The sequence below is a fragment of the Girardinichthys multiradiatus genome, chromosome 22 (assembly GCF_021462225.1).
Source record: "Girardinichthys multiradiatus isolate DD_20200921_A chromosome 22, DD_fGirMul_XY1, whole genome shotgun sequence".
Taxonomy (NCBI): Eukaryota; Metazoa; Chordata; class Actinopteri; order Cyprinodontiformes; family Goodeidae; genus Girardinichthys; species Girardinichthys multiradiatus.
In genome coordinates this window covers 27,706,793-27,995,150 of record NC_061814.1, presented here as the reverse complement: position 1 = coordinate 27,995,150, position 288,358 = coordinate 27,706,793, and the positions used below count along the sequence as shown (strand labels likewise).

Below are 288,358 nucleotides of genomic sequence, written 5' to 3'. Positions count from 1 at the left end.
AATTTTTGCATTGTTATTCATTTTTAGTTTATTTTACTCACCCCTTTTCCCATTTGTTTTTTTTTTTGGTCCAGCATATAAATACCTAGGGTATCCTAAATGCAGGATTATTCTGCTCAGTAGGGTGACAGAAAAATCTCCTTTTTGTGGTAATTCTCACTTCAAATCTTTCAAGTGGAGAATTCTTGCCTTTGCATCCACAAAAGTTAGTCACTTACAATCCCACTGCTTTGGTATGAGGCAAAACCTAGTGGTTTAAAACCTCCATTCATTTCTCACATGCACACATTTTAAAGCGTGGAATTTTCTTAGTATTTTTGTTTAAAATACTTAAACGCGGACTCCGCCGTCCTTGAAACACGGAATTTTCAGTATTACTTTTTAAGACTTAAACAGGACTCCGCCGTCCTACTTTTACCTGTTAGGGCCTAGGATTCACAGGGTTTTATTTCACGCAATGACCCCCAGTCATTCGTCACACTTTTTAATCCAAATTCAACTCACCACTTTGTCCTCTCCTCTCTCTCAGAGTTCCGTCAGCTGTCAGACCCCAGCGGGCGGGCCGAGATCCAGTCCCGGAAAGGGTCTGTGAGTCTGATAAAGACTGCCGTGTGCACGGCCTTTACTGGTATCCACCAACTCGCTGGAATCATCAGGCGTATTTGGAATCCGGCTCCGAAGGACCAAATTAATGTCAAGTTTAAACAACCTACAATACTTATAACATCACAAAAAGAAGAGAAAGACAAAGAATTCGTTATTTCACTCGCAGCGAGGAGAACGGACAGAGATGTGTTTTCAGTTACAAATCTCTCTACCGCTCTGAAAACCATCTGTCCGACCCTCTCTTTTTATTATCTTTTTGGGGGTCCCTAATTACAAAGAACGTTACTCTCTAGGGATGGGAAAAACAGCTGCATCGTAAACAGGTCATTAACACCATTATCTTTTAACAACACACTTCCACAGTCTCCTCCAATCCTAAGATCAGTGTGTTGTCTGCTCAGCACAATCAGCCTTCATCTTTTATGACCTCCTCAACTGCGGACTGCTTCCTCCTCAACTGCACTTTTGATGTTTGCCTGCAGACAAACTCATACATCCTTTACTCACACAAACATCATGAAAGGTTATAAAATCAAATAATCAAGATAAAGAATAGGAGAAATATATAAGATAAATCTATATTCAATTATTCCAACACTTCCCTCCAGCCAGGACTTATACAGGTCTAGGGTCAGGAAAAGAGCTGCTAAAATCTCTGCAGACCCCACACACCCTGCACATAAACTGTTCAGAGCTTTACCTTCAGGCCGCCGCTACAGAGCACTGTTCACTAAAACCAGCCGCCACAGAGACAGTTTCTTCCCCCAGGCTGTTTCTCTGTAGAACATTTAATAGAGTTCCAAACAACAGCATACAGATGTTGCAAATGCACCTTTTTATTATATACGTGTATATTGTACATTGTAAATATGTATATTCTGTAATACAAAAACAAAACCAAAGAGTAAAGTGTACCGGAGTCAAATTCCTTGTTTGTATGTACGAACTTGGCAATAAAGCTGATTCTGATTCTGATTCTGAAAAAGAATCCTTCTGTTCTTCAGTGTTTCACAGTAGATGTTTAAATTTTAAGTTATATACAGATGTTACAGAAATGAATGGTATGATCAGTACTGGTAAGGTTGAGTTTTGTAAGTTTAAGACAGAAGGAAGAGTATCTGATGGGGTGCATAGACCCATCAGGTTGCATTTCCATAGGGAAATCATTAGACATAGGGATGCCTAATGATGGTCTGTCTTTGTCTGTGTCCATCCGTCCGTCCGTGTTTGGGCATATATATCTATAAACTGACATATATCCGTTTATCTGATGAGAGCATACTAGTTCAAAAAAAGTGGGTCAACTTTGCCAAAACCTGATGTTTGAGCTTTCACAGTGGGTGTAGTTCCTTTGTGGCTTGAGCACACTTCACCAGATACGAGCCTACAACAAGCACGGTTGTTTTTTGTCCCCTGGGTGGTGCGGAGATGCAGGGGAAGCAGTATTGATAGGGAACCGTGGACCTAAGTAATACTGGTATGAACATCGGAGTAAATACATAGCTATTATAGTCTTTGACAGCATTTACACTGCCTCCGCAGGGCGGCAGCAGGTGGGCGGCCATCCAGCAAAATTCGACCAGCCTATTTTTGCCTTAGTCATACCATGCTAACAACAAACAGAACAAGCACAACATCCAGATTTTCAAAATAACACACTTCAGACGAGATATATTAAATAATATATTAATAAATCCACACAGATATTTATATATACACGTGTATATATTAGCAATTGTTTTCATTAGATAAATTAGATCACTTATTGGGCTATTTACATTACAAACCAATCAACAAATATAGCTTCTCTGCACTCGGTGTACTCATTTACGAATGAAATGCATGAAAACATCTGCATGGAAAAAATCAAACGTGAAGCAGTTTTAATTGGTTTACATCCACAGAATAAGTTGTTTTGGACTTAGTTTCACATTTGTCACTGGCCTGTATTGCGCGATCAGCGAATGGTTCTTGGAGCACCTCCAGGCTTCGCAGTGGACCGGCACAGAGCGGATGCAGTGTAAATATAGGGTGAAACAACCTGAGGCGAGGGTGAACAGCATGGAGCAGTTACAGCATTTTCTTTTTAAACCTTATGTTAGAATCTTTAGAGAAGCATTGATTCAAATATATCGTATGCATGTGTAATTTATCTAATTTAAAAAACAATAATTTTATATTATTGTTATTATTTTGTGTATTATTGTTATTATTAATAATTCTAATAATTTTTTATTATTTTTATTATTAAAAACAACTCGTACTCGTACTCGTCGTCTTCCGCTTATCCGGGACCGGGTCGCGGGGGCAGCAGACTCAGCAGAGACGACCAGACGTCCCTCTCCCCAGACACCTCCTCCAGCTCCTCCAGGGGGAGCCCAAGGCGTTCCCTGGCCAGCCAAGAGACATAGTCCCTCCAGCGTGTCCTGGGCCGTCCCCTGGGCCTCTTCCCGGTGGGCCGTGCCTGGAACACCTCCCAAGGAAGGCGTCTAGGAGGCATCCGGTATAGATGACCAAGCCACCTCAACTGGCTCCCCTCGATGTGGAGGAGCAGCGGCTCTACTCCAAGCCCCTCCCGGATGGTGGAGCTCCTCACCCTATCTCTAAGGGAGTGCCCGGCCACCCTACGGAGGAAGCTCATTTCAGCCGCTTGATCCGGGATCTCGTTCTTTCGGTCATGACCCAAAGTTCATGGCCATAGGTGAGGGTAGGAACGTAGACTGACCGGTAAATTGAGAGCTTTGCTTTTCGGCTCAGCTCTCTCTTCACCACAACGGACCGGCACAGTGCCCCCATTACTGCGGCAGCCGCACTGATCCATCTGTCGATCTCCCGCTCCATTTTTGCCCCACTCGTGAGCAAGACCCCGAGATACTTAAACTCCTCCACTTGAGGCAGGAACTCCCCTCCAACCTGAAGAGGACAAGCCACCCTTTTCCGGTCGAGTACCATGGCCTCGGACTTGGAGGAGCTGATCTTCATCCCAGCCGCTTCACACTCGGATGCGAACCGCCCCAGCGCATGCTGTAGGTCTTGGCTAGAGGGGGCCAGCAGACCACAACATCTGCAAAAAGAAGAGACGAAATCCACTGGTCCCCAAACCAGACCCCCTCCGGCCCTTGGCAGCGTCTAGAAATCCTGTCCATAAAGGTTATGAACAGGACCGGTGACAAAGGGCAGCCCTGCCGGAGTCCAACATGCACCGGGAACAGGTCCAACTTAGTGCCGGCAATGCGGACCAAACTTCTGCTCTGCTCGTATGGGGACCGGATGGCCCCTGATAAAGGGCCCCTGATTCCATACTCCTGGAGCACCCCCCACAGGGCATCACGAGGGACACAGTCGAATGCTTTCTCCAGGTCCACAAAACACATGTGAACCGGTTGGGCAAACTCCCATTAACCCTCGAGCACCCTGTAGAGGGTAAAGAGCTGGTCCAGTGTTCCACGGCCGGGACGAAAACCACACTGCTCCTCCTGAAGCCGAGGTTCGACTATCGGCCGTACTCTCCTCTCCAATACCCTGGCCTAGGCCTTACCAGGGAGGCTGAGGAGTGTGATCCCCCTGTAGTTGGAACACACCCTCTGGTCCCCCTTCTTATGAAGGGGGACCACCTTCTTATGAAGGGGGACCACCACCCCAGTCTGCCAGTCCAGAGGCACTATCCCCGTCCCCCACACAATGTTGAAGAGGCGTGTCAACCATGACAGCCCAACAACATCCAGAGACTTGAGGTACTCAGGGCGGATCTCATCCACCCTTGCCACTGCTGAGCTTTTTAACCACCTCGGTGACTTCAGCCTGGGTGATGAAAGAGTCCAGCCCCGAGTCCCCAGCCTCTGTTTCCACCACAGAATGCGTGATGGCAGGATTGAGGAGATCCTCGAAGTACTCCTTCCACCGCCCGATAATGTCCTCAGTTGAGGTCAGCAGCCTCCCACCCCCACTATAAACAGTGTTGGCGAAGCACTGCTTCCCCCTCCTGAGGCTCCGGACGGTTTGCCAGAATCGCTTCGAGGCCAACCGGTAGTCCTTCTACATGGCCTCACCGAACTCCTCCCAGGCCCGGGTTTTTGCCTCTGCCACAGCCCGGGCCGCAGCACGCTTGGCCTCACGGTACCTGTCAGCCGCCTCAGGAGTTCCACAAGCCAGCCACAACCGATAGGACTCCTTCTTCAGCTTGACAGCATCCCTTACTGCTGGTGTCCACCACCGGGTTCTGGGATTGCCGCCGCGACAGGCACCGCAGACGTCACGGCCGCAGCTACAGGCAGCAGCATCGACAATAGATGCGGAGAACATGGTCCACTCGACTCTATGTCTCCAACATCCCCCAGGATCTGGTCACAGCTCTCCCGGAGGTGGGAGTTGAATACATCCCTGGCCCGAGGGCTCCGCCAGGTGTTCCCAGCAGAACCTCACTATGCGCTTGGGCCTGCCAAGTCTGTCCGGCTTTCTCCTCCTCCAGCGGATCCAACTCACCACCAGGTGGTGATCAATGGACAGCTCAGCCCCTCTCTTCACCCGAGTGTCCAAAACATGCGGCCGAAGGTCTGATGATACGACAACAAAGTCGATCATCGACCTCCTGCCTAGGGTGTCCTGGTGCCAAGTGCACTGATGGACACCCTTATGTTTGAACATGGTGTTCATTATGGACAATCCGTGACTAGCACAGAAGTCCAATAAAAAAACACCACTCGGATTCAGATCGGGGAGGCCATTCCTCCCGATCACACCTCGCCAGGTGTCACTGTCATTTCCCACGTGGGCGTTGAAGTCCCCCAGCAGAATAATGGAGTCCCCGGAAGGGCCACTATCCAGCACCCCCGACAGGGACACCAAGAAGGCCGGGTACTCCGCACTACCGCTCAGTCCGTAGGCCGAGATGACAGTCAGAGACCTATCCCCAACCCGAAGGCACAGGGATACGACCCTCTCATCCACTGGGGTAAACTCCAACACGAGATGGCTGAGCTGGGGTGCAACAAGCAAACCCACACCAGCCCGCCGCCTCTCCCCTTGGGCCACTACAGAGTAGAAGAGAGTCCAACCCCTCTCAAGGAGATGGGTTCCAGAGCCCACGCTGTGCATGGAGGCGAGCCCGACTATTTCTAGTCGATATGTCTCGACCTCCCGCTCAAGCTCAGGTTCCTTCCCCCCCAGCGAGGTGACATTCCACGTCCCTAGAGCCAGCCTAAGCATCCGGGGATCGGGCCGCTGAGGTCTCCACCTTCATACGCCATCCAATCCTCTTTGCACCGGTCCCTCACGGTTCCCCCTGCAGATGGTGGGCCCACGGGGGGATAGCCTAGCGTCTCTCGTTCGGGCTTGGCCCGGCCGGGTCCCGCGAGGAGCGACCCGGCCACCAGGCGCTCTCCAGCGAGGCCCGACCCCAGGCCTGGCTCCAGGGTGGGACCCCTGCTCCGCCGTACCAGGCGACGTCATATGCCTCGATATTTTTGTCTTCATGAGGGATTCTTGAACCGCTCTTTGTCTGACCCATCACCTAGAGCCTGTTTGCCATGGGAGACCCTACCAGGGGCATTTAGGTCCCAGACAACATAGCCTCTAGGATCATTTGAGCACTCAAACCCCTCCACCACGTTAAGGTGGCAGTTCAAGGAGGGGTTACAAATAACTCCCGATATCTAAATATATTTTTGTGACTAGGAAGTATTCTTACCTGCTGAGCCTAACTACAGCAACAACAGTCTTTTCTTCGCTGATCTTTTCTCAGCAGATTTTCTCAACAGCGTGGCTTTAGCATCTGCTTTCAACATTCTCCTTCGTCTGTAAGATATCCTGACCTCTGACATAATTTCTCTTGCGAATTCAGAGATCTCTTGTTCAAAGCAGTTGAAAAGTATTGCGATCACAACTGGCTGTACTTGATCGGACCAGCCCGTCTATCCCTCTGCAGTAGTGATGTGTCCAGTGTGTTGATACTTCGAAGCGTGTGTCGAGTAATCCAGGCAGAATAGCCTTGAATAGCAACACCTAAATGCGAAATGGGTCTGTGTGAACTGTATAAATTGGGCCTTAAGGTGCTATCTTTATGTTACTGTACAATTTTTTACATTTTCAAGTAAATATGTTTAATTCTGCATATTTGTCCTAAAACAATCTTAGTGCTTCCTTCTTTGGGTTGAATTTTCCTGTTGGTTCAAACGGTACAGCTTCGCACATGCCTATGTCGCAGCCCCCGCATTCAGGTATAAAACTATCTCACTCAGACACATGCCCCCGTAGCGACTCAGTAGTTGGATTTACAAACATTGATCCTAGTGTTTTATGCTTTATACCTTTGATCGTATGCTTTGTAAATTTACATGTAAATGTAAACTTTCTGAAAGTTTGTTGCTGCTTTGAATGTTAGCCAATGTTAGCAATGATGCTGCTAATATAAATTTTCCAGTTAAGCTGGACTCATTCTGTCCTCTACAATCTCTGCTGTGCCAGCTTTGGGCATCACTGAGTAAGCACATTGAGCCAGCAGCTCAAACTGTTAACGCTCAGGCCTGCTGGGCTCCACAAAGGTTCCCTCAACCTCCAGTGAGGAGAGGGGGTATAACATCCTCTACCTCAAAAGATCTATCCATGGCAAAACTGCCAGCATCGCTCTGCTCGCTCTCCATGTCAAATTAAACTAGCTGCCACTTTCCCTCATCCTCCTGACCCTACTTAACCCCCTCCGCTCATCCCCTACACTTGGCCATGGCCCTCAGTGTCTCTTGGCACTGCCCACTTTGGTGGCATTTTTCAAAAATTGTTCGGGGGCAGGGTTATGCTTTTACCTCGGGTTTAGTTCCACTTTAAAGAAAATTATTATCTGATATAAAGGGATTGTCGGGTTTACTACGATTTAAGTGTAAAAGTCAGATCAAGGCTCAATAACATTATCCACTAGTTTAAGAGCAATTTCAAGTTCATATAAAACCTATTTTACTGTCCATTGACTCCTCAACCAAAAAGATTATAAAAAGTCTACTCCATGTGCAAATGACAGAACTTTTTTTTTACTTGTGACACCCCAAGTTGAATTACACTATGGGCAGAAAGCCATTCCACCAGTACCAAATATCGTCAATGCATGACTCTTATTTACTTTGTACCAATGACCTTTAAGAAGAAGAATATTCAAACTGAGATCCAAAATTCATTAGGAAAATGTTTATTGAAGTAATAAATAAACTTTACAAAACACATAAAGGAACTTTCCTGGATTACAGTCTGTTTACTATACAGCAAGGTTTTCACACAACCCAACAATCCCTTTGCACCCCTCTACAATACATTCATTTAAGAGAGCATTACCTCTGAACACAATCAATGTTCATTTATGTTATCACAAACAAATTGCTGAACTAAGAGTCACTATAAAATCTATGAGTATTCCCAGAGGGTCATTGTGTTGTATTCTCTATTCCACATGCATAGTCATTTAAATTTCACATTAAGGTGAAACACTCTGTGAACAAAACAATCCCATTACTGACGCCTTTGGAGAAAAAGGTCATTTTTATGTATGTGCTCCTTAATTCTTTATTAAATGCGTGCAAAATTAACAGAATAAAAATATTTTAAGAATAGTACACAATGTGCATACTTTGTTACATCATTACACTCTGCCCAGCAGTTGTGAAACCTTTGAGGAACATAAAGAACAAGTAAGAAATCTTTGTCCAGATCTCTGATGATCAGTTTGCATGCCCTATGTACATATTTGTTCTGTCTATACCAGGAGCATCTGTTAACACTCAAGCAGGCACAAGTTTTAAAGAAATCAGTGAGGTATATACAGCCTACAAACTTGCAGTTCAGCAAAAGAAAGGATACATAAGTGACCTTATGAAATAACCATGTACCAATGAAAAAATTTTGACAGCATTTCAATTTATGTAATTTAGAGGTAAAGAGCAAACAAAGAAATGTAGAGGCAGTATTTTTATATCATGTAAGAACCATCTGTAATCTGCATCAGTACAAAATATACCCTGTTTAATGGTCATTCTTCAGTGCAATACAAAAGGTAGAAAATAAACAGTTTGCAAAGTAAATGCACCTCTGCTAGACAAAGAAACATTGCCATAAAAATCAGTAATAGGTGACACACCTAGTTTGAATATGCCACCCTAGCAACCCTCACTATTTATTCTTATTTAGCATATTTCCAACTCTGTGAAAAAATTTCTCCAGCTTGTTTTCCTGGTGTCCTCTTGTTGCCTGAGAGTGGCTGGGTTGGACAGCTGCCTCGCCTTTGGAAAGGCTTTTCAATTTCTCCTGAGACTGTGGGCGCCTGGAGCCCGACAGCAAACAGCTTTTCCTTTCAAGGGAGCAAAACGGTTCAAATCTGCTGTACACGCGACTCTCAGCTGCAGATTTAATGTTTTTTCTGAGAATTAAGGGCTTCTTCTCTGTGGTAGTTTTGGAGGGAGAGTTCGCTGGTTGGTCTTGATGTTCCTCTGTTTTCAATTGTGGCTTTGAGGACCTTAGAGGGTGTTCTGATGATGACCTGTTAGAACTGGTTGCACTTTGTTGATGTTTTCCTCCAACTTCATCATCATCAGCTGTTATGGTGTCACAACTGTCACTTGAAGTAAGACTTGGTGTCTCCATGGTTCTTTTGAAATCTTTCCTCCCTGGTATGTTTACCAAAGATTGCATTTTCTTAGAGCTATTTTTTGGGATGTGCTGAGAATTCATACTGCTAGATTTATTTGCCAAATCTTTGCTAGTGAGGTGCAGGGCTGCTGCGGAGACAGTCCTGGATGGGGGTTCATGCCAAATATGAGTACTTGGGCCTTTTTTGTCTGTGATATTCTTCACATCATAGTGGGAAAGAGATCTCTGATCTTCATTCATGTTTGATCTATATCCTCCATTCTGAGCAGGAATTTCTGCAGTGCTTCTGTTTCCTTCTGTCCTTACAAAATGTCCATACATGTGACCTGAGGTTTCATATGTGTGCTCCGTGCTTGACCGTGGATCAGCCATGCTATGCCTTTTTTGCCAACTGTCTGCCAGCATGTTCGGGTTTGTAATTATCTGTCCACGTTTACTTCTACTTAAGCTGGAATATGTAGAGTGGTTTCTACCTGGGCCGTAGTTTGCTGTACTATCAAAGTTGTCTAAAGTCTGTGGACTCTGTCTCATTAACATGGATTCACTGGAGTTAATTCTGCTCTCCGCTGCAGCACCAGGCTCCCACTGCATTGAAGTGTAGTGCAAAGGAGTGTTGGGTGCAGCTGAGCGACCAACAAGGTATAAAGAGGGGTTTATGAGTGTGTTCGGCTCTATGTGTTCTGGTATGGGGCACCTGAGGGCAATAGAGTTACGCATATGTCCCTGCATGAAGGAGCTAGCTTTGTCCATGGTTTCAAACTGGTCTAAATAGTCACAGGTGTCCATAGATGAAGCATCATGGTTTTTAAGATAAGATTCTATCCTCAATGTGCGCATAAACGACTTTGAAGTGCTCTCCAAAGTTGGCATGTTCTGCTGCATGGAGAGCACCTGTTTGTTGTCATTGCCATTGTAAGACTGACGCATGTTTTGACCTCTGTGTATCTGTGGCACTTGCACATAATTATCCATCGAGTAGTTGTTTGATAAAATTCCAGCGTCTCTGGAGATATTCCAGTTGCTCCCTCTAGGCCTCATGTTTTGCAGGAGGCATCCATCCTGTCTTTTCCCAGCATAGCTGTGCCTTTTCAACAAATTCATCTCATCAAAAGATTCAGGCTCAAATTGTGGTCCCTTCATCAAGGGTCCGAGTGTTTTACCATTCTCTTCAATGAGCCTGTCTTCAAAACCTCTTGTGCCAGATTTTCTTTCATAAGTTTTCCGATTGACGACATCCAAGGAATGCCTGAGCTGGTCCCACCGTCTAATCTTTGGAGCAGAATCATATCTTGGTAGCATCTCTTGCCCATGAAGCCTGTTGTTGTGTGACCCTCCCACTGGGGTTCCTAATTCAGCTGGTACAATTGACCGGGCGTAGAGTGTCCGAAATTCCTCATCATAGGACTTCACAAGCTGCCCCGTGATGACCTGAACCATGCTCAGATGGATCTTCTCAAAAGACCAAGTTAAGCTGTAAAAAAATGACGAAACAAATACCAAATCATTTGATTTACATTTTTTCATGAAATTCAAATAATCTGTGGCTTTATGTGCAGGGTTAATTTTTACTGCTTATTTTTTGTCCATGTAGACTATAATCAATTAGTAAATCCTCAAAACTATCTGTTATCATAAGATGTTCTACTTATAAATGTTTTCACAAGTTATCAGTAAGAAATCATTTCTGTAATGTCTGAGCACTGACACTGAATGCAGTATTCTGCCCAGTAGACAGCTCAGTGCATTCAATCACTTCCCCAGCTGTACCTTCACATTATTTACCTGTATGAGCCATAAATTGCTGTGTGGCAATCGACTAAAAGAAACTTCTGCTCCATTGATCCATGAAATTTGGCTCCTGATCGACAAAGGTAATCCTGGCCTTTTACGATGCGCACCCTCATGTTCTGTTGCCAGAGAAGTGAAAGGATCATGTCATCATTAAATTCACAGCAGTTAATAACAAGCAAAAATTCACATAGAGCAGAAGCACTGTACAGAAGAATGTTGCTCTCAGTTTGATGAGTCACAGAGTTCATCTTGTTGTTTGCATGCAACCTGCTCTCAAAGGAAAGTTTTAAGGGTGTGTTTTAAACTTTTAAATGCCTTCCCAATAATTATGGTTCCACCCAAAAAAAAAATTAATCCTCCTATTATCTAACAAAAGACTGAAGGCCTGATTCACAAAACGGTTTGCCAACTTTTGCAGCAAGAAAACTGAAGAAAACAGAATCACAAAACGCTTTCAAATTCAACGGTAAGGCAGTAAGCATTGCTCACTTTTGCATTTTTCACATCTTTCACATTTCATTTGTCCACATTTAAGTAAGGTATGCATTATTACGGACGATAAATAGTCCATATTTGTGAAAAATATATCAATTACAGTCACAGCAAAAATGAAATATTTTTAAAGACTAGACATCCTTTCACCTTCCTTTTAGGTTAGTTAGGATTACTACAATTAAGATAGTTTATTGAACTCCAAAATAATTAGTTCAATGTTAACTTCCTTCACATTTTGAATCTTGGATGAAAATTTTTGAGTACACTTCTACAAGCTTCTCACAATAGTTTGCTGGAATTTTGGGCCATTCCTCCAGAAAGAACTGGTGTTACTGTGTCAGGTTTGTAGGTCGCCTTGCTCACACACATCTTTTCAGCTTTGTCCAGAAATTTTCAATGAGGTTGAGATCAGGCCTTCATGATTGCCACTGAAAAACATCATCATTATCCATAGGTCACTTTGCAACTGATTTTGTGGTATGCTTAAGGTCATTGTCCTTTTGGAAGACTCAATTGTACCCAAGCTTTAACTTGCCAGCGGATGTCCTGAGATGTTGCTTCAATTTCTACACATAATGTTTATTTTCCTTATGATGCCACCTATAGGGGACTAAACTCTCCCTATTCGTTTTCACTATGTCCACCTCAGACTTTCAGTACAAGACAGAGCCCTGTCATCCACAGAAATACTTAGATGAATACCACAGTGTTTACCTGGACAAGTGACAAAACAGAAGACGCAGCGATGAAGCTGTTTATATACAACATGTCTTTAAAAGTGAAGGAGAAAGCTGTGCATTTCAGAAAGTACAGTTTGGATAAAATACCTGCTGCTGTCAACAAACACAGAAAGTAGACTTCAGGATCCTGAACATCATTGAGGAGTTAATAAGTGCAATACTCACCTACAAAACAACAACAAGAAGACTAGCAAAACAGTCAATTTTAATGAAGAACTCACTCTGAGTTGCTGTAATTTAATATCTTGATTATCAGCCATCTTGAGGAAACTTTTGAAATGGTAATCATCCAGTAGCACATAAACTGGTACACCTCGTATAGAAGCATCCACAGCTTCTTTGAATATATCGACATCAGTGAACTTGTCCATCACAATAGCAATGACCTTTAAAGACAGAGAGCAGAATGTTATCACTCTACAATTAAATCTGTGGATGTGGGAAACATAAACCTTGACCTAGGAAAAACTAATAAAAACTGCTCAGTAGACACTGTTCTAATGTTCAGGAGCAAATAAGGATGTGAAGTGTATACAGGAAACTAAAATTTACCGTGAAAAAAAAAAGTGATAGATGTGTTTGTATCACATCTATCACTGGGAATTTAAAAGGGATTTGGCCTAATGACCTTGTGGTATTTCTGGAAAACGGTTGCAAGTGTTTCCTTAAGAAACTGAGTTGCAGAACCAGATTTTACCTAAGCCATCCAAACAGACACTCCTTTACTCTGAAATGAAATGCAACACTAGTCTCTGTAGCTAACTACAGGGGAAAAAGAGCTTGCAACACACTGGATGACCTCTGAGGCAGAACTTTGTCCCTTCGAGCTCATACATGAAGGCTCCAGCTACACCAATATGGATATTTTCTGAAACTAATATTTTGTTTCCTCTGTTTTTGTAAAAGTCTACATCTAAACTCTGGGGTTTCATTTGAAAAATGCTTTGCAACATTAGCAGTTGTTGATAATGCCAGCATTGTCAATATCAACATTCAAAAGAATATTCATTAAACCTGGCTAAAGCAGAGCAATGCTAATGAATGATGGCCCCTCAACAGTTTTTTTGACAATGTTTACCATTAAATCATTAAAGACTTCTTATTCAGTGTGAGGTTTAATAACAACAGATTTAAGAAAATGTGATACTGATGGGGAAACATCCATGGAAACAGTTTCAGTGCTGTTGGAGACTTTTGCACAAAAAGTCAGAAAGAGCAAGTGCGACATGTGTCTCTAACCAGAATATAGTGTTATAATTTTGATCATCTTTGGATCTCTAGTCAACATGTATATTGAAGGTTTTGAAGATGGGACTGATCCAATTATCATTATCCGACCCAATACGAAGATCATTTTTAAAACAGATTTCAGAATGACTCCACCACTCCATCCACCAATCTAGAGGTGATAATTGTGTGTCGCTCCAGGTAGTATTTTGACATATCTTACTCTAGACGTTTAGGCTTATAGCCAAAACGTTTTGCACAAGAAATGTACATGGAAATCATATAGATTGCATATAAGCACAAGTGATAAATATATGAATATGTTTTAGATTTAGCAGATTGCGTTGGGATTTTAACATGTAAGTGGAGTCTGTGATGGACAGTGGTCGGAAATAACAACTTTAGGGTTGAATAGAAGAAAATACAAGATTGATTTTGGTTGGCACTGTTTATCATTTAGAACAATGGAAGACAATTACAGTTATAAAGGAGAAAACTTTATTTTTTATTTTTTTACTTCAACCATGGAGCTTTTATGGTCTTGAAATGCCAGCAGTTTTTTGGAAGAATGAGATAAGGTATAAATATTTTCTGACTGGGAGTTTCCCAGGAAGGCTAATCAAAATAGTAAAAAACATTTTCAAAAATGTCACCAACATATGTTGCTGACTTTGTCCCACTAAAATAGTTCTAATATATTGAGCTGTTTGGTGCTACCTCCCTTAACTTTGTCTGTCTGTACATACATGATTTTGGCTTCACTTATGAATAATCAACAATGGTACAAAGGCATGTTAAATAACACTGTTACAAAGTGATTTTCCTGCTGGTTGTAGCAGCTTTTCAGACCATTTGCAATCTCACTAAATAAAGTCAAAGTTTCAGTTGTAAAATAACTGTGTAAATGTGGACAGGGCCTAAAACCAGTTTATTAGGCATGCTGCCGCCATAATTGCATTGTTGCAAGCTGTTTTTATTACCTGTCTTGCATCCTGAATATTTTTGCGGATCACCTCCTTTATGGTCGGGTTGTTGAGTCTAGGTGGATGGTAGAGCAGACTGATATTAGTTGGGAGTTTTTCATGCAGGACGTTCGGCCAACCCAAATCCAAATTTGGTGTTTCCACATCTGAGTGGGTGGGCCAGTACGTCCCAGAGGACGACTGGTTGTCTGATGGGCCTATGACTTCTTCTGTCTGGTTTTGGGATGGCAGCTGTTCTGCATTAGAGGTGATGAAGAGAATCTCATCTTCTGAAAGGAAGCTCCCAACACGTTCTCCTTTGAGGAACTCATGGTAACTGTCTCTGCCATCTTTAACCAGACAATCGATCGCCAGGCGATACGACTCCTTATAATGAGGCTGGATAAAATCCTCGTGCTTAAACTCGCCTCTCAGTGATGACAGCAGGGAAAACTCTGGAGAGTCCATCTCCCCAGACTGTTTGCTTAGGACCTGTCAAAGGTAATGGAGACATAGTGTCATGTCAGAGGACCAGAGAACAAACATTGAGACAAGGTGAGATATGTTGAATCTCTGTAAGCTGTGTGAACAAAAGTAAACTGTGGTTGTGATTTTACAATATGAATTTGCCAGTAAGGGTTCGTTCAGTTCAAGTTTTTAAAAGCAACCTTTTTACTATTTCTTACTGTGGTTTATCATTTTGATTTGAGAAGAAAACTAAACCGTTAAACAAAGATAAATCTAAATCTTCACAGCCGTATCCAAATGTAAACAAATATTAAAAAACGTAAAGTATAATAATGGGACATTAATGATTACTGTTTTTGTTTTAGAAAATAGCAGCATTTTAACAACAATACAGCAATTTAAACACTTTTACCTGTAAGAGAATCAGTAAAACCTGTGAGCTAATTATTGAATAGCTAGCCTGTTATTCCTCAATACGACCAAATCAAGTGGTACCGCGGTTGAGGTACAAGTACTACTGGCAAGAAAAATGCTTGCTTTAAACAGAGACGAGTCAAAAGCAAAGTGCAGGGAAGAATATTTGAATCACCCCAAGTTTAGACTAAGGTGTATTACTTATATCCGAAGACTTAAAAACATGGCAGCCAGAAAGTAGAGATTGGTAACAAACCCGCTAACTTTCCCACTTTAAATTCAGACCTCTTCATGATTTGAAGCTGTTTTGAGTTTTGTTTTGGGTCTTTTCTCTGATCATTTTGTGTTTTTTTCCAGTTGGTACTTTAGTTTATTCAAGTTTTAGTTCTGATTCCTGTATTCTGTTTATGGTGCATTTTAGTTTATGTTCTGTTATTTGTGCAGGTCCTTTCCTTGGGTTCGATTGTGTCCTTGTATTTCTGTTTAGTTCCAGTCATGTTTTGATTTAACTTTCTGCCCTAGTAATCACCCTCATTCAGTCCACCTGCTTGATGCCAATCAGTCTCTCTGTCTCACCTGCATATGGCACTATTAATGCTTCAGTTCTATTTGTTCCTTGCTGGTTTATGCTGTTGTCCTCAACTATTGCCACACCAAGTCTATCCATGTCCATGCCTGCATCTGCTACGTCAAGCCTGCTGTGAATTTTCTTTATGTTCGTTATTAAACATTATTTCTTTCAACCGAAGAGAGAGAGCCTGGTGGGTGTTTGTGTTCAGGAACAGGTGGAAGAAGAGCGGTATATCCAGGCGAAGATAGCGGTAAATCCTGAATGCTGACTCAGAATGGGCTTATTGTAAATTACAGCTAATCTATTATTCACCCAACAAGACATGAGCTGGAGGTTCACTCTAATGACCATCATCAGGGTCATGATGAGGAACTTTCACCTGAGCTACAGGTAAAGTAAAATGACCTGTCTGTGATAGAAAACAGTAGCAACCTTCTCTGTGAGATTCTAGTGGGATTTGCACCATAATGTGAAAGTATCTGGTCCTTTACTTCAGTCAAAATAAAAGCATTTAATCCTAATGTAGCTGAACACATTAAAAGGTCCTTCAGATTAACACATTACATCTCATTCCTGCAGCCAGTGTTACAGTCTAGTTCTACATGTAGACAGAACCAAGTGTTGCTCAGTAAATCAGGAAAATATCTTCTCCTGGTTCCAGTAAGACATAGTAGAAGGAGCAAAACTAAGCCTCCCTCTTCTCTTTCATATCGTCTGTGCTGATTCTAAACATGCAGCTCTGGCTTTAAAGATGCAGGATAATTAAGAAATAAATCATAGCAATTAAACACAGGTGAAACATTGATTAGTTAACTATTTTATTTTTCTGAATTACACATGTAATATTATTATAAAAACTAAACTAATTAAACAATTTACTGAAGGTGAGACATACATACCATATGTATACAGTTATTAATAACTGTAATATTAGTACTGATAAGGTCCAGGATGAGGCTCTATGCTATATTTTAAACACCACAACTTAACACCCTTTCCTCTCAAAGTGTTTAATAGTAAGAACTGCACTAATGTCTCACACGCTCAGTGCAGAACAAAAGCCTGTGTTGAAAAATGTTTCATTTATTATTTTTGGCAGGTCAAATTTCTCTAGAAGTGGAATGAAGGGCTGAAAAGATTACGATAAAATAGAACAGGTTCATAAAAGAAGGAAACAATTTTAATAAAATGTTTTGAAAGCTCTTGGCATAGTAAAATAAATGTGTTATAGGATTTTACCATTTGACTAAGATTTAGGAAAATTAACTTTATACCACTTTCCTTTTTTGAAATATAAGAATAAAGACAATGGAGCCTCAGGAGTGGAACACTTTGATGAGAATAAGTTTAAAAAGGTAATTTATGTAGATGACAAGAGAATCACATTTATCTGGCCCAAAGTAAACATCTCAGAGTTTAAGAAAACTTTTGTCAGCAAAAATTCAGATTAAGTTATTTTCTAAATACCTCAAAAAGTGTCATTATTTGCTTCAGCAAAATGGTTTTTCATCAGGCCTAAACTCTGTTTCAGTTTCATTCAGCTTCTAACAAAAATAAAAAGTAAAATTATTGCAAACCTTTTTTGTTTGATTCACAATAATTTACATTCAGTCTAAAACCAGCCGAGACAGCGAACTGGTACAATATGTCCTATATTATTTTTATTTTAAATTACCTATAAATTGTCTTACTGAAATTTAAATATTTTGGATTTGGGCTAAAGCCCCCTATGTTTTGAGACCCTAAAAACGCCTCTGCTTTACTATTGTGATACTTACTACAAAATGTTTCAGACCTACTCATATAATACGTTTTTTGAGTGTATGTCTATTCTTCAGGCTGTATATTGAACATACTCAGATTGTACTGAGTTGGCTGACAAAATAGACAAATCCGGCCACTGGATTCAACGTCCTTTAGAGCCTGATTAGTGATCATCGATAGATGAGAAGTTATTTGTAATTAACTGCAATTATATTTGCATTTTGAAAAGCAGAGCTGTAGGTGTCAAAGATCATTTATGTACTATGTAAGCAGATATTTTTAGTTGTCAAAGATACACTCAACAAGTTGTTGCAGCATTATTAACCATAAACCACAAATTACAACATAACCTACAAACAGGCAATGTAGTCACACTTTTTATTTTAAACTCTCACAGTTCACATAATACATTTGCTGTGCTTAAAAGAGCGGTGGCTTTTTACTCAACACTTCTTTAAGACTCCCAAAACACAATGAGCTACTCACAGTACTATTATGCTCAACAGTGACTTACATTTTGATAGTGACCTTCGTAGAAATCCTCCTGATTGCTCGTAAAATATCCCACAATATCCATTCAGCTTGTGTTCAGAGTTTGGGACAGCTTCTGAGAACCAGCTGGGAGAAACAGACAGGAGGTATCTGAACATGATAAGCAGTCTGAAGTCGGAGGGTGTGGATTCCTGTTTCAACATGCAAATGCTCCAGCTTGAAACTGGCTCCCAGGCGGACATAAACTTATTTGAGACATTAAGCCACTCCTCCTCTTGTCTAAAAGAACAAAGTTCACTCTGAGGAAAATCCAGATAATGACGACATAAACGGGTTTAGTGAATGCTTCAGCATTATTTCTTTCAGTTGTGTACACTGTTCTGAGACTACTGGAAATAAGATCAATAAACCTAGAACTAATCATTACCAGTGATGAAAAAAATAGTTTCTACTAATTATTTATCTCAGTTGCAAACATTTCTGTGATTGTTGACTTTGTTTTCTTTTTGTTGTTTTAGTTCTTGCTCACCGGAGTGTGTAAATGAAAGATAAAAATGTCAATTTGTGAATTCTGGTTTGACGTTCTTTGTCCTAACTTGTCAACACTGGTGACAGAGAGACTCTTGATATGGAATCTGCATTCCAAGAACGTTGAGGCCTCGTCACTTGAGGTGGCTTTGCTGAAGAAACAGAGCAAAATCACACAGCCAGTTATTGTTTTTACAAAGAAGAATTATGCACCATTAAAAAATTAATTCTCAAAATGGTTACTACTACCTGCAAGTGTGCATACACACACTCTGTATTGTATTAACTCACCACACTTTTACAATTTTGTTACTGTAAAATCTCACTAAAGTACAGGGAAGTTTGTGATTATATTATGACAAATTGTGAAAACATTTCAGTTAATTTTCAATACATTTGGAAGGCACTGTATATTGGGTCACAGTCAGCCTTTGTTCGAATAGCTATGTGAATGTACATTAACTATGTTTAAAAACATTCAGATAATTTTCCTAACTAAACATAATCAGACAATAAATGCAGTACAGAGAGTACAGCTCATCCTGATTGAGCAGACATTAGTGTTTTATTTGACATACTCACATTGTTTCGTTTTTGGATTCAATCAAAGATTACTGGTGAAGGACTGAGAAACCTTGATGTTTCCTACGAAATGAAGAATTAACGCAACGTTACTTACACTCAACAAAAAAGGGTTGTCATACCTTTATTTATTAAGTTGTTTTGATTACGCAAAAGTCAAGCTTGTTAAATTAAATTTGTCTGCATGTTTTAAATAAATGAAACACTAGTTTTCTTTATCCTTATAATGAAACTGATTCTGATAAAGGTCTGTGTAACTTACTATATCCAACGATGGTCTTCTGTAAAGCCTATAATAATTCAACACATGCCATGATTAGGCATAGCATTATGACCACCTACCTGATAGCCTATTGGTCCTATTTTTCAAAACAGCCCTGCTCTGCAGATATGCCTGGCATGTGCAATGTGATCTTCAGGGCGATCAACACTCAGATTGAGATGTTACGTGAGCTGAATCGCAGACTGGATGTGATCCTTAGGATCGCAGGCAGGTTGCGGTTCCTGGACTCAGGGGTGAAATGGGATAAATCTTGGAGAAAGTTGTTTGCTCGGATCTGGCGAAAAACCAGGAATTTGGCTGTTTGGATTCGCCTTTGAGAAGCACCAGCGAGACTCTCAAGGCTGACGGAAAATTAAGAGTCAGCCTAACCCAAATAATTGTTGTTTTTCTGAATCTGGCTCCTCTGCACGGCCTTGATGGCTGGCTATCTTCAACCTCTCCTGGAAGTTATGTAAATATGATGCTCTGCTCCCTCTGCCCCCTCCCTTCCCTGAGGACATCTGTGGACCTGCTCAGAACTTTGTGGCCAGTTGATGAACATTCCAACGTACCATCAAGGACAATGGCCTCGGTGACAGTGCTGTCCTTGTGCAGCGCAGAAGAGGTGAACGGATGGACTCTACGTGCCTGGTTCCCACCGTGAAGCATGGAGGAGGAGGTGTGATGATGTGGGGGCGCTTTGCTGGTGACACTGTTGGGGATTTTTTCAAAATTGAAGGCATACTGAACCAGCATGGCATCTTGCAGCGGCATGCTATTCCATCTGGTTTGCGTTTAGTTGGACCATCATTTATTTTTCAACAGGACAATGATCCCAAACACACCTCCAGGCTGTGTAAGGGCTATTTGGCCAAGGAGAGTGATGGGGTGCTGCGCCAGATGACCTGGCCTCCACAGTCACCGGACCTGAACCCAATCGAGATGGTTTGGGGTGAGCTGGACCGCAGAGTGAAGGCAAAAGGGCCAACAAGAGCTAAGCATCTCTGTTAACTCCTTCAAGACTGTTGGGAAACCATTTCAGGTGACTAACTCTTGAAGCTCATCAACAGAATGCCAAGAGTGTGCGGAGCAGTAATCAAAGCAAAAGATGGCTACTTTGAAGAACCTAGAATATAAGACATATTTTCAGATGTTTCACACTTTTTTGTTCAGTATATAATTCCACATGTGTTAATTCATAGTTTTGATGCCTTCAGTGTGAAGCTACAATATTCATAGTCATGAAAATAAAGAAAACTCTTTGAATGAGAAGGTGTGTCCAAACGTTTGGTCTGTACTGTATGAAGCTAACACTTCAAACTTTTTGCTGTGCTCATCAAATCATTCATGAAGTGTTTTTGCTTTGTGGCAGCAGGATGCATTATTCTGCTGAAAGAAGACAGCCATAACCGGTAGGTCAGCATGGACACCTTGACTGGTCTGCAGCATTACCTTCTTCAGCAGTTTGAGCTACAGTGGCTTCTCTGTTAAATGTTATCACACAGGCCAGCCTTTTGGAAAAGAGAAACGTTCATAGGTATTTACTGCTGCAGACCAGTAACAGGCCAAAAGAGCTGTAGTTTGAAATACTTTGACCCAGTCATGAAACACATTCAAATCCTTATACTTGCCCATTTTTGCTGCTTCTAACACATTAACCTAAATATTCACTTGCTACTTTATATATCCCACCCACTAACAGTTGCCATGATGACAAGATATGCAGTGTTATGCCTGATGATCTTTTATTTGATCCTTTAAAATCCCCCAGGAACTTGCTAGAGTTAAGCAAAATTTCAGAAGAAGGTGACATTTCCCTGAATTTGTGGCTCAAAATAACACCCAGACAAACAGACAAAGCTAAAGTGATAAAGCAAAACATGACTCAACATGGTATACTTCACCTGTAGAACAGGCTGCTTAGAAAGAAAGCTGTTTGAGGAGAATGCTTTAACCTCCATAAGGTGAAAAACTCCTTACCGTCTATATGTTATCAGCCCCAGAGCATTTCTTTTCACGTAGGGGAAGTCTGCAGATTTGCATTTCAAAACTCTCCAGCGGCTCCACATGACATTTGGCTATCATTTTCCACTCCCAATAAAATGCCCTGGGAACTGACAGTGCAGGTGGTTTATGCAGACATTCCTCTTGTCTGCGGCTTAAAGTTCAGTTCAATAATAAGGAATGATTAAAAGAGCATTTTGACGATGTGGAAAAGCAGAACCCTTTCTTGCTGAGATAACAAAAAGATTCATAATAGTTGAATATTTGTTTAATAGATAAGGAGCCACTGTCAGCAGGTGGTTATATTAAGTGGTTATTTGCACATAAACGTTGTGAGATCTCTGCTGGCTGGTTCTGGCACTTCATTGTTCTCAGCTGCAACTCATCCAGCTAATGAGCTCATGGCTTTTTAAGACAGCTGCTGACACAGTCTGTTGCTGGAACATAGTCTCTGTTATGTGGACTTCTGTCAGCCTGCCTGATCGCTTGTTGTCCTGCCTTCCTGTCGATCTGCCTTCCTGTCGATCTGCCCATCTGTCTGCCTGCCTGTCGCCATATGGAACTCTTCTTCAGGAAATCTGCACTGTAAATATTTCCACCGCCAGAACACTCTCTCTCTGCTCGGATCCTTGGGGCTTCCTCATCCTCTGGCTTCTAACAACTCTAATCAAGGTCTACCTAAGTTGGAACAATAAAACCTCATTTCAATCTAATTCTGTGCATCGAATCTGTGTCATCTTCTGATTTGGTTATATTTCGACAACCTGAGTAAATTAATGATAGTATGTTCCAGCCAGCAGACATGTCGAAAAACAAATCAGATGAAGATGAACAGACCTCCTGGAGGGAACGCCTCCAATCCACTGAGACCATGCTTCAACAGTTGCTACAACAACAAAGGACGACAGATGCCCATCTCACGGAACTTGGTGGTATGGTACATGCCTTAAGTGAAATATTAACCAAACTCTCACCCGCTCCTTCCAATCCTCCAGCTCGTTCTGAGAATCCTCAGTCACCCACAACCCACTCGTCCGGAATCCGAGAACCTGATTTCCGTCCGTCTGAACTTTTTGATGGCAACCCTAATAATTTTGGTGGGTTTTCTCTCCAATGTGAGTTGGCTTTTAGTCGTTCCCCCTCTCTGTTTCCAACTGCTGCTTCCAAGATCACTTTTATTGTTACCTCCCTAAAAGGATCTGCTTTACGCTGGGCGCACGCTTTTCTCACAACTAACCCTATTGAGTCTCTGAGTTACGCTGTTTTTTTCAGTCACTTCAAGGAAGTCTTTGATCAACCACTCCAACAGGAGACAGCTGCTAAGAAGTTACTTACCCTCAAACAGGGAAAGAGGGCATTGGCGGAGTTCGCCATCGACTTCCGGGTGGCAGCATAGGAGGTGGGTTGGGATGAAGCGGCACTCAAGGGTATTTTTGTGAATTCCCTTACAGATCAGATAAAGGACCAGTTGGTTTTAAGAGATCAACCCGTGAGACTGGATGATTTAATCAAACTGTCAATCCGTATTGACAACCGCCTAAAAGAGAGACAAGCAGAGAGGAATCATAAGTCAGAGTGGCAGCACTTTATGGCACCTCGGACCGCTTACCTTGATACACCCACTTCCTCTTCGGAGGGATCTGTGGAACCTGAGCCTATGCAGGTTGGTCACACTCGTCTCTCTCCTGAAGAGCGACAACGTCGTTTTGGGGCTGGTCTTTGTTTGTATTTTGGACAAGGTGGACATTATGTTGCAAGATGCCCTAAGAAGGGAAAAGAGGTCAGGGGACTTTGATGAGCATGTCCCATTTTTCCCCTATATCTCGTCTGTGTTTTCCAGTCACTATTATTATTGGCCAAGAAAAGTGTCCAGTGGATGCTTTTATTGATTCTGGTGCGGAACAGAATCTTATTTCCTTGGATCTAGTTGACAAACTTAAGATACCTTCTCAGTCTCTCAACCACCCCCTTTCTGTTTCGGGCATCACTGGTCAAACCATATCTCAGGTGAAGTTTAAAGTGCCCCACCTTCACATCATTACCTCAGGTAACCACCATGAATGGGGTGAGTTCTTTGTTGTCTCCTCTATCTCCCCACAATTGGTTCTAGGATTTCCGTGGTTGCAGAGACATAATCCCGCGATTAATTGGGTGGAGGGCAGAGTAGAGAAGTGGAGTGATTACTGTCTCCAGAATTGTCTAAAGACTCCTGTCTCTCACTCTAGCAAACAAATTGAACCACCTGAGCCTGTTGATCTGTCTAAGATTCCTCCTGAATACCACAATCTTGCATCTGTTTTTAGTAAACAGGGGGCTCTTTCTTTACCCTTGCATCGTCCCTATGACTGTGCTATTGATCTCCTCCCAGGTGCTCCGTTACCATCCAGCAGACTATACAATCTCTCTGGACCGGAGAGAAGAGTCATGAAGGAGTACATTGAGGATTCCTTAGCATCCAGGATCATTCGGCCATCTACCTCCCCCGTTGGCGCCGGCTTCTTCTTTGTGGGGAAGAAAGACGGCACATTAAGACCCTGCATTGATCAGCATCACCAGCATGTCAGGACCATACTCCAGAGGCTTTATGAAAACCAACTCTTTGTAAAAGCTGAAAAATGTGAATTCGGTGTTTCTTCTGTGACCTTCTTGGGTTTTATTTTTGAAGCAGGCAGGTACAGAACGGATCCTGAGAAGACCAAGGCAGTGGCAGAGTGGCCTACTCCAACGGATCGCAGGCAACTCCAAAGGTTCTTAGGTTTTGCAAATTTTTATAGAAGGTTCATAAAGAACTACAGTCAGGTCACTGTGCCTCTCACTCAACTTACCTCCTCTCTGAAGACATTCCATTGGTCCCCTGAGGCAGAGAAAGCTTTTTGCAAATTGAAAACTTTATTTTCTTCTGCACCCATTCTGACTCATCCTGATCCTAGTGCGCAATTCGTTGTGGAGGTTGATGCTTCTGACATTGGAGTAGGGGCCATCTTGTCTCAACGTTCTCCTATAGACAACAAGGTGCATCCTTGTGCTTATTTTTCTCGTCGTTTGTCGTCAGCAGAGCAGAATTACGATGTGGGAAATCGAGAGCTTCTGGCTATCAAGTTGGCGCTTGAGGAGTGGCGGCATTGGTTAGAGGGGGCGGAAGTCCCTTTTCTCATTTGGACTGACCATAAGAACCTCTCTTACATCCAAAATGCCAAGAGACTTAACTCCAGACAAGCCCGTTGGTCCCTGTTTTTTGCTCGTTTAAATTTTTCTATCTCTTACAGACCCGGCTCCAAGAACATCAAGCCTGACGCTCTCTCTCGCCAATTTTCTCATTCTGAGCAATCCAAGACTGAAGCTTCCATCTTACCGGAATCCTGCATTGTGGGCGCCCTCACCTGGGCCATTGAAAAGGACATCAGGGAGGCACAACAATCTGAACCAGACCCAGGTACTGGTCCTGTAGGCAAACTGTTCGTTCCGAACTCCGTCATCAATAAAGTTCTGGATTGGGTTCATAATAATAAACTTACCTGTCATCCGGGGATTAATCATATGATCACTTTTACCAAGAGGTATTTCTGGTGGCCCACTATGAATCCCGACATTAGAGAGTTTGTCGCAGCTTGTCCCACATGTGCCCGTAACAAGAACTCAAATCAACCTCCTGCCGGTCTTCTTCAACCTCTGTCTACCCCCAGTCGCCCATGGTCCCACATCTCTATTGACTTCGTCACTGGTCTCCCGCCATCTGACGGAAACACAGTCATCTTTACCGTTGTTGATAGATTCTCTAAGACTGTTCATTTTATTCCCTTAACTAAGCTTCCGTCTGCATTGGAGACTGCTCAACTTCTGGTTCTTCATGTCTTCCGTATTTATGGCATGCCCTTGGATATTGTCTCTGACCGAGTCCCGCAGTTCATTTCACAAGTCTGGAAGGAGTTCTGTAGGGCTATTGGTGCTACCGTAAGCCTTTCATCTGGTTACCACCCTCAGTCTAATGGGCAGACTGAGAGATGCAATCAGGAACTGGAAGTAGCATTGAGATGTGTGATTAATGACAACCCTTCTTCCTGGTGTAGACATCTCACTTGGATAGAATATGCCCATAATATTCATACTTCCTCTGCTACTGGTTTATCTCCCTTTGAGATTTCTCCGGGCTATCTACCTCCATTATTCCCCAGTATTGAACCTGACACTTTTGTCCCCTCTGTTCAGCATTATATCTCCAGGTGTCGTAAGATCTGGCGTCAGACCAGGAGGACACTTTTACGCACTTTGGAACAGAATAAAAGGTTTGCTGACCGTCACCGTTCCACTGCACCGGTCTACTGCATTGATCAGAAGGTCTGGCTCTCCACCAAGAATATTAAATTAAAGGATACTACTCGAAAGTTGGCCCCCCGTTTCATCGGTCCTTTTGTCATAGAAAGGATCATCAACCCTTCTGCGGTGAGACTCAAGTTGCCAGCTTCTATGCACATTCATCCTACCTTTCATGTTTCACAGATCAAGCCAGTCTTGGAAAGTCCCCTGAATCCACCCACCAAGCTCCTGGAGGCAATCGTTGAGGGGAGGGTACTGTGAGATCTCTGCTGGCTGGTTCTGGCACTTCATTGTTCTCAGCTGCAACTCATCCAGCTAATGAGCTCATGGCTTTTTAAGACAGCTGCTGACACAGTCTGTTGCTGGAACATAGTCTCTGTTATGTGGACTTCTGTCAGCCTGCCTGATCGCTTGTTGTCCTGCCTTCCTGTCGATCTGCCTTCCTGTCGATCTGCCCATCTGTCTGCCTGCCTGTCGCCATATGGAACTCTTCTTCAGGAAATCTGCACTGTAAATATTTCCACCGCCAGAACACTCTCTCTCTGCTCGGATCCTTGGGGCTTCCTCATCCTCTGGCTTCTAACAACTCTAATCAAGGTCTACCTAAGTTGGAACAATAAAACCTCATTTCAATCTAATTCTGTGCATCGAATCTGTGTCATCTTCTGATTTGGTTATATTTCGACAACCTGAGTAAATTAATGATAAAAGTAAAATAATAAGTCTGAATACTTTTAGATGCTCTTGCAGAATTTTTTTATTTTTAATTTGCTGAAGATTTTTATGTTTTTCAGTGGGAATTTATACAAAACTGATGTGTTATTTGATAAAGATAGGGAATAAGCAGGAAATCACTCTTATTCAGTCGAGAGCGTGATTAGTAACAATAATCTCTTCAACAGTCTGTTCCTTCACGGTGCTTCAAGCACCTCTGGTGTTTTGTAGCACAAAAGCATTAAAGAAAGAGATATCTGCAGTACTGCTCGGTTACATCTTTAATCTTGGGCGTGTGCTGATAAACTCACGGGAGTTTTTCTCCTGAAGGTTCCTCCTTATGAGTCACCTCTTATGACACCCAATTTGTCGTCTTCCCGTCTTCAGGCTGTTCTCAGCTCCCTCTGGCAGGTCTTAGCAAGTCAGTTAACCTGCAGAACTGACATTTAGGTAAACATGGATCTAATCAAGCCGTGAGGAAACAAAGGGTTTGTTTCAAAGCCATATTATTTGTCATTTTGTGCAATACCTTTCATTGGGATGATTTGCAGCCTCTACAGACTTCACAACAGACTCCGGAATGTCAACCTACTTATTATTATAATTCCTAAAGTATGAAGAGTATTATTTAAAATCCATAAAAACAGCATGATCAAAATGACAACGGATGTAAAACATAGGTTTGACAGTATCTCCTGCAATTGCTGTGAAACACACACAGCTTAATTTGTAGTTCTCCGTTGAGTTGCCTTTTAAAAACAATAAGAAGAGCTGTTTAACCTGTTTATTGGACATAGTTGAAACACTTTACACAGTGGTTTGTACATGGTAGCTTGGGGTTTGTTAACTGTTTAAATGTGGTGAGACCACAATCTTATATAGTGGAAAACTACAGCATTACTTGCCAATTCTTACAATGAATAAACAGAATGCTATAAAAACAGTTACTGTTAACTTTAGTGCCTCATTATCTGTCCCCTCCTCTCGCTTGGTTCAACAAGCAGGCCATCTGGCTTGGATGTAATTACTGACCAACAGGACCACTGGCCACGTTGACTGAACGTGGGCCTTTTATAAAGCCTAATGGTTCACTGACCCTGCACCTCTCAGTAACACCAGAACAATTACAAATCCACACAGCATTGAACAATGGCTGTGGAGCTCTAATGGTAGATGTCTATGTATTCTACTAAGGCTTCCATCTGCAAAGTGGAAGAAAAATAGTTATTAAATTTTAATCTGTGTCTTATGAAATAGTATTAAATCTTCATCTGTGTCATGTGAAATAGATTGATACACAATGCGTATAAAAATTAAAGCATGGGGACATCATAGAACAGGTATCCTATGTGCACAGCTTTTTTTTATGGCCACAATAACCACATAACCTACATGAGAAAATTTGATTTAAACTTTTTTGCATTCCCCTAGGACATTTTGAGTATGTATCAAATCTATCAAAAGAAAATCCACCACTGGTGTTATACTAGCCCTTGGTCAGGTTTTTTGATTTGTTGTCACACTTCAGTTAAAGTCAGTGTTCATGATTCATTTAACATTAATAAAAAGGCAAAAATAACACCATGAGAGTTCTGAGGTAAAAACCAATGCTGACCTACAAGAACACAAAGATCTGTCTCACATCTGCCAGCAAAACAAATGATGATCCTCAAACCTTTTGGAAAAATGTTCTCTAGACTGAAGATACAAAAATAAAACTTTTGGAAAGTGTTTTTTCTGCAACATCAGGCATAAAAAACAGTATATTGTGTAACATGGGCATGGAGTGATGAGATCAGAGCCTACATGCCAAACGTTAACTCTCTTGGCTGATTTAGGTGATTCAACATTTATAGGAGAGCTATCTAACAGAAATAACTTTTAACAAAATAGATTCCAGAGTTGATCTAAACACAGATTTGCCTCAAATTAAGAATAAAAAGATGAGCTCATCTGACTCAAGTTAAAATCGAGCCCCAAGCGTATTTTTGATTTACAATTGATTTTAATGAATAACAAATTAATAAATATGAAAATGAAAGAAAATGAAATAAGTCATAAGTGAAATTCCTTTTAAGTTGTGCTACAGGTTAGGAAAGTTGATATCTCAAAGAGCATTACTAACTTATTCTGTTAGCTGAGAACACTTGCTACAAAGAACATCAAAGATTAGCTGTTGGGTGCAGGCCCATTGTTACAAAGCTGTGTTTAAACCACAGATTGTTTTATTTGTTTTGTTTTTCGGATTTTATGTCTTTCTCAGATGAATGCAAATAAATTTGGATACTCAAAATAAACGTGTATTAAAAAATAAAATGCACAGCAAAACATCCATAAGATTCAGGCAAACCTAGGGTGACAAACTTGCTTGGTAGCCATTATCTGTTCAGAGACCTCTTCTTCTATCACCTCTCTGCCAGAACACTGTGTTTTGCTTTAAGTCTCCAACAATGAATCATACAAACGGGATTTTGGTTTTGGCCAAAATTAGATCTGCTTAAAAACGCATCCTGCATAAATTGCAAGGGGATTGTTTCATTAACACATTTAGAACACAACAGGGGGTACTGTTAAAAAAAAGCAAAAACAAAATCCTCTTCCCTGTCTTCAGAGTATACATTGCACTCTTATGACATTGAAAGATGACTCAATGGTTGCTGTTTTACTTTTTCTAATGTTTTAATGTCGTCATCCCACAGTGTTTTGGCATCTGAAAAGTCTTTAAACTATTCCTGTAAACAGATTCTAATGTGGTAAGAAGTGAAGCCAAGACATGGAGCAGCTTTTGTGCTTTTGAAGGCATATTATACTTTCCTAAGTGTGTTATCTAATAGGTGACAGATTCGTTCTAAAAATAACGAGGGCAACAGCATTTTCCTTCACTTTTCACTTTAGCATAAGAGGTAAAAACAAGGATATTCATCCTGTTTAATGCAGCTACAAAGAAAGAAGCATAGACTCGGTTATCAAGCAACAGCTGGTGATGTTACTACATTACTATTTGAGGTGTGAACACATACAGAGAAAAGGGCTGAGGTCTGTTGTCCCACAGGGAGTTCTTCAGACCCTCTAACCTTAAACAAGACCTCATCCTCAGTGCCAGACAGATATCCTTATCTTATTCCCAGACCACATCATTATCCTTTCTTTTCTGGCTAGAACTGCCTTATACAAAGTTATTTTAAAATATCATCCAACAAGTTCTTGCTCAGCTGATCTTGGTGCTTGTTTATTCTTTGCTATCAGTTAGTCTGTGGCATGACTGCAAAAGCGCTCACAAGTCGTAGCCCTGCTTTCATTGGTGAAATCAGATATTTACAAGCATTTTTTTCCTCGTTCTGTGACACACTGAATCAGACTGTTTTAGGTCAGTTAGGATTTCCAAAATTATTTATGTTCTCTAAATTCCACCATAATGAGGAGTTTATTTTTATTACATTCATCAAAGTCAGAAGTTTATATACATATTTCAGCATTCTGTGGCATTGCCTCTACTCTGTATGACTTGGTGTAGATTTTCAGTCATCCAGGACCTGACAAACCTAAATGTTTAAGTAGAAAGCAACTGTACTTCTCTTGTTTCTTGAAGTCGTTTCACCTCTCATCCAAAAGGCTTCTTCAGTCTTGGGTACTTTCCAAAGCTTCTCGCAGTAGAACAATGACCCATTCAGGACTGCAGTGATAACATTCAAGCTCCTGATGAGGGAATATAGGAGGAGCTCTCAGGGGTGAGACACTCATGCTCTCATAAGAGAACAGGACTTCTTCAAACCCTTAAATTGTGTGTCTTTATACTGTTTATGCAGATATCTAGTTTCTAGGCTTGCTCAAGACAGCAAAGAACATAGGCAAAATTGCTGAAGACTGTTGACATACAGTATGAATTGTGAGTTCATAAGGCTAGGATTTATAGAAGGACAAGGAAGTCAGGAGACATCTTGTCTGAGAGCATGAACTAAGATCAGGGATTTAAAACAGACTGCATGGTGAGCCCACTCTACCTGTATGCAGTGGTGAATCATGCTTGTGACAGAAAACTGTAATTCAAAATAGTATGTATTCACTCATGGTTAATTAAGCAAAGAAAACAAGATAAAAGAACAAAAAAAACCCTAACAAAGACTAACAACTATTGATCTAAAGGTAATTACAGGGGCAGCTTAAAGTAGATTGTTCATATAATCTAAACTGATTACACACGTTTTTAACAGCTACTATTTCAAAAACTAAGATCTCATATCCCTTCTTTTTGTTGACTTTTTCAACATCTAATCATGACTTTATTTCACCTTTAAATTAAAGTCAATTTATACAGTAAAGAGGGGACAAATTATAGTTGAATTGCCATTTTGTATTTCATACTAGGCAATACTGCATAATTACTGCAAAGGTAATGAGTGTTGATTAATACTGACCAAAGTACTTTTTAGATCTGTCAGCTGGATTCATAAACATTTTTTGGTCAATATATAGATGGCGTTATTACAGTTACCCTGGCAACTCACAGTACTTCCTCCTCTGGCTCCCTTCTCATCATTTCTGACGATAAGACAGATTGGGGAGAATGAAATTTTAATTTTTAGCATTTGATTTGGTGAGGTTATTTTATGCTGGGGAGACCTTTCTTCTTTTTACACACCTCTGTCTATAAAACAGAATATCTGCTCTATGATTATTATATAATAAATAAATATATAATATAATCATAATAATATTTTTTTTTTTCACAGTGGACTTTTTAGAGGCGGACTAACAGGTCTTTGAGGGCCAGAATTTTTGCTGATTGGCAGGTGTTCAAATACTTATTTGCAGCAGTAACACACAAATAAAGTATTTAAAAAATCATTTTTTTTTAGATTATGTCTCTCACAGTGGACGTGCACCTAAGATGAAAGTTTCAGACCCCTCCATGATTTCTAAGTTGGAGATCTTGCAAAGTCGCAGGGTGTTCAAATACTTATTTTTCTCTCTCTATCTATCTATCTATCTATCTATCTATCTATCTATCTATCTATCTATCTATCTATCTATCTATCTATCTATCTATCTATCTATCTATCTATCTATCTATCTATCTATCTATCTATCTATCTATCTATCTATCTATCTATCTATCTATCTATCTATCTATCTATCTATCTATCTATCTATCTATCTATCTATCTATCTATCTATCTATCTATCTATCTATCTATCTATCTATCTATCTATCTATCTATCTATCTATCTATCTATCTATCTATCTATCTATCTATCTATCTATCTATCTATCTATCTATCTATCTATCTATCTATCTATCTATCTATCTATCTATCTATCTATCTATCTATCTATCTATCTATCTATCTATCTATCTATCTATCTATCTATCTATCTATCTATCTATCTATCTATCTATCTATCTATCTATCTATCTATCTATCTATCTATCTATCTATCTATCTATCTATCTATCTATCTATCTATCTATCTATCTATCTATCTATCTATCTATCTATCTATCTATCTATCTATCTATCTATCTATCTATCTATCTATCTATCTATCTATCTATCTATCTATCTATCTATCTGTCATATATACAGGGGTTGGACAATGAAACTGAAACACCTGGTTTTATACCACAATCATTTATTAGTATGGTGTAGGGCCTCCTTTTGCGGCCAATACAGCGTCGATTTGTCTTGGGAATGACATATTCAAGTCCTGCACAGTGGTCAGAGGGATTTTAAGCCATTCTTCTTGCAGGATAGTGGCCAGGTCACTACGTGATACTGGTGGAGGAAAACGTTTCCTGACTCGCTCCTCCAAAACACCCCAAAGTGGCTCAATAATATTTAGATCTGGTGACTGTGCAGGCCATGGGAGATGTTCAACTTCACTTTCATGTTCATCAAACCAATCTTTCACCAGTCTTGCTGTGTGTATTGGTGCATTGTCATCCTGATGCACGGCACCGCCTTCAGGATACAATGTTTGAACCATTGGATGCACATGGTGCAAGAATGGTTCGGTAGTCCTTGGCAGTGACGCGCCCATCTAGCACAAGTATTGGGCCAAGGGAATGCCATGATATGGCAGCCCAAACCATCACTGATCCACCCCCATGCTTCACTCTGGGCATGCAACAGTTTGGGTGGTACGCTTCTTTGGGGCTTCTCCACACTGTAACTCTCCCGGAAGTGGGGAAAACAGTAAAGGTGGACTCATCAGAGAACAATACATGTTTCACTTTGTCCACAGCCCAAGATTTGTGCTCCTTGCACCATTGAAACCAACATTTGGCATTGGCATGAGTGACCAAAGGTTTGGCTATAGCAGCCCGGCTGTGTATATTGACCCTGTGGAGCTCCCGACGGACAGTTCTGGTGGAAACAGGAGAGTTGAGGTGCACATTTAATTGTGCCGTGATTTGGTCAGCCATGGTTTTATGTTTTTTGGATACAATCCGGGTTAGCACCCGAACATCCCTTTCAGACAGCTTCCTCTTGCGTCCACAGTTAATTCTGTTGGATGTGGTTCGTCCTTCTTGGTGGTATGCTGACATTACCTTGGATATTGTGGCTCTTGATACATCACAAAGACTTGCTGTCTTGGTCACAGATGCGCCAGCAAGACGTGCACCAACAATTTGTCCTCTTTTGAACTCTGGTATGTCACCCATAATGTTGTGTGCATTTCAATATTTTGAGCAAAACTGTGCTCTTACTCTGCTAATTGAACCTTCACACTCTGCTCTTACTGGTGCAATGTGCAATTAATGTAGACTGGCTACCAGGCTGGTCCAATTTAGCCATGAAACCTCCCACACTAAAATGACAGCTGTTTCAGTTTAATTGTCCAACCCCTGTAGATTTCTTGATGAAAACACATGTCTAAGCAAAAGGAAAAACAAAATATATATATTTCTGCTTTTATTTTTAATTTTGTCAGGATCGGTCCTCCATAAATTGGCGTCTAGTCTCCTCTATTACCGTAATGCACCTTGTATGCATGAAGCTAATCTTTAACAGAGAGCTAACGTCGACTGCCATGTCTGTCGACTCACTTGACCGCAGTAAACTGTGCTGGGTGACACAGAAAACATAACAGCAATAACCCCAATGGTTATGCCAGACACCATATTCCATGCGGACATGGTGCTCAATAGCTCTTAGAATATCCAAAATGTTGTTGTCGATGTTAACATTCTGGAGGGCATTATCATCCCGATCATTTGATGCCATCCAAAGAATTCAAAATGGCATCATTTTACGGTTTTGATGCCTTCTTCTCCAGGCCGTGGGGAAACCTGCTTCGATTAGAGACATCGTTTCTTCTTAAGAACTTCTGGCTCCATTTTTTGCACAGGCTTATAAAGAAAGATTGATGATAGATGGTCCTAATTGCTCCTTTTCATGAACACCGGATTCACTAACGACAGATCATTACTTAACTTGTGTTGTCCTCGATCGACGTATACGCTAACATGAGATCGTAGACAACTGATTCCCTGGGATTCTTCAAAGTTAGTCTCGCCAGCAAGTTTCAGACTCTCTTGCGGGCTTCCTCCCCATTGATTTCCAAAAAGATATAACTGCAGTAGCTGTTCGGACGTCCCTAGCATATGTGAAATGGCAATAGCGACTTTGTTGGATGGATGCGTTTGCATCCATTCTGTAATATCACTCATCTGACGTCATCACTGTGCATGCTCAATGTAGTCCAGCAAAATGTGATTGCAATAATTTAATCTATATTTTTGATATCTCGCTCTTTAGATTATACACTCGTTGTACGAATACAATACAACAATAAAACCAAAAAAGAACATGATCATATACAAATATAAAACCAAAAAATGCCCAGCAGATAGTAAGCATGTTTTATATAATAAACTTTATTAATAAACTTCAGGGCCCGTATTCACAAAGAATAGTGTATTAAGCAGAGGAAGTGGTGGCAATAGAGAGAGCTGTTTGGCTGATCCACTGAAATAAATAAAGACAAACCTCCTTAGCAGTCACACAATTATTATAAGATAAGATAGACTTTATCATCACCATACGGAAAGATTAATTTCAGCGACCGCACGGGTAGAAGGCGCATCTATAGTAACGTTATGTCATTGAGGATAAATAATAGTTAAATTATAGAATAATCATGTATAAAAAGGAAGAACATTTAAAAACAATATAATACGGACGAATTTCAGTGTATTTATGTATATAAATACACGCAAGCTTGTTTGATGCCATCTCCCTGCAGCATGTATAGCATTTTTCATTTCTGTCCCAGTGTCCCACAAATTGAAAAAGACTCCCACATTTGACTGGGTCAATTTTTTTTTTTTAATATTACACAAGCCGGTTTTCTTAAATGTAAAGAAAGCAAAGCTGCAGTCATTGTCACAGAGCCGCCAACTGTCAATAAATACAAAGCAGCCCCCCACATCATGACCAACCTGCGCACGACGCTCTTAAAATAATAATTAATAATATTAATCTCACAATGGAGAAATTGTCCTCTGCATTTAACCCATCCCTTAGGGAGCAAGACCGAAAAAGACAGAAGGAAAAAATGGGTATTAAACAGGGGAAATCAACGAACCAATTATCGTTTGTGCAAACAACACTCCCACAACATCGGACCTCCCACTTACACCCTGCAGCTATACCCTCGGGATTTCAGCTGTGACTCCTTCCTGGGCTGGGCTAAAAGTAGGTTAATGCTGTATTTAAAGATGCAGTTTCCTACCAGCATCTTTATTCTTATAAAGTTCAGTCCATGTTTTTAACCATCGCTGGGGCACAACAAACTTTTTCCCAGATCCCACTCTGTTCAGATAACTGGCTTCTGCAGGACAATTAAACTTTTTTCATTATCAGACAGCAAATCTTCTTATAATCATAAGAAATGTTTCTAAGTGTATCTCCGCCTTTACATCAAGTTAAACCTTTTGAACATGATAGTTTTATGTCGCTGCTCATTTGTTTCGGAGCCCAGATTGTGTTGATCACAATCTAGTAGCAGGGTGGGTGATGACTTGCTAATTGTTTTGATGCTAACCACTAATAGCAGACAAGCCAATAACATAATTATTTTTGATTTTATGCTTCAAAATACTGATGGAACATAAATTATTTTGTTTTAAACATCTTAACACGTCTGTAAAAATAGTGTTAAGAAAAGAACATATCCTTATATTATTATCAAATACGTCCTGTTTTGTTCAACACAGTGATCTAAAGTAGAATACAAAGACATCCCGATAAAAACTTGTTAAAGGACTGTATGACATAAAGAAGCAAAATACTTTATCCTGCGAAAGAAAGAAGGGAACAATAACTGTAAAGGAAACCTGAGAACAGCGCTGATGCTGGCAGCTTGTTGTGCAGTGTGTTCTGATGAATTGGCTAAGTGGAGGACGAAAGAATTCCTGTCATTTCTAGAAAATAATGTACTCCAGATGAATAATAAGTGGACTAAAAATGGGTCTGAAAGTAGTCAAAGTGAAACAACAATTTTTACAAAGGCCTCATGAAGTATTGATGAAGGCCATGTTGAAAGATACTATGAAAAGTTCAGTTCTTTTTAAGCAAATCATAAGAAATTAGGAGCACTTCAAGGATTGCTGTCATCAGTCACCTTTTGCAACCCGCATCTACAAAGGCACCTTCTGTTATGCTTATTTTCCAAATGCTGGCAAATACTGTTTTTTTTTATTCTTTAACAAAGGATTAATGCATGCAGCTTAGAGGTGAGGTGTTTGGCTTCTCTTTATCAATGAACTGCAGCCTATCACCTCCTTAGTGATCAAAACAACAGCCAAAGCTGCTATTTACAAGGTATGTGTTTAGATAGCTGTGGTGTATTAATATCTGAGTTCTGCATAGCCTTTAAAACTGTGAAATATGTTATTCAACAGTGTTAACTAAATATAAACGGGTTTGATTGTCTTTAAGGATTAAGCTATAAAAAAACATACTTTTAAGAATCATGTTCCTCAGTGCAATATGGAATACACACATTTGCTGCATAGGATTCACTGTTATTGTTTATATTTTTAGTAGGTCCAGATCTGAGGCTCAAAATAAGAATAATGTAACAGTGGATCAATGGGCTGCACAACTAAATACATGAATGGATTTAAAATTATAACCACATAAAAAAACAACTTTCACAAATTTTATTTTTAATTAGGGCAATATTATTACCAACCAATTAAAATCTTCATATAAGGGAAGACATTGGGTACAACGTACAGTATTTGTCTTTCAATAACTTCACTTTTTGCACTTTAATTTCATAGTAACAAGGACCAAATTTATCTGCAGACTTTGGTTCACACCAATCTGCTTTTAATTTTATTTATTAAACGTATCTAATTGCAACACATGTGACTCAAAAAAGTGTCACAAATCCTATTTACTGATTGCCGAGAATTAACTTAACTTAAAAACATTTTTAAGTCAACCCCAAATTTGCAAGGAGAATGCTTTTTAACCCTTTTTAAGTTCTGGATCTACAATGATTTACACATTCCTTTGCTATAAAAACTTTCTGAGTACCTAATTATTTTTGAATTAAAAAATTGCTTCCTTAGTTTAGTATTGAGTGCCCGGGACTAACATTGACTTTGGTCCATTTGTAAAAACGTTTTGACACCCCTAATTTAAGAAAACATAAATAAACACTTGAGGAGTCATAAAACTAACAATAATAATAAAATATAAATATATAAATACATTGTGCATGCTGTGACACCTGAGTGTGTAGGGTCCGAACAGTTAAGTGGGAGTGGTGACTGCATGTTTTCCTGTGTTGTAAGATTTATGTCCTGATGGGCCCCAACCTCGTCTCAGAATAAAGTGACAAAAAGTTAATGACCAGAGTGGGTGGCCACTCTTTTCCTGCCAATCTAAGAGTCCCGGAGACATGCATGTTTTGTAAATTGGCCAAATTGCTTTGCTTTCTCTGCAAATTGAATGACGCATCAGAGCCTCCGTTTGTCCCTGAGAGTGGCAGCAATGTACCAGACAGTGATGGACGAGAAGAGGATGGACTCAATGTTGGACCCATAAAAATCAGTTTCTTTTGACTGGTTGAATTTCACTTAGGTTGATGAGAACAGGTAAGGCTGGGCTCTTCCTAAAGTCTAAAATCATTTTGACAGCTTTGACGGTATTGAGCTCCAGGTTGTTATTTTTACATCGGGTTACAAGGTTTTCAATCCTACATCGAAGGCAGACTCATTCCATCATGAGATGAGCCTGATGCGAGTGCTGTCAACAGGAAACTTCTGGAGTTTAACAAACTGAGTACTGGAGGTCCAGCTGCAAATATAGAAAACAGGTCATATCCGAAGGGGCTCATGCTTTGAGAGACCTGAGAAAATATAAAATGAACATAAACACCTATATAAAATGCAATTTTGAAATTATTATTTTATGAAAAAGGAAAAAGGTATTCAAACCCCCATGACCATGTTAAAAAGTAATTGCCCCTTTGTAAAATCACAAATAACTGTAATTAACTAATCAACAGTCTAGAAAGGGTTACAAATAAATTTCTAAGGATTTGGGAATCCAGTAAATCAGTGACAGGCATTATCCATAAATGGATAAAACATGGAACAAAGCTACTTCCTAAGATTGGCTAGCTGACCAAAATTGCTCCAACGTATCAACAACTCATTCAGATCACAAAAGAGCCAAGAACAACCTCTAAAATACTGCAGGTTTCACTTACCCCATATAAGGTCAGTGACCACGATTAAATAATAAAAAACGAAAAACTTGCATAAAATGAACACAGCATGAAAGGTAAAGAAAATCACACTTTCAGTCAAAAAAGGTACATAGTTGTGCCAAGGTTTGGGGCTTTCTTTCTTCTCCAGCACCTGGACAACTTGCTCTACCTGATTGAACAATGAATTCTGCTCTTCTGATGGAAAATCCTGAAGGAGAATGTCCAGCCATCACTTTGTCACGAAAATAAACATTTCAGAGTGAACATCAGATCACTAACCATAAAGGCAGTTTGTGCAACATTAGCTGAACAATAATTAGAAACACTGTGAGTGCATCTGACATGACAAAGAATTAAATATCACTTATCAAATTTATAACTGCACAGATCCACAGCCTGTATGATAGAAATAAGGCTTTTGTGAAAGAAACAGAGAAAGTGACATGTGAAAAACAGTCGGAGCCTGTTGTTTTCTAAAGTTAATGTTAGTCATCTGCAGGAAACAATTGTCCTTGTCAAGATTCCTTCAGAATGATGTCACATTAAAGACAGAGGAAATTTTGTTACAAATAAGCGTTGACAGATTCTTCTAGTAGCCCCCTTCTTTGTGGAAACACACACTATTCAGATTTTGTTTTTTGTTTTTTTGTCCAGGGTACCAAAGCATTTTAACAGTCATGAAAATGTATTTATTGGTCAGACATATCTGTGGGTTACGGTGCATGCATTATGGCACTGCTTACATAATAATTAACTGTTTGCTTTTGTCATTAGAGGGCTTTTAGCATGTTTGTCCTTCTATCAAATGTCCAGTGGTTTGGTCCTCAGTACCAATCTCCTTGAGAACCTTACTTAGTCCTAATGTGTACATGTAAGAATATCCATTATAAATAGAATGGTGTAGCATATTGTGGGTAGATGCACAGAATACTAAGTGCTTTTTGTGCTCTCTGTGGGTGAATAAAAGGACAATTAAGGAACACATTTCAAACCACTTTATGGAATATAGATGATGTTAAAAGATGCAGTAAAATGTTGCACAGACCATTTACTTTTTAGTGCTAGGCATCTAATACCTATCCACTGCTTGATGCATGTCAAAATTATGTCATTTGATTCTACGTAACAAAGGAGCCACATAGAATCAAGGAAATCTGAAATGGCACAATCCTTATAGTTGTCCAAATGTGACCTTTTAAACACCTGTTTTAGTGCTATAAAGGAGATTAAGCTCAGACTGATAAAAGATCAAACGTATTCATATTAGAGACAAGCAGAAATTTTGCAATCACATAATATCAAGTAAATGCTTTTCAAACATATCTTCGACTAATTTTTTTTTAATCTGCATTATAATATGGACTTGACACTAAAGCATTACATAAAGTACAGTAATTTAGAATTTGCAGCATAAACTTTGAGCATAATCTAGATGATACAATGCAATATAATACACTAAAGGTATGAAAAATGTGAAATCTGATAACATTTTAGAAAGTCTACATTACCCACACTATGCTAATATAGTAATGGGCGGTGTAGTCGAGGAATGAACAACTGAGGCATCAGCAGAGGTTGATTAATGCATACAAATTTCCGATGCCTTTCCCTTCTTAGAATTAATGTTTACTGACATGAATTTTAAGAATTTTGGCTAAAAACAAAAATATGTTGATCCCAAATTCTTAATTTTATACATTTTAAACCAAGCCACACAAAATAATACATATATTAAAACTCTTCTTTAATTTCAGTCCAAGATAAAATCTACAATGTTTTTGCATTAAGTGTAAGGCAATATTAATAATAAGGCATAAAGCAGAATTTCTCTGCAGCATCTTGGAGAGGTAATCTCGGGTGCATCAAGAATGCAGTGCACTTTTCTTTCATAATTCGGAGAGAGTTCCCTGAATGTTTCAAGCATGCATAAATGTCCATGGGGAGATTGTTGTGGTTCATATTTACTGTTGCAGCATATCCAGGACCACTTGCAAAAGTCTCATGATAACCCTAATTTGTTGTTCTGCTTTGTGCTGCTTTGTTGTTTCTATGTAAATTGGGCCGTGCCAATGCTCTGGTCGCAACAAAACGGATATCACCAAGTTCCGGATATGGGCAATCCACACTTAAAAAAAGGGCCCAGAACTGTGCTGGGCTTAGACCTATTACATGTGTGTAAGTTATTCTTCCCATGGAGTAGGGCTCTGAGCTGGAGAGAAACACCCTCACCTACAAATTGCACATACAGGCTGGCTGCTGGAGACCAATGGTTGTTCAGGCCACAGGTAAAATGCAGCATGTATTTTTCTCACCAGAGAAGAAAAGAAGTGGCATCATATTAATGGTTTATAATATAAGTTCATAAGGGTTACAGAGAGACTATTATGTAAAACGTTAGGCGTAAGAGGCTTTTTGAGATCAGCTTATTGACTGGAATACAATTCACACCAGTTGTCGGTAACAACCCCATTAATCCACACTTACAAAGATTACACAGCAAATTATATTAGGTAAGTTTTATGTCAATGAAACTGCATTCATAAACCTGATATCTGAAATGTAAGTCAGTAGATGTGCATCATTTTAAGATTTGTATTTTTCCTTAAAGTCAAATGAAACATAATTGGGAAATCTGCATTTGATCTGTGAGAATACAAATTGAAATTATGCAGAGTTTCAACCATATAAACATGAATCTCCAATAAATTGATGTTGATTCTTTGCTTTGAATACAAATCCTCAAAAGTGAATTATGACAAATTACGCCATGGGGCCGCAGACATCATGTGTGGAACTGTGCATGCAGTACGCTGTTTGATCGATCAACTTACTGGCATCCAGCTGCCAAAAACTTAATGAAAAATGTACAAAAACCAATTTACAGTGTAGCATGGTGTTTTTACATCTCTGCTGCGTCCGTTCTTACAAGATGAAAAACATATTTGCTAAGGAGTGCAGGAGTGTCATGTTTTCCAATTCTACTTCAGATGCACTTAAATGATGCAACAAGCCCTTTATCACATATGTTGTGTTGCTTGATATTAAGTAGTAAGGACTGCAAGAAAAGTAACTCGCTATTTCTTACAGACAGCATATAATTTAGAGAACAGCCGGTAAAGAGGTGCCCTCTTTACCGGCTGTTCTCTAAATTATATGCATCGGAGAAAATAAAACAAAATGTATATATTTAATGTACACAAAGGTTAACAATAATTAGGTCAACCAGCCATATGTCTGCTTAAAATCTGTAACTTTTAAAATAAACTTCTGGCTGACTTTGAAAAATTAAATGAAAGAGGAGTTTGAACTCACTGACTGTGAAATGTAATGAAATGTAACTACCATTTTTAGTTGTTTGGTGGAAATTAAGAAATTACCATGTCTTTAGATGAATCACGTCAAAGTATTGTAATCAAACTGAATTGTGTGACCAGCGCAAGACTGATAGCTTAAATATGTAGGATCCTGTTTCATCACTTTACTGGTGGAGATGCAGTGCACACTTAATGTTCATGCGGTACGAGTGTATTGAAATAAACTGGTTTATTTTGACTAGCTGATGCATCAACAGGGCAGCATTAAGTATATTGTTGATCTTCCTTGACAGTGGTAGAATATCAGTTTCATAAATGAAAGTCTTTGTCTCTTATAAAAGAAGCATAAAAAAAATCTGAGAACTTCGAATATATGCTAATTTATTTCTACTGCAAGGCTGTCTGGTACCTCTGTGACTTTTAAAGATTACTTGAAGTCCTGTCTACTGCAGTCAGTGGGAGTTTGCTAGTGCTAACACATATCTTTGTGTTTTGTTATGCTAGATTAATCTTTTGGCACATATTTGACATTGGACTCTTTCCTCTGGCATATTCTTGTTTTCCATCCACAGTGGGAGTTTCTCAATAGAAGTTAGATGTTAAGTGATGTTCAGTGAACAACTCTCTAAAATAGCTGCAGTTACCACAGAGGGAGTGTTTTTCACTCCTACATCCTATTTTAACAACATATTACTATTTCTCTATTTATTTTCATTCCTCTCTGAAACTTAATATCAGGAAATATTAAAATAATCTTTCTCAGTATTTAATTCTGACTAAACAAATCCTAATTAAGGAAAAACGAAAACATTTATCTGATCATAATTCAGATGGTATAATCCTCACTGAGGATTTGGTTAGGCCAATCCAGCAAGCCTTGCTATAATGAGGATGACTTGCTTGGGAGGAGGCTCTCTGGAGGCTCTTTATATTCTTCTGCTGAGCTCCCAGTTCCACAGTCCTGGTGACTAAACCCTTGATAAATGGGACCAGAAATCAAACCTAACAGCAGTGTCGACCCTGTTTAGGTGTCAGTTAAAATGCAAATTAAATCACTGAATAATAATGTACAGTGAAATGGGAAAATTACATTTTCTTTTCAGCCATTTTATTCTTTTATTTTTCTGAACATAAACTGGCCATGTCAGTAGCTCCTGACAACGAAGGATATGAGAATAAAGTGGCTCCTGCTGCTGGAAGCTGATCCAATTTATTCATAAATAACAAAGTGTTAGAATTGCACACACATAAAATGTGATAGACCACTGTTTTGTTGCAGTACATAATACCAGCTGACATATAATTTTTTCCTGACAGAAGAATCAAGCAGGGACACCTCGTTTTTTAATAAATACGCAAATGGTCTCCACAAATTTTCTAATAGAAGAAAACTGCAAACATTTTTTATAGGAATAAGAACAGCTCACCTCCGGGCCATATACAAAGATAAGAGCATCCCTTCCAGTCAAAAATATATTTTTAATCTACTTATTCAACATTTATTTAACATTCCTGTGCATTTCTTTCTATATAAGGCCACACTGTCCAGGATTTGGTGTTCTTGAAGTGCTGAATACCAGATGGAATCATGGCTATACAATAGTTTTGAGAATAATTAGCCACAGAGGTAATGAAAAGAAATGACACTAAAACTTTCTAAAGAACTAACTTTGCCAACCCAGTGTGACATCTGTAAATCACCAACTTCAAGTAAAATAGTAAGATCTTGGCAGCTGTCAGACACCAGTTTTCCATATCAAATGACACATATTAGCCTTAGTCTGGCTCATTATTTGACACAGAATATGTTGGTAACTACATCACAAAGTTTTAGTATTACTTGCTGTCACAGCATGGGATACAAATAAAGGGGGCAAAGATGAAGTGATGGAACTGGAGCGTGTCTGTGCAGTTCTTGTAGAAAGGAATAAACCATTGGACATCCAGACGTCACAGAATTACCTAAATAATTTAGTACACCCTCCAGTGATGTGAGAAAAACATTCAATGGCATGAAGGCATATTTATTACTAAAGCGCCCTTCATACTAAGTGTACAAAGCCTTAGTATAGATATGTCTATAATTGCAGCAGCATAATCACACAAAAAAACAGTTAATTTGAATGTATTTACTCAGTGGGGGGATAAATCTAATCTTGGAACAAAAAAGAAATGTTTTTCCCAAATCACTGCCACAGCAGTTATTGGCTCAAGCAATTCATATAAAGTCAATTTACTGAGTAATTTCACTCATTTTACTTTTTTAGGTTTATCAGCACATCTATGAAATTTTGATTAAGAATCCATGACTTGTTGTTTCTCTGTGGTATAGACCCATTTCTCTTAGCAATTCTTCAAAACGAGAACAACAGAACATGGCGTTTAGGTTTGTTGATTTGTCAAAGTTGACAAATTCTACAAAAAATAGCTACACTGCCTAAATTTGGTCATTTCTACAGTCAGAGCCATAATTAAAGGTTTACGACATCAGGGATTGACTCTTACATGCAGCAGGGTTTGCATGTCAGTGAGTGAATCCTTCTCCCTCTGAGTGTTTCTGTTTTTGTTGCTGCTAGGTTTCTGCAGCCAGGAAGGCACATTGTTTTCACTCCTGCCTTTGATGAACACAGTATAACGCTGGTTTCCTGGCCACCTAGCAGCATGTGTGCTGCTTGAGCTTGGTGAATGCAGTAGTGAAGAATGGCTCCTACACTAAATCTTTTGTTTAAGTTGTAGGAAAACTAGTCTTGCTTTTTTACTTCGTGGATCCCTTTAAGAGCATTGCCTCTACTGTTGCTCTTTCCTGGAGGTGGTTTTCTTAAAACATGGTTTCTAAGTTAATGAATGAATGTCCCTGTTGTCTTTTCATTTATGTTACTTGACTTGCTGTTTACTCTTCATTCCTGGGCAATTATTGTTAATTATTATAAAAGCAAAATGATCAATATCACAACTAAACATTCTATTATTAATTTTAAGATATGTGTACAATACAAATATTTCATATTTTATAAGTATGCAATGTTCTGTGGTGGAGGCTGGAAGTCTCTTGATTAAAGGATGGGATAACCTCTGCTGCACTATGAGCTGTCTATGAGCTATTTTGAATAAAGAGTTTCATAAGCCCCTTTTAGGCAATTTAATGCTTTCCTGTAATCTTGTGGCAACTGAACAGGTATTTGTCAGATGTGAATTACCCCCTGTGCTTTTCTTTAAAGTGTATAAATTTATACCTCCACCTCACCTTTTAAAGAGATATTGTGACAACCTTTGTCTGCGAGATCCAGATCCATATTTAACTACTTAAAAAAGAAACCTCTATCACATTTCTGAACCTCTTTTAAGTTGACAAGAATGCATTACAACAGACGGAAAAGTATCAGACGAAAGTATCGAACAGTTAACCAGAGACCAATGGACAGCAGTTTTATTATGTAATAAAGATTACAAAGAATTATGAGTGGTTAAACTTATGACATCTGAAATCTTCAGTTTATGGCTGTTGAATCATCTCTTTTTCACTTTTAATGCCTGAAATTGTTAGCAGCCATACAAAATCATCCATTTACTTATTCTGATAACGTGATCATCAGCTTTTTATTCATACTTAGCATTGCTGGTCTGTGACTTAGCAGAAACAATGGCATTTAATGCTTTACATACAAGCTTGAAACACTTCAATGTTCCTGTCAGTGGTACCAAAAGATTTTCCTGCTTCTTTTCCAGTAGGACTGAGCTGCTCATCAGGCTCTTTAATGTGCAGCTCACAAACCGAGAACAGACCTCTCCTTTCAGCCGTCGTCTTAGCTTCTACCAATTTTCCTTTTGAGCCCACGAAAAAATCTGTCTGTGCCCCTTCAAGTCTGATATTTTCCATCTGAAATGAAAGAGGACACGATAGTCTGTAGGTCAATGCTGATATGATACAGGTCAGGGGGAAAATGGATAGAATAACAATTGTAGCAACTATCATCTTCTTTAGATGACTTTAATGTGCATGACTGAACAAATGTCCCTGGTTTTGGAAAAACGTGATCATTTTGATTACTTACAAATGAAAATTAATTCATCTAAAGATTAAAGCATGGGTAAAACATGGACTCTAATCTGTACACAAACAAAAATGCTGCTTGGAAACTTCACTTCTAACACAGTTTTTAAACTACACTTAGTGCAGCTCAGGAAGGAAGAGTCACAGCTGGAATCTCTTTAATGTCAAGCAACCACTGACAAAATCAATTTCTTCGCTCCATCTAGTTCTCTACCTTGCGACTCTCCCAGAGGGGCGTGCATGGGAGGAACCGTGAATGTCCGACTTGCTGGCAAGCTGCACAAATTCTTCAAACTTGGATCTAGAGTTGACTACTATCTGATTGCGAGTACCCGCCGATCGAGAACTACTATAAAGGCAAGTATGATCTGCTGTTAGTACCCAGTGATCACACAAAAGGGAAATTAAGACAACCTGTCTTTCTTTCTGAGGTTCTCCAGAAAAGGAACCTGAGGCACAGATGTCCCCGAAGAGACATTGTCTCTAATCACGTCGAGAGAAGCGGCTTCCTTCCTCCCTGGTGGAGAGAAGAAGACAGGAATCGCAGTATTGCATGTCTTCCTACGTGCCAGGATGGGTAGAGGGAGCTACACCCCCACAGCTGCTACCGAGAGTACCTGCAACGTTCCTTTGTTTCTGCCCACCACATGGTTGGACTGGGCCCTTTGGACCTCCCATCCTCCTTCAAAACGTCCACATAAGAGATGGTGTTTGGGCAGAGAAAACTAGTTTAGGCTGAAACAATCTGAACATTGTTCATTTCATGGTGTTTTTCTTTTGTTTGTGGTGCTAAAAGTTAAACCACTTCAGTGCTGACAGGCCATAGAGCCTGAGATAAAATCTAGATCTTCTTGGTTTTTACGTTGATACAAACTTTTTTTAACGACTGGTTTTAAACATAGATCAGCCATTGGGCGCAGCCAGTTCTTTAAAATGTTAAAATATTTCATCTACTCCACTGATTTTCCATAGTGACTGGTTGTTTGACAACATGCCAATTATTGTTCTTAATTAGTTGTAAAACTAATTTAACCTAATTTTCAAGTTCATTTAAAATTAACCTTGGTTCTTTAAAAATATGCACATTGAACCGTCATATCATTGCATCAATATATTGGTTCCCTTGTTCCTTTATTTGTTCATAGTTCAACTAGTTTTATTTATTCCTTCATTTTGCTTGGTAGTTTTAGTTGAATTGTTCTAGCCTAGTAGAGTTTAAATGAAATAGGTTTAACTTTTAGTTCAATTGTTTTGTTAATACATTTTTATGTTTTGAAGAGAAGTTGTTGTGAATTTACTCCATTTGTGTGCAGAGTTTGTTGTTCAATAATGCCAGTGCTCGAATCACTCATCTATTCTGATACCACCGCCATATTGGGCTCATATTCACAGGACAATACTTAACAGACAGGATGGTTATTTAATTAAATATTAAATTATATAAGCATCCTGTTTGCACAACACATTCACTAAAAATAGATTAAATTTCTTGATTCGTTTTATTGTTAAAATATGTGTAAAATACAACAGTTTACTAAAGATAATCGAGAAACATAATCCCGTCTAATATCATTTCAAAAAAACGTTCTTATTACTTGTCATTTTACTTTCTATAAAATAAAGCTGATAAAAAAAAAATTCTAAAGCATCTGTTTAATTCTTAAATGTCAGTAGAAAGGTTACTTTACAAGGTCTAATCTGATGTTTTATGACTTATTTCCAATCTAAAACGGTTAGCTTAGAATGAAAAAGTGGGATAAAAAAAGAAAAGAAATAGCTGAAAATTTCTAGACCCATCTAGACATCTATCAAACCAGGCCAGAACCTTAGAGATAGATCAGTTAAGGATGTACTGACAGATAAAGCTGTTTACATGGGAAGCGGTGACTGGCATCTCCTGATACCACTTTTTTTATCCCTAGAGGTTTCTCAGTTGGGATCCATAACCAATTACTATATTCTTCCTCTGTGACATTTGAGAATGGCCCATGTGGAACTTAATAGCTTTAGGGTTACTTTAGCTAAACAGAAACAAAATTCTTAACTCTTCTGATCAGTATTTTGTTTCATAAAATACATCCCAATGCAACTGCAGATTTCACACAGATACAACACTCTGGAATGTCAGACAAACATGCATTACTCTGAGAGACTAATTCACGTTTCAACAAGTTGCTTTATTTTGCCTAAACCAATAGTTAATTTTTTCTAAATAATCAAATTTGGCTGGTTAGATAAAATGAACATAAGAGCAGAAGGTGTTTGAGGGCTAAAGGTCAACGTTCAAGGGTTGTTTCATGCCTCTTAATATAAGGATGGAGAAATGTATATAGATTAGAGTTTTAGGAGCAGATTTTGGCTTATTGTAAGTTTTTCGCCCTCTGTACTGGAAGCAATATTATAAATTTTAGGCTGAAAGGGTTTTTAATACATAACCAGAAAAACTACTAAATTTAATTTAAGTATGACTGTTTAAACCAAGACATAACATGACCCTGAAGGCATGTTTTTAACAGGTTAAAAATATGAAAAAAAGTTGTAATTTGCATGTAAAATATACTAATTCTTTGTTTTGCTTTTTTTATGCCCTTTAGGCTTATCAAAAAATGATGCTGCTCTAAGCTGCTTTGGCATTTGAGAGCCTCACACAGATAGAAACTCTTATTCTGCACAGCATCTCCACAAGGCAAAGTTTTGACATTTAAAATACTCCTGACAATTCTCTTGAAAAAATTATTGACACTGAGCTTTCTGAAAAAAAATCATATTGACTCCAACAAGTTGGAAGATCAATATAAACATCATCATCCTATAGTCAGTGCAGTGCTTCATTCATGCTGTGCACAAAGCATTGATGCAGAAGAAAAAATGTCCTTCTTCTACCAGAATTTAAAAAGCAGCAGTCAGGATATGTTCCTTCTTATGCAACATTTTTAAGAAACAGATATATTTTTCAGTCACCCATTCACGCAAACACACACAAAGCTTCTTCCTCAATTTTATGTAGTCAACTAATTTATTTCAGTCATGCAGCAATATGTATATTCGTAGGGAGCTTAAACTTCTGTCTTTACCAGGAACAGTTTGACAGGTGACAGGACTGGTGACTGAACCAAAAATATCGGTTATATTGTGTCCCATGTGAAAGGAGAAACGATAGCAAGAGTTCATTGTGAACCAAACAGAGGAGATAGCTTTAGAGTTATTGGAAAATGTTTCTCCTTACCACTCACTGCTTTCTCTTTCTAGTGCCTATTTTCTATTCAAAGGGACCAAACCACAGGCTCAGAGCTGCTCAAGCACAAAAAATGCTTATTTATTTATTTATTAATACCAAATTGTGTTTGGATCAAATATGTCAAACACTTACAAAAAAAAGGCCTCAGAGCAGCTTCTGACTGTGCATTCATTATTTTGTTGATTTCAATACATGCTTGGACTCACAGTGAAGCTGGTAAATTAAATCCCTCTTCTGCTAACAGAAACCTGAATATTTTGGGGCAAAACTGGTTGGTATTCTTTTCTACATTTCATCCACCTTGACATCAACACCAGTTCCATCATAAAAACAAAAATCTTAGCCCAGTGATGCTGCCTTCATCTTGTTTCACTATATATAGTGTATGTGTAATATTAAACAAAAAACCCTTTGGCAGTGAAGAAACTAAACTATATCTGCCTGAGCGTTAGCTATTATGGCAAAGAAGAGCTGGCAAACATTTCATTCCCTATGTGTTGCATGTATGCTTTTCCTTCAGTTTTATGACTCAAATTTCATACACTGTGATGTTGATTGAGTTCTCCCAATTCACAAAAAAAATATCAGAAAAGGCTCAGAAGCAGGAAAGCTTAAACATGCCGCAGATGTAATTGTATGTGAGTGTGTTTGCTTTCAGGCGGTTAAATTGGTATGTCAGACTGCATTTTAACACTTGTTATGAGGTTATTTGTTACATCTATAAATAGCGTGTTCTTTCTACTGACAAAGGCTTCTGTTTTTATACAGAATTAGGCAAAAGTAGTAAGTTCCTCATATTTGCCTGTTTGTTTGATTCTGTGATAGGAAAAAGTCAATTGAATTAGCACAAAAAATAATTTTAGAAAAAGATTTTAAAAACAAGTACAGTTGTTTTTACTTCTAAGATTCTTTAGAGATTTATGAAGTGAAGGCATCGAGCCTTGAATTTAGCAGATTTGCAACAAAACTGAAAACTCAGAGGTGACTTGACAAAGGTATATTTCCTTCTTTTCAATCTTCTATTATAGTTTTTAAATCTTCTTTCTTGTGTTTTTTGTTGCAAACAAAATAGTTATGCTTTTGGAAAACACATATAGCAGATTTAGGTAACAAGCTGAAGCTAGTTGATTTAGTAGTAAATTCCACACCTTGCAATCATTGAAGTCGTTATTTTGAGTGTCCTAATGGATTTGTCCTCACAGCCACAATATGATATGAATAATTTCACCAAAAAACAATATTGAGGCAGAGAGCAGAATTTGCTCGCTTTGGCCAAACAGAAAGGACAAATTTGAATAATTTGACCGAACAGCAGGTTTGCCTTACAGGGTGTAGCTTAAAATATAATGAAAAGTACTACTGAATAAAATGTGACTTTTCCCTTCTCTTAACATTCTTCAATCTTTCAGTAAACTAGATTTTCTACCTGCCTACAGTTTTATTCTAAATTCACAGGAGAGGATCATCTAACAGCCTTCCAGCCTCAGAGTAATCTCCCCAGGCAGCCCCTTTTCAGCCAAGAGAGACTAGGCTAAGAGATGTGACAGAAACCTGGAGCAGAAGCCAAAGCTGCTTCCGAGGAAGTAAACAGTGACAAAAATGGAGGTCCTTGGTTTCCTATAATGAGGCTGTTTCTGGCACTCAGCCTCTAGGTCTTCATCATTTTGGGACCCCTCTGTTGATTTGTGAGCTCTTTTAAATTTTCCTGTAGACTTTAGTCAGGTCTTTAGAAAACCCACATTACCCGTGTAAAGTGTTGGTTTACCTTTCCAGAGAGAAAGAGCGAGAGACCCTTTAACATTAATGCTCCAACCCTTTCAGAAATCCGCTAACATAGTGAGGTTTCTTGTTTGTTTGTGTCTTGTAAATTAATTAATCATTATTCATCGTTAGCTATTATAGTGTGATTACTTATTGTTGATTTTTTTTAGTGACTAGGAAGAAAATATTCCCCAATTTAAATTTCAAGTGTTATTATTGTGATTATGAGGATATATTTTTATAGGTTCCTGACATGAATAATTTAGGTTTCCTGATAGAGAACATTTACCCTTCAAACAGATAGATTTGAAAATGTTATGGTAATATATTTTATTTAGTGAGACTGATATGATTTTTTAATATATACTGGTGCTACCCATTGGTTATTAGTAAACGTTAGTGAAGCAGTGTTTTTTCTTTTCAGTAAAACAATCAAATTAAATAAAATTTCTCTGACAGCTAAGTGATCGCTGCGGAGCCTAGCAGGTGTCAGCGGGTAAAAAAAAAAACAAAGCTGGTGGAAATTCGTGCTCACTCTTTACTAAACTATGCTCTCGGTTTCTGCAATCAGTCTGCATGGTTTGATAAACTGTGCGCTCTGTTTGGACGCATGGCCAACATCTGCCAGGTAAGTTCATCGGATCTGTTGTCATATATAAACTTAAAGCACGGTCATGTTTTAATTGGCACACTTCACAGCTTGTTATATGTCTATATATATTTTAATATTATAATATTATATTTTTGTTACGCTGTGATATCTTGAATGAGATTGCATCTCATTCATCTCATTTGTTCATTGCCTCACAGTTATGCAGCTTCCGTCAAGGGCTCTTTCGGTCAGGTCTCTGTTCTGGTTCTTTAACTGTTCAACTCCTCCAACTAACGAGCTATTCTCACCTTCTGCACATTCACCAGCTCTACCCTGCCTGATGGAACCACCTCACCTCTTTCCATTTCAGTGTTAATGCCAGTTCTGCGGTGAAGGTACACGTGCAGCTGTCCACAATTCATTCACCTCTTATCCTTGACTTCAATGTTGGCTGGTTTGAATCTGCATGCTTTTTTCTGTCTTGAATCTGCTTTGTCACTCATGTATAGTCTGAATTATTAAAAGTGCTGTCCAAATAGGTTGTAAGTGTGTTTTTTTTTACTCTGGAGAAATATTTGCTAAATATTTCAATTACTTTAGCCTCAAAGGGTTTCTCCAAGTGTTGTTTTTCAGTTAAATATGAATCATCCTTGTGACATTTAGACAGCAGTTAACTCACATTATTTCAGTGTTTGTTGCTTCACACCACCTTGTTGGATTTTCTATGTGACCAAAACACAACCTTGTCAGAACTGTCTTCCCGCTGCACACTAAATCTACATATTTTGCAACTTAATCTGGTTGCATTTAACAAAGATGTAGCCTTTAGGTCTTCATGCTTAATTGCTGTCACAGCTTTTGTAGTCAAGTTTCGATTTATGGGCAACTGAACTGGAAGTGAATGAAAATGTCACTCTATCATAAAAATCACGCATTCAAACATTGTAGATCACATTCTATCTATCTATCTATCTATCTATCTATCTATCTATCTATCTATCTATCTATCTATCTATCTATCTATCTATCTATCTATCTATCTATCTGTCATAAATACAGGGGTTGGACAATGAAACTGAAACACCTGGTTTTAGACCACAATAATTTACTAGTATGTTGTAGGGCCTCCTTTTGCGGCCAATACAGCGTCGATTTGTCTTGGGAATGAAAAATACAAGTCCTGCACAGTGGTCAGAGGGATTTTAAGCCATTCTTCTTGCAGGATAGTGGCCAGGTCACTATGTGATACTGGTGGAGGAAAACGTTTCCTGACTCACTCCTCCTCCAAAACACCCCAAAGTGGCTCAATAATATTTAGATCTGGTGACTGTGCGGGCCATGGGAGATGTTCAATTTCACTTTCATGTTCATCAAACCAATCTTTCACCAGTCTTGCTGTGTGTATCTATCTATCATTTGATCAAAATTAATATTATCAATCCACAGAGGGTTTAATTAAGATATTTAAAGTAAAAAACTGATGTGGCAGGCTAGTCAATTTGCTGAATTGTCATTGGCCCCCATGTGATTGCATGCATGCTTGACAACATTACGTGTACCATATGGCCCTTATAAGATGATGGCTGGTGTTCTTGACCATCACTGAATTCCCGGACAGTCTGAGGTGCAACCTGTTGGCGTGGATGAACCTAAATATGATGTCCCAGAGATGTTTTATTGGATTTAGGTCAGGGGAGTGTGAAGGAAGTCAATGGCATCAATTCCTTCATCCTCCAGGAACTGCCTGCATCCTCTTGCCACATGAGGCTGGGGATTATCACACATCAGGAGGAACCCAGGATCCACTGCACCAGCAACGGGTCTAACAATGGGTCTTAGGATTTCATCCCAATACCTAATGGCAGTCAGGGTGGTTTATCCTGTACAGGTCTGTGTGTCAGTCCATGGATATTCCTCCCCAGACCAACACATACCCATCACCAAACTGATCGTGCTGAACAATGTTGCAGGCACCATAACATTCACTGCAGCTTCTCTAGACCCTTTTACGTCTGTCACATGAGCTCACAGTAAACTTGCTCTCGTATGTAAAAAGGACAGGGCGCAACTGCCGAAACTGCTAATTCCATTGTTCTCTGACAAAAGCCATTCCAGCTCCACGGTGCTGGACAGGGAGCACAGGGCCTACTAGAGGACATCAGGCACTCAGGTCACCCTCATAAAGTCTGTTTACAAAGGTTTGGTCAAGACATTCATGCCAGAAGTCCACTGAAGGTCACTTTGTAGGGTTCTGGCAGTACTCATTCTGCTCCTCCTTGCATAAAGTAGCAGATACCAGTCCTCTTGATGGACCTCAGATTGCCTTATCCAACTCTCTTAGAGTAACTGGTTTCCTCCTGGAATCTACTCCTTGCTCTTGAGACTGTGCTGTGTGACACAGCAAACCTCTGGACATACCGGGCACGTGCTGATGTACCATCTTGGTGGAGTTGGACAGCCTGTGCAACTTCTGTTGGGTCCAGGTATCGCCTCATGCTACTGGCAGAGACACTGACCCTGGTCAAATGCAAAACTACTGAAATACAGTCGAAAAATGAGGACAGAAAAAATGTCTGTGGCCTCCACCAGCAAAACAATGCCTGTTTTTGGGATCTTGTCAATTTTGCCCTTTTAGTGGACCTGTTGTTAATTTCATTAACCCCAAAACAGCTGACACTGATTAACTACCCCACTCCACTCAACTGACCACATCAAGTTTAGCTGACTTGATATTAGTCTGAATAAAACGTTTTCCTTAAATCATTTTAGCAGTTTGTATTGGATGAGTTTTAATTTTCTGTTTTTCAAGTCAGAAAACAGAGTCTGTTTTCTTTAAAACAGAGTACATGAAATAAGGACATGTTAACTAAAGCTTCTATGATGTTTGTCCTTTAACTGCGCAATATGGCCAAAAATATCCCAATTCAGAGTGATGCAGAAAAACTAACCCAATGATTTTGTACTTGGAGTCCACATTATTGTACCTATTTAATATTAGGAAAACCCAAAGAAGTAAGTGTCAGGATGTGACATTTTGGACTTTGTGTTTTGTTTTGTTTATTGTTTATCATATTTCTCCAGCCCCTCTGGTTAGGTTGTGTTTACTTTTTGTTTGTTTACATCCTAGTCCTCGTGTTCTCTGCTTCCCTTCCTGTCAGTTCAGTCTGTGTGGTGTTAGGTTTCATTACTCTGTAATCTGGTTTGCTTTATGGGTTCCTTGTTCGTTCTTAGGTTTGGTGTTTCTTATGTTCCTTCTAGTTTCTCGGTTCATGATTATTCTTTACTCTCATGCTTCATTTCATTATTTGTTTATAGCTTCATTTTGGTATTGTTTATTAGTCCCTCGTCATGTTTTAATCTATGTATTGTTTTCACCTGTTCCCTCTGCCTTCCTGACTCCTTGTCTCACCTGTTCTTAGTTCCTTTGATTACCTGCCTTTGTTCTCCCTCTGTATATAAGTTGGTTTTGTTTCATTGCTCTTTGCTGGTTTCTTGTCGCTCTCAGTTGCTGTCCTCGTTCATGACATGTTCCTGCAGTGTCGCAGCCTTGTACGTTTTTTTTGGATTCTGGTTCTGTGTTGTACCTCCAGTGATTACGTTACGTTTCTGATCCTTTAAATAAAATAAGGATTCACTTAAGATGCTGCTTCCAAGCTCTTGTCTGCACTTCGGTCCACCCCAAAACCTCAACGTGACAGTAAGTGAAAAACCCTCAGCTAAACAAACGTTCTGATGGAAATTAGGAGAGATCATATTTTGTGCATTTTAGATTCTCTCCACCAACAGAGCTTAAAAATTATTCTGAGCTTTTTTTCTGTCTCTTCAAACTGACATTTCTAGTTGACTGCTACTGTTATAATGGATTCATTTCCCTCCACTGGTTCTACATTCTTGCTTAGGAGAGATTGCTAAAGTTATTTATGTATCTACTGGGGTTCCCTATCCAGACAAATGTTTACCAGTAAGGGTCATAAACTGATTTAAGTTTTGCATTAAAATCAGGATCTAATTAGAATGGGTCTGTCTGATTTGATCGCATTGGTTTGATTTAATCACTCCTCCAAATTATTGAATTCAGGTGTATGAAGCATCTCTATTGCCACACGGGATTGCCATCATGGGCCGTGATGGGATGTCACCTAAAACATTATTTCTAATATTTCATATAAAACATTAAACAACCTTCTGAACAAACAATGAAAATAAACTTTTTTGGAATTACAGCAATCAAACCTTTCTTATAAATTGATGGCCAGCTTTTTGCATGCTTTAACTGGTATTTTGACAATTTGTCTTTGGTGATAAGCTCCATATCTTTGAGGTTAAAAGGCTTCCCTGCTATCACTTTAATGTTTAGCTCCATAGATTCTCTATTGGATTTAGGTAGGGACTCTAATTGGCCCACTCCAAGATGTAAATGTAGTCAGATTGTCCATGCTGGTTAATGTAAAAGGTTACTTGAAACCTAAATCTTCCAGATGTTTGAATCACTTTTCTTAACATATATGTATCTATATATCAGAAACTAAATAGATTTTTTTTGTTTAGTTTTTTGTTTTTTTGTTTAGTGCATTTAAGGTATTTAAATTAACTGCATTCAAATGAATTGGTTGTACATAATATTTTTGTGTTGCTTTGATTGTTTTCAAAGTGTGCTCAGTCTGTGGAACATGCTCACATTTTTGGCCACACATTTTTGTTATAAGCTTTACTCTGTGTAAGAAAGCATGAAGGCCTTGAATAGTCCACAGCAGAGTTCTTGATTATCTGATGGGGGGAAAAAAAAAAAAAACCTTGAGCCATTTTTTCTCATTGTAGAAAGTCTTTTGACAAATTCCATGACAATAGGTGTGTCTATTGTGGAAGTTGAATTGCAACTCAACTTTTTTTCCTTCTAACTCCTCTAACCTGTCTGTCTTCCTCTGCAGAACAGAATACCACTTTCCCTTTTTTATGGACTCATAAAAAATTGCATGACAGTAAGAAGAGGAGCTACAATTTTTTGCAGTCTCCAGGCTTTGTAACAAGAAATTGGGAAAACCCGCCAAAAGTCAAAAGCTTGTGAAGGACTAAATTTGAATCGCCTTCTGAGCATCTGACGGTATAGGCGAGAGCTTGGAAAAGAAACAACAAGAACAATGAAACAAATACTGCTGGGGAGTTTCCAGATTTCCTGTAAATGCAACTGTTCCATCTAAATCAAGGCTGAATGATGTCTAACGACAAACCTGAATGCATTGTACAGCAATTTTATTTAATAGACAACCCAAAACAGTGCATAACTGTGAAGCAGAAGGAAAATTATATGTGTGTTTTTTTTTTATCATTTTGTCAAACAAAATCAGAAAAGTGTATGGCACCCTGTACATGTCATCCTCAGAGTAAGACATGGTGGTGGAAGCATCATGCAGTGGAAGTGTTTTTCTTGAACAGAGAAGCTGGTCAGAGTTAATAGTAAGATCGATTAAGCTGAACACATGGTATTTTTTCACCATTTGTCAGCGTTTGTATTTTTGAGTGTGATTGTATAAGCCCTGTATAAATTCAGTCCATCTATTTTCCCTCAGTTTCCCAGATCTGCTTCTTTTCCAGCTGCTCCACATTGCAAAGACTGATTACACCTGCTTCCCATGCCACTTTTCTATTATCTCAGTACATAAAAGCTTCACTACTTTGTTGCCTCCAAGCCAGATTCTCTGTTCTTCACTGTAAGCTTCCTTTATGCTGGTTCTCTTTGCCCCAGTTGAGTTAATGTTTCCAGTCACTTATTATTCAGCTCTCTCATGCCAGTTCTAAGTCTTTCATTCAGTGACCAACATGTGGCTACCGCTGTCCTGTCTGCACTTGGGTCAAGGCCGTAACAATCACTGAACATGAAAGAGGAATCTATTTGCATAGGGCCAGCGGAAAACTATCTCCACTGAGGAATTTAATTGATTAAAATCAGTGGCGAGGGAATGCATGTAATAGATGATGGTGGACTGCTGGAGAACAACCCCAAACTGCCTCCCCTCGCTATCATAATAAACTGTGTCTACTGTGAATCACCTCCAGGTCCTAAGAATTACCCATTCTCAGGACAGGAACTGACTCCTCAGACATAGACACTGTTAGGAAAAAAGCCCAGCAGAAATTGTACTTCCTGTGGCAATGAAAGAAGCACAACCTTCCACAGGAGCTGCTTGTCATCTTCTACACTGCCATTATTCAGTATGTCCTGTGCACATCCATCACTGTGTGGCTTGGCTCATCCACAAAACGGGACAGGTCCAGACTGCAACAAACAATCAGGTCTGCAGTGAGGATCATTGAGGCTCTCCTTCCCTCCATCCAAGACTTGTACAGGTCTAGGGTGACTATAAAAGGGCAGCTAACACCTCGGTGGACCCCACACATCCTGGATACGAACTGTTTAGACTTTTACCTTCAGCTGTTTGCAAAAACCAGCTGCCACAAAGACAGTTTCTTCCTCCAGGTTTTCTCTCTGATAAACACAATGAACACCTTACAGCCTGAGTAGTCAGCTACTCTGCTGTGTGGAAAAACATCTGGGCCTAAATGTTTAAAGGCACAAAAGACATACTAGAAAAAAAAGGCAGCTGTAATTACAGCAAGAAATGGTTCTAAGATTTGTCTTGGGGGAGATGTTGGAATGTACATCATACTTTACATTTTCTTTGTAAAATAATTGAAAAACCTTATACCATTTTCCTTCCAATTTACTAATATGCACCACCTTCTGTTGGTCTATCACAAACAACTGCAGCAAAATGTTGCAGTCTGTTATGAAAAGCAAATATACTCAACTACATTTTGGGCAATAGATATATGGGTGGAGACACCATCAGTATTTTATTTCTGGTTTAGCAATTTATCCCTTTAGTTAATCAACCAAACAAAAAAATTCAGGACAAGCTTCCACTCAGATCTTATACTTTTCTCCCTATCATTTCCTCTCTCCCATTTTCTGTTTGTGTGCAAAAATGCAGTTTTAAATGGCACTCAAGCCTGCCTGTACAGAGGTTTCATGCTCGCCTTCAACCCCTTTCTTCTTCTAGTCAACCTCTTTTCTGTGTGCTTACGAAACATTCACTTTGGTAGATGGCAGAGTCTAAAAATCTGAGACAACAGAGTAACAGATACAGTGCTGATGCTGTCTCCTTTTGGGAGTAATTATTGTACCATATTATAAGTGTACCTGGCAGAACCTGGGGCTCAAAATAGGAAACAGTAGGCAGCAGAAGAGCTGACAAATCCCTGTAAAAGGAGTAACCTGTGACTTCCCAAAATTGTGTTTCACTGTTGTTGGACTATTGTTGGTAAGTTTATTTGCAGTAAAGTTGGGTTGCCTGATACTGTGCTGGTTCAGTGGTTTGTTAATATTATGGAGTGGAAATTTTTAACATAACCATTTTCCTTCCTTTTCCTAGGGCCCTAGGCATGCTTAAGTTAAGGAGACTTGAGTTGCCATTACTAAAACGTGGCTATAATCACATCCGACATGTTGCTCTGGGATTCCAATAAGCAGATATGCCAGAAAGCTGTTAAGCAGACAGCTACTTAACTACAGATTTACCCCACTTCAGCTCTGGCATAAGAATGCATCTGCACTATTCCTGGTGACTGTCTGTGCTTAGATAGATCCTGGCTATGTGTCCAAATAATTTTTGCCATTATCATATGTTGGGGTCATCCATTTTGGTCGCACATTTTGACATGCGCAGCTCTGACGTCACCGAGAGTTAAAACCGGCCGAAGGGGAAAGTTTCGTGGCCATTTCCCACATGTCTCACAGGACAGCGCAACGGAGGTGCATATCTGGAGAGATAAAAGCGAACAGGTGAACGTTTGCTTCACAAGGCCATTCCTGGAAGAGCTTGAAAGATGGAAATCTGTCTGATAGAAGAAGGTCAGAAGATTCATATACTAATCGAAGACCATGCCAACAACCGGCCCAGGTGAAAACCCACAGAGGTTTTATTTCCAAGGATTGATCACGGACGCGCGGTCCCCCCCCCCCCCCCCCCCCCTCCTTTTTCGTCAGACCTGACCCATCCTCAACCGGTGGAGAGAAGAAATCAACGTCAAAGTAATTTTGTTCTTTTTATTTTAAACCAGATGGGTGCATTTAGAGGTCTGGGCAGGATGAGGCATAGTTAAGGTGATTTAGAATCATCAGCAGTTAATCTAAGGTATTAACTTCTTGCATGCAATACTGATTGAAGTGTTTTATACTGAGCTGTGTTTTGATTTGCTGCGCAAGCGCTGCTTAATCGTGCGTGATTAATGTTTTGTCCGGCTGATCCCAAATTAGCCAGGACTTAGAAGTTGGACTTTTAGAAGTTTTTCATTCAAAGCAACTTTGGTCTGGGCCTCGCCCGACCACTCTTTTGTTCTAGTTTTATTACTGGAGTTTTTCCACTGAGTTCCCGCCTCAGAATTTTATGACCCTTTGTTAGAGATTTGGGGCAATCAGCTGGTTGTGGCTAAAGGGGCGTGGCCCTACCGTTTTACCAGCTGACCGCTGCAATCGAGACATCAGCACCCCAGGAGGACTTCTCTTTCCATTTAACCCAAATTGCACATTTTGTCCATAAAACTGCCTGTTTGATCTTCATAAACACTAAATGCATATGTATGTTTCTTTTATTATTAGGTTAGGTAGTCATTTTTATTTCCTTTGTGTGGAATAGTGCTTGTTAGTTAGGTGAAGGTTTTTGGAACAGAATAATGGTATATCAGGATTATTTGGCTTCAATAAATCTTCATATATATAATTAAGAGAAGCGTTTGTGTTTATTTTGTGCAAGAGTGATTTATCTGTCAAAACAAGGTCGAAGATCCTCCACCTTTGGTGAAGTGGTTGAATAAACAGTGACAGTTTGTGGTTTTGGTTAATAATTTGTAATTATTAAAGAGGTTTGAGCCCATAATCACAACACCAAAGGACATCTCTGATTTCTATTCGTAAGTAATGATTTTTGGTTAAGAAATTTATTTATTTTCTTTTATAATTATTTTAAATTATAATTCTTGATAAATATTAATTAATAAATAATCATAACCCTTACACATATATGATTCTTTAGACCTCAAAAAGTTTTTAATTTTTAAATAAAAGATGACAAGTTGGACATAGTTGATTTTTTTTTAATCTAATCTAATGAGACTTCAAAGTATTTTAATACTTTTGAAAAAAAAATGGTAATTAAAAACTAATTCAGACAAGCAATTTGCATGTAAGTATGTACATAAATTTTTATAGGCAAAAATAGTACGAGCTGACGTGTGGCATTTTGGCTCTGTTGTCATCACTGTACGGTCATGCTGCTCAACATGCTATGAGTGATGAGCGCACCTCTACCCTTTTAATATGGTTCTGAATGTCAGAAAGTGAGGAGAGGGCCTTTGAGCTTGGAGGGTGGTGCTGGAGGGGCTAAAAAGAACCCAGCAGAAACTGGTAGCAGCAGCAGTGCATGAAATGCAGTGTCAGCAAGATGTTTCATAGCTTATATGGACCAGCCAAGTTTTATGCCTAATTTCTTCATCAGAGTGACTAAAAGATCATGTGTGAATCAGCACAGCTTGCGTTGGTTGCCTGAAGTAGCTGGTCATCACATCATTGGAATAGAATAGAATAGAATAGAATAACCTTTATTGTCCCCCATTGGGTAAATTCAGCAGTACCAGCAGTAAAGTGACAGGCAAGTCGAAGTATGCAGAAACACACAAAGGTAAAAATATAAAAACAGAAAGTAAGAATAAGAGACTTACAGCAGATTTATAGCATGAAAATATACTATGCAATTATTCAAAATATTATACTCAGATTCAAAGAAATGTGCAACTGAGTAGGATAATTGTACAAAAATATACAAAGTGTGCATGTATATTTGTGCATAAAAAACAACAGACTATTTACAAGAAATGGAAAAACTGTGCAAATAACAGCAGGGAATTAGATACTTATTGAGTTCTTTGAGAGAAGTGGTGGTTATAAAGGCTAGCAACTGCAAGGAGGAAGGATCTCTAATAATGCTCGATTGTGCACCTAGGCTGCAGCAGTCTGTCTCTCCAGTTCTGCAACAGCTTCATGCATGGGGTGGGAGACTTTGTCCCTCCCCATGCATGCATTATCCAACAGTAATGTTATTTTTGATAGAGTAATTCTGTCTCCCACCACCCGGACTGGGTCGAGGGGGCATCCTAGGACAGAGCTGGCCTTCCTTATGAGCTTCTCTAACTGCTTCCTCTCATCTGTAGAAAGCTGCTGGTCAGACAAACTACACCATAGAAGATAGCTGATGCCACCAGAGTAAAAGAAAATATATTTAGGAGTACCCCCTGCACTCCAAGAGATCTCAAATAAAATCTAACCAAACAGGAAGATCTGAGCAGTTCAGATGTTCAAAGTATCTCTATCTGAAAGGTAATACTTATGTTTCTGTGCATAAGTTTACCAGTAGGATCTGGTAAAGAGTTTAAATACCTTGAATATCTGAAATACCTTAAATATCTTGAGTCTGAGGCAAAGTTTGGGCTTGGGAAAGCTAGAGAAAATGTACAAGTTGGAAAAATAGAAACCAAATGAAAGAATAAAAGAAAAAAGGAAAACATGCAGGTTAAGGAAGATGGTATACTTTCATTTCAACCTGGAAAGACTCACAAAGAGAAGACAGGGATGCAATTAGAAACGTATATTAGTGAATGTTTATTTATTTGGCGCTCGGACCCCAGTGTAAGACGGGAATGCTGAGAATGACATGCGCTTGAATGAACGTCTAAGGGTTAGACTTAGAGATGTCTTCCCCCCAAAAAAGGGACCGAGGCTGGGGCCGAGCCGGAAATAAGAAAGGAGTTAATAAGGTTGATAAACATTTGAATAACGGGCGTGAAGAAGGGATGCTATTAGCCTAGAGAGAAGGAATAGGTTAGTGTGCCTGACAAGGTGTAGATGGGGCTGAATATCTAAGAAAATAAAATAATTAATTAACGATGGTGCCTGTAGAGGAGAAAAATGAGGCGGAGACTGAGAGGAATAGGCGTGAAGATAGAAAGGTTCTGCAGCTGAAGGATGTCAGGGAATGAGGACCCATCAGGATTAAAAAGGTTAAATCAGCAAACTGATTAGAAGGAAGAGACAGATCTGAAAGGCCAACCACCACCAGTTAGTGCTGGAAGCTCATACCTAAGAGCTAGGAGATCATTGAACAGCTAGCACAGAGTGGAAGTCTGGTGACCGTGGCTGAAGAAGGTCAGCATCCGAGTTGATGGAGGAAAGCTGTATAAACGTTTGGGTTGCTGCTGTAGAAGCAGCTCCAATTCTAAGTGACTTGAAACCCGACTAGGAGGTGGGTTGTACTAGTCTAAAGATGCCTCAAAACTTAAAGAACCAGGAGGCGGACATGAGGGCTCCTTCTAGAAAGAAAAAGAAGGGCATGCTGGGTGAGCTAAGTGTGCAATGTTTTAAGAGTTGAATCAAGCAGGCTTGAGATGGGCAGAACAGGCCACAGAAGCGAACAATAGAGATGAAACATAGGACTTTCCCTTTGGTATGTTAAGGTTGAGTTTAAAATTATCAGGATAGAACTTGAGGTCTGAGAAGGCAAAATTTCTAGATGGAACTAACAAATTGATAGGGGAAGTAAATTCACCTAACCTGAGAAGCCCTTAGAAGGCTTGAACATCATAAGATTAAGATTAGATATGTCTTCCCCCAAAGAATGCCGAGCAAGAGTGAGCTGAAAGATATACGAATGAAGTGAAAGAAGGGGGGCAAGAAGAGTGGATGAAGTGAGGCTGACAGGGGCAGAAGAGGAAGGATGAGAAACTGGCTAAGGGACGAGGGAAAAGGAAACATAGCAAGAAGATGAGTGTAAGAGCTAAGCAGAGCCTAACGCGTGGAGGAGAAAGGACGAAGCTGACTGAGCTTGGAGAAGGAATGGTACAACCTGATTGTTGTGGAGGATGTAGAATCAGCTGACCCTTACAAGGAGAGAGTGAGACCTGTCGAGCCTGGTAAGGCGTGGAGGGAAAATGAGACAAACTTGACTAGGTATAGAGGGTGCGGACCTGAGCGAGCCCGACACGGAGTAGAGGGAAAAATAATGAAAGCCTGACTAGGCAAGAGGATGAGAACTTGCAGCACCTGACAAGGCGAGCAGAAGATGAGACTTGGGCGTGCCTGACAAGGCGTGGAGGGAAAATGATGTAATCCTGAGAAGGCATGGAGGCCTGACTGTAACTGACAAGGTAGACGAGTGAGGGATCGGCTTGTATGAAGGAGCGCGAGAGGGAATAGAAATAGCTGCACCTGACACACACTTGAAAGACTTTAATTAAAGGTTCTGAGTTGTACTGGTTTCTCTTACCTTTATGAATTTCATGAAAAGTTATTGTTTCTTCCATACCTCTGACTCTCTGAGGGGGTCACTGAGGGGCAGATGCACAACGCTGTTAGCGGCTGCTAAATATGCAAACCTAATCTGGCAAGTGCCACCATTTCTAAAAGACACGAAGATAGATCTGCTCTACTGAGCAAATATGGCTTCCTACACTGTTGAAGATTCCTAACATAAATGAGTTGTTAAAGTTAAAACCTGCCAATGTTAGGAATATGAGTGAGGAATTCAGCCAGACAAAATAACTACTCGTACTCGTACTCGTTGTCTTCCACTTTATCCGCGACCGGGTCGCGGGGGCAGCAGACTCAACAGAGACGCCCAGACGTCCCTCTCCCCAGACACCTCCTCCAGCTCTTCCAGGGGGAGCCCAAGGCGTTCCCAGGCCAGCCGAGAGACATAGTCCCTCCAGCGTGTCCTGGGCCGTACCCTGGGCCTCCTCCCGGTGGGACGTGCCTGGAACACCTCCCGAGGAAGGCATCCCGGAGGCATCCGGTATAGATGCCCGAGCCACCTCAACTGGCTCCTCTCGATGTGGAGGAGCAGCGGCTCTACTCCGAGCCCCTCCCGGATGGCCGAGCTCCTCACCCTATCTCTAAGGGAGTGCCCGGCCACCCTACGGAGGAAACTCATTTCAGCCGCTTGTATCCAGGATCTCGTTCTTTCGGTCATGACCCAACGTTCATGGCCATAGGTGAGGGTAGGAACGTAGACCGACCGGTAAATCGAGAGCTTTGCTTTTCGGCTCAGCTCTCTCTTCACCACAACGGACCGGCACAGCGCCCCCATTACTGTGGCAGCCGCACCGATCCGTCTGTCGATCTCCCGCTCCATTCTTCCCTCACTCGTGAACAAGACCCCGAGATACTTAAACTCCTCCACTTGAGGCAGGAACTCCCCTCCAACCTGAAGAGGACAAGCCACCCTTTTCCAGTCGAGAACCATGGCCTCGGACTTGGAGGAGCTGATCTTCATCCCAGCCGCTTCACACTCTGCTGCAAACCGCCCCAGTGCATGCAGTAGGTCTTGGCCAGATGGGGCCAGCAGGACCACGTCATCTGCAAAAAGAAGAGGCGAAATCCTCTGGTCCCCAAACCAGACCCCCTCCGACCCTTGGCTGCGCCTAGAAATCCTGTCCATAAAAGTTATGAACAGGACCGGTGACAAAGGGCAGCCCTGCCGGAGTCCAACATGCACCAGGAACAGGTCCGACTTAGTGCCGACAATGCGAACCAAACTCCTGCTCTGCTCGTACAGGGACCGGATGGCCCCTAGTAAAGAGCCACCGATTCCATACTCCTGGAGCACCCCCCACAGGGCATCACGAGGGACACAGTCGAATGCTTTCTCCAGGTCCACAAAACACCGGTTGGGCAAACTCCCATGAACCCTCAAGTACCCTGTAGAGGGTATAGAGCTGGTCCAGTGTCCCACAGCCGGGACGAAAACCACACTGCTCCTCCTTAACCCTGAAGCCAAACAAAATAACTAATTGATCTCAAATCAGTTTGTCTTATGCGGATTGGGTGGAGAAAATAATATTTGAAAAAACTGATGGTTATATCTTCACGCTACTAAAGCCTTGCATTATGTATGACTCTTCAGTCACACTAAGAGCTTTGTGCGGAGATCGAACCTTGAGAAACTCTGAAAGCTGTGTGAACCAAAGTCCAAACTGGTTTGCAGTGTGGGCCAACGATGAGTGGACCCTTAAATTAGACACTCTCTTGTCCAGTTCCTTAGATTTGAACTGAGAAAACTGACTGTCCAAGCGGTCCTACAACTTTAAATATCTCCAACGTAGAACTCCAAAATGTAAACGTGAAGCCCTTCTTTAAACCACTGGGAGAGCAGCAAACTTCAATGAGTGTTAAAGATTAATCAGCTTTGTTGACAATGTGAACAGTGATTTCTTATTCTGGAGACTGGATTAATGTGCTGCCCCTGCAGAATCTAGGAACGTTAGCTGGGACGTTAGAATGTGTGGGAGCATAGAATCTGCCTGAGCGAAAAAAGAGAAGTGAAAAACACTGAATGCCTGAAATGTAGCTGAAGGTTGAGAAAAGGAATGGAAAAAGAAATGGAGTGATGCATCTCACCTAGAGACAAGCTAGGCCAGGCGTTAGTGAGGTGAACGCCAATGGGAGGGGCCGAGGAGCGGGCTGGGCGCCGGTAGAGCGGAGAAGAGGAAGCTGACGTGGCCAAGTTGGAGGCAAACTCCAGAGATGTTGAGAGATGAATGGAGTGCTGGAGAGAATTCATGGATGAGATTCATGAAGCAGAGAAGGTTGAGGGATGACTGGAGTAGAAGAAGACGTCAAAGCTTGAGGTGCGGGAGGATCGGTTTGAGAGACGAAGATCAAAGGAGAAGCTGCATGCAGAAGACAGGCATGAATGTGCAGCGGGAGCCAGGGTGGAGGAGGTGAACCTTGACGACGCTTGGCAGGAGGATTTTAGGGTGCTTCCGGAGGAGGTGGAAGGTGGAGGAGGTGGAAGGAGAGAATCATGCTGCGGCAGGAGAGCTGAGCAAGGTGGGATGAATCCAGATCGGAGCCAAGAGACATGCAGCACGGTCTGGACTGGGAATGAGGGAGACCAGGCGAATGGTTCTGCGAGCTAGAAAGGAGGAAGGAGGACGAAGGTCCGTCGCGAACAATGCGAGGAGCGGCCAGATCATCAGACTGAAGTCGAACATGACGTGGCTGAACGTCAAAGTTCAGCTGCAGAACGGAGGGTTCCATGGATGAAGATCTTTTAAAGCGGAGCCTTGAAGGATGATTGGCCGGGGAGAAATGCAGACTTGACGCTGATTGGTGGAGCAGAGCCGCATGGAAGAGTAATTAGATGAAGCTGGAGGTGATGGTGAGTCTTCCATGTTGAATTTTCGTTTAAACTCCATATACCAAAGAAACTTTAAAGGCCTAAAAGTTGTGACTGAAGCATATGTGGTAACATAGTGATTTCTGTAAACCCTGCTTTTGTGAACTAGCTCTATAAAAAATGTGACAGGGCTTTGTTGATGAGCATTTAATTTAGTGTGTGGCTATGTTCATTTGTTCATACTGCTTTGTGCGTGGCTCATAGTTTATTAGCAATTGTAGTTCTTGCACATATGTGGCTCTCAAACTTGTGGTTGTGTAGAGCTATCTTTGCAGTTTGCATGATGTAAGGTGAACAGAATGAATTTGTACCCTCTGGGGTAACGTTTTGAATAGTATTTGTTGTGAGCTCTTCGTTGTTTTGGAGGGTTTTGTTTCACTACATGTGCAGTTTTGTTCATGAAATCTCTTGGAAAGTTTGGAGTAATTGGTATTTCTGAGGGAAACTTTTGTTAACTGATGGCAATTGTTGCACATTGCAATGCTGAGTAGGCAGATGTGTCTCAGTGCTACTCGTTTGATACAAATTGGTTTTGTATGTTGATGTCATCATGGTGTTTGGGTTTGGCAGGTATATTAAAGAGCCTGATGTTCGGCAGCTCTTAAGTTGCACAATAAGCTCCGCTGTCTTGCAAATCAGTATGGTGTTGATGTATCAGTATGGTGTTGATGTTCAGAGTAGTTTCAGTGAGGATGAGTATGTAAAACTGTCAATAATGCTCTTGCTAAACATGGTATTTACAGTGAGAAATTCAAGTTTTGAGGTGACCAGATTGCTCCAGCTCCTAAGGATGGGGAGGAGGTTGAAGAGGTTGCATGATGTTTATAAAGACACAGTTTCTTGGTAGAGAGAACTGGAGTTCAAGCTAAGAAATTTGGGACTGGAAGTGGAGGTAAATAAAAGGGAACAGTTAAGAAAGCATAAGCTTGAGCGTGAAAAGGTTTGCTCATTTGAAGGAACTGAGGGAGATGAAATCAGAAGTTCATCTGACAAATCTATCCAGTGTTACTTCAGGTAAGATCATTTCTTTGGTCCCTCCATTCATTAAGAAGGACTTTCGGAAACATTTCCCACTTTTTGAATCTGTGACTCTTAAGTGGTTAAAAAAAAAAAAAGACGTGGGCTTTATTGCTTCAGTGTGTGAAATCTGGTAAACCTCAGGAGACAAAATTTTTACTGAGTTTGGAGAAAAACTTGATGGGAATGTTAAGGCTGCCATCTTGCATGCTTATGAGTTGGTCCCAGATGATTAAAGGCAACGTTTTCGAGGCAATTTCAATGACAAAAATCAAACATACACTGAATTTACTTGAGAAAAAGAAGGAGGAAACTAAAAATCAGCCTTAACAGCAGATACTTCTGGTAAAATTTAAGAACTGTCTCCCAGATGTGGTTTACGCTTTGAGTCAGCAGGGAATAACCCCTTTGAAACAGGCCACAGAGTTAACTGATGAACACGTTCTCGCTCATAAAGTTGCCTTTAGTTACACAGCTATCACTGATATTAAAGCTGAGCTCCTTCTTGGACATCCTTCTGTTGGGACACCTCTGGAACCTCTGGAGATCATTGTGGAAAGACGGATTCTTCATAAAATGAAGAACATTATGGAGAACCCTGAGCATCCTCTTCATGAGTCCTACAACAACAGTGTCTTCAGTCAGAGGCTTCTTCAGATGTACAGTAAGACGGACCTACAGGAGATCCTTCCTGCCAACAGCCATCAGCATCTACAACGGCTCTTTGAGGAAACCCTCATAATGAGCTACAACAACATTTAATTTCCCTTTGGGATTAATAAAGTATTTTTGAATTGAATTGAATTGTTTGATTCTTTTTCTACCCCCTTCTACTCTCTCTGTTTTAAATGATACAGGTGTCACCTTTGGCATTGGAAAGTTAGAACAAAGATGTTTCTACTGTAAGAAGCCTGGTCATATTGTGGCTGAGTATTACATAGTGCAGCTGTTTCAGTTGTGCTCCTGCTTCAGCCCGATTACTCCATTGGTAAGCACCTGTGAGGATGAGCCTATGAGGATATCTTGTGTGCTGCAGTTCCTGCAGCCCATGAGGGTGGCTTTTCTTACTTCAAACATGCAGTAATGCAGTAAACTAGGAAACTTAAAACCCTGGTCTTTTGTCCTTTATGTTCAATGTTTGAGCCAGACGTTGCATTGTGTAAGAAGAAGACTTTGAAGAGATTAAGGGCTTTGAGGTCTGGCAGATTCTGATATTCAATGAAATTTATATTCATATGAATACATTTAAAAAATGAGTGCCCTTTAAATGTAACAAACAATTTCTGCTTAAAATACAAACAGCAGAACGCAACCTTGTCTTTTTCTCTAAGAATATATCAGTGCACCGCAAGTCCTTGACGTCTGCTTCCAGCTGTTTTTTCTTCATTATTTGTAAGACATTCTTATCTAAATGTTTTGAATTCCATTTGTTCTCTAAAAAAGTGAACATGGTTTTGAAAAAGGGCAAAAAAATATTTTTCCTAAAAGATTTCTGAGTGTAGATATGAAAAAACACCCTTCTGTGGTTCTGTGTGTGAGAGCTAAGCCAGTGATGAAGAAACGGTGGAGGGCGTCAGAGACAGACACAGTGATGTACCGAGCAGCTAACACACAAAATGAGGAAGTTTTCACAAATCAGGCTAACCAAGCCTTAATCAACCTAGTTAAAATTTATTTGCATTGTTTTTATAAAACATTATCTGTTTAATCTTTTAACAAACTTTTGATTCCAGTAACCAGGTTTTGATCAAACCTTAAATGCAAGACACCAGAGTTGTGAGTGTTTTGGTTGCAAGTTAGAAAACCATTGAGATTCACTGTTTGGTTTTGCTCAATAACCAGCCCCTACAGTTTGCAATGCAAGCTGAGAACAATTAATTTCCCTAAATTATATGCATTTAAACAGCATGTAAACTTGATTGATAAAGCATAAAATAAGTTAATGACATGCTGCATATGACCATGAAATGAAATAAATCTTATAATTTTAAATTTCAAAAAATGATTTCCATATTATATAATTAAGGTAATGATAGATTAATTGTTTTTACACATGCATCTTGAACTGCAGCGAAATCTTCCCGTGTATAAATATTTTCCGAGATTTTAATTTGTGGAACTGCAGCACATTTGGCCTTTAAATACTTTACATACTGACTGGTCTGGATCATTCACATCTTAGGCTATTGCTGTCATGAATGGTGAAATGGAGGACCCAAATATATAAACAAGGAAGGAGGATGAAAAATAAACAAGCTTTTACTAAAAATGAGGAAAATTAAGTCTAGGAGAAAAAAAAAAAAAGAAATCAAGAAACTATAAGTGGATGATGACAAAGACAGGAGGATCTGACCCAGAGTGGAATAACAATATTTAAGAGGTGATTGGAGAGTTGATTACTAAACAAGAAGTAGGTGGTGTGTTAATAACAGGCTGTAGATGTTTGGAAAGCCGAGAAACTGAAGTTGAACTGAGGAAATGTGTGTATTCTGTCTATGAGCCAGATAGACTTGCAACCAGATAAACAAGGAAACAGGAACGAGAAAATCAACCCATTCTAAAAAATTCTAAGATTCAACCCAAGTAGGACAAAGAACACAGAAAACCAGCAAAACATGATGCAAATAAAACACAGACTTCAAGGAAAGTCTGGTTTCAAAATAGAACAGCATCTAAGCTATACAGAGCATCTGGAACTAAGGGCTGGAACTAAGAGCAGAAAAAATACATATACAATTATAAACAACAAAAGAACAAGGAATCTTAAGAATAAACTGAATCTAAGGTATAAACTGAATATTTTTATCCCCAAGGTGGATGTTTTTGTTTTTATATTGAAGTAATGCCTTGTTCTGTTCTAGGCTCTTCCTCCTCCAAGATTGGATGCTGCTTCCTGGGTCTCAATCTAATCAGTAATTACCTGCACACTATTTAATGGCTGAGAAGCTGCACTTCAGGGCCTTTTGGCCACTTGACTGCCATACACACCTGTTTGTTGTGTAGGCTTCAATGCCTCTTTGTATATTTGTTCTAATGTGAACATGGTCAGACGGCCTTGGTAGGCGAGAGCTACCTTTTGTTTAACCCCAGTTTTCTCCTGTTTATGTGCTTGTTAGGTAGGTTATTTTGTAGGTATGTATATTTTGCTTTTATCGGACTTAGGTAAGTTATCTTTTATTTTTCTCTCACGGTTGTTTTGTTATGTTGGCCTGAGTCTGAACAGAAAATAACTTAAATATGGTGGAAAATTAACCTCTTTAACTGCCCTTTTGACTCCTCATTTCACTGTCTAAAACTATAAAATTATGTTGGTCCCTTATATCCCCTAGACCAAGCCAGGGGACATTATAATATGTAAAACAAGATAACAAATCCGAAAGGTAAGCCGAACACAAATCCAAAGTCCCAAAGATTATGAGATGGGCTAGTGTTACATATTTACATTTGAGGTCCAAATGCTTTGTGCCAAAGCTTCATTCAACAGTCTTTACAGCCTAGTTTCTTGGCAAGTTGAGCCTCTATGTAGAGGAGTATCATTGTTTTATTGACAGGCTGCTCCTTTCCAGTCACAGGCAGAGGCAGGAGAATACAAAGCCTGAATCTGTTCCCCTTCTCGACACCCTATTATTTTTTATTTAAAGAAACGGAGCCTCCTCCTCGTCTCAGTTACAACTGTCACCTTAGCAACACTCCTCGCTCTGCAGTTTACTCTCCTGCTACACTGTGACCTCCAGATTACAGCTGAACCTCTCTCATTTCTCTGGTGAACCTATAGGGTTGACCCTGTTTCTTACCACTCGGCATTGGGTACTAAGTACCATTTTTGTGTTTGTGCGGTTTGGGGAGTTCTTGACTACTACTCTATTTAGAACAATTATGGAGAAAGAAGAATGATGACATTTCATTTAAATATTAGTCCTGGATCCTCCCCCAACCTCCCACACAGACAAATATTTTGGGCCTGTGACAAATGACCAGGTAGTGCCCCCTCTTCTCCAGGTATTTTTGCAGATTTACAGTTTTTCTTTATATCATTAAACTCAATATCAATCTCACCTTTTTCTTGTCAGGTATGGCCTGCTTAAAAAATTTCCTCAAGGAAATTGATTTGAACCGTTCTTCAATCTCCTCTGTCAGTCTTGGAATTGCCGTCATCGGGCGAATCATCCCAGGTTTTGTCTAGACAGCAAGAACAATATTTAGCTTGTTTTTACAGGCAACGTTTAAATACACAATTCAAAAATGTATAAAAACTGGAGGAGCAGTTTTATTAGGTAAACGATTTTGTACCTTTTCAGTGTCTGTCAGTTTTCTCTCCTTATTGGCAGATGAGTGCAAGCTGCACAACGATGCCTGAATAAAGAGAAAGAAACTAAGTGCTGTAGACACTCCAGTGATTTGTTATGAAAATATGTTCAATAAAATATGCATGAATTTCCAAATTGCTGCTGATTCATTGTTTTTGCTTGAGAGCTTTGATATGTTTATTTACCAGCTACACTCGACTTTTAAAAATAAATCAAATGTAATGAAAGCATAATAAAAGCCTTCAGCCAAAATTCAATTATTTGAAACAATTGTCACAAAATAACGACCCTGTTTAAGTACTGAAGAACATCTAATCTGAGTGATTTTTAGGTGCCTTTTTCAGTGGATTTTGTGTCCACACTACACAAAATAAATATGCCCTCATTGATATTCTCACCTTACTCACCTGGAAAGCTTGATTGCAGTTTACTAAACTGTTCTTTTAAATTTAATGCATCAAGCTAAAAACTGGGGTTTTAAGTACAGTTACCTTTAGAAGAGAAATTATTTGAACATGCAGGCAACATCCACTTTTTATACGTTTTTTATCAATAAACTTTCTATTGGAAAATATATTCCATAGGATGAAAAACTGCTGACTTGACAATCTTAAATTCAATGACTGAATCCTTCTAAATTAGGAACTGATATTGTCTGGAGATAACAGCAGTTTTGGGGCTATAACCTGGATATGAATAGAAAGAAAAACTGAGAACTACTCACATATTTGGTTTCACGCCCCAAGGATTTTGAAAATGAAGGGTTGTGCTGAAAATAAAAAAGCAAGAAATGAACAAAAACAAATAGTGGGAAAATGGGACATTTTTCTCCTAAAAATAAGGAACCACATTTTCAAAACAACTTAAATCAATAAAAGCACAACAAAAATAAGGCTTTTGAATTTGGAGAGTTTTTGGATTTTTTAATGTCCTAAGTAAAGATGCATGTTTTCGTTCTTAAACATGATTTACTATTTTCCTCTGCCCTGATTCTTCTTTAAACATTTTCAACTCAGCTGAATCTGGACAAGCATCTGCTCTCATTCTACAGGACACTGGCAAATGTTGGCACTTTGAACAGATTTTGTTTCCTCTGCAAGCTACGTGAGCCTGTCTCCTTTGATGAAGGAGGAAGAAATGTGTTTTTCTAATGGATGCTAACATTATAGAGTCAAAATTCTCTTTAATCCCTGTCACAGTTAATATTTTAGCATGACTGAGGTTTGTTTTGGACAAGGCTGGATCAGTTTTGTTGGAAATGTTTGCTTCTCTAGTAATTCTCAATTTTAGCTCAAACTCTGTCTGGACCTGAAAGCTAATTGCCAATGTTGTCTGTATCCTGGTGGCTCGACAGTTGTCCAGCAGACGGACATTGATACCCTCCACAAGAACAGTAAGTAGAAAAAACAATTGCTAAAGAAGCTGGCTGTTCACAGAGTGCAGCGTCCAAGTATATTAATGGAAGATTAAGTTGAAGGAAAAATTGTAGTATAAAAGGTCCACAATTATTTAAAAGATTTTGAAGCTAAACCCATTCAAAGGTTTAAAGGTATTGTCTCTGGTTGGAATCAGTGCTTCAAGAGCCACCACACACAGATGTAACGAGGACAAAGACTTTTCCACAGACAATGATGATTTAGAAGCCATGTTATCTCCTGCGCTTGCTCCACTGTGTTTTAAGTCTAAAATCAGAGCAGCCCCTTACCGGGAAATGTCATGCTCGCCCCTACTGACAAGCTTTATGGAGATGCTGATTTCATTTTCCAGCAGGACTAAACCCCATGGCAAATCAATTAAGTATTGTTTGGAGGAAGATGAGAGACGGCAGAGCCAACAATGCAGACGAGCTAAACTATTAAAGCAAACAGGGCTTCATTATCACCTCAGCAGCCACACAGACTGATTGCCTCCAAATTACAATGCATTGATGCAGTAAATCATGCAAAAAGAGGCCCCAAACAAGTATTGTAAGCATGTACTGTACAGTAAATGGGCATAAGTTGCATATCCAAATACATTTTTATTTTTTTATTAGCTGTAAGACATCATTATATCATTAATCATTAAATGTAACAGAAATAAATGCTTGAATTTATAAAATATGAGCTGCAGTTTTTAATTGAATTCCTAAAATAAATAACTTTACAATGATATATTCATACTGGTGACCTATCCAGGGTGTACCCCACCTCCTGCAGAATGACTGCTGGAGATCGGCCACAATCTCCTGCATGGTATTGACAACCAATTCATGATATGTCATAGATTCAGCACCTATATGTGAATTACTGGGTTTAATTTCAGAAAGAACAACCTGTGTTTTTGAAGGACTTAATGTTAAACTATCTGTTTTCTAGAAATTAATGTTATTAGTTCATTTTTATGTGAAAAGATAGACATGTAAAACCTCACTTAATAAACAGACAAGATTTTGCTCTTTGTGGGGTTTTTTTGAAAATGATTTCATGCTCCAAATCCAGACAAACATTTTACTCATCCAACCTTCAAAATATTGGTTGACAATCAAGTGTGTTTTATAATACTTGGTGCACAATGTTACTGAAACAAATATTACCTGAAAACGCTCTTTGGTAGTCGATGACTTCGAGGTCTTCTGGCACCAGGATGTTTTGCAATAATAAGTTGCAGGAATTATCTCATTAATTCTCTCCCAACATTTTGAATCACAATTTGTTGTTGCTTAATTTACTTTTAATACTAACAACAAATGACTGAACTCACTGGGGGACTGGAACTTGCCAATATCTCATCAATAACTGCATAAAGTTCCTCTGACTTTTGCCGGAGCTCAGCAGGGGAGCACATCTGCAGACAGAACAGAATTATTAACACCTTTGTGTGAAGTATGATGTATGAATGCAATAAGAAGCTTTGTGCAGTTTTACCTCTGAATGGGTGTCTGTAACAGGTCTGTCCATTGTGTTATAATAATCCCCTTTTCTCTCTACCTGTTCATCTATTGCCTGTGAATGAAAAGAAAAAGCAACACGTTTCAAACCAAGAATACAGTTTCTTTCGGAGAGACATTCATTATGAATTGTACCTTTTTATCAGCCTTCATCTTCTTTATACAAAATCCATAATGGAATCACATTCCTATTTAAACACTGGTCATCTTCAGCCTCTTTGAGCCTGGCTTGACTATAAAAATAAATTTCCCTTGAAAATGATTTATTACTTTTGCTCCTCTATTTTAAGAAATGTTATTTTTGGGCCCAGCCATGGAGCGAGACAAGGACTGAACTACACACCGGGAACAAAGACTGTTAAAAACTCTGAATCCCAGTATACACAGTAACTGCATTCCCTGTGATGTCACAGAGCTACAAATCTCAGCCTGCAGCAGCTTTTCCTTCTCGTTGCTCTCCACAGCCTGCATTGGGGGATCACACTCAAGAACATCTTGATCTCACCAGCTGATTGAAAGACTGCATCTTTGAAGAAACCTTGGATCCAAAGTAAAGTACGGTCTCTATCTGTGTTTTCTGTGACCGTACCCTGGAAGAAAATGAGACCAGCAGCCTGAAGCTGGCTGTCTGAGGTCCTGCAGAAACATCTGATCATAGATTCCCTAAGAAGAGATGGTGTCTCTGATTCTGCGACAAAGCGGTTCCTCTCCTCTGTCCTTAGAGAAGACAGCATAGAACCCACAGTTTCTTGTGCTGAATGAGTGTACCAGTAGAGGGCAATTGCCCACTGTGTCAGGCCAAAAGCAAGCCGGAGCTGAAGCTTTTATTTGTTTTCTCTTCCTCTCCTCTTACTAACCTGAATAAAATATGTCTGCATAGTCCTTCTAAACCTGTTAAATTGTCTTACCATTACCCCAGCTGCTGAAGCTCTACTAATGCTAAGACAGTAACCGCCCTTAGTTGTCATGTGTTTACAGCTTAGCCTGTTCTGTAGCACACCGGCAGCAGCTTTACAGACACTATTTGTATTAGTGGCACTCAAAGCTACATGTGGGACTTAGAGGGGTTGCTAAATAGCGCTGCAGTCACTATTTTGTTTGTTGTTAGCTGAGCTGCTAATCCCAGATGTAACATCATCCCGCCTGCTGTACGTCTGCCAAATTGTGATTCCATATTTTTACCGCCCCCTTGGTAGTCCATAACTTTATTCAATCTGTCATGGTGATGGGTGGTTAACACAACACAAGAAATGTTGTCCAAAATATTATTGGTATCTAATTTAGAAAATTATTTTTGAAATATTATTTTATTAAAATAATGTTTTATTTCCTGTCCAGGGTGTAATCCGCCTCTCGCCCATAGACTGCTGGAGATAGGCACCAGCTCCCCCACGACCCACTATGGAATAAGCGGTAGAAAATGACTGACTGACTGTTTTATTTCCCTTGAGTTGAATGGTGGTCTTGTTGTTTAATATATAACAATTTTTGTTCTTTGAAATTGAGTCAAATTAGCATAGGGTAACAAATTCCTCATAAAAAACCTTGGTTCTTAAACATACATATTCACATTGAATAATCATGTCCATGCATTGTTTCTGTTTTTAGTGTTTCAGTTTGATTCTTATTCATTCATTTGTATTGTTTTTCTCCTGTAGTTTATCAGTTTTCCTTATTCTTTTCATTTTTACTTAATAGCTTAGTTGAATGTTACCAGTTTAGGTAAAGAGTTTACTTACTACATATTTTTACTGGAATTTGAAGTATTTTGTTACTAAATTCTTGTATTTGGGGACAACTTGTTTGTGTTTATGTGTGTAGGGCTTGTTGTTTAGGAATGCCAGTGGGCGAATTCACTCCTTCATCTATTGCACCTGACAGAGAGCTCTTTGGCTATTAATTCCTGATAATCAGGTGGTGTTCCCTGCTGAGAATGCCTGCAATTTAATGCAAATGTTTTAGCTACTGCTGCTGAATATCAATCTGAAAAACACATGCCAAAAAAGGTATTGGTGAAATATAAAAACCCGGGTAATTTTAACCGGGAAACTGCAGAGGAAGGGGCTGCACGGTGGCACAGTTGGTAGCACTGTTGCCTTGCAGCAAGAAGGTCCTGGGTTTGATTCCCAGCCAGGGGTCTTTCTGCTTGGAGTTTGCATGTTCTCCCCGTGCATGCGTGGGTTCTCACCGGGTACTCCGGCTTCCTCCCACAGTCCAAAGACATGCCTGTTAGGTTAATTGGTAACTCTAAATTGCCCTTAGGTGTGTGCATGGTTGTTTGTGTGTTGCACTGCGATGGACTGGCGACCTGTCCAGGGTGTACCCTGCCTCTCGCCCATAGACTGCTGGAGATAGGCACCAGCACCCCCGTGACCCACTATGGAATAAGTGGTAGAAAATGACTGACTGACTGCAGAAGAAACTATAATCTGCCATTTCTGCAATGAGCTTTGCAAAATTGCCTGAAGACAGTGTGATTGGGGAAAGGCCAAAACAAGCAGCAAGAAAATTTTTAATGGCTAAACTAAATATTTTTTCTTACACAAATACTGGTTAAAAAAACATGACATAAAATTTCTTCAGGAAATATTTAAAATGTTCATGCCCCCTGTCAATTAAAAGGTTTGGAGATTTGCCCTATCTCTGCCCTTCTAAATATATTGACATGTAAATTATTCCCACCAACACTTTCTTGGGGAGTAAGGCAATCTTCTAGATGTTTAACAAGAAAACAGGAGGTATTAGAGGGATTAGAGTTAAGTATGTGTACTCACTTGCTGATCCAAGAGAATTGTGTTTGTGGGAATTGCAGCCAGTGATTTGTAGCTTGACTTAATCCTGTGCGCCTGCTGTTTAGGGAAAAGAAGAGAAAAAAGCACACAATGAATGCAAATTAATTGTTTCTGCCAGTTTAGGGAAGAATATTGTTGTAAAATGTCTGGAGATAAAACTCATCATGCGTTTTACACTTCTTGGAGCAAGCTTTCTAACTCACTGCTGATGCAAAACAGCCCAAGAACACTCCAGTCGCACCACAGTAAGAAAAGGTAGTCAGGAAAATAAATATCCATACTCCTCAAGCCTTTATACATCTTTGTAATGTTACCACCTTTCTTTCAGTGTTTTTATTAGGATTTTAGAGTGACTATTGTGAAATAGTTTAAGGCTTCTTAAATGTCCCAGAAAACCAGACCACATTGCTGCACAGATGGCTGTAAATGTCAACCAATTTATGTTTTCTTTTTAATGAGTAAGAAAGCTGGGTGGCTGTGCCATATACAAAATCAATGTCCCCCCTGTTCAAATAAATATTAAAAAAACCGATTTCCTAATGTAGGAATCATTTTTCGAATTTTTATCAGCTTTTAATTTTTAAACAAAGATTTCCCAAGCTGGAGACAAATAAGACATAAAATGGGATGTGCGGTCATTAGCACTGATGTGGAAACCTCAGCTGATTGATAATCTATAACAGCAGCAATGGCTCATGTGACAAACACAAACAGAAATCTAAAAACAGAGCACAACACTTGATATCCTAACAGCAGATGACATTTTGTTTTAACCCCACAGCGTGAGAGAACACCGTGTGCCAGGAAAATAAACTAACAGTATTAGTGTATCAAAGTCATGCTTGTGACAGACAAGCACACTACCTTTCTTTTTTTATCCTTCACGTCACTGCAGTCTGACATTTCACTCCCCGGCCTTGAGGAGGGCGTGGAGCAGAGAGACGAGGAAGGAGATGAGGTCAGGTCTCTGATTGGTGGAGCAGGGGAGGGTGTAGGTGTGGGCGTACCGGCAGGCGATGGCCCTCTGGAAATAGCTATGTTTGTGTAACAAAAGGGAGACAGGCTGTGGACTTTCTTAAAAGTCTGAGAAGATGTGGATCTTCTCAGATCCACATCTGATGGAGGAGGGCAATTCCACTGTGACTCGCATCCTCCAAACTTTTTGGTTTGTTGTAAATGAGGGAGATTGGAACCTGTGTCCGAAGGTGTGATTTGTGGCAGAGAGGGCTGCAGATGAGGAGGGGAGACACGTGGAGATCTCAGCTGCTGAGATAGCATTTGGAGCCTAGTGAGAGATGGATTTGGTTGGAAAGTCAATTTCTGGGGCACAGAGGTCTCAGGCACCTTAATAGATGTAGAGGTTGGGGACATGAATTTGTTTAAGTTATTACTTGTATGGTCCTTGAGGAGCACGCTGGGCTTCAGCTCATGCAGCTTGGAAATAGAGCTGTTTGCTGTAGCCGCTGTGGCTGGGATTTCATGCTCTGGCACATAAATTAATTTCAAATTTGGGAACAAGGGTAGGGGAGTTTCAGGAAGTTTCTTCCTATTCACCAGTGGAGGTGAAATGACCTGTTTGTTTCTAAGTTTACTGCTTGTCACCTGTGTTTGAGGACATTTCACATGACGTTTCATTGACTCCACCATCAGAGGAGCACTGAGAAACATGCTTGACTCTCGGCACACAGGGTTTTGACTGTCTACAGAGGTGGATGAGGAAAACTGAGAGGAAAACTTCAGGGGAATAGATGCCACGCTGGAGGCAGCAGAACATGCTTTGCAGACAGACAGAGTCACGGGGTTAACAGGCCAGCAGGGGGTGTAAGGCCTCTGCAGCGCAGAAGACAGCACAGGAAGACGACCTTTTCTAAGGATGGCAGTGAGGAGAGAGAGTCGTGTGAGTGGGGGTCGATGCCGGGGAGTGGGGGTGTGAGGACACGTGGAGGAGGACAGGCTGTCACAGGACGAAAAACAGGTCTGAGGGGTGTGAATCAGACTAGAGCCGGGAGCAAGAAAGTGTCTCCTGACCTGAACCACAGAAGGGGAGAAGACTCCAGAGCGGATAGATGAGCACTGAGAAACAGTTCTGCTAAAAGAGGCAGGAGACACCACAGAGGAAGGCTGCATGGCGTACCAACTCCGCTCCTTATCCAAGCCATCTGACTGGATGGACTCTCTGGAGGAAGACGGAGTGGGGAAGAGGTCTGGAGAGTTTGTGGTGCTTGCTCTATCTTCTGACACAGGGACTGTGTTTGCAAAGTAGCCCAAGCTATGTTCAGAATGTCCAGAGATATTGGGGCGCTGCCGCCAAGGACTGTCCCTGCATTTATCAACAACTGTTGCCATAGAGACTGTCGCCGTGGCCTCATGGTCGGGTGTATTTTCAGACAGGGCACGGACTGAAGGAGACGCCTTGGTGCGAGAGAGGCTCTTGTGATCTGGTGAAAGACTGAACTAAAAAAAAAAAAAAAGGTGTAATTTTTCTTTTTTCATTTTTCCAGTCCTGTCTAAGAGTTTATGCTTAAAATTCATGTTGGACATGCAGAAAAATATTTGTTAAAACATCTGTCATTTACAGTGCATTTACATCTGACATGCCATCTTAAATTCAATATAATTCTTACATTATCAATCATATCTTTAAGGATCCAATTAAACACATTCGAAACTGTGCACATCAGACAATGACAGTATTTCTTCTGTACATTTGAAAAAGTGAATCTAATAAAATGATTATGTAATATATTATGTAAAATAATTGATTTACTTGGGGGTTTGCCTCAAGCTGGACCGTGTTTTGTTCTCCTCGCTCCAAAATGTCCTTGATAAAGACAATCTCTGCTTCGCAAATGTCTTCCTCTGACATGGTCTCTCTGCTTGTCCTCTCCTGGGACGCAGCTATGCTCTGACCGGGGAGAAAGAAAAAACATCTATGCAGAGCAGAACTAGAGAAACCCGAGTTGAGGTAAACTTCACATAGCCTCGCTGAGTTTCAGGGCTGAGCCTGGGTTCACCACAACACATGCCCCAGATAATTCACATGTACTTCCACATCGCCTGCTCACGTTAATGTAGCACCTACCTCAATCTGTAGAAGGCGCTGTTTTCTTTGAGGCTCATTTGTTGTCCTACAATCATCATGTGCCTGAATTTAACTTTATTTTATGTACAATTTATAAAAAAATGATGCACTGATGTCAACATTAAGCAGTGCTTGTGTAGCCCATCACTGAAAATCTTGCTCTGTTTGATATTTTAATAGCAAGTGAACGGAGTTCAAGGCTCATAAAAGCCCTTGTGTAGAGTACATAGACATGCAGATCTGACCTATCACACATTTTAACTGCTTTCCTCCAGGTCACTTCAAAATGCCCTTGAGATCTGGTTACTAAAATTTCTCATCCCATGGTGATTGATTCCTAGAATCTTAAAAATATGAAAGTTTTAATGACCTCAAAGTGTTATACTCGGATTGCTTCTAAAAACATGCTAAATTAACTCAAATATCAATCTTTTGGCATGGTAATTTGGAAACTCAGAAACCTTGAAAGATTAGTTACCTTTAATCCTATAATGCCAAATGAATCTTGTTGTTTAATATCTCTGAGACCTCTTTAACAAGGTTAGTAGTTTCTCAAGTGAATATTTAGAAGGGTATAAAAATGTTCAATGTGCTGTTTTTTAATAAAATCGAAATAAAAACAGTTGATACGCCTGTGACATTGTTTTATCACCTTTTGAGAAATAAGGTGATTAATTTCTTTTTTAGTCTTATTGATTGAATAGAGATACATTTAAATCTAAATCTACTAAGGGTATAAATATTTTGGGCTAAATTTTATATTTAGTAAACATCTGATTTTTCTGACAGCTACAGTATTTCTTGTAGAGGCTTTAAAGGGTCAAAAACTAATGAACGTTTCTTTTGAATCTTTCTATTAACTTAAAATATCTGATGTTTAAAACCTAAAATCTTTGGGAAAATAACAGTCATGAGATAAGTATTGTCTAGAGTAATAGATTATTGATATTTTTGGTGTCCCCCAGTCTAAAGATTGTTGTAGAAAAAAATGATAGAATACATTTTTTTCTTGGCTGGGTAACATGATAAAGCCAAATATTTTCCAAAATCTTTTTCCTATTGGCGATGTAGCACCTTATGATGTCTCCTTCTCCGACATCCAGCTCTGGATTGGCCGATAGGATTTTTTCTTTCTCTGTTCTTCGGTTTTTTTGTGTAAACCCATGGCACATTCAAATTATTTTATTAATTAAAAACAAGATGTGGCTAGATTTTGACTGTTTGCTGAGATGAGACATAGGATTTTGGGAGCCAACTTTAGTGGCGGTTCTAGTGCTGAAATCTGATGGGTCAAAGTTGGTTCTGAGACTTTGAATTTTGCCTCTATTTTTTCCTTTCCCCCTCATATTAATGTTAGTATTAGAACTGAAAGAACTTAGCTACAAACCTCTTTTTGTAAACTCATGCGAGTCGGTTAAAGCTTTGATAAAAAAATTGATTTTGATTTTTTAGATCACATTCTTATTTATATATTCATGATTACATATCAGATACTATTTTAAACATGCAATTTCATCTGCCAGAAATACATTTCAGCTGTAGCTGTAGTTAGTGTCAGTGTCTTCGGTTTTATCTCTTATCTTTTTACTTAATTAAACTATTAGCATGTTTAATACATGATTATATTCCTATATTAAACATGAACATAATCCTTGATTACATTAGTTAGTTTAGATGTGGTTTTTCTTATTAGCTGCAACTAAAGTATAATTATTGATGTTTTATGCAAAATAAATCTGAGAAAATCTCTCTGCCTCTTTGAATGTGTGATAGAATTTGCTCAAGGGGATAAAATTTATCCTTTAGCCTAATTTTTTAAAGATTATGAGACTAATTCTGATGAGACTGATTTATTTATGTACATTCATATAGTTTAACACAAATGATCAACTCTAAATTTGCATGCTGTGTTAATTATTTTCAGTAGAGAAAAAAAAGACAGCAAGACACATCATGCAGGGCATTCCAGGTGAGGAAGTAGAGTATATAGTCTAAAAAGGTCAGCATCATTAGCACAGACAAATGCACGTAACACTTTTCAGATATTCATTTGTAAACAGTTAACTAATATGACTTTTTGTTGGTATATTACATACAATTCCATTTAATTTGTGGTTCCAACAGGAAAAATGTGAGAAGGTCTACAGAGAATAGAAAGAAGTAAAAACAAAACCCATCGTACTTGAGTGTTTTACAAAAGAAATTCAGATTTAAAAATGTTTTGCATGTAAAATCCAACTCATCAAACTTGATTTTCTGAAAAATTAGTTAAAAAAAGTTATTTTCCCACTATGTCTATTCTTGTAGGTAAAAACTATAGTTTATTCTCACAACACCATGAATACAAATATCACGAAACAATCAAAAACTAAATCTACCAAAACATAATTCCAAATTAAAAAGAGACAATGTGTCCTGTTGGATTTTCATTAAAGATATGAATACAATATGTAGGGAAAAGAAAGCAAAAGAGTAACAACTTCTTGCCGGCATCATAATTGGCTGGAACTTTTTTATTTATGGTAATAATCATCCTAAAAATACACATCAACTGATTGGCAGCCTTCAATCATCTGAACTAATTTAAAATTTTGTTTGGAGCTGCCCTATTTTTCTCTGAATAATCATCAGTCAGAGAAATGAAAGGCTTCCATAATGAGAGACTTCAGGAAAAATGACGGTTTATTTAATTCTCTTTCCTGTTTTCAAGCCACAAATTCATGGAACCTGAAATTACTGATTCATTTTGTCTTCTATAATACGCTTATAATTTTACAATTTTAATGACTGTAATAAGTTGAAAATAATCTTATATAAACAAATGTAATATCTACAATGCTGAATTTTGAAAAAGTAATAAGAATACTATGTAGAAAGTTGTGGCCCAATGTGTTTGAATTTTTTCAAAACCCAGTCGCTTTGAAACATCAGAGTAGAAGAAAAGTAAAAATAATATACTGTGCATTTTCATAAATATCTGCTTTTGTGCATTGCCTTGAGTAATTTAGAGAGCTGAAGGCAATCTGTGATTCACAAAGAACCAAGGACAAAGAGAAAGAACAAACTCTGATATAAAGTGGCATTGCAATTTGACAGAGAATTTTTACACTTGTGCTACAAAGCTCTTGTCAGCGACTTGAATGCAAATTAATAATCAAAACCTGAGTGCTCTTTCTGCATTTTATTATGGCTACAGGAGGTTTGGAAACAGAAAAATTTGTTTTGTTACTTTCAACACTGTGAAGAATCACAGTAATTTGTTGGTTCGCAGTAAAAAGTCCAGATGTAATCTTTCTCGGATATCTTAAGATCTTTGATGACATTTTCCTCATCCCCATGCTTCTAAAAGTCTCCCTTGGCAGTTAGTTTTGGAGCAGCTCATGACATTTTGTGCCAGGGTATGAACCCTGTGTCTTGCATTTTGTTTGATTGTTCAGGTCAGAGCCATCAATTTCTTGAGGTTCATGCGCCGATGCTTAAAAATGCTCTGGTAAGGGAAGTGCAAACATCAAGGCAGAACTCTGAACTTCACTCTTCTGAGGAATTCCTCTGTGAATTTATGGTTAAGATAATATTTCTTTGAATAAAGCAATCTTTCTTCATCCTCAGCTCTTTTATAGATTTTATTAAAATGTTTTGGCTGGGAAGAATGTTTGCATCTACTTTTTAACTATTTTTTTATGTGCATGAACTTTGATGACATCCTACTCTTAGTCTACAAAGTCCAGTTTGTTAATGGACTCAACCTTGCCAACAATAGCAACTTTAATTATTATGTAATCATCTTCCACAAGGTTTAGGAGTGTGTTAACAGTTAGATGAGAAAACCAGAACTGCGTTTACAAAGACTTGGAAACCACCAAAAATTAATTGATTTTCTCAGTCATAACTGTGCGGACAACATGTCCCAACCAGAAAGATCAATGTGAGTTTATTCCAAACACATAATTTTAAGACATCCACGTCCACATCCAAATCTTGAGGTATTTCATACCTTGGTTTCTATGACTACCTTCTTTGCTCTATGCATAAAATTGGCAAAATTAAGACTATCCTGCCACAAAGTGATGCAGAAAAATTAGTCAACGTTTTGGTTACTTCAAGGCTGGACTATTGCAATTATTTACTGTCAGGAAGCCCACACCTTCCATTAAAAAATTTTAAAAATGCCTTCACCTTATCCAAAATGCTGGAACAATCGCTATCAGGCCCCTCTCCTGTGGAACTAGCTTTCAATTGAGACAGACACCATGTCTACTTTTAGGACAGGGCTTAAAACCTTTTTGATTGGCTTATAGAGTAGCTCAGGTTATCCTGAACTATCTCTGTAGTTATGCTGCTGTGGGCTTAGGCTGCAGGAGGACAAGGTGACCACTTTGCTATTTTCTTCTGCTACTCTCCATTTACGCATTATCTGCAGTTATTTCTGCCATTAGCTTTATAATATTACTCTGTTTTGTACCTTTGCAGAAGTTTCATTTGGCCTTGCATTTCTATGTGAAGTTCTGACACCTTCTCAAAAGGGCCATGAGATGTTTAATCATGTCTCTCCTTGACAAAGCCACTCCAGGAGCTACTGTCACCCATATGTAGTCTGTCTTTCATCCTAGAAATTGTTCGACTCACTCAGAACATTTGGTTGTCTTTCTCATCTAGATGAAGACATCAAAAGAGCTAATGCTTTTTAATTATGTTTACTTGACCTCCAAATTCTACAGAATTGAATCCAATCAAGCATTTTGTGTTCACATTTCCCAGCCTACATTTTTACATATCCTGTTTTTAAAGTCTTTGTAAACTGAAACCCAAGTCCAGAATATATGAGAGTGACAGCAGCGGCGTATTCAGGTACACAAACCACTAAAATAAAAGGGTTTTCTTAAAATCCCAATCCTTTACTATATGTGTTGGAGCTGTACAGCTCTATGCTTACAGTCACTTCCAAAAGGCCTGCCAATCCTTGGGCTAATAATATTGGAGAAAATTTAGAAATTAATGGTGCTGTCTCCCTCAGGAAAATAAACCTTTGAAGTCTGGCTGGAGGCAGCCAGCAAGCTGACTTCAGGCATCCACCACTGTGGTGATGCTGGATAAACATCTATTAGCAATTTAAACCCTCTAGCAATTTGCACCACAGGAGGTCAACATCAACCCCCTGGGGAGGTTACTTGTAATGTTGCAGTGCACTTTAATGTTGCTGGACATTTTGTTGTGCCCTGATTCAGAAAATAATCCCTTTAAAAAAGAAAATGTCAGCTAATCAGTCAGTCTTTGTCTGCCGCTTCTTCCATAGTAGGTCGCTGGAAAGTTGGTGCCTATCTCCATGGGCCGGAGGCGGGGTACACTCTGGACAGGTCGCCGGTCCATCGCAGGGCATTAGGGAATTATGTTTATTTCTGTTAATATTTGGGTTAACTTCTGTGTTAAAATGTCATGTTTAACTTTAAAATGTTGTTAAACATGTTGGCAAAGCATCTTACTGGATTTCTAAGTTCACTTTAAAAAAGTATTTGGTGTTGACACCTCACATAGCCCAAAATATGTGGAATAAAGATGCAATTTCTACGATTTTTGAACCAGAATCTCACATTAGAATGGAAATGATGCAATGGAGATTTAATTTTTTTGCAGCAATAGTGGCCTTTATTTTTTGTTATTTTCCAAAATAGACAGACAGGAAGTGGGGTGGGGTGGAAAGAGGGGGAACCGAGGCCGGGACTTGAACCCAGGATGGCTGTAGCGATTACTCAGGCCTCCGTATATGGGTCGTGCACTCTACTGTTATGCCATGCGCAGTGGTTTCAGAGATGTAATTTAAATGCAGTTAGCTTATGTACTATATTGCCAAAAGTATTCCCTTGTTTGCCTTCACACACATATGTAGTTAAGTGACATCCCCAATGCGATGCCAGCCTTTGCAGCTTTAACAGGTTCAACACTTCTGGAAAAGCATTCCACAAGGTTTTTGAGTGTATTTATGGAAATTTCTGACCTTTCTTCCTAAAATGCATTTGTGAGGCCAGACAGTAGGCCCTTTCTCAAAACACTTCAAGCTCTCTATTTGATTTGTGAAAGTACTGATGTACCAAGGGGACAGACGTAACCCCACATTTTTTAGACCCCTGACTCACCAAGCAAGGTAGTCACAGCCTCGAATCAGCAGACTTGTGTAGGGGAAAGCGGGTTTAGTGGGTTGAGGGAGGAATGTGTGTGCACGACCAACAGCAGGATTTAAAAGCATAAACAAAACAAAAAAAGAAAGAAGAGTATTAAGATGAGATATATAGAAGCATTTACCTCGCCAACAAAAGGATTCCTACACTGCCATTATTGTTTTGAAAATGATGGCATAGAGAGACAACTTCTACTGCCGGCTTATGTTATATATATTATGACAATGTTTTGTGAAACAGGCTACTGATCCTCGATGAGCTTTCTCTGGCTAGCACTCTCTGATCTAATTCATCCTGAAGGTGTTCTGCCAAGATGATGTCTGGTTGAATCAAATTGTTCTGCACCAAACTTGCTCGTCCATGTCTTATGGATCTTGCTTTATGAACTGGTGTGGGGTCAACAGGAAGTTGCCATCCTCAAACTGTTTGATAGTGTTGGGAACAAAGAAATAATCTGATATGTCTTGGTTAGCTGACGCAGGGAGGTAAAAGCAGATCACACCATATTCTTCTCTGCACCAAACTTTACCCCTGACACTTGCAATCAGTGTAATTTTCCAAACAACTGCCAAACCCATGCCCCTCCAATGGATAGTCAGACAGACAGGGATGTGTCCACTGCTTTAAAGAACAGTTGCGCTTTACACCCCTGGATCAGATATCTTACGCCCACCAAGTGATGTGAGGCTGGGATGCAGCCTTTCAGCCATGAAAATCCATTACATGAAGCGCCCTGCGTGTAGACATGGAAATTGACTGAGCTTTTACTGTAACTAATTATATGTGCTCTCTTTCAGACTCTAACCTTGAAAACTGGCTCAGAGTTTATCTGTTCTTTCTTTCTAGGTGAAACGACTAAAGGAGCTACATCTATTAACATTTACTTTTCCTTCCCATAGAAAGTACTCCTGGATCAGTGCTTCTGTGTTCTTTTTGTGTCTCTGCTCTGTTCTCTCAAACCCCCAGTCGGTCGTGGCAGATGGCCGCTCACAATGAGCCTGGTTCTGCTGGAGGTTTCTTCCTGTTAAAAGGGAGTTCTTCCTCTCCACTGTTGCTACATGCATGCTCAGTATGAGGGATTGCTGCAAAGTCAACGCCAGTGACTGTCCACTGTCTCTACATGCTCATCCGGGAGGAGGGAATGCTGCAAGTCACTGACTGGATGCAATCTGCTGGGTTTCCTTAGACAGAAAAACTTTTTTCCAATTTTAATAAATAACTGAATCCGACTGCACTGTTCAATTGTTAGGATTAATTGGAATGTATGTACCTGACTGTTGTGAAGTGCCTTGAGACAACATGTGTTGTGAATTGGCGCTATATAAATAAAACTGAATTGAATTGAATTGAATTGAATAGTTCTTGAGCTAATCTGAAGGCCGTATGAAGCTTGGAGGTCTGTAACTACTGACGCTTCAGAAAGTTGGTGATCTCTGTGTCATATTTTTGTGGCCTACCACTTCTTGGCTGAGTTTATGTTGTTCCCAGTTGCTGCCAATTTGTTATAATACCACTAACAGCTGACTGTGGAGTATTTAGTAGCGAAGAAATTTTATGACTGATTTTAAGAATATCTGTACTACCCTGAAATTTACTGGGCTCCTCAGAGTGACCTATTCTTTCACAAATGTTTGTAAAAACAGTCTGTATAACTAGATACAGGATTTTTACATCTGTGGTCACAGAACTTGCTGATTTCGAGATCCAAGTGAATACTTTTAGTAATAAGATGTGTAAGTCTATATTTCTATAACTCTCTCTATTTAATGGATGTTGTAGAAATGTGACAAAAAACTGAACAGTTGAATTTATTTTGCCCGTTTGTCCCCTAACATAAGGTACAAAAGGAGGAAGCCATTCTGTAGTGTTGTAGATAAAAGTGAGATTGATTACTACCCTGTAGTGAAGAAATTTAATCCTCACGATCCTGACCTGATCAATCTTTTGAGGTGAGAATCTTGTCACACAGTTGACCTGCCTCTTGAACCATTTTTGAGTTGGAGTATTATTTTTCTGTTTAAAGGATTTCTATTTTAGATAAATCTAAGCTCTACAAGCTATTTTTAACTGCTTTCCGAAAGGCAACATGCTAATAACTATTCTGATCACTTTCATAACTTTGCAGCAAGACCTTGGACCATCGCCACCTTGATCCATTCACACACAACTTGCATAGAGTTGAGATTATGACTCTGAAAATATTATTTAATATTTAATATTAATATTTTTATATTTTATCAAATAATATTTCGGTCTGTTAAGGGTTGTCCTGTGAATACCAGCCCAGTAAGGCAGTGGTATTAGGACAAAATGGAAAGGTGTGAGACGAGCTCTGACATTATTGAACAGCATAAACTCGGCACATATATGGAATGAATTCACACAATTTATTAAAATACAAGAATTTATTAACAAAAATGAGTCAACTCAAAGTCAAACATATTTCAATCAACAAACTCTTTACTATGCTAAAACAATCCAACTAAACTACCAAGCAGAATTAAAGAATAAGGAAGACTAATGGGCTATGTACAATATAAACAAGTTGATTAAAGATGATTGAAAATCATGACTGAAAGAGTGATGCAACATTACCATGCAATGTTTATGTTTGAGAACCAAGGATTATCTTGAAGAATCTGGAAATGAAGTTAAGTTAGTCTTGGAACCAACTTAGACAATAATCAGCAACCTTTAGACAACCATTCACAATGCAAGATCAGGTAAATTATTATTTTAATAAAATAATGTTTTAAGAATGATCTGCTGAATAAAACCAACCTTCTGGATGACTAATTCTCAATGGGGTCTAATTAGCTGCCTTTATTTATTGAAATAATATTTAAAGAAATATTATTAAGGAAATATTTTGGAAAAGAGCCAAATCTTTCTGGAGAAATGGGGCTTAATGGTGTTTACTTAGTTATCAAATTTAGTAAAATGATGTTACGGACACATTATTTACTGGATTGAAAACTAAACCTTTCTGGGTAAATATTATTTGGCAGCACGCACGTGTCCTTACCTGTTAGCAGTTAAGCTAACAAAGGAGGCTGATAGCTTAGCAGCAGAATCACGCAGAACACAAACTGAACACGTGTGTTGCAGATATTCTGCTAGCACCAAGATAGCTGAGTTCAAAACAAACAAAACCAAACTTCATAAAATGAAAAACATTTAGATCATTTCAATCTATTTTCCATTATTGTTCTGCCCAAACCCTAACCTCATGAACTGTGCTGAGGATCGTATGACACCCTTGGATCCAGTTGAAGAGTTTATGTCTGTTTGCCAGCAAAGAGACATTAGCGCGCTTTCTCCTCCTATCCCGATGAACACCGGCGTGGAAGAGATCACACCATTGGAAAGGTGGGGGATTTATATGGGCAGTGGCATCATGGGAAGTCCGCTGTTACCCCCAATTCCTAAGTTGTGCCGGAAGTAGGTTAATGCAATTTATTTTGAAAGTTCCAGGAAAGTCTGTACTGACCTTTCACATTGTAACCATGGCTGTTTGTCCCAACAATAGCCAGATGGTAGTGCTTTTTGCGAGCCTTAAAAATCATATTAATTAGCATTTATTGAGGTCTGTTATGACAAAGTAAAAATCTTATGAAAGAGTATTAGGCCTTTGAGAGTCACAACAACTATAAAAATGCAATTTACAGTCGGATTTTCTGAAACTATTTGATATTGAAATTCCCCACCACAGCCATACCCTCCAATGAAAAGTAACAGTTTGAAGTTGATGCAGTTAAGAAGCTAAAAGGTGAGGTGAGGTGTCCACAAGTAAAAGATTTTCTCTTCCTGCTCACCGTATGGGAGGCGTTGGTAATGTCGGTATAAGACTATGTCATTTAGTTGGGAACCAGATCTGCATCAGGCATGAAAAGTTTCAATCTTAATGTGCGTGTTTTAACAATTTGATGTTTCATTGCCCTGCGATGGACTGGCGACTTGTCCAGGGTGTACCCTGCCTCTTGCCCACAGACTGCTGGAGATAGGCACCAGCTCCATCGTGACCCACTATGGAATAAGCGGTGTAGAAGATGAATGAATGATGAATGTTTCATGGATAGAGGTCAAAGTTTAGGGCCTATTTGAGAGCCTTAGGCGAATGCTGACAAATTTTGAAGACAAAAAAAATACAGAAAGCAAAACTTTAAAATTGTGGCTTTAATCCAATATGGCCGACCTCCTGTTTGAAATTGCACTGAAATGTTTTAATAAACTGAAACTTAAAAATATGACCACCTTATTCTCTTTAGTAGAATCTGTCTTTATAACCTGAACAGTAACATCACAGGTTCTTAAACCAGTTGCACAAATTATCACTTTGTCACTTTGTAGGTCTGTGCTGCTGCTGGTGCTTTTGCTGTACCTTGTCTGATTTTCCTTTTGGGGTAGCAGACCTCTCATTCTTGACAAGAATGCTTTTAATTGGTAGCTTGTGCAACACAGGCACGAAGGTAAAAGCTGCAGGCTTAGTGGGCATCCCTGTTGAAACCTGTAAATGTTATGGGACAGAAATAAAAATATTTTAGTGTAACACACGTAAAAAGCCCTTCTCATTCATTTTTTTAAGACACACAATAAAATGTACTTGTAGTTAATGCTAAGTGGAACACCATGGAAGTTCTTGCCATAACGGACAGTGGGAGGAAACACTGAGGTTTGAGAGTAGCTCTCACGATTACATGTGACTTCATTTCTCTCCTGCACAGGGTGATAAAACTATTCCTCACCACTGGTGATCTATCATTACTCAGACACACTCACACAGAGGGTGGGGAGTTAATGAATCACTATGCAGTTGAAAGCTACGACACACCCAGATTCATAAGCATTTAATCAGTTCAAATCAGTTCAGGCTCTCATCCAGCCCAGTAAGAAAATGACAAATAGACATTAAAATGAAAAACCTTGTACCTTGTTGTTATTTGACACAAAACAAGAAGAAGAAGATATTCAACAAATACTGAAGAAGAGTTTTAGTACTGGTAATAGGAAATTATGAGAAACGACTAAAGGAGCTACATCCATTAACATTTACTTTTCCTTCCCATAGAAAGTACTTGTTGGGACCTACAGCCATGGATTTCAACACTAAAACTCTGGTACATACTTTTCCGGAACTTTTCAAAATAAAGTGCATTAACCTTCTTCCAGCACAGCCAGGAAAGGGGGTAACGGCGGACTTCCTGTGGCGCCATTACCCAAATAAAAGCACAACTCCGAAGGGGGAAAGGGGGGTAGCAGAGGACACCCCACGATGACACTGCCGCATATAAGCCCCCACCTTTCCACAAGTCTTTCTCTTCTACACCGATGACCATCGGGATAGGAGGGAACAAAGCGCGCTGATGTCTTTTGCTGGAAAAAAGACATAAATTCAACTGGATCCAAAGCCATACGATCATCGATCATATGCAAAGTTAAGTAGAATGAAATACTGTCTGTGTATCCGGTATTTTCATTCATGAACGGGGAAATTAAGGTGTAAGAGTTGCATACCTTTATCTCCGAAGTCCCGCAGAAGCAAAACTGTGTCGCAGAGAGAGAGATCCCCGGCAGAGAAGCTGTTTCTACAAGCCGAGCCTGAAGGACGGACTATGGCTTGCACCACCGTGTTACGGTAACAAACAGCCACCCAGCTCTCCAGAGCTGACCCTATTGTTCACAGAGCGAACGCAGAGGTTAGCTGAAAGCCAACCACTTGTTGACTGTGGACGTTTATTCGAACTTCATCACCCTTGGACAACATTCCCTCAACATGGTCAGAGGTTAGGTTTGGGCAGATTAACAGATAGGTTTAGGATGAAATTATCTAAACGTTTTCATGTTATGAAGTTTTGTTTTGTGGAACCTGGCTATCTTTAGCGCTAGTAGGCTAGCTACGGCACGCACCGGTTCTGTGTTCTTTGTATGTTTTAAAGTTAAGAAACTTTATCTAAAGGGTGGTTTTAACCAGAACATTCCTCATATCGCGCCGTCCGCGCTTATGCATTTTAACCCTTTTATTAATCCTGGTATTTTAAAGGTATGTGTTGATTCTGGTGCTAAGCTTCTTTGTTAGCTTAACGGCTAACCGGTAGAGAACATGTGCTACTAAAGACTATTCAAAAGAAAGGTTGTTGGTTCTCTTTCAACATTCGTTTCGGTATCTCACTATGGGACACGCCTCCAGCGCCTGTCCCCCAGAAGCTCTATTACATTACGCCAGTCTTGACTGGCAGGCGGAAGTGACGTCCGCTCCCATGGGAGGGACTTCCTCCCAGTATAAAAGCCGACGTCACGTAGGTGATCTTCAGTCTAACACCTCTTCTCGCTCCCAGAAGCACCTCTCAGACGGTCATCACAGTAACTTGGGCTAGCTTAACTGTTCACAGAGCAAGCTAACGCTCTCCCTTAAGTCTCGTCAGCGCAGGCTAGCACGCCAAGCTAACCTGTCAAAGGTTGATCCTATGATGGGGATAGCCAATCCCCCGCCACCGGAGCTTCCTGGTACTGATGAGAGAGAGCCCACTTTGGCTGGAGCCAGTTGGGGTGATCAGCTCGACGCTGTCGCGCCACTGACTGACCCAGAGGAAGACGAGGCCGCACTTCCATGTTTCAGCACTCTTGCTAACGCTGAATCCGAATCTGAAGTGGAGTCCATCAGTCTCGGGTCTGACGACAACGAGCTGGACTGCGGGCCTTATGCCATCCAGTTGGTTGCAAAGCCCTCGGTGACGGATGACACCAGTCGCTGCGGTTCCCCAAACCCGACTGCAACGGACCTGCATGATGTCTGCAGAAGGGCAGCAAAGAAGCTGGGCATCGAGGGGCCGGAAACCCTCACCGAAACTACCACATCTTGATATGAGAGGAAGCGGCTTCCTAGAGCCAAATCTTCCAGCAGACAGCTGTTGCCAGTCTTTCCCGAGTGCCTCGAGGAAGCAACCCGGTCCTGGAGCAATCCTCTCACCGCCAAGAACCCCGCCCTGGGAGGGTCGGCACTGGACTGGATGGGCATGGAGGCCGGCGGTTTTTCACATCTGCCTCCCGTAGAACCTCTGCTGGCATCTCACCTGCACCCATCGCAGAAGTCAGCCATGACAGTGGCAGGACCCACCCTTCCCTTCAAAGCTGATTATTTTCAGTCCGCTCTGAATGAGAAAAGCTACAAGGCGGTGGCTGCATCTGTTAAAGCCTTAAACGCTTCATCTCTTCTCCTCGCTCACCAAGCGGAATTACAGGAGCAGATGACTGGCACACCGATGGCCGATTTGTGGGACGAGTTGTGTGTGGTGACAGACCTATGCCTGCGTCTCCACAGAAGTGCTGTCCAAGCATCCGGGAGAGCCATGGCCCTGATGGTCACTCAGGAGAGAGCTAGATGGCAGAACCTGTCTAGCCTGTCTCAAAGAGAGAAGAACCAGCTCCTCGACACCCCCGTGGACCCGAAGAGCTTATTCGGCCCCACTGTGGCAGCCATGCAAAAACGCTGTGAGGAAAAAAAGAGGGAAGGCGAAGCGCCAAAGCTGTGTCTACCCAGGAAAGCGCCGCCTCCTCCCCCTCCAGCACCCCGTGTGCCATTCGCTCAAGCGGTGGCTCGACCGGCCTACCGCATCCCCAAACGCCAGCCTCAGCCGCAGTCAGCGGACCGTGGGAAACAAACCGAGCTCAAAGGTGCTTGGGGAAGGAAGCCATTCGCTCCCCCGACGACGCTGGGAAACCAAGCAACCCCTTCCGCTACTGTGAGCGCAAAGAAAAAGAGGCGCGCTACCTAGGGAGCCGTCTTCGGGGTGGGAGAGCAGGATCTGCCAGACACCTGCACCCCCCTACCAGGACACATCCTGTCCCAGTTCGAGTTCAGAACGCCACGTTCAAGGCAACTCAAACGGCCTGCAGAGCCAACGTTGGAGCTCATCGAGCCGACCGAAGCGGAGAAGGATCAAAGCCACCGAGAGCTCAGTGGAGCCGCAGCTGTGGCCAGAAAGCACACACCAGTGCACAAACACATGCCAGTGTCTAAAAACCCGACCTTCCCCCTTCACAACATGTTCAATAAAGTTGTTTTCTGGCACGCATCCAGGCCTGGAGCCGAGGGCGCAGCCACAACGAAAAAACATGAAAAATATGTTAAAAATAACACAAGGACAGGACATGGCCGTGCAGCTGCACATGAGGCCACAAGGGGGAGCTCCTGCTCCACCCTTGCCACAGCTGCACATGAGGCCTCAAAGGGGAGCTCTCACCCTACCTCTAACACAGCAGGCTGCTTTTTCTGTGGAAGAAGCAGACCTGGGTGGAGCGCAGCTAGCAGTTGTAGCGGAACAGCAGATCCCTCAGCCGGTGTTGCGCAGTGTTTACACGGAAGCACCTTTAGGTCCACTGGCAAACAACACTCAGCTGTGGTGAGCGTGTGGAGCATCAGATTGGGTGATAAAGACTGTATCCAAGGGATACAGGCTCCAATTTGTGACAGCCCCACCCCGTTTCAAGGGCATAGTACAGTCATACGCCCGGGGAGAGTCCGCTCGCGTCCTGCAAGAGGAAATAATTTCCCTGCAGCACAAAAGAGCTGTCCGGCTGGTACCGCAGGAGCAAAGCAGAGACGGGTTTTACTCCAGATACTTTCTCGTGCGGAAAGGGGCGGGGGTCTGCGACCGATATTGGATCTGCGGGCTCTGAACACATATCTGAGACGGTATTCGTTCAGGATGCTAACACACGCAGCTCTGATAAAGTTTGCGCGTCAAGGAGACTGGTTTGTCTCCATAGACTTGAAAGACGCATATTTCCATATCCCTATATACCCCCTCACAGAAAATACCTCAGATTTGCGTTTCAGGGAAAGATATACGAGTACCTGGTACTTCCTTTTGGCCTCTCACTGAGCCCACGTGTGTTCGTGAAATGCACCGAGGCAGCCATCGCGCCTCTGAGGGAAAGGGGGATGCGTCTGGCGACGTATATAGACGATTGGCTGATTGCAGCTCAGTCTTTAGAGGAGCTCATGACGCATGCCAAGATGCTTACTTTACATCTGACAGCTCTGGGATTCACAATAAACTGGGAAAATAGCATTTTAACCCCAGTACAAACAATCACCTTCATTGGCCTGTCCCTGAATTCAGTCGAGTTCAGAGCGCACCTCTCAGCGGAACGAGTAAAAGCCTTTCAGGCTTGTCTGGCACTCTTTCGCAGAGGCACACAGGTGAAATTCAGGTTATGCCTCAGACTGCTCGGTCTGATGGCGTCTGCGCTGGCGGTCATCACACTCGGCCGTCTACACATGCGCCCGTTTCAAAGGTGGGTGGCGTCACTCAGCTTGAGCCCCACACGCCATGCTCACCACAGCGTCCTGGTTTCTCTCATATGTGCACGCGCGCTGAGCCCGTGGAAGCGTCCCGGTTTTCTCAACACCGGCGTTACCATGGGAACCATCTTGATGAGGAAGGTAATTACCACAGATGCCTCGCTGACAGATGCCTCGCTGGGGAGCCACTCACGAGGGGATGATGGTAAACGGCGTTTGGAGTCCACAAACACAGACAGCTCACATAAATTGTCTAGAACTCCTGGCCGTGATGCTGGCACTGAGACACTTTCTTCCCTTTATCAAAGGGCACCGTGTTTTGGTCAGAATGGACAACACAACAATGGTTGCTTACATCAACAGACAGGGGGGTCTGCGCTCACGTCATTTACACGAGCTGGCATACAGACTGATAATCTGGACCAGCTCACACTTGCTGTCGCTAAGAGCGACTCACGTGCCAGGGGTAATGAACAGAGGCGCGGATCTGCTGTCAAGGGGCAATTCCCGCTACAAAGAGTGGAAACTCCACCGCGATGTGATGTCCCAGATATGGAAGAGTTACGGCCGAGCGGGGGTCGACCTTTTCGCATCAGGGGAAAATGCTCAGTGTCCGATGTTTTTCTCAGTGACAGAGCGACAAGCTCCGCTTGGACTGGATGCTCTAGCGCACAAATGGCTGCCAGTCCTACTGTACGCCTTTCCCCCGCTGGAACTGATCATTCCTACTCTCCAGCAGTCTATGGGCAAATGTACACCCTGGATAGGTCGCCAGTCCATCGCAGGGCAACACACAAACAACCATGCACACACTCATTCATACACCTAAGGGCAATTTAGAGTGACCAATTAACCTAACAGGCATGTCTTTGGACTGTGGGAGGAAGCCAGAGTACCCGGTGAGAACCCACGCATGCACGGGGAGAACATGCAAACTCCATGCAGAAGGACCCCTGGTTGGGAAACGAACCCAGGACCTTCCTGCTGCAAGGCAACAGTGCTACCAACTGCACCACCGTGCAGCCCACCATGTATCCCGCCTCTCGCCCATAGACTGCTGGAGATAGGCACCAGCTCCCCCCGTGACCCACTATGGAATAAGCGGTAGAAAATGACTGACTGTCATAGAAATTAATATAAAAAATTTTTTTTATTTAACAAGACACCTGTTAAATTACAATTGCCTTGTAATAATGTCATTAATGCAATGACATTATTACAAGACCAGTATTTGAAGGCACGTGGAGGTGTTGAATAAATAAAATGTTTCCTGGAACCTTAGAAGTTACTCAACAAAAAGGACATCACTGACACTAACTTTTTTACTGGTCCTGGATAATTACATTACACAGAGCAAACATTGAATGTGTCTGATGTGTAGCTTACATGACATTAGTTTATTCTTTACATTCTTTATGAGACATCGCATACTTTACAGTGAAAGCAGAGAATGAACATGTAGCCATGTTTATGTCTGATAATTGGAAGTTGGATGTAATCAAGGGAATTGTCTTCTCCATATCTGTCTCATCTAAGAAGTTAGCTAAATACACAATTAAATACATAATTAAGCTGCTATCTTCCAACTGTTATTCCACTACCAGTTAATCTGCCAGATCTGTTATGTAATTTATCCATTTATATCCTGTGTAACTTAATAAATTATAGAAAATTATCCTATTAAACAATCCTTATTGCAGTTACTATTCATTACTTTGATCTCTAACATAATTCCCTTGTGTCGTGATTGGAATATATGAATGCATTTGTTAGATATTGTTTAAATTTGTTGAGACAGAGATGCAATGAAACATTGAAAATGGTCTGTGGCAGAAATGAGCCATAATACTGACAATAGACAGAAATTGTAAGCAATTGTTGCACTGCTTTTTTTATGTTTGCACATTACTCGAGTAAATTGTAAAGTCTTCAAACTATTAAAAGTGAACAAAATATACAGGCATGACATTAAAAAAAAATAGTACACCCTCTAGCAATTTTAGGATTTTAACATATAAATGTTGAAGTCTTTTTCAGGTCCTCAGGCTATGTATATCCATCCTCAAGTGAACTAAATATAATACTACGCCAACTACGCCTAAAGATTAATCATGATGACTGTATGTTGAATTGATCATTCAAAGTCATTTTAATGCAGATTATAAAAAAAACAGGGTTTTTACATGTTCAAAAAGAGGAGTTTCTGACATATGAGATGAGACTATAGATTTTTCTGTCATCAACAAAAAATACAAAAGTTCTGACAAATGGTCATTTATTAGAAGGCCCAGCAGAGACTGTACTTCCTGAGGCAACTCAAGAAGTACAACCTTCCACAGGAGCTGCTGGTCATCTTCTACACTGCCATCATTCAGTCTGTCCTGTCTTCGTCCATCTCTGTAGTTTGGCTCATCCACAAAACAGGACAGGCCTAGACCGCAACAAACAATCAGGCTGCAGATAGACCTTCCCTCTATCCAGGATTTATACAGGTCTAGGGTCAGGAAAAGGGCAGTTAAAATCTCTGCAGACCCCACACGCCCTGCACATAAACTATTTAGGCTTTTAGCTTCAGATCGGCGCTTCAGATATGCTTTTACAGCATGCTCTGTGATTATGGAACCAATGGAACGTGGTTTATAACTCGAAACATTTATCTGAGCAATGCCTGAGACCTAAAGGGTCAATCTATATGACGTGATCCCCATGCAGGCTTTTCAAATGAAAACAGTGCTTCAAATTCAAGCAAGTTGGAGTGATTTTCTCCATCAGATTCTTCTGATCAACATATTCCTCAGATAAAACAGACTCTGGAAGATCATGTGCTGACTCTGCTCTCACTGTGCTTTGCATCAGTTTACTACATCACGCTTGTTTTGCAGTCCCCTATTATGGCCAAAGATTCATACTAGTAACAGGTTTATCAATACCTCCTGAAGTGGATCAGGCCCATAACATTGGTGAGATGACTACAAACCCCCATTTCTCTTTCGAGACCTTAAAGTTGATCGTGAGACGATCATTGAGCAACGATAAACAGGTAGACTGTGGAGTTTAGACATGGCTCAGTCGGTACTAAAGAGCCTAAAGTGTTTCAAGAAAATATCTGCCCCACATCATTACACTACCACCAACCTAAACTGTTGACACAAGGCGGATTATATAAACACACATTCATACTGTTTAGACAAAGTTCTGACCCTACAATCCTATTGTTGAAGCAGAAATTCAAACTAATCAAACCAGACAATGTTTTTCCAGCCTGTTATTTTTTAATTATACCCTCAGTTTCTCTTTTCCTACCTGACAGGAGTGGCACCCGGTTTGTTATTCTGCTGCTGTAGCCCATCCACTTCAAAGTTGATTGTGCTGTGCATTCAGAAATGGCATTCTGCTTACATTGGTGGTAATGAGTGGTTATTTGAGCTGCTGTTGAATTTTTATCATTTTGAACCAGTCTCCCTATTTGACCTTTGACATCATCAAAGCATTCTTGGATACACCAGTGCCTCTTACTGGACATTTTCTGTTTTTCGGACCATTCTTTGCAACCCTGAAAGATGGTTGTTCCTTGAAAATCCCAGCAAATCAGCAGTTTTAGTCCTGCAGGTCTGGCTCCAACAACAATAATGCTACATCCAAAATCACTTACATTCCCTTTGTTCTCTATTCTGATGCTCGGTTTAATCTTCAGCAAGTCATTTTTATTATATCTAGATGGCTAAATGGGTTCAAGTGAGAATAGTGTACATTTCTACAGACTATTGCCATCAATTGAACATCTATCAACTCTGCAGTAATCGCACTTACTTAAAGAACGGTTCACCCAACATGTCAATATCATGTATGTTTATCTCATACAAGAGCTGTGAGACCTTTCAGTGGCATACAGTTTATTAGTCATAAATTTAAAGCAACCCTCAGCTAAAATGATTACAAACTGTTTCACAACCTAATTTTATGTGGTTAAGTCATCTCAACCCTTTATTTGCTCATCATCTGTGATCCTAGTGGGGTACGTTTACCCTGTGACAGGCTGAGCATGTGTTTCCTGCTTGCCCAGTGAAGCCCTGCTGAAAACGAATCGCTGTCAGCGCTGCCGAGATCATGCCGTCCTCATGGTTCAGATTTTATAGCTGGTCCTCGTTCAGTGTGTTGTATGTTGTCACTGTGTGTGTGCCAGGTTATTGCTTCTGGCATGTTTGGCCAATGCAAGAAGCACTAAATGTCTTCCTGGAGAAGAACCAACCCACCCCCCTGTGTGTGAATACTTACAGCCACTCACATTAACAGTGACCTCCCAGAAAGTGACAAATGAACTTTATTAAAATTGAATAAAAGAAAGACTGTTAAACCACTTTAAAAGTGTCCCTGTTGTTTTTGCTTCTGTCAAATGATGCCTTTATTTCTAAGCACATTCCTGCAGTGATTTAGAAAAGTCAAAGACTATTCTCCAACAAACATCTGCATTTGTTCTTAAATAGCTATTTTATTACTATAATTAAAGCTTTAGGCCTGCGAATGCCGTGCTACACTGACTTTAAAATGTGCATCAATATAGTTGTGCTTCATGCATACATGAACAGTTGGGTGTGACGCAAAGTAAAGAGTTTAATTACAGACATACTCACAGCCCCTCCTTACAGACAGGAAAGTGGGTATAAATTTACAACCCCACCAGCTGCTACTGAGCCCACAGGGTTCTATCTATGGACTATAAACAAATACTGAGATTATAATTTGTCCCTATTGGCGCTATATAAATAAAGCTGAATTGAACTGCAGTATTGAAAGAATTGCCCAAATATAAAGCTATATGTACATATTTCAGTCAGTATAATATTCAGTTGCACTCTTAGAGTAATAAACTGCACAGGATAAACAAAAAAATATGTGAATACATAGTATGAATAATAGGTCTATACTAATATTTTTGATCATCCAGCCTTTAATTCTGACATTAACTGGGTTGATAAGAACTACTGCAACAACCTAAATGTAACTAAAGCGATTTTCCACTTCAGTCTAGGTCAAAAGCCAAGTTAAGTATCAAGTGACAGTGTTTGTCTCTATGTTGTCCGTATGCCTGGAGGGGGGTAACAGTTAGTAGGGGGTAGAGTGAGAGGATAGCATCGAACTGTGTTATTATGTAAAATAAAAACCTAAACATCTTGTTTCATATTTCAACTGTATTTGGCTTTGGGTTAAATATTTAATAAATTCATAATTTAAAACAAGACTTTATATTGCCACAGATCAACAGAGCAAATGCAGGAAGCTGAGCTCATTCAACAGAAGACTCCTAAGAGGATGGTTAGTTTACATGTATTCAGATGTACATATATGAAATTCTACATTTGAAAATCTTCTTACCTTTCTCACATTCTTATTCAATTGTCCTGTTCTGATTCCTCTCCATTTAAAATGTTTGCTCCAGCTTAGGGTTCGAAAAAAAGGCTTCGGATTTCATCAAAACAAGGTGCCCACTGTTCAGCTCTAATCATGAATCTGAATGAGCAAAAGTGTCAGCTCGTGTTGTCCAACAGATTTCCTTTTATAGATGCCATATATCCACAAATAGCTTACAGACACCAGTCTGCATACTGGGAAGCAAAAATATTGTGCTACATGCCAGGAATCACAAGTAACAGATAGCTTTAAATGTTCCACAGTAACATGTTTTTTTTTTTTATGACTGACATATATTTGCATTTTTTACCTCCTTGACCTCTTGATATAAATTTGAAAACACATATATACAAACAATGCATAAAAGACATTTTCATACAGTTTTATGCAACTTTCCTGTTTTTTCACTTAGAGTTCCCAAAATTATTTCTGTTTGCTACATGCCAGAAAAATTAAGGAGATTTATTTAATTTCTTCAAATCCAGAAGTTTACATACGTTCATTTTCATTCATGTTCATCGTGTAAAGCACTTTGAACTGTCTTGTTGCTGAAATGTGCTATACAAATAAACTTGGGTCAAACATTAAGGGTATCCTTCCACTCAGTAACACCACACACAGATGTTCATTTAATATTTCCACATAATGTTCTTTACATATGATGCAATACATTTTGTGATGTGCACCAGCCACTTCTGGAGCATAACACAGTACCTCACAGTTGGGATGGTGTTCTATTTCCCTTCTTTCCTCCAAATGTGAAGCAGGACATTTTTGCCAAATACTTCAATTTTAATTGCATCAGTACATGTCTCTTGACATGGAGAGATGGTTTTTTACATGACATCATCATCTGGGCTTTTACAAAGTATTTAAATGCATAGTAATCCCAGTATAAGTAAGCTTCTAAATTTAAAGAAAGTGATAGAATTTGTTTTGTTTTTTTTTTGCTAATCTAAATATTTCATTATTTAGTATTCATCCACTGCACATACCTGGTTATCTTTGCAGGGTCCTGGGGAGGGCTGGAGCCTATCTCCAGTGATCATTGGGTCACCAGTCCATCACAGGGTAACACAGACACACACAACCATTCACATGCACACGCAGACCTAAGGGCAATTTAGAGAGATCAATTAACCTAAGAGCTGTAATTTTGGATTGTGGGAGGAAGCCCAGGATGCAACCAGGGATGCACTGTGACTTTTTCTGAAAAAAACACCAAACATGTCTGCATACCTTTACATCACAAATAGCTACTGAAGTTTAAAAACAATTAAATAAAAAAGGCTTTCTATTTTTTAAATGAACACATCTACAGCTATTTTATGAAGATGGATAGTTTCAAATATTTGTAGAGAAGAATTTTAAATGAGCAAGTATAATACAGTAGTTTGGCAGCTTGAGTCTAATTCTAGTACTTGGTTGCTTGTTCCTGTATCTCTGTCTCAGTTCCCTTATCAGTGAGAGAAAGCAGACCTCTGTTCTAATCCTTCGTGTACACTGTATGCTTCATTTCTGTCACAGCTGCTCTTGTCTGTTTGTCTTCCTGCTGGCTCCTTCCCCCTGCCTGTCTACCACACAGAGGAAACTACAATGACATAAACCATGGCCCAGTACTGCTACCTGTTTTCATTTATGCCACCTGTGGTGTTGCGTGTTTATTAGATGATTGTCTTATGAAATGTAGAGTACTCAGAGAATGTTTCTGAGGCAATAGATGGTAGTAGAACATTTGATGTAGAGTATTATTTATCATCTAACCAGACCTGCAGTGACAGGAAGACAAGATAGAAAATCCAAAAAAAGCTAAAAGACTCGAATATGTAGCAAAAAACACGACTTTCAATGCAACAAAACACAATATTGAGACAAGGACCTAATTAAAGACAGTTTAAACAAATCTGAAAATTTATGTAATTAGAAAGGTAACCTTTAAAGTACAACACACAGGAAGAGCAATAACAGCATACAACCAATAGAAATATAACTCCAAGAAATACAGAAAAATAACACTATGAACGCACAACAAAACCCAAATGGAGAAACTAAACTAAACTTAAAAACACTTCTAACTCTTACAGTTGTGTTGAAATAGATTAGGAATAAAATAAATAAGCAAAGAAAACAAACAAGGAAAATAAAAAAACAAGAAATACATTTAAAGTTAAATATATTTAAAACATAAACTCTCAAAACATAAAGTCAGTCAGTCACAGTTTTAAAAACTCCATTGCAACATTTATAGTAGAAATAGGCCATGTGGAAAAGCTTTTCAGCAGTCTGGATGTGTTTGCGTTTCATTTTTATCTTTCATTATGTGTTATTAAATTCAGAATTATGTCAGAGATTATTTTAATAGGCTGTAACATTAGGAACGTCATGGGGGACCTCGTTTGAAAATAAAAGCCAGAGGCGTGTCCCCAATCTTCTTTTTTTTTTGTATCCAAACAGCTAGACTCCAAAAAAGTAGCATTTAAAATTACATATAGAAAAAAAAAGCTAACAAGAAATTAAATTTATAGATTTAAAAAAAACAAATTTTACAGGCTAAGTTCATTAGATTTTACCGTATACAAAGAGAAGTCATTGGTTTTCAAGTTCATTAATTAATTCAATTCAATTCAGTTTATTTATATAGCGCCAATTCACAACACATGTTGTCTCAAGGCACTTCACAACAGTCAGGTACATACATTCTAATTAATCCTAACCATTGAACAGTGCAGTCGGAGTTAGCTTTTTATTCAAATTGGATAAAAAGTTTTTTTATCTAAGGAAACCCAGCAGATTGCATCCAGTCAGTGGCTAGCAGCATTCCCCCCTTCTAACACATGTATTTAATTCTCTGTTGAAATGCATAGAATGAATGCTATGGGGTTTTTTTGTTGGAAAGGTTTAAAAGCTGCAAGTTTTTCCTCTCCACTGTCGCTACATGCATGCTCAGTATGAGGGATTGCTGCAAAGTCAATGCCATTGACTGTCCACTGTCTCTACATGCTCATCCAGGAGGAGTGAATGCTGCAAGTCACTGACTGGATGCAATCTGCTGGGTTTCCTTAGATAGAAAAACTTTTTATCCAATTTGAATAAAAAGCTAACTCCGACTGCATAGGAATGTATGTACCTGACTGTTGTGAAGTGCCTTGAGACAACATGTGTTGTGAATTGGCGCTATATAAATAAAACTGAATTGAATTGAATTGAATTGAAGTATGTAAAATAATCTAAGGGCTGGAGTTAAGACATATGTTTGGTTGATAACAGGTGCCCACAGAATTAGGGTGCATGTGCAACAACCAAACCCTATGGTTTAAACAGCAGACAACCTGATCAAGTCCAGGAGAGGAAATAGCAGATCTAATTTCTGCAATAAAACAGGAAAGATTTACCCAAACAAAAGGTTTACAGCATTCACTTGGGTGCAAATATGCCAATTCGAGGTTGCCAGACATGCTGTCAGAGATGGGCTCAGTTCAAGTTCCTATTTGAGCACAATATTGCCTGAGATTATGTTAGAGGTAACACTGGCGAGATACCAGCTCAATATGTTTAAGTCCACCTCAGTGTACTGCAAGGGTTCAAAAACCAACCAGAACAGGGGCTGGACTCTGTTCTAGTCTGAAGCTACTCCAAGAGCAATAGTGGCCTAAGGATGAATATCAAACACATTTAAGATCTTGGTTTTAAGAGCACCTTGAATTGGATGTTGATTACTGAGTTTGTAATTGAGTCAGTGGATATGTAGTCTTATGTCACTTGAAAAGAGGAGCTAGCTGTCACCTAGCAATGTATGTACATACATAGTCTCATGACATACATAGCAAACATAGATCCCAGATAATAAATAGTTTATCAAGCTACACAGGAAAATAAAAAATAAATTATTTCCATCTTAACAACGTTTTATTGAAAGAGTAGCTTCTGGCTGGCATCTGCTGTTTTCCCACTTAAAAAATGATCTGTGGTTTGGTAATGACTTTACCGTCTTATCACCTCTTTACCTTCTAAAACTTTGCATTAAGCAACACGTTTTACCAAATCTTATGGGCAAAGAGAATCTAAGTACATGGTATCAATTTGCTACAACAAATGCAGTCCAGTCCGTTCTTTTGCAAAATGCCTATTGCATACATACGTTTGTATTGTGTTCTGTATATATTTGACAGATGAATGGACAAATAAATATGAAATTTCCTTTGCTCCACCTGTCATGCCTCAAAGTGTTCTCTGAATAACACTGAATATGAAATCTCTGAAAGGAGATGGGCAAAATACTCAAAGCTACCAAAAACATTTTGAAATAAAAGACCATTCAGGCTGTGAGCGTGTTATTCAGTTTTCTTGCAATCATGACTGCTTCCCTTCACAAACCACTCGTTACAGAGCACTGTGTGCCTGGCACACTAATTTCCACACTTCAACATTGACAGAAACACACAGCGATAGTAGTTGTTGGTGTGCTGTGCTATTTAAGCGATGCATGATGGAGTTTGTATTTCACAGTAACAAAAAGCAAAAGATGCTTGTATTGCTTATGCAGAGGAAGAGGGACGCTACTCCGTCAACAAAATCCAATGATTAAACAGGGAAGATCCAATTCATCTGGTTCAGCCGTTGTTGTAGGGGTTTGCTACAACACAATCTATGAAACACGGTAGGTAATGTATTGCTAAAACATATGATTAGAGATGCATGCAGCAGCATAAGACACTTCCACTTTATCTTATCGTGCTGTATGTTTATTAATATCTAAAACAAAACTTAACTAACAATGAACCAAATACTGAATCAACAAAAAGGTGTTTTAATTGCTTGAGCTTAGAAGACTACAAAAGGGGGGGAATTGTAACAGACACATGGGAATAGGCTAAGTAAGGTTCCCAGGGCCTTTCAAAGGAAGGAACCTAGTCAGCATACATGGCAGCCTAGGTTGTCAATAGTAATTTAGAAAGGACAACGTTCCAAACAATCTGTGAGTTGAAGAGAGGAGGGCATAAGAGAAGGCCCAGGACTCTAATTGTTCTAAATCAGGTTTCTAGTGTCCCATTTAACAGTGGTAGAACAACAGAACAAACAGCATCCAGAGCCAATAAATGGGTTTTGTCTATTTGGAAGTACTGTTTTTAGCTCTTCTAGCATTTAAAGCACAAAACTGCTTAACCTCTCTAATTCTTGAGACAAGAACTCAGGACCCTTTATATATAAAGAGGAATAATCAATAATAATAATAATCAATAATCAAATAACCTTCTCTCTTTGCCCTCTGATCTTGTAAAACATCAACTTATTCATTGAATATAAATATATATACAAATATATATATATATATATATATATATATATATATATATATATTCAATTAATATGCATGCCAATGAGGCTCCTTTGTCAGATTAAAATTAAAAATAACAACCTTTAGGGCAAGTATTAAACGTACTTTTTATTAAGCCCCCATTTATGTATTAAAATGATTTTATTGGTCCGATGTAATATTCTAATCTTAAATCTTGTATTTTCATTAACTGTAAGCAGAAAATGTAATTAACAGAACAAAAGTCTTGAAAACATCCGTTTGTGTGTAATTAATCTATATAATGTGTTTTACTTAGTGAATTTAGTTAATGAAATTAATTAACGATATTCTTATTTATTTAATATGATTGTAGAAGAAGACTGAGGGCTGTCCTATTGGGGAAAGTGGGTAGCACAATGTAATGGTGGCAGAGGCACCAACAATTGTTGCAACAGTGATTTTGTTTAAAAAACTGAAAAGATCCACATTTTAAAGTAAATTTATTAAAATGAAATGCTAGAATCTCCTTATTACTTTAGTGGGACATTAAGCTCCTGCAATAAAATATTCATTTATTTTATGGATTTTTAATCATTTTTACCAGAGGTGACAACAAATGCATATTCATCTGAGTGCAGAAATGAATGTGTCACTTTATAAAATAGAGAGGAAACAATAAAAAATCTCAAAATTCTTGATATTCAAACAATGTACGAGTCCAAAGGGTGAATTTTTGAATAACAAGTGTTGATTTAATAAACAGTACAAAAGTGTAGATCTGTAAAGTTTGTGTTTGGCACTGGAGGGAGTGAATATAGCAGCTAACAGCTTGTTGCAGCTTAAATGCACCTCTTTTCACACAAGGGGAACCCTTTAGAGAAAATTAGAAAGTCCATCATCATAGAAACACTGCATATGTCAGCATTCAGTATTGCATGAGACTAATTTTCTATGTCTGTCTACTGTTCCTGCAGGAACAACGAATAACAAAATTACCGGAAAACTCAAAGAACATCAATTTCTTTTTGTTCCAACTTGTTCCAACAAGCATTTTTATGCTTTTTTCCCACCAGCACTGATTGTTTCATCTTCTCACCAGACTTCTGCCACCACCCTCCCCAAAACTCAAAATGTGTTATCTAAAGGAAATAACATTTACACTTTAGCCACAGTAGTGCCTCCCCCCATGGGTATAAGTCAACAAATTGTCACTAGCAATTACAGCTGAGCTCCTCCAGCCATCACTCAACACAATCATTCAGCCCAGGAAATAGCTAAGGTGTGAAAGCCTATAGAGCTCAGTCACTTAGTTCATAAAAATCCCTCACTCTAACTGAATTCACTATGGCTCCAAATCTGTGGTGTTCTTCAGATCTTTGGGTCCTACTGCTGTACCTGCTTCCATTTATTCCTGACAGGGTTTTGCTTTTCACCACCACACAGCTGCAAAGTAATATTGCCACCAGCATTTTATTCAGTGGGACATCATGGGATAAGTGGTAGAAATGACTGACTGACTGATTTTCACAACACTTTTTTGCAACTTTTTTGGACCTCCTATTTATTCAACCATGGGATGCACGGTTATTATTCCACTCCACACACAGATTTCCTTCTCCTATGGCACTCAAGCTTTTAACTGCTTATCTTCTGCAAAATTACGTCCCTCGTCATCCCTAAACCCATCAATATACACCCTGCTATTAATCTTCCACTTGCAAATGGTGTCAACAAACAAGGAGAGGCAATCTGCAATCAGAAAGTCAGGCAAAAACCTTAAATGTCTAAGCTGTTTTCTCTTAAGCTTTAGACCTCTGTATCATTGCTTCATGTTGTTGGAAAAGAAAATAAATTAAAGGAAAATATCACCAGATTGGCACTAAGCTGCTGCATTCCACAATTATCCAACCGGACTTTACTGTCTTTCATGTCCTGATAAATATTTAATATTTAAAATCTTCTGCTCTTTCTACAGTTTAAATCTGGCTCTCTAAGAATATTGATACTATCAAAAAGCAGCATTCAGACTGGAGGATGGGAGCCGCATGGTGAGTAGAAAAATGTTTAATAACAACTATACTTGGAAACTTACACTGTGAGGCAAGACACAAAACATAGGCAGAGAAATTGGCATGAAGGTGGAAGGCAAACAGTGGTGGACAGGCTTTGCATGACAAACAGTAGGAGCAATGAAACCAGAGAGTTTAAATACAGAGGCAGGGTGGAGAACTGGCCAACCAACTAGAAGAGCTAATCAGATAAAATATGGAGCAGCTGGTGGCAGGGAGAATGCAGAGCAACTGAAGGAGGGAGGCTAATGAACACAAATGAGCAGGAACACAGAAACACTGAAAGGAATCTAATAGAACTCAAAATGTACAGGAATACAAGAAATAATTGAACAATAGGATGAACTAAATGAACTAAGAACATAAACAGGAAAGAAACTCAAAACCCAAAGCCCTAACACAGGTGAATCATGACAGATACAGGTGCATTAGCGTTTAAGGTCTAAGAGACATTTTTGGTTGAAACAGTTGCATAATTTACTTCTCCTAAGGGTAAAAATTTTAAATTAAACTGAATCACATTTTGTACCCACATGCTGCCATTTCGTCTTTTGCTACTACTATTTTGTACAATACACTGAGTATTAGATGTTTCTTTGTGTCAGAATCCACGGTGGCTGTGTGAAGGTTATGTGTGTGCTGTGCTGTTTTTTTCTGCTTCTACATTCAGGGTGTGACGGGCAGGTGCTTCAGGTGTTCCGCATCTGAGAGTTATCAGCTGGGCTTCTTTAGGGAGTGGAGAGCCAGAGGAAGGCGTCAGCTCGTTTTGTTCACTCAGTGGTAAACAGCTCGACCCTTGCTTCTATGCAGTTTTTGCTGTCCTTAAAAATTAATCGTTTCGTTTGTCTTCCTTGATCTACAGATCTTGCCTTGTCAAGTGTTTCGTGGATTTTTATGCACCTGCAGTATTGAGTCATTTCTGGAAGAGTGTGGAAACTCTAAGTCGCGGCGCCTTTGACTGATGGTCCCGGCTCTATTCTCCAACTCCAAGCCCAGCCTCTCAAAGAACTCACCAAGCCTAACTCAGAGATTCACCTGCCTGTCCACCCTCCAACGTCCTCCTCAAGTCACAGCGGAGCTTCGCCGCAGAAAAAAGGAGAACACAAACTGGAAATTATTGGAACTTATCCGTTCACTGCCTGCCAACCACAGACACTGTGGAGAAGGACGTATTCCCCCCCGTCTAGTTCAAACTACTCACTCAGTAAGTCCGCCAAAATATACTTGCACAGCAATATCCAATATTCAAGCTTGAATCCTTCTAAATTTGTCTTCTTCTCCCTCACACCTAGAATTATTCCAGTCTAATCCACTGACCCAGTGCTGGTTCCTGTTCATCCACCACTCTGGGTTTAAGAATAAATCATTTAAAAACATACTCTCTACTTCTCGTAATTGTGTGCTATCAGAGTCTTAAAACCCACCAATATGACAGAACGAGCTGACCAAGATGACTCTGACACACAGTTACGTGGAGCCGTTTCACACCAGGGTGTGCTGTTAGGTCAGCATGAAAGTGTACTCAGGACTCTAGCCCAACAACAAAGCCAGTTACAACAGTCATTCAACTCTATGGCAAACCAATTTCAGAATTTATTAACACAACTTCTTGTTCCGTCACCTAATCCTGTCCCTTCTGTTTTGCCTTCTGACCAGGTTCGTTCCGCGGTTCGTGAGTTAGTTCCTCCTCCTCCTGAGCCTTTTTCGGGTGACCTAGAAAAAAGTAAGGGATTTTTACTGCAATGTTCCCTTATCTTCCATAGATCACCTCATTTTTTTCCGAATGACGCCAGTAAGATTTCATATATCATTGGTTTACTCAAAGATCAGGCTTTAAGGTGGGCAGAAGCCCTTATAGACGAGACATCTATTTATCATTACACATTTGATGAGTTCTTAAATTTATTTAAGCAAACTTTTTCACCTGGTCAACAAAGCGAGGAGGCAGCTAAAAAATTATGGAATCTGAAGCAAGGTACTAGATCGGTTGTTGTTATGGCGATAGAATTTCGAACTTTGGCAGCAGAATCTGGATGGAATCCTCCTGCTCTTAAGAACGCTTTCCTTAACGCTCTTAATGAAAACCTTAAAGATGAACTCACTAATCATGATGAGACTAAGTCCTTAGAAGAGCTCATTAATCTCGCTACTTGCATAGATAATTGTATACGCGAGAGAACTAGGGTCAGAGGTTTTGATCCGCTCTCCGAATTCAGAGCCACTAGTGTGGCGGTACCTGAGAGGCTCAGATCTGACACTAGACCCCCTCCTGAACCTATGCAAATAGGTAGAACTCATCTCACTCCTGAAGAGAAAAACAAGCGGTTAAAAGCTCGCCAGCATTTGTATTGTGGCTCATTCGGTCATTTTCGCCTCACAAGCCGTATTTGCCCAAAAGAGTTAGCCCGCCAGTAATCCAGGGGGCACTAGCGGGCGTAGGCCAACAATCAGACTACCCCCGATTCCTTATTCAAACCACACTGTGTTATAATAACAAACAGATACAGCTAACCGCTCTTATTGATTCAGGTTCAGAACGTAATTTAATCAACCCTGATTTAGTCCAGAAATACGAACTTCCTGTTGACACCTTAGATGATCCTATTAAAGTAACAGCCCTTGATGGAAAATCTTTGAGTTCTGTTTCTCAAAGCACCAGACCCCTAGAATTAGTTACTTCTGGAAATCACCACGAGACCATTTCCCTCCTGTTATTCCCTACTAGGGAGACAGATCTTGTTCTAGGTCACTCTTGGTTAAAGGCTCACAACCCCCACATAAATTGAGCTGAATCCCATATTGGGGCCTGGAGCAATAGTTGTCATGCTACCTGTCTACGTTCAGCTGCGCCTACGCTTTCATGTTTTTTAATAATAAATTTAATAAACGTACCATCTGAATATCATCATCTTGAGAGGGTTTTTAGCAAAGATCTGGCCCTATCTCTACGTCCTCACCGCCCATATGATTGTGGTATCGATCTCCTTCCAGGGGGCCCCTTTACCTTCTGGTCGTTTATTCCGTCTGTCAGGGCTAGAGCATGAATCTATGGAGAAATAGACTCCCTCAAGCAGGCATAATTCGCCCCTCTTCATCACCCATGGGAGCAGGGTTTTTCTTTGTATCCAAGAAGGATGGAACACTTAGACCATGCATTGACTACCAAGCCCTGAATGATATCACCATCAAAAAGAAGTACTCATTACCCCAGCTTGCTTCAGCTTTTGAATCAGTTCAAGGAGCCATGATTTTTACTAAACTAGATCTACGTAATGCATACCACCTTGACCGAATCAGACAAGGTGATGAATGGAAAACAGCCTTCAAGACTCCAGTGGGACATTTCAAGTACTTAGTCATACCCTTTGATCTAACTAACGCCCTTGCGGTTTTTCCGGCGCTCATTAATGACGTCCTCAGGAATTTCATTAATGTCTTTGTCTATTTGGATGACATATAGATTTTTTCCCAGGACCCCACTGAAGTCCAAGCTGTTCTTCAGAGACTCCTAGAAAACAGTCTATTCATAAAAGCTGAAAAGTGTGAATTCCATGTTCCCTTAGTAACCTTTCTTGGTTTCATTTTCAAAGGTGGACAGGTGAAGCCGGATCCCAACAAGATTTCAGCAGTGGTGGACTGGCCAGTACCCACGGATCATAAATAGTTGCAACGTTTTCTGGGGTTTGCAAATTTCTACCGCTGTTTCATTCGTGACTTTAGTATCATTGCTTTCCCACTCACAGCTCTCACTTCTACCAAGCAACCATTCACCTGGTCCTCCAAGGCGGATAAAGCGTTTTCTGACCTCAAACAACGTTTTTCTTCCGCACCTGTTCTCAGACACCCTGATCCTAAGGAGCAGTTTGTTTTGGAGGTGGATGCCTCGGACACGGGAACTGGTGCTGTCTTTTCCCAACATTCTCCCATGGACAGTAAGCTCCACCCATGTGCCTTTTTTTCCAAACATTTCTCTGCAGCTGAAAGGACCTATGATGTGGGAGATCGAGAGTTGCTTGCCATAAAGATGTCCCTGGATGAATGGAGATATTAGTTCAAAGGCACCTCTCAGCCCATTGTTATATGGACTGATCATAAGAATCTGGAATATATAAGGAAAGCTAAACGCCTTAACCCACGACAATCCCGCTGGTTATTATTTTTCTCCCGTTTTAATTTTACCATTATCTATCACCCAGGGGCTAAGAATATTAAACCAGATGCCTTGTCCAGGCAGTTTTCACCCTCTAAGGGTGAGTCCAAGCCTGATCCCATTCTCTCTCCCTATTGCATAGTGGGTGCATTAACATGGGGTTTGGAGGATCGGATTAGACAGGCCCAACAGAGTGAACCTGACCCAGGCAGTGGTCCCACAGGTTGCCTTTATGGACCCACCGACTTAAGATCTCAGGTTATCTTATGGGGGCATTCATCACGGTTTTCAGGGCATCCCGGTTCAAGTTGAACCATAGCCCTGCTTCGCAGATACATTTGGTGGCCCACCCTTAATCAGAATGTTGACTGACTGATTTAATATTCTAATCTTAAATGTTGTATATTTACGGAGCCCGCGAGGGGACATGGGGGATTTTTTTTTTCTTTTGCGTCCCCACGCAATACTTTTGCGTTCGCTCGCAAAAGTTGTTAATCACCTTGAGAAAGCTGTGCATTTTGGAACAGCGGCACATATGACAAACTGCTCACAAAACAAACAGCACTGATATGGCATTGATATGGTTTATTTGTCATACGCAGGTTAACACACAGTCAACAATGCCTAGGATAAGACAAACCGTTCAACTCACTATAAAAACAAAAGTGGCGAGCAAAAAAAGTACACATCATGCAGCAGTAATAAGCAAATAAAGTGTCACAGATGTGGTTTCCTGCAGTATTATTGTCCAGAGTTCAGCAGTTTGACAGCATGTTGATAATAACTGTCTTTAAGTCTGATTGAAGATCCTTTTATTTAAGGCCGATTTTCAAAATAAAACTCAATAAATCTCAAAAACGGGTCTCCCACAAAGTATTGCGAGATAACGCAAAGACTATTGCGTGAGAACGCAAAAGTTTTCAGAGCGGACTCAAAAGTATTGCGAGCAAACGCAAAAGTATTGCGAGCGAACGCAAAAGTATTGCGAGCAAACGCAAAAGTATTGCTTGGGGACGCAAAAGAAAAAAAAATCCCCATGTCCCCTTGCAGGCTCCGTATATATTAATTAGCTGTAAGTGGAAAATCATCATAATTAGCATAAATAAAGGCTTGAAAACAACACTCTGTGTGTAATTAAAATACATAATGTGTTTCACTTAGTGAATTAAGTTACTGATATAAATGAACTTTTCAATAAAGTTCTAATTTAAAAGTGCGTCACCATACCTGTTTTGAAGTATTTGCCAAAAGGGTGCATGAGAGGGTCCCACAAGGCCTTTTCTGTCATCTCCAATTACACTTTCCACATGTTTCCCAAACAACATCCCTGCTTTGGAGTGTCTTAATTAACTGAAGCCCATCCTGCTTTCTTGGAGTCCAACAGCAATGCACAAAAACAGTTCTGCTGAATTTAAAGTTTGGTTTAGACATGTTCCACTTATTCACTGCACCTTTCAAGCTTCCGAAGCTCAAGTTGTGGTTTAGAAATGGGTGGAGCAGAGCTGACCCCTAGCTGTTTAATATTTGATCAATGCCGAAATAAGGACGTTGACACAAAAACAGAACATTAGCCTAAAAAACTCAAATACAGATAAATACGGAATTATTATTTTATACACAGCTGTGAAAACGGATCTCCTCTGTTTTCGCTTATTTTGCCACACTTGCCACACAAACTAGAGTAAATTCAAAGAGCTGCTTGCTCTTGACTTAATTTAGTAAAAGAAAGAAGCTATTCAACCCAAACTGGTGCCATGTGAAAAAAGTAACCCATCCCCCTCGATCAATCGGGTCTTTAACCATATTTTAGGTTCAGTTTTACTTGCCACGCCCGGGCTTTATTGTTGTGTTTTCATGTAGACTAAAAGGAAGATTTCGCTCTTATATGACATTGCTCCTGTTTTTACGTGTTTGTTGTTGCACTGCCAAGCTTCTGACAAACTGGATATGGGACTTGTTACGTCTTTCCTTTTACGACCTTTCCCACAACTAACAGTTTCCCTCTCAAACAGAGTCTCTCACCTGAACTGTTGATCTCTGCAGCTCCTCCAGAGTTATCATGGACCTCTTGACTTACTACATCAGTAAAAAAATAATATTAGTTGTGGACATTTTTCTATCCATTTATCAAACACTTCGTTTAGAGATAAAAGCAGTTCTTTCTTGTTTCAATATCTGATGTTTATCAGTTTTATAAGCTTTGACAATTTTGACCATCATTACAAGTTAGGCAATTAAGATCAAAGGTTCATCTATAACTTCATCCTAAACATGAAAAAACTGCAGGGACAATTTGATGAATGATGATATTCCTATGCTGATATGTTGTCCAATTCCTGGAGATTCTGTGCATCAATTTTCTGCAGTGCTCAACATTGTTGGGGGAAAGGAAGTATTTAATTATAGCAGACCTCAAAAGTTTTCCTGCTGCAGTTTTGGGTAAAACTCTGTAAAATATTGCTTTGACTCTTCAGCCGATTTTGTTTTGTGATAGTTTCGTTCTTCTATGCTCTGCTGCGTCCTTCAGTCCTGCCATTTCACAACCATAGTTTTTAAGTACTCCTTTTCAAGTACAGTTCACTGATGCACATTATTTGTTTACATTGCACATACAGTGTGCTCGATATCTGGATTAGGCTCCACTGATAAAACCTTTGGCCAGTGACATTTGAGATTTCAAACAGCTGTGTTATGGCTTCATGTCTGACAGTTCTTCGCTCTGCCACGCCCACCTCCTCTGCTGCAATTAGTGCAATTTTGCTCACCTGTGATCGGCTCTCTTTAAGCACTCTCCATCCTTGAACTTTCTGCCAGATTACTGAGAGCTTCTGCCTGTAGATGCCCTTGTTTGATCTCTTCTTTACAGCCATGTTTCTGTGCCCTGGATGAATAGAAACACCTAGTTAAGAGGCAATATCTAATAAAAAAAGGCTGTGAGATGATGGCAACCAGAGGCTCCTAGGTTTTTCAGTCGAGTACTTTTGGCTTGACGATTTTGGCACACATGTCAAATATTTTCCACACTACTGATGTAAAAGACTGTGATTAGTGAAGAATATGGGAGTTAATAACTATAAATGTCTTCATCACAAATTTCTACACAACCAATTTGGCTGCCAAAGGAGAGGTTATGGTTTGGCCCCAAGCCCTTATCACCTCAACTGTTATTGAACAAAAGCTGTACTTATTAAAGGTTTAATTATGTGGATAAGCCATTTCATGACCTGTAGAAAGGTTAAGCAAGAATTGATTGGTTGCAGTCTGTTTCCTGTGAAAACTGTATTTATCATGAAATATTTTTTATTTTTCTTTATTAATAGAAGTGTGCAAGGTAGCTTTTAGTAATAGAGATTGTTGTTATTCTTAGATGGGGTCATTTTATTCTTTAAGAGGTCAAATATGTGGCATATTTGTATTAAAAAGAAAATCAGAATCTGTGTGGAAGTTATAATTGACATTGTTTTTTGTCAATATGGAGGTTCAGACATGTTCAAAGGTCTTGCTGATTTTTTGGCCATGTAAAAATAGACTTTTAGAGCCTCCATTTGTGGACAATGTGGCACTTATTTAACTTGTTTAAACAACAGTTCACATTTCTTTAGGTGAAAAACCCAACACTGAAGTTAGCATCTCAATTGAAGCATTTCAGAAGCTACAAATCATATGCAAACTTTAGCTTGTAATGACAAGATAACCTGTCCACTGATGCTTTTTTGCCTAAGTGTTAGCATGTTAGCATTCTCTCTCAGACACTCCAAAATATGATTACGATACACTGGAGAGAAAACCTAAATGTGAATTAATTTCAACATTTCCTTATCTAATTACTTTGGATTGGCACATTTGGGAAGGGGCACAGGGGGCATGGTTGTTGTCTAAATTTCTGCATTTTTATTGTGGCCTATGCCAAGAACCGTTTCTGCATGCTGAAGCTTGTTTGAAGTTTTAGATAAGCCTGTAAAATACTATATCTGTTCAGATAAGACCAGAATTTAACTTCCTGGATCCCATAATACACACCACGTTTAGAGGTCAAATGGCACTGCATATCACCCCAGAAAACACCACACCAACAGTGATGTTTGGAGTGGGGAACATTAGTGTGAGCCTATTCTTTTAACATTTTTAGTACTGGCAGACTTCATGCATTTGAAGGAAAGATGAATGAACAAATGTACTGAGACATTTCTGATTACAAATCTGTTGCCATCTACCAGGATGATAAAGATGAAAAAGGGGCAAATGTTTCAGCAAGACATTGATCTGAAACTGCTAGAATGGTCCAGTCAATAACCTGAGTCAGCACAAACCAGAATCCTATAGAAAACCAATGGAAAGAACTAAAGCTTGAAGGTCCTAGGAGTTCACAGCGTGTGGAAGGAAGGGTCAGAACCACAGCTGATCAATGAGTGACTGGTTTCACCATAGAAGAGGAGACTTGAATCTGTCATCACCAACAAAAGTATGAAGTTTCAGTAAACACTTTCAGTACATTTTTCCCTGTCATTTCATTTTTTTACACATAATGAAATTTATGAATATCAGTGGTTGATTTCTTTGCATGTGTGGACAAGATGAGTTGCCCCCCGCATCTGGTGAGAATTTCATGTCAATTACACGTTTAGAAAAATACTATTTAAAATTTTTAATATTGGCTATTACTTTAAGTTTACACAATTTGGAATTAGCAAATAATAAAAAAAAAACTGATTTATGCTCATTACATGAATGGTGATTATATTTTTTTCTTTACTCAACAAATATTTACATGGTGGTATTGAATGTGGGATTTTGTACACTTGAAATTATATTTAGATAATTGTAGAATCTCATAAATACCAGATTATGTAAAATTCCTTTTGTTTTATTATGATATATATTACATGTTAAATAAGGGCATCTCAGACAGTTTGTAACTCTATGCGTTACATTAACGCTCAGCTTGGACTCCTGCTTACTTGCACTGCTTTACTTGCACAATGATCATCTGCACTGTTGTATTGCTCTTGCATCTTATACTGCTCTATATTTACTCTCACTCACTTAAAACTGTGCACTTATATTTATATTATATTGTAGATATGTTTGTACTGTTTAATTTGTACTGTATTGCACCGACTATGCCAAAACAAATTCCTTGTATGTCCAAAAACGTACTTGGCAATAAAGCTTTTCTGATTCTGATTCTGATTCTGATTGATCACAGAGCGTAAAATCTGTCCTCCTCCTCCTTCTCCTCAAGTCCTCTCTCCAACTTACAGAAAGGACTCCAGAGACGAGCCTGACCTTCCATTAATTGACTCTTAACTGGTTTGTGACGAGGGCTTTCCAACAAGGCTGTCCTCAGAGGAGTTTCACACAGAGGTTCTTGCACAGCATCGCATAAAACAAGCCACTTGTAAATCTGCGCAGGGTTATCTCTTTCAATAACTTGTAGATAATATTCAGTGATCTTGTTTTCAGCCCAAACATTTTGAAATGGCTGCTACTGCCTCTTCAAGAAAAGACAAAAAAGCAACAGTCGGAACAATAGTTTCACTTTATTATGAAAAAATCACTTTATCAGTGTGAGAATATAAAATTTCTAAAGTAAAGTACACACCACATTCACAATTTGCATATTCTTGGCTTTTAAAGTGAGATAAAAGCTTTTTATTATCTTTTTCTGCACTGTGTTTATTCTCATGAGCCATCATTTATCTCACATAGATGGCATGGGATGATGGAAAGTAACACCTCAGTAGGATCAGACTCTTTGTTGTGTAAATTTGTTCAACCATGAGTCATTTCATCTCAGTACAGATTTGAAGAAGTCTAAAAGTTTCACACTGTCAAAGGTAGGAATCCTTATATAAAAGCGAGGTACCTATAACTTACACAGAGCATTGTAAGAAAGAGATAACAAACATCAGTTATTGTTTAATGGTTTTTGAGTGTTTTTACTTTCACATATTGTTTCTATTTAAAAACAAGAGTTTTCCTCAGCTTGCAAGACTAAAATTCAACTCTAACAGCAACGATCAAGGTTAATGCTAAAAATACATTCATTGCTTTGTTTTACAATAATCCTTTTGCAGTTACAGTGTCGATCTGAAGTTTACGTATTCTGAAAATGGGCATGAATGTTATATTTGTTGGGGGCTTTTAATTGTCCTTTTGATGCATTCTATTACATGGTGAAATAATGATACAGCCAACAAATTAAAGATTTTTAGAAAGTCCAGTATCTATATCTAAATATAGATATATATGACTTCTATCAAATTTGCCAAAAGGTGTGGTCCGATATCCAGCCAGAATGATGCCAGGACTTTGTTGATGACTACAGAATTTGTGGGATTGAGGTAATTCTTACTAAATGACATTTACCTAATTAGTAGTGGAGATGTATGTATATATTTGAGCCTGGATCAGAGAAAATCTTTTATACATGTAAACTTTGTTGCCAAACTCTTGTTCTTAAAATCTGTGAATTTGAATCTTGTATTATTAGTCAATGCATAAACAAATATCTTAAATAAATTCTTGAAAGCCTAAAATTAATATGGTGTTCATGCCCATGATCGGAGTAAGTAAACTCCTGCTGTTCACTATATATCCCTGAAAGAGAGCAAGCATCAATGTTCTCTGCCATGCATTCATGAAGCTCCAAACTGTGCTCAAAGTAAGTAAAAAACACGGTCGCAGAGTGTCAACATTCATCGGGTTTGTCATTCACGCAGCCGTTGTCTCCTGGGGATCTGTGACAAGAGCTCCACATCTTCATCTGAGGTAGAGGGGTGAGTGAGTATGATCTGGGGGATCTGCGAGATGAAAAAGAAAAAAGATTGAAGAAGAAAAAAAACAGATTATCAAGAGATGTGACATATTTTAAATGTTAGTTTTTACTCTTTTTAGGGGGTAAATTGAGGTTATATACTTACAGTGCCTCGCAAATGGGTATTTCATTATAATCTTACATGATAGACAAACACAAATTAAAGGACCATTGTGCAGTAGAAGGAAAAGGATACATGGTTTTAAAATGTTTTTACAAATGAAAATCTGAAAAGTGTAACTGCCTTCAGAAGTCATCCAATTAGAAAATAGACTCTGCCTGTATGTAGTTTAATCTCAGTATAAATCCAGTTGTTTTGTGAAGACCTCAGAGGTTTGTTAGAGAAAACTAGTAAACATCCTGAAGACCAAGAACAAGGCAGACAGGTCAGGGAGAAAGCTGTGGACGGGTTCAGAGGAGGATTATGTTTTAAAGCAATATCCCAACGTTGAACATCTCATGGATCACTGTGTAATCCATCATCCAAAAATAGCAAGATTCTTGCAATTGCAAACCTACCATGACATGGCGGCCCACCTAAACAAACAGAATAGGCAAGAAGAGCATTAATCAGAGAACCAGCCCAGAGGAATTTGATAACACTGGAGGAGCTGCAGAAAGGCACAGCTCAGTTGGAAGAATATGTTAATGAGACACAGATTAGTCATGCACTCTACAAGTCTGACCTGCATGGAAGGGTGGCAAGAACACAGTTAATGTGAAATAGTACAAAAGAAGTCTTGTTTGCTATTTGCTACAATCCATGTAGTGGACACAGCAAACATGGAAGAAGATGCTCTAGTCAGATGTGAATAAAAATGAGGAATAAATGTTTTGGCATAAATGCAAAACACCATGTGTGGTAGACAACTAACCCTCTACATCACCCTGAACACACCATCCCCACAGTGAAACATGGTGGTGGTAGAATCATACCGTGGGAATGTTTTTCTTGAGGCATGGACACAGAAGCTGGTCAGCTGATGTGAAGAACAATGGAGCTTAAATACAGGGCTGTCCTTGAAGAAAACCTGTTAGATGCTGTAAAACTTGTATTAGAATTGCCCATCGAACCTACAGTAAATCCAAATGAGAATCTGTCACAAGAGTTGAAAATCCTTGTTCACACAGGCTTTCCATCCAATCTGACTGAGTTTCTGCAAAGAAAAATGGCCAAAGTCTCTAAATGTGTAAAGATGGTATTTAGTGTTAAGAGGTATCACTAAATACTTAAAAAAACATTTAATCACTGGGCTTAGACACTAATACATGCTATACTTTCTAGATTTTGAAAACCTTTCTCACCAACTTCACAATTATACATTTATACATATTTTGTTTTGGTCTATTACGTACAATCGCTGAAAAACACAACAAAAACATTTGTGGATGCCACATGAGAGAATATATCAAAGGGTACAAATACTTGCAGAATAGATAGCAAATTGGAAATGATCATAATTAAATCTACTTACAGTCATTGTATTATTCATCTCTTTGAGTGAGTCCTGTTTTAACTCCTCTGCTTCGATTCCAGACAATTTTCTGTTCAGGCCGCTGTCAAAATCAAGCTGAAACACATAAAAAAAAGTCTGCAATGCCAACAAAGAAAAATAACAAATTTTACAAGAGAAAGGAAATATTAGTAGTGGGCTGTTCTTTAGCTGTCCAACTGAAGGGGCTGTAAAACAATGTCAAAGTTTACTCTGCTCATGCTGAGAATTGAATAAAAACACCCACAGTGCTGTTTCCATTGCAGACTGCAGCCTCAATCTTCTTGGGCAAACTGTTCTCTGTCTCCTCCTGGTCTGCGGGTGGCAGTTTCTCTCTGAGCACCTTCAGTTTGATGCAGCCCCCAGCATTTCTGAGGGTAGCAACTGCTTCGTGGTGGGTCACCCCCTGCATGCTCACACCGTTGACCTGGAAGGGTAAAGGTCAAGTTATAAATTTTATTGGCAAGGAGTGGAAGCAGGAGCATGTCTCGGGGGAAATAACTGGAAATAACACGTCTGGAGATATATTTTTTCTTTCTATGTCTTTTTTGTCAATCAGATTTTCATGAGGAGTTAGCGCTGATAGTCCTCTGTTAGTCATATGATGCCCCCCACTGGTGAAAAGTGATAAACCAAATGTTTTTGTATTCATGCTAAATTTCCTCAGAGAATCAAACACAGCAAGAAGAAATCAAACATGTCACCCTCCTACCTCAAGCAATCTATCTCCAACATGGATCCCAGCCTTTTCAGACAGTCCCCCTTGAGCTAGTCTGGAAATAAAAATGCCCTGGAAAAAAAAAGCAAACCTATTGGCCTGGATAAAGCTGGTAATAATAATATACTTATAGTTTTGTCATTTAGTTCATGCTGTTGAGACAACTATAAGATCCTTGGAGGCAGCTGCTTCAAATCATCTTCGTTCAGAGAGCCAAAAAGCTGCTGAGTGAATGAATGATGAGCTATGTTGCAAAAGATTGGGCAATATGTGCTCTCGTACTCCAGCACTCACCTCATCGTGATCTTTGTAAGGCAGAGAACCTTTTCCACCAGCAATGCTGATTCCTAAACGACCACTTTGGCCAGATACTTTAATCTGCAACTGAAAGAAATGCTTTCAGCACAAATACAACTTAGAGTATGTGTAGTTGTGCCCTGAAAAGAACAGCTCAGTATGCCTAACAGGAGATAAAAATGAATTCTGAATATGTTGGAAGACGCTCCAGAATTGTTTAAAGCAATTCACAAAAGGGATATTTTGAAATTTAGGTAAGATACATTGTGAATTTACTCTTAATGGCACTTGAGAGGTGGATGATTCTGCAGTCTTCTCGCTCATTAGAGAAGATCTCAGGAAGCCTGTGACTGATGGCGTCTTTATCTTGCAGTCAGGGTGTCCATGGAAACCAGACCCTGTATTAAGAGCTCTGGGGTGTGAGAAATTCTTCCCCTCTTGTGTTTCATCTCTCAGATGGCGAAATAGACCTGGTGAAGCTTCTTTTGCAGAAAGACGACCTGCACAGCTCTGGTGATAAGAGAGAAACTGGTGCTTTCACTGTCCACCAGTGAGATACAATGGAATTGATCTATACTATTGTGAAAACGTTTTCAACCAGTCTAATTTATTAGTTCATTTAAATATCTTCCAAATACATTCTGGTAATATTTTGGGCGTCTTGATCAACAGTTCTTCCTTCTGGAGGATTTTCAAAGGTTTTCTCTGGGTATTGGCTGTATTTTTAAATTTTCTGTTTCTGTGGAAGAAAAATTTATAGGTTTTCTAAAAATGCATAGGGCATGCACTTTTATTCCTCTAATCTGATAACACTAAATAAAACAATTCAAACAACTACCTTGAGAAGTCACTTAATTAGTAGTCAGTATTTCAGAAAACATTTTGCCAGGTTACAACTACAAATTTCAATTTATTTTGTTTTGGATTTATGTGATTGACACAAAGTAAAACTTATTTATTCTACAAATGTGTTTTCCAACTTAACAGACAACACTATTATGTTTGGACTGGACTGCATGATTTAGAATTGATGTTAAGATTTTTAAAACTAAACCTGGGGGGAAATGAGCAGTTTTTATTGAAAATATCGCTGAAACTTTTTATTGATGAGAACTTTTACATTTATATTTAAAATTTGATGTTTCATTTTAAGAAGGCTGGTCATTATTAGACTTTTTTTTTGTTTTTAAACATATATCTGACTCTTTTGTGCTTTGTTTTTAGTTATTTTTTGTCACAATGTCTTCTACCCAGTCTGCTATACAACTATGAATTAGCTGATAGATTTTAATTATTGGATCGGTGCGGCTGCCGCAGTAATGGGGACACTGTGCCGGTCTGTTGTGGTGAAGAGAGAGCTGAGCCAAAAAGCGAAACTCTTGATTTACCGGTCGGTCTACGTTCCTACCTTCACCTATGGCCATGAACTTTGGGTCATGACCGAAAGAACGAGATCCCGGATACAAGCGGCTGAAATTAACTTCCTCCGTAGGGTGGCCGGGCACTCCCTTAGAGATAGGGTGAGGAGCTCGGTCATCCGGGAGGGGCTCGGAGTAGAGCCGCTGCTCCTCCACATCGAGAGGAGCCAGTTGAGGTGGCTCGGGCATCTATACCGGATGTCTCCTGGACGCCTTCCTCGGGAGGTGTTCCAGGCATGTCCCACCAGGAGGAGTCCCAGGGGACGGCCCAGGACACGCTGGAGGGACTATGTCAGATTCAGCTCGAATAATTTTACCATTTTCAACTGACTACGACTGAGGTCGGGTCAAGTCTGCTTCCCTCACACCTGCAGACTCCAGTCTTTACTCCTCTCACTTCGATGGATTCTGGTGCCAACTCGTCCTGACCAGAACTAGTGCGGACTGATCAAGACTTTTTATGACTGGGAATGGGGGTGAAATTGGGTGAAAAGTGTGTCCTGAGCTTTAGTCATGCCCTCCAGGAACCCATTCTTTATGAAACTATAGTAGAAGAAAGCGCTTGTTGGAAAAAACATAGAAAGTAAGAAGTCCATTTTACAGTTTGCCACAAGTCATGTATGGGGAAAGAGCGAACATGAAAGAAGGTGCGCTGGTCAGATAAGACAAAAAACTAATCATCTTGGAAGCGAACTGTTCATAAACCGAAAACATATCATCCCTGTGGTGAAACAAGGTGGTGGCAACATTATGCTGTAGGGATACTTTTCAGCAAGGACAGAAAAACTGGTCAATTGATTGAATAATATTATTAGGGCTTAAATGCAGTAAGAAAACCTGTTTGAGGCTGACTGGGTTCAAGATCCACCTTCCAGCAGGACTACGACACTAAACATACAGCTTGAGCTACTGTGAAATGGTTCCGATCAAAGCACATTGAGGTGTTAGAATGGCCTAGTCAAAGTTCAGACCTAAATCCAATTTAGAATCTGTGGCAAGACTTGAAATGTTCAGCATCCCATCCGACCCAGTTCAAGGAAGTAACATACCCCCTAAAGACTCTACAAAGTGTTGACCCTCCAAGGTGGTGGGTGAGGGGCGTGTTTCATAATTGGGGACTACTTTACTTTGATCGGTCACATAAAATTTCCCACAAAATAAAGCAATAATTGTGAAAATGCTCAAAGGGGGTGAATACTTTTGAAAGGTGCTGTATTAAATAGCACTGGTTCACCTGTTGGTCTCAGGAGTCCATTCAGACCTGAATACGTCAGCGCTCAAAGTTAGGTGGCTTAAAAACAGCAAAGAATTTCTAATAGGTTTGGCACTACATTAGAAATTAGAGACAACCAGCCTGAGTCTATTGAAAAACCTTTAGAAATCCTGGAGCAGATCATGGTAAGATTAAAAAATAAAATGCCTGTTTCTCAAGTTAACATAAAAACAGAATCTGTAAAGAACCTTAAACCGACCTCCTCTGCTGGTTCAGCCTTTTCTTTGCTCCTCTGTAGGTCAGAGTAGCGACCAAACACATTATTCTTCACAGCAAACATCCGAGGTCCCCCCTGCAGTCTCTCTTTAGTCGACAGCCAGCTGAAGTCCGGGACGGCCCAGCTTTGGCAGCCGGTCCTGGGGGGCGGATTACCGTGACGATTTCTACACACCTATAGATAATCAGAAGACATCACCTGTTGCTGGAAAACCTAATTTCAAGCAATGAACCTACCAATGACAGTGGCGGATCTGTGGAGGAAAAGGTCCCTTGACATGACAATGTGTTTATTGTTAAGCTGTCAAGGCCTGACACAAAGAAGGAGCGGCGGGGTATTAAAAACCTGCTCCCTTATTCACACAGTATGCTTATTCTGTTCATACAAAGGTTTCAAAATAGTGACATATTCAGACTGTAAATAGTTTTTTCCCCCTGCTTCATCCCTTTGATTAAACCCGAAGTGTGAAAGATTACATTGAAAGCATGCCACTGTCTGAAAAACATGCAGCACATGCAGGGTGGAGATGCTTCACATCATGCTCAGCTGGTCAGACACAACAGGAAAAACAAAAGGATCTGGAATCTGATTTATTACCTCAAAACAAGACTTCAAATTTAAATTCACCTTTCGACAAGTGTCGTTTGGGACCCAACATGCCTTTTTTTTTTGCAACTCTCTGTTAATCTCACATCACCTCAAGGCAAAAAGCAGTCTAAAGGAATAACAAGCATGTGGATTTAGTGTTGCACTCATTTTTATTGATCAGTGGTTAAAAAAAAGTCAGCAAATCTCAAGGTTTAGAGCCAGTCTGAGATCTGTTTTGTGCAGCTTTATCGGAGACTAATTAGAAACAAAAAAAAGAACACTTGAACCATTTTCTCTTGTCCATATAACACAGTTTATCAAGTACCATTAAAAAACAGAAGGAAAGCAACGAGAAGTGCATCCGAGAAGAACAATGACAATTTTAGAGTGATCATTATAATAATAAAAAACAACCCTCAATCTCCCCAAAGCTCTGATAGTTCATCGACACAGTACTCCTTAAAAGGAAGACACCTTTAAAAGTACACATACAGCTGTTCTGGCATCTGTTTAAGAAAACAATGCAAAGCAGTAAAGTACGGCACATTTAAATAAAACAGGATCCTTACTTGCAGCGTAATCACACTGCAGATGGCAATTTAAACTTGATGTGCAGTATTTAAATTTAAATCATCTAATAAACATCCAGAGATAAGCTCACCCAGGCAGTGGATTAAATAATAAGACATTAGTGGCCGTTTTGTTCATTACTTTGATTTAAACAAAAACAAAAAATAGATGTACCAGTATGAAGTGAAGGGGAGAAGCTTAAACCGATTAAGAAGATACTTGCTATACATTTTTATTTACATCTGAGCTGCCAAAAAGTATAAAAGTATCAATATTCACAATAGATTTACAATAATCTTTAGATCAGTAGGTCCAAAAACACTCCTGCTTTTGTTTGCCCCAAAACCTAGAAAGACCCAGTGTTTAAAAATAAAAATAAAATAAAACAAATACATAATACATTTAAGAGGTTTATAGTGCAACAACCTAATGAATTTCTAAGGATCACTTTTAAAAAATAATTCATCTTAAAAATATACTATCGAAATAGGATCATCTCTGTGCAGGTCATTGCTGCGGATATTTGTTAAAAAGAGGAAGGCACGGCGGCCTTGGTGCACAGTTTTATTTTTCCACAGGACTGGAGATGGAGCGAGGGTTCAGGCTCCTGCATGGTATGACCGGACGAAGGGAAGGACAAACTGGGATTTGCAGGTAAAAGAAAAACTACTAAAAAAGCAACAACACAGGGCTGCAGGGTGGTGCAGGACGATGTGGCGAGAAACAGAAGGATTAAAAAAAAAGAAAAACACTTCTGAGGTAAAGGTCAGACAGACGTAGTCACTCCGTCTGCAGCGTTATTGACCTCGTTCTTGTTGGAGTCTAGGCCTTTGGCAGCGTTCAGGTCGTTGCGGATGTTCTCTGCGGTTTTCTTCAGGGATTTTAGCTCGCCCGGGTGAGGCGTGGCCCTTCGTAGTAGTGTTCCCTGTGAGAAGGATGCAGATTGGGTAAACGGTTGTACATGTAAGATAAATATTATTAAAATATTAAGAACAATTAATCCCTAACTTTGGATTTTTTTCCCCACTGAATAAATGTAATCCAAATATCCCAAAAAATATATATAGTTTTTTGCACTTCTTGGAGGATATGACATGAGATCCATAAGTGTTTAAATTCATATTTTAGGTTCATATTAAGGCAGGACTTGAAGAAGAGCTGCTAGGTTACATTAGGTAACGCTCATGAAAAACTGGTTTTAAAGGAAAATCAGCTGCAAAAGCAAAGAGGTTGGGTCTCCTTAGCTTCATATTTTTAGTTGTGCACGTCTACAGCTTTTAATTTATAATACAACAGATAATAGTTCACTATGAATTATACTTAATTAAACAAGATAAATCTGGTTCCATCTTAAGTTTCTGTGTCGCTTTTTGGATACGAAGTTGAGAGCTGAGAAATTATTAAATATCCTCATATCTGGCTTAAAATCTCTAAAAATTAATTTATGGACTGAAGTCTAGGATAAACAGCTGACTGAAATTAAAATGTATATTTTAAGCTATATCTTTTAAAAATGATTCTACTCTGTGTTATAACATAAACCTACAGGTGCACATCAATAAAACCAAAAATTCGGTTTCTCAGAGACTTCTATTGCATAAGACCAACTAAAAGGGTTTTTTTTTTTACACAGAAATGTTGTCCTAGTGTAAAATATGCTGACATTAAATGCACTTAATACTTGGTTGGGCCTTTTTTTGCATGAAATACTGCATCAATGCAGAGCGACATGAAGGGATCAGTCTGTGGTAATGCTGGGGCAGGGTGGGCAATAAAATCTGCTTCTCAATAAAGCTTGTCAGCAGAGGGAAGCATTCAGTGCTCTAAAACTTCCTGGCAAATGGCTGCGCTGAGTTTGGACTTGAGAAAACGCGGTGGACTGACACCAGCACGCAACAGGGCAATCATCCCTGGCTGTGGAAACGTCACACTGGACTTCAAGCAGCTCGGTTCCTGTGCCTCTCCACTCGTCCTCCAGACTTTAGGAGCATGATTTCCGAATGAAATGCAAAATTTACTTTCAACTAAAAAAACTTACACCAGATAAGACGTTTCTAACTTCTGTGGTTTTGGAAGGGGCTTACCCCCAAGAATATCGGAGTTGTAGCCTACGTCCTGGGTATGTATGTTAGTTCTCAAAGCACTGACTCTAGCTGCAGTCAATACTTTCCACCCTAACTGTTAAATAGTTTTTGCTGCACTTTCATCTGAACGTTGCAGCTCTCCCTGTTGCTTGTGTGCTGTTTTTTATTCACACCGTTTCCTTCCATTAAACTTTCCATTAATATTCTTGGATGGGGCACTCTGTGAACGGCCACCTTCTTTAGTAATGATCTTATGTGGCTCACCTTCCTTGTGAAAGGTGTCAAAGTCTGTCTGCGGGATGACAGAATGTGTAGAACAAAGCAACATTTCTGTTTTCTGTCAATTAAAATCTGCTGTAGGACAAAAATCATTAAAATGATCACAGATAAACGCTTTACTCTGTGCAAGAATCAAGATAATAAATGAGAATCACTTTCTGAATGTAATTACTGAAATGAATACATTTTATGTTTATGTTCTAATTTATTGAGGTGCCCCTGTATATTTGCTCATCGGTCTCACCTTCTCATCATCATCGTCCTCCTCACCCTCATCCATGAAGTGAATGGAACTGATCCTGTTCATGGCTTTGTCGTCCCAGGCCTCATCAGCCATCCCATTCACAAGGCTCTCCAGACCTCCGAAGCGAGCCAGATTATCAAAACCTGGAGGATTTTTTTTAAGAAACAATATATTTTGTCTTAGTGGGTTTCTGACAGAAAGAAAAATGATACATAAAAACAGCAGGTGCAAACTGCAGGAATTTATTTAGCAATCAATATGTTTGGTACCATCTGCCCTCCGCTCAATAAATGAGAGCTGTCACACACACCGCTGCTAATAAAGAGAGAGACTGAAACTGCCAGATCACAGTTTCAAATCCCAGCTTAGTCACAGGCTCACAGCAGCACAATCTCCCCTGCCCCCAACCGAAGCCTCACCCAGCTGACAGCCATCTCTTTAATACCTGCATTTCTACCACAACAGAAGAACAGTGTCACAAAACAAGCGTTTGCTGTGCAATCTTGCTTTGAGTAACATGTTAATAAGAAACTTATTACTTGTAAAAATCAGAAAAAAACATACAAACAAAAATCTGTTTACACATTTTACAGCCTGTCGTCAGTCAAGTCCCAATACCACATGGGTGAGCTTTCATTTTCAGCCAGCCAGCCGCTGTTAAGCCTCTTTTTGCAACGCAATCCAAAACATTTCTGGGAAAACTCAGCCAAAGAAGGCCTCAGCAGACAAGAAATGGTCTGATCTATCAAAGGCACTGCTTCGAGACCTCATATTTGACAGATATCACAGGATCAGAAGGCACAGAACCCGCAGTGGTTCGCCAAGCAGATAACGTTATCAAAACCGCAGGGCAGTAAATACTTGGAGATGTTGTGAGAACTAATGAGGCTTTCCTTCACAGAGTCAAAGCAGTTTGTAATTTCAGTCGGGTAGCATCAGTAAAATGTCTGATCTCAGTCTCTGCTTCTGATAACATGCACGACTAAAACTTCTTCCAGATTTTCAGAGGTATTCCCTGAATGAAATAAATTACCTGATTCACTTGGCTGCTGAGGCAGCAAAACGCAGGTGAGCACCTTCTCTCCCGATTCAGGATCCTCATCCGGCTGAAAGGTGAGGAGCGGCTTCGACTGGTTTTCTGACAACCAAAGGGCCTTCAGATGTAGTGTGGTGAGTGACATCGGCAAGTATGAGAGGCTAAACAGAACAGAAAGAAAAACCACAGAACCAGACCACCATCAGTCTTCAGGTTATTGTTTCCAGAATGATAGTCAAAATAACATTGAAAAATAGAGAAAGGGCTATAAGGAACTAGGTGCATCTGTACATTCTGAAAATGTTTTCCAGCATTTCAATTCAACAAACATATTTAATTGGGTTTTTTATGTTAGGTGATTATTGCTTAAAGCGAATAAAAACACAACTTTACCAATAATAAAGACAGATTTCTAATAAAGAAATGTCACATAATGGCCATGTTATGGCCTGCATAACGATAGGGAAAGCTGCTGACAGCAACTGAGGAAGTTATACAAAGTCTTTGCTAATGAAGCTGTGTGTACAGAGTACGGTATCCAAGCACTTGATTGGAATGTTTAGTGGAAGGAAGAAAAAAAAGTAGCATAAGGAACAACAATGACTGCAGGCTTGAGAGCTGCAAATCAAAGCCCATTGTAGAGCTTGGGACACAAAAAATGTGTGGGTTGCATCTGGAGTCAGTGCTTTAAGACCCACCACACACAGACATATCCAGGCCATGTGCTGCTACTGTTGCATTTCTTGGGTTAAACCAATCCTGAAACAGAGACATCTCCATTTCATTTGGAAGTTACAGACCCAGAATTTGGAGGAAGAGTAGAAAAGCACAGCATCCATGTTGCTTGAGGTCCAGTGTGAAGTTTCTACAGTCAGTGATCATTTGAGACATGTCATCTGTTTGTGATGGTCCATTATGTTTTATCAGGCTTAAAGTCTAGACTTGAGAAATTCTAACGGGATTTTAAAGCACTTCATACACGCCCCTGCTGACAAGCTTTACAAAGTAAACATCTCAAAGAGGGCCACAGGCTGATCACCTCTATGCCACACCAAACTGATACACCCAGTCATGCAAAAGAGCCCCATCAAGTCTAGAAGCATATACATTACTTCACATGGACATACATTTCAGTAGGTTAATGAAATTCCTCTTTATTTGGTCTGAGGTAATGTTCCTATTGTCCAATCAAATATAAAAAGGTATAAACGCTTGAAATATATCACTCTATGTTATGGATCTATATAATTAGTTTCACCTATTGACTTAGGTAGACAACTTTACTTCTTGAAGATGTTCCAATGTATTGAGATCAACCTGTATGTTTAATTAAAATATTAAATGTATGTTTTTGTGGTCTGCACGGAGTCTCCACTGAACGTACCGGTTTCCAGAAACATCTAGCACATGCAGCTCGATGGCTTGCGACAGCTCTGGCGGGATCTTCTTCAGGTAGTTGTCTCGCACACAGAAGACGTTAAGACTGCTGCAGCCTCCGATCTAGATAACAACACAAGCATGCATGTCAGTCACAGTACAGATACCCTGTGAAGCCTGCTTATTAAAACCATAAAAATGCAGTCTAAATACTGTGCAAGTCTTTTATTTTTGTTCTGGAAAAAGCTGGAAATACCGAAAGCTTGTGGGTGGCAATGTGTTCCAGAACTGGTAATCATGAGGGGTGAGCAATTTTATGTCAATGGGATGTAGCAGAGGGACCAGAAATTAAGAACAATTAGGACTGGGAGCCAGGCAAAACAAGGATTTGATAGGCCAGCTGAACTCCAGCTGTTACGGATAATTCATCTCCCATGCAGATGTGAAAACTATTCTATTATTGATAGATTCATCAGCTTAAAAATGCATGAAAAGCTCAAATATGCTGGATTTAAAGTAAAAAGAAATACCACAAAATCATAAAGTTTGCAAATATAGATAAATGTAATTTCTTAACAAATTACCAGCTAGACACAAAATGGTATGAACATCTACTTAACAATCAACAGAATCAAAAAAATCTATGCTAACCTCAGGCCATGGCTACACCCTGACAGTGGTCTCGTTGCCTCATTTATCTGAGATAAGCGTGTTAAATTGCTATTTTCTGTACACACTGCAGGCTTTGCATCTTTCCCACACAGGAGCATTGTACAAGAGTGAAATAAGCCTTTCAGATGAAGCTTTAAACCAAGCGTGACTTCACTTAGACAAGAGGCTGAAGAAGAATGTCGCACTCTTTAACACAATGGAGATACTCAACACGGAGCTGAAGCTGAACCAACCAGTCGACACACAACAAGCAAGTGCATTGTAGAAAAAAAGAGAAAGCTTCAGTTTGACTTTTAATTCGATCATAACAGTTTCTTTTGCTCCGTTATGTTATGCTGACAGCAGCGTAACTTCAGAGGGCTTCAGTTTGAGCAGGGAGGTTCAGCCTGTAGACAGCTGACCAGTGTTGTGCACGAATGCATGCTAATCAGCTTGCTAATGAGTGGCCTTAACGTTTTAGGGAAAACTCTGAACTCAATTTTGTTTTTCACAGTTCAAGCATCATCAAACGGCTCTTTCTTTGGCTGTGAATGAAAGATCTAAACTCAGATTTGTTTTTTAGAGCAAACTACTGCTACTTTATGCAGAAAACAGTCACAAGATTTTCTCCCACCGGCATGAGTTCAGTCTCTTACACACATATCTCTATGACAACCCTGCATTACTCTCCCCCACTTCAAGCTTAATATATACCAACGGCTTGTGTCCTAACCATCAGAACTGCTACAGCATGATGCATCTGCACCTCTTGTTCTCTGCTGCTACTTTGATTGAGCCTGCTGCAGGCAGGGAGTGAGTCCAGCAGTTTATTTTGCAGGTACAGCAGAAAGCAGGAGAGCAAAGCTGCAGCTTAATGCCTTCTAACCTTCCTCTCCTACAATTATAGAGTCAAGTGTAACCAGAACTTTTATTTAATTTACATGACTGAAGATTTTGTTAGCTGACGTGTTCAAATAGAATCATGATTTTATTAAACAGGAACACCGACCTCGCAATACTTTAATCAGTCAGTCAGTCAGTCATTTATTTATATAGCTCTTTAAAACATCCGACAAGAATAAACAAAAACACACAAACAAAAACACACTAATTTAAAATGCTTTTTAAATTTGGCAGCAATTAGAAACATGGTCCACAAGGGAAGATTCACGTTGCTGTCTTACAATAAGACGGAAAAAACACCAATAGGCTGAACAAGACCATGTTATAGATTCTACGTGATGACATAATCGGTATGTTTAAAAAAAGCTTGATTTCATAAGAAAACAATTAAGAAGTTGTGTGTTCTGTGAATTCAATTCAGCTTGCTCAGGTAATGAATGCTGAACACGAATTAATTCAGTTTTAACCCGTGTAAACCGAACTTACAAAGTGAGTACACAACACAGTAGATGACCATTTGGCTTGTGCTACTTTCCCATTTTTCAATTTGATGTTGCATCAACAGCTACTAAAAACTGATTAAGTATGTTGGTAGGATTCTTATAGACATACCTGCTTAGGTAATAGTGTTAGCTGGTTTCTGTCACAGTTTAGGTTGGACAGTTGCTTTAACTTCCCAATACTCGCAGGCAAACTCTGTGAAGAAATAATAAACAGTCATACACAGCATATCATGTTCCTCCTGATCTTCTACGCAAAACAGCATCTGCATAAAAACACTTACTTGTGTCTTTTAAATGTATTGTTTATTTATATAATTCAACCTGAAAATGAGTTTTCATTTATGTACATTTAAAAAAGATATTCTTTATTATTGAGAGCAAAGTGTACCGGAGTCAAATTATTTGTTTGCCTGTACAAACTTGGCAATAAAGCAGATTCTGATTTAAAAAATAGCTTCAATTAGGTTTTTTTTTCTGTCTTTTTGTTTGAACAGGAATTGTTAGGGTGCCACTGGCTTGGGCACCTGTGACTTGGTTATAAAGGTATAGACCTGGGTTAAGGCATGGGATACCCCCTGACACCCCGACCCAATGACAAAATGTACTCAAATTAAAAGTTTAATTGCTAAACATTCTCTGTAAGAGATTAGGCCAGAGATGCCAATAGGAGACAAGATGTTTATGCCCATGTTGGTAACTACAAGCTGCTCTCTAATTTACACAGCGTACAGACATTCAAATACAAGTGAGAAAGACCAACCTGTAGCCGGTTCTCTGTGAGCACAAGCTCTGTAAGACTTTCACAGTTGCCAATGGTTTCTGGAAGAAGTGATATCCTGTTTAGGTCAGCTTTCAGGATAGAAAGTTTCTTTAGTTTTCCTGCAAAGAGAAATAAACTATTTTGTTAAATATGTTATGTTGAAAAGGGCAAAAACATAACGGTCAGATATTAAAAATCATCATAGCAGGATACAGAGGGGAATCGTTTCTACAGACCTCTGCAATGTTCATTATTATATGGTTTAATATGGTTTTATTAAATGGAAGCACCAAAACATATTTGCAAAATACAGTCATGGTAAAAAGAAAGATTAACCTCTATGAATTTGTCAAAAATTAAATAGACCCCAAAACCTCCTAGAATTGAAACGTCAAAACAACTTTTTAAATAAAATGCAGGGTAATGACTATGACTAAACATATTCAATAAACAGGGAGAAACCACTAATATTACGTTACGTATGAACATTTAGTGCTGATAGATTGTAGTCAAGTTATAAGCTGAGCTTCAAAATGCAAAATGAAGGAAACAGGAATTAGAGACAAAACAGAACAGGCAAATTATTAAAAACTGCATTAAATTCAAACAGGTTGATCATCAGTTGATCAAAGGTTTAACTCCATACCCTAAAAAGTCTAGATCGTTTTCTGTCAAGCGTTTAGACTTTCATTACCTGTGATGGCAAAGGGGAAAATGCTTTTATGCCTTTACCTAAAAGACAAAAGAAATACCACCTGCGCTAAGCCGATAGATCCAACGGGTTGCTCATGAAAACAAAGGCAGGTCCTCGGCCCAAACTAAAGCCTATACTGACGCTGACTGCAGCCCAATAACCATAAGATGACATCTGCAAGAGTAAGCTAACACCACAGCTTTCCATTTAAACTTTGCAAGGGATCAAAGTCCAAACGGGACCCTGAGAGGAGGCTCCACCATGAACTGAGGAGCTTTTTCCCCTTAACGGAACAAGGGAGCTTCTGGGTTTGCAGAGGCGTCAAACCTCCAGATAATGAGATGATGTAGTGAACATCCCTCTTGACTGAGGGTCTTCCTCTGTCTGGTGATTACTGGGTCTCTCAATAGGACAACATTACAGTTCAAAAATCCCATCTGATCAAAAAAAAATAATTCTTCAAGGGGAGTAAAATCTCATTTTTGGAGCATTCTTCATGTTCTCGCAATGTAAAAATAATTTAAAAAGATTGGCAATGGATGGGAATGGAAGGTTACAAAACTGGCATCCATACCATGGAAGACCTTTATGAAGACATCTTCACCATATAGAGAAACATTTCCACCAATCTACTAGATACTCGTGGATTATGGGAAGAAACGTCTGCCATCAGAAACTGAATTTGAATTGCTCTGACTGAATTTGTATTTGTGTAATTTGAAATTAAATGCATTGGTTTGAAAATGAATTTCACTAAACTGAAACTAAATTTTATGGTTTGAAACTGAATTCATTTGCTTTTAAAATATATTTTGTTGTATAAAAAATTCAGTTTGACTACTTTCACTTTCAGGTCTGTAATTCAATTTCAGTTCCAAAACTCAGTTTTTTGTGTCACACATCCGGGTTCTTGAGGATAGCCACAGATTAATCAAACACAGATTAATCAATTTACGTTTCGCATCAGGTTAAACTTCCTTTACGGCATGTTGAGCTGGAGCAGTGCAGCTACATGAGCTTGGTGGATGTCAATCACCAAGTCAAATGAGCGTCTATAAGAAGCGTCATGTAAACAAATGATGGTCAAACAGTAACACTTATGCTACCTGTAGCTATTAGCTAAACATGCCAGATTAGCATAGTGTGCCACCGGTGTTATGTCGGTCTGCGTTTCTCTTGCCCTTACCTCAGCGTAACTTCTGTTGCCTAGCAACCATGTTAGCATGAAGCGCAGAGCTGTGAAGCCGAACAAATGGAGCCTGAAGGTTAATAACGCTGTCTCTACTGTAAATGACTGCACGGTTTTTATTTACCCTTTTACATATTGCTGATGGCTTATAATGCTGTTTTGTTTTAAAAAGTTATTGTTTTATGATCTTGTTCATTATTCAGCCATTTAAAATGTTGAAAATATTTTTTGTGTTCATAGATATAAAAATCTAACACTGGATAAAATACATTGATGACAAATACAATTTGTTTAATTTATTTGTAAAGCTTTCAACAACTTAAACACTAACATATTAACTTTAGGAACAAAGTTTAAATTAGTTTATTAGCAGAGTATAATAATAATAATTATTATTATTATTATTATAAATAAACCAAACATTAATATTAGATTCATCTGACTGAATTATATCTTGTTTAACGTCCACCCATTGGGCAAACCCAGCGGGATTTTGAAAACGATGTGCCGGCAGTCAGCTGTTCTCTCGGGTTTAGCGCACCTCAACCACCCAGTCAGCTGACAGCTGGCGAGGCGAGCGGCTGCTGGGGCAGCGGACGAACATATCGGCGCATTTGTGCAATAAAGCGATAGCTTGATAAACTGATCAGATATTTTAGGTTTACACAGCTACATTCTCGTCTAAAAACATTGTAAAAGTTCAGTTGTTTCACAGAATGCGCAATATATGCAATTTTATCCACAACTTTTCTCTCTTCTCTGGCCTACTTCCGTTTGAACAATCTACTTCGACCTGCAAAGAATCATGGGATAGGGTGGGCCACGAAAGATACACCGGACCAATCTGGGGATAAGAAGGGCGCATTTGTTTGAACCTTGGAGATTGAACAGCATTCATGCAGGACGTTATCAGCCAACAAATGCCTTCAAAGGATGCAGTCCTGAATTTGGACACAGCAACAGTGAATGACATCCGTGAATCAGTAAATCTGTATTTGATTAATCTGTGGCTTCAAGGACCCGGATGTGTGACACAAAAAACTGAATTTTGGAACTGAAATTGAATTTCAGACCTGAAAGTGAAAGTAATAAAACAGAATTTTCAATACAAAGCAAAGCAATTTTCAAAGCAAACAAGTTCAGCTTTAAATCATTATATTCAGTTTCAGTTTAGTGAAATTCATTTTCAAACCAATGCATTTAATTTCAAATTACACAAATACAGATTCAGTCTGAGCAATTCAAATTCAGTTTCTGATGGCACAAGTTTCTTCCCATAGTGGATCAATTTTGAACAGATGTTTAAAGGAATTAAAAAGAACATTGGGGGCAGTCACTACTGAGTGCTTTTTGGAGACTTTTACTTATGTTTTGATGTTTTTTTTAGGCTAATGGTCTTAAAGTTTTAATCAGCTTAAAGACATTTAAGCCCACTCTACTCTGTTTGTCTCTTGCGCCTGTTTTGTTTTTTGTTTTTGTTTTTTTGCAGCTTGGTTATAATCCAGCTGGGTTAAATGTGAATAGTCTTTGATCAGAAGTATAGAGGAATTGTTTCATTAGCAGATATCCACTTAAAAAAGACCATGATTTATTTATTATTTACAAAATGATATTAGAAAGCAGTTCAATTATGCTGAAAAAGAGCCAGACGAATCCTCATTCTTACCAATGCTTTCTGGAATATACTCAATGGAGTTCTGCGACACCAGCAAATCAGTAAGTGAAACCAGTCCTCCCAGCTCTTCTGGAAGAAACTCCATCTTGTTTTCAGATAAATCCAGACACCACAGGCTTTTAATATTGCACAGCTCCTAAAGTGCAACACAAAGACAGGTAGTTAGCTAATGTGCATTTAACAATAATGAAGCACCAAAGTTATTTTAATTAACCTGGTAAATACAACAGAAACAGGGAGGTGAATAATGGCCCCAGAAATCAAGCAAATGTGTTTGTCCCCTTATAGATTTCTCATTTTTGATTTCTTGTGACATTCAAAAGTTTAATATTATCAAACTTTTTAATATTAGAAGCAGAAAAACCTGAGTAAATACAAATTACAGTTTTCAAATTATGATATAATTAAGTAAAAAGCTAGTATAACCAACCTGTACTATGTGAAAGAGTAACTGGTCCCTAAATGTATTACCTTTTGGACATCCCCTGGGCGGAAACAGGACATTTTCTTTGCAGACTTGTTTTAATTTAGTCACATTGGTGGATTTTTAAGGTCACGACACATCATCCCAATAAGATTTAAGTCCAGATTTTGACTAGGTCACTGCAAAACCTTCGCTTTGATGGGTTTTTTTTTAGCCTCATAGCTGGTCTTGCTGGTGTGCTTTGGATCGATTTCCTACTGCACTTAAGTTTATAAGAGCAACTCATGGCCAGACATCCCTGCCATGGTTTTATCAATTACTGCAAGTTCTACAGACCCTCGAGAGGCAAAGCAGCCCCAGACCATCAGAACACCACCACCATGTTTCACTGTCGGCATGAATTGTTCTTCTGAAATTTAAAAAAATTCCACCTCTGTGGCATCAGTCACCAGCATATTTTCACAGGTCTTAAGGATTCTCCAAATGTTTTTTGGGAGGGATGTGAGATTGACCTTTGCGTTGTTTAGGTCAGCAGTGATCTTGGCTTTGTAGCTCTCCCCCTGTTTCTCCCAGTCTCCTTCTTATTGTTGAATCCTGAACCTCGACCTTAACTGAGACAAGTGAGGCCTGTATTGCTTAAGATTTTCTTCTGGTTTCTTTTGTGACTTCCTGGATGAGTTGTTAATGCTCTCTTGGAGTAATTTTGGTAGAACAGTCGCTCCTAGGGAGGCTCACAACTGTTCCATGTTTTCTCAATTTGAAGATAAAGGCTCTCACTGAGGTAGTCACGTTATCATGAAATAACTTACCTTTTCTCACTATATCAAGATATATTTCTTCTGGTTAAACAAAATCATGACAAATAATAAAAGCAGGAAACGTTGTTCTGGGCTGCAGTATTTTTCATATTGAAACTGGATATTTGGGACATTATTAATGTGGAGAACAAAAAACACTCTTAACATTGTTATTCGTTATTTCTACTTCATTTATAGTCGGATAGAATTTAGTAAACCAATAACAGAACAATATGAAAAAAGTTTAATGGACAAAGATCCAGTAGAAGAATCTGAGGTGCAGATAATGACTGAATGACTTACAGCAGGTATGGCGGTCAAGAGGTTTCCATCCAGCCACAGGTTCTTCAGGCTGATAAGGCAGCCAATTGACTCAGGCTATGGGTGTAGAAAAAACAGAATAGCAAGAGAAAGAGACACGGAAACAGAGTTCAATGTTATAATTATTAAAGGCTTGAGCCAAGAAGTAAAGAGAGCCGCTGCAAAAAGCAGTGAGGAGGGGAATTTCCGCAGAGGTCATTCATAATATCATGAACATTTCTACTGATTTCACAGGGAGTGATGAAGAGAACAACAACCTGCGTCCCACGCTTTTCCTCTCTCTCTCTCTCTCTCTCCCACAATGCCCAGACAAATCTCACTTCCAATTAAGAAAAAAGTTGTACGGGAAAACTGTTCAGCACGGGATTGTCTGGGATTGGTCCTTCCATCCACAGTGGACATTTAGAAGGTTTCTATCTCTTTCGATTGACAGGTTTCCTCATCAGTTGGGTGTTTTTATCTGTTTATCTGTTTTGATACCCACAAACCCGGTCCCTTTATATTCACACCTTCTTTTACCATGTCGTGTGATTTCATGTACCTGAGCAGCTCAAAGCTTTTGGCATGTTTCAGACAAAAACAAAAAAACAAGCAAAAAAAAATGAAAATTCTGGTTTTGGTGGATACTAATGAAAAAGCTAATAAATCACAACCCCTTCATGGATCACATTACACTAGCAAAGAAGTTTTTCCCCTATCTCGCAGTGCTATTGTCCATATATGGTAGAGAGGAGCGTTTTCACAATCCAGCTCAGTGATATTTAAAAAAACTATATGTATTTTTGCCATTACTTTGTCCAAATTCATATTTTATTTATTTTTGATTATTTACGTTTGTGCTGTGGTTAAAAAGATAGACCTAAGACGATCATTAATCAGTCCCATTTATTAGTTTTAGAAATTAAAACAAAAACTTTTTGCCATCGTTAGCATGACTTTGCTCTTTCTATCTTTAAAATCATTCAGTGTCTGAGGTTAAGCCATTCACATAAGATTACAACTTCAAACCGAGGCTTAAAACAGACGGCCATCCTACCATCTGCATGATAAAATGTGCAATCTGTTCTCAAGGGATGCTAATCTGCCCGGATGCGACAAGAATAAGGAAATGGGAGGACTTTTATTTGTGACAGTCTAGCATTTTTCTCAAGAATCAAAATCTCCGAAAAACAAACAAAAAAACTCACCAAACTATGGAGTCCATTATTACCGAGGTCAAGTTCTTCAAGTTTGTGAAGCTGTGAAAAGGACCTGTGGGTGACAAATACTTTAAAATCCACACACACGGATACACAAATTAGAAAGTATGCATGTAGATTTAATACTTACTCTGGCAGAAATGTCAGGGAATTTTCTCTGAGCTCTAGCGATACCAAATGAGAGAGGCTGCAATCAGAAACAGACAGGAGGATGATTATGTCTGGAAATCAAGGAGTTTATGAAAGCAAACGAAAATTAGCCCTATGGCCTTGCCATCAGATAACAGCCAACAGGAAGTACTTTGGAGGTGTGTCGGTCTTATCGCAAGCTGCAAAATTGCAGCAGCATAAACAAGCGCTGTATACTGTAAGTTATAGAGCGAAATGCTTAAGCATCTAAGACAGAGCAAAGTACAAGCGGTATCTTATGGTAGTAAAGTGTGTTTGTGTCAACATGTACCCAAATAAAACCTGATTTTATTTGTCTACCTTGTTGATTACAGGCTTGACAAAATTTAGAAAGTACTGGAGGAAAACCGAAATGTTTTAGTTAGGAATGAATCTGTGAAATTCATTGGGGAAAGGTTAACATGGTTAAAAACATTGATATGTTAAATATTGATGTATTTTATTAGGATTTTTTGTGACAGACCAACACAAAATGTAAAAAATGTCCTTCAACATTGACTTTTGCACAAACTTGATTTGGCCTATTAAATAACAAACCAATAAAATAAATGTAATGTTGTGATTGTAACATAAACCTTGAGGTCTGTGCAGTTACAGTCAACATTCAGTAAATAAATGTTTCTCATAGAGGCTGAGGAAAAGAGGTTAACACAACCTTACATGTTCACACTGGATCTTAAATTGAACCATATAAAATACCTCATGAACGACAGCGTGACCCTCAGCTGAGACCACATGAAATACAACGGCCAATTAATCTTGCTTTTCGTCACCGTTTTATTTATTTATATTCTTTCTGGCCACAGCAGATCACTAAGCTACCGAACAGATTTCTTGACAGGGCAAAATAATTATAGAAATAAATTTTTTTTTAAAACACTTCCATCCCAGAGATAAACTACAGGTGGCCTTTAACCCCTCGTTCATTTATCTTATCTATTCTGGAAACCTGCAGCCCTTTAAGCCAACTGTGTTCTGCTTTTCATTTCCTTCTCCCTTTGACAGAAAGCAGGCATACCACTCAAAGCATTAGAATAGATAAATGCAGGACAGGATGTTTGGGGAATAGGCAGAGGAGGGAGACAATTTGCACACGGTTGCTGCATTTATGTTGTTTCCATTGCTGATTTCAAGGCAGAAAATTAATTCAAAGTAGTTGTAGATGTGCAAGAAAAATTACACGGTTGATACAAAGCAAACAATAATACACAAATGAGACTTTCAGAGTGCTACGCTTAATCCAAAAAAGACTAAATCCCCACCTAGTTTGGTGAAACTATTTTGAGAGTTGGGATTTTATTCCTGTTTTGAGCCACTGAATGTGATGCTGAGCATGTCACAAAATAATACAAAAGGATGAAAGTATCAGCAGTGCTCTCGTTTTTGTATCATGGCAATCCATAATCCTTGAACATATGGACTTATTTATAGCCAGAATATTTTAGTATGAAATCCACAAGCCAGGGATGTGATCAATAAAATTAGCAATCATCTTACTAAATCACTGTGAAATATACAGTGCTGTCAGTGATTTAAATTCATTAAACATCTACTTGAATATTATATTAAAATGGGGTTTCAAATGATGCATTTATCATTTTTTTTTTTCCAACATACAACTTCAATATTTCTTAAAAACAAGAAGTGGAAGAAAAGATGGAACTTGATGATTTTTTCTAATTCACACAGGTTCAACATTACACATACAGACTCAAACTCAAACACACACACACACACACACACACACACACACACACTGTTAGAGTAGAGTTTAACATTTACGAACTGGCTAATGACGACCAACACTAGAAGCGCTTTTGACAAGAAAAATAACTAATATAAGTCAATCATCTTAAGACATAAAAATGAGCCAGATGTTCAAACAGCTCTCAGACAGGAATGGATCCATAAGATTGGGCCTCCTTCAAATGACATTAAATCTCATCTCTAAAAAGAACATTAAGCTGCATCTATAAACAGCTTCTGTCTTAATTCTGACTGGATATTAAACCACTTCTCACGTCAGTAATGGTACGGCTCATTTAAATTGGTGGATTTCTTGGCTTCTAAAGCACAGTTCTTAAAATTTCAAGTATGGTTGACATCAGGGCAATTCCAGATCTTAATAGTACCTTAATTTATCAATAACAAAATCCATCCAGAAAGTTGTTCTAGTCTCAGCTGCCTTAAATACTAACCTTAAACACATGATAGAATCTATTTTTCTACCCACGTGTGTTAACCAATACCATACAGAGTCAATATTCCCCTTTATTTCACACAAAATTGATCCATATCATGGACCATTCCAAGAACAAAGGCATCAACGGTTTTCTAAGGGTAGCGTTACGTCCCAGTTTCCTTCAACTATGTACAAAGTTATGCAAACAGACAAAATGTTAAATGTCAGCAAAGGAGCTAGACATGAAGGACGATGATACAGAGGCCCACTAAGCTTCTAGGATGAGCTCTGACCTCAACCCTACTGAAAATTAATACAATCTGTGTATCTGCATCAACTGCATCTCTGTAAATCCTTCCCCTGTTAGGTTCAAATCCAGCTCATCCTTGCATTCCAGACCTCTTTCAAAAACATCCTCTGTGGCCCCCTGGATCCAAAAATAAATAGCTTTGTTATTAAATTCACTTACAGCTGAACTCTATAATAAAGGAGAGCTTACAGGGGCAGGAATATTGGCAGACATGTCATTCAATACTAGGGACTAACTATGAACAAAGACAATGCACCCCAGTAACGGACAGTGACTAATGTGTCTGGAAGCAGTAATGTGGTTGTTTGGGGAACAAATCGAGACAATAAAAGACAGACACGCTGTGTTTGTTCCCATTTCTGACGTGATTTACTCCTTAACATTCAGCTGTTGGAGGTTTTGTTATGATCTGGAAGGAACATAGTTATGTCTTTCTGCAAGAAAAACCAAGAAAGTGTGGGAGGTTTAAAGTCCAGTGGATTTAAAAAAGCAGAAACAATTATATGCCAGGTTCAAAGCTAACAAAGAATCAATCACAAAAAGAAAGGCTGCTACATTTTAAAAGGCAGTAATGCATTTTATTTTTAGTTCTTTTGGTTGCAAAGCCATATTACAAAGTACATCCTGGTTGGGATTTGCTAGCAAAAACACAAATGAAGTTAACATCAAATAGCATCCTTCATGCCTTCATTAAACAACTTTAGCTCTTCTATTTTTGAGTGCATCTATTTACCTTCCGATGTTTTCTGGAAGATCCTGCAGTGAAATATCATTGATGGACAGGCATGTTAGATTTTGGAGCTGCGCAAAGCGATCAGGTAACCTGGAAAAAAACCATAAGAGAGAACGGCAGCACAGTTTGAGAAGCCCGATACATTTACAGATACAAACATAATTCAACACTGCAGATAATTATAAGATACACATTTATCAGTTGTTGGGTCATCCTGAGCTTGCTTCAGTTACTTTGAGTGGCTTAGATATAACTTTTACACAAATAAGGCCACCCCCTGTAAAGGCCCTAAAATAAATTCATGCTTTTTACAGTAGCAGCATCCAATACAGCACAAATAGATAAATCTATGCTTAAACTGGAGTACATTTTTTCAGAAGGGGAAAAAAAACCCACATTTGGTCATAATTGTTTAAAAAAAAAAAAAAGCATTGGTACCCCTAATTATTTCTGTTAAACAAATTAAGCTAAAACATTTTTTTGTTTTTACTTTACTTTATAATGATGTGTGTCCAGGAAGTTTTAATAAACAATCCAAATGACTTTCCCTTTTCCCGGATTAAAAACATGTAATTACACAAAGGTTTCTCTGTGCCCATCTACAAAAGGGGAAAGACAAGAGAAGACGCCTCTCAAGTTAGGCAGGTTGTTTAGGAATTTACAGCAAATTACATCATTTTACTCAGGTTGTTGTTTAGAAAGGTTAATTTTAACTGTCTCAATCACAATCATCTTCTTCTACTCAAAGCAATTTAAAGCTTTTTAGATGCATTTTGTTTATTTTATCATTGCAGTAATTCAAAACTAATTGCCCTTCGCACCCTATTGGCCTCCAGCTTCAAAGGACCACTGTATATTTGTAACAGTTTGACCCTAAACATCATTAAGAATTAAAGTAACACAAAAGGTGCTAGTCATTTCGTCCATTTTTTGCCATTTTTGTATTTTTCTGACTTTTCAGGGTATAAAAACAAGCCGTCTGCCACAGGAGGTTTCCCAACAACCATACAATGATTTAAAGAAATCTTCTAAAAGCTGCTCATAGTGCACTGTCAGGAAATGTGATTATGTCACTCCAATAAATAACATCTAGCAGAAGGAGGTCACCCAGAGGAACACAAAGTTGGACATGAGATTTGAGAATTTCTGTGTTTCCATAATTTATCAAAATACTAAATCTAACAAAAGAAATAAACTGATACATGATTGTTAAGTAGATAGCTACTAAATAGTTTATTTAAATGGGTTCAATGAATGTAGGAAAAGGGCATAATGGCAACATCTGGGCATGAAACGGGTACTAACTTGTGAGTGACTGAACCGGACTGAGCCGGAAACTTACAAACATCCTAGTCCAACCATATCAAGCTCAAAATCAGATACGGTTCATAGGTCTTAACAGTCTTATTTTTTACAGGGCATGTTTACTAAAATAAAAAATAAAAAACAACTTGCTTTAATGAACACAATTAGGCACAATCTAGAGAAAAAGAAGAAGAGTTGGTCAGAACGCAAATCGGCAGGTCAGACCTTAAAGAAAACCCGAAATAGATATTGACTCGGAAAAGCCTATCAGGTCTTTATAATGACTTTCTTTCTACCAACTGAACCTTTTTCTGTCAATTTAAGACTAATGGACAAATGACTTCAAATCCCAATGAGCCCAGAGTTGCAACTTGGACATTAGTGCTGGAATAATGCACATGTGGAATATTGGGTTACTACTGTAAAAAAAAGGGCTGATGGGGTTAAATGTGAAAACTATTGAACTGCTTCCAATCACTGCAGCTTCCTAAACACCACACTGTAAAGGCATGTTGCGCTGCTCATGCTGAGGTGTAAATTAGACCTGATCTCAACTGAAAAAAACAACAGTGCACAACCTGCAAACTGTTAGACTCATAAATGTTTCTAATGGCAAAAAGAACAGTTAATGAAAACCTATGGAAAAAGGCAACATGTATTAATGTTATTCACTATCTGTGAAAAATTAACTCAAACCTTTGTTGTTAAATTAACTGAGCTCTAGAATTCAAATCTGTTATTTACCTCATTAGTGGATTTCCACTGAAATCTGCCACTTGGAGGGATTTGCAGTTGGAAATGCTCTCTGGAATTTCTTGAATATCTGATTGAAAGACAAAGCAAACATTTATGTCAATAGACCAATATAAAGTGTTTTCAAAAACAGTGACGCGTAAAAGCAAACAAAAAAAGAAAACAAAGATTTTCAAATGAATTAACACATTAATTCACCAAAAATCATGGGGCCACCAGTGTGATGCACATCGGAGACAAGTCATTTCAATGTATCTGTGCTGAGTGAGCACACACACATTCGCTTCGTTTCAAGTCCATATGAACCATTCTGGTTCAAACTAAAATGCATCTTCCATCCTTCCTTCTCTCATTAATGAAGTAGCAGAGTACAAACAAAAATAACCAGGAACAGACACAAACTGGTGAGGCTGCTGTTAATACCTAAATTCTGGAAGTACCTTTTACAGAGATGGAAAAAAAACTCAAGGGAATAAGAGAAAATGTTTTGCACTGGAGAACCAAACAGGTCATCTCAGATGAGGTCAGTGAGGGGGTCAAACAGACACATCTATGGATCTGTCACCATGTGCACTACTCCCTGCGTCGTCGCAGATCCCAGCTGCATTAGCATCACTGCAGTTCATTACTGATTTTTAACCTTATCTGTAGATGTGCACACGGTCTCCCATGGAATCTTTGATTCAAGTCACATAAAGTAGATGATTAAAAATACCCATATGATTTTTAACATAAGGACATCATGCATTCATCTCTTAATGTTTTGAACCTTCTTTCCTACCCAGGATAGGATCCTATTTACACCCAACGATGTCCATTAACCTAATTAGCTGGAAGATTTTCCACACCATGATTTGTTTTCTTCCAACGTCTGCACAACATTTCAATCTCATGTTCCACCTCTACCAAAGTGGGTTTAAATATGGGGCAATGCAAAAATAATTCTTACCTCTTGAACTTGCTTACATTTTCTCACATTAAAAATTTAAACTTCAATGTATTTTATTGGGATTTTATGAAATAGTTCAACACAAGGCAATATTTAAATGTGACCTGGCAGGAAAATGATGCAACATTTTTTACAAGTCAATAATTGAAGATTGTGTGACGCATCCGTTTTCTGCCCCATTGATCACTTTGTAGAAACACTTTTTGCTGCAATTTGCTGCAAATCTACAGACTCTTTGCCTGTTGTTTTGCCACATATTCTTCATTGAACTTAAGTATGGACTTTGACTGGGACATTTAAACATTGAATTGAATTGATTAAAAGTAGTCCTGCTTGTTTTAGTCCACCTAATTCAAATTATTCAGGTGGGCCTCTACAGAGCTTGGTGTAATTCAGCCATTTGAATAAGCTGAGTTGGAGTAAAGATGCGTCTAAATCATCCAGGTGGACAGCTTTTTCCTGGGAGGTTTGCAGTTGATCCATACTCTTTCCATTTTTGAAAAGAAATCCTGTTGGAAGATATTGAGGTTTTTGGCTTCAACATGTAGAAATGGCTGCACGGTGGTGCAGTTGGTAGCACTGTTGCCTTGCAGCAAGAAGGTCCTGGGTTCGATTCCCGTCTGGGGGTCTTTCTGCATGGAGTTTGCATGTTCTCCCCGTGCATGCGTGGGTTCTCACCGGGTACTGTGGCTTCCTCCCACAGTCCAAAGACATGCCTGTTAGGTTAATTGGTCACTCTAAATTGTCCTTAGGTGTGTGAACGAGTGTGTGCATGGTTGTTTGTGTGTTGCCCTGTGATGGACTGGCGACCTGTCCAGGGTGTACCCTGCCTCTCGCCCATAGACTGCTGGAGATGGGCACCAGCTCCCCCGCAACCCACTATGGAATAAGCGGTACAAAATGACTGACTGACAATAGCAAACAATCTTGTATTAGAAATGAAAATAATTTTTTCCCTTAAACCAAGAAAATAAAAGAAGTACAAATTTGAATTTAGTTGCCTCTCAGAATGTAGCTCTACAGCCTGAATTCCAACCATGGCTCGCCGGGCAAATGGAAACCACTCTTTGTCTTTACCCTCCCCGGTTACATCAGCTTCACAAGTGAGGAGTAAACCTGTCAAAGTTGATTCATTTGCTGAATTTTGAACTGTTGCTCAATGCAGGATGTTCAGGCAGTTAAAAAGAACAAGAAAAAATAAACACAGAAACATAGCTGTATGTGCAGAATATTCTAGGTAACTGTCATGCTGCACAGGTGTTTTCCATCTTTTACCGTTTCGAGAAAGATCCAGTTCAACCAGCTCTATAAAGTTGCCGATTTCTGTCGGAAGTCTTTGGATCTCATTGTCACTCAGGGTTAGTTTCCGAAGTTTCAGCAGCTGGAAAAATGGCTGGAAAAACAAACAATGTATAATCAGTGAAACAGTGAAAAAATACTTTGGCTCTTATGTACCAATAATAGTTTTTAACACCGAACTATAAGAGACAAGTAGACAATGCTAAGTAGGGGTGATAAACTTTAATTACAATATTTTGTGGTACTACTGTGATAACAATTAAAGTGATGATAAAAAAAAAACTATTTAGAAACTTCAGCCATTTTTAGGTAACTGGGTGGCTGTGAGTGCATGTCAAAACAATCCTAGCGCCACAAATACTGCACACATTAACTACAAAATTTTTATCATGATCAAGAAATTTTTCAGGATATATGCCCACCCCTAATACCCAGCCAGTAGATCCAGCCATTCACCTAGAGACCCGAGATCCGGCAAGCAGCCACCAGGAGTGAGCCGGCACACACCAAAGCACCCAGGCCCGGACATCAAGAACCACCAATACACCCACGGACAGAGGCGCCAGCTACCGGCAGGGAGTGTGGCGGGGAGGAAATAGGCCCCACATTTTTATGGGGTGTGTAAGCTGATCCAGGAGAGGGAGCAGCCCTCATTCAAAAACAGAGACACACAGTCACAACCACACATTCCCAACCTTATGCATACACATAAAAACACTCACACCCAACATAAAGACACACCACAATGGATGTCGTACACTCGCTCACACTCCCCATACATACTCAATACTGCCAGGTCCATGGACCAGGTAGACTAAAGGGAGGTGACTGGGAATGGGGAGGGAAAGATTAGGGGATCATGCAAAGTACCATAAATGTTAAGGTGTCACGTAAACTCTTAAATTATGTCATCAAACCATTTATGAATCAGATCATTTCTGCTACTCATTTATTGAAAATGAAGAAATTGAGCAGAAAGAGTATACAAGATTATTTTATGGTGGAAAAAAACGCTAGATTTAAAAAAAAAAGCCGCCTGGCATCATGATAAAACGGTTTTTATAATGTTTATTAAAGAAAACTGATTAAAAAAAAAGAAGTTTAAAGAAGCCGATCAACAATTTTCCATGTCCACTTAACTGAGGTCTTATTTTGTACAACTGCTGGATAGAGTTTTGATGTATTTCAGTATCTGCTGATACTCACCGATGTCCTTAAATGCTTATTACTATATCTATAATAAATATGTGGCTACTTTTATCAGATTGCAAACTGCACAGGCTTAACATTTTGCTGTGCCGGTTTGCAACCTACAGCAGCAACAGATAAAATCAGTGATGGCCAAACCCATTTAGCTGCTTCGGATTATTTTTTGCTGTCACACTTGATAGCAATGCCATACATGTACAGTGGTAACATTACAGCCAAGCTTTCCTACTCTGAACTGGGGAAAAGTCGGATTTTTAATGGGATAAATTAGCTTAATTTTCTGCAATTTTTTTTTAAAGGGTCAGAAAATAGTTTTTATTAATGAAAAATTACACAAGCAGACATACTGTGACAGTGCATATGGAGTTTTCTGCAAAATAAACACTTTTCTTTACAATTTGCAATCATTTTTCATCTTTTTCACACTTAAGTAGGATTAGGAACATCAAAATATTTGATCAATGGTCCGCAATTTAAAACACTGAAAGTCAGATTTCATTCTTTTCATAAATGTAGGAAAACTAAGAATTCCTGCTAATTTTGGTATATGAATGCACAAATCCGCTGAATGTAGTTTGATGCAGTTTTACTTACTATTTAATTCAAAAATACAGCCTTCGTCAAAAGCCCTTTTCTTTTCTTTTTTCTACAATCCTTAAAAAATCCAATTAAACACCTCAAATAAATAAAAGGAAATCAGTATCGGCCAGAAAAGGACTGATAGGTCCATTTCCAATTTTGATGTCTCACATCATGATGGCTCTTTCCTATTGTTCGCATTAGATGCAACAAAGAAGCACGTGTTTATCCTGTAATCTTTTATTCCATGGCTTTTGAGTCTCCACCTCAGTTTTCATAAGTTGAAAAATTGAAGCAAGAACTGACTAATATAACCCACATTTTAATTTCTGCACACTGACAAGAACAAACAGGAACTTGCCTGAATGGCTGTGCAGCAGGTAGCTAACAACACAGCTTCAGGTAGCCTTATTGTATTGGCAGGAAATGAACTCATGAAGTTCCCCTTCGGGCTTTGCAGGTATCATGGTGTTCCAAAGAGCCATAAGGACTGATCTATGAAGCCTTTTGCTCCGTCTCTTACTCTGTTTTGCATTCTGTGCTATTTTTAACTTTAAGTCTTTATTTTCTTTAAAACGGTCTGTTCCATCATTTCATGCACAAACTTGTTCTACTTTTACAACACTCAGAATCAGGGAGGAAACTAGACAGCTGTTTCCCTTTAGTTCCCTTTTGTCAGGCTTTTTTTTCTATGCTTTGAGCCCCTCGTCACCATCAGTAAGCACGGGCCGGTTAAGGTAGGGTGAGGTTTTAACAAGTTCCGGCTTAAAAGCGGCAACCGTTTTCCTTTCTCGCAGTTTTTAATGAAGTGACCGGGGGTTTCTCCAGCCGTTTGGAGCATAGCAGAAAATGAGTGCTGCTCTTACCCCACACTGCCTGTCAGCTGGCTGAAAAAAGGCTCCTTCACCTTTTACTTACAAAATTTGGGAAATATTTTCTGGTCGTAAAAAACACAGACAGCCATGGCGGGTAGACTTAATAAAATAACAGTGTTTATAAGCTACTGAGGGTAAGCTACGAGTGGCGTGGCCTACAACAGCACATAGCTCAACTAGCTAACAAGCCAATATCGACTCATTCTACATGTATCAAAAGAACAATACATTGATGTTATAATACATTATTATGAATGTGATCATTAAAGGACTCTAGCAACAGCAGGAATGATTGTTGCTTTCCTGTTTTAAATAAAAGCCATTTGGTCACATTACACTTCTATTGTAAAATGTTGTGTAAATACTGGGATACAGTGAAACTGTGGTAGATTTTCCTCAAGGTTTTCATACCCTGAGTCTGTCATACCAACTCACGTCAAAACCTCAGTATGAATATCTGAACAAAATGTAATAATTGCTCCAACTGCTTAATTTTTAACACCGCTGCCTCTCAGCTGAAGCTAGAAACTTAGTCCATGGAAGAAAGATACATGAAGATATGATCTTGAACAACATCTGCAACTGGTATTCCTCAAGATGCATGAATCATATCCAGATACAGAAATAATGTGTGCGAAATAAATAAGTCCAAAAGTCAAACTTTTTGTTTGTATTCAAACATCTTAAGCGAGTTTAAACGGCCTCTAATCCATTGTTTCATCAAGTAAACAAACTTGTGTGCCATGTTTGACCAGCCGTTTAGGTTCCACCCCTTTAATTTCAATTTCGGGTTTCAAAAAACAAATCTTTGAAACCCGTTTAATAAGATCAAGCGAAGCACTCAAGTTTGTCTCTTGTTTCTAAAAACCTTTCCACTAAAACCGGATTATCACAGATCAAATTAGATCAAACCCCAACCACAGAAAAAGCCAACTTTAGAAAAAAAAAAAAAACAACAGTTATTTCTGTATAATGGCAAGAACAATAAAGGGGAATGACAAAGAGCTTCATTGGCCTCTCTGGTCTCATCAGCTGTTGGCTTCAAAACAGCATCAGGCTTTAGGATTCCTGCTTTGTGGCCATGCAGCAAACCTGTTCTTCTCGTTGGTGTCATCAGCACCCCGCCCAAAAACAATCACTCGTAAAGAAAAACAAAAACAGGCCCGGTCAGGACGACAGCTTTTTTTCTCAAATCTACAGACAATGTTTGGATCATCAGTTTCACCCGCATGTGTTTGTCACAAAGTTCAATAAACATTGGGACCTTCTTTTTAATTTTGGTGACTAAACATTCAGGTCAACTGCCGGGTCACAACTCCAGAGAGAAAACATTAAACTAAGATACCTTACAGTTTTTCCCCTCCTTGAACCGTCACCTTAACGTGGTGGAGGGGTTTGAGTGCTCAAATGATCCTAGAGGCTATGTTGTCTGGGGCCTAAATGCCCCTGGTAGGGTCTCCCATGGCAAACAGGTTCTAGGTGATGGGTCAGACAAAGAATGGTTCAAGAACCCCTCATGAAAAACACAATATCGAGGCACGTGACGTCGCCCGGTACGGCGGAGCCGGGGTCCCACCCTGGAGCCAGGCCTGGGGTCGGGACTCGTCGGAGAGCGCCTGGTGGCCGGGTTGCTCCTCGCGGGACCCGGCCGGGCCAAGCCCGAACGAGAGACGCGAGGCCATCCCCCAGTGGGCCCACCACCTGCAGGGGGAACCGTGAGGGACCGGTGCAAAGAGGATTGGGTGGCGGACGAAGGTGGAGACCTCAACGGCCCGATCCCCGGATGCTTAGGCTGGCTCTAGGGACGTGGAATGTCACCTCGCTGGGGGGGAAGGAGCCTGAGCTTGTGCAGGAGGTCGAGAGATATCGACTAGAAATAGTCGGGCTCGCCTCCACGCACAGCGTGGGCTCTGGAACCCATCTCCTTGAGAGGGGTTGGACTCTCTTCTACTCTGGAGTGGCCCACGGGGAGAGGCGGCGGGCTGGTGTGGGTTTGCTTGTTGCCACCCAGCTCAGCCGTCTCGTGTTGGGGTTTACCCCAGTGGATGAGAGGGTTGTATCCCTGCGCCTTCGGGTTGGGGAGAGGTCTCTGACTATCATTTCAGCCTACGGGCCGAGTGGTAGTGCAGAGTACCCTGCCTTCTTGGCGTCCCTGTCGGGGGTGCTGGATAGTGCCCCTCCCGGGGACTCCATTATTCTGCTGGGGGACTTCAACGCCCACCTGGGGAACGACAGTGACACCTGGAGAGGCGTGATCGGGAGGAATGGCCTCCCCGATCTGAATCCGAGTGGTGTTTTGTTATTGGACTTCTGTGCTAGTCACGGATTGTCCATAACGAACACCATGTTCAAACATAAGGGTGTCCATCAGTGCACTTGGCACCAGGACACCCTAGGCAGGAGGTCGATGATCGACTTTGTTGTCGTATCATCAGACCTTCGGCCGCATGTTTTGGATACTCGGGTGAAGAGAGGGGCTGAGCTGTCCACTGATCATCACCTGGTGGTGAGTTGGATCCGCTGGAGGAGGAGAAAGCCGGACAGACTCGGCAGGCCCAAGCGCATAGTGAGGGTCTGCTGGGAACGCCTGGCGGAGCCCTCGGCCAGGGATGTATTCAACTCCCACCTCCGGGAGAGCTTCGACCAGATCCCGGGGGATGTTGGAGACATAGAGTCCGAGTGGACCATGTTCTCTGCATCTATTGTCGATGCTGCTGCCCATAGCTGCGGCCGTAAGGTCTGCGGTGCCTGTCGTGGCGGCAATCCCAGAACCCGGTGGTGGACACCGGCAGTAAGGGATGCAGTTAAGCTGAAGAAGGAGTCCTATCGGCTGTGGTTGGCTTGTGGGACTCCTGAGGCGGCTGACGGGTACCGTGAGGCCAAGCGTGCTGCGGCCCCGGCTGTGGCAGAGGCAAAAACCCAGGCCTGGGAAGAGTTCGGTGAGGCCATGGAGAAGGACTACCGGTTGGCCTCGAAGCGATTCTGGCAAACCATCCGGCGCCTCAGGAGGGGGAAGCAGTGCTTTGCCAACACTGTTTATAGTGGGGGCGGGAGACTGCTGACCTCGACTGAGGACATTATCGGGCGGTGGAAGGAGTACTTCGAGGATCTCCTCAATCCTGCCATCACGCATTCCGTGGTGGAAACAGAGGCTGGGGACTCGGGGTTGGACTCTTTCATCACCCAGGCTGAAGTCACCAAGGTGGTTAAAAAGCTCCGCGGTGGCAAGGCTTCGGGGGTGGATGAGATCCGCCCTGAGTACCTCAAGTGTCTGGATGTTGTAGGGCTGTCATGGTTGACACGCCTCTTCAACATTGCGTGGCGGTCGGGGACAGTGCCTCTGGACTGGCAGACTGGGGTGGTGGTCCCCCTTTATAAGAAGGGGGACCGGAGGGTGTGTTCCAACTACAGGGGGATCACACTCCTCAGCCTCCCTGGTAAGGCCTACGCCAGGGTATTGGAGAGGAGAGTCCGACCGATAGTCGAACCTCGGCTTCAGGAGGAACAGTGTGGTTTTCGTCCCAGCCGTGGAACACTGGACCAGCTCTATACCCTCTACAGGGTGCTTGAGGGTTCATGGGAGTTTGCCCAACCGGTTCACATGTGTTTTGTGGACCTGGAGAAGGCATTCGACTGTGTCCCTCGTGATGCCCTGTGGGGGTTGCTCCAGGAGTATGGAATCGGGGGCCCTTTATTAGGGGCGATCCGGTCCCTGTACGAGCGGAGCAGAAGTTTGGTCCGCATTGCCGGCACTAAGTCGGACCTGTTCCCAGTGCATGTTGGACTCCGGCAGGGCTGCCCTTTGTCGCCGGTCCTGTTCATAACTTTTATGGACAGGATTTCTAGACGCAGCCAAGGGCCGGAGGGGGTCTGGTTTGGGGACCAGTGGATTTCGTCTCTTCTTTTTGCGGATGACGTGGTCCTGCTGGCCCCCTCTAGCCAAGACCTACAGCATGCGCTGTGGCGGTTCGCAGCCGAGTGTGAAGCGGCTGGGATGAGGATCAGCTCCTCCAAGTCCGAGGCCATGGTACTCGACCGGAAAATGGTGGCTTGTCCTCTTCAGGTTGGAGGGGAGTTCCTGCCTCAAGTGGAGGAGTTTAAGTATCTCGGGGTCTTGTTCACGAGTGAGGGAAGAATGGAGTCGGAGATCGACAGACGGATCGGTGCAGCTGCCACAGTAATGGGGGCGCTGTGCCGGTCCATTGTGGTGAAGAGAGAGCTGAGCCGAAAAGCAAAGCTCTCAATTTACTGGTCGGTCTACGTTCCTACCCTCACCTATGGCCATGAACTTTGGGTCATGACCGAAAGAACGAGATCACGGATACAAGCGGCTGAAATGAGCTTCCTCCGTAGGGTGGCCGGGCACTCCCTTAGAGATAGGGTGAGGAGCTCGGCCATCCGGGAGGAGCTCGGAGTAGAGCCGCTGCTCCTCCACATTGAGAGGAGCCAGTTGAGGTGGCTCGGGCATCTATACCGGATGCCTCCTGGACGCCTTCCTCGGGAGGTGTTCCAGGCACGTCCCACCGGGAGGAAGCCCAGGGGACGGCCCAGGACACGCTGGAGGGACTATGTCTCTTGGCTGGCCTGGGAACGCCTTGGGCTCCCCCTGGAGGAGCTGGAGGAGGTGTCTGGAGAGAGGGACGTCTGGGCGTCTCTGCTGAGTCTGCTGCCCCCGCGACCCGGTCCTGGATAAGCGGAAGACGACGAACGAACGAACGAACCTTACAGTTTGATGTTTTGTCATTTAAATAAACATTTATCTGTAATACTTGTTGGGACCCACAGCCATGGATACAACATTAAACTCCGGTACAGACTTTTCTGGAACTTTCAAAATAAAGTGTATTAACCTTCTTCCGGCACAGCCAGGAAACGGGATAACTGCGGACTTCCTGTGACGCCACTTCCCAAATAAAAGCACAACTGTTGCTACATCCGCCTTCTTTCACACGGCCTTCGAAAGGGACCGGATAGGGGAGACAAGCGCGCTGATGTCCCTTTGCTGGCAAACAGACATAAACTCTTCAACTGGATCCAAGGATGTCATACGATCATCGATCATATGCAAAGATAAGCCTGCAGAAGCAAATTGTCCCAGAGAAGTTCCCTACAGAGAAGCGGTCTCTATGAAGCCGAGCGGAGCGGTCTCCCAGTCTGGAAGGAAGGTACAGCAGAGACCGCACCACCGTGTTAATGTGCATTGTGTTTGGCGGACACAACGAGCTGTTCTTCATCCACAGCTGGAGGTTAGCGGGAAGCTAACCCTTTGTTCACAGAGCACCTTCAACCCCCCACAGCTAAGGAGGTCAGCTGTGGCTAACCATTGTTCACTGTGGATACCTTCTTCAAACTTCATCGTCGCTTGGACAACATTCCTCACCACAGTTCATGAAGTTAAGTGTTTTGGGCAGAGAGTAATAGAGAGATATTTAGATTGAAATGATCTAAACGTTTTCATTTTATGAAATTTGGTTTTGTTTGTGTTGAACTCAGCTATCTTGGTGCTAGAAGGCTATCTGCAGCACACGTGCTCAGGTTGTGTTCTTTGTTTGTATGTTTTTAAAGTTAAGACAAACTTTACTTGAAGGGTGATTTTAAACAGAAGATTGATCATAATGTGCCGTCCGCGCTTATGCATTTTAACCCTTTTATTGACCCTGGTATTCTAAAAGGTATGTGTTTGATTCTGGTGCTAAGCTAGCAGCTTCTTTGTTAGCTTAACTGCTAACAGCTAAGGACATGTGCTTGATGCTAAATAATATTTACCCAGAAAGGTTTAGTTTTCAATCCAGTAAATAATGTGTCCCTAACATCATTTTACTAAATTTGATAACTAAGTAAACACCATTAAGCACCATTTCTCCAGAAAGATTAGGCTCTTTCCAAAATATTCCCTTAATAATATTTCTTCAATTATTATTTATATAAATAAAGGCAGCTAATGAGACACCGTTGAGAAATGGTCATCCAGAAGATTGGTTTTATTCAGCAGATCATTATTTAAAACATTATTTTAATAAAATAATATTTTATCTGGTCTTGCATTGTGAAGGGTTGTCTAGATGTTGCTGATTATTGCCTAAGTTAGTTCCAAGACTAACTTAACTTCATTTCTAGATTCTTCAAGATAATCCTTGGTTCTCAAACATAAACATTGCATGGTAATGTTGCATCACTCTTTTTGATCATAATTTCCAATCATCTTTAATCAACTTGTTTATATTGTACATAGTCCATTAGTCTTCATTATTCTTTCATTCTGCTTGGTAATTTAGTTGGATTGTTTTAGCATAGTAAAGAGTTTGTTGATTGAAATATGTTTGACTTTGAGTTGACTTATTTTTGTTAATAAATTCTTGTACTTTAAGAAATTGTGTGAATTCATTCCATATATGTGCAGAGTTTATGCTGTTCAATAATGTCAGAGCTCGTCTCACAACTTTCTATTTTGTCCTAATACCATCGCCTTACTGGGCTGGTATTCACAGGACAACCCTTAACAGACCGAAATATTATTTGATAAAATATTAAAATATTAATATTAAATAATATTCTCAGATTAATAATCACAACATACTACACATAGATTACAAGCACACTCAGTATTAGATATTGCAACATATGCTTGAGTTACAACGGTCGCACGAATTGGTCAGACTCTTGGCGACCCTACCACCTTTTCGATCCTTCCCCCTGCAGATCCCATGAGAGGTAGTCTGTCACTTTGACCACCTGTGCCCTGCTTCAACATTCGCAGCAGCTCTTTCTTTACCACTTCATAAGGGTCATAAACCCTGCAGCTTCCTGTTGAAAATCCGGATGTTGTTCTACTCTAATCTCAACGCCTTTGTGTGCACTCAGAATGCTTCAAATGAAAAGGCACTTACAATGCTCCAACAGAAAAGAACAATAGATATGCACATGGACTGACTTTATTCAGTCTATTTTATATTAAGCCCAAAAGAGGAATGGAGTAAATAAGCTTGTGCATTTCAGACTTTTATGCTAGTTAGCTGGCAATCAATTTATGAATATTCAGCTGAAACAAGATATCTATACACCACATAAAAAGACAAACCTTTTATCCTCACTGTCTGACATTAAGTAAGACAAAATATTTCCCATTCCTGTAAGGATAACCAAATGTATTTCTATTTGCCAAGATACCAGGATCAGAACTGTGAAGCTCAACAAGTCTGGTTCATCCTTGATTCCACTTGTCTGAAGGTACCCTGTTTATTTGTGCAAACAATTATGTCCAAGTATTCACACCATGGCAATGTCCAGCCATATTACCATTAAGGGAAGATGTGGGTTCTGTCTCTCGGAAATTCACATGATTTAGTGGGAAGTGTGTTTTCAAAGGCCTTGTGAAGATGCTGACTGTAGCTGGTAGAGAGTGCTATTAACAGTGAAGACCTGTATCCACATGGGCTGAAATGGCCACTCAGTTGGGAAGAAGAAATGACTACATGACCAAATGACCACAAAAAGGCAGATTAAGTTTGTAAATGCTCTCAGGGATAAAGACCTTTTTTTTGGAGACATGTCCTCTGGTCTGATGAAACTAAAATGAAAGTGTTTGGCTGTAATGACTATCAGTACATTTGGAGGAAAATGGGGGAGATTTGCAAGCACAAAAATACCATCCCACCTGTGAAGACCGACAGAGGCGGCATCATGTTGTAGGGGTGTTTTGCTGCAGCAGCGACTGGTGCACATTACAAAATAGGTGGCATCGTGGATAAAGAAACATTATGTAAACTTTCCCTCAATAAGCCATGATCAGTGATAGGTGGGTCAATTATCACACGAAAAGCAAATTAATCAAACGCATAAAAAACAAAGAATGCCCAAAACCTTTGGTCTTTAAGCACAAAGTGACAGCATTTAGTCTGGCGCACCTTTGGTGAATTTATTTTTTTTATTTTTTTTAAATCTGACAAAGGTTAGAGACATTGATTCATGAATAGAATATAATAGAATAGAATAGAAATATCCTTTATTGTCCCTCAGTGGGGAGATTCAGGTGTGCCAGCACCAAAGTTGAGATATACCTTAATGCCTTCATTTTCTGCTGGAGTCATAACTACTACTGCAATGATAGAACATGCAGAATACATATTGTCTTTAATGTGCTACAGTCCTTGGAAAAAATTAAAATCTAAAAATCGTGAACAATCACAAAAATCGATGGGTCAGACCTAAAAGAAAACAACAAATTGGCGTCAGCTAGCAAAGCCTAATTGGACTGAACTTATATAGCGCCTTTCCAGTCTTACAGACCACTTTACACTAGAGCCACATTCACCCAATCGCACTCACTAACACATCAATATGCAGATCGGTAGACAACTTGAGGTTAAGTGCCTTGCCCAGGGGCACATCGACATATGGCAGGAGGACACTGGAATTGAACCCACAACCTTCTGATTGCAAGACAACTACTATTCCTACTGAGCCACAGTCACCTCTAAATGGTATAAGTTTTAACATTTTCAATGCATTTACTATGTAGGACCAATCCTGCCATAAAGAATACATACAGAAATAAATTAGTCTCAGTACTGTCTCAATTTTCTTTTATTTAATTCTAGTTGATTTTTTGCTGTTTTATTTATTTATTTTTTTTGCCCTTTTATTTCTTTATTACTGCCAAAATAAATTTAAAACATGTTTCTTTTCCTCAAAAATATATTATTTTTCCAAATTATTTTACTGTCCTTTAGGATGTTACATTTCTTAAGCATTGATATATTTTTTTGCTCTAATATATCACTGCGGTATTTTTTTACTCAACAGACTTCCCCGAGCCCATTTATTCCTGTCTTTTATTTTTACATTCCTTGGTTATTGTCTTTTCACTTTCAACATGCAGATAGAGATGTAAATACAAAGAGGGCGGGACAGAGACGGAGGGGGCGGTCTTTGGAACGGCGTCACCGCCCCAGCTTCTCTCCTATTGGCTGCAATCAAATCTCTGTAGTATGTGCTAAAACTCATTATGGCTGCCTGGTTCTGAAAAGAAGCTAGCACCAGCTAACATCTGACATGTGTTGCTAAAGAAGTCAGGAGCGATGAGGATTTGGTGGTAGATAGCACTGTTAGTTGGGATAGTTTACTGTATCCTGTTGATTCTAGATGAGAGAATACTTCAGTTTGCCAAAATACTACAGGCGTTCACGTTTACGGACCTGCTTTCAAAATAAAAGCATGCGTCAGTGATAAACTGTATTTTCAGTTCAACCTGGGCAAACAGATTTCAAGAACTACAATGTGAAATTTGCATCTTTAGACATTTGTAATGATACTTTACGAAAATATTCAGCTATACATTTTCAAAAATAAAGCCTGGTAAATAGAACCAATATTATTAATCATATCAATAATCTTTTTCATAGTAAACTGTCATTCAGTAAAACAGCAGAAAATTCACCTGTATTAATTTAACAAAGGAAAAATACAGAGTTCAAGAATTCATGTATGATTGAAAATTTGTGGCTTAAATAAAAAATAGACATAGAAAAGAGATTATTTACAATAGTTAAAGATTACCACAGAAATATACATTTATATCTGATCAGTTGATCAATTATTAAATAAATCTCCTCTTTTCCATTTTGTTGAACTTTAATTTATATGTCTAGCTACTTTTTGGCCCAGTAATTTTATTGAGTAATTTCTTCATTTCTGTATTCTTAAATTTAGCAGGATTGGTCCTCTATAATTTACAGCCCCAATGTCAATAATATATTTGACCTATCAGAGGGATCATCCCATACATTTCTGCATTTGATCTACAGTGTTGCCAGAGTCATGATGACAAAAAATATAAGACGTCAAATAATCATTGCATTACTCTACAATAAACTTTCATTTCTACCGATTAATCCCTATAAGGAATAAACCAAATTAATAAAAAAATAACCCAAAATATTTTTTAAGATTTATCCATGCCAACATATTTGAATTATTTTTGTTCAACTAAGAGTCTAAACTCTTGTTATACTGAGTCATTAAAGAAATCTCAAACTGACTACTCAGGTTGCTCTTAACTAAGAACTACTGAATCTATCTGCTCCAGCTGAACGTGCCTCATCTTGTTTTACTGCAAACACACATTTTCTGCCATTAAAACTCCCTGGTTTATGTTTTTATCTGCCTGGTGGGGGGAATGATTGACCGAGAGCAGTGTCATGGCTCCTTTGCATCAATCCTGATACATTAATTAAGTTATCGGCAAGTCGACTGAACCACCTTTGTGGTAAATATGATGTGGCCGCGAAGCAAATTCAGAGGTTTATCTGCATGGATTTTGTCAGCTTGCACTTAAGAATTTCAAAGAGCACAATAAAACTTTATCTTGTTGACATGGAAATAATCCACCCCCATTCCCTTGAGATGCTTTGAATATTTGCAAACTTAGTCCCAAAGTGACTGAATTGTCTCCCAGTCGTGTGCGTCCTGTCGCAATAAGAGTACAGCTGCTAAATACAACCTTTCGAGCACAGACGGAGAAAAACTGCTTCTCTCTGCCAAGCATCTCGTCTAATAAAGCAATATGTCTTTCCTGTATGGCTTTACTGGCCTTAATTGTCACTATTCAGGTCATTGGATTACTAAGACCTCATTAGAAAACACCAACACAATCAACTGCTTGAGTGAGATCATAAGAACAAAACTCATACTGCTGTCTTTCATTTTATTTTCTAATACCTGTTCCTGTACTTTCTTCAGCAAACAAAGCAAGAAATGTGCCAAAGCCATGAAGGAGTGTATGTAAACTGAGTACATAATGCTACCAGGACAAACTGATCATCCTTCACTCATGTCAATGCAGGAAAAAAAAGACAAAACAGTTCTTCAATCCAGCTAAGAGTCCCACCTGAAACACAATGCCTGCCGTTATGAGCTCAGGAGAGTTTCTCAAGGGGACTAAGCCTCATTTCATATTTCGTCCACCTGTCCGGAACAGCTGTGAATCCAATAAATTAGTAACCGTGCTTGTTTGCTTTTGAAGGCTACAATGAGAATCCAAACGCGACAAGACGATTTGTGTCTCAAAGAGTTGAACAGACGATGTTTTCGACAACTAAAACTGTTTTCCTAAAAAGATCACGAAAACAAATGTAGCAACAAAAGAAAGAGGAAGGTAGGAAAAGCAAGAGAAACTGTACATATAAGGTTACAAACGCTGACATCAAGACTTTTTAAAAATCCTGATGCATATAAGAGCAGACTTGTGGAAGCCAACTTTTCAAAGAAAAGTATTTCGCTACTTGACAGTTGTTCTTTGTGGTTTCCGCAAAACTAAACTAGAATCCCTGTGACTCAGAGCTTCTATCGTTAGGTAATTTGGAAAGCGTGTGCCTGTAGACAATTATTACCATCCCAATGTCATGGTAGGAAGAAAATACATATTTTGCTTTGCCGCAGTGTTCCATTCAACTAAAATAAAACAAATCTGTACGTATTTCTTCTAAAGACCTAATGATCTGAGGCAGTAAAGTAAAGGTATTGAGTTGATGGTTGAGTAAAACACTTGATCCTTTTTGAAGGTACAAAATGTTTAAGTCATAAAGCAAGGACCCACACCAGTCATAACTCGTTACGATTCAGTTGTCACAGCCATAACAAAATTTCATAACAGTTGCAGAAATCCTTTTAATTTAGAACTGGATTAAGAATTTCACCTCCTTCGCCACTTTGTACTTTAGTGGTTTTGGTCTTTACGTACCTGACTTTTGGGGGGCATGACAATGCATCCTGTTATACCCACCATGGAAAAATTTCACACCTGCTCTGACTACTGATGAATGAAACTAATTTTCTAGAATTTCCTCACATTCTACTGTAAGGAAAATGTGATTATGTGGGTCTGGTAAATATCTATAAGCAGACAGTGCCTCAGCACTGTTTTGGTTTAATCATGGGTAGTAATCTGTAATATTTTGTAAAAGTGAACTGGTCAGTACTAGGATCAGAACACAAACAATGGAAATAATGCGACATAAAGTTTACTGAATAAAAATTATGTGAGATTTGAGCGTTTTTATGATTATTTATATCTTTAATTATTAAAATGTTTGAATAACACATAAAAAAACCAGATTGAATGGTTGGGTACGTGGGTATGAAGTACCTTGTTCTAAACGAAAGTAGCAATGGACAAAATGGCAACGTAAGGGTAAAAAAATTGTAGTATGATTTAGACTTGTGTGCAGGTATGCAAGAAGCAAAAATAAAGTTTGGCAAACTGGAACCAGTAGTAGAAAACACTATCGTGTCGGCACTTGTTCATTTGAGGTGCTGACACAAACACCTTTAAGAAAAAGTATGCTGGAAATGTACGTTCAGATTTTAGAGTTAGACAAAGCAATAGGTGATATTTCAACACTTCGTAGGAAGCAAAAAATAGAAGTACTGCTGAAAAATGGAAGGTAATTTACTAGGTTTTTATTTATACCTGTTGGTCACACCTGGTCAATCCCATGTCTATGGTTAAATATAAACTAGACACAGGCTAGTATAAGATTCTTGCAACACATAAATAACCTTGAGTCAAACTAGTATGGTTTTACAATACTCACAGTAAAATATAAAAGGATCCTTACAGGATTCCTTTAATTGAAATTGTAGGAATGATATAAAGGAATATATTAGTGGTTTTTATTAAGTAACTGGTACCTGTAACGAGCCTAATTTAAACTGTGGTTCCCTTAAAGTCTACAGTCTTGACTAAAATATCTACAGTACTGGTGTTTATCTTAATAGTGCATCTAGAATAACATAAAGCTTAGAAATTACAGTAACAGTTATCAGTTATATTGTGACTTAAATTTATCAGGGGGGGGGTTTTCAGGAAGTGAAACAATCCTCTCTGCATTCAGCCACGGATTTTTATCATAAACATCCTCATTTAGGATAATGGTTTAAACACCACAGTTTCATTTATTCATATCAGACAGAAAGTCCGGGCTCTGCTGTCGGTATGACACACCTGGGACTCTTTGTCTCTTCCTGTTTCATATTTCCAGTTAACCTGTGATGGGTGGAGGTAGTTCAGGGGGAAAGTTCCCACCTCCACCGGGGCTGCATTGCTGACCTTGCGTAATTATTGTACCCGTGTCCCAGCGCAGTCTCACGGGATGCTCTGCCTCTGAATCACTATGCCCGCTGGGACACATTTCTAATCAATGGAAACGCGCCATTTTACCATACGTCTGAACCTGGCATTTAAATGGGCGAGAGAAAACCCCTTTCTGCTTACCTTGGGCAAATCCCGGAGTTGGTTGGCATCCAGCAACAGCTCCTCTAAACTCCGAGCGTAGCGGTAAATCTCGTCGGGAACATAAGTCAGAGAGCAGTGGCGTTTATCGACCGTCTCGACGTGACGGTTGCACCGCCACAGGGGGATGCAGTTAAACATCACGTAGGGGGGAAAGAGAGGGGGATAAATCCCGTATCCGTGCGATAAACAAACTGCTGGTAGGAAAGAAAAAGGAGGGGGGATGCAACAGTTTGCTACGGCGGGACAGTCCTGAAGCTCGATTGACCGCCGCAGCAGAAGCGGAAGGCGAAACTCGCCGTGAAGTAAACACCGAAACTCCGGCTGTGAACGAGTCGTTACCGAGCTGGCGTTCAGGAAAATCAACTCTCCGTCGTTGGCTCACTTTGTAGTTCGTAGTTTGGCACCTGTGTTTTCTACCCCTCGACCTCTGCCGCTTAAAAAAAAAAAAAAAAAACTACTTTCGGTGTAAAAACAACGGGTTACATCTCCGAGTTGCAGACGGCGGCATTCTGTAGGTATGTTGTGTTTTTTTCCCGGAGTTAATTTCCTCTCCCGTTCAGTTTCTGACCCGGAACATTCACTCCCTCATTCCAAGCCTGCGTCATCGCACCGTGCTGCTCCTCCCTCCGGTCCCTCCTCTGGTTAGTTCTGTCCCGCACAGGACCGCCATGATGGCCCACAAGCTCAGAGAGGGCGCATATGCAGCCCATAAAACTGAGGCCTAATTCACCCTCATATGTTATTCACGTCTCTCCAGAGGCGACTGGAGACTCTGTTGCCCTAAATTGATATTCAATTTCAGTGTCTGGCTATTTATTTTTTACAAAGTAATTTATCATTAAAATGTTTGTTCAGAATGTCTATAGTCTCTGATTATTTTAGCATGTCTTTTTTAGAATGATTAGTTTTTCTTTAATATTTAGTCTTAATTCAATCTTTCAATAATTTATTTTCAAAATAAATGTCATTTTTATTTTCAGAATGTCTTTCTTTGCTTTTGTCTATTTATTATCATCCAAAGTCGTCAATAGGTTTTTTTTAAATAATTCAATTAGTAACAGACACTGCAAAATTCATTGTTTCCACTCATTTAGTCTGTTTTATCTCATCCCTACAGGAATTGTCTTTTTTTACTCTAACGTCACCTCACGCAGACCTCGGAATCATCCAATAATAAAAAAAAAGGGACCGTAGAAATCAACTAGTTTTATATCAGAGGAAAGAAAAAATTTAACATCATAAATGTTTGTCTCTTGTCATGAGCAGCCATGCTGTTGCAAAAAACACAACTTGTTCCCATTTTTAGTTGTGTTTATGAAAAATGCCAAGAGCAAGAGTTTGACAAGCTTAACATTTTATTTTTGCAAAGGGGCTGCAACAAGCTACTTATTTATTTTAACAGAAAACCTATGTTTAAATAGTTGGGGGGAAATTTACACATGTTAAAAACAGTAGTTGTGCCACTTTGACGACATATTAACACTTTAATTGAAAATATGCATATTCTCTTAATTGCCAAACGGTGTCCATGAATGAAAAGATAGAGCATTTTATGGCCCTAAATCAGCAGACTTCCCACAGCCTACAAACCATCACAATGAGTAAGTTACAGAATTCCACCTTTTGATTTTGTCATAATGTGACAATAAAATGGCATATCACCTCAGAATAATACATTTAATGGGCAGATGTATGACAAGTCTATTACTGATAATTCACTGAAAAATTGGCTTTTGGAAACGACCCGTTTTTCCACTTAGTGTAGCACTGAGAAACACATTCAGAAAATTAGACATTTTTTTAGAAAACAAAATTTGGGGAAACAAATCCTCTAGGGGGAGCCACATCCCATTTAACCGGCCTTGTGGACTGACCTTGTTTTAGTTTGAAACCCTAAAGACAAAACATTAAACAGGTTCAATTTGCAGACTTCATTCTCAATTTAATAGCGTTGAGAGCAAACAGAAAAGAATGGCAATCGCCTTAATTTCAGTATGTCATATTAAAGAGACCCAATATAGTTAGAAGTTATTGATAAAGGTAAATTTTCTTCACATCTGCAACTTGAAAATAGAAGCGTCAGAGTTCATCTGCGTCCCAACTGCTTCTTAAATGCCTTTAAGGACTTTGCCATCATTGGAGCGACTTCTGTGAAAACAACAAAAGGAAGGCATTACTGAGCAGGGACTCTGCATTATTTAATAGTATACTTCTCTATGCATTTGCTTGTCTGGCTGCATTATAAAGTAACATAAAACTCCTCTAAGAAGTTTCAGTAAAGACACTGAACTCACTTGTTTTTTTGCGAGGGTCTTGGTTGTTGTTTCCGGCAGAGCTACTGCTGCTACTACTGGACCTGTTGGGCTCATTACAACTGGATCTCAATGGGTTCTCCTGGTATTTAACACTGGAAGCATGCAAAAATAGATTGGTTTACATGATTCATAGAAATATTTTAAAAGAAAATAAAGAGTTAGGGGTTAAAGCAGTAGTAGAGAACTAAGGACCCAAAGCTGCCTCCAAAAAGAACAAACCAGTTTGTCTGGTACAAACTGGCACTCAAAAAGCATTTCCATCACTATTACCACACAAGTCTCTGACATGTTATGACCCTTCCAAGCTGCTGTTCTGTGCTTTTATGTGGAACAGCCATCAGAAAAGCTCCTGTACAGTGGTCTTTGAATATAGTTTATAAAATAAAAAGAAATTGGACTCAACATCCAAAATAGACAAATGAATCACAAGTAAACATTTAAAAAACAGTTTAAGATTGCATTATATAGGTGGCATCCACCTGCCCTTGAGCTGCTGCGGCTGCTGCACAGCAGTTCCATGAATTTCCTGCTGAATTCGCACATTTCTTGGTGGCTTAGCAACCGTGTGAATAAATGCCATCTTCACTTGCCGTCCTAAAAGGGGCAAAAACAGGGCATCATGACTAAAAAGCTTTATTTTCCCACAAAAACAGAATAAAGATGTTATGTTATGTTATCTGACTGTTGCTAAAAATTGTGTTTATAGGATAAATGATTTATTGTGGGCAGGTTTTAATTTGTAATCTGGATGAAAAAACTGTCTTTCACAAAATGTTGCGACAATTTAAACTGTTTATGTGAAACACTTCTGATTTAGATAAATAAAAAGCTTTTGTGGTTTTTTTGGCCACTGTAAAGCAAGTAAAAGGCTAAAACAATCTTTTTAGTTGGAGTAGCATAATTTTACTCATACATTTAGAAACAAATAAGTTTATTAAGTCAGTGGGTCAAATATACTCTGTTAAGACATGACCGTTTTTAACAAAATCCCCGGTGCTACAATTAATGTCGAATATTTCCTAAAAAAACAATGTAACACAAGGATGTTTAAATTTATACTTCACTGCAGACTGTCTTGGATAGTAATCAATGTCTTCCTGCTTCCCTGGGCCATAAATATGACTTGGCACAGAGGCCCATTACTCGATCTCAAGACTAAAATGGGAGAGAGCATGTCATGTCATTCAAGTCAGGCAGATGTGTTAGGGAATGGTTTGAAGAAAAGCTTCTCAACTAAACTTGCTTAACTCTACACTGAGAACAATATTAAGGTCTAAAAACTAGAACTATGACAAAAATAAGTTCAAAAGAACAGCGGTACATTTTGTGTGCAAAATCATCCTTTTAATTAAAATACACATTTATTTAAGGCTTTTTTATTTTACCATAAAAAAACAGCCTCTAAAATAACACTGATAATGTTATAAAATGTTTTTATGATTTTGAAATCAACATTGTTACCACCTAAAGGTGCACAGAAGTATAACACTGTTTCTCACTGGACTGCCAGAGATTGTGTAGATGGCAAAGGAAAAATATGTGTTTAAAAACATCCAAAGTAGTGCAGCAAAGGCTGGACACATCTTTACCTGTGGCAGAGGGCACTATAGCTTCCAACATTGCAACTGAAAGACTATCTCTTTAAAACAAAAAGCTATACATTTTTGAAATTCAGAGCAGAGCACCCACCCTTTGGCTTCTTAGAGTGTGCTGAGACAATAGTTTTTGTCAGTCTTTTGAGCTTCCTTTCCCTCTCCTCAGACAGTCTGATATACATCTCTTTCCATGACTCATATTCCTGAAGTTTGCAGTCTTTGAAATCCCTCTGGCAGTGTTTTCCCCATAAATGGTCTGTCGCTCCGATGTAGATCTGCAAAAAAGAAGTAAACTTAAATTACTCAAACATTTGAGAACTTAGCATATGGTGAAATGTAGGTAAGTTGAACATAAAGGAATTTCAGGATAAATGAAACAACCCAAGTGAGAATTGCAAGCAAACATGTAATGCATGGATAAGGGATAAGCAGGTTGGCTCATGTATAGTCACATTTTTTCACTATAAGACAGCAGTCCAAGAATGAATGCGGGTGGATTTGTAACGGCAGGTTGAATGATTATCTTAGAAAAAGCTACACTTCTGTAATTTAAACAACTTGACAAAAAAGAAAAATGGTATGTAGCTATTGCTTGTCAGCATACAGACTCTAAAGCAGAGTAGAACTTCCCTACCAGAACAAAAGTCAGATAAAAGTATCATATGTAGGCAGTAAGTAAGCAGGCAAAATAGTAGTGTGTGAAAGAAAGTGTGGGACTAAGCTCTGATTTAATCCACCCCCGCCATATGTTGTGCTCATGGGAGTCAGTAAAATAATCTGTAATAATTGATTAATGGAAATTTAATCAGCAACAATGCACATGTTTGTGCAAGTGAGCCTATTGAGGAAAGTCAAGTTCAGAGTTTTACTAAATCTAAATTATGTATTCTCAAAATTTCTACAAGGAGAATGATCAGAACAAACTTCAGACCGGTCTATTTGAATGTTGGTTTGTTCTGACAACTGTTTGAACTGCTCCAGATTTGCTTTCCCCCTCTCAGTTCTGGCCCAATGCGACACTTAGTGGTTGTTTAAGGCCATTACATTATCCTGAGGAAGTATTTGATGACACGATACCTACAAAGCTTACAAACAGTTGATAACTAATGTGCTCTCAAAAGAATAGTAGTTAAACAAAAATACAATGTCAATACATTTTATATCTTTATATATATATATCTTTATATATCTTTATATATATATATATATATATAAAAATATATATAAATATATATATATATATATATATATATATATATATATATATATATATATAAAAATATATATAAATATATATATATATATATATATATATATAACAGTATTTTAACTTAAAATCTGTCCAAATGGCAACACAAAATTGTAATTGTATATTTTCTGCAATTGTCAGAGGCAGCTCAGCAGCTGAACCACTATCTGAAATTTTGAGCTAAGCATGATTGCATGGATAAAATGGATATCTATCAAACTGGTAAATTTGACAATTACAACAGTAGAACCTATGAGTTTTAAATGGAATGAAGGTAATTTAATGAGAATGATTCCAAATTATATAAATTCCAAGGTTGACATACTTAAGAAAATGTCTTAAACTCTGCAAACAGACATGTTTGACAACAAAATTTAAAAGTTGTTTTTTTCCAAAAAAAACAAACAAACAAATGCTTAACAACAAATAAAATCAACATTTATAAAATGTTAATGAATTTTGAGGGCTTTGTGTGAGTACACAAACGTTTCCAAGGATGCCATGTTTTGAAGAGCTGCAATGATTTTCTTCATGCTACTCCCAATAGTTTGATCCCATTTCTGTCACATTTGTGCTCAACAGGTCTGCCCTGGTCCTGACAGTGAGACACGATACACCGCAGACACGGCACACCAAGCACCAGAGAAACCAAGGACCCTATTTTTAACTCACTGTGTTATTATCGACTGTATTTCATACAAAACCTGGACTGTTTGTGACATGGAAGCACAGATCTTGGCCACATGTTTCAACAGTGTGAATGCATGTGCATCTGGTGATTTTTGTCATTGTCCGCACTTTGTTTTTTCACAGATTTCTTACGCTTTCCCCCCCCGTGGTGAAGTTATTTTCCGCAGCCTAAGGCTGGAAGCAGTAACAACAAATGACAAATGTTGTCGTTGTTGGAGAGAGGGCAGACGGGGATAAGTGCCGGAGGAGCTGACAGGGCTGTTAGTTGAGCAGCAAACAGGACATCAACAGGTGTGCTGCTGTTTCTGTTACATTACAGCTATATTCAATCGCTTGAACAGTATTATTCAGACATTTATCCTTTAGATTCCCCCAAGTAATATTTTTTGTGGAGTTATGTTGGCTTAAAATCTTCTGGGTTTAATTATGTATCTTAAGAGTTATGTTATGAGAGAGGTAAAGGAGAATTAATGGGGTAATTTGCACTGCTAAATGTCAGCACAAAGACAATAAAGACTTTAAATAAAAGAGCTCCGACACTATAAAACACCTATAGGCTCGATGGCAGCCATAAGCTGTCCCACACACCTTCACTATAAACATTGCACTACATAATTGATCAAGTTATTATGCCACATGCGTCTGTAGAGCTCAAACTTCCCTGTAAAGTGACCAAAATCAGCTCCAAAAACAATTAAGAGAATTCTAACAAGTTTATTACAGCTTTTACAAACAAATGATCCTATAAGTAGAATGTGTCCTCAGATAGGTGTTCGATTGTATAGATTACCCGGCAGCAGTGTTTAGTTTTAATGAAGCTTATACAGGTCCTTCTCAAAAAATTAGCATATTGTGATAAAGTTCATTATTTTCCATAATGTCATGATGAAAATTTAACATTCATATATTTTAGATTCATTGCACACTAACTGAACTATTTCAGGTCTTTTATTGTCTTAATACGGATGATTTTGGCATACAGCTCATGAAAACCCAAAATTCCTTTCTCACAAAATTAGCATATCATTAAAAGGGTCTCTAAACGAGCTATGAACCTAATCATCTGAATCAACGAGTTAACTCTAAACACCTGCAAAAGATTCCTGAGGCCTTTAAAACTCCCAGCCTGGTTCATCACTCAAAACCCCAATCATGGGTAAGACTGCCGACCTGACTGCTGTCCAGAAGGCCACTATTGACACCCTCAAGCAAGAGGGTAAGACACAGAAAGAAATTTCTGAACAAATAGGCTGTTCCCAGAGTGCTGTATCAAGGCACCTCAGTGGGAAGTCTGTGGGAAGGAAAAAGTGTGGCAGAAAACGCTGCACAACGAGAAGAGGTGACCGGACCCTGAGGAAGATTGTGGAGAAGGGCCGATTCCAGACCTTGGGGGACCTGCGGAAGCAGTGGACTGAGTCTGGAGTAGAAACATCCAGAGCCACCGTGCACAGGCGTGTGCAGGAAATGGGCTACAGGTGCCGCATTCCCCAGGTCAAGCCACTTTTGAACCAGAAACAGCGGCAGAAGCGCCTGACCTGGGCTACAGAGAAGCAGCACTGGACTGTTGCTCAGTGGTCCAAAGTACTTTTTTCGGAAGAAAGCAAATTCTGCATGTCATTCGGAAATCAAGGTGCCAGAGTCTGGAGGAAGACTGGGGAGAAGGAAATGCCAAAATGCCAGAAGTCCAGTGTCAAGTACCCACAGTCAGTGATGGTCTGGGGTGCCGTGTCAGCTGCTGGTGTTGGTCCACTGTGTTTTATCAAGGGCAGGGTCAATGCAGCTAGCTATCAGGAGATTTTGGAGCACTTCATGCTTCCATCTGCTGAAAAGCTTTATGGAGATGAAGATTTCATTTTTCAGCACAACCTGGCACCTGCTCACAGTGCCAAAACCACTGGTAAATGGTTTACTGACCATGGTATCACTGTGCTCAATTGGCCTGCCAACTCTCCTGACCTGAACCCCATAGAGAATCTGTGGGATATTGTGAAGAGAACGTTGAGAGACTCGAGACCCAACACTCTGGATGAGCTAAAGGCCGCTATCGAAGCATCCTGGGGCTCCATAAGACCTCAGCAGTGCCACAGGCTGATTGCCTCCATGTCACGCCGCATTGAAGCAGTCATTTCTGCAAAAGGATTCCCGACCAAGTATTGAGTGCATAACTGTACATGATTATTTGAAGGTTGACGTTTTTTGTATTAAAAACACTTCTTTTATTGGTCGGATGAAATATGCTAATTTTGTGAGATAGGAATTTTGGGTTTTCATGAGCTGTATGCCAAAATCATCCGTATTAAGACAATAAAAGACCTGAAATATTTCAGTTAGTGTGCAATGAATCTAAAATATATGAATGTTAAATTTTCATCATTACATTATGGAAAATAATGAACTTTATCACAATATGCTAATTTTTTTAGAAGGACCTGTATGTTCTATGGCCAATAATACCCAATATAGTGTAATGTACAGGTATGCATAGTGTTGAGGTCAGGTCTTTGGATACCTAGCTACATCAATGATTTCTGCAGACCTGGAGCATCATCCACCAAGTGTCCAAGGTTTTAGAAAAAAAAAAAGTTGAGAATGGCAGTGGTGCTGCTTCCTAATAAAGTGATGACAGAGAACATCTCCTTACTGGGTTGTATTCCTCTATTCGCAGCAGCTGCTCTGGTGTACACCTCTCCAGTACTGGCTCGAGAAGTTCAAACGGGACTCCCCCAGTCTCATAAAGCACTGAAAAGAGATCCATGTGTCAAAATAATAATTCTAACAGCCTTGAAAAAGCTTTCACAGGACATTACTCACAGTTTAGATTGTTCTGAATGGTGCGGATACACTGTTGATACAAGCTCATCATAGTCGGGAGAAAAAGGGTTTTGGCGCCAGAGTACACTTGCATCTTTCTGTTCAGTCGCTGACCAGTGAAGACTGCAGACTCCTCAGAGACATCGCAAAAGTCAGGCTCCTTCTCAACTTCAATGAAGAAAATACGTCAAGAACAACTAAAAGAGATTGAAGCTGTTATTTTTTTAAAGGGCATTACCTTTCTTTTCAAAGTAGTAGTCAATGTTTGAAGGCTTTTCAAGTTCTGGCAGAGCTGCAGGTAATGGGACGTCCATCAAGCGCATTAAAGATTCCTGGGGTTTCTAGCACATTTTTAAAAATTGTTTTAGAAAACAACTACTATGGAATCCAGTTTAAGGAGAAAGTTTTAAAGATCATCATTAGATATACCTGTTCTGGGAAAGAATTGGATGACTTCCGAGGCTTTCTCCCTGGATCTTTTGAGGTTAGTTCTTTTGATCCAGTCTTGATCATCTTGGGAGCTCTCTTCACTCCTGAATGTTCTTTCTTCTTGTGCGCATTCACATCATAGTTCAAGTAAGACTCAAAAGACATGGAGGGTTTGTCCTGCTCACCGTTACTCTCTGCATCTTGGTGCCCCATTTTGGCCTTTTTGCATTTGTGTTTTAAAAATTTCTTACTTTCAGGATCTGGATGGTATTTTAAATCGCCATGCTTTTCATAGTCTGTCTGTTTCCTTTTTCTGTTTTGAGCCTCTGAGCTCCTCGACATCCCCAAAGGTCTATCGTCTTTGGTACCTTTTAATGTTTTTAAATGCGTGTCACGGGATGTAAAAAGCTCTGTGTCTTTTATTGAGGATTCTTCTGATGGCTTTGATTTTGCGTTTGAGTCTCGTTCTCTATCAAAGGTGTCTTTCAACTTTTCCCTGGATTCAGATTTGGATTTTTTATGAGTACCCTCAAAGGATTTACTTCCAAGCATAGTATCGCTGTTTTGTTTCCTGAGCTTGGACACATTGTTGTCCATTTTGTCCTCTTGGAGTTCAGCTTTGCTTTTTGAAATGTTCTTTGTAAAGTTTGTTTTGCTTTCTTCTTTATGCTTTTTATAAGTCTTGTCCACATGTAGTTTTCTTTTCTGCTCTTCCAATTGTTCTTTTTTACTCTTTACTCTAAGGGCCTGCTCATCTAAAGCGTCCTGATCCTCAAGATTAGATGTTGGACAGTTATTGTTATCGTCATTCGGCAAACTTCCATTATCAGAACCGCTTTGGTCATCCTCTTTGTTTTGAACAGAAACACTGGCCAGCCATGCTGCATCATCACCTTGGCTGTGTGAAGTGACAATTTAAGATTAGGACAAATAAACACACATTAAATTCAAGCATAATCAAGCAGATTTTACAATAAATAAAAAATTATTAAATCACCTTGTGGATTCCTTAGGGACCAGTTTCTTCCAACCTTTAACAAGCGACTTGGCAAATTCTCCTGCTTGTTTGTGTCTCCGCAGGGAATTAACTGTTTTGCCAATTCCAGTTTCCTATTGGGAATTTTAAACCTTATTAGTGCATACATTGAAACTTGTAAAAGAATTGTATTGCTACAAAATTTGTTCTTTTCAATACAGACTTACAGAAAGAATATCTAATGTGATATCTAGATCCTTCAGTTTCTGCAAAATTTTCATAACCTAAAAAGAAAAATAGGTGACATATTAGGTGAGTGCATGTTTTAGTAAGTGGATTTTCTCATCCAAAATAAGTAAGAAAATTCATTTTAAAACAAAAGAGCAGACTGAAGTGAAATCCCATTTCATTTTATGTGTAAATATGTTTACAATTTTAGATGATTATGCGGTTTTTTTTTTTCTGGTAAATTTTTTAAGTCATATTGTGAGCCACTCAATCGCACCATTTATGAGAAATGACATCACGGGGTGAAGCAAATTATTTGCTAGGGTAAACCAAGGTGTGGAGGGTGTCAAGATATGACAAAAAAATTTCCATTTTTCTGTTTTTATTACTTTAAAAAGATTTTAAAAAAGTCAAACTACATTTCTGCAAAGCTTTCAACCACAATAAAAATATGCCTTGTGGTTGTTTGATTTTTCTTTTATTATAAACGAAAGCCCTTTATAATAAAAGAAAAATCAAACAACCACTTGATTAATTTTTCCATCACTAGTTTGTGATGAGAAAATCCAAAAATTTCTATTGAACATTTCTGTTTCTTTTTATAATAAAAACAGGAAATTACCACAAATGCGAAACGAAAAATTGGGCCATTTTCTCATATTCTGACACCCTCAAAATCTACACTTGAACTAGCAAAGTATAAAATTCACTCTGTGATGTCACCTACCATAAGTATCGACTCCTTGGGATGAGGGATGACCTTTTTCCAACATTGGGTTCACATGCGATAAAGAAAATAACGTTTTAGAAATACTTATCAATGTCTAAACTCAGAATGTTCTGTATTCGTTTATTTTGTGTTCTTGAATATCTACATCAAAAGAAAATTAAGCCATATTTAAATTTCTACAGCTCATTTTCTTTCTGGTTTCAAATAAAAAATATCCAATTACTGTATACCAATACATGCAAGGACCACAGTAGCAGGTTATTGCTGGCAATGCTTTTTAAGAGACTAACGGTTTAAAATGTATTTTTATCCATAATCCCTGCAACAGGTAGATAACTGAACTACAGTGGGGAAAGAAACAGTTGATGCACCAAATAAGGTAGTGCTGGTTTGGGATCACCACGTTTGCTGACTGTGCATTTAGAGCAGAAGCTATGTATGGATACTCAGACACCCGCCAGTCAAGCTCCCTAAACTATAAATGGTTACTGGGTCCTGAGCAATGTCTTTAAAACTAATACAACTACAGCCATTTTATGTCTGCATTTAAAATGCTTCCGGTGAAAATCGGTGCAAATGCGTCTTTAAATGCAGCGCTACAATTGCCTGCACAACGCCCCCACTTTCACCCATGATGGACAACAGCCAAAAGTTGGGCAGATGGGTGAGTTGCCAATTTTAACATGAGGCTCTCCCATATAAACAAACCGACACACTCTCAGCACATTTGAAGGCTTGAGAATGTTCTCAACTTCTACAACCATAGCCCAGTAAAGATAAACAGAACTGAGTTTTAGCCACTTCCTGTAAGAGTCACTCAGCCCCAATTTATTTATTTATTTATTTTTTAATATGGGAAACATAATAGCAAAGTAGGTGGTTATGGACTCTTCCAGCAAATTAGAATAATTGGAGGTTTTAATTAATTAAACAAAAATAGATGGTTGGATCAGCTGCTTAAAAAAACTAACTGAATAGTAACTTTTTTTTTTTTTTTTTTCCTGCTCATGTTTTGTTGGTTTTATGTGCGACCTTAAATAAATAAAGAAATGAAATCTACCGTAACAGGCTCTGCTGCGTCTGACAGCAGATGCTTGAACCGCATGACTTTCTTCACCACATCTGAGCTCCTGGCCATCACGGTGGTTCACGTGCAACCACCTGCGCACACCGGGCAGCGCGCGCCCGTTGATGACAGAATTATAATGGGCGGGGCCGATGGCGGGCAACCAGTGTCAGAGAAAATGCAAGACCCACTCAGAATAACACATTAGACCCAACATGCTTTGTGTGGAAACAGTTCTTCGGTACCATGGCCTCGTCGTGAGAGGATTTTCCTATATTTCATATCAAATGGAAACAAACTTTCTAATAAAGGGGTCATGTAGACAAGAACAGGCACCCCAACAATCTTATTATAAATTAAATCAAGCTAGATTAAATTGAGCTGATCTAAAAATATTATTTTCTTGTTGACACTATTGTTATAAATGAGTTCATTTAAATGCAGTGCTACAATTAATTCACAGTGTTTAGGATGATGTCCATCAACCCTTTGCAACCATGACAGCTTCAATTCTTTTGAGAATGCTTTTTACAAGGTTTAGGAGTGTGTTTAAAGAAATCCATCCCCATTCTTAGAGAGATGCATTTGTGAGGTCAGACACTGATGTTGGATGAAAAGTTCAATCAGGCTGAGGTCAAGACTCTGTAAAGGCCAAGTTCCACTATACCAAAAGTGCTCCTCCACATCACTTTCGTGACCGACTAATTTTGCTTTCCCAACTATGTGGGATAGCTTAGTTTTGTGTTTGATGAAGATTAAGCTGTACAAGTGGACAAGTCTGAAGAGACTGTGATGCCACTATAATCTAAGGCTGTTATTTGTTTAATATATTATTCATCCATCCATCCATCCATCCATCCATCCATCAATCTAAATCTCAAAATTGTAAAACAACCCTGCTATACACCACATGCAAATAACAAAAAATTATACAGAGATTTAAATTCTTACTCTGAAAATGTACTTTGCATGAGAATGCGAGGAAGTAAAGAGCATATTGTCTGGAGTGACGAGCAAACTCCTGTGTGGATTCTGTCACCTAGATTATTAATATGCACTACTGGTCAAACGTTTTCTTTACTTTCATGACTATTTACATTGTACGTAGATTCTGACTAAAGGCATCAAAATTGTGATTGGGCACATATGGAGTTATGTAGCAAACAAAAAACAATAAAAGAACTTTAAATATGTTTTACATTTTAGATTCCTCAAAGTAGCCACCCTTTCCTTTGAATATTGAAATATGAACCTTTGGCCTCCTCAATGCACCTCTGGGAAGTTCATTCAAGACTCTTCGCAAAACTCTTCAGGTGACCTTGTTATGAAGCTCATCAAGGGGAACGCCAAGAGTACAAAGCGGTAATCAAAGCAAAGGGTGGCGATTTTGAAGAATCTAAAATGTAAAAGATGTTTAGAATTATCTCACACGTTTTTGTTTACCACGTAATTCTATGTGTGTTCATTCACAGTTTTAATGCATTCAGTGAGAATCTACCTACAATGTAAATAGTCATGAAAATAAAGAAAACCACTAAATGAGAAAGTGTCTCTAAAACATTTGACCAGTACTGTATCTCCAGGATAATGTCCAAATCTTAATAACATTGCAGGATATTGACAATAGCACCGCATTGGTTCTGACATATATATTTTTCCCCAAATTTTGAAATGATGAGGATACAAGCTAGGCTTTTCACAGTGTGTTGACATAATGAATGAAGGCTACTATTTGTTGAGCAGAATCTCTGGTCTCTGCTTGCTGCCACATGCATTGCACAGTTGTTGATTGGCACTCACTTCTCTAGAGGAGGAGTTTACACCATGTCTTTCTGTGGGGGTGAAAGCTGGTCTCTCTCTCCTGCTCCAGTAACTGGAGGCACAGGTTCCTTCTTCATCAGCCTCAACTCCATTCTCAGGTGAGTGCAACACTTTATAATGACAATAAAACTGAAAATGTGGCTTTGAAATGTGGGTGTTTTAGTGCTAAATATGTTTTATACAGCTAAGTACAGAAATACAACAAGCTTTAATTCCATTGCTTATGTGATTCAGTGAAGAGATTTTTTCCCATGTGGAGGGTCTTAACTGCAGACTTACTTAGGATAAAGCTATAATTTTTTACAGTTATTTTAGTTTGAATCTAAATTGCCAGAGGACACAAGGCCTTCTACTGAAGTCCCAAAGACTATAAAAGGAACGTCATGAGAGAGCCACCCAGCGTTGCTATTCCTGGACATGCTACTGATAAACTGCAACAGATGCATGAGGGGCATGTTCAAATACTTTGCAGAATCAACTGGTTGCACACATGTCAAGCTGTCAAAGGACTAGTTTTATCTAAATACATCTGAATTGTTCAAACATACCTAGAAGAATAACTAATTAATTGCAGAGATTTAAGAGGACATATTAGTTAGGTGTAAAGTAAAACGTGCAGAAAATAAACCCCCACAAGAAGAGGACCACCTACCTAATATTGGATAGGATGCCCTTATAGCACCTGAAACAAAGAGATTATTAATAGTTTGTATTGGCACTGGGATTGGATCAATTTGTACTAGGATTAGTTTTCACTGATGTCCTAAACACCACAATATATGCATCTTAGGGGTTTTAGGGCTAGGGGAACTTCCACTCATAACTATGCTGTCTTAAGGAGCAAATGTTTCCCCTGTAGGAAGAGGCCACTGTCACAGGAGAGTGTTGTTACTATGATGTTTTACTGGTCAGATTAACTCAGCAGAACATTGATACTTTAAAAGATAAACACATTTTTTGTCTGCAGTCATAATGTAGTTTGGAGTACAAGGAAGTAAAAGGCATTCGTTACCCTTAATTTGCTTTGTCTGCTTTAGCTGTATGATATAATGATTTCTTCATTGTTTTTGACCTCTGAAATGGTTTTCTAGTAAACTCTGACATGTATGTACATTTTTAGAAGGCTACGGGCTGTCTTCTTCTGCTACAGCCATGGCACCCAAAAAGAGCAAAGCGACCAAAAAGAGCAAAGGAGACATAAATGACATCATGGTTGAGAACAGCCCCATTAACAAGTTTAATGGACTAAACGCTCTGATTGAGGGAGGAAATGGCTTCAGTTGCATCTCAACTGAAGTGACAGATTCCGTGTACGCACCAAACCTCCTGGAGGGTTTGAGCAACATGCGACAGGAAAGTTTCCTCTGTGACCTGACCGTCACCACCAAATCAACCACATTTGACGTCCACAAGGTGGTCATGGCCTCTTGCAGCGAGTATATCAGGAACATCTTGAAGAAGGATTCGAGCCTCCAGAAGATTGACCTGAATGACCTCTCATCTGTTGGTCTAGCAACTGCAATTACATATGCATACTCAGGAAAGCTTACCTTGTCCCTTTATAGTATTGGCAGCACCATTGCTGCAGCCAGATTGCTTCAGATCAGTACCCTGGTAAAAATGTGCAGCGATTTTCTCATGCAGGAACTCAGCGTGGAAAACTGCATGTACGTGGCCAATATTGCTGATGCCTATGACCTTAAAGAAACCAAGGAAGCAGCTCAAAAGTTCATGCGGGAGAACTTCATTGAGTTTTCCGAAATGGAGCAGTTCCTGAAGCTCACATATGAGCAGATCAACGAATTTCTCTCTGATGATTCCTTACAGCTCCCCTCTGAGGTCACGGCCTTCCAGATCGCCATGAAATGGTTAGACTTTGACGAGAAAAGGCTGAAGTACGCAGCAGACCTCCTGACTCACATCCGGTTCGGGACGATCTCTGCCCAAGACCTAGTGAATCACATCCAGAGTGTGCCCAGAATGATGCAAGACCCCGAGTGCCACCGCCTCCTCGTTGATGCCATGAATTACCACTTGCTGCCATATCAGCAAAACATCCTGCAGTCGAGGAGAACAAAGATACGAGGTGGTCACAAGGTGATTCTCACAGTTGGCGGACGTCCTGCCTTGACGGAGAAATCGCTCAGCAAAGATGTTCTCTACAGAGATGAAGACAAAGTTTGGAATAAATTGACGGAAATGCCAGCAAAGAGTTTCAACCAGTGTGTGGCAGTACTGGATGGCTTCCTGTATGTAGCAGGTGGTGAGGACCAGAACGATGCGAGGAACCAGGCAAAACATGCTGTTAGCAATTTTTGCAGGTACCAGCTAATCTGTTTGATCTTACATTCTGTTACATTATTATTATTCAGTGATGACTTATTACTTTTCATTGTTCAGGTTCGACTCCCGCTTTAACACTTGGATTCACTTGAGCAACATGATTCAAAGACGCACCCACTTCAGCGTCAATACCTTCAATGGCCTCTTGTTTGCCATTGGTGGTCGAAATGCTGATGGTGTTCAGGCCTCCGTGGAGTGCTATGTACCCTCCTCTAATCAGTGGCAGATGAAAGCTGCCATGGAGGTGCCGCGCTGCTGTCATGCCAGCTCCACTATTGATGGTAAGATCCTTGTATCGGGAGGCTACATCAACAACGCCTACTCCAGGGCTGTGTGTGCTTATGACCCCTCCACCGACACCTGGCAGGACAAGAGCAGTCTGAGCACCCCCAGAGGATGGCACTGTGCTGCTACCATTAGAGATCGAGCCTACGTGATTGGCGGCAGCCAGCTCGGAGGACGAGGAGAGCGAGTTGACGTTCTCGTTGTTGAATCTTACAACCCGCACAGTGGCCAGTGGAGCTACTGTGCGCCCCTTCATATTGGGGTCAGTACGGCTGGCATTTCCATTTTGAACAACAAGATCTATCTCCTCGGGGGCTGGAATGAGGGTGAGAAGAAATACAAGAAATGTATTCAGGTTTACAACCCTGACCTCAATGAATGGACTGAAGATGACGAGTTGCCAGAAGCTACAGTTGGCATTTCATGCTGTGTCGTCACGATACCAACAATGAAAACACGAGAATCCAGAGCTAGTTCAGTTTCATCTGCACCAGTCAGTATATAGAGGTGCAGATCTCTGATATAGTTCAGTCTACACATCTTCACTTCTTCTGTTGCATTCTTGGTACCAAATGGACATCAGGTTTCTTTATTTAAGATTAGGATACGTGTAAGGTTTACCACATTTTTAGAAACTATTTCATAATTGCTACACTTAGCAATGTTTTTGCAAAATATTCTTTTTAAATTATACAAATAACATATAATAACAAATTTATTAAGGGGCCAATTCAAGCCATTATGCTTTAGCAAATATGAAAAAACTCAGACATTTTTAATCTAACCACTCCATGTGTTGAAAGAAATATAAAAGCAATAATGTTGACCTAGGTTATGCTGCCTTCGTTACTGTGACCTTTACATACTGTACTTGAATAGAATAAAAAGCTGACGCTGGAATAAGTATGATGACACCTACCAGGAGTAGGTGCTTGTGATCAGTGCTTCAGCATACAATCAACCAACAGGTTCTTTATATGATCTCAGCTGCAGCATACAGTACTCCTATGCTGTATTTATTTTATTTTCTAATCCCTACTGGTATAATTGAAGCAGGTTCTGTGCTAAAAATAGCTGACGGCTGAATGAGTTCAAATGAGACAGAGGTACATTTATTTTGTAGAAAATACAGAGAAAAAATCCAAGATAGCAACAATGTTCAGAGCCTGAGCTTGTCCAGAAGATCATGAATTTCCTGACTGCTCATGTCTTTCTGTTTTATGTTTGCTTTTAAATTAAAGTGATGACTTGTAATCTCCTATGAGAACTGTCTTTTATTGCAAAGTTACATTTTTATGATCTTCTGACTAGTTTTATATTTTATGGGTGTCTAAGTATTCAATGTCTTGATAGACAAGAGATTACAATATGGTCGAGAAAAAAAATAAACAATTGCTTACTAAAGAATATTTGCATTGACTAATTCTCTTTTCTTTTTAAGTATTAAAAAGTCAAAAGTATTACTTTCAACATGTTTACAGCTGTGTTTGCAGAGCAGCTGGAACAAAAAGAAGCTTCGAGCATTCTCTGATGAGGTACACATTTGTGAATCGATGCCTGTAATTATACTGTATTATTCTAAAAGAGAAAAGAATTTTATTTTTTATGTTATTTTACACACATGTACAGAGACGGCTTATTTTTAGTGAATTCAGATTGTTTAGAAATTTTTAGGAACTCGACACAACTTGGGTAGCAGCTATTCATTTTTTGTCTAATCTTTGAGTAACTGCAAAATGAAGAACATAATGTACAACTCTGAGTATTGTCTTCACGAGACTGTATTCCAACAACAACAGAGTGTTTCAATCCAATGCTTCTTTAGATCTGCTGTAACACATAACCACAATAGAGGGTCCTTCCTGCCCAGAGCTATTTATTTTGATTCTTTGAAAAAACTTACATAGTTTAAGTTACTGCGATGTTTAGTTTCCCCATAGGGTTGTATGGGAAGGTATTTTTAATGTTAATTTGAATTTGAAATATAATGATGAATTTCAACTCCTAAACGAGGAAGTGGTCACTCATACCATGTAAGAATATGATAACATGACAGAACATGAGGTATATAGATGCAAAAAAGCATCACTTATCCACAACACAGCTTTTATTTAGTGGCCATTGATGTCTATCAGTTCAATCTCATTAGAGCACAGTTTTAGCCTGGGTAACCAGAGCATGCTTACACACCCACTACTGTATCTTCTGACTCTTAAAGCTTTCAGCAGAATAAAATCATAACAATGCTTGTTCATGCCAATGCCTTTAAAGTTGTGCTTTTTATCTGGATGTTTTTAAAAGTTACTCTTAGTCGAAAATGAGCTGCACAATACTATCCACCCAGAGACACTCATTACTGAACGCCTCTTACAAACTGGCCAGCGGAAACAAACATGCTGCTGCTTTACATAATCTTTGACTGGAGATGGAATGTGATATGAGCTGTACAGGTGTGGCATGTATGTCAAGGGCCTCTGTTCCTCTACCATGTCCATAGTGTTGTTTTGACATATTTCATGTTGTGCTCGAGCTTATTGAAAAAAATGTTTGGTGGGATATTCCTGTGTTATCTTCACTTGCCCAGAACTATAGTCATAATAAGAAAATAACTTAGATAATAATGTTAATGGAAAACTGTTGGATGTTCGGATGCCTGTGCCTCAATAAGAAAACATTTAGAGATAAAAAATAATGTTTATTGCCTTTAACCTCTTAGGCCACAGCCCCCAGCACTGGGTGAAAAGTTGAACTTTTTTCTACTATTATAACACCAAGTTCCCTTAGTTTAACATAAACATGTGTTTTGGCCACAGAAAAGCTGATATAAACCATTTCTATGAACACCAAACAGAGTTAAAACCACAAGCAGTTGAATCAAAAATTAAACAAACTCCACAAAATAGCATCACTGCAAAATTCAGTCTCAGCTGTTCACCACATAGCTTCTACACACAAATCCAGCATGTCTGAAAGCAGAGCTCTTACACATTACAAAAAGATAAGTTTTGTTACAATCCACCCAGTATTTACTCAACCAGCAGCAAAGGAAGACCAGATTTCTCACTCGCGGTTTAAAAACATAATTATTAACATAATGATTATGGAAATAGAGTTTGTAATTTCTGAGAAAAACTCATTTAGATTTGGGCGTGTTATTTCAAGAACAAACTTCACGAAAACCCCTTGGGGCCTAAGAGATTAATCTAAAAATTAGAAATCTGAACAAAGATGAAAAATTGGCAAAACACCTCCACTAGTCACAACATTGCAACCTGAACTGCTTCCATATTTGGGGTAGGTGTGAATGCAGTTTAAACACAAAATGCTCCATTCTACTGACCCATGAGTGCACTGTTTACACACCATCCCATAGAAGCTGCTGTGTCATTATTACAAATGTTTTTTGTTTGTTTTATTAAAATACTGCTGCATTCAAATATTTATGAAAGGAAGTCACCTTTGACATTATGGCTATGAGCATGACTCATTCATTTAAAGGAGTAAAAGTCATATGACTAAGCAGTTTGGAAGTAATGTTCAGCGCTCAACAGTGGAAAAAACACAAAAGAAAAGTAAGGAGAAAAAAAACATAAAAATGTGATTTTGATACAAATATAAACAGGTTTAAAGACACTAAAGACCTAACGTGTCCTAAGCTTTAAAGATTATTTATGTTGAATTAATAATATTGTTTTGCATTATTCTTTGTTCTGTGTTTTATTAGCTGGATTGGTACAGTTTGATATTGTTATACAGAATGCAGATTTATTCTGGGCCTTTAGAGAGGCACTTGAAATTGTATTTTTTTACAGCCTGGAAGTCATACAACCATCATACTCAAATGCAGTCATGTTCAATAAATTAGAACATCTGTTCTTTTGAGGTTTGTTTATTAGGATAAAAGTACTGAAAATATCAACCTTTAAGCAGATATTAAACATATTTTTCATGAAGCCCATATTTCTGTATTAAAAATACAATGTAAAATTCTAATCTTAAACGTTGTGCAGACCTATGAATAACAGTGCAACTGACAGTATATACAGGATTTAATTAAGTAAATTATTGAATTTACACAATTTACAGTTATTTTAGAAGTATAATATTCAAGTTGTTTTTATAAGCTTTGAATTTTACATTTTATGCAATCTTTTCTATAACTAATGTCAATATTATGCTATTTAATCTTTACCCTAGCTCTAGAGAATGCTGTGTCATGGTGACGTCACTACGCTCCTCCTGGAGGTGTCACGTGTGTAAAGCCAGGAGGAGGGCAGTCGCATGTTTAATAGCGTAACACTGCGTGGAGCGGCAGTCTGTCTGGGCAACGGCAGAGTTCAACGGTTTAGCTTGCCGTACCGGAGCTGCGGAGTAACGGCTACAATACGTAGCTGTCAACCAAACTGACGTTACCTGTCACCGCCGAACTGGTCCAGTTTGTCCCCCAACTAACGGCAGTGCTTTTCCGAGCTAACCAGACATTAGCAGGGGGCCTGTCTGTTTTTGAATACCGAGTTAAGGTTACCAAACAGGCACGCCGCTTATCAAGCAGCAACCGTCTCTTCCTGTGGTCTATCCGCTTCATCCAGAGGGAACCAGACGACCGCTAGTTTGGACTGAGACTTCATGCTAGATCCTCGCAAGTTGGACCAACTAGCTAGGTAGCTAACGTTTGTAGTTCGCAGTTAATAAGCAGCCAGCAGGACACCGGCCGACTGTCCGTCCGTCCTTTTGTGCTATGGGGTTGCTGTCACAAGGATCTCCACTGAACTGGGAAGAAGCAAGGAAGTATGCTGACCATATCAGAAAGCACGGCATTATTCAGTTCCTCAATATCTACAACAAGGTCAAGGATCGCCAGAGAGATGTGTTGAAGTGGGGTGACGAGGTAAAAACATGACTTTAAACAGATTCCACTGCATTTGATCTGCTAGGCGTGATGCAATAAGGCTCCCTTACTGATGCTTTGTTTCCACCCTTAGCTATATGCGCTGAAGACAGCAAACTGTTCATTTGTGCGCTTACTTTTCATAAAAACTTTATTTTTCCACGATGTTTGTGTTTAGTTTGCTTAATGTATTTATATATTTACATCACTTTAAATCACTTTGTTTATAAAGTGCTGATTAGCTCATATTCATGTTTGAATTACTTTGATTTACTTTTTGAAGTTTATGAAATATCAGATAAAGTTTTGTGATAGTGATGTCAGTTAGTGAAAAAAATAAGTCTATCACAACTAATCACTCACCCCATTTTTTTATCCATACATGCATTAACCCACACCATGTACTTTGATACACTTTTTTTCTGTTTTGAAAATTCAAAACCATTCTCTCATGTCTTTCATGTGTTATAAATCACAAAATTGTGGTCCGTCGATAATGTAAGACAAGCATAATAAGTGCACTTCTAAAATCATATTGAGAGATTCAAAGTCAAAACCATTCAGTCCAATTTGATCCATGCAGTCAAGTTCCCTTGATTTCAATTGGTAGAAATATATCTATCTGGAAGCCCAGCCAGTTGTATCAAGTCAATGATTTTGCAGCAATCATTCCTTCTAACCAAGCATGTGGCAACAGTGGAGAAGCACGTCCTTTTTAACAAAGAGAAATCTCCAGCAGGACCAGAATGAGTATAAGCGGCCATTATCCATGACTGACTGGAGGGTGTATAGAGATGCACAACTCAGACTTTTCCTGGCTGATTTGGATCTTTAAGATGTGATTATCTAATCTTTTTGTTGTTGTTTTTGCAAAGGACTGTAACACCTTTAAAAAAAAAAAAAAGGGTGCAGCAGGTATGTTGGAGCGGAGCAGTTGTCTAGGAGCACTTTGTGAAAACACGTTGACGGTAGCGGTAGAGAAACAAAGTGCCAAACATTGAAGCCCTGAGCCAGTAGTGCTATCTATGGTATGAAAAACAGATTACATACATTTCTACATTGCAAGAACATTATTTTATAAACATTGCATCTTCTTGGAATAACGCTGAATTTATTTCCTTGATTTCCTGCAAGTCTAAACAAACTTGCCCATGACCTGAACACAAACTTTTGCATTGCTCACAGTCTAGCTTTCATGAGCGATGTTTGCCTCCAGCGTTTCTACTCTGTGTTTCAGAGTTTCCGTTAATTCTCATTAATTCAGACAATACCATTTCTAAGGAAAAACCTCTCTTTGCTGAGTAAATCCCTGACGCAATCCCTCCTACATGAAATATTTAACATCTATGGGCTTGATCCTTTACAGTCCTGTTTACATTTCCAATTCCTTTCTTTTTCCCTCCTTTTTCAGGCTGTACTGACTAACAAAACTTCACTGTGCTTCAACTTGAACACAGGCCCTTTAATTTGAATCGACATGGAATGCTGTTGTTATAGATTAATCCCTCTTTCAGACAGGGGATTACAGCCCAGTGGAGTCAAAGTCAAGGAAACCTTACTGATGAATTGGAATTGATGTGATGGCTTCCCTGCCTGCTCAATGTAAAGCCACTTTTAGGGTTTAGGATCATGCTATGTTTGCACGTAATGTTTTGGTGCCATTTGTTTTGTGTGTGTTTAGGTGGAGTACATGCTGGTGGAGCTGGACGACAATGATGAGAAGGTTCGACTGGTGTTGAATGGTGGAGATGTTCTGGAAACTCTCCAAGAACAGGGAGAAAAAATAAATCCGAAGTAAGTAATCTGTACAGAGATCCCAATGCACACTTTTCTTTTCATATTTTTTAAGCTTCACATCTTTGGAGCTTCACTGTAATGAGTCTGGATGTAAGACACTCATCTGCGTTGAGAAAGCATATATGAGCGGCATCTTGAAGAAGTCAGAGGTTTTATTTTGCCTGACCAATCGTCTGGGAAGGAATTGAAGTGGCAGACAAGATCTGTTGAAAAGCTTGACTTTCAACATGTTTGAGCTCTTGCCCGCAGTTTCACAGCTTTATTTACGGTAAAAGCCTCGCTTTACGACAGAGAAACACCTACTTGCTTTAGTGGTTAAACAATGCAAAAGGAAACCACACAGTTTGACTGTTTCTGTTTTTTATTTACTTTAGAGTTCAATCTTTAAGATACTTCTAAATAAAGAAATATCTAAATAAACCCCAACACTGCTGTATATGTCTTTTTGTTAATGTGACCCTCTGTAAGTCACTCTTGTATTGTGCTGAGGGTGAGAAGTGTTACCCGATCTGACATCTGACCCAGCTTTCGTTCCGGTGAGATTATACAGTAAAGTTGCTGGGGGCTCATTTGGTGTAGTTTTCCCCTTCCATTAATGGAGGAAAGTATCACAGTATTTACACAAAAAGTACATTTCTTTAAGAAAGAAAAGTGGTACAGAATGACTGTCTCTGTTTGTGTTATCTATATCTGGAAGCTATTTACAATTTTCTATATTATTTTGGTTATGATACATTTACTATAACAGAACAAACACCAGCTAAATTTGCTAGTAGTTTTCAGTGGTAATTGGGCAGAGTGGCTTATGTTTTGCGGATCACAGGTATGACAAACTAGAATTAGCTGGTTAATTAGTTGAGCTATCTGCTGTGGTAGCAGATAGCATGCCAACCTTAATGTAAAACGGTGATGGGTGGCATTTAATTTAAGCTTCCACCTCATGACTGGTCATGTTTGTCTCGACTGGAAATATTTTCTTTCTGTCTTTTCTTGTAAACAAGAGAAAAGTTTAGAAGTATTCCCACAGCTACACGACTGTCACTGTGTAGCAACAGGTTTGGGAGGGGCAGCTGGATAGAACACTTGACACTATTTGCCGGCATCTTCTTTAAAGGACTAAACTGTAGGAACACATGATTTAATGTAACACCTCAAACCTTGGTTTTCTTTGATAGCAGTAACTGGCTCATGTCTACCCTCTGTCAGTTCTAGAGCTCTGATGAATTAAACATCGATCCCTGCAGCTCGTTAAAGATGAGCTGCAGGGATCATTTGGAGAAAAACGTTATTTTAAAAAAGTTATAATTTTTTATCCTTTCAGGATGTTCAGAAATGCATCATTGTTCACTACTGCTGAGAGCTACTGCCATGCAGATGGATTAGCTCTATCCTGCACCCCTGCAGAGAATACACCAGCCACCACCTGTGGCTCTCTGGGTCCATCACTGTGGCTTTAAATAACTTGGCCCTAAATAATAAACAGATGAACAATGTTTATAAATAGAAGTTTATTAAGAAAAGCTCATTTTAGGAGTTCCTCTGTTTTCATCAACAGAACCAGACCATTTTCTCATTAATACAAAGAATCATCAAACAATGAGTTATACTTATACAGTAGGTGTTTTTTAAATCTACATTTCTTTAAAGGGTCATGGAAGTGTTGCAGCTGTAGACAGTTTTTATTTAGTTTGGGCCCGGCTGCAAAAATGGCTGTTGTGATCGGAAAGGTTGAGGAGTCTGGCTTAATCCATGGCTGTCATTTCAGTGAGCACCACTCGACCGCTACGAAGACAGAAATTAGTTTGGGAAAAGACTTAATCTGTCCTGTATACTAAACTAAATGGAAAACATGCTCACAGGCCAGTCAAATGGAAGTTAGGATTCATCCCAGAGCATAAGTAGATTGTAGCAGTTTGGATCATGAAGAAAATCGTTGTCCTCACCACTTTGCTTCTGCTTTGCTTCTGCTTTGACACGTAGCATCCATCATGACTTGGTTGAACTCCATCCAGCTTTGACTCTTGCTTTATGTGATTTACATTGGATTCATCTGAGTCAGGGGAACAACTCTGACAGATGAGAAAAAATGCTTGAGATTCCAGGTCATTCATTGTTATGACCTGTCTGGAGGGTTGGCCAGACCATAACATAAATATTGATCCATCCTCGTCAGACTTCGAGCAGCCACAACACAGTTAGTGCATGTTTTCAGTGACTTTATTTACAGTGATGTAAATACTTCAATGTTTAACACTGAGGAAGGAGCGAAATGACATCAGGGTGAACTTTAGGCCAGAACAACAAACAAAAGGAAACTATCTGTTCTCTTAAATGAACAAACCTTCTTAAAAATAAATAAACCAACTGACAAGAATTTCCTTCCCTAACTAAAACAAACAGGAGAAAATAGAATAAAAATAAAAGGCAGTTTATCCTTACGAACTCCTCAAAGTATTGGCATCTGACAAAGGCGTGGCTGGTTGGGATGAGCAGATGAATGGAGGACGAGCAGCCCACAGCAGCGTCATCTTATACATCATTTCCACCTAGGTAACCAATGCATTCATCCTTCTGGGTCCACCAATCACGGAGCAGCACCTGCACAATCAGATTTACGTAATTTGAAAAAAAAAAGGAAAAACAAACACCTAACGACCACAGTTGTAACACTCATCTATCATAGTGTTTATTAAATCAGAATCAACTTTGATGGCCAGGTTTGTGCGTACAAACAAGGAACTTTGGTTTCCATCGCTTGCATAATATATCAAACATCAGTCCAAAACGACAACCACTAAAAGCTGGGTGAGCTTCTGGTGGAGGATGTGTAGATTGATGGTTTTGAAGGCTGAACTGAAATCTACAAACAGGATCCTGGCTTATGTCTCTGGGTGGTTGAGATGTTGCAGGATGAAGTGAAGACCCAAGTTGATTGTTTCATCTGCCGACCTGTTTGCCTGGTAAGTAAACTGCAGGGGGTTCAACAGGGGGCCTGTGATGCTTCAACACCAGTTGGTCAGTGCAGATTTTTAGGCAGGGAGGGAAGACACCATCAGGACCCAGAGCTTTTTTCCCCATTCAGACGCAGGAAGACCCCAACAACATCTTCCTTTTTGATCTTTAGTGCAGGAAAGGGGAGAGAGGAGGGGCTTGTAGTGTTCTTGGTGGGAGATGCAGGTCAACCGTTTGTGTGAGAGGGAGGTTTGAAACGCTGGCAATTAAACCTATAAAAGAAACAGTTCAGATCCTCAGCCAGGTGGGCTGTCATCACAGCATGGGGGGTAGGACTCCTATAATTGGTCTGCAAACTCTTCCATACTGAAGGAGTGTCGTTAGCTGAGAAGCTGAGTCAACTGATCCCCTTGAACTCACTGCTTCTTGTTGATCTTCACTGGTTAGTGTGGATTACTATACACCCTGAGCGAAGTCAGTATTTTCCCTGAACCCTGAAGTGAAACTCAGAACCAGATTATCCAGCTGTGTTATTATTGTAGTTGCTTTGATTGAAATGCATCAGTCACAGGGTGAGACTTTTACACTTTTAAAGCAACTCTCAGTTATGACTGCAGATGTAAACAGGAAGGTATGCAAGTACTGTATTTAGCATTCTCATACTTGTCATTTAAGGGAAATTATGTCTTGCAGTTAAAACCCAATTCCCAACAGACAACATTATGGCTTACCCTTCACAGAAGAATTCATCTATACTTATTGTTCCATAAAATTACTTTGTGGTTCAAATACTAATGCAGCTGATTTGTCCAATTGGCAAAACATAAAAATATAAGTCTAGAAAGTAATAGACCTAAAATAAACAAGTAATGTATGTCTATATTCTTTTTTTTTTTTAAGATTTTTTGCAGCACTAGTGGCCTTTATTTTTCAGCAGTGGTAGGCAATAGGGGCGCAGAGAGAGGGGAAGACATGCAGCAAATGTCGTCTGGGCCAGGACTTGAACCCCGGACAGCCGGGTCGAGAAAGAAGTCCTCTGTATATGGGTCGCACGCTTAACCCCTACACCACCAACTCCACTAACAAAAGTCTACATGTTTCCTCTAGTTACGAAAAGCACATTTTTTTCTTCCATCAATGTAGCCAAATGCGGGTGCGTTGCTTTGTTTTTCGTAAAGTCACAAATCAAGCCTGGACAACAGCGTAAGACTAAAAAACTCAGTTGTCTTTGTATACAAGTTAAATGAGGATTATTTTTTCCAGTTTAAGAGTAAAATCATGATGAAAAAATTCCGCAGATAATTTTCCTTTATTATTATTGTAACATTTGAATCCCACAGGAGAGATTATTAAAATAAACTCTTAATTTGCAATCATTATGCAAATTCATTTTCCCTGTGGAGCACCTCCTCATGGAGCTGTTTGCATACGTTAATTGCAGAAACCTGACTATAAACTAGGCTCCTACTCTGTTTGTTTGAAGTTAGATTTTAAATATTTTCCAGCTCTGAAAAAATGTGAGAAAAGAAAACTGATTGGAACGAAATTGTGTTTTCAGATTTTGATCCATTTTGTCTGTTCACTCGATCATCTGTTTACAGTGCATCTGGGAAGCATTCATTGCCCTGCACTTTATGTTACAGCTATATTCCAAACAGTATCAAATTAATCTCTTTCCACAAAGTTCTTCACACAATACCCCATGACAATGTAAAGGAATGTATTTTTGAGATTGTTGCAAATTTATTAAAAATGGAAAACTAAGAAATTACATTTATATAAGTATTCACAGCCTTTGCCATGAAGCTCAGAATAGAGCTGAGGTGCATACTGTTTCCACTGATCATCCCTGAGATGTTTCTGCAGCTTAAATTGAGTCTATCTGTGGTAAACTCAGTTGATTGGACATGATTAGGAAAGGCACACACCTGTCTATATAAGGGCCTACAGTTGACAGTGCCTGTCAGAGCGTAAACACCAAGCATGAAGTCAAAGGAATTGTCTGTAGACCTCTGCGGCAGGATTGCCTTGAGGTAGAAATCTGGGGAAGGTCCCATTGAGCCACAGTGGCCTCCATCATTCGTACATAGGAGAAGTTTGGAACCACCAGGACTCTTCCTAGAGCTGGCTGGCCATCTAAACTGAGCAGTCGGGGTAGAAGGGCCTTAGTCTGGGCGGTGACCAAGAACGTTCCTTTGTGGAGAGAGGAGTACCTTCCAGAAGGACAACCATCTCTGCAGCAATCCACCAATCAGGCCTGAATGGTAGGGTGGCCTGATGAAAGCCACTGATTAATAAAAGGCACAGGGCAGCCCATCTGAAGTTTGCCAAAAGGCACCTGAAGGTTTCTCAGACCATGAGACCATGCCTGGCATCATGTTTGAAGGAAACCAGGCACTGCTCCTCACCTGGCCAATACCATCCATACATTGAAGCATGGTGATGGCAGCATCATGCTATGGGAATGTTGCAGAGAAGTCAGGATAGAGGAAAAGATGAATGCAGCAATGTACAGAGACATCCTGGTTATAAACCTGCTCCAGATTGCTCTGGACCTCAGACTGGGGTGACGGTTCATTTTTCAGCAGGGCAACAACCCAAAGCACACAGCCATTATCTCAAAGCAGTGGCTTCAGAACCACTGTGAATGTTCTGGAGTGACCAAGCCTGAGTCCAGACTTGAATCTGATTAAACATCTTTGGAGGGATCTGAAAATACAGACAAAGAATGGGCCCAAAGACAGGTGTGCTAAGCTGTCAAAGGTGGATCAACAAAGTATTAAGCAAAGGCTGTAAATACTTAGGTAAATATGTTTTCTTTGTTTTCTATTTGTAATAAATTTGCAACAATCCATCCGTCTACCCATATGTCTGTCCATCCATTTATCTGTTGAGCTGTCTGCTCATCTGTCCGTTTGTCCATTCAGTTATTCATCTGTCAAGTGTTCAGCCTTCTGTCTGTCTTTCCAGTCTCTGTGTCGATTTATCCATCTGCCCACTATGGAAACACCAACCATATATTCATTCTGAACTGTTATTTATCTTAAAATAACTGACAACTCTGGACATTTGAAGCAAAGGAAAGAAGAGAAAGAAATTTGATATAAAAAGGAATGTGTAGGACCCCTATTTAAAGGACAGTCGTCAGCAGTCCCTCTGCATGTTTATACAGGCTCCTGTGTTTTGCCCGCCTACGACGTCACTGTAAATCTGTATGGCTAACTTGACTGGGGGGGGGATACCAGCAGCGGTGACAATAGTAGACCCCATTCATACCCCATTACTGTCCCTCTGCTGCACACACCAAAGAGCACGCTCTGAAGCACATGTTTGTTTATGGTGCCAGGATTACTGGTGCCACCTCCATAAAGGAAACAAAGTAGTAAAACAAAAGGTTTCACTGCATATTTTACATTTCCACAGTCATCCAACACTTTGGAGACCAGAGTATGCGAGCTACATGATTGAGGGAACTCCTGGGCAGCCATACGGGGGAACGATGTCAGAGTTCAACACCGTGGAGGGCAACATGAGGAAGAGACGTCTAGAGGCTTCGTCTGTCCTAAAAAAGAATGAGATGCTCTGCACCATTACCTCCTTTCCAAGGTGACCTTTTCCAAGACTTTTAGTGTTGATAAATGTACAGCAAATAATTATTAATGCAATTATTGGGGCAACTGTTGCTCAGCTTGTAAAGTAGTCATTTTGCAATCCACAAGTTGTGGATTTGATTCCAGCCGCTTCTTGCCGTATGTCGACGTGCCCCTGGGCAAGGCATTTAACGCTCAAGTTGCCTGCCGATCATTGGTGTATGAATTTGTGTGGTTGTGAGTGCCCGCTGAATAATTGAACAGACTAGTCTGTTTTCCAAGCAACGTTGCTGATATGTTCGTTCCTTTTTCAGGTTAGGTTGTCCAGGTTTCACCAAACCAGAGTGCCTACCCACTCCTGTTGAAAAGGGAGTGTCAAAGTCTCTGTTTTTCCCAGATGAGGCCATCAACAAACACCCAAGATTCAGGTAGTTTATATTAGGTATTGACATTAATATATAAGTTATTATTAATATCATTAATCATTTCAGTGTTTTTTTTGTCTTGGACCAACACAAAGTAGTGCATTATTAATATTATTATTATTAAGTGGAAAGAAAATGAGAGGTGGTTTTCAAGATTATTGATCCAATCTGCCACATGTGATATTTTGCAAAGAAGATTCAGCAAACATTTCTGTAAAAACAATCAATAGTCATATATCCTTTTCTTTCCCCTTCAAAAATATTCAAAAGATATTCCTGTCGGTCCATCACAAAAAAATCAAACAAAATGCACTGACATTTGTCGCTATATTGTGACAAAATATGAAAAAGTTCAAAGGGCGTGAATAGTTTAGTAAGGCACTGTTAAGTCAACGTCTAATTCTGATTTTCAGCACTCTGACCAGAAACATACGTCATCGAAGAGGAGAGAAAGTTGTGATAAATGTGCCGAGTAAGTTTTATCACATCACCAAAAGCATCTATAATCTGTTATAAATGTGGATGGGGTTATGGGTGTAATAGTAATAGATTGTACTTGTGGTACATACAGACTCATGCACTTAAATTATTAGACTCCATTGGGTTTTAACATACTTCTCAATCAATAGCGCAAGAGATGTGACTTGGTTGCTTTTCCTGTTGCAGTCTACAAAGATAAGTGCACGCCATCTCCATTTGTGGAGCACTTTCCTGAGGACGATGGCGAAGCAGCAAGAGCAGCCCTTCCTGACCATATCTACATGGACGCCATGGGCTTCGGCATGGGCAACTGCTGTCTGCAGGTGTCTGAACTGCACTACAACTTCTACAACTTAGTTGTTTTTTTTTCTGGTTTTCTTTACCTTTTTTTTTTTTTTACATATTTTTGAATATGTAAACTTTATTCCTGAGAACTTTGACTGCAACTCCACCATCTCTCAATCAGTGATTTATAAAAGGACTTCAGCCTCATTTATGATGCTTTTGCAGGTGACATTCCAAGCTTGCAGCATTGATGAGGCAAGGTATCTTTATGACCAACTAGCAACATTCTGCCCCATTGTGGTGAGTGATTGCATGAAATGTTTGCTTCCTGTTGGATATTATTCTACTGTCTTCCTTCTCAACAGGAATGCTATATAACATGTACCGTATTTTCCGCACTATAAGGCGCACCTTCAATGAATGGCCTATTTTAGAACTTTTTTCATATATAGGGCGCACTGGATTATAAGGCGCATAGAATAGAAGCTACTGCAGTCAAACGTTTGACTGGGGTTGCGTTATGCATCCACTAGATGGAGCTGTGCTAAAGAGAATGTCAACAAAACAGTCAGATAAGTCAGTCAGTCAAACTTTATTAATACACTACAAACCAGCGTTCTGATAACTCCATTCACTCTCATGGTAAGGTCTCCTCTACATAGAAATCTATTGAATAGAGCCAACCGCACGTTAGGAATGCATTGAAGTCTATGAAGTTGAAGTTGAAATCAAACGTTAGTTAAAACGTGAAAGGGAACTTTTCCCTGATTCAGTAAACACGTAAAAGAAACAGTTTGATGCACTAAATCAAACGTTAGTACTGTTAACCTTTCCTGTTTCTGTCCCCTGACCGTAGTCTGATGACACAGGGGAGACGCTTTCTCCAGGGCCGAAGTTACTAGTTTCCTCGGGGTTAACTCCCTCACTCATACGTTGCTGAGTTGAGCATGAAGAAACAACATCAAAACACTGAGTTGTTGACGAGATTCGGGGTTCTTTTTAATGACTTTGCAGCACGTAAAAACACAGGGCTTACAGACTCATACACCGCTGCTCCGGTCGCCGTCTCTACCCACCCCACACACACAATAATACCGACGTCACTCCTTCACTCTTGATTCTCAGCTACGGCAGCACACAGCGCCACCTCTGTCCGGAGGAGTAATGTCAACATCTTCCATACACACACACGAAACATACACCCCACACACTGAGCTTCTAATCACATATAGTTCAGGCAATTCCTGCAACAGTACATTCAAACGTTATACACACACAAGTGGTGTTGGACTAGGAGTAAGCACAGTACAGGTGTTTACCGCTATTACTTCGGCGACGCCCCTGACTACGGTAGCCGTAATGCTGCAAGCGGTGCAGCTTTGTAGTTTACCAGTCGTACTGAAACATTTTGACAGAGCGCCGTGTACAACCAGTATGGATCAACCAATTAACCAACTGATCCATATATAAGGCGCTCCGGATTACAAGACGCACTGTCATTGTTTGAGAAAATTAATGGTTTTTAAGTGCGCCTTATAGTGCGGAAAATACGGTAATCAAGACATGCATAAAAACACATTTTTAGATACCTTCCAGATCTTGACCCTAAAATGACTGGATCATAATTACTGGTAGACTACTGTTTGTAAATGAGTATCCTTTCATTCTTTGTAGATGGCGCTGAGTGCTGCCTCACCCTTTTACAGAGGGTATGTTTCTGATATTGATTGTCGCTGGGGAGTTATCTCAGCCTCAGTGGATGACAGGACCCAAGAGGAACGTGGACTAAAGGTGAGGACAAGCTGCCATTCATGGGTTACAAATAAAAGCAGCAATATTTTGCACACCTGTGAGAGTACGAAAATCTGCTGGCAGCAGGGGACGACAGGAGTTGCTGTGCAGCGTCAGTGTCGGTACTATGGAAAAAATCTGCTTCGTAACTCTCCCCATACCATTATTAACTCAATGTAGCGAGTCTGTTAGCCGGCCACATGCTTCAAATGTAAATTATATATCTAACTTTCCTAATTTCTCATCGGAAATGTCTTTTGAGTCTTGTTTAAGCTTTGAAATCCTGCTGCTGGTTGATTGAACCAACCATATGTCATCGCTCCCTCGACACACGAAGCCGACTCACCCCTATAGAAGTCGGCCACTATTGGCCTGGATTACCTCTCGGTGTTTCAGGGGCATAGCAAAGGCAGGCTCACTTCTACCCCTTTCGCCTCATCACTCTATTCCCAAAACACATGGAGACAGGGGGAGAAAGCACCTTAATCCTGCCCTTAAGTGTTTTGTGAGAGGGGCTTAGGACCCCTGGGTGGCACTACCTGAGTTTCAACTTTTTTTTTTATTCATTCATTCATCTTCTGTACCGCTTCTTCCATAGTGGGTCGCGGGGGAGCTGGTGCCTATCTCCAGCAGTCTACGGGTGAGAGGCGGGGTATACCCTGGACAGGTCGCCAATCCATCGCAGGGAAACACTGAGACATACAGGGCACACACTCATTCACACCCAAGGGCTATTTAGAGAGACTAATTTACCAAATATTTGGTCTGTGGGAGCACATGGGGAGAACATGGGGCTGCACGGTGGTGCAGTTGGTAGCACTGTTGCCTTGCAGCGAGAAGGTCCTAGGTTCGACTCCCTGCCAGGAGTCTTTCTACATACTTGCTTACTTTCTGGATGCAACTCAGGGAGGCTGATTGTGTTATTGGAGAAGAGCACTGTAGCTTCCAGCAGTTTAGAGTGCTAAAAGACCTTATGGTAAATGTGTGGCATAGCTTTTTATTCGAGCTCTGAAAATGACTGTGCTTTGTTTAAGCAGATTAATTAGTGACTGTGAGAGACCAATCTGTCACTGTCTGTTGAACAGAAGAGTTAGTGTCCTAACAGTACACCAGGGGGCTTCTGGTGTAAGATAATGAGATAACTGAGGGTTACTCATTAGGTAGACGGAGAACATAAAACCCTAGCCCTGCCCCCACCAATAAAGAATGTAAAAACAGGAGTATGCTTAAAGACATAAAAAGGGGGAGAAAATTCATCCGGGAAATGGCACATTAAAAAAATAAACTAATCAACATAAAATATACTTTTTAAAATTACTTTCAAATATGAAAAACAATTGAGGGGGAAAAAAGCTTTAGAAAAGATTGTAAACAATTGAGAAACTTAGGATAAGACTATCTTTAGGGGAATAGATCTTGATTAGTTTTGTTTAAGCAGCTTAGGTGCTCTATAAACCAACAAAATATTTCAACAACTCAAACTAAGTGATTATTAAATTCCTTATTTAAACCCAGTAAACTAGAGTACAACAGCCCAATGTTGTGGTCTTAGTTGGAAAATGTGGATTTGTTGAAACAGATGTAAAAAAAAAAAAAAGATGGGGTAATTATACACCAAACACAAACAGGCTTAGTTCCATTAAGCTGAGTTTAAAACTGAACATGCTTGCTCCTTTCTGTTTTGCAGCCACTGAAAAACAGTAAGTACAGGATTTTCAAGTCCAGGTATGACTCAATTGACAGCTACCTGTCTTGCTGTGGGGAGAGGTACAACGATATTGATTTGACAATAGATGAGGAGATCAACAGGCAGCTGCTCGGTGCAGGTACTAATGTCCCTTTTAGACAACTGTTAGTCACAATCTTCTTCACAATCCACTCTCAGTAAAAAATTACAGGCACATTTATCTTAAATACATTTTGTTTCCAGGGATTGACAAGCTTCTGGCTCAACACGTAGCTCACCTCTTCATACGAGACCCACTCTCCGTCTTTCAGGAGAAGTTACATATGGACGATGAAAACGAGTCGGATCACTTTGAGGCAAATGATTTCTGAAATGTCTTTTTAAAAAAGCTGGTCTCTTGTCAAAACACAGCAGTCAATATTAAATTTCATTCAAACTTTGTGTAGAATCTTCAGTCGACCAACTGGCAGACGATGCGGTTTAAGCCTCCACCTCCGAACTCCGACATCGGCTGGAGAGTTGAGTTCCGTCCCATGGAGGTATTTAAGATGCTTCAATATGTTTGTCTGGCCTTCTTTTGGAGGATTTTAAATAATGACTTATGTTTTTGCTTCACTTTGCAGGTGCAACTGACTGACTTTGAAAATGCTGCTTATGTTGTTTTTGTTGTCCTGCTCACTAGAGTGATCCTATCCTACAAGCTGGATTTCTTAATTCCCTTATCAAAGGTAGTAACAGCCACTCTGACTCATTGTTTTCATTAAAATATTAGTTCTAATATTAAAATCCAGTGACAAAGTCAAATTAAACATGTAATTGGTTAGGTCGATGAGAACATGAAGATGGCGCAGAAGAGAAACGCAGTGCAGGAGGGCATGTTTTATTTCCGGAAAGACATGTTTAAAGGTGGGCCAAACAGGAAGTGGAACTCTTAAGTGCCTTTGACTGATTCACATAAAAGTGACTGTGGTGCTATTCCCCTACAGGCTGTAACCCGCGCTTGGATGGTGCTGCTTCTGCACAGAATGGCGTAGAGACCGAGGGCGGTAACGAGGATTACACCCTCATGAGCATCGACACGATCATCAACGGAAAGGTGAGTTTTGTTCAAAGTTTAAGTCTCAAGTCTAAGAAGCTGCTCCTTTCAAGGCTGCGCCACTCTTCAGTTACATTTATATTGCAAAGTATTCATACCCATCAAACTTTTTACGGCCACAAACTTCAAATGTATTTTATGTTACAAATCTATAACAGACTTTTCAGATTTTAATTTGTAAAGTATTTCAGAATCAGCTTTATTGCCAAGTTCGTACATACAAACAAGGAATTTGACTCCGGTACACTTTGCTCTCTGGGTTTTTTTTTGTTTGTTTGTTTTAATGCGTTATAAGATATATTCATGCATATATCTTTATGTCCTTAAATATACACATATAAAAAGGTGCATTTGCAACTTCATTATGCAGTTGTTTTGTACTCTATTAAATGTTAATCAGAGAAACAGCCTGGGGGAAGAAACTGTCTCTGTGGCGGCTGGTTTTAGTGAGCAGTGCTCTGTAGCGACGGCCTGAAGGTAAAGCTCTGAACAGTTTATGTGCAGGGTGTGTGGGGTCTGCAGAGATTTTAGCAGCTCTTTTTCTGACCCTAGACCTGTATAAGTCCTGGATGGAGGGAAGGTCAGCCCTGATTATTCGTTGCAGTCTGGACCTGTCCTGTTTTGTGGATGAGCCAAACCACACTGAGATGGATGAAGACAGGACTGAATGATGGCAGTGTAGAAGATGAGCTGCAGCTCCTGTGGAAGGTTGAACTTCTTGAGTTGCCTCAGGAAGTACAGTCTCTGCTGGGCCTTCTTTTGAACAGTGTCTATGTGTGAGGACCATCTCAGGTCCTCAGAGATGGTGGTTCCTAAGAACCTGAAGTGGTCCACAGCTGACATGGTGTTGTTGAGGATGGTGAGGGGGGTGAAAACCGTGATTCCCTTACCTGCTGCTTAGAGAATATTCGCTACTTTGTTTTGGCCTATCACATAAAATCCGAATGAGGGCATGTTTTATTGACAAAAGGGGAAAGGTTGAGGGGTTATCAATACTTAAATATGTGAAAAAGTGCCAAAATTCCAAATTGCCAGACATTTATACTGCTGTCTATGCATTCTTTACCTCTGTGCAACTGTCATATCTGCAACTATAGCTGTAGCTTATTTTTATTTTTATATCACCAGGAGGGAGTATTTCAAGGGCTTATCCCAATCCTTAACTCCTACCTGGAAAACATGGAAGTTGACGTTGACACCAGGTGCACTATTTTGAATTATCTGAAGCTCATCAAGAAACGTGCCTCAGGTAAAGTACCAGTAATGTTATCATTTGGAGGCCAAAAAAACAAAACAAATGCCTGTGCTCCCTTGTTCATTTCTGGCTACTAATATCTTTCCTTGTTGATCTGAAACAGGGGAACTGATGACCGTGGCCAAGTGGATGAGGGAATTTGTTGCAAAGCACCCTCAGTACAAGCAGGACAGTGTCATTACTGACAAGATCAGCTATGACCTGTTTAAAAAGTTCGACAGGATTGGAAAAGGCGAAGAGCAGTGCCCCGAGCTTTTTGGTAACCCAGTGAACCGGGTGAAATGAGAAAAGGCTGCACACACACATCATAATTATTGTTTTTGAAATCATGCACGAAGAAGAAAGACCAAATGAAAGAGGTCCAATTATAAGAATGCAGCTGCATGTGTGTGTTGTGAAGAAACACCTTCGTCACATGTGTATAAATGCTGGATGAGATTTTTATGATTACAGAATTATTTTAATAGGACTATGAAAGGGTTATGTAATAGAGAATCAGATGTGTATTTATTTTTGTCTAAAAAAGTAAGCATATCTGTGTGAAATTGTAAATGTAGCAGAGTTGTACAGTAGGCTGCCTTGAATCTTGTATTCTGTAAATGCTGAAACGTTTTCCTCTTTAAATCATTAACATCATTTGTTTTGTTTTTCTTACTTGTTGGTCAGAATGTTAACATTAGAACTGATTTTCTTTATGTGGCATTTTGGTTTGCTTTGCTCTGCTGACTTCTTAAGGGCAGAATAGTCGGGCGTACTGTGAGCAGCGCGGACTCCACAGAGTCAAGTACGCCCGACTACGTTCTGCCTTTAGTGGGACATTGAAATTATTGTTGCATTCAAATGGAAATGGAGAAGTACTGTATGAAATGTGTTGCTCTTTACAAATAAATCTATAAATCTGCATCATTTTGTCAGCTGTTATGATTTTGTGTTTGATCTGTTTAATATTTTTTCTTGTAGCCACTTCTTGAGAAATGTGCCATCCTGAAATGAAGCTGCATCTTAACACCGACAGAGTTGAGATCCGGATCGCCCGGCTCCTTCAGTGTTAATCAGTTTCCACCAAATGTAACGTAGGATTTTAGAAACTGTAAATATCTATCTGCAGATACGTGGAAAAAACAAATGTAAGACAATGAAATAATTCAACGTTAGATTTTGAATGTTGGTTAGTTTATTTGTAGTAATTGCATATCTATGAGGAAATACAGTGGTGTGAAAAAGTGTTTGCCCCCTTCCCGATTTTGCACGTTTGTCAAACTTAAATGTTCCAAATCATCAACCAAATTTAAATATTAGTGAAATGCAACACAAGTAAACAGAAAATGCTGTTTTTAAATTAAGGTTTTTATTATTAAAGAAGATTAAAAATCAAACCTTCATGGTCCTGTGTGAAAAAGTGATTGTTTTCCTATTAAAACATAACATGTTTATCTCAATCAAGAAATCATTTAACTAGGTCCTGCCTGACAAAGTGAAGTAGACCAAACGATCCTCAAAAGCTAAACATGTAGAGATCCAAAGAAATTCAGGAACATATGAGAAAGAAACAGATCTTTCAGTCTGAGTCTTTTGGACTTCAGCGAACCACAGTGAAAACCCTCGTACTCGTTGTCTTCCACTTATCTGGGACCGGGTTGCAGGGGCAGCATACTCAGGAGAGAGACCCAGACGTCCCTCTCCCCAGACACCTCTTCCAGCTCCTCCGGGTGGAGCCCAAGGCGTTCCCGGGCCAGCCGAGAGACATTGTCCCTCACTGAGTGTGAAGCGGTTTACAGCCGCTTCACACTCGGCTGCGAACCGCCCCAGCTAGAGAGGGCCAGCAGGACCACGTCATCTGCAAAAAGAAGAGACGAAATCCTCTGGTCCCCAAACCAGACCCCCCCCCCCCCCCGGCCCTTGGCTGCGCCTAGAAATCGGTGACAAAGAGCAGCCCTGCCGGAGTCCAACATGCACCGGGAACAGGTCCGACTTAGTGCCGACAATGCTAACCAAACTCCTGCTCCGCTTGTACAGAGACCAGATGGCCCCTAATAAAGGGCCCCCAACTCCATACTCCTGGAGCATCCCCCACAGGGCATCACGAGGGACACAGTCGAATGCTTTCTCCAGGTCCACAAAACACATGTAGACCGGTTGGACAAACTCCCATGAACCCTCGAGTACCCTGTAGAGGGTAAAGAGCTGGTCCAGTGGTCCACGGCCGGGACGAAAACCACACTGTTCCTCCTGAAGCCGAGGTTCAACTATCGGCCGGACTCTCCTCTCCAATACCCTGGCGTAGGCCTTACCAGGGAGGCTGAGGAGTGTGATCCCCCTGTACTTGGACCACCACTGGGTGGTCCAAGTACCACCCCAGTCTGCCAGTCCAGAGGCACTGTCCCCGAAAGCCACACAATGTTGAAGAGGCGTGTCAACCATGACAGCCCCACAACATCCAGAGACTTGAGGTACTCAGGGCGGATCTCATCCACCCCCGAAGCCTTGCCACCGTGGAGCTTTTTATCCACCTCGGTGACTTCAGCCTGGGTGATGAAAGAGTCCAACCCCGAGTCCCCAGCCTCTGTTTCCTTCAGGGAATGCGTGATGGCAGAATTGAGAAGATCTTCGAAGTACTCCTTCCACCGCCTGATAATGTCCCCAGTCGAGGTCAGCAGCCTCCCACCCCCACTGTAAACAGTGTTGGCGAAGAAATGCTTCCCCCTCCTGAGGCGGTGGACGGTGTGCCAGAATTGCTTCAAGGCCAACCGGTAGTCCTTCTCCATGGCCTCACTGAACTCCTCCCAGGCCCGAGTTTTTGCCTCTGCCACAGCCCAGGCCACGGCACGCTTGGCCCCACGGGACCCGTCAGCCGCCTCAGGAGTCCCACAAGCCAACCACAGCCGATAGGACTCCTTCTTCAGCTTGACAGCGTCCCTTACTGCCGGTGTCCACCACCAGGTTTGGGGATTGCCGCCGCTTACAGCCACAGCTACACATCGACAATAGATGCGGAGAACATGGTCCACTTGGACTCTACGTCTCCAACATCCCCCGGAATCTGGTCAAAGCTCTCCCGAAGGTGGGAGTTGAATACATCCCTGGCCAAGGGGTCCGCCAGACATTCCCAGCAGACCCTCACTATGCGCTTGGGCTTGCCAAGTCTGTCCGGCTTTCTCCTCCTCCAGCGGATCCAACTCTCCACCGAGTGGTGATCAGTGGACAGCTCAGCCCCTCTCTTCACCCGAGTGTCTATAACATGCGGCCGAAGGTCTGATGACACGACAACAAAGTCAATCATTGGCCTCCTGCATAGTGTGTCCTGGTGCCAAGTGCACTGATGGACAACCTTAGGTTTTGAACATGGTGTTCATTATGGACAATCCGTGACTAGCACAGAAGTCCAGTAACAAAACACCACTCGGATTCAGATCGGAGAGGCCATTCCTCCCGATCACACCTCTCCAGGTTTCACTGTCGTTTCCAACATGGGCGTTGAAGTCCCCCAGCAGAATAATGGAGTCGCCAAGAAGGCCGGGTACTCTGCACTACCACTCGGCCCGTAGGCCGAAACGACAGTCAGAGACCTGTCCCCAATCCAAAGGCGCAGGTATGCAACCCTCTCATCCACCGGGGTAAACCCCAACACAAGACTGCTGAGCTGGGGGGCAACAAGCAAACCCACCCCAGCCCGCCACTTCTTCCTGTGAGCCACTCCAGAGTAGAAGAGAGTCCATCCCTTCTCAAGGAGATGGGTTCCAGACCCCACGTTGTGCGTGGAGGCGAGCCCAACTATTTCTAGTCGATATCTCCCAACCTCCCACACAAGCTCAGGCTCCTTCCCCCCCAGCGAGGTGACATTCCACATCCTTAGAGCCAGCCAAAGCATCCAGGGATCGGGCCGCCGAGGTCTCCACCTTCATTCGCCGCCCAATTCTCTTTGCACCGGTCCCTCACGGTTCCCCCTGCAGGTGGTGGGCCCACTGGGGGATGGCCTCGTGTCTCTCGTTCGGGCTTGGCCTTCGGCCTTATGGACTTCGACGAACCACAGTGAAAACCATTATTCACAAATGGAGATAACCTGGAACAGTGGTGAACCTTCCGAGGAGTGGCCAACCGACCAAAATGACCCCAAGAGCGGAGTGATGACTCATCCAAGCGGTTGCAAAAGACCCCACAACAACATCCAAAGAACTACAGACCTCACTTGCCTTAGTTGAGGTCAGTGTTCATGTCTCCACCATAAGAAAGAGACCGGGCAAAATGGCCTGCCTGGCAGAGTTCCTAGATGAAAACGACTGCTGAGCAAAAATAACATTAAGGCTCATCTCAATTTTTCCAGAAAACATCTTGATGACCCTCAAGACTTTAGGTGAAATACTCTGTGGACTGACGAGACAAAAGTTGAACCTTTTAGAAGGTGTGTCCCGTTACATCTGGTGTTAAAGTAACACTGCATTTCAGAAAAAGAACATTATATCAACAGTAAAATCTGGTGGTGGTAGTGTGATGGTCTGGGAATATTTTGCTGCTTCAGGACCTGGAAGACTTGCTGTGATAAATGGAACCATGAATCCTGCTGTCTACCAAAAAATCCTGAATGAGAATATCCCGCTATTTGTTTGTGACTTTAAGCTGAAATGAACTTGGGTTCTGCAGCAGGACAAAGATCCAAAACACACCAGCAAGTCCACCTCTGAACAGCAGAAAAAAATTAGATGCTGTGGCATGATCTTAAAAAGACCGTTTGAAGCACCAGAACCCTCTAACGTGGCTGAATTACAACAAGATGAGGGGTCCAAAATTTCTCCACAGTGCTGTAAAAGACTCATCGCAAGTTATCACAAATGCTTGATTATAGTTGCTGCTAAGGGTGGCTCAACCAGTTAGCAGTTATAGCGGGCAATCACTTTTTACACAGGACCATGTTGGATTTTTTTTCTCCCTTTTAATAATAAACACCATTTAAAATCTGCATTTTGTGTTTATTTGTGTTGTTTTTGACTAAAATTTTAATTTGTTTGATGCAAAACAAAAAAGAAATTAGGAAGGGGCCAAACACTTTTTCACACCAATGTATTTTGACATCAATATATGAGAATTTGTCATTCATTTACATCATTTATTTAAGAAATTAGATTTCAGATGTAGATTTAATACAGTGATCTATTTCAAGCATTTATTCCTTCTAATTTTGATGATCATAGCTCAAAGCTAACATAAAACCCAAAATTCAGTTTTCCAGGAAATATTACATAAAACAAATAAAAAAGGATTTTTAATACAGAGTGCCAGCCTACTACACGTGCTGGAGTTGTGTAGCACACAAAAAATTGTGAAAGAATTTTAAATATTTTTTATAAATTTTAGATCCCTTAAAGTAGCAGCCCTATGCTCTGATGACAGAAATATTCATTTTTGGCCATCTCTCAATGAACCTCTGGCAAGTTTTTCAGGTCTCTTTGGAAAACCGTTTCAGGTGACCACCTCCTGAAGCTCATGAAGAGAATGCCAAGAAAGCAAAGTAGTCATCAAAGCAAATGGTGGCTATGTTGAAGAATATAAAATATAAAAATGTTTAAAGTTATTTCACACTTTTTGTTTACTGCATAATTCTGTGTGTTCATTCACAGTCTTGTTGACTTTGGAGAGAATCTACAATGTAAATAGTCATTAAAAGAAAGAGACCCATTAAGTGAGAAAGTGTATCTAAAACTTTTGACAGGTAGTGTATGTCCAGGTATTATACATTATATGCCCTCAATGCTTGGTCAAGTGCTGCTTTTGCAAAAATCACTGCATTAGTGTGGCATGGAATGGAGTTGATCAGCCTGTTAAATTGCTAAGGGGATAAGAAAGCCCAGATTGGTTTAATAGTGGCCTTCAGGTTGTCTGGATTGTTGGGTTGGGTGTCTCATCTTAACAACACCAAAAGATTCTCTTTCAGGTTTAGGTCAGGTAAGGTTTTTTTTTCTTTTTTTTTCACAACCACACTTTTTCTTCCACTAAATTTTTCATTAATAGGCTTTGATATAGCAATTTCTTCAGCAACTGCCTTTGGAGATTTACCGCGCTTGTGAAGCGTGTCTATGACTGCCTGCAGGACAGCTGCCAAATTATTGGTCTTCCCTATTTCTCTATTTAAAAAAAAAATCTCTTTTATTAATGCTTTTGTGTAATTTTTGTTTTCTGTAATAAATAGCGTTGGATTTTCATTTACTGTGAGCTATAATCATCAAAACTAAACGCTTGACATATATATCCCTCTGTGCATAATCAAATATGAGTTTGATTTTTTGAATTAAATTGCTAAAGTAAAACATTTTGACCTTATTTCTTATGTGGCTTCATAAAAAACAATTTGGGGCACATCATGAAATGTGTGCGTCCGACCACAAGGTGGTGCTGTTGAACCAGAGGCTGACGCTACACTGAGCGACAGATGAGAGCATCACCCCAGGTTGACCTCTTAGATAAGATAATGATTATTGCTACTGCAGACCTACCTACTGGACACAGAGCTCTGGGAACATTTGTTGGTTTGGATAGATCAATTTTGCTGATGTGCTAAAACAGCACATCCTAATTCTGAGACTATTACATTTTAATCACTTGTGACAACTGTTTGTCATTCATTTATAACTAATAGTGATAATGTGATAAGCTATGAACATTTGGAAATATTAAGAAAAGCTAACGGCAGTTTAAGTTTAAAATATTTTCAGGTTAAATATGATCTCCCTTGCAAATGACTGTTTCAACTAAACCACCACAAATGGTTCTTAATTGTATGACATTTGATCACTACACTTTTTAGGACCTACAGCATTTTTTTCATACAATGAGATGTTTCCATTATTTCATTTTTCAGCAGAGCTGATGCTGAGTGGGAGGGGGTTCCTGATCAGGCCACTAAAGCGGCCAATCAGATCGGGGGACTGGGTGTTTCAGGAAAGGGACAAGGAGGGAGTCCCTCTCTTTCTTCTACTGGAAAAAAGACATCTCTAAAGATTACAGCGTGCTGGGTTTACATCAAACCTTTAATTGCTCTGTTTCAGACAGTAAATAACAGCCTGACTTTATGTTTGAACCTATTAATATATAATTGCACTGAATCAAATAATTACTTTACATGTAAAGCCTCACCTTGTTTTAAAGTGACAAGTCAGACTTTTTTTTGCAAAAACAAATAAACTCTCAGTGAATACAGTTTCTCACCTACAGAACAACATGCCGTGGCGAGTGTTTGAAATTTGTTTTGATATTTTGTTGTAAATCTTTATTTTATCCAGTAAAAAATATCTACCCTCCCAGAAACAACCTTCTATGCAGACATGCCTGTAGTGACATCATATTAGGCAACTGATCAGATTTCTTTTGAGCATTTATTTTCATGTTCTGTTTTCTTGCTCCACAGATCTTTACTTGTTTTCTTTACAGGTTCAGCAAAATGTTCGAGCCCCATGTGGGAAAAATGAATGAATTTTAGGAATATTTAGCTCATTAAATGTAATTTAACGATAAGATATAGATGTCTAGCTTGTTAAATCTGGGAAAATGAGAACATCTTTATTCAAAATAGGCCAAACAAAAACTGTTTTATAATTGCTATATGAATTTAGTGTTTATTTGACATTATCAATTTGTGTAAATGGTACAAAAAGTACAAAATGCGAAGTAGATCAGTCTATTTGGTATAAGTGACAAGATTTGGTGAGTGTTCATTTTGTTAGAAAATTGTGTTGTTTTATTTTTGATTTTTAATTTTATTATGATTTTTATTTATGATTTATTTATATGTTGTCTCTATCTGCTCTGAAACAACTGATGTACATTAATAACTGGCAGACTCTGGTTGAGCTGAACGGATTAAATGCAAAACAGGGCAACACTGGAAGAAACCCTGTTAGAGCCCGCAGTGGAGGTTCTCTTAACTGAATAAAACTGGAGTTTCAGGTTGTAACATGAAAAACTGAGTCAAAGTTCAAGTGTTTTGAATACTTTGGCAAGGCACTGCAGCCATTATTTGAAAAGATACAGTATATCAGTACCCAGGAATTTATGTTAACACTCAGGCACAACCTTAATCAGGATCAGCTTGACAAGGTAGCATGCCAAAAGTCCATTGCAAATACAAAGTACAACTGACGCTATAATAAATCTCCAGCCAGGTTGGCATAATCATTCTGAGTCTGTGTGTGCATTCATGTGAGTGATTGTGACAAAAAGTTCTGAAAAACATGATGAACAGGATGAACTTCTTTAATACTCTTTATTTTGCCTCAAACATAGGTGAAGAAGGTGAAGGAAACTGTTTTGATCGTACAGTTAAGAAGCAATAATTCACAGTGAAGTTGGAACTTGTATGTGTAACTTTGACCCTTACCTGTATCAGTCCAGAACAGGAACATCCCATAATGGTAATGATACTTCTTAAAGAACTGCCTCACTGTAACACAACAGAGAGCCAGAAATATTAACAAAGCCTTTATACACAGCAGATCTCAATCTGAAAATTGGAGGCTGAACCAACAAAGCTGTGTCCACAGAGGATTCATGGGGTCCAAAGGATCAGCTACTGTCTCAGTTCCAGACAAGAGGTCTTCAGAGATCATATGTCCATTCAAGTACACAGCTGAGCTTTCTGTAAGGGGTTAGAGGGAAACTGGCACTGCTAGGGAGGTTCTTTAGTGTTTTATGATAAATTCACCTCTAATTTGATCTTCCTTGTAATCAACCATCTCTGCAACCATTCAAGAAACTAACAATGGTTTTAATTTGCACAGCTTTCCCATTTCTAGTAAATATTCTGTTGTAGTTTTTAAGCACAAATATGCAGGCACATTTTGTACATTTTTAAATTACCATACTCTTTTGCACACTTTATTTTATCTGAATATGCCATTCTTAATAACCATTGTTTTATTTTTTTATTTTGATTAAAAATATATAATAAATAAAAATGAATGAAAAACATTTCCAGAGCCTGGGGGGATTTGTTTAAAATCTGACAGTGTTGCTTGAAAATCCCCAAAGAAGTGTATTTATCATGGTAACCAGCATAAAGGTATATATTAAAACGTGTTAGTAGCTGGATGTAATATTGATCAAATCTTAGCACAAAATTATTTTTGTTTGTGTATGTTTTTTGCAATGATGTATATGTGTATAATCTGTGCGTATATAATCATGTACAATCTACAGTTTGATTTTGATGTTGCATTTTGTTTTTTTATCTGGATGCAAAGAGGCTGCAGTTAAAGTGGCTGTTAAAAGTCTACACACCCCTGTTAAAATGCCAGGTTTATATCATATAAAAAATGGAATAATTGATAAATAATATAGATTTTTTTTCCAAAATACTTTATTCATTAATATTCATCCAGTTTAGCCAACTGATAGCTTAACAAGTTTGTTAGACAATAAAATAAGAAACTTAAGAGCTTCAACAACCTAGTTGCATAAGTGAGTACAAATGAGTACTCCCTTGTACTAACACTTTGCTGAAACACCTTTTTGATTAATTTACAGGATTCAGTCTTGTGTTTACACCTGCCATAAATCTGATTAACAGGATTACAGAGCAACACTTCCAAATGGTAGATATGACACAAAACAGTCCAGCGCATCACCAAAAGAACACCATATCAACACTGAAATACAGTGGTGGCAGCATCATGCTCTGGGGTTACTGTTCATCAGATCGAAGTGGTACCTTCAGGTGTCTGCTAGAAAGCTGAAGACGAACAGGGGATTTATTTTTCAGCGTCAGAGTGAGTCCAAGCACACATCCAAATCCACACAACGATAACTTCATGAGAGGAAAATTAATGAAATACCAGAGTCCAGAGCTACATTTGTCAAAAAATCTCTAGACTCACTTGTTGATAAGATATGTCCTCACAATGCTGTAGATTTTATTAAGAAAGAGTGGCCAAATATTGGCAAGTAAAACCCTATAGGATGTTAAGTGTACCCAATTAGACAAAATATTAAAATTGGGTAAAAAAAATTGCATAATCTAAGGGTTATGCAACCAGGTTATAGCTGCTTTTCTGTCGTATTGTACTGGATATATTTCACATTAAAGCTGGTGTAAATAAAAGCTTTTGTAATTGTTCATCAGAGTCTCATTTTTCATGCAGTTTGAAAGGAGTGTGGACACTTTTGAGATCCACAGCTCTGTTAGTTAGCTATTAAAGTAATGTTTACCTGTCATGTTTAAATGCAAATACAATTCATCTAAAAGTAGCTGCAGCAAAGCCTTTTTTTAAATCAAATTAGTGCTTTTAAAATATCCTTGATGCATCTGGTCTGATCAGGGGATAGCAGGTTATTTCAAAGGTTGTAATTTATTTGAAAACAGCAAGAAAAATGACTTATGCCCTATGTTACACTGCAACGTTGAGCTATACCTTTGCCTCCTATGGAATATTTTGAATGTTTTGATTTCAGCAGAAAGGATGTGGAGTGGTGGGAGGGGTTAGATCAGGTCAGAGGAGCTGACCAATCCGAGCAGAGTGGGCTTTGTGGGAGGGGAGGGCTTAACTTTACTACTTAATGGTTTTATAACCCTTAAAATTGTATCACAGAGCAGACAAATGAAAAAAAAAAAGCCAGATCCTGTATTTACAAAACGTTTTATTTTAAATGAAAGTGAACGCTGATCAAGAAAAAGGCATTTTTTGTTAACAGTGCTCACAATGTTTGTAAATTGGTAGTTTTACATTTGGGGTTGGATGCTGAAAACATTTAATTATCTGCTGAGCTTTATTATGGGATAATGAGGATGCATAAAAAAATAAAAACACTTTCTTTGGAGGAGCAAGCAAGTAGCGTCGCAACCATGACACCCTACTCCCTCCCTGTGCAGCATTGATACTGTATCTTGAGTTCAGCTACAGTAGGACTGACCGTGACCTGATGTCAACCTTTTGATAGTGAGAGTCGTTGCAACACAGCAGGTCACCTCCTGGCTATAACCCCGAGCGCAGGCAGGGCAGCGGGCCAGGCTGTGTTCCTCCCACCTCCTCTCCACAGACAGAGAGAAGAGCAGCGCTCTGTGCTCCCACCGGCCAGCCAAGGTTACTCATCAGTCTGCTGCACTCAGCTGCTTCTCCTCCGCGTTTCCTCCGCCGAAGCTTGTATGGTGAGTCTTTATTTTCTCTTTAATATAACATGTTTCAGTGTTTGGGGTTGCTGAAGCGGTGAACTGTAAAGTCTGACGCCGATCGTCGGGATGTAGTTAAGCTTTTATTTCTTATTTTATTAAAAATAATTCCTCTCCTGGAAGTTTGGTGTGATTTTTCCAGATTATGTAACTACAGCAGCCGCCATCAGCTCGTCTCTTCCAGTTTCCCCGGAGTGAAGGCTACTGTTTTATTTTTACAGGCAATTATAAAGTGCAGTTTGGGTTATACGCCTGATCCTGAGGAGAAAATACTGTCGTACAATAAAGCGATGAACTTGAAGGGCGCGCAGACCGTATAAACATAATGGAAGGAGCGCACTTCACAGGCGGAGCAAAGTGAGGAGGGCTGCTGGGGAAAAGTTTTAAACCCTCATCGGGCCGACGATCTTCATGTTACCAGGAGACTCGTTTTAAAATAGCCAGTCAGTAATTAAACATTGTGGCTAGCTACTGCTTTTGTATTATGTAATCACTGGACAAAAATGTTTGTATTTTAATTAATGTCAGTCTGCTTGCAGAGTAACTCCTACTCAGTCAGATTGAGCTGTAACCATCAATTTTCAAGTCTAGCCACGATTCCTAATTGGATTTAGGTTTGGACTTTGACTGGGCCATTCTGCCACATTAGTATTTTTTGATCTAAACTAAGGCTGCATTATATGGGAAAAACATGTGATGCTATTGCTGAATACGGCTGTGATGCCATCAATTATGAAAAATCCAAATTTTCCTGACAAATTTTCATTTTCTGTCTTTTACTTTATTACAATGTCCCCACCTGTCTTTGTGAGCATTAGGATCTTAGCCAATGAAAATATACATTCACCATTGAAATCCAAGCAAGGGAAAGTATTTTCAACAGGCCAACCATGTCATAGGCATGCAGCATTTTCAGCAGGTCAAAATATAACATCCAAAAATATTTTGCATTAAAACATCAGTCCTCGAGTACCCTGTAGAGGGTACTCGAGGGTTCATGGGAGTTTGCCCACATGTGTTTTGTGGACCTGGAGAAGGCATTCGACTGTGTCCCTCGTGATGCCCTGTGGGGGGTGCTCCAGGAGTATGGAATCGGTGGCTCTTTATTAGGGGCCATCCGGTCTCTGTACAAGCGGAGCAGGAGTTTGGTTCGCATTGCCGGCACTAAGTCGGACCTGTTCCCGGTGCATGTTGGACTCCGGCAAGGCTGCCCTTTGTCACCGGTCCTGTTCATAACTTTCATGGACAGGATTTCTAGGTGCAGCCAAGGGCCGGAGGGGCTCTGGTTTGGGGACCAGAGGATTTCGTCTCTTCTTTTTGCAGATGACGTGGTCCTGCTGGCCCCCTCTAGCCAAGACCTACAGCATGCGCTGGGGCGGTTCGCGGCCGAGTGTGAAGCGGCTGGGATGAAGATCAGCTCCTCCAAGTCCGAGGCCATGGTTCTCGACCGGAAAAGGGTGGCTTGTCCTCTTCAGGTTGGAGGGGAGTTCCTGCCTCAAGTGGAGGAGTTTAAGTATCTCGGGGTCTTGTTCACGAGTGAGGGAAGAATGGAGCGGGAGATCGACAGACGGATCGGTGCGGCTGCCACAGTAATGGGGGCGCTGTGCCGGTCCGTTGTGGTGAAGAGAGAGCTAAGCCGAAAAGCGAAGCTCTCGATTTACTGGTCGGTCTACGTTCCTACCCTCACCTATGGCCATGAACTTTGGGTCATGACCGAAAGAACGAGATCCCGGATACAAGCGGCTGAAATGACCTTCCTCCGTAGGGTGGCCGGGCACTCCCTTAGAGATAGGGTGAGGAGCTCGGCCATCCGGGAGGAGCTCGGAGTAGAGCCGCTGCTCCTCCACATCGAGAGGAGCCAGTTGAGGTGGCTCGGGCATCTATACCGGATGGCTCCTGGACGCCTTCCTTGGGAGGTGTTCCAGGCACGTCCCACCGGGAGGAGGCCCAGGGGACGGCCCAGGACACGCTGGAGGGACTATGTCTCTCGGCTGGCCTGGGAACGCCTTGGGCTCCCCCTGGAGGAACTGGAGGAGGTGTCTGGAGAGAGGGACGTCTGGGCGTCTCTGTTGAGTCTGCTGCCTCCGCGACCCGGTCCCGGATAAAGCGGAAGACGACGACTATTTTATTAGTTTAGTTACATCAAAGTGTGCCAGTTTTAGCTTTCACACAATCTGCACTCTGTTATAGCTTCGGGTTTTTCTGTGTTGACTGATAATGTATCTTTTGTTTTGGTTCCAATTAAGACGGGTCAGATTATGGTGTTCTGGTGCATCCTAGAACACAACCGATAGTCAGAGCAAGGTCATTATTCAAGTACGAGTTGACCAAAATAAGCCCAGCGTGGTGTGAAGAAATGCAGTTGTCAGCAATATTCTTTATTATCTCTCGACAGTAGTATAACACACTGAATTTGACCAGTTTATTTTCAAGGATAAAGGAGGAGGTTATATAAACGAGGCTGCTGTGCCCACCTTTGTTCTGGAGGATAGAGACATCTGTAAATGTGAGAGATGCATCCAGACTGCACAGAGATGGTTTAACATTAATTTAAACATCTAGCAGAGTGCTCTACTTCCACATACACCATCCAGCCACAACAGACAAGCAAACACTACTCTTTGTGTTACTGGCATGCAATCTCAATCCACACGGTTTAAAGGTGGCATGATTATTTCTTTTGTAGAAAACCAGAATCCTCCTTCTGGAAAGTTTAGTGTGCTTTAAGGGATCTGCTTCTCTGGTCAGAGTAGGAACCAAATATCATCTGGGGTGAAATCTAACCGAGAAAGTGTTTCACTCTCTGCAAACTTATTAAATATTTTTCTTACTGACTTTATTTAGATTAGTAATTTGAAAAATACTGACAGCAGTCTGTAGAAAACATTTTTAATATTTTAGGCCTAGAATATTGGTTCCCACTGGGGGTCTTGAACCATCAAATGTGGGGTCTTGTTAGCCTCCACTGAAATCAAATCAAATAACACAAACTATAATAATAGAAGTAATAACAAAGATAGAAAATGGATTTCAAAAAGTGGTTGTTGATGCTAATTTTTTTTGCCATTGTACACCTGTGTAATTGACTTACTAGGAATGTTTGTGGTGGGTTGTGGTAGAGTTGGAGCAAAGGGACACCGAGGGAAACGGCACACTCATAAAAAAGTTGATGGTTTATTAAATGAACAACGGTCAGAGGATCCAACAGGGAATAAAAGAAACTAACTGCTTATAATTGCCAGGGAGGTGATCAGAGACATGGGAACCAGGTTAGTACAATAAACCAAACGCAATGCAGCCAAGTGAGGACTGGAACCGAAAACCTGAGAGAAAATGACTAATAAACACAGAAATGTATATACAGGCATTGAAATAAGACAAAAAATGGATTTAACTATACCAGAAACTGAACACTATAAATATTTTAAATCTGATATATTTACTTCTCTCCAATAAAATATTTGAAGGGCACTCTGTCAACTTTTCACCCTGTTTTGCATTTACAGTGTAAATGTACAGATGTATAACTTGACTCTCTTACCGAAATCAAATGTGTGCTGAAATCATGCATCTATTAAGAAGATAATAAACTTTACATATAACATATTGTGTCTCCTGATATACTTCCAGCCAGACGCAGGTGTTTACGCAGTGATAGATGCAGCTGCCTGTGATGTAATGAGATGGTATAAATGCATTTCCAGAAAGCACGTCATTGTCACGGTGTGGTTTTGGATCGGACCAAAGTGCAGACAAGAGCTTGGCAGGATCATCTTTATAATTCATAGGTTTATTTATGAAGTCAAAACGTAGCAAAAACACTGCAGGAACGAACCACAGTCCAAATACAAAAAAACTTACAAAAATCACTGCAGGTACTCCAAGGCAAAGCGTAGCATAAGATTTCCAAGGTAAAGCAAAACAAAGCATAATCATGGTCGAGAACGAGAACGAGGAGTGATGAACACAAGGAACCAGCACTGAACAAAGACACAAAACCAACTTATATACTGTGAGATAACAAAGGCAGATAATCAATGGAACAGGGAACAGGTGTGACAAGGAGGCAGGGAAGCAGAAGGAACAGGTGAAACAAATACAAAGGCTGAGGATGGGCAAAGTAACTAATAAACAATAAACAGAAACACAGACCAAGCAAACCTATAGACAAAGATAAATAATCAAATGGGGAATAAGAAAACTAGAATAATCATGACTAAAGTAAACAGAGAAACTAGAGGGAACATAGGAACAACAATAACAACCTAAGAACAAACAAAGAACCCATAAAGAAAACCTGAATACAAAAGTAAACAAACCTAACCACACTGACTGAATTAACTGGAAAGGAAACAGAAAATAAACTAGTAAACAAGAAGAGTGCAAAGGAACAAATAATAAAACATGATTAAACACAAAGATACTAAAGAGAAATAAAACTAGAGAATCCAGGGAAGACCAAGAACTATAATAATTACAATAATAATAATAATAATAAACCATACCAAGTAATAAGAAAACAACCATAAAAAAACTTAAGAAGAAAACACTAGGAGGCGGAAGAGGGAGAAAAGAAAACATGATACAAAAACCAAACATCTAAGCAAAAGGTAAACAAACACAAAGCCACAAACAGAGTCCTAAAAATGTCACTCCGTGACAGTCATAAATAGTGCAGACTATGTAATTCTTTCTTATCTCTATGCAAAGCTTGAAACAATACAACAGGATGTTGCAAATAGTAAAAAGAGCATGCTGGACTGTGTCTGGGGCAATAATGGCTCAAGGCTGTTTGTTTTCCTGAGTGATCAGGTTTCTCTGATTTATGCTTCTGGTTAATGCAACTGGTCTGACCCAAGAGTCTTGAGTATACAGCATTATCCTGCAAGTTCTATATACTATTAAGGCATAAACGTACTTCCTGGTGCTGAGTAAATTACAGAGCACGGACAGTTATTTGTGGAGGTTCAGAGATCAACAGCACTGAATGCCAGCTGTATATCTGACACTTTGCCTAATCGCTGGGATGATCTTAGCAGAATAACAGTTAAAGCAGGTTCAAAGTTAACCCTGTGATTTATTATTGAAGTGCTATTAAATAAATAACATTTCGTCTAACTTCCTTTATTAGTAGAATTTTAGAAGAATTTTCAACACTAACTAACTATGTAGCTTTTTTGATCATGTAGGTTATTAGAGAAGAGTCGTACTATGCTAAAACCACAAACTTCAAACTTTTTTTATTGTAATTTCATAAGAAAGACCAACACAAAGTAGTGCATATTTATAACGTAATGCGTGATCTTTAGCATTTTTATGAATAAAAATTAGAAAATGTGGTATACATAAGTACTCCTGGGTCATTACTAAGTACAACCACCCATTGCTGCAATTACAGCTGCAAGTCTTTAGGGTATGTCTCTACCAGCTTGTTTGCTAATTTTTCTTTGCAAAATACCTCAAGCTCAGTCGGATTGGTGGGTTTGGGCGTAGCTCTGTCTATCTCCCCATCAACTCAGATCAGCTTCACTGTCCCTATCAAAGAATAGCATCTCCACAACATGATACCATCACCTCTGTGTTTGACCTTGTTTTTTTTTTTTAGGGTGATGTGTAGTGAATTAGTTTTCTGACTTAGTGTTTTGCATGTAGGCCATAAATACTTTTCAGTTTTGGTCTTATCAGACTAGGCCACCTTCAACCACTCATTTACTGTATCTGCTACATAGTTGGGGACAAACTCGAAATATGGCTTGTTCCTTTTGTTGAGCAATCATTTTCTTCTTGCTAATTTTCTATAAAAAGGCAGATTTGCGGAGTGCATGACTTGTAATTGCCTCACCAAGAGATTCTCCCACCAGAGCTGTGGATTTCTGCAGCTCCTCTAGAGCTAGAATGTGTCCTTGGCCACCTTTTTGATTAATGCTCTCCTTACCTGAAAAGGAATGTCGTAACAGCAGGATATCATTGTAGAATTTGTGTATGACCTTCAGTTGCATGTCATGTCCAGTATTTTTTTAGCTTGGGTGTGAAGATTTAAGCAGTCATTGTTTATTTTTATTGGACATTAAATGATATGTAACATTTTACAAATACATTTTTATCTCCTTATTCTGTTTATAGGTAAAAAATGGAGACCTTAAATCACAAACTAAATACCTACTTTGAAACATGGATGGGTCCTAGAGGTAAGAGGATGTTGGAAAAGCCTTAATATTCATTCAAACTCCAATTCAAGGATTCCTCTCTGCTTTTTCACCCTCTAACCTTTCTTCTCTAACTCATCTCACTCATATTCCTCTTTATCTCCACATTTCAGATAAGAGGGTGCAGGGAATGCTCCTGCTCGACAATTACCTACCAACCTTTGCACTCACAGTCATGTACCTCCTGATCGTGTGGATGGGGCCCAAGTACATGAAGAACAGGCAGCCATATTCCTGCAGAGGCCTCATGGTGGTCTACAATCTGGGAGTCACCTATTTGTCCCTCTACATGTGCTATGAGGTAAACAGACTGGTGAAATAAGCCAAAACAATCAGTGCAACGTCAAAACACAGACGCTTAGGAAAACAGATATGGACCAGATTTTGATATTCTGTTCATATATATTTACAAGGTCAACTATTGTGAGACACCAGCCTTTAGACTCGGTGTAGGGCTGGTTAAAACACTGCAACTGAGGAATAATAACATCTATGCAGGTGGACATTTTCTGCTCTGCACTTTACTTTTATACAATACAGTAATACTGTAACATGTTAGATTAGTTAAACCCAGCACTATAGCTTGCTGCTTGGAAAACCTTTAACAGTTGCTGTTAATACTTTATTAAATACTTTGTAATCTTTACAACAAAGGGATCTATAGTTACAAAGCTAGATGTCTAAAAATAACAGATGTTTATTTAAAAGCTGTTGCTATTACTGGTAAAGAGAAAACTTTATTCAGGATATTTTAACATACTTTGGTATACAGTGCCTTGAAAGTGTTAGCCTCTCTAAATTTTTCTTCTGTTTTTGCTTTTCTGCCACATTAAAAGTTTTCAGGTGATCAAAATTATGTAATATCAGACAAACATAACACAAAGAGGATGAATTACTTGTGATTAACCATATTTCTTAGACAGCTGAATTTAATTTCTGAATGTCTGACAATCTGTAGTAGATATAGGAAGGCAACATTTCATTCCCTGATCAAAAGAAATTCAGAGACAGATGGAAAAGGTCACAACAATATTTCTAAGGCTTTGGGACTGCTGTGAAACCCATTATTAACAAATGAAGAAAACGTTTAACAGGAATTACTCCAAGAGCGCATTGAGGACTCATCCAATAAGTCACAAGAGTCCAAGCTGCGTTGGTTTGCAATGTTAGGATCCTGCATGCGCATGTCATTTAGTCTATCCTGGCCCTGGTGATTCATACCAGGCCACATGTTTGATGCACCCATACCAGGAGATCTCAAGCCTGGATAGCTGGTAGTTGGTCTACATTGAAAACACTACAGCCCTCACTTGCATTACTTGCGGTTAGGGACAGCTTTCATGATTTAACAAATTGACATAAACTGGATAAAAGAGTGAGTGCATCTATGGAAGAGGTCCAAGGCCAAAAAACACTTCTGACCAACGAGAACGCAAAGACCCATCAAAAAACATCTTAATGATCCCCAAGATTTTTGGAAACTGTTGTAGTCTGGCATTGCTTTGGTGCTTCAGAATCTGGACAACTTGGTGTAATTAATGGAAACATGAATTCTGCTCCTCTACCAGAAAATCCTGAAGGAGAATGGCCAGCCATTGTTTTGTGACTTTAAGCACAACAACTCTTGAGTAATGCAAAGGACGATGACCTAAAGCACACCAGATGGTCCACCTTCTGTGAATCCCAGCCCGGGGTCTTTCTACATGGAGTTTGCATGTTCTCCTGGTGGATGTGTGTATTCTCTATTCCCAAAATGACTGCCAGGTTAATTGGTTTTTTAAAATTGCCCTGGAGTGTGTGCATTATTGTTTATCCATTGGGTTGTCCTGTGATGGATTGGCGACCTGTCCAGGGTTTACCTGGACCCATTGACCCTGCACGGAAAAGCGGGTATAGACAGTGGATGGATGGATGGATATTCACTTGGCCAGTTGGTTTTGCTTCTATTAATCTATATAAGAGCATTTCCTTTGTTTTTTTTTTTGTTTTTTACCGTTTCCTCTCCGGCAGAGTAGCACTCACAATTCTTGTCTGAGTGTCAATTAGAAGCCAAACAGATTTACTTTCACAAGTGGAGCATTGCGGCTAACGCTATAATGGTCCGCTTGATATTTATAAAATAAACTTTATTAGAAATTCCTTTGGGATTATTTCACTTGCAATGGACACGGACACAGAAACGAAAAGGGGAAAAAAAAGCAGCAAGAAAGAGAGAGAGGTAGGGCAAAAAGAAAAAAGGGAGAGAAGGAGAAAAGAATATAGGAGAGATAGAAGGGTGAAGAGATTACAAGATAACACCCTAGAAAACTGCTTCTACACCTGCAGACAACAGCTTTGTTACCGCAAAGTGCACGGTAATGATGAATGCAAGATGTATTTAGTGGTAACTGCATCTCAATATATAACATCAGTGTATCTGTTAACACCTGAATCTAAACACCAGTGGGTGTAAGAGTGAGCGCGCTTGTGTGTATAAGGTTTCTCCCTAAAAATATGCAATAGCGAGTGTGAGGAGCCACAGACCTCCCTCCCTGGACTAGAAACAGACACAGAGGAGATCTGAGCCACAGACATCCAAAGGCCCTCCCAGCAGCCACCGGGAGTTAGCCGGTGCACACCAAAGCACCCAGCCCCGGACACCGAGAACCACCAATACACCAGCAGGCAGAGACACCAGTCACTGGCAGGGAATGTCGCGGAGAGGAAATAGGCCCCACATTTAATAGTGGCCTTAACTGATCCAGGAGAGGGAGCAGCCAACCTGACACAGAAACAAGTGCACACTATCCCACCAGACACACAACAATGGATGTTATACACTCACTCACATTCCCCATACATACTGTATACTCCCAGGTCCAGGTACCGATACCCCAGAGGGGCAACCAGCCTCAAGATCCAGGAGGTGGTCCGCTTCCTTCGGGAAGAGCTTAAATAAGAGTTTTTCCAAGCCCTTTGAACAATATAATAATAATAATAGTTTAGCTTAGCACAAACGGCAAACACTGAATTAGCAGGTGTTAGGGTACAGACATCAGACTGAAATTAATCCTTTCATCTAATTTGGAGACAATAATGTCTCAACCATTAACTGTTCTTCACTGTTTGACTCTGACTTGTGTCTTGTTGAAAGCTGTCCCTGAAGACAATGTTATCAGGAAATAACAAAGACACAACAGGATGCTGATAGGCTGATTGTTTTAGTAATCAAATCCCTCACATGTGCTGATTCACGTCAGGACATCCCATTATTCCTCCTAAACTACTGGCTAAGTTGCTGAAATTGATAGATGCAGTGATATGAGCATGCACATCTGGCAAGCTAGCATAGCCTGAGCTAGGTTATGGCAGCAATAATAATGTGTGTTTGTTGTTTTATGTACTGCGACCATAAGGACCTCAGACCCAAATGTAGTGTTTCTGTGCATGAGTCTTAGTCCATCCAGCGGGTAGAATGGGCTTCTAGTCTTGCACTCTGCATTGCGTAAGGTCCCAGTGAACAGTTGGCCATTTTATTCATTAAACTCTGTACTATGCAAATGCCCCCATCCCAGGGTGAACGTTTAGTGGGCCAAGTCTGATGTCACCTGATGTGAATCAAAGTGCAAAGCAGCTCTCTGCTTCTTGTCAGCTTGCCAGCGCTCAGTCGATATTCAGACCATAATGCACTTTGTTTAATATGCTGGACAGTTACTGTTACAGAGAGATTAATGTATGTGTGAACGTAATAAAACGATTAATGTCAGAAACAGAATCATTCTTCATTCTGTTAACACTTAACCAATAGCATTTTATTAGATTTAGGTTCAGATGAGTGGGCCTCTTTAATCCACAGACAGTGAATGTGTTTTTAAAGCTAGTGCTCTAAATGAAGTAATTTCTTCTTCCGTCTTGTTATCACATACAGTGCTCCCGACAGGTATTACCACTCCCTGTGTACAAAAGGCTTAAAATAAAAATATTATTTTCCAGTTTAACAAAAAATTTGGTGCAATTCTCAGTGAGTTTGGATATCTTTTGCCTCCCTTACCATCCTCCTCACTGGGCATGGTGACAAAATAAACTTGGTCCTGGTCCAGCCTTGTTTGCTCCAGTAGTTTTAAGCTTTTCATTTATCTGCAGCTGTGGCTACATTGTAGTCTACCACTATCAGTGTGTAAATGTGTGTATGAATGGGTGGATGACTGATTGTAGTGTAAAGAACTTTGGAGTCCATGGACTTGATAAAGTGCTATACAAGTGCAGGCCGTTCACACACTTGTCTTACTGGAATGGAATGTTTTCCTGTCTTTCCCATTGTGAAGAGTGGCTTAGAAAAAGAGCCTCGTTGACACATCATACTTATACTAGGTACGCACACACACACACACACACACACACACACACACATAATTAGGTTACAATAATGTTGCCTATAACATTTCTGTGTTGTTATGCTAAATCTGATAAATGTAAGCAAATTTGTACCATTTTGTAATGACACAGAAAGCTGACATTAGCTGGTTAATTGGCCAGGCTATCTGCTCAGGTAAAGCCTGTCATCGAATGCTTAACAGACTTTAAAGTTTGCCAGCTGTAGTTTTAAACCTGCATTACTTTAATAAAGGGTCAGTCCATTCGTTTCGACAGTCCGTGTTTTTGTGTCCCGAAATGTACTCAACTCAAAATGTAAGGAAAGGATTGGGCAAGTTTTTCATGAGCAAAACTCTAGTACTACACTTTACTTCTCAACCCACAGATGCATTTTCCTTACAAATGTGGCACCATTTTTCAAATGGGGTTAAATTCTGGCCAAGAAAGAAAAAATCCACCAAAGTCATATTTTTATACTTTTTTGTGCTAATTTCCAAACAGTCAAATCTGTCTTTGCTGTATAAGCCAGGGTAAAGTTCGGCAGCCCTCTTTCAGCCAGTTGACTGGCAGTGCACAGCAACATGTGGGATAGGTGCAGGAGAACTCTAAAACATTTAACCTTAAAATCCAATTAAAGCATTCTAGACCCTGTGATGGCCTTAAAAAGTACAGAGAACATCTAAACATTTTACTTACAATTGCTTTAGTTTTTTTGTGACACCACCAATTGTGACACTAATGATTTTGTTAAAAACAACTACTTCTGAACACGTGACTGCAAGATAGCACAAAAGTATTTAAACGTTTGTACACATCTTTGCCAGGGACGCCAATAATTGTTTAGGGCATTGTATGTGTTATATTGTAACATATCCAAAACAAAATAGTACAAACAATTAAAATCTTTACCATAAGTCATTATTTTTCCCGAAATGTTTAGCAGTGAATACCAAAGTATTTTCTTTTTTTCAAATTTTTATATATTCTCTCTACACCACGCTTGACTGATGTAAAAAAATAAACCATCCTTTGGGATAGGCGTGTGGCCACTAGGGTCTCTCAGTTGAATGATCAATCTTCTTTAAGGGCTTGAAGGTCCCATGGTTTCAACATCCATGTTTGATGGATAGTTTAAACCAATTTCAGCTACACAAGAGATATGAGACCTGATCTGTTTTTCTATCTTGCGCTCAAGTGATGTGTTTGTTCGTGTTGTTACTCACTGTCTATTTGTTGACTTTTTCTGTCATTGATTTTGCAACTATCTCATTCATCGTTTGTCCTAATGGCTTTGTCTGCAGCTTGCTACAACTGTGTGGCACGGTGGATACAACTTCTTCTGCCAGAACACCTATAGTGCACCAGAAGTGGATAAGAAGGTCTGGCAATTACTCACACTCATTATTATTTAATACAGTTTTTTTAACATGGTATTACACTGAAGTTTTACTCCATCTCACTTTAAGCAATCATTAGAGTAAGGAATAATACTAATAAAACAAACATATTTCTAAGATCACCTGATTGGTGATTGGTGCCTGTAAAAAACGATATTCATGTGATCAGGACAACTGTATTTCGTGTCTCTGCAGACAATATGAAAACTAGGCCCACAGTAAAGTGTGCATGATGTTGGTGTCCTGCAGCAACTAAATAAGAAGTGTTATTAGCAAGGCTCTGCTGCAAATAGTTAACCTCCACATGGACACTCCAGAAACTGAATGTATGACCTCTTACTGTTCTGTTGTGTGCATGTGATTTTAATACATCCTCATTTTAAAGCATTTTACATTGTTCTAAACCAGAAATTATCTGCAAAAAGACTATTGTTTATTTGTTTTTATTTGCTGGGACATGTTGTTGTGACCCTCCCAGGTCATCGGTGTCCTATGGTGGTACTACTTCTCCAAGCTCATCGAGTTCATGGACACCTTTTTCTTCATACTGCGGAAAAACAATCACCAGATCACATTTCTCCATGTCTTCCACCACGCCAGCATGCTGAACATCTGGTGGTTCGTCATGAACTGGATACCCTGTGGTCACTGTGAGTGTTTCACTGATTCTCACTCCACAACTTTTAATGTTTCCAGAACCTATTTTTACCATTTTGCCCCGCGGAGGGCTAAATAATTCAAGTGCTACTATGTTAAAGTCACGTCTGAAAACCACTAGTTTTTCCCTGCAAAGTTCAAAGGGTATGCTGACCTGAAAACCGTTGTTCTGTGTGAAAAACTTTGTGTGCATCAGTAATGTATTTGTCAGGCTTTTATCCTGGGAATGCCTCAGAAATTATTTATGCATCTTTGAAGTACTTGCTGCAAATAAAGAACTTTATGTCTCTCCTCAGCATATTTTGGGGCCTCCCTGAACAGCTTTGTCCACGTTGTGATGTATTCTTACTACGGCCTCTCAGCCATTCCTGCCCTCCGACCGTACCTCTGGTGGAAGAGGTATATCACCCAGATGCAACTGGTACGTTCAATTTAAGCAATCGGTTTATTTTCTTAAGTAGCAGGACAACTATGCAAAAGCAGACAGTAGCTTTCCAAAGTGTGCACATCCCTGCTGAAATGCCTCCCAAGTTTTTGTGAAGTAAAATAAGGAACCCATGATAAATCATGCCAAAACATTTTCCTCACACAATGTGGCACACATCAATAAGTTTGTTTCAGTTTATTATTGCAATTAAACTGAAAAACAAATGTGTTGGAAGTAAAAAAAATATGTGTGGTAACCTGGTTGCATAGGTATGAACACCCTCACAATTGGTTGCCTCTCTCAGCTTCCCACATCTTGAGTTGATTATATTTGCCCACTCTGTTCTGAAAAGTTCACTAAATCTGTCAAACTGTGAGGACATCTCTTTTTCTGAATAATAAAATCCCACTTCTAGCAGACATCTGAAGGTTATGGGTCAAAATGTAACCTCATTTAGAGCTGTTAATAATGTTGTCCACACTGACAAAAACTCTAGTTCATTTTAAACAGTAGTGACCCCACAACATTATGCTACCACCACCGTATTTCAGTGTAAAGATGGTTTTATTTTATTGATGTACAGTGCTGTTTTTGTGCCCAACTTACCAGTTGAGATTGGAGCCCCTAACCCTAACCCTCATCTGGGACAATTTTGTAGCTTTCAATTTTCGCCTGAGGTCATCTCCTGTATTTTGGCAAAGCTGTGGCCTTGAGGCCTTAGATAAACACTCGGGCCCCTTGAGTTTTTGAGCTCCTCTTTTTCAACTGAATGGAGATAGTTGGATATTTGAGTCCCATTCAGTTTGAGTTCAATTGTAGCTGCTATCATAAAGAAATTGCTGTGTTACTCTTCTGACAAAATATGCTGTCTTTGAATGATTATGAATTTCATGCCATGAAATTGAAAATTGATATGGTTACAATGGTAATTTCTTGCTTGCAGTATTTTAAAGTATTGTTTTGATGTCTTTAAATACCTTGGAGGTTTTTCCTGGATTTATGTACAAGAGTATTTCCGTCCTTGATAAAGTTTAGTTGAAGCTTTAGAAATTCTGTCCAGTTTAGGTTGCAAAAAACCTTATACTCAGGGAAATTTTATTGATTAATTTTCAAGTCCTGCCATAGGTTTACAGCTGGGTTTAGGTCTGGACTTTAATCGGACGTCTTGAACACATGTACTACTGCAGCTCTGGCTGTAAGTAAAGGATCGATGCCCTGCTGGAAGGTGACCCAAAAGTCACTGATCTCTTGCATCATCTTGGTGCATGGGAACTCTACAATTTAATAATCCTATACAACCTTTTTTCATAAATATAGTCAGTAACTAAACCTGTTAAAAGTGTAACGTTTCTAAATGAAGAATGTTTAGCCCAAAGATTCAGTGAAGTTGAAATTCAAACAATGTTTGTTTTTAAAGGATATTTAATGTGTTAATAGAGCTTTTTAAATGTATTAAACAGCAGTTTAATTTTCTATTTAAAATCTGTACATTAATCTTTGGGTCAGTCTCACCTGCTCTACAAGCTCTTCAGTGTTGGCACCTTGTCTGTTTCTCTCCACAGATCCAGTTCTGTTTAACCATGTCACAAACAGCACTGGCAGTGGTATGGCCATGTGGCTTCCCAATGGGATGGCTATACTTCCAAATAAGCTACATGTTCTCGTTCATTCTCCTTTTCTCAAATTTCTATATCCAGGTAAGATGCTGTTGCCTTTTTAAATGTAATAATTAAAGACATATACACACACTTTTCCTGTTATAATTCACCAAACTTGCTGAGGATATACCCCAGTTAATCCACCTGAAGTCAGAGAGAGTAAAAGTTTATTTATATAGCACCTTTCACAGACATTAAAAGTCACAAGGTACTTTACAGAAATGCACAATTATACATTATGATAAAACAATAAAAGCACAAAAAATGTAATAAAAACCATCACTATGAGGGTAGTGGTAAATATAATAGTCACAAGCCTATAGTAGCATAACTACAGCCAACGCACTGAAACTGTTAAAAAGATTTGCAAAAGAGATAGGTTTTAAGTTTGCTCTTAAAAACGTCCACAGAATCAAGAGAACGTAACGAGAGCGGGAGATCGTTCCAAAGCTTTGGCGCAATGGCCTGGAAGGAACGATCTCCTCTAGTCTTAAAACAGGTGTAAGGGACCTTAAGAAGATTCTGATCCAATGACCTTAGCCTTCGAGAAGGGATATACAGAGACAACAGGGCTCTAATGTATAGGGGAGCCTGACCATGGAGAGCTTTAAAAGTCAGAACCAGGATTTTAAAGCGAAAGTTAAAGCGAAAAACCACTGGAAGCAAATGGAGAGATTTTAAAATTGGGGTAATATGAGCCCTTCTGTTGGTGCGAGTCAGCACCCTAGCCGCTGCATTTTGGACCTGCTGCAGACAAGACAGCTTCTTTTTGTTAAGACAAGAATAAAAGGCTATTACAATAGTCTAAACGAGAAGACACAAAAGCATGAATGATCAGCTCAAGATCATCTTTGGAAACAAATCTTCTTAGTTTCAAAATATTCCTGAGCTGGAAAAAACAGTTCCTAGTGAGCTGCTTTGAATGATGCTCAAGTGACATCTCTCTATCAAAAATCACGCCCAGATTTCTTAGGCTTGGTTTAGCAAATGAGCTCAAGTCACCCAAATACTGGTTGATTCCAGGAATGACATCGTCTGGAGCAATCACCAGCACCTCAGTCTTATCGGAGTTTAACTGCAGAGAAGGTGAATAATGGTTCTAGAAATCCACCCTGATTCCTGGAAAAGGTTCTTGTAGTGAAAACATGCCTTATGAGAACCACTTTAAAGCAATTGGGAATTAATAATTTTTGTTATAATGACTTTGACACCAAAAACAGTTATTTTCTTTAAAATAAATATTAATGTAACTCCCTTGCATCACTACATTTAAGTTGTTCTTGTTTTCTATGGAGTTTTTAGCCAGTTTTAAAATTATTTTCTCAGTTATACTGTAACATTATACTGAACTATTCTATAAAATATTATACCATTCAAGTGCAAGATGTGTATTAAGAAGTACTTGTATATTGATCTTCTCAACAAAATAAAAAAAAATGAATTGCTGAAATATTCTTTAATTGTCCTGTTTTTTTCCTTTCATCAGACTTACAAGAAGCGAATTGATTCTCGAAAGAAGGAGCATCTGAATGGTTCTTCTGCATCAACAAACGGACATGTCAATGGAACAGCGTCGATGGAGCACACAGCACCCAGGAAGCTCAGGGTGGATTGATACTTGAGAAACCATCACCAGCTTCTCACTGTAGCCCCTTAGGTTATGCTGCTACAGTTCTATGTATATTGTTATCTAGAATAGACCAGCACTCACTTCAGACGAAATAAGCCATAGCCACAGACAGTATATGCAGAGACATTTCCTTTTTCCCTCACATTAGTATGGATAGTTTTGAATCAGTGAATTACTATAGCTTTAAAAGAATACTGTAGCATTCCTGAATCTTACAGTTTGCGTTCCTCAGCTTTTAGAGTCAGTTAATTGCTAACAAGAATTTTAGATAGAGCTACAGTCAGAATAAATTAGTGATGCTTTGCACAACAAAGATCCAACGAATGAGCTTGTTGGCAGGTTAAAGTTTTATAGCACATCACAACATCAGTTTAATGGACAACTGAAAAATAACGAGTAAATATGGTTTTTATAGTGTATCTGCAGTGTGATACATCTGTGTCTCACTTGATTTCACTCCTGCCTGCATTGTTGCGTCATCCAAAATGTTATTCTCAGTCAGGTTGTATTTAGTTTCATGTAAATTAGTTGTATTTTTGCAGATGTACTTATAAAGTAAGGCTCAGTTTGAAACCATCTTGTCACAACCAAAGTGCAGTGTTGCTGCTCATATTAATATTCAGAAGAGCTGAGCCCACAATGTGAAAGGAGGGTTATTGTGTTTTCAAAAAGCAGAATAAAAAACCCAGTCCCGCTTTGCAGAAGTTTTACAGAATATCAATTCTCCTTTCACACTGTGTGAACCAGTTCAGTGCTTAGTCATCTGACAAATTGTACAGTATATTATGAGAAATGCATAAAGCTTAAAAGTTTATATTTTGTTGTTTCTGGGAAGCAACATAAGCTTTCAACAATACATGTTTTAACCAAATAAGCTAATGTTCATAGAGTCTGCAACAGTAAATATTAGGTTATAAAATTGTCATATGGTAAAAGTAAGTGCTAAAATCTCTAAAATGACTGCATAGTTTGGTATCAACACTGCATTTCATTTTTAATGGTGCATAAAAAATTATATTTCTGCAAAATGTAAAACATCAGAGTTATGTTTAAGTTTTCTTAAGAAATGAATAACAACCAGCAGAGAAACAAATCAAAAAAGGGTATTTTAGTTTCTAATTCATGTCTGTGAATGGCATTAGTATTTGTATTCGTAACTTTGCTTTCAGCCTGTGGTGTGATCCACTTGCCCTGCAATAGACATGATTTGCAGCAGACATTTTGACTTTTGAATGGCTAAAAATAGCTAAGTTCCTCTCAGTACTCCAAACCCACCAGCAGCAGCAGCGTCTTGCAAATGGAAGTCATGGAAAAAGGTAATAGAGTTAACCCCCATTAACTTCTTCTGTTTGGACAATTCAAGAAGCTTGCTTGGAAGAAAAACCTCTAAAGCTACAGCTTAACATTGTGAGCACCTGCTGTTCTCAAACAACACATGTGGCACATTATTATAAATTTGGATATTCAATATTTGTCTAGACTCACATTTCTTACATTTGAGCCAAAAACTTTCCAAATTGTTTTTTTTCTCTATTTTCCCCAAATCATGAACCAATAAAATGGTGAAGTTGGTTACCAAATTTAGCAGCGGTATAAAGGGTTATTTCACTGCTTTCTTTGACATCTGGACAAATGACCTGTTCTGTTTCAAAATCTGCAATACTTCGATTTGTCCAATCTGGACTGTATTATACTACAATAAATGCATATTGTAAAAGGTACAATTTTTAATATGTAACCTTGATTTTGTTGGTAAAAAACAGAAGCAACCGATAAAAGCCAACATTAGCCATCCAACACCAGTCATTGCTGTAGATGTTAACATAATTTTGCCATTCTCATAATAATAATAATATTGTAGTTTACATAAAATTAGATGTTTAAGGTCATTCATATGTCATAAAGTCAAAGTTTTAAGCATCACTATAAACAGGGTGCCTTAGATAAATAATGTCAAGCTTAAAATCTTGTACCCAACTCTTAATTTTTCTTTAATCAAATACATCATATGTATCATACGTATCTCACATAAAATTTAAAATCTGAAATGTTTGTTTTATTAGATATACTCAAGTTGATTTTGACCGAAATAAGAGGATCAGTCAAACTCTCATAACTGTCGTGCATAAGATTGCAGACAACAAGCTTAGCGTAGCATATGTGCTGCAGACAGAGTGATTAAATCAGGTTACAAACGTTCAAAACTTACCTTAGAACTGATATGTTCAGACAGAGCCAGGCTGGATGTTTCCAGCTAAAACACTCGACCCAGTTAACTGACTGCCGCTTCCTAGCATACATGCAGGAGATGACTCACAGTAAGATGTTGCCCAAACAAGTAGACCTCCGGTCCTGCTCAGTAGATCAGAAGTGTGAAATTTAACATCAAACAAAAGCCACATTTCTCAGCACAGCGAACCTGGTCTGCATGTAACCGCTGATAATAAAAAATGCCACAACTGTAGCTGGTTTTTAATCTTCAGGTGTATTTCTATGTATTTATGAGCAGAGTTAGCACTGGTTTTCACCTCAACTGATAAAGTAGGCAAAAATGAATGTAACGACATAATATGTGGAGAATTTCTTTGTTTATTTTTATTTAGTTTTTCTGAAATCTGGTGTAAATTTCAGGTGATGTGTTACTACTGATGCTTTACTTACTGTGACACATTAAAAAAACAAACTACAATTCCGACCAATCACGATTTCAAGAGTGACTTTATTGAAGTGGAAATAAATCCTAATGACACAGAAATAAATAACGTATTTCCCTGGTAAAGAAAGGTATGTCTATGTCCGTTACCTACTTCATTTTCATCAGATCGTTGCCCAAACAGGCTCACAATTGTGTCACAACAATAATTTCCAAGGGATTTGCCAACATTTGTGGGCAACATTTTTTAGCACATAAAATATCTTTATTATAGAGGTCAACTTTAAATAAAAACTTTGCCTGGAAGCTTTGGAAAATTAACATTTTGTAAACGGATCAAAGAAACATTTCTGTTTTTGTAGTTTGTTGATTTCCTTGTGAATGTTATGTTCAGTATAAATATGCGAGCACTGTAAATGGATTATCTGTCCAAAATGTGTTCTATCAGAATAGGTTTTCTTGTTTCTAAATCCCAACAATGGCTCCCACCACTTAGTAAACATTAGGCATGATTGGGCCAAGGTCTCACACATTTTTGGCATTCTTGGTGTGAATTTAATAACATCTGTGGCCTTGATGTAGACTAGCTGTGATGGATTTGGCTTGATAGACTAGGACCACAAGTAGTGAACAAAAAAATTAATGAGATACATTTTCCAAAATGTATTTCGAAGAAGGAGACAGCAGCAAGACTCATTTCACGAAGGCCTTTCCAGTTAAGTGAAACCGCTCTGACTTTCTTGCCTAATACACAGCGTGAGTGGGCTTGATGCACTGCAGTGTGACACACTGCACCATGTGTTGGGAGAACAGAGAAACTCATTGTGAACTTTTGTGGCTTGCTTCCCAGCCAGTATTTCTAATAGAGCCTCTCCGATTTTCAGAAGTCATAGTCTGAGGCAGCAGAGGAAGCTGAGGTGCCCTCCCCTGGTAAAGGTGTGTAAAAAGCCTTAAAACAAATAAATCATTAATCATTTGTTAGTGGTGAAGCATTTCTCTAACATAGAAAATTTGAAGGGTATATATTATCCTTTTTACAACTTTTCCTTCTCAGTTTTTTGAAGGATTGCATTTCATGGTGTATCCAGTGATGAGGAGGAAGTCAGAAAAACTGTTGTCTGAGATAAATAGCTTGGAGACCTAACAAACTTGGACCCAAGGAATTTTAAAGCACTATGTCCCAAGCCCAGTCTTACTGTAATTTACCAATTTTTCAAATGACTTGTGACAAAAACTGCAATTTGAACACTAAAATTCTGGCAGCATTAAGATAAACATTGTTATTTCTAATGTGGTTCTGTCCAGCACTCTTAGTCTGATGTCCACAGGTATGTGTGAACATGTTCCTCCCAACAACTGTCACCAATAAGCAACTTTATTCTTGCAAACCAGGTGGTGGTTGTGCAAGTCTCACTTTTCTCCACATAAATAATCCTACAATAATGTAGCTTTGAAAATGTTATTCTATGCTACGACACTGCTGGGGCTAATTATTCTAGATGAACATGCAGGAGGAGAAGTACTAAGAGAAGAGATCTTAAAAAAGGTAAAAAAAAGTGGTGTGCTAGAAACATTGTCTTACCTTATAAGCTATACAACAGCTGGTGGTCTGGCTGTTCACTCCCTCCTTGAGCCATTTTTCTTAGCTGTGGCATCAGCTGTGCTGTCTGCTCTTCCCTCAGCCTTGGTTTGGTCCTTTCATTTAAATTCAAGATTGTAATTGTTTGATAATTCTGAGGCAAAAAGTGCTTCTGAGAAACTTTTTGGTGGGTGAGCAGAAATCTACCCTTTTCATCTGTTTACTTCCATCGCAACTATTTAAGATCCCTGCATAGATGATCTTTGTAGAAAAAAAGCACTAACTATAATTTTTCTGTGTTGCCAATAAGCAGTCACAGAAAGCTATTTTTAAATCAGGGAACAATCAAGGTCTTCCAGTCAAGGGCTAGCAGCCCCCAGGTCAAAGAGGCACAGAGCAAGACGTAGGTTTAACATCCACCACCCAGGACACCATTGTGTCAGTGGGCAACACAACAGCTAATATTGGTATCTGTTTGAGATTCCTATTCAATGATAACTTAAGGAGCAATTTCAGGGTTGGGTTATTATTTGGAATCTGATGTGCATTTGATCAGTTCTACGTCAAATCTAAAATGACTAAACTAGTCAAACCTGGACCAGATAATTTTGCACTGAAACATCCTGTTTCCAGGGGTAAAAATATGACATGGCACAGAGGCCCATTCTTCAAAAAATACGAGACAAAAGAACATGTAATGTTGATCACCTCATTTGAGGAAATGGCTACTCAACTAAACTTTTACTGTGACAAGCAAAGATCTAAGTTATCTTACCATCCGTGAGCAGGATGGTAAGGGAGGTAAAAATCCCCCAAACCTTACTGGTACAGAAGAGGGGCATCTTTGGGTCACTGCGTCTACAAAACTACAAAATACATATTTCTAAACACATCTAAATCTTGTAAAACATGTCATATTGACTGTTGTGCTGTATCCACACTTTATCTCCCTTTTTTGAACATTCAAGGATTTTGTTTACATTTTTACATCAGTTCAATAAAAGCTTCTAAAGGAAACAAGCAGCAAATTGTTATCCATTTTTTTTAATCTCTGCAAATCCTTTTGGCTCTACTTCTGTTTGGTTCTCAGAAAATTCCTGGATTATACTGTTGCATCCAACTGTAGGAAAAATGCAGCAAAAGTCAGAAATCAGATCCGTACTGTCTGTTCACCGAGGTTGTGTAATAGGACCTTCATGACTTTTTCATGAGTCATCATTTTATCCCCACAGCTGTGCGTGAACAAACAATGAATGGAAGAAAACCTGCATTTTTACATGTGGCAATAACAAGTCTTCTTTTTTTCCCATCTCATTTATTTGAGGAAGAAAGTGCACAAAGAAAACAAAAATCACATTCATTTCTTGAGACAGGTGGGAAAGTTTGCTAAATCAGTGTAGCTTTCAGCAAATCACTGTAATTTCTGATTATCAGAAAATAAGCAGCATCCTAACAGCCACACCTGAAACAAAACATGCGCGCGTGTGGGGAAACGTAAGGGCTTTGAAGGTGCTACCATAACCCTGCTACAGCACAAACTAAACAAACTGAAGAGGATTCGTCTTTACTTGAACGGTGAATCAGCTTCTTCTGTGATCCTCATGGGATCATGCACGGCTGGATTTGCTTATTACAGGGGCTGCTCAGAGAAAGCAGTGTAGCTCTTCACACGTGCAAAGAAGAAGGGGGTGTACATCCTGTCGAGGTCAAACGTTGTGATGACCGTTTCCCCAGTCAACCTGAAAACACGACCATGGTCATTTTTAAACAATTAATTCAGGGAGATTTTTTTTTCTGCTAATATATAATGATACTCTGGAGTCTTACTTGTAAGTGATGTGACAGGAGTGGTGGATCCACACAAGCTTACTGAAACTCTGACGCCCTCTGGAGGTCAGATGGAGCCCCACATGGAAGGCGTGTTCAGCCTCGGGAGCTTGGTTCCGCCTGCAGAACCGATTCCTTTGAAACTCGGTCGCTTTCTGATAAGAAACGACACCATTTACAAGCTAATTCAGGATCTGACAACTTACCTGTAATATTCAGGGTTAGTAAAGGTATTTATGTCGAAAATCTAGACTTTTCCAGATTCACATTTCTGGAGTGTTCAGTCTGTTTTAGCCGATTTTTAGAAGTAGAAATATGATGGGAGGACAAATGAGTAATTGATGCAATAGACTGGTGGATGGATGGATAAAATAATTAATGAAAGAACTGATGGCATTTAACAAATACTTTTACACACCATTCTTCCGTTTTCCAAACATATCCATGCCTGGAAAATACTGAAACCATATTCCAGAATTATGTGAACTATGTAGGAACCTTTAGGATTCATTGGGAATTTGACCGTTCCACTGAGGGCGACTGACAGTACACCATTTAACACAAAATGTTGGGAGTAATAAAGAAAAAACAAAGTAAAAACATGCATTTTCTCACTTCCTCCTTCTTCTTGCAGACAACAGCAAAGACTTTGGTTTGGTTGTCCGTCTCTTGTGACAGACGGAAATGACCGAGCAGAACAGAATCCATTCTGTAAGAAGAAAGAAAATTGCTCGGTCACAGCGGCTGCTATTCCCGCTTTATGTTACAGCGTCTGGTATTTTTGAGCTTGTAGTTCACAGAGCTGCACCTGGTGTTTCTCGTGCGCAAACGGGGAACAACTGACAAAGGGTCCTCAGGTGTGGTGAGCATCAGGACGCAGCCATCGGGGAAGAACCGGAGGTACCTTGAATAACGATGTTGAGACATAGTGGATGAACGTTTAATCCAGCAGCACCCTGCCAGCCTTTTTATTGAGACATGAATAAACAGCAACTGACCTGTAGAACTCAACATGATGCCAAGCTCTGTAGAACCCGTCCAGGGATTCCTCTCCTTGACGAATGTATGATGTCTTGCTGATGTAAACACCTATGGAAACAGAGCAGAAATGGTCTATAAATTATCCACACTAGATATAAGATTGGCAGTGAAGCAATATTATTACAGGAACCCTTTTAACCAGATCTGTGTTTGGCTTCTTGTGAGATCTGTCTTTGAAATGCTCGTACTCGTCGTCTTCCGGTTTATCCTGGACCAGGTCGCGGGGGCAGCAGACTCAGTAGAGACGCCCAGACGTCCCTCTCCCCAGACACCTCCTCCAGCTCCTCCGGGGGGAGCCCAAGGCGTTCCCAGGCCAGCCGAGAGACATAGTCCCTCCAGCGTGTCCTGGGCCTCCTCCCAGTGGGACGTGCCTGGAACACCTCCCGAGGAAGGCGTCCTGGAGGCATCCAGTATAGATGCCCGAGCCACCTCAACTGGCTCCTCTCGATGTGGAGGAGCAGCGGCTCTACTCTAAGGGAGTACCCGGCCACCCTAAGGAGGAAGTTCATTTCCGCCGCTTGTATCCGGGATCTCGTTCTTTCGGTCATGACCCAAAGTTCATGGCCATAGGTGAGGGTAGGAACGTAGACCGACCAGTAAATCAAGAGCTTCGCTTTTCGGCTCAGCTCTCTCTCCTTTGAAATGCTCCTTTATGAAAATCTAAATTAAGTGAAACCTTTGATTTGGGACATCTTATTAAATACCTACCATCACTTTCATAGGACCACCATTGAACTGGGCTACATATAGCAAACATTTTCAAATAAAGAGGGAGCCCTTCTAGAAACTGAGAATAAACATTTTGAAAAACGTTTTTTACATAGAATAAAATCGTTTTAGAAACCTTTTTAACTATACGCCTTTTCCTCGATGACGAGTTAGTAGTGGATGACAAAAAAAAGATGAAGAGCTTATTTCACCAAACAAACTACACCGAGTTAGTCTAAAGAGCCGAATTATTTTGCAGGTTTGCTGCAAAGAATTGACAGATCTGTTTGCTGCTCTGCATCATGGGCATTGTAGTTGAGCACACCCAGAAGTTTTAGCCAAAACTACAACAAAGCGCACAAAGAAACATTGATGTAAGAAGTCAGGAATAATCAAATGTAGATATTTAGAGTTAAAATGTAATTAAGACCAAGAATGGAAAATCTAGTCATATATAAAGATTTTTGACTAAGTCTAAGTCCTAAAATCAGGATGAACTGGACGTTTTCCTGGTTGAATTGTGGCTCTTAGCAGAACTTCAAAAATTATGTTTTGTTTTAATTTCATCTTTTATTATTTTGCTTATCAAATTTTAAAGAGATTATGATTTTATTTCATTTGTTTTGTGGGTATGCAGTTTTACTTTACCTATTAGTCCAATAATTTGATCATTTTCATTTAGTTTTTACAGCTCCTGTAAACTTCATCATAAATTAAATCTAATTTTATGTTTTTATTCCTACTTGTGTTAAGGTTAAAGTCATTTGCTTAAGATTTTAGAAATGATTGTTTTTGTTTAGATTTGCAATTGGTGACTCCTCATAACAAATATGATTGTGTTTCCTCAGTTTGTCTAACATTTATTGATTAATTTTCTAATTTTTGGTATGACTGCAGTGCATATCTTTTTCCCTTCATTTTTAAACTTTGAAAGTACTTTATGGTACTTTCGACTGCATTGAAAGTCCTCTGGGGCCTTGACTGATTTAATAAATTTGTTTATATATTAACTTATAAAATTTCACCTGTTGATATTATTTAGCAAATGTAGTTGTAGTTTCTTTCTGTGACATAAAAGCAATTTTTTTTTACATTTTGGGGGACATTAATAAAAAAAAAAGAAGATTGTTGTCTTTATTTTTTAATTGGTATTAAAAGAGGTTCTGATAAACAAAAGAGAAGCATCGTCCGTCCATCTGTCCATCCATCATCCATCCTGACACAATGTTTTGTTACCATCAAAGCGGACTCGTGGCCTCTGCAGGAACATTTCCCTCCAGGACTTGAAGGGTCCTAGTTTGGTGCAGTTACGTCCCCACACTCTTAAACAAGCAGAACGCCAAATCTCAGGGTCTCTGAAAAAAATAAAATAAAAAAAAACATTTTCATTTCTGTGTCTGTTGAACAGAAACAACTTGACATCTCCAGATACACGACTGCTAATCAACAACCCACCTGGCGCATATATAAAACCCACGGGAGACTAAGGAGAGCTGCTCCAAGGCCCGCATGTCCAGTTCGCTTGACACAACCCAGCGAAATATGTACATTAGGATTTCCCGTGGCAAGGCTGCAAGCAGAGAATGGTGTTTATAATACGGGTGCCTGCATGAAGACTTCCGAGTTCACACAAAGTTCAGGCACTAATTTCTACCTGAAATGTGCGTCTGAGTTACTTCAAGCTCAAGCGTGCAGATCTTTGGAAAGGAGCTCTCCAGAGTGAGCTGCTGCTCAAAGTAGGCAAGCAAATCCTCAATCTCACCATCTGCGTCACTGTCCTCCATGCTGGGAAAATTACACACCATGTTCAGTTTGAGCGGAGTAAGATGAACAGAATAAATGACAACAAGGTTACAGAAGGTTAAAGAGTCATGAAATTAAGACGAATAAAGTTATGTAGTGATGATTCATGAGTCTGTGTTGACCAAGATGTTGATGCTGGGACTTTTGATTTGATGCCAGTCCAATAAAACCTATACAGATAACAAAGGAAACTCATTTCTGCATCTATTGACCATATAGGGCAAAAAAAGCTTGAGAAGTTATTGAGACTATGAACTTTCTCCTAGAAGTAATTACCTCTGTCACTGATAACAGATGTTTTACTGCGGGTTGTTAATCTGGCATGATGATCCTGTTCCAAGAATTACAGTTGACTCAAAAGGGTGTGTTAACTGTTTGTGGAGCAGGAAAAATGTTGCTCTAAGGTGCTTTGCATCATAACCACTTTGATTTCTAAACAACATTGGGATGAAGAATAATTCATTAAATAAAAAACACTATCAGATTTATTTGAAGAATTGGACTTTGACTAGACCATTCTAAAATATAAATATGCTTTAATCTAGTCCATTGTATTGTGGCTCTAACTGTATGTTTAGAGTCGTTGTCGTGCTGGACGGTGAATCTCAACCCGAGTCTCGAGTTTTTCCAGAATCTATCAAGTTTTCTTCCAGTATTGCTCTGTGTTTAGCTCCATCCATCAGATCAGCTTCCTTCTCCCTGCTGAAGAAAAGCTCTTCTTGCCCAACTTGTCCGTTTAGCTTATTTTAGGAGGTTTGCAGCTGTGCCGCACACCTTCCCATTTTCACATGATTGACAGATCAGTGCTCGGGGAGATAATCAAAGCTAAACCTGCTTTTAGAGGGCTTCACAACTTTCTCCTTGACCTCTGCTGTTCCCTGGACTTCATGATGATGTTTGTTCTCTAATGTTGTCTAACAAACCTCTGAGACCTTCACAGAACAGCTGAAATTATACTGAGATTAACACACAGGTTGACTTTGTTCACTAATTAGGTGACTTCTGAAGGCAATTAGCTGCTCAGGGTTTTGTTTAGGGGTAAAAGCGTACGCCACATTTTTAGGATTTTCATTTGAAAAATATTTTGAAAACCAATAGTATTACTTCTCCTTCACAATGATGCAGTATTTTGTCCTTGTGAGTAACATCCTAATAATAAACATTGACATTTTTGGCAATATTGGTGTTTATGCAGGGCAATTTCTATGCAGCAGTTAAATCCAATTTGATCTTATGTTTGGCCTGGATAACACTTAAGGTACTCTGTAAGATGATGCCTGAAATCTTTGACTGACACAATCGAAAGGGGAGAAACAGTTTTTGGTAGGGGTGCTAAAACAGCTCTTTAATTTTACACTGCATAAATTATGGCTGCTGTGATGCTACTCGGGTGTAAAATGTAACTTACTAATTTCCTCCACCTCTGTCTGCATCAGGAGGACGGCTGTAGTTGATTTTAAACTCAATATCAGGAACAAGCTGCATAGCCATGCGATAGAACTTGATAGCTGCAAGTAAAAGCATCAGATTACTCTGAATCTTGTTTAAAATTCTCATACACAACACAGACAGTTTGAGTGGCAATTAAACAAGATCAGTTACAGTAGAAATCATTTATGCTTTGAATATAAGGGTATGGTTGCCTCTGCATTTGATTTCTGAAATCAATTTATAATTTCACTAGCAGGTACGTTGACCACCTTCTATTTGCTTACCTTCATAGACAGCTCCATTCTGCTCCTCCTGAACAGCTCTCAGAAACAACTCTGTAGCCTGAGGGAAGGTAAATCCCATCAGTCATTTAACACCAACCTCACTGTAGCACAAACTGTTAGCCATATTAAAAAAAATACGTAAACCAGCTCACTTTTTCCTCCCGAGCAACGTCTTGAGTCCTCTTGACGCCTCTTGCCCTCTGCAGTCGGTCACCCGCCCCAGAGCTCGGTTTGAGTTCAGACATCCACTGAGCTCTGAACGCATTGAGCTCCAGCTGCCAAGAAATTACAAAAAAAAATCTTCACTTTTTTCCCTTGTTAGCGGGGTTTACAGCTGTTTTTGCCAACATCAAACAACAAAATAAAGTAAATAATTTGTTATCAATAGTTGGGTAAAACTGATTAAGGGTTACTGTCTCATAAATAAAAAGAACCACTAGAAAAACATACATATAAAACACGACTGAGTCCTCGGATTGTTTTCTCACCTGAAGGTTTGGGTCATCTGAACTCTCATCTTCATCCTCTAATGTACCTCCAATATCAGCATTTTCGTCAGCCTGCATATGAAAACAAGGAAATGATGCTGGAAAACATTGTTAGATCCCCAGTAGCTTTTTACACAACTATGCTAAGTATAGGAAAATGAGTAGGTTCTTCTTACTCCATAAAAGTGAGCTCAGCCTTGGATAAAAATGTAGTCTGGCCTTGTTTTCCTATATGGTTATCTGACCTGAATTACTCCAGGAAGGGTTGCCCCTGCTTTATTTTTTCACTGCTCATTTATCTAAACAGTGGACACTTTGAAAGAGGAACTTGTAGTATAGAACTACATCAAATCATAATTGGGATGAGGTCCAAAATAATGTTGGGACTGTTTATACCCATGGAACAATCGAGGGCCAAAAGTGCCACAATCCAATAAATAAAAGAGTCCTTGAATACATATTTATATATGGGATTATTTTAATAAAGCTGGAAACACATGCAATATAATGCAAAACTTTATTCATACTTAATTAAACATTTTAACATGTATAATATAAATAATTTAAGATCACTGATCAGGGCTGAGTAACGCTACATACTGCTCCTTATCCTTATTTTATTTATGTGCTTGTCCACATTGCGGTTGTTGTTTGGATTGATGCTGATATACGACGCGGGAAACTGAGGTCAAATTCCTTGTTTGTGCACAAAAACGTGGCCAATTCTGGTCTGCAGCTATGTTGCTATGCAGGTTAACCAATGAGATGTTTAGGTCTCCGTTTAAATTACGTCATGATGGACTGAAGCCCAGGAAAAATGAAACAATTAAATAATTACATATGATTTTCACACATAATAAATCAAAGTTTTACTTCTTTACTTATTTAGATTTCCTACATTCATTACTAATTTATGTAACTGGTCAAATATATGTGTAACAGTACAGTACAATGTAAATTGATATGCCACTCATATCAACCCAAGAACTCTATAAGAAACAAGCTGATTGGTCCACTGCTAAACTGCTGTGCAGGTTAACCAATCAAGTGTTAGGGGCTATTGGACGAGTCATTGTGGCAGTTGAATATTTCAAAATGTGCACAGAAAACTTGGCATAATACTTCCTCTATAAGGAATAGTATAGTAACTCCAGTGACAATCTGCTTTTCTGAATTTGGGAAAAGGGGCATGTAGCTTTTCAAAAAACTAACTTTAAATAAACTTCCACTAAAAACAACATCCGTAACACGTCCACCAAGTACTCGTTATAATGTCAGTGTTGTTTACAAGCGGATGCTACTATTCGATCAGTGAATGAAAACATCGTCTTTTTCCGCTTTATGTGCGCATTTTGTTGCACCTGTTAACTGAGCGTGTTGTTAACTAGCGGATCTGTGCAGAGACACAAACGGGTAACCTAGAGGAAACCAGGTGATCTGACTGTTAGCTTCGTTAGCTACCGAGCAGACTAACCCGTTTGTCCCCCCGCCGATATTGAACGTATAAAAGACGGAGACCCACCATGACACTTTGGCCTGTAGGTCTCCTTTTAATCTTCGCAGTTGCTCACCGGTCCCGTTTACAGTTCACGGTCGGAGAAACGGACCACACAGCGGACATATTTACGAGCTCGCAGGAACGCAGCCATCTTGCTGAGCGGCCCCGGAGCCTTGTTGACACACGCGGGCAGGAAGTGCGCTGAAGCTGGGCAGAGGGGACCAGTGAGAGGCGCTATGTCTCCTGTGAAAATGCCCATTTAAAGCACTACACATATTAAATATACACAGCGAGATGGACAGTTTATTCCAAAGTAAAGGATTCAGTTTAATTTTAGTCAATAATTTAACGAAAAAGTTAAATTAGGGAATTTTGAATATTTGTTTTATAAATAAAACATAAACACATAAATGTCTCTTAATTGGGCTACTGCTTCCTTTTACATTATTATCAGTATTATTATTATGCTTGTAATTACTGAAGTTTTTGTAATCAAATTGTATTTTTCTTATTTTTATTCATTTAAATAAAATAACACAAGGCTGCCTTTGTTCTTGCCTTACAAAACATATAGCATTACCTATGTTCTTCTGGTTCTCTACCTCAGTATTCAACTGATAAACAAAAGAGAAAGAGCTTAAAAAGAGTGTGAAAAAGCTATATGTAACTAGTGAATGTTCCAGGTGGGTTACAGTTGGGTAAGTGGTCACTGGAAGAGAAACGAAATACAAACAGAAATACCAAACATAACTATTTCACCAACTCGACTACTGAAAATAAGGTTTACAGAAGGTACAAGAGGAGCAGTCATGAATGATCAAAACTACCTGGGAGTTTCCTTTAGCAATAAACTGAACTGGACACACAACACTGGATATATTCTCTATAGGGAGGATCAGACCAGACACTACCCACTAAGGAGACTTGGGTGTTTTGGATTCTTTTTGGACTTTTTTGTGTCATCAGTCGTGTCCTAAGGTGTGATCTACGGAAGGAGCAGTTATCAACAGCTGAGAGAAAACAACTAGATAAGCCGACCAGGAAGACAAAATCTTTCCAGGAATGCTCACTACAGGCTGTGGGAGTCAGGAGAACTCAGACCAAACTAATATCACTCCCAGGCAAAGTTCCCCAAACCATGGAGGGAAAACCATGGAGGCTACTGCATCCTAAACGCACAAAGGAGCTCCATTTTAAGTCTTTCTTACATGCAGCTTTTAGACTATACATGTATAACAAGTATTAGAAGCACTCCTCTCAACGGGCCACATAAAAAACTTTAACAGATTCGAGCAGTAATACATTTTGTATCTAAGCACCATATTCACTTCGATACTTTTGTTGCAGTTTCTCTTCTATACATCCAACAAATTACTCAAATTTCCTCAGAGAGTGCATGTGAGCACAACTTCGCTCAAAATCTGTCTGTGCAAACAGTGAACCTCTTTCTCTCTCAGCTTCTCACTCAGGCCCACTTTGCCTCTTCCTCTCCCTGCTCTGAGGGAGAGTCAGAGCACTGAGAACAGCCTGTGATGGCGGAGAGAAAGAGAAGCACTGTCTGGAAGTTATTCACTGCAGTTGATAAGGACACTTGTGATGTGTGCACTTGATTTTGCACTAGTGACTTTTCTCTTAAACAATTAAGTGGAAATAGAGAAACAGAGATTTCGAGTATGTTGTACTTTTCACATTTTGTTTCAAAACTAGATTTTAAAGAAGTCAACTTTCAAGATGATGATGCATTTTGATACTAAGCAAATATACATACTATTAAATGGGTTTGCATTAATATCACATAGTTGTTTATTTAGTTCAATGTCATTCAAAGATGGTGTAGTCCTTGCGGGTTCCTGTCAGAGCCCCGGGCATTTTTTGCTGTTGAACAAGAAGGGCCTGAGTTGACTTTACTTCCTGAGGAGGCTCAGGTCCATCAATGTTTGCAACAAGTGTAACTGGTGCCCCCCAGGGGTGTGTTCTATCCCCACTCCTCTTCTCCCTCTATACAAATGACTGCACCTCATCGGACTCGTCCGTGAAACTCTGTCTGTCTGTCAGATCAATGACAGTCAGATCAATGACAGTGATGTCGTCTGGAAACTCCTGAAGTTTGCAGACGACACCACTGTCATTGATCTGATCTTGGTGATGAGTCTGCATACAGACAGGAGGTGGATCGGCTGGTACACTGGTGTAGTCAGAACTACCTGGAACTCAACCCACTCAAGACTGTGGAAATGGTGGTGGACTTTCGGAGAATACCACCCACATAACCACCCCCATACACCCCCCTCACCATCCCCAACAATACCGTGTCAGCTGTGGACCACTTCAGGTTCTTAGGAACCACCATCTCTGAGGACCTGAGATGGTCTTCACACGTAGACAATGTTTAGGTTTAAAATCAAGGCCCAGCAGAGACTGTACTTCCTTAGGCAACTCAAGAAGTTCAACCTTCCACGGGAGCTGCTGGTCATCTTCTACACTGCCATCATTCAGTCTGTCCTGTCTTCATCCATCTCAGTGTGGTTTGGTTCCTCCAGAAAACAGGACAGGTCCAGACTGCAACAAATAATCAGGTCTGCAGAGAGAATCATCAGGGCTGACCTTCCCTCCATCCAGGACTTATACAGGTCTAGGGTCAAGAAAAGAGCTGCCAAAATCTCTGCAGACCCCACACACCCTGCACATAAACTGTTCAGAGTTTTACCTTCAGGCCGTCGCTACAGAGCACTGTTCACTAAAACCAGCCGCCACAGAGAGTTTCTTCCCCCAGGCTGTTTCTCTGATGAACATTTAATAGAGTACAAAACAACCTCATACTGAAGTCGCAAATCCACCTTTGTATATATGTATATTGTATATATGTATTTATGGACATAAGGATATATGCAGAATATATCTTATAACACAAAAAAACAAAAAAGAAACCCAGAGAGCAAAGTGTACCGGAGTCAAATTCCTTGTTTGTTGTATGTACTAACTTGGCAATAAAGCTGATTCTGATTCTGAAGATGCTGCGGTTTTGCTATCAGTTGTGGCGAGTACTATCTTCTTTGCTGCAGTGTCCTGGGGTGCAGGCATCAAAGCAAAAGACGGCAGTAGACTGAATAAACTCATCAGAAAGAAGAGTCTACTGTGGATTCTAATCTGGTCACCTTGGAGGAGGTGGTGGAGGACAGGATGCTTGCAATCAGGGATAGTCTAACAAAACACTGGACAAATTAAAGAGCAGGTTCACAATAGCCTTATTCAACCTCGCTGCTCTAAGGAACGTTACACAAAATTGTTCCTCCCAACTGCAATCAGATTTTATAATTCATCCATCCCTGTTAGAGTCAATATCACAGAACTTTTGCACTGTGTACCTGCACTATCATTACTATTACCATTATTTATTATTAACATTGCTTTTTATTACTGTTATTATTACTATTGCTACTATTACTGTTGTTGTTGCTATTATTGTTTTGTATTGAAATATAGCGGACTACTATGACGACCTAATTTCTCAGCCTGGACCCATGCAGAGCAACCAAACATTATGGATCAAGAGTACTATCAGCAGCTCACTTCCGCCTTTGCAATGCAGTGACAAATTTTCCATTTCAAGAATATTTTCCTTCCATATTAGATATATTACCTATTAAATATGTTTATATATCAGTAATATTCATATTTATGACTGTTGGTCTAAAATATTTAGAGAATAAAAGTAGTTGGTGCGTTAAAGTTGGTTTCGATTTTTAAAGAAAACAAACAAAAAACATAATTATACTAACTTCACGTGGTTAAGCTTTATAAACTATGAATTTTTCAACCCTGGCTTTTAAAAAGAAACAACTACCTCAATCATAAAGGCTCGAATAAATCTCGTCTGTCTCCCCGAGGAGAGGCTGAGATTTGTTGTCAGGAGACACATTTTGTAACAACGCGAGATTATGGCGATCTCTGTGAAATGGCCTAGCTGAGAGTTAATTGTCGCTGCCTGAGTGGACCGACGGCGTCTCACTGCTTGCGATTATCGTCTAACTGTGTGACTGAAAAGGAACTCTGCTGACATGAGCGATTAGTTAAACATTGACTGCATTTTCTTGGCCATGTGTTGTTATCGCTTCCAAACGGGGAGGGTGAGTATTCTTTGGTCTCAAGTGATTTTGAGTCCGTTAGGGAGACCACCTTCTTATCATCCCTCACAGTTTTCTCTGCACGGTCGGCCCGTTGTTGGGCCACTGCAGACACCAAAGCAGGATTCCCGATTATTTCACATATCAGCCGCCATTAACCTTTTAATTTTAAACCTAAAACACCAGCAACAACCTCGGTTAGCTTGATCTACCATGAACGAGTTAACGGCGCTTTCCAGGTTAGCGTTCTCCAGAGGCAGCTGAGTGTCAACTGAGTTGCGAAAAATACAAATTTAGATTGAAAACGAATTGAGAAGAAACTGGTCAGTCTACAGTAACAGGCTAACAATACTTAGGTAATCCCTTTAAAGTAAAATTGTAACTATACTTCAACTCGTTACTTAAAGGATCACTTGTTTTTATACCGTATACACAATGCCTTGCACTGGTTCTCAAACCCCTTTAACTTTTACACATTTTGTCACGTTAAAAATAGGAACATCGTTGGGTTATTTTGGGATTATTTGTGAAACACAATTTTTTTTCAAATTGTAAAATGGAAGGAAAATGATGTGGTATGCATTTGTATTAAAACCCCATTTTACTCTGATACCCAAAATAAAGTCCAGAGCCAGAAATTTTCTTAAGGAGTCAGATACTTGGTAAACAGAGTCCACCTATGTGTAATTTAATCTCAGAATAAATGCAGTTGTTCTGTGAAGGCCTCTAAGGGTTGTTGGACAACATTAATAAACAAACAGCGTCATTAAGAGAAACAGATGATCTGGGAACAAAGCAATCCCAAGTTTCGAACATATCACAGAGCACTCTTCAGTCACTCATCTGAACATGTTAATTACCAAGACATGACTGCCCACCTAAACTGAAAGACTGTGCAAGGACAGTGTTATTTAGAGAAGTAGCCACGAGACTTATGGGAGCTCATGAGGAGCTGCAGAGATTCACAGCTCAGGTAGGAGAAGATGGTTGAGACATATCACAAAGGATTAGAAGGTATAATTGCAACAATGTCGCTAAAAATCACACCTTTTAATTTTTTTCGGTAAACAAATTGGAAAGCATGTGTCTCATTTTCCTTCCTCTTTACATTTATATACTGCAATGTGTTGGTCTGTCACATGAAATCAGTGGTTTCAACATAAACGTTCAAAGAGTATGAATACATTTGCAAAGTACTGTCTGTACCTGAGATATTCAAAGAATTGCATTAGACAGATTATGTTCTTTAATGTACTTTTATCCTCTTAAAACGTTATTTCATTTACTTGATGAATAAGCCTCTCAAGTCATCATCCATAGTTCATGGATCTGCATATTTTACTTATTTTTCTTTGATTTCCAGCTCAAAGGAGACAAATTCCCGACACCATGAGTCCTCCAGCTCAGCCGAACGTCCTCTGCTGTTGCCATAGAAAAATCTGGTTGCATTCAACAGTAGAAGAGGAACACACTCTTTTTTTTGTTTTCCTCCTTACTACCATCTGCGCTATGCTCCCCGCAAAGGATAACATGGAAGGACAAGCACAATGAATAGATATACCACCATTAGACAGCTCGGAGACGGCACCTACGGCTCTGTTCTCCTCGGTCGCAGTCTGGAGTCAGGGGAACTTGTTGCCATAAAGAAGTGAGAATCTGGAGATTTGGGCATTTTTTTCCAACTTGCTTTAGATTTTTATTTACTTTTCTTGCTTAGAACCATTGTTTTGTGCTACGGTACATAATTTTCCTTAATGAGTGCAGAGGATTTTGCTGTTGAGTTGACAGTAATTAAGCAGAAACATTTCCTTTTCAGAATGAAACGAATGTTTTACTCCTGGGAGGAATGCATGAACCTCCGAGAAGTCAAGGTAAGAGAAGCTCTAGATTCTAGGGCCATTTAGTTATGTCTGATTAGATTTTCAATTAAACAGTTACTGCTGGGAAGGGTTTGTTGTATGTTTAAGCCAACAAATAAAACAATTTTTGTGACATTATCTACTTCCAGGTCCCAGAAACTCTACATTTATCAAACTTTGTCTTGAAAACAGGAATTTCAGAAATTTGTTGGCTAAGACCCGTTCTAACCTTTATGAAGTTTTCTGTTTACTTTAAGAAGATATTAAAGCAAGTCAACACACCTAAGTAAGCTGTACTTTGTTTGATGGCACAGTCCCTTTGGAGTAAAACTGAGTGGGCAGTGTCTTAAGATGGTTCTACCTTTTGATTTACAAGTCTCTGTTGAATATTATGTGTAGAGTTGCTTATTACTGTTTTATGAAACAATAAAACATCCTCAAAAAGACACAATAGCAAAACAAACGGGAATAATGTAATTGATGACGAAGCTCAGAAATGTAGATGTAAAAAATACTAAGTCATACTCATGTTTTCACTGTATTTTAATTAGATTTCAGAATTTCCATTGTTCTTCCTTTAAGGTCAAGACCAAGCGTGATGATTTACGTGTTATATACTGATTTTAGTAGCTCAGTTGTCAAGTAATCCAAACCTTTCTCTTGTTTTATTTCCACTCCAGTTCAAAATGTCAGAGTCCAAATTTGTTCACCCCAGCTCTCAGAGCAGCAGGTGATGCTAGTGTGCTGGTAGATCTACACAAACCGCTGCCCCGCCCATCCTTTTCTTTGAATCTAGAGCTTCTCCATAGCGAAGCAGATCAACAGCAAAGACCAGAAAACGCTGCTATATAGATCACAGTTATAGCATGCCACTATTACACCCCCTTTCACCTTCCCTTCCTGCCTAAGATGTAGCATGTTAAACACTTTGTATATATCAATGCAGTGCATTCACCCTGCTTTCAACTTGTTCTATATATGATTTTCGTTATTTGAATATTAGGCAAAAACCCCCCTTGAGCAGCAATTTTCCCTTAAATGGCGTAGCGTTCCTGCTCTGCTCATATTTTATCAAGAAGATCGGATAACTGAAGGTTGTGCTTATGAATGTACTGCAGCTCCAGCATGATTAGACTCATTAGTTTCAGCTTCATGTCTACAATATTTTGTACATTATGTATGTTTTATTCTTTCAGTCCCTAAAGAAACTCAACCATGCTAATGTGATCAAACTCAAGGAGGTGATTCGGGAAAATGATCACTTGTACTTCATATTTGAGTACATGAAGGAGAATCTATATCAGCTGATGAAAGACCGGTGAGTATTTTTGTTTCTTTCTGAAAAATGTCTGAATATTGAAATTGTATTTATAAATTTGAATGTTTCTTAACAATTTCTTGACTTGTGTTTCGCTGCAGGACACGTTTGTTCCCTGAATCAGCTGTGAGAAATATAATGTTTCAGATCCTGCAGGGACTTGCATTCATTCATAAGCATGGTACATGTTTGCAACCACAGTGTGCTGTTAAATAAAATTTACACATCTGTCGGTTTTATTCCCGATGAGTTTGGACTTTTGCTCTGTGTCTCTGCCAGGGTTTTTCCACAGAGACATGAAACCAGAAAATCTCCTCTGCATGGGCCCAGAGCTGGTAAAAATAGCTGACTTTGGGCTCGCCCGTGAGATCAGATCTCGACCACCGTACACGGACTACGTCTCTACTCGATGGTGAGATTTAATGCCGGGCATAGACGCATGTTCGACTTCAATGACATGGATTTCAGACTTGTAATGGCCATGGTATTTTAACCAGGTACCGAGCTCCAGAGGTGCTCCTCAGGTCCACATCCTACAATTCACCTATAGACCAGTGGGCAGTCGGCTGCATCATGGCTGAGCTTTATACGCTCAGGCCTCTGTTCCCAGGAGCGAGTGAAGTGGACACCATATTCAAGATTTGCCAAGTGTTGGGTACGCCAAAGAAGGTAATAACCTGTGAAGGAAGCAAACAGAGAGACGGATTATCAGATATAAAAATCCATCCATACACCCATCATCCATCCATTCATCCTTCCACCACTTATCTGAAAAAGTAAGGAAAAATATCTTTTCTATAAATTCATTTGTATTCCGACTTTAAATGTTGATCAGAAGACTAGAGAAAAGTCTGAAATTTTATCATAAAAATGTGTAGAAACCTTGTTGAAGACGGCATTAAAACATCTTGAGAAAAGATTAAGCATTATTGCTCACAAGCATTAAAGTACAGCATCAGGAAAAAGGTACACCGACGTGCTTTATTTGAAGTGCGCGCCTGAAATGGACGTATAAAGCTTCATATAAATTAGAGTTTTAGACCATATGTGCTTCCATACGAGGGCATAAACCACCACAGTTGATTTCTCTTTTCCCCTCCAGGCTCTCCAGCTGTTGTAAATTGATAACATGTGAATACAGATGTTTAATAATTTATTACATGTAATTTTCTTGAGGGGATGGGCGGTCCTGTTGCCGGGGGGAGTGCCCTCTTAGATGATGTATGGGAAGACTAATCCCCATAATTTACATACATTTTTATAAAATGTTAAAATACCAATAGAAATTGGTTTGATACTGTAATAAAAGACACTTTTTTTGTCTTCATTAAGCTGCTTCTAGAATACAAAAGCTTTAATCTTTAATGATCCATTGACACACCAGTATGCACAGTTTGAAATCAACATGTTCTTCCTCCTGTAGTCCTTGGGGATTTCTCTGAGCTTGTTGAAGATTGATGCCACTGTTGCTATTCTGTATATAACAGTTTATTTCTAATAAAAATGATCTGAACTAAATATAAAAATCCTGTAACAAAAACTTTGTAGTACTGTACAAATATTGTGTGTTTTTTTTTTTCTCAGGGGTTTTTTATGTTTCATACATACAGGGTTCTCACCGGGTGGGGGAACGAGATAAGTTCTTCCGCAGGCCTGTCATGAAATGACGCCGTTTATACCCACCCTTCGAAGCTGACATAATTTTAGAAAGGTTTACCATTAGCCGTGGCATAGGGTGAAAGGAAGCGGGAACAGACTCAGCGCATGCGCTATAGAAAGGGAGCCCAGATGTCAGTCAAATGGCCGATACGCTCATATAAAATGAGCGTATCGGCCCGCTACGCGAGAACCCTGACGTAAATTGATTACAGTAACCCTCAGGTTAGAGAGGTCTGGGGGACTGATGTTAAATAGTGTTTCTCTCATTAGTAAAAAGCTCTCTGCTGCTGTTTCAGACCTTTTCAAAACATTGAAGTTTTGATCCGCATTTTATTGCCAACTTAGTTTCTGAAATGGTTTGAATGCAAGTGTTTTCTTGGGAAGAGAGACTTCAGTACTTGTGACTCGGGTTTACCTTTCTCTTTCATGCAGCTGTGACCAGACAGTATTTCTGTAATTAACACAGCTGTAGTGGAAATCTGTAACTACAGATTGTACTGTGGCTTCTCCCCGTAGACTGATTGGCCGGAGGGATACCAGCTGGCGAGCGCCATGAACTTCCGTTGGCCTCAGTGTGTTCCCAGTAATCTGAAGACACTGATCCCCAATGCCAGTCCTGACGCCATCTATCTAATGACAGACCTTCTTCAGTGGGACCCCAAGAACAGGCCAGCTTCTGCCCAGGTAGCATTTGCCTACAGTCTTGAATTCTTGCTGCCAGACAAGATGAATAAACGTGGCCTCTGTTTGTTTAAACCGCTTTCAGGCCCTCAGGTACTCGTACTTCCATGTGGGCCAAGCTCTGGGAACTCCTCAGCAGATCCTGGAGCAGGGCAGACCTCAGCCAGGCCACGTGCATGTACAGACTCCTTTACAGTCACAGCAGACTCTGCAGCAGCAACAGCCGCTACTCCTGCTGAAACCTATGCCCCCCACCCATCCTGCACCTTCTAACCAGCACTGCTCCCCCTCCAGGCCTCTCCAGCAGGTCCAGCCGTCCCCTGCATCAGCAGCTGCCCAGTCGGCAGGTTACCAGCGGCACACGGGGCTTGTGCGAGATCAGCAGCCAAAGCACATCCTGAAGCAGGAGCAGACAGAGGTGATGCCACAGAGTCACCTTCCTTACATTGTTGACAAGAGTCTGCAGAGCAAGGTGAGCTGTCAGGTGGCTTTGATAGATTTCACTATAGATCTGATTGAGTGGTTAACTGTTCTTCACAATTTTTGGACATCTGTGTGCTTAGCCAAGGGAGCAGGAGTCGGGCAGCGGAAACCTTCTTAATTATCAGGTGAAGCCTAAAGGAGGAGGGCGGCGGCGATGGGGCCACGGCACGGGACATCTCAAAGACTGGGACAACTATGAAGAGAGCGATCTGTCCTCTTTAAGCATTATTGGAAAAATGAACTTCTCTGAGAAGCGGAGGCAGGGAAAGGACGCTGTGAGCAGGTGAAGGTGCCTTTAACTGATTTACTGATCATCTCCATCATGTAGAAAACATGAAGCTCCTGGTCATAACCCACTGGCTCTTCCCTTTTACAGGTATGGAAACGTTCTGGATTACAGTCGACCCAGTGGAAAAGAAGATGCACCTTTGAACCTAAACAAGACTTCAGCCTATCAGGAGCCATTGAGAACCGCTTCAGCCAAGCAGCACTACCTGAGGCAGTCTAGATATTTACCTGGTAATGTAAATATTTTTAATACCTGCTGGTATGATGGGAAGCTGTCCCTGAAGATAGTTGCATAAAAAGGGTCTAAAAACATCTTAAATTTAATTATCTCAATTGTAGGCCTGGAAAAGTCTTAAATAAGCCTTGAATTCTCATATAATGTCTTAAATTACCATTGGTAAGTTCTTGATCTGTAATTACTGTGGTTCTGTCTGAGGAACAAGGGCAGTTTTACGCTTTGACGTAGAAGAGTAACCGACCCTGTTGGAAGGACTTTAATGTTGAACGTTAAATCTATTCACTGAAAACTGGCATATTACAGTTTCCTTAGAGTAATAAAGGTAAAACATTCTTTTAAGCTACTGAGAACCAGCTCCTTTGTCATGGAACGCTGTGTATTCAACAAGGTTTAGCTAAAAATCTGAGATTTCACATAACAGCTGTTATGAGAATTTCTCAGGTTGAAGACATTGAAGCTAGGAAGCCTATAGGTGCAAAAATAGCTCCGCCAGGGCTGAAAAATGACAATTGAGTCAAATTAATACTGAACTCGTTTAAATGTTTATGTAAATTAAATACAAGCTGTTTAGCAAGTAACTTATTAGGTTAACTTACCCAAATATGTTTGAGTATAGGTCGAAATTTTAATTCATAATGGTCTGCTCCAGAAATTTAACTCACTACGCTTGTTTCCCTCAGGCACAAGTACAAAGAAGAGCACGACCATAGATGCCAGTAAAGATTTCACTGGAAGCCATCTCTGGGGCGGCAGTAGTATTCCTTTCGGAGGGACTCTGCCGAGCAGAGGAGCGCATGGTAACCCTTTTATTCTAACCGCTGCTGTTTGTTGGCTCAGATTGCTTGTGAATTCATTCATATCTTTTTGGCTTTCCTTTCCAGGTACGAATACAATTCCAGGGGGATACATGCCATCATTTTACAAGAAAGACTGTGGCTCTGCTGGCCACAGAGGGAGGCAGAGCCCGTCGGTGGAAGCAACAGCATCAAGTTAGCTTCCTCAAATATCTGTTAATACAGCACCTTGCAAACTAATTAATACCCTTTTTTAAATTTTGTTACATTACAGCCAGAAACTTTCAGGATTATTGTGATAGAGCAACGAGACTAGTGCATAATAGGAAACAGGAGCGAAAATGAAACATGGATTACGAAATGTTTCACGAATAAAAACCCGAAAGCTATGCTTTACATTGGTGGTTCAGTCCCCTTTACTCTGATACCCCTAAATTAAATCTGATGCAACCATCTGCCTTCAGAAGTCACCTTATTGGTAAATAGTCCACTTATGTGTAATTTCATCTTAGTATAATCACAGTTATCCTTTGAAGACCTCAGAGGTTTTCTAGAGAACAAGAGAGAACAGACAGACATCATGAAGACCGAGGACGCTGTAGACAGGCTGGAGATAAGGTTGTTGAAAGGTTTATCATAGCTGCAAACATACCAAGACGTGGCTTTAGACCTAAATTCACAGACCTGGGCAAGGAGCGCTTCAATGAAAGAAGCATGGCAGCTCTGGAGGAGCTGCAGAGATTCTTAGCACAGGTGAGGGAATCTGTTGATGATGTGAGCTCCACAATAATCACCTTTATGAAGGAGAGAGGAGACGAAAGGAATTTTCGAAGGAGAGCCCAAAGAAGTCTGGTTAGCAGTTTGCCACAAGCCATGTGAGGGGACACATAAACCATGTGGAAGAAGGTTCTGTTCCGATGAGACTCAAACTGTTTTTTAGGTGTAAATGTAAAATGCTTTGTGTGGTGGAAAACCAAAAACTCACCACCCCCACTTCGAAACATGGTGGTGGCAGCCTCATGCTGCGGGGCAGAGGGGGAATTCTTAGTAGGAAGTTAAATGGAGCTAAGCCTGGATAAGAACGTGTTAAAAGCTGAAGAATGGGAAATAATTAAAGTCTGTAGATCTCCAAAGCTGGTAGAGACTAACCCCAATGGACTTGCAGCTGTAATGGCAGCAAAGGATGGTACTACAAAGTTATAACTCAGGGGTCTGAATACATGCACACACCACATTTATAAAGAGTTTTATCTGAAAACATTTCAAAAGTTTTACATAATTTTCTTTCAGCTTTACAATGATGTGCTTCTTTGTGTTTGTCTATCACATAAAATACACTTAACATTGAGTCGAACGAACCTGATGTCTTACTTATTTCCTGTTGTCGTAGATTATGCAACGTGGCAGTCTGGTCGCAGTCAGATGAACGCCTCCGCCAACGCACCTACATCCAACAAAAGCACATCCAGTCTGCATCCTCACCCGCCGTTACAGAGCATTCACGGCCGAACAGACTGGTCTGCCAAATACGGACACCGATAGTGGCCTCCCCGGAGCTCAGACCTGGGCTCCTTGAACTCTTTCGCTTCCAAAGAGTAGGCCTAGTTGTTTTATAACCCATGTGTATATAAACTTTAAACAGCAATAATTTTTGTTTCATAGGTGTACAGTGAATGCTTTGAGTTGTAAACTATTTAAAGGACGAGGAAATGCAATGAGCCAAAAACGTGCAACCCCCTCCCCCTCTCTGTGTGTTTTACTGTGTTTCTGTAATTTAACTGCTGTTGTGGTGCAAACGTTATGCCTCAGCTTTGTATCGCTGAATGATGACTTACCTACATGTATACGTATAATATGCATATTACAATATTAAGAAATGCTCACTGTGATTTGTTTGGGGCTAATTCATTGCTTTTCCTCTATTTGGTACAGCTGTTTTTATGTTTTTTTTACCTTTTGCATTTTGTTCAAGGACAATTGCCTCATCAGTCAACGATTATATGTTTAAATGTTTTCAGTAAACAAATGTTGGTCATTTTAGTGTTGATCTATTGCCATGTTTCAGCTGTTTCAGCTTCAACTGTAAAATTAAGTCATGCATTGATGAACTCACTTTCTCTAACTCTAAATGGTTACGCAGTCTCAGGTTAAGTATAAACTACAATTTTATTTTGAGTTATTTTTGCACTTCCTTCCTTTTTTGTACACCTGCTGCAGCTGGATGAGCACAGGCTGCAATGCCTTTGGATTAATTTGTCAGGAATGAATCTAGATACGGAAAATCTCTTTAATGGTGCTTTACAGGCTTCAGCACTGTGAATACATGGAGGGTAACATGTAGTGGCACATGGTAAAAATGTGTGAAAAGCCTAAAAATAAATCGCTTTTGTTGTAGTATAGAAAAATCAATGCTTTAATTTGAATGCATTTATTTAGTGGACAAATAATGACGTTCAGGAAAAAATATTTTCACAAAAAGTCACTGCTGACACACTGATCTTCCTTTAAAATAAATATAGCTGAATAATTTTTTATTCATACCTTACAAAAACACTGCAGGTGGGCCTGATTTGAAACAAAGGATGAATCCAGGACGTTTTGTTAAAAATCTAGTGGACTGTACCAGTAAACCATTAGGTCTTTCAGTAGGTTATTGTTTAAAAACATGGCCAAATCAACACAGAAATGGTTCACTAGACACAAAATCAACTTTCTACCACAACCATCTCAGTCTCTAGAGCTAAATCCTTTAGAAAAGCAGTGGATTGAGCTGAAGAGAAGATTGTAAATGAGTGATAAAAAGGGGCTGTTGAAAGTCGGACAAACAGCATATTTGTTAAGTTCCTGTTTTTTAAAGTCGTTTTCCCCCTCAATGACCATGTCTCACTTATAAAGCATTGCGTAGGATCTATAGCTACTAAGTGTACGTACGCCAAAAAAAATCCAGACTTCTAGAACCATGCGCACCAGCGAGCAAATGCCCCTTTATAAATCACAGCTGCGCTTCAATATTTGCGTACAAGGTTCCGCCTCATGTTTTGTCCTCTACAAGCCCACATTGAACCATAAATGGTCAATGAAACGCACCTCATGAATGTCCATGTGTATTTAAACGAGCGAGCTGATCAGTGGTTAACGAGGGCAACTACAGAGATAAGAGCAAAGAAAAAGCAAAGTCACCGAGGTGGAAATCAATGTGTTGGTGAGTGAGGTGGAAGTCAAAACCATACCATCTTTGGTAGCCTCAGTACTAAAGGAGCAACACAGAAAAGGTGTTGGGTCAGCACGGTATTTAAATGTTTACAGCACTCATTATTGCCCCACATCTTGTCACGATTTTCGTTAAATCTGTGGTACATCTGTTGATCATCGGGGAGAGAAATGTGATGGTGAGAAAACTTTGCTGAAATGTGCGGGCTTTGATTTAAGTTGGCTTATAAACCTTGTGTTTATTTGAAAAGGTATAGTTATGGCTCAACAGCGCAAGCAGAAACACTGTGGTTTAGAATGGGCATGATAACGTCAGCCTATGATTAAAGTGAATTTATGGAGGGAAATTGAATAAGAATCATGATGCAGTGGCTTCAATTCCCTAATTCACAATCTGCGTCGCAAGTTTCCCGTGTCTCCAAAACGAGTGTGCGTATGGTTTTGCGTGGAAAGTGACGTACGCCTGTTTCAGGCCCCGTTTTGAGCGTATGTCACGTTTATAAATTAGACCCTGATCTACTCGGATCAGTCTAGAATTGTCCTAATTTTCAGTCTGAGATTATGCTACTGCAAAACAACAATAAGCAACGGTCCCAACTAATGTCACTACTGTGTATATAGTTAGTTAATACATTATTCAAGAGTGAATTTTGATATAAAGATGAATTCTGCAAACTTTTAGTAATATCTATGTGCAATTTCCCTGCCTTTTGGTATGTGATTTGTAAATTAGCTTCAGTAATAGCGACAGTGGCAATCTTTTTCCCCTTACCATTGTAGGTTAAATTATACATTGTTTATTTTAAAGAACATAATCCCCATTCACTTCCAATAGTAGTGCTGTGCCACTACAGATGTAATATATGTTTGGCCACTACGGATTGTGGCGCTGTTTCACAGCAGAATGAGCCGAAAACACTACAAAGCGATTTACACATTTAAAAGGTCAGTTATGCTGATGGCCAAACATTAAAATACGGGACATGTTTAAAGTTATGATCACGTCTTTGCCGCCAAATATGCTTGAATATGTTTGCATTTGCCCGGCGTTGGTTGGTCATTTAATTATCCAGGTAATGTAACGGATTTTACTAAAAATAAAAGATCATGATCACTTCAAATTTTAGTAGCAACGCTGTCTAACAGCTGTAACTGTTTATGGTCAGGATTACTTTTTTTGGGGGTTTTCTTAGGATCTGTGGATTTTATAAAGTTACAGATTCGGCTTCAGTCTGCACTATAATACATTATCAAATAAACCAAAAATAGTCAACAGAGATCTGATTACAGTATTAATAAATAACCCCTGCGCCTTGAGTGCATTTTGATCTTCAAAGCTAAATGAACTGAATGGAAAATGTATTTAAAAAATGTTTTGTTTTCTTTTACTATGATTGGCTCTGTAATGTATTTCCAACATACCAAACCCCCAGACAAAATGCGGAAGAAAATCATCTTTAAAGTAAACATATTTACACTTAGCTTGGCATAAAAGATTGGGATAGTAGTTGGATGTCAGTTTGACATCGTGGCTGTATGAAAGTGGATTTGTAATTAATAAAAAAAATGTGTTGATCATAGAATTATTATGTTTTGTAAATTAAAAAAGTAATTAAAAAGGTAAGGCAAACTGCCACGTGCAGCGCCGCATTTGGATGTGTCTGAAGCTTGGAGCTTGAACTTCCCTACGTTTCTCCTTTTGGCCTTGAGCTTGTTTGGAGGTTCTAGCAGGGGAGTGCAGCTACTGGTACACCGAAGGATGGTCGTCCGCCGCGGGGGGACGTCGTCCGCTGCCACCGAGCGCAGGGCTTCGGGAGGGACACACATGGAGCAGTGAGGGAGGAAGGGGACACCCGCCTAGCCAGCCAGATCAGCCGAATCAACCCTAGCGATCAATGGGGTGACAGATGTCGCAGCCAGATCGCCCTCACATCCGAAAACAAAGATGTCGCCGATGTCTCTATATAGGAGGATATGGACTTAACAACCACTATGATGGTTTTGTGTTGTAGAACCATAGCTGTAGCAAGTGTACCTGACGTAGCTCAACACGTAGTTAATCTAAACATGAAGATTAGTTTTCTATATCTGAAAATAATTGCTAAAAAAGAGGCAGTTAGATTGTACCCATGGTGCCTTGTGGTAATATGTAAATCTACCGTATTGCTATTGGCCCGCCTGTACCAATCACAGGCTTCTCAGGCTTTACACGCCTTCGTTTTATAAAAGACCCAACCTCACTGTGACCCGACGTGTTTCATTCGCCGTTAGGGTCGCAGGTGAGAACTTAGGTCTGTTTAACTTTTTTCCGTCAAAAAGGGAGTTTTTTTTTGTTGCATTTTCGTGTATTTTCTTTTCTAGTTTCACAGATTTTGAGATCCAAAACACCGCTGCCATGTCTGGAAAGGTTATTCTGCACTATTTCAATGGAAGGGGAAAAATGGAGTCGATCCGCTGGCTTCTGACAGTTTTAGAAGTGGAGGTTTGTGAAAATTGTTCAGTAAATTAAGAGTTTTTTTCATTTTGTCATGCGCATGAAATATCACATTTTATTGGTTTGTTTGCAGTTTGATGAGCATTACCTGACGAGCAGAGATCAATACTTAAAACTCCTGAATGGTGGGTTAAACTTTTCAGACAAAAAAAAATGTCGAGTGGACTCTATTTGACCTCTGCAGAAATAAAAACTTTTTCAATCTTAATTGATCAGCTTTTACCTGCTCATGTTGCAATACATGCTGAAACACTGTGTGAAAGGTGATTAGAGGAGACCTCGCCTTGCCATTGTGTGATAAATGAGGTTGTTCCTTGGCTGGGTGTGGTGTTCTGGTTGACCGGTGTGCTTTGTTTTCTCCACAGACGGCTCGCTCTTGTTTCAGCAGGTTCCACTGGTCGAGATCGATGGCTTGAAACTTGTGCAGACAAAAGCAATCTTGTATTACATCGCAGAGAAGTACAATCTGCATGGAAAAGACCTCAAAGAACGTGTCACGTAGGCTCCATCTCTGTCGTGGGATAATCTCAGTCTATTTCATTTTCATGATTTTTGATGATTCAACATATTTGAACTTCCCCATTAGGATCAACATGTATTCAGAGGGACTGATAGATCTCATGGAAATGTTCATGATGCTTCCCTTCGCTGCAGACCCCAAATCCAAACTTGATAGCATTCAGAGCAAAGCAAACGAGCGCTACCTGCCAGTATTTGAAAAGGTATGCTGTAATAACTCTTTTGTGTAAGTCGTTAATAATTTAGGGTGATTAAAACACACTAAAAATTTTCCAGGCACTCACTGGACCACTGTACCTGGTGGGAGGTAAACTAAGCCTTGCAGATGTTCTGCTGGTTGAATGTACTTTGATGCTGGAGGAGAAATTTCCTGGTATCATGAAGGAATTCCCCAGTCTTAAGGTAAGACTGGACATACAGTGCCTTGCAAAAGTATTCATACCCCCTTTTCACATTTTTCTTATGTTAGAATCACAAACTTTAATGCATTTTAATTGATTTTTATATGATAGACCAGGAAAAGGTAGAGGTGAAGTTAAAGGAAAAACTTTGTACACTCTGAAAAATCTGGAAAGTGTGTCATGCATTGGCCCTGACTCAATAATGTGTGGTAAGAGATTTTTGCTGCAATTATAGCTACAGGTATTTTTGGGTATATCTCCTTCACCCGCTTTGAGCATCCAGAGCAGTGGTCTCCAACTCCCGTCCATGAGAGCTACTAGCCTCCAGCTTTTAGATGCATTTGCTACAACAAACCTGAATCAAATGAATGGCTCATTACTTGCTGAAAAGGTAATCAAATTCAGTCTGCAAGCTGGCTGGGCCATTTGAACATGTTGTAAATATGAATCTGAGAATATTATTTAATATTTTACCAAATAATATTCCGGTCTGTTAAGGATTGTCCTGTGAATACCAGCTCCATTAAGGCGATGGTATTAGGACAGAATAGAAAGGTGTGAGACGAGCTCAGGCATTATTGAACAGCATAAACTCTGCACACATATGGAATGAATTCACACAATTTCTTAAAATACAAGAATTTCTTAACAAAAATAAGTCAACTCAAAGTCAAACATATTTCAATCAACAGACTCTTTACTATGCTAAAACAATCCAACTAAACTATCAAGCAGAATTAAAGAATAATGAAGACTAATGGGCCATGTACAATATAAACAAGTTGATTAAAGATGATTAGAAATCGTGACCAAAAAGAGTGATGCAACATTACCATGCAATGTTTATGTTTGAGAACCATGGATTATCTTGAAGAATCTGGAAGTGAAGTTAGTCTTGGAACCAATTTAGAAAATAATCAGCAACCTTTAGACAACCCTTCACAATGCAAGATCAGATTAAATATTATTTTAATAAAATAATATTTTAAATAATGATCTGCTGAATAAAACCAACCTCCTGGATGACTAATTCTCAACAGTGTCTAATTAACTGCCTTTATTTATTAAAATAATATTTGAAGAAATATTATTGAGTATTTTGGAAAAGAGCCAAATCTTTCTGGAGAAATGGGGCTTAATGGTGTTTACTTAGTTATCAACTCTAGCAAATGATGTTCAGGGACTATTATTCACTAGCTTGAAAACTAACAACCTTTCTGTTGACTAGCCTTAATGCTAGCACACGGGTTCTTACCGGCTGGCCGTTGGGCTAACAAAGAAGCTAGCTAAAGTGCTAAGCTAGAGATAGCTTAGCGCCAGAATCAACACATACCTTTAAAATACCAGGGTTAAAATGCATAAGCGCTGAGCGTTATGAGCAATGTTCTGGTTAAAACCACCCTTTAAATAAAGTTTATCTTAGCTTCAAAACATACAAAGAACATGAACCGGCCTGTGTGCTACAGGTAGCATGCTAGCACCAAGATAGCCGACTTCCACAAAACAAACTTCATAACATGAAAACGTTTAGATCATTTCATCCTAAACCAATCTGTTAATCTGCCCAATACTCAAACTCTGAACCTGTTGAGGGAATGTTTTCCAAGGGCGAAGTTTGAAGAAGATATCCGTCGTGAACAAAGAGTTAGCTTCCCGCTAACTTCCTCAGTTTCTCCCGATCAGAAGGTGACCAACTGTTCGTTACCGTAAACACGTTTGCGGGCCGTAGTCTTTCCTCCAGACTCGGCTTGTCGAAACAGCTTCTCCACCGGCCTCTCTCGAACCCTGTGGGGCCTTGAAGAGAAAATGTAAGCAACTCTTACGCCTTAATTTCTCCGTTCATGAATGAAAATACCGGATACACAGACAGTATTTCATTCTACTTAACCTTTGCATATGATCGGTCCTTGGATCCAGTTGAATTTATGTATTTTTGCCAGCAAAAGACATTCAGCGCGCTTTCCTCTCCTATCCAGTTCCTATGGAGCGCCGCGTGGAAGAGAAAGACTTGTGGAAAGGCGGGGCTTTTATTTGGGTATTGGCGCCACAGGAAGTCCGCAGTTACCCCCTTTCCTGGCTGTGCTGGAAGAAGGTTAATGCACTTTATTTTGAAAGGTTCCAGGAAAGTATGTACCGGAGTTTTAGTGTTGAAAACCCATGGCTCTGTGGTCCCAACAAACACGTTCTAAAAACGTCCCACAGCATAATGCTGCCACCACCCTGTTTTATTGCTGGTGTCCAAGGTTAGTATTCCTCCACACATAGGATTTTGCATGTCAGCCAAAAAGTTCAATTTTGGATCAGCGCACCTTCTTTCAGGTATGCCAAACGTCAAACATCTTATGGCTCTGAATAGTTATGCTGTCTAAGGACTTCCCCACCTGAGTTCTGGATCTTTGCACTTCTTCCAATGTTACCACAAGCCTCTTATCTTCTTCTCTGAATAATGCTCTCCCTACCCTGCCTCTCGGTTTAGGTAGACAGCCAGGCCTTGTGACAAACTTCATTTACAGATGCAACTTTTAGATTTGTATTTGTTTTTGGAAGCCATAGTTGTCCCTACACATCATAGTGATGCACCACTTTGTGTTGTTTTATCACATAAAATACATTAAAGTTTCTGGTTGCAATGTAACAAAATGTGAAAAAGTTCAAGCGGTATGAATACTTGTGCAAGGTACTGTAATGCCTCATCGAAAAGTTTTTTGTCCTGTATTAAACACCAGTTATTTGCATTCCCTTGTCACACTGTGTTGAATTTAACAGCATTTTTTTCCCCCCATCCAGGCTTTCCAGGGCAGGATGATCCATATTCCTGCCATCAGCAGGTTTTTGCAGCCAGGCAGCAAGAGGAAGCCGCAGCCGGATGAAGGTTACGTCAAGACTGTCGTGGAAGTGCTCAACATCACTGGACCCCTTCCATAATAATCTCTTCCAACAAAATCTGGTTCATTAATCAAGAATGCATCTAAAACCTTATAATTCCTTCAGACATGAGAGCTTCTGTGGTTCAGTTATGTTGAGATCAGCACTGCATTAAAAACTAATCTTTTTAACACGGGTTGATTTGTGGAACCTTTTCTAACAATACTGTGCCGGTATAAACTAAATAAATTAAGAATTTGTGAGATAACATCTCTGAGGCTGCTGTGTTTTTGTTTTTGGTCAGAGGCCTCCCTATTTACCAAATATTTATTCTAAAAAAATATGCACTGTATAAATCAAATCTCTTGATTCTGTTTTTATCTTTCTACAAAAAGTTTAGACATATTTCTTTATTCAAAGTTTCCTAATGACAGACATGTAAGAATTAAAGGTTGCAGATTTAATTGTTAAAATTCTCTAATCAGAATTTTTATTTTATTAACTGATCTTATAAAATGCAAAAAACAACAATTAATAAGTAAATTACTGTTCATTACGATCAAATTATTTACAGTCCTACACAGCCTCACATACAGACTGAAGGAATTCCTTTTAAAAACCCACAGAAATACAGACTTGGGATTACAGCTTCCTATTTTATAAAGACTTGCTTGTAGAGAGTCAGAGGCTTCTCAGTCTGGTCAAGCAGCTCGGTCTGTTACACCATGGTCAGGAGCAACAGACGAAACACCATCAGCAAACTGGAAAAAAGAACAAATCAGCACACTTGTCTCAACAATTCTTTGTTGCAAAATCAGCTTTTCTGCACGTTTAGCAATTTTGACTGACCTTAGCCCAGACATAATTCCTGCAGGCATTAATTTCCCAGATTTCTTGTATCTCATTCCCATGATGACTGCCAGCAACCCAGAGGAGCCTGAAACACAGACCAAAAAGGCATCTGTTTAATGGACGGAAACCTCTGACAGGGCAGGCAAAACAAATATTGAACACATTTTTCTCCTTAAATATATTCCTAATGAGGGTGTTTACATGAAATTCTCACCAGGGCCGGTAATCACAAAGATTCTCAGTCCTCTTAGAGAGCTCCTATCTTAGCCTAAACATTCCTGCTAAGGACTCCTAGCGATATAGTTCGCTGCGGAGAGCGACTCTGAGGGAAGAGACGACAGAGATTCCTCTGTTAGTGAGAAGGTGTGGTTGACCCTGTTGCTAGGTTTGATGCTGTCTTCTAAGAGCCGTGATTGGTTGTTGCGAAAGACAAAAAAAATAAAACAAATGCGCTTCTAGTAATCAGTGGAGAGAAATTAACCAATGATAGAATTACGATTGGATTCAGAAATGTGTAAATTATGACTTAGCAAAATTAAGTGTCACACAGCGTCAAAATGTTTGAACGTAGGTTATGCTCATCATTGTTTTGATTTGCTTATTATTATGTTTGCTTGTCATGCTGGTCGTTTTCCTACTTCATCTACTTGATATTAATGTGGACACTCACCGGACAGCATTTTACTGTGATCGCCTCCTTGAATAAAGAGGACTGATTTAGTAAAACGACCAAACAAAACTGAAAAAAAAAAAGGTGGAGAAAACCAAAATGGATGGAGCAGCAGAGCCTGCTGGTGGTAACTTGGACCCAGGATCACAAAGAGGGAACACAAAGGCAGACTTGGGAGCGCATTGCCAAGCAGATCAATGCATCGTTCCCTCTGCTTTCAGCACCTGCATAGAATGTGCGCAGCGCTGATACCTGTTGGTACCTGTTGGTACCTGCTGCAGTCAGAAGCTAGAGAGGAGATAGCAGCACACCAGAGAACTTGGTTATGGTTAGTTTATGGAGAAATTATGGTCTTTTCACCTCTTGTTTATGGGCTCATTGGTTCTTAGTGGAATATTTAAAAATATTGTGGCTCTGAAAAGTGCACACACCCCAGTTTAGCATCAGGTTTTTGTGATAATTTTAAAACATTTTCTACCATTAGAGTGACAATGTTCCTGTACAATTTGGCTACAAAACAAAATGTGGGGAGAAATGTGAAACATGAAAAAGCTGCAGTACGAGGCTCCATAAGCATGCAAAGAAATACTTTGTTGAAGTATCTTGTGATTTAATTTCAGCATTCAGTCTTCTTTGGTATGAGTGTTTCAGCATCCCAGAGCGTGATGTGGTAACATCTGCCTGTTTTACTTTGCAAAGGTTCTCCAAATCTTTCAGATTAGTGCTGACATCTCTGTTCAGGTGACCCCGCATTTTTCCCAGTCAGATTCAGCTCTGGACTCTGTGAGGCCATTCCAGAATTTACATTTTCATGAAGTCGTTCTTTTGATGATTTTGATGTATGCTTGAACTCATGACACGGTAAAGGGTAAAATGCTTTGAAATATTTTTTCAGACCCCCCACCTTGCTGATACCTTTGTACAATGAGATCTCTTGACCGTTTGTAACCTCTCTGTAAACTACGACTATAAAACAAATTTGAATATGGATATGTCAAAAATATCCACAAGGACACCTTAACTTTATTTAAAGTTAATCAGATTTAATATATTTCAAGTGAGAACATACGTATGAATACTGAATCACAAGATACTGTGCACACACTTATGCCCTACATGCATTTATTGCAGCTTTTCTCCATAGGAAATTCCACTAACAGATTTGTTTAATTTTCAGTTCTATTTAATAGGATAATCTGTCACATAAGAAGTTTGGAAAAGTTTTGTAATTATTTATTATGGTCTCATTTTTATGTCATAAAACTAGCATTTTAACAGGGATTGTGAAATTCTTATAGGCACGTAATGTCTAAACAATGTCATTAAAATGTTTTTCAAAAACAAGGTTGTAAATTAGGATTAAACTATTTTATACTGTATTAACTGACACTGATAGGAGGCACGATTGCCTTCTAAATACTGACAGATTCCCCTAGTTTCTTGGCTTTCTAAGAATTTTTGCACCTTCTTTTCAACATATTTTCAATAACTTTACCTGTGTCATTCCCCTTTATTACACAACATAATTTACAGATTTATTTGTGTTTATTTCTTTTTATGCGCGGATTACTTTGTTTTTTCCTGAGATCTCGGGTCCAATTAATGTCAACAACCCCATTAGAAATGTATGTACTGAGAAAAGCGTTGGTGTTCAATACTCATTTCCCACATCGTATGTAGCCTGAAGAAAGATTTACAAACCCAACGACACCAGGACATTTTTTGGATCATTGGAGACGTTATAGGCTCCGTAAGCAGAAAATCCACCAAAAACTAAGCCAGCAATCAGGGACATCACACTGCCTGCAATCATTCAAAGACGGTAAGGGTTAACATTCTGTGACTTTATGTTAAAAATGAAGACAGATTAAATGAGTACTTCAAACCTTTTCTCTTATATCCCATGAATCCTCCAAAAAGGATGGCTGCAGCATAGCCGTAACCAATCCAGTCCATTGTCAGTGTAGAGCTGCGAACAAAACATTAATTAATTAATGTACACATTACATTAACACTAGAACTCCCAGGGCCGTCAATTTGACGGTTTTGAAAGTTTGACATGCCATAACTCTTGTTTATTAAAACTCTTATCTTCCTGGAATCCTGACTTTTTCTAAACCTGTGTATTGTGTGTCCCTATGTCTCTATTTAAAAAAAAATAACAAAGTAAATAAAAGATCTAAGTATTTCTACCTCTAACTACCACAGACGCTATTTTGGCGGCTCTATTATTTACATTGATATTTTTTTTCCCGCGGCTGAGTATACGCGCGAGCGTTGCCTAGCAACCGCCACTCTAAAACGCAGTCTAAGAGGGAGATTGTTAGCATCTTACAAATGGCTTCCAGAAGGATATTTTCTGCTCAAGAGGCATTGGAAATGCTTCAAAAATTACATGATTGTGATTCTGGGGTCGAGAGGGATTCTGACGGCTCTTGGTCAGCATTTAGTTCCAGTGACAGCGGGTCAGAGAGTGAACCTCCCCCGGCTACAAAACACGAGTCGTCCCGTTACCAGGAGGTGGTGGTGCATTATTTCAAGGTAGTAAAAGACTAGCCTATGTAACGATTTTATCATTTTAGGCTATAGTTTATAGATTAGTAATCTAATAATATATAAACTACAGCAACAGTGCCACAATCAGCGCAGGTTCAGAGACAGGGTGACGAGCCTGGTCCCCAGTGCCCAGCTACAAACCCAGCAATCCAGCTCACTGGCAGGAGAGAAACTACAACTCAAGGTACTGATAATGGAAAAATAAATAATAAGTTAGGTCATAGATATAGTAGCCCAGTAACAACAATCTATTCTGCGCTTTACAGCGTTTTCATCGCAAGACGAGCGCACACCTGGGAAGGAAGAGGAGATAGGAAAGGATGGCGCTGTGTGGACAGTAGTAGGAGAGGAAGAAAGTAGATGGAGGCGCCAGAGCCAGAACACGTTGACAGAGCGCCAGATCCAAGATGCCCAGACCACGTTCCTCTGCTTGGAGGACGCCGAAATGCTCATCCATGTTCAGGGCTGCAGGGTGGCTGAGGCCCACAGAGTTTTAGGAGATGATTCCTCCTCGGACATGAGTGTGGATGAGCTAAAGGCATTTTTAGCACTAGTTTATGTCCGTGAAGTGAAAGGGGGGCGTAACATGGAGCTGTCCAGCTTTTGGTCAGATTAGTAAAGCTTTTTTTTTTTTTAAATGTACCCACTATTCTGGATTATTTTTCAGCACTATTTATAAATAATAATAAGATTTAATAGGTTTTGATCCAATACTATTATTAATTCTTGTCAAAACCATAATTTTATAGCGTGCAAGAAAACCTTTATCATTCTGACCGCTTGTAATGCGATGACGTCATCACCGCCTCGTATCCAGAATGCTCGCCGTCAAATAGACGGGCTTGGGAGTTGTAGTGTTAAAAAGGCGTATAAAAATCCACCAAAACGATAAAATAATCCACCCCACACATACAGACACATAATAAGATGGACCTAACTTTGAACACCGGATATATATATATATAAATAAATTTATAATATATATATTAATTTACTGAGGAATACTTCGCAACTTTAATCTCTGTAGTACACAGAGTTAACCGCTAGATGCCGCGGTTCACCTTTCAGCGATTCAAGCAAGCTACTGCAGAACAAAACGAGACTAAAACGATGAAATATGCATTAAAGATTGGGTTTTCAGAATACATGTTTTTATCTAAGGCTTGATAAAGAGTTCCGAGTTCGTTGTGAAACTCTTCCTCACCTGTAGTCCAAATCAAAGATCACCGTGGACAGATTATAATCAGTGGTCCAGCACTTCCTGCCGTCGCTGCTCAACAGTCAGACTGCGCATGGCAGATTTGGTTTGTGTGGTGTTCACTGACCTCCAGCAAAATTTGAAACCTGACCTGATCAAAGTTTGTTTGCTACTCGAGCTATCTTTATGTATATATCTCGATCGTTACTTTATATAACGTCAATTTACAACAACTGTGATCTCCAGATAGCTGCTAGTGTTGCAAAGCAAATTCAACACAAAAAGTGACTCAAGTAGGGAGAAAATTATTGATACATAAATGTGGCACTTCACCTCCTACTGGTTTCAGTTAGCACTAACTGGTATAATCCTCAATATCTTGAAAGTAAAAGGAGATCCTCACATAAATCTGAGTCATTTACCAAAACAATGCAATAATCAGAGCGAATTTAACATGCAACCCACCTCAGCAAACAAAGCAGCCTTCAGTATCACAAATGACTTCACATCTTAATTACACACACAGCCAGATCTGGTAGACATTAGGGCTTGTGGCTATTTTTGTGGCTGGTGTCCAATAGGGAGGTGGCCATAAAACACAAAATATAAAGTAGTTGGTCCACCCTTACAAGACACACTCCCAGGTCTGATCTACACGCCTTGCAAGGAGAGTTGACAAACAAACAAAAAACTATTTATTGAAAGTAAGTATAAAAACAACTCCTCTTTCTAGGGGTGGAGAACCAGCAGGTACCACTAAGAAAAAGAGGTACCTGCTTTTTCTTAGAAAAAGTCAGTCATTTCCAATTATAAAGAAATATATATTCACATAGATTCAAATGTAATTAGACATGATTCAGTTCAGTCCTAATTATAACACAAAACAGTCCAATTCAGTTTATAATACAAACTGGATAAAAAGTTATGTCTAAAGAGGCCCAGCTGATTGGATCAAGTTATTGACTGAGTCAGTACCTCCTCCTGAGCAAGAAGGCAGCAGTGGAGAAGAACCACTCCTTTTTAACAGGTAGCAGAACCAGGCTCAGTATGAGTGAGCGTCTGCCAAAACTGATAGAAAAGAGCAGATGCAAACAAAGAAGCCCTTTCTATTGGGGAAAAAAAAGAGTCTAACCAGAGCAGATTTAGTCCCATCATGCATTTACAGTTTAAACAGAGAAAACAATTGTGGGAATGATTTGCAGCAGGTTAGGAAGTATTGGTGTTTCTACCGCTCTCTATAAAATATTAAATCAGGCAGATCCAGCTCCCCTAAATTCTGTTGCCAGAGTTTTGACCAACACCATGAACATGAACCACATCTCAGATACCATTAAATCACTGCACTGACTCGCCATCTCTAAAACAGGTGGATTTCTAAGATCTTGTTGATGGTCAATAAGGCACTAAATGGCCATGGGCCCATTTCAGAGTGGTTGGTCAGGTATGAACCACGTAGGCCCCCTCAGATCCTCAGAAACCTGTTCACTCAGTGTTCCCAGGACCAGAACTAAACAAGCAAAGACAGCATTTAGTTTCTATGCACCTCTCCTTTTGAATAAACTCCCTGAAAACCTGAGATGTGCAGACAGTACTGACTCTTTTAAAGCAAGTCTCGTAACATTACAGCTTTCCTATAAAGGTCAAACATTACGTTATGAAATCATTTTAATGCATCTTGGCTTTTTGTTTTCAAATTGTAGTTTAAATGTAAACATTTTGTCTTTTAAAGAGAAGTTTAAATTTGAATATAATTTTAATGTATTTTTGTTTTCAATTTAAGTTTCCCTGTTACTTTATGTTCCTTTAAAGCATCAGCTATTAATTTAAGAGACATACTTCAGCTTCTTCATGCCATAATGCTGTGGTGTAACGATCATGTCTTGTTCATCTGAGGTTGTGTGGGTCTAATTTTAAGACCTGGTCTGGAATAGATAGTTGTTTATTGCGCCTTAATACATATTTGCTCACATTGCCTTGCAAAAGGTCCCCAAGCCTAGACTGTGAGGACATCTGTTATCTGCAGCCTTCTCCAGGTAGCCCCACAGATGTTCAGTAGTATATATTTGTATACTGGAATTGGAGCCAGGTCCTTTTACATGTAGAACACAACAACTTATCAGAAGTTGTTGGATTTGCATCTTTGCTGTATCAGTTTTAGTGTTTGTTCACTTTTGAACCCATAACTTTCAATTTTTTTGTTTTCAGTGTAGTAATAGAGGACATGCATTATATTAAAAGGTAGAAAGAGTTTTAAGATGATTGGTCATGATCTCGTTTTTTTCATCACAATAACCTGAAATGTTGGCAGATGTGTGATCCACATGTTTAATTATCCAAAACAAATCTAAAAATACACAGAAAACTTGATTCCCCAGAAAAAAAAAACTCTTTATTTCCCTCTGACCACAAAGCCCCACATCTCAAAACACATTAAAGGTTTCACCGTTTAATAATAATCTTCAAAAAATGTAAATCAAAGCATTTTTAAGAGCAAAAAAGCCACTATGAGCTGTAGACAACGTGACCACACGCCGCTGTAAGAGACGGCTCCAGCAGAGCGCCCTGCTGCAGTCACCTGGTGGAGAAGAGCCACTGTGGCCCCCACAAAGAGAAGGCACACGTTTCCAAAAACTGATGGCATTTAAATACCATCTACAGGGTTTCCTGACGAGGTTTTCAAGTCCGCTCTTGTCAGGATAAAAATGAGTATAAAACGGCTGACGAGGATTTTAATTTTTTTGTTTGTTTAAAGGAAGGATTATTCAAGTGAGGTATCAGAGAGACGTGTAAAAACGATGCGATTACGATGTGAAAACACACAAGACTAACAGTACAGGTAGACAAGTGGAAAAAGCAATGGTATCTTTATAGTAAACAACAATGGACAAACAGTGCATTTCTTAATACAATGATGTGATAATACAAATGGCTTTGAGTGCAGAGGAACCTGCAATTTGTACTGTTAACATTGTTTTATCAGCTTTTTGCTAGGTAGATACTTTCATGAGCTCTAAGATGGTTTATTATGCAATACATTTATGTATCAAAGTAATGAAACTGGATAATCAGCTGTAATCAAAGAAAATAAGATAGAAGCAAATCTGAAGCTGTAAATCAGAGCTAAAAATAAAATGCATTAAAACACACAGAGAGACTCTCCATTCAACATAATGGCGAACACACCAGCTTTTGGCAACGACTGACACTTTAAGGTTTAGTAATGTTTCAGACTGGCAGAACACGTTTTGTATTGTCAGCGCACATTCCTGCAGGTGAGCTCTGAAACGAACAACTGTGCACGGAAACATCCAGCAGATTGCGCTCTCGTTTTCCTCCCATTTGAATGGATGAATGTGATTTTAGAGCTACATTCGCAGTCAAAAGACAAAAAAAAAAAAGATGACATTAAGTATGGTAAACATTGCGGCTGGTGTCGTGTTCATGGACCCCTGCAGGTGGAGCTGTGTGCTGTTTGTTTTTTTCTGCCAGTGTCAAACAAAAACAAAATACATCATTGTGTAATAAAAGTGCATATTCCTCAAGATATGGGACTTGGCATAAAAGTATTACAGCTGGTACTGGTTAGTCAGTGCACTTAAGAGATGACTTGTTGTTGTTGTTTATTTAGGTGACCAGCTCCCTTGGATTTTAAAAATAACATGAGCTTTATAAATCGTCAATGAGTGATGGAAAAGCTGCATGCGACAATTCTAATTTGGCGGAAATCTACTGATATTAGGATATATTTGTCTTTTTAAATATTTTAAGAAATGTATCATGTTTCAATAAATCTGTTATATTTTCAATCATTTTTACACAAAGGTTCAAGTATTTTTCAGTATCTCCGGTCAACAGCTGGACAGTCAAACATTCGGGACAGGGGCACCTCTGTCCAAATTTTCCTGTGTCTCACCATGGCGGTCGTCTACCCTGCAGCTTTTAGGGAGAAATGTTGACCCAGAGCCAGCCCAGCAGCGTCCCATAAACCCAGGTTCTCACATAGAGTTTCCTGCCGTTCTCCGTCAGCAACATTGGCAGTGTTAGCCCTCCCAAAATCATCGCTGAGGGGAGGGACTTGGAAAGGTTCAGCGGAGAGATTCTGCCCTCGCCGGGGAATCTGCACTTCTTGTCCGGATCCTCTGACTCGTAGAAATCTGTCAACATCCTTTAGAAGAAAAAACAGAGTAACAACCAAGACATGTGAGTCTGTGAGGGGTTTAAGCTGTCGGAGAAGTGCAGGAGGGAATGAAAAGAAACTGCCAAGTGAAAGAAATTGAGCAGAACCAGCAGTTACAGCTCAAACCTGCATCAGGCTTTTTTGTTGCTGAGCTGGAATCAATGAAATCAGTTCTATTAATCCAATAAAACAACTTTGACTTTTTTTTTTTTAGGTAATCAGCTTCACTCAAGTTTAAAAATATGAGGAACTTTAAAAGGGACATATCATACAAAATCCACTTTTTTAGACCCTAAATACATTTTGTTGTGTACTTGGAGCCTGTAAGAGTGCAGAAAAGTTGAATTTAGTCTCTCCAGGTGCTGCATAGATATCTTTATATTATGTTTGGGTCATATTTTTCAGTTTGTTCAGTTTTCTCTTTCCTCTATTATGTTTTTTTTTTATTTTATGCACAGGATTTGCTGAGGAACAGCTAAACAAGGTCATGGACCTCCGGCTAACCAATTCGTGTATCCCCCATTTTCATTATTCGCTGTGATTTTTTAGTCTAAGCTCAAGTATGCCGACGCAGCAAGTGAATGACTAAATGTTCGGTTGTTGGGTGTATTAACCCAAACAATTCATTACACCGTTGCCCAGCATTAGAATCTCTTCAAAATGCCGGGTTACATTTTATTTTTCATGGAAATGTTCCCACATCTGTGGGGAAATTCCTATTCTCCCACTTCAAGGACGAGTTCTTCATCAACCTCCACCAGTATCAAGATTCAGCCGCAAATAACCTTAAAATGAATGCAAACCTTATTTTAGACATGAATTTATAGTGTGTTGATATGACCTCCTGGCCATTGTTTTGATAGCAGCACCATCGTGCCTTCTGCCGAAGTTACTGCTGGGTTCTGCTTTCAGCTGCTTGAAGATATAAACGTACTGCGTGTTCTGAATATTTTTATTACATAAACAGTTTAGCATTGTTTTTGCCCCTTTTGCCTTGTTTCTGCGGCGCTAGATACTTGTTATCAAACTACAAAAATGGCCGAACGGGGTGGCGTGAAATGCTCTTTGACCTCTAGGAGGGGCGAGGAGTGAAGTGCCTCAAGAGGATTTAAAGAGACGGCACCAAAACAAGTTGCTCTCAGACGCTGCACAGAACAGGAGTAAAAGAGGAGCCTGTGGAGCTACAATAACAAGGAATTAAGACCAAAGCATTGCAGCTCAACTTTATATAGACAACAACTAAATAGTTTAAATGTGAAAAGGAAGGATTTAAAAGCATGGTATGTCCTCTTTAAAAAGAGCCGCTTTATTTTGAATTTGATGGAAGTTTATTTTATCAAAAATCTAATGTTTCGTGTCAAGAAAAAACTAGCGCCACCATGTGGCACAAATCATTACCTGGGATAATCGAGTTTATCCAAGGTAATGCTCAACCTTTTCCCCAAATAGTCAGAATCCTGTTTAAATCAGCTGGGAATGACCTGCATCAGTTAACCAGGTTACATTTCAGCCATGAAACAATAATATACCAATGCATAAATCAGATGCAGATTTTTTTTTAACTAAACAGTAAAGTAGTTAGGTCAGTTTAAAGATTCTCATACTTCAATGGAAGAAAGCAGTTAAAAAAAACCTTTACAAAATATAAGAAAATACAGCATACCATGCATTGGAAGATTTTGTCAAATTACAACAGCAAACCTCCATGTAATATATTGGGATTTTGTGTAATTAGACCAACACATTTGTCTATAGACAATATCATTTACCTTTAACTTTACAATTATGCCATACTTTGTGGTGGTCCATCACATGAAATCCCAATAAATTACATTAAAGTTTGTGGTTGTAACATGACAAAAAGTTGAATACTTTTGCTAAGCTCTCTATATTTCTATGAAACAAACTTTAAACTGTAGATGTAGAATTAGACTTTTAAACTACGAAAGTAGAACTTTCTTAGCTATTCTCTTCCACACAGAGTTAAACTTGGTTCTTTATAAATAATGGCACAACACTAATGTTCACATGAATCATTCTGCTTTTCAAACATGTCTGTCTCACACACACTCACCGGTCCTTAATTTCGAAGCGATTGTGCATCCACCTGCGGAAAAGCCCTGGCTCTAAGGGGATCCCCTTGATGTCCACGCGGTCGAAGTGTAAGTGGATGCGAGGACATTCCTTGCATAGAAATTCTGTTAAAAATAAAAAATAAAAGAAGCTAAACAAAAACAGGAAATGCCTTTCAGCAAAGAGTCACGTACAGCGAGCCCTTAAAACCAGCACAAGGTGACAGTGATGGAGTGGAGCAGCTGGGATGCGGAGCTGAAACGATCTCCTGAGTGAGCAGAGTAAAAGCAGAGACGATAGAAGCAGCTCACACAGCTGAGAACATGTAGAGAGCAAATATTTCGATTAGTTCAAGTTAAAGCCTGCACCAGTTTCATCTTTGTCATGCATTTTTAATAGTATCGACACTTAAATGTTTATACGTTTCCAAAATCAGGCCTCCAGCCAAATTACTTGTCAGGTCGATAAGTGGAGAAACAAAACCAAAGTGCCTGAGAAGGTCACAAGTAAAAACATAACCAAGTGCTAAGGCTCAAGGCTACACGTGTATCCCCCCTGACACCTTCAGGTTCCTGTTTCCACAACATGCAGTATTATCAGGAAATCTGCCACCGAAGGCCAAAAGAGGAAACCTGATCGAAGACGGCAGCGAAGCACTTCTTCAGAGTATCTATATCAGTAGCTGCTAAAATTCACAATGGCCTTCAGACACAACACAGACCAGCTTAATGATTACCCATAACTCAGTGAGATATGGAGGCTCCAGAGGAGTGACAAGCAGTTTAACTTAAAATACGCAACACAAGAAAATGCAGGAGAAAGCAGAGCGGCCACTGAAGGCTGTTTGTAAAACTAAAACTAATTTAAAAAACAACCACATGGATCAGAGGAAGGAAGTCAATTCTTTACTCTGAAGTGCCAAACATGATCTAAATAATCTTTACAACCTTTAATAAACAAAAAAATAAAATAAAATCACTTATGTTAGAAGTAGTGCATTGCAACATAATAAATAATAAAAAGAATAATAAAAGCTATATTAATGTTTTCCATGATATGTATTTTAACCCACTGAAAAAAGAAACAGATTATTTCTTTCCCTATAATAACCAAATGTTACTATATTGTTAGCCTCATAGCATAATTACCCAACTCATGTATGCCTTAGGCAATTATGCTATGAGGCTAACGATGTTATTTAATCGCCAGAAAGGGAAGAATAAAGTTTTTTTGAAGGATCATTCAGGCTCAACCTATAGGGAAATATATCAGACCCCAAGATGCCACGCTCTGCAGAAGTTCTCCAACAGTGAGCTTTCTTTTAACGTTCCTCACCATTGTGCTTACTGACCATGGCAGTAAAATAAACTTAAGCCCTTGTCCAACCTTGTTTGTCATAGTTCCAGTTGTTTTAACCAGTTATTTATTGCTTTGACTGTAGATACAGGCAAGATTAGGTGATGTTTGATCTCGGATAAGCAGAAGACAACTGAGGATAGATGAATAAATCTAATTATAGGGTGGATTTTGCTCAGATTTGTCAGTGTGAATTAACGCTACTATAATAACAGGTTATTTTATTTCAAGGTTTTTTGTTTTTTTTCTTACAAAACAAGCCAATAACTGAAGCGTGCTGTAGTAAAAGCTGCAGTAAACATCTATGATGAGCTTCTGAGATTTTCATTCAATTCAACATAACCATTTTACAACTGTAATAAGTAATAGAAGCTGAGGGGAAGATAAAGTCAAGGCTTTGAACCATAAATGCACGGCAGCTTGAGTGTCACATGTGGACACTTTCCTGTTGCCAGCATTTAATCAAGCGGACGTCAAGAAAAGGCATAAAATCAATTGATCTATTGTGTTAATCGCCAGAGTGAGGCAAGATCACCTGAGCAAGCACCACGAAGCATGTGCTTTGTATAAAGTGAAATGTAGTAAAATACAGCAAGAAAAAAACCTGCATTCATTCAGAGAAAGTCTCACATATCGAATGTCTTCGGCTGTTTTATATAAATCGGTTTAAGACCAGAAAAAATGATTAAAAAATAGATTTACATAAATAAAAACTCAAATTTAAATCCTTAAAATGCTGTAATTATGGAAAAACATGGACTCCATTTTGCATTTTATTTTATTTTTAAGAAACTGATTGTTTAGATGCACAGGAAACCAATAAGAAAACACTATTTTAAAGTTTAGCAATTTTTGACACTCTGCAGTAAAAGTTAAATCTCAATCACTGTAGAAATGATTATTGGAGTTCCTAAAGCCCGATTTCTAACCTGAGCCGTCACAATAAATTTAAGCAGCAGGGGTGGGGTCGTGGAAGCAGGCGCAGGTCACTTCCACCTCCCTGTGAAGCCACTACAGTCACCTTCACTGCATGAGGCCAGGAAGTGCGTGATGAATGAGAGGAATGCTTTTCCATTCTCTGCCCTGTTTGCGAGAAACATCCATGTTTATTCCTGACTGTAACTAGATGTTTTTCTCCTGTTGTTGTTTTTTTATTTTAAATATCCAACAGTGTTTGTCAAAGAACAAGGAACCAACAACAATAATCAGAGAGTCCGAAAACAGGAGAGTCACGCAGTTTACAGGAAGGCCTGGTTGTTAAAAGGTGATGTTTGCTGTGTGATTAATTACCAGGAAGGCTGCTCACAATGATGTTTGTGCAGAGTTGCACTGAGCAGTCTACCTGTAGCCTTATTTTTATTTAAGCTTTCAAAGAGCAATCACAGCGGATAAAAGTGGAATTTGAATACAAGAGGCCATTAAAATAAAGCTTAAGTTTAAAAATCAGACAGCTGTATTTTCATCTAGACATTACTTCTAAATATGTTGTTATTTTGCATAATGTTTTTACCTAAACGTTTTGAGTAAATGTTGATATGTAAAAAATGAACAGCTTTATTGGAGAATGTTACACATTTATAAGTCACTGTACAAACTGAGCAAAGTTTATTCTCATGTTGACTTAAAAATTATCCGTTAACTTAAAATAAATAGAAACTGGAGTATAATTAGCATATTTTGATCAAAGGTGAAGATTTGCTGTTTTTCCATCAAACTGTTTGATCTTAGGCTGAGTGAGTTTTGGAGATGCATCGATCAAGTGGTCAGAGGTCAAAATATGCCAATTTCCCCTCGATCATTAGCAATGTTTAAATCCATAAACGCAACAACCAAAAACATGATTTTTGATGCACTTTTTTTGAGCTTTAGAAAAATCAGATAATGATTAGAGATATATGCTTTAATGCATCTTGTAATTGCTTCATTTTCTGTTGGATTCAAAACTACTACCAAAGCTACGAAGAAACCTGCAGATAACATTTTGTGTTAGGCGACACAACAATAAAATCCAATCTCTGTAGTAAATTTATTTATTATCTTCACCTTAAGCTCCAAGATGTTTGTAAGGATGGATTTGACATCTTTTTTATGTATTTTAGGACACATCCTGAGTCAAAACAAATTATATGAAAGAAAGAAAAGGGTTGCTACACATCATTTCAAAATCTTATTTCTCCAGAACTTGCAAGAAGTTTCTTCCTGCAGATTAGATAACATTGTGGGTAAACAGCTGGTTTTATCTGCATGTTCGCTTCAGATTCATCAGTGTTTTAATTTCACTGCTTCAGAAGCATTTGGACTTAAAAATCTGAAACTTAAATCAAGTTTATCCTTCGCTAAATGTATATTATTCAAAGTAGGGTTAATGAAATCTGCTACTGTTAAACGTGTGTTGTTTGGCATCTATGCCGTAACCAGTCCAAGAACAATTACTGATGGAAACTATTTAAAACACAATGCGAAACGTGACAGGTTGATAAAATATATGTTTTTTTAAAATATTAATCAATACAAAAAGAATAACTTTTTTTGCTTTAGAAAATTTCTACAAAACCTTCTTGCAAAATAGAATAACAAAGACCGCAAACAAAAAATATATATATATTCAGTTTCCTTTGTCTCCTTACTCTTATTCAGACCAGAAACCTGATAAATGGAAGCTGCACACTTTTTCTACACTTTTCAAAACTGCATAATTTTTTTGGTTAGGTGTTGGTGCTTCAGAGGTACCTGCCATCGACGGCGCGGGCTTCCTGTGACCGGAGTCATCCAGCGTTCCTTCATAAGCAACCGTGACGTCATACACAGCATCCAGACTGTCCTTCATGATGTCAACAGCTAGGTGAGACGCCTTCACCCTGGGTGTCAGTGTGTGCTTCAAAACAGACAGTCCTGCAAAAAGTTAATAAATAAATGAAGATGCAACACCTGGAATAAATTCAACAGCTGCACAAATGAACAGCATTTTATATCTGCTTAAAGAAAATTTGCATCAAAGAGTTAAAGATTTTTTTTTTTTTTTTACATGTTTGCAAAACCACCTGAAACGGACTGAGCAATGGGTTTTTCCAACTGACTGCATTTGCTCAGGGAGCATGACTCTTACGATGCTAAAGTACAGCCTGGCATTATGTAATTTGGCGATTCTACAGAGATTAAGCCTATCTCCGGGTCACAGCTCTGAATATCACCTTCCCCCTTTAATCCAAATAAATCGCTTGAGCGGGATGGCATGTGCTCATCAGTTTATCTGCTGTAAATGAGGAAGATGAAGGCGCCACGTTGACCGAGGACTGACTAACCGTGTAGTGACAGATTGATCATCTATGTGGTGTTAATTTTGGTAATCCTAACTGACCTAAAACAGGAAAACTTTTGTTCTATTTGAAGTCAGACAGCGAGAAAAATAAGGTTGTGTTCTTTTTATACCATGTCTGTATTAACTTTATTTAAGCAAGGTTTTAAACAGACCATTCCACTGGGAAACTTGTCCTGATTTAAATGTTTAATTTAACAAAGAAGAAAATGCTGTCATTACAGTTCCATGAGTAATTATAAATAACATGTAATTCAGGATCTAGGGGTTTCTTAATTTATACGCAGGTGGTGCTCATGGACACGGCAGCTGCCTGCAAGGTGACCAGAGGTTGCACAGCTAAACTAACTCAGCTGTTTTACAGATGCGAGTGAGTTGCACTGAATTAGTCTGCAGCCCTGCTGAATCCTGGCCCTACCTTCTCTCTCAGCAAACGTCTGACTGGCAGCGATAACATTCGGCAGTTCCGGATTATACCGAGTTCCCTCGGGAAAAATGACAAGGTACATCTGTGAGGAGAAAAAAAAATAAAGAAAAGGAAAAACTTCAGAGGGAGATGAAATTGGACTGAGTAAGTAGGAGTTTTCAAAAATGTGCAGGATTTGTTAGAGAGGAAACAGATTTTGCACATTAAAAAAAACCTCCTGACAAAACCTTCTTCTACTAAACATCATATGAGTAACGTTTTTTCTTCCAGTTGGGTTTAGTTGAACACCCAACATCACTGCGGGACTCTAAACTAAGTGGCATCTATAATCAGAGCTGTACACAGAGTCACTGGCTGTGCTGACATTATTTCCCAACGCCACTGTTACATGGCAGATTTCTTTCATTGCGAAAACGGGCAGGTTTTATATGATTTCAGCACTAAGCTTCATAACAACAGCTTTCTTTGTGCCACTTCGACTCTTAAGGATTTCATGCATCCAACAAAACGCAACAACTCTGGTTTTTGTTACTTCAAAATAATCTGAAATATAATTGTGAGCAAAAACATTTATACTACTAAACAAATACCAATTCTGACACACATTTTCATCTGAATTTTATTTTAATTTTAAAATGTAATACCTATTTTATGACTGTTTATTATCCCTCTTACAGTCTTCCTGTTTTTGCTTTTATGTCAAACTCAGCTGTTTCAGATCATCAAACAAATATACATAGATAACCTGAGTAAATACAAAATTCAGTTTTGCTATTATGATTTCATTTATTTAAGGGGAAAAATTATCCAAACCAGTCTGGCCCAATGTAAGGAAGTCTGTTAAATCATGAATTAACTGTATCTAATCAATCCAGCCATATTATGAACTAATTACTGCCAGACCTGTAGAATCAAGCAATTACTTCAGTAGAACCTGTCTAACAACATGAAGTAGGATAAAACATGTCCTGACCTACAGAAACCTAGGAAGGGAAGAGAAACAAATTCACTGACATCAATCAGTGAGGTGAGGATTTCGATGCTATTTCTAAGGCTTTGTAGCAGTAAATCACAGCAGGAGCCATCATATGAAGAAAACATGGACCAGTGGTAAACCTTCCAACGAATGGCTCGACTACCAAAGTTCCTTCAAAAATGCATTGACGACTCATCCAGGACGTCACAAAAAGAACCCAGAACAAGATCTAAAGCGCTGGCCTCACTGCCAAACTAAAGGTCAGTGTTCATGATCCAACACTTAGACAGACTGGGGAAAAATGACATCCAAGTTCCAAAGTGAAAAACTCTGCTGACCAAAAAGAACACAAAGACCCATCTCATATTTGGTAAAAAGAATATCTTGATGATCCTCAAAAGCTGTGAGAAAATATTCTTTGGAGTGACAAAACCAAAGTGGAAATATCTGAAGTAAAAGAAAATAATACTGACAGTCAAACATGGTTGTCTGGGATGTTTTAGGACCATAGACAACCTAACTGTTTGAACCATGAACTCTCTCTAGGTTTAGGGGACAATTTACATTTTTCATATTGAGTCAGTTTAGCATAAACAGCTGATTTCACCTTAATAAATGAAATAATTATTTGAAAAAACACATTTTGTGTTTACTCATTAGCGTTGTCTGACATTAACATTTGTTTAATGATCTTAAGTGTGACAAAAAACACAAATAAGAGATCTAATTCACAGCTCTGTATGCAAAGACAAGCAAACCAAACGATCTGTGTCAATATACAAAGGTCCCCACAATGTTACCAAATATTTATCTTGCACAACTACACACACGCCATAATCTCCCAGAGTGAAATCCAAAAACATGATTAAAAACAAGCCCTAAAGCTCAATCTTGACTGCGTTCACATCAAGTTCTGTTCAGTCAAACTTTATATGTTGTTACAGAAACCATGCAACATATATTTTCCAAAGTTATGTCACATACAGGTCTAGAAAAAATTAAGAGACCACAGCAAAATTATCTGTTTCTCAGATTTGACTATTTATCTTATGTGTTTGGTTTATTATTTTATGTTTAGTTTTTTATGTTTAGCTATTTTTTCTGTGAACTAATGGCCAAATTTCTTCCAAACTCTAAATAAACCCATTTTAATCTTGAGCATTTTTATTAGCAGAAAATGACAAATGGTCAAACTAACAAAAGTGTGTTTTCAGACCTCAAGAGACAAAAAGAAAACAGCTTTATGTTCACATTTAAACAACACAGAACTAATACTTTCATGTAGCAAAAGAGCAGATATCCATATTTGGTTGAATGACCCCAATTTTTAATCAGTTTCCAAACATCTTGGCATGCTCGCCATCTGCTTTTCACATTGCTCTTGGGTTCAGCTGATCACCTAATCAGCACCTCGTAAGTAGATCGTGTTGGAGTTAAACCGATGCTGGAACGGACAGGCTATAATACAGGTAAAGATTTCACCAGACATTTGCTGAGGCCTCTTAATTTTGTCCAGAGCTGTTTACTTACTGGTGCTCCACATCGAGTCTGACTGATGACCTTTCTTCTCATGGCCTTTTCATTAAACTTTGCACTTCTTTTCACAAAGATTCCCCCATGCTACAAGAAAAAAAAACCCAAATAAAACACAATAAATAAAAAGGAACAATAGTGATTTTTGATTATGATAAGTAGAGGGCTTCTTAAGAGCTGCATTACCTGCGAGAAATACCATCCATACAGTGGGAGCCACTTGAGTCCATCTTTGAGGACGTATCTGACATGACCAAGGGCGCCCTGTCTGATGGCCAGCATGTCAGCAATAATCCAGTCAGCTAAAAAAAGATGGAAAATACACCTTTTAACTGCAGATTACAATGTAATTATAGCTCGAAACTGTAAATACAGATACACTACCTGTACATTGATGATTTGAAAGGTACATGACGTTCTCTTTATTCTTTGGTATATCTCCGTATATAACAATCTAAAGTAAAAGAGTAGGGCATTAAAACACTAAACGCACAAGTCAAAAAGTAGATGGTGAACATATGTTACTATAAGGTAACAGTTTTTGTTTTTTATAGATCACATTTATAGGCACCCCAATGAATGATTTGTAAAAATCCTTCAAATACATTAATCTCATAAGTAGCATAATCACACCAATGTTTTATTAAATCCAAAATCTTTATTTAAACACATTTATTCAGTGATTTAGATATTCATATTGCATGGATTACTAATTAGACGTTCCATGACCTCATTCATTTGTAAAAGGTATAAATTAAATAGATGCTTTAGTTACATTTATTTTAAAAGGGATTGTTACTGGTGGCAACAATTATTTCACCAGTGATTTTTATTCAAAACAATTATTTCTTTCTTCATGTCAGATTTTATCCCAAACTTTGAAAAAAATGCACTAGGAGTGAAGGTCAGATTTTTCCATTAAATTACACTAGTGCAATTAAAAGTGTATTTAATACCAGGGGTGCTAATAAATGTGACCAACACTGTGTAAAGAACCTCAATCAAGGCTTGGCTTTCAACCAATTCTGCTGATTTCAGCAATCACTCTGGGAGTTTATAATCAACGCTCTAATCTTATCAAATACTCCTGCACCCAATGTTGTACTATTACACTATCATAACATGCACAAATGTATTACTCTTTTTTATTTAGCAGAATCTCTATCGTGATTTGTCTACACACCCTATTGTCCAAATGTACCCTCTGAGCAAGGTGTGGCAACAAGGAACCAGAGGAAATGCAGACTTTCTTCCCATCCAACTAGTTCATCAGGACTGCCTTTAAAAACCGGTCTTGACTGGCTTTACCTTTTATTTAGATTTTTTCTCAGAGACATAAAAATCTGCATAAATGCAATGTTTTGCATGTGGAGAAACAGGCCTCAGAGCTAAGTATCAGTTCAGTCTTATGCACAGAAAAGTGAAGGTTTACTCACCTCGACCCCTGTGTAGTTTTCAAAGAAGAACAGGACCATGCTCTGGTAGATGCAGTACAGTCGGTCGTCTAACTTATGGTAAAGACGTGCTGGTAGAACAGTGGAGAGTAAGCGCCAAACCCCCCATGATAGTACATATGCTGGGGCTGTTCCCAGCATGAAGGTGGCAGGAAACCAGTACCGCAGCGAGTATGTGTGCACAACCAGAGAAAGCAGCATGGTGACACCTCTCTTACAAATCCCTGAAGTCGGCAGTTGAACCAGTACCACACACCGTGATTATATTACAATGCACCCTATCTGTACCACAGCACACCTGGCCTACTTTCAGCACACCTTCCCCAAAAGGTCAGCATAGGAAAGTGAAAAGGCTGCAGAAAGGAGGCAAAATTTTACCCTTGTAGGCAAAAATAAATGCAGTTTGCAAACACAGCTTAAGCTGCAACACAGGGACAAGAAAGCAACTTTAAGTTACCGGATTTGTGTCAACATGTTAGAAACATCCAGAAACCGAGCTCAGCGCCAACTCCGAACATTTACTGTACAAGTTTGAGAAAAAAGCGCTAGCCGGTAATAAAACGAGTCAGGCCGGGGTAGAAGTTTTCTAATTCTGTCTAAACTGTCTTTTCTAACGCTGAAATAATCACAAAGTCCAAATAAAAAGTCAAACTAGCTGCTAAAAAGAAAAAAAAATAATCTATTTCCTGCCTCAGTTCATTTTTATCCGGCTCCTAGCTTACAGCAGCAAATGTCACACACGCCTCCCTACGTCAAGACGCGTTAGAGCAGAGAGGACGTTGATTGGCCGAGTGATGCAATAGAAGGCGGCGATAGGACGATTCTATGGCAAGCCATTATAACACATAGTTCTTAGATAAAAGCTCCTCTACTTAAAGGGATAGTGCTGGGCCTTTGAAGTGATATTCTTTTAAAAGATTAAAAGTATTTGACGTTTCTCTTACCTGGAGAAGGACACTCTATTTGCATTTTAAAATAGTATAAATCCAGATTAGTCGGTCCCGAAAGCTGAAGCTAACAGCTAATCAAAGTGGGGCCAATACCAAAGCTTGCTTCAGAAACCTTTACAACAGTGCAAACATTATTTTACTAACCTTTAAGCTGTTTTTACGTGTAGTAGCTCCACCAGGGTGGGTGGGATAGGAAGGGTTTAAATGCTGGGGCCCTTTTGGCCAGACAGTTCTACATGCTTAAGTTTTTTAAGCACACATTTAAGACAGGAAAGGACAAGGTTTGATTAGCTGCAGCAGTTAATTATTTAAATTAATGTATTTTCTTATTTTCTGTCTTTCATAGTGTCTTGTTTTGTATGTCTGTCACTCAGTCTTGGCCCCACCCTTAAACTGATACCAGGATCACGTGCTTAGTTAAAAAGAATTAGGAAAAATTAGTTACCATATTTTTAAGTTATTGATAACATTTTTCATGGCCTAAAAAGCATGTTCCAAAACATAAATTCAACAGATTTTTGGTTTGAGGTACTTTAAAAAGTATATAAACTACTAGTTTATTAAACAAATGCTTAGAATGAAGATCATTTTTATTTATTTATTAAATCCAACCTAAAGTTCTAGATCTGCCATAGCAAGATGCCTAAACAGAACTCGAGAAATTCTGTTATGGCGTTTGGTTTTGGCGTGCCATTATGAAGGAACCTTATCCGGCCATCCTTACGAAACCTTCTGCATGCGCCCTGGTTTCTTGCATGAATTGGGTGTTTATTTATAGAGAGTTGATAATTATTTACATGGGAAATGGAGGTAGAAGGTATAGCACCACCAATAATCTTCCTGATTAAAACGTATACTGAGAATGAGCCATATAAAGTCAGTCCAGTCAGAGTAACTGCCTACCAGAAAAGGAACCAGAAAAGAAATGAATAAATATATGATATCTTTGCTTTTTATAACATTCTACTGTGTCACCAGTTGCACTGACTAGAAATGCTTTATATGCTCCATTCTCAGTAAATGTTTCATACGGCTATCTGTGTTGACGTTCAGAAACACGAAGTTCGAAAAGGTGTGGGAAAAATACTCCACTTGGACAGCTGACCCCGCGGATAAGTTCGGCCCAAAAAATTCCGCATGACCTGATTAGCGGGCTTAAAACGTTATCTGGCGAGTATAAGTTGATTTTAAACGTGGTTTTGGCATAATCTGGATTGTGAGTGGATCAAGATGGCTAGTTGTAGTGGGGGGCTTTCGGAAGATGAAAATATGGATATAGGATGGTCTATGGTAGAAAATAGAAGGGGGGGAGGGGGAAAAGATAAAGTTAAAAGGGGACTAAATGCTGGTAAAAGAGCTGTTGATGATGAGGAAGAAAGAGTTGAAATAAGAAAGAAAATAATGATGGAAAACTTTAAAATTATATTAAAGTTTAAGGCTGGACAGGATATGATTGGAGTAAATCCTATCAGTTTGTCAAATGGATTAAAGAAAGTTGTTGGAGATGTAGAGTTAGCTAAAGTCTTAAGGGATGGAAGCCTACTTATCATTTGTGAAAATGCTGAGCAAAAGAATAAGGCCCTAAAAATACAAATGGTATGTAAAAGATAAGTATTGGAAAGAAAGGTAGTTGGGGAAGAAAGAGGAATAAAAGGAGTAATATCAGGGATTGTTAGAGAAAACTTGGAGGAGCTAAAGAAAATAATAAAAGGAGGAGAGATCACAGGCATCAAACGATTACAGGCTTTCAGGAGTGGGGAGAAAATGGACAGTGCATCTGTATTACTGGATTTCAAAGATAAAGTTCTGCCTGATATGGTGATGATTGGTTATATGAGCTTTAATGTAAGAGCTTACATTCCACCACCTCTCAGATGTTATAAATGTCAAAGGTATGGACATATTGCGAACATTTGTAAAGGGAAACAGAGATGTGGTAGATGTGGAGGTGGAGGTGGAAACAATCCAGTTAAATGTTGTAACTGTGGAGGAAGTCATACTGCAGCATATGCAGGGTGCATGGTAAGAAAAGAAGCAGTTGAAATTCAAAAAGTTAAAACTGATAAGAAAATTACTTATGCTGAAGCAGTGAAAGAGGTAAAAAATAGTGATAATGATCCAAAAGCAAAATTTGATAGGAAAAGAGGGGAAGACAATAATCAGTGTAATATTACATTGGAAAAATTGATTCCTTTTCTTGCATATATCAGAAATTGCTCAGAACAAGCAAGAACTAAAACTGAGAAAATAAAAATCATTGTAAAGGCAGCTACAAAGTTTTTTAATGTCAAAGATTTATCACGGGAAAAAATTCATGATGAACTTAGACATGGGGAAGGATCATCTGAAGCTGAGGCTTCTCAAATTGTTACATAATTCAAATATTACAATGGATCGCTTGTAGTCTAATAGCAAATGGCCAGGAATTTAAAGGCTTCATTAATAATTTAAATACAAAACCAGACATAATATGCATTCAAGAAACATGGCTCAAGCCGTCGTTGCAGTTTAGTGTTCATGGTTACTCAGTCTTACGTAAAGATAGAATAAATAGGAACGGAGGAGGTTGTGCCATATTCTTAAAGGAAAACATAACATTTATTCAGCTCCAAATAATAACAGACTTAGAACTTATTGCTGTAGAAATTTGGGCAAATAATGGGAATATTACAATAATAAATTATTACAATCCTTGCAAACAATTAGTAAAGTTAAAACTTGAAACTATCCTAGAACACTGGAGAGGGAAAATAGTTTGGTGTGGGGACTTCAATGCACATAGCACTTTATGGGGAGATCAAGATGATTATAATGGAGGAATTTTAGAAGAGATGATTGAAGATAAAGAATTGGTAATATCAAATAATGGAGCAGGCACTCGGGTTGACTTGGTAAGAGGTAAAGAATTAGCTATTGATTTGACCTTAGTTTCTCAATCTTTTGCTGATAGTTGCAGCCGGAGAGTATGTAAAGAAAGCACAATGGGGAGTGATCATTATCCAATTTTTGTCAGGATGGGAATAGATTCAGAAGAAGACCAGGTAGAAATTGAGGAGAGATGGAAATTTGGGAAAGCAAATTAGGAAAATTTTAGAGTAATGAGTGAGGTTAATATGAAAAATATAGATACAAGTCAGCTGATAAATGAATTAAATTCAGAAATCAGTAAATGTATTATTAATACAGCCAAAATATTCATTCCTAGAAGTAGTGGTATAAAAAAAAAGAAGATAGTTCCTTGGTGGACACCAGAATGTTCAACAGCAATTAAACACCGGAATAAAGCTTTTAAAACACTTAAGAAAATTATTTGTTTCCAAAATCTAAGAAATTATAAAAGGAAACAGGCAGAAGTTAAGAAAACTATAAGAAATGCTAAAAGGGATTATTGGAGGGAATATTGTGAGTCTTTGGGGAAAAATACTGCATTAGACAGGGTTTGGAATAGTATTAAAAAATGTCTGGAAATTCAAAAAAATATTTTTTCCCAGTAATAAAAGATAATGGTAATATTATAATAGATAATAAAAATAAAGCTGAATTATTAGCAAAAGTGTTTGCAAAGATACATAGTACAGAGAACCAAGCCAGAACAGCTTATTTCTCATCGTTAATAGAAGAGAAAGAGAATAATCCTAGGTTTCTCTTTAGTACAGTTGCTAAACTTACACAGAGTCATAGCTCTGTTGATCCATCCATTCCCTTAGCTCTCAGCAGTCATGACTTTTTGGGATTCTTCCAAAATAAAATCGATTCTATTAAAAAGAAAATCTTTGACATACTCCCGAAGATGATTACTTCATCCCCAGCAAGTGAGACAACATTGGAAGCAACTGTAGAACCTGATCTCTGTTTGGATCCTGTGGAGCTTCCTGAGTTATCAGAAATATTAGCTTCATCTAAACCTTCAACTTGTATGTTAGACCCAATCCCAACCAAATGATTTAAGGAAGTGTTCCCTCTGATTACCAGCCCCATTTTAGATATGATTAACCTATCCTTAGTAAGTGGATATGTACCACAGGCTTTTAAGATAGTTGTAATTAAACCTTTACTTA

At 39.5% G+C, this 288,358-nt stretch overlaps 13 protein-coding genes and 1 long non-coding RNA gene across 21 annotated transcripts; 6 read left to right on the top strand and 8 right to left on the bottom strand.

Moving 5' to 3' along the window:
* Positions 1 to 7,764: 7,764 nt before the first annotated feature.
* Positions 7,765 to 21,703, bottom strand: fam83b (family with sequence similarity 83 member B). 2 transcript variants are annotated; one of them, XM_047351724.1, is made up of 7 exons: positions 21,508 to 21,703; positions 19,266 to 19,328; positions 18,178 to 18,835; positions 14,465 to 14,938; positions 12,479 to 12,643; positions 11,014 to 11,138; positions 7,765 to 10,702 (listed from the first exon to the last, which is right to left on the bottom strand). In XM_047351724.1, exons 3-7 carry the CDS (start codon positions 18,238 to 18,240, stop codon positions 8,755 to 8,757), a joined length of 2,775 nt encoding a protein of 924 aa, XP_047207680.1. In that variant the 5' UTR covers positions 18,241 to 18,835; positions 19,266 to 19,328; positions 21,508 to 21,703; the 3' UTR covers positions 7,765 to 8,754. The 2 variants fall into 2 exon arrangements, with proteins under 2 accessions (XP_047207680.1, XP_047207682.1); XM_047351726.1 differs by lacking the exon at positions 21,508 to 21,703 and having other exon boundaries at positions 19,266 to 19,413.
* A 23,296-nt stretch (positions 21,704 to 44,999) lies between these two features.
* On the bottom strand, positions 45,000 to 101,658 carry LOC124859153 (muscular LMNA-interacting protein). 4 transcript variants are annotated; one of them, XM_047351727.1, is made up of 14 exons: positions 101,505 to 101,654; positions 92,342 to 92,497; positions 91,987 to 92,200; positions 91,209 to 91,334; positions 80,340 to 80,477; positions 78,437 to 80,026; positions 77,555 to 77,629; positions 74,758 to 74,835; positions 74,594 to 74,677; positions 74,427 to 74,465; positions 72,576 to 72,620; positions 71,835 to 71,897; positions 71,601 to 71,723; positions 45,000 to 45,481 (listed from the first exon to the last, which is right to left on the bottom strand). In XM_047351727.1, the coding sequence occupies exons 3-14, from the start codon at positions 92,161 to 92,163 to the stop codon at positions 45,260 to 45,262; spliced, it is 2,760 nt and encodes a 919-aa protein (XP_047207683.1). In that variant the 5' UTR covers positions 92,164 to 92,200; positions 92,342 to 92,497; positions 101,505 to 101,654; the 3' UTR covers positions 45,000 to 45,259. The 4 variants fall into 4 exon arrangements, with proteins under 4 accessions (XP_047207683.1, XP_047207684.1, XP_047207685.1 ...); XM_047351728.1 differs by having other exon boundaries at positions 74,427 to 74,462; XM_047351729.1 differs by lacking the exons at positions 91,987 to 92,200; positions 92,342 to 92,497 and having other exon boundaries at positions 101,505 to 101,658.
* LOC124859154 lies at positions 54,395 to 57,429 on the top strand. Its single transcript, XR_007036019.1, has 2 exons — positions 54,395 to 54,943; positions 56,175 to 57,429. It is a non-coding gene; the product is annotated as an uncharacterized LOC124859154 (long non-coding RNA).
* Positions 101,659 to 118,571: 16,913 nt separating the features above from the next.
* On the bottom strand, positions 118,572 to 122,472 carry LOC124859397. Its single transcript, XM_047352160.1, has 5 exons — positions 122,378 to 122,472; positions 122,078 to 122,155; positions 121,613 to 121,792; positions 121,348 to 121,443; positions 118,572 to 119,858 (listed from the first exon to the last, which is right to left on the bottom strand). Exons 3-5 carry the CDS (start codon positions 121,775 to 121,777, stop codon positions 119,766 to 119,768), a joined length of 354 nt encoding a protein of 117 aa, XP_047208116.1. The 5' UTR covers positions 121,778 to 121,792; positions 122,078 to 122,155; positions 122,378 to 122,472; the 3' UTR covers positions 118,572 to 119,765.
* Positions 122,473 to 126,023: 3,551 nt separating this feature from the next.
* lrrc1 (leucine rich repeat containing 1) lies at positions 126,024 to 164,958 on the bottom strand. The gene is made up of 14 exons (XM_047352521.1): positions 164,236 to 164,958; positions 148,279 to 148,396; positions 146,046 to 146,124; positions 143,997 to 144,086; positions 140,713 to 140,769; positions 140,571 to 140,634; positions 139,366 to 139,440; positions 137,833 to 137,977; positions 134,284 to 134,402; positions 133,633 to 133,716; positions 131,474 to 131,589; positions 130,087 to 130,250; positions 129,054 to 129,196; positions 126,024 to 127,371 (listed from the first exon to the last, which is right to left on the bottom strand). Exons 1-14 carry the CDS (start codon positions 164,392 to 164,394, stop codon positions 127,213 to 127,215), a joined length of 1,572 nt encoding a protein of 523 aa, XP_047208477.1. The 5' UTR covers positions 164,395 to 164,958; the 3' UTR covers positions 126,024 to 127,212.
* Positions 164,959 to 166,172: 1,214 nt separating this feature from the next.
* eloal (elongin A, like) lies at positions 166,173 to 176,475 on the bottom strand. Of its 2 annotated transcripts, XM_047351031.1 has the most exons (12): positions 176,340 to 176,458; positions 175,277 to 175,309; positions 174,549 to 174,605; positions 174,343 to 174,455; positions 173,346 to 174,243; positions 173,155 to 173,257; positions 172,917 to 173,084; positions 172,747 to 172,844; positions 168,261 to 168,441; positions 167,051 to 167,165; positions 166,551 to 166,663; positions 166,173 to 166,404 (listed from the first exon to the last, which is right to left on the bottom strand). In XM_047351031.1, exons 1-12 carry the CDS (start codon positions 176,415 to 176,417, stop codon positions 166,343 to 166,345), a joined length of 2,019 nt encoding a protein of 672 aa, XP_047206987.1. In that variant the 5' UTR covers positions 176,418 to 176,458; the 3' UTR covers positions 166,173 to 166,342. The 2 variants fall into 2 exon arrangements, with proteins under 2 accessions (XP_047206987.1, XP_047206988.1); XM_047351032.1 differs by lacking the exon at positions 175,277 to 175,309 and having other exon boundaries at positions 176,340 to 176,475.
* Positions 176,476 to 179,303: 2,828 nt separating this feature from the next.
* klhl31 (kelch-like family member 31) lies at positions 179,304 to 182,052 on the top strand. Its single transcript, XM_047350884.1, has 2 exons — positions 179,304 to 180,487; positions 180,567 to 182,052. The coding sequence occupies exons 1-2, from the start codon at positions 179,319 to 179,321 to the stop codon at positions 181,297 to 181,299; spliced, it is 1,902 nt and encodes a 633-aa protein (XP_047206840.1). The 5' UTR covers positions 179,304 to 179,318; the 3' UTR covers positions 181,300 to 182,052.
* Positions 182,053 to 185,059: 3,007 nt separating this feature from the next.
* gclc (glutamate-cysteine ligase, catalytic subunit) lies at positions 185,060 to 201,943 on the top strand. Its single transcript, XM_047352028.1, has 16 exons — positions 185,060 to 185,682; positions 187,364 to 187,476; positions 193,855 to 194,037; positions 194,336 to 194,449; positions 194,860 to 194,918; positions 195,113 to 195,249; positions 195,437 to 195,511; positions 196,886 to 197,002; positions 198,690 to 198,828; positions 198,933 to 199,045; positions 199,136 to 199,228; positions 199,313 to 199,417; positions 199,514 to 199,595; positions 199,676 to 199,785; positions 200,914 to 201,034; positions 201,144 to 201,943. The coding sequence occupies exons 1-16, from the start codon at positions 185,533 to 185,535 to the stop codon at positions 201,323 to 201,325; spliced, it is 1,893 nt and encodes a 630-aa protein (XP_047207984.1). The 5' UTR covers positions 185,060 to 185,532; the 3' UTR covers positions 201,326 to 201,943.
* Positions 201,944 to 211,948: 10,005 nt separating this feature from the next.
* Positions 211,949 to 231,216, top strand: elovl5 (ELOVL fatty acid elongase 5). The gene is made up of 8 exons (XM_047350820.1): positions 211,949 to 212,168; positions 218,313 to 218,377; positions 218,509 to 218,696; positions 224,050 to 224,127; positions 224,624 to 224,795; positions 225,099 to 225,223; positions 226,792 to 226,926; positions 228,374 to 231,216. The coding sequence occupies exons 2-8, from the start codon at positions 218,320 to 218,322 to the stop codon at positions 228,500 to 228,502; spliced, it is 885 nt and encodes a 294-aa protein (XP_047206776.1). The 5' UTR covers positions 211,949 to 212,168; positions 218,313 to 218,319; the 3' UTR covers positions 228,503 to 231,216.
* Positions 229,914 to 242,033, bottom strand: fbxo9 (F-box protein 9). The gene is made up of 13 exons (XM_047350819.1): positions 241,854 to 242,033; positions 240,332 to 240,403; positions 239,996 to 240,118; positions 239,844 to 239,901; positions 239,537 to 239,636; positions 237,980 to 238,110; positions 237,781 to 237,895; positions 237,562 to 237,680; positions 235,575 to 235,665; positions 235,385 to 235,480; positions 235,192 to 235,285; positions 234,577 to 234,731; positions 229,914 to 234,488 (listed from the first exon to the last, which is right to left on the bottom strand). Exons 1-13 carry the CDS (start codon positions 241,854 to 241,856, stop codon positions 234,380 to 234,382), a joined length of 1,266 nt encoding a protein of 421 aa, XP_047206775.1. The 5' UTR covers positions 241,857 to 242,033; the 3' UTR covers positions 229,914 to 234,379.
* A 3,734-nt stretch (positions 242,034 to 245,767) lies between these two features.
* LOC124859594 (serine/threonine-protein kinase ICK-like) lies at positions 245,768 to 255,448 on the top strand. Its single transcript, XM_047352479.1, has 14 exons — positions 245,768 to 245,956; positions 247,317 to 247,601; positions 247,770 to 247,824; positions 249,009 to 249,130; positions 249,232 to 249,311; positions 249,410 to 249,542; positions 249,628 to 249,799; positions 251,306 to 251,473; positions 251,556 to 251,942; positions 252,034 to 252,236; positions 252,330 to 252,472; positions 253,160 to 253,276; positions 253,361 to 253,468; positions 254,664 to 255,448. The coding sequence occupies exons 2-14, from the start codon at positions 247,501 to 247,503 to the stop codon at positions 254,813 to 254,815; spliced, it is 1,941 nt and encodes a 646-aa protein (XP_047208435.1). The 5' UTR covers positions 245,768 to 245,956; positions 247,317 to 247,500; the 3' UTR covers positions 254,816 to 255,448.
* Positions 255,449 to 258,737: 3,289 nt separating this feature from the next.
* Positions 258,738 to 263,032, top strand: gsta.1 (glutathione S-transferase, alpha tandem duplicate 1). 2 transcript variants are annotated; one of them, XM_047352483.1, is made up of 7 exons: positions 258,738 to 258,762; positions 258,845 to 258,965; positions 259,051 to 259,102; positions 259,343 to 259,475; positions 259,564 to 259,699; positions 259,773 to 259,898; positions 262,685 to 263,032. In XM_047352483.1, the coding sequence occupies exons 2-7, from the start codon at positions 258,879 to 258,881 to the stop codon at positions 262,820 to 262,822; spliced, it is 672 nt and encodes a 223-aa protein (XP_047208439.1). In that variant the 5' UTR covers positions 258,738 to 258,762; positions 258,845 to 258,878; the 3' UTR covers positions 262,823 to 263,032. The 2 variants fall into 2 exon arrangements, with proteins under 2 accessions (XP_047208439.1, XP_047208438.1); XM_047352482.1 differs by lacking the exon at positions 258,738 to 258,762 and having other exon boundaries at positions 258,769 to 258,965.
* Positions 263,033 to 263,221: 189 nt separating this feature from the next.
* tmem14a (transmembrane protein 14A) lies at positions 263,222 to 268,200 on the bottom strand. Its single transcript, XM_047352484.1, has 5 exons — positions 268,045 to 268,200; positions 266,171 to 266,253; positions 265,986 to 266,087; positions 263,612 to 263,699; positions 263,222 to 263,523 (listed from the first exon to the last, which is right to left on the bottom strand). Exons 2-5 carry the CDS (start codon positions 266,238 to 266,240, stop codon positions 263,481 to 263,483), a joined length of 303 nt encoding a protein of 100 aa, XP_047208440.1. The 5' UTR covers positions 266,241 to 266,253; positions 268,045 to 268,200; the 3' UTR covers positions 263,222 to 263,480.
* Positions 268,201 to 270,883: 2,683 nt separating this feature from the next.
* Positions 270,884 to 284,104, bottom strand: agpat5 (1-acylglycerol-3-phosphate O-acyltransferase 5 (lysophosphatidic acid acyltransferase, epsilon)). Of its 2 annotated transcripts, XM_047352481.1 has the most exons (9): positions 283,808 to 284,104; positions 283,333 to 283,703; positions 282,281 to 282,350; positions 282,083 to 282,198; positions 281,894 to 281,983; positions 279,379 to 279,469; positions 278,375 to 278,536; positions 274,290 to 274,413; positions 270,884 to 272,203 (listed from the first exon to the last, which is right to left on the bottom strand). In XM_047352481.1, exons 2-9 carry the CDS (start codon positions 283,549 to 283,551, stop codon positions 271,978 to 271,980), a joined length of 1,098 nt encoding a protein of 365 aa, XP_047208437.1. In that variant the 5' UTR covers positions 283,552 to 283,703; positions 283,808 to 284,104; the 3' UTR covers positions 270,884 to 271,977. The 2 variants fall into 2 exon arrangements, with proteins under 2 accessions (XP_047208437.1, XP_047208436.1); XM_047352480.1 differs by having other exon boundaries at positions 283,333 to 284,104.
* Between the last annotated feature and the right edge of the window lie 4,254 nt (positions 284,105 to 288,358).

Excerpts from the sequence above, each read along its gene's own strand:
- fam83b (XM_047351724.1), bottom strand. The coding sequence starts at position 18,240 with ATGGATATTGTGGGATATTTTACGAGCAATCAGGAGGATTTCTACGAA. Across the intron at positions 12,644-14,464 it reads ATATTCAGGATGCAAGACAG|GTCATTGCTATTGTGATGGA; the intron begins GTAATAAAAACA and ends CTGTCTTTAAAG. Across the intron at positions 11,139-12,478 it reads TTAAATTACAGCAACTCAGA|AACATGAGGGTGCGCATCGT; the intron begins GTGAGTTCTTCA and ends CTCTGGCAACAG.
- LOC124859153 (XM_047351727.1), bottom strand. The coding sequence starts at position 92,163 with ATGGTCATCGGTGTAGAAGAGAAAGACTTGTGGAAAGGTGGGGGCTTA. Across the intron at positions 80,478-91,208 it reads CAAAAGGAAAATCAGACAAG|AGCATAGCTGCGTCCCAGGA; the intron begins GTACAGCAAAAG and ends CTCCCCGGTCAG. Across the intron at positions 71,898-72,575 it reads TGGGGCGTGAAACCAAATAT|GCATCGTTGTGCAGCTTGCA; the intron begins GTGAGTAGTTCT and ends CTCTTTATTCAG.
- LOC124859397 (XM_047352160.1), bottom strand. The coding sequence starts at position 121,777 with ATGCAGGGGGTGACCCACCACGAAGCAGTTGCTACCCTCAGAAATGCT. Across the intron at positions 121,444-121,612 it reads TCTGCAATGGAAACAGCACT|CTTGATTTTGACAGCGGCCT; the intron begins GTGGGTGTTTTT and ends TATGTGTTTCAG. Across the intron at positions 119,859-121,347 it reads AGATGAATAATACAATGACT|ATCCCCCAGATCATACTCAC; the intron begins GTAAGTAGATTT and ends TTCATCTCGCAG.
- lrrc1 (XM_047352521.1), bottom strand. The coding sequence starts at position 164,394 with ATGTTTAACTGCATCCCCCTGTGGCGGTGCAACCGTCACGTCGAGACG. Across the intron at positions 148,397-164,235 it reads AACTCCGGGATTTGCCCAAG|CCATTTTTCCAGCTGCTGAA; the intron begins GTAAGCAGAAAG and ends TTGTTTTTCCAG. Across the intron at positions 129,197-130,086 it reads TCAGCAGCCAAGTGAATCAG|GTTTTGATAATCTGGCTCGC; the intron begins GTAATTTATTTC and ends AAAATCCTCCAG.
- eloal (XM_047351031.1), bottom strand. The coding sequence starts at position 176,417 with ATGGCCAGGAGCTCAGATGTGGTGAAGAAAGTCATGCGGTTCAAGCAT. Across the intron at positions 174,606-175,276 it reads CCAAGGAGTCGATACTTATG|GTTATGAAAATTTTGCAGAA; the intron begins GTAGGTGACATC and ends TTTTCTTTTTAG. Across the intron at positions 168,442-172,746 it reads GAATAGAGGAATACAACCCA|ATCTACATCGGAGCGACAGA; the intron begins GTAAGGAGATGT and ends TCTTTTTTGCAG.
- klhl31 (XM_047350884.1), top strand. The coding sequence starts at position 179,319 with ATGGCACCCAAAAAGAGCAAAGCGACCAAAAAGAGCAAAGGAGACATA. Across the intron at positions 180,488-180,566 it reads GCTGTTAGCAATTTTTGCAG|GTTCGACTCCCGCTTTAACA; the intron begins GTACCAGCTAAT and ends TTCATTGTTCAG.
- gclc (XM_047352028.1), top strand. The coding sequence starts at position 185,533 with ATGGGGTTGCTGTCACAAGGATCTCCACTGAACTGGGAAGAAGCAAGG. Across the intron at positions 195,512-196,885 it reads CAACATTCTGCCCCATTGTG|ATGGCGCTGAGTGCTGCCTC; the intron begins GTGAGTGATTGC and ends CATTCTTTGTAG. Across the intron at positions 199,418-199,513 it reads TCTTAATTCCCTTATCAAAG|GTCGATGAGAACATGAAGAT; the intron begins GTAGTAACAGCC and ends GTAATTGGTTAG.
- elovl5 (XM_047350820.1), top strand. The coding sequence starts at position 218,320 with ATGGAGACCTTAAATCACAAACTAAATACCTACTTTGAAACATGGATG. Across the intron at positions 218,378-218,508 it reads AACATGGATGGGTCCTAGAG|ATAAGAGGGTGCAGGGAATG; the intron begins GTAAGAGGATGT and ends TCCACATTTCAG. Across the intron at positions 218,697-224,049 it reads CCCTCTACATGTGCTATGAG|CTTGCTACAACTGTGTGGCA; the intron begins GTAAACAGACTG and ends CTTTGTCTGCAG.
- fbxo9 (XM_047350819.1), bottom strand. Across the intron at positions 240,119-240,331 it reads CAGATGACCCAAACCTTCAG|CTGGAGCTCAATGCGTTCAG; the intron begins GTGAGAAAACAA and ends ATTTCTTGGCAG. Across the intron at positions 239,902-239,995 it reads ACGTTGCTCGGGAGGAAAAA|GCTACAGAGTTGTTTCTGAG; the intron begins GTGAGCTGGTTT and ends ACCTTCCCTCAG.
- LOC124859594 (XM_047352479.1), top strand. The coding sequence starts at position 247,501 with ATGAATAGATATACCACCATTAGACAGCTCGGAGACGGCACCTACGGC. Across the intron at positions 247,602-247,769 it reads GAACTTGTTGCCATAAAGAA|AATGAAACGAATGTTTTACT; the intron begins GTGAGAATCTGG and ends TTTCCTTTTCAG. Across the intron at positions 253,469-254,663 it reads GGTGGAAGCAACAGCATCAA|ATTATGCAACGTGGCAGTCT; the intron begins GTTAGCTTCCTC and ends CTGTTGTCGTAG.
- gsta.1 (XM_047352483.1), top strand. The coding sequence starts at position 258,879 with ATGTCTGGAAAGGTTATTCTGCACTATTTCAATGGAAGGGGAAAAATG. Across the intron at positions 259,103-259,342 it reads ATACTTAAAACTCCTGAATG|ACGGCTCGCTCTTGTTTCAG; the intron begins GTGGGTTAAACT and ends TTTTCTCCACAG. Across the intron at positions 259,700-259,772 it reads ACCTGCCAGTATTTGAAAAG|GCACTCACTGGACCACTGTA; the intron begins GTATGCTGTAAT and ends AAAATTTTCCAG.
- tmem14a (XM_047352484.1), bottom strand. The coding sequence starts at position 266,240 with ATGGACTGGATTGGTTACGGCTATGCTGCAGCCATCCTTTTTGGAGGA. Across the intron at positions 263,700-265,985 it reads AAATGTCCTGGTGTCGTTGG|GCTCCTCTGGGTTGCTGGCA; the intron begins GTTTGTAAATCT and ends TCTGTGTTTCAG. Across the intron at positions 263,524-263,611 it reads GGAATTATGTCTGGGCTAAG|TTTGCTGATGGTGTTTCGTC; the intron begins GTCAGTCAAAAT and ends TCTTTTTTCCAG.
- agpat5 (XM_047352480.1), bottom strand. The coding sequence starts at position 283,551 with ATGCTGCTTTCTCTGGTTGTGCACACATACTCGCTGCGGTACTGGTTT. Across the intron at positions 282,199-282,280 it reads TTCAAATCATCAATGTACAG|CTGACTGGATTATTGCTGAC; the intron begins GTAGTGTATCTG and ends ATCTTTTTTTAG. Across the intron at positions 278,537-279,378 it reads GACGTTTGCTGAGAGAGAAG|GACTGTCTGTTTTGAAGCAC; the intron begins GTAGGGCCAGGA and ends AACTTTTTGCAG.